Below are 274,124 nucleotides of genomic sequence, written 5' to 3' on the forward strand. Positions count from 1 at the left end.
AGGCTACTCTTTTATAGCAATCATGATGTGCATCGGCCGGACAGATAGATTTCCCCTAACTTAACATGGTTATGGGGTTCGTGACCTGAAGTCTACATGTAAACACCACATTAATTAGAACCAGAAGAAGATAATTGGATACAACCAGTATTACATGAACATGGTATAGATAACATCCAAGTTGTTTAGAGAACCGAGGTCTATCTAATTACTGGCAAATTAGCTAACATGTGTACATGTAGATATGATTATTTACAGGTTCTATGTATAATTATATAAACTTCTACTGAACATATTACAGTACACTACGTATATTATATACATACAAATGGAGTCTACATATACTACATATATCTGGTCATACAAATGGTGTCTACATACACTATATATATCTGGTCATACAAATGGAGTCTACATACACTATATATATCTGGTCATACAAATGGAGTCTACATATACTGTATATATCTGGTCATACACATGGAGTCTACATATACTATATATATCTGGTCATACACATGGAGTCTACATATACTATATATATATATCTGGTCATACAAATGGTGTCTACATACACTATATATATATATCTGGTCATACATATGGAGTCTACATATACTGTATATATCTGGTCATACAAATGGAGTCTATATACACTATATATATCTGGTCATACACATGGAGTCTACATATACTATATATATCTGGTCATACAAATGGAGTCTACATATACTATATATATCTGGTCATACAAATGGAGTCTACATATACTATATATATCTGGTCATACAAATGGAGTCTACATATATTATATATATCTGGTCATACAAATGTACAAATGGAGTCTACATCTGGTCATCACAACAAAGCATTGTTGCAATTAATGTAAAACATTATTGAAATTTCAATATATATATACAACAGAACAATATCTCTATTAAAGTACACTGACGAAGTATTTGTATTTTACTTGTCATTCATTCAGCCTATGAGTGCCATACGTCTAGTCAGGTATTGATTCATTGCACTGATCATCATTGGTAATCAGCATATTTTATAGTTTTCCTTTTTTCTATTCTTTCTTCGTGTTCATGTTCTCCCCTCTATTCACCTGTCCTCAAACTAGCCTGGCTGTGGTGAGGATGTTGAGCTCAAATTAAAACATGGTTCAACACAAACCCTATTTAATATAAAAGCAATCAATAGCATTCTTGTGATGAGTACTATTCTGCAGCAGCTATGATAAGGCTATTTAAATAAATACAGTGATCCCGGGTTAGGTAGTTTTATGCAAGATGGAAAAACGAAATAGTTCAATCACTGCGCGAAATATTTAAGGATAGGCAGATTGAAAACATTTTTAAAATGACGGTAAACATTTATCATATACGTTTACAAATTCCAGTTTTAAAAAATAACAAAAATGGGGGGAAATAGGACACTGAAAGGGATTGCAAGCAATATCAACTGGATTTTCCAATAATCTTAAACAGACGAGTCACCTGATGTCCGGATATTTCACAGTAATTTAAATATGACGTCAAACGTTTTACATGGATATGTCGGTGACCTTGATTCTTAGCACTCTTTGTACCCTGAATGAATCGCTAGCTGTTAGATAGGTCCTATTGTTGTAAAGGAAATTAAACTTCCGTTTTATGGGGAGGTAGGATAACAGAATGTCAGTTAATATGACGGCTTCACGTGCTACCTTACTACGTGAGATTCCTACAAATATCGTCACGTTGGTGGCACTGGTGATAGAATGAGCGACTGTACATATAAACTAAATCTGGTGTGGGGTAGCCTCCGAGTACAGCCAAATCGGATGAGTGGCGGTTATCTCCCTTACGTTCAATATTGCTGTAATGTTACATGCTTATCATTCATAATACGTGGTGAGTTTTTGTTCTTGTCATTGTATGTGAATATTGATCACAGGGTCTGACATTACAATTCTAGAGACATTAGAGACATTTAATTGAAACATACCAACAGGTCTGAATAATCTCCATACTGCGCAGACTTTTAATTTGTTTAAACAAAAACAATATTTTCATTCGTTCTATTGTATTTCAATTTTGCTTCAGCCATGGTGTTCAAGCACATCCAACACAACCAGAACGAAGGTTCAGGAGGAAGTCGCTAAAGATGAACACCAATGATTTTTGGAGAAGTTTAGATATTGATTTAGATACCGTCCTAGTTATTAGAATCGGCTCTAACGGGATCTTAAACAGGAAATTTGAGGCAATGAAAACTATCGTCTACACATTGGGCAAGGAAAGATTTGGAGTAGTAGGAACACAGGGAAATTCTAAGAACATTAGCATCCCAAACAGAAGACCGACTACCATAAACGACTAAGCCTTGACATTAAAGCAGTCACACGACAGTTCAGAAAAGTGACGTAAAGAGCACAGGCTTACATCAACTTCCAGACGATATCAGGGAGAACTTGGTAAGACTCAGGAAAGCAGAGCAGATAAAGAAGGCATGGAAGGACAGAGCTAGGAAGAGGGAGTCATTTATCAAGGACCCTTTTTCGTTTACAAAGACACTGGTGGGAGGGGAAGGTCAGGCCATTTGAATAGTTCAACACCAGATATTGAGCAATACCTAAAGGAAGCACATGGAGATGAAGATAGGGACATTCCACTTGGGAGCTGTTCAAGGATAGAAGCAGAGGAGCCGCTAGATTTTCCAATTGACATCAAGGTGCCGACGAGGAAGGAGGTCCAAGATGATATTAAGAAGGTAAGAACTAGATCAGCCAGGCCCAAGTTGATTTCATTTTGAAGTGAATATGAAGAGCCCACGGTTGCTGAGGAGACTGTGACAGTTATTGAGGATAATGTGGAAGAAGGGGAAGATACCACCATGTTGTTAGAAGACATAGGGATGTATTGTTCCCAAGGAGAAGGACTCCAAAGACATCGAGCAGTTCAGAACAATGTCCTTATTTAGTGTTGAAGGCAAGCAAGATTTTCTTTGTGTATTGGCAAGAAGGATGACATCGTGCATGGCTAGACCTGGGAAATGCATATACATGTAGATCAATACCACATCGGCTACTTGGGGTACTCCTTCAACATTTCTTTATTCCAGAGCATACACAGGAAATAGTACGAAGCCACTTCAGCAAAATCCATGTGCGTCTTACTGTTGATGAGGATACAAAATCCTAGCAAATATGGACAGAAAGGAAATGGGCTGCAAGCCAGAATTTTGATCAGGCCGAGGGAGCTCTCAAGCACTGGTACACCGTCGGAACATCCTGCTCATGACGACAAGGTCTAGGGACAATCCATTTACAGGCGTGGATAAGTACAGATGATAAAAGGAAAAGATACTTAGTACAGGGGAAAATCCGCTGCGAAGAAGAAGGGACCAGGGAAGCAAGGGCAGTAGAAATGGGTTTTCAAGGAGCGTAGACGAGCTGTCAACTGCCAGAGCGGAGACAGACTTGTGGTGCTATAAACAACTGGAATCGAGTTCCTATTGCGGTCAGCTTACAACTCTTCTCCAGTAACCCTGCCCGTGTGGGTACTAGCTATGGAGCCAAAATGCCGGCTGTGTCTGGGACGTGTGACCATCGATCATATCCTTTCAGCAAGACAGCGCTAACACAGGGACGATACCGGTGGAGACACGGCCAGGAATTGGCAGATGTCTTAAGGTGGAAACGAAGAAGAAAAGACCACCTCGGAAACGCAATCCATCTTCCATCGAATTTGTAGAACCAGATGGAAATTAAACGTAAGCAGCATCGGGAAACACATGCATTCTGGAAGGGGCAGATACATGGGAGATGAGAGTAGACCTGGAGAAGTAAGTGTTTCCGGACGTCCTACAGACAACCCTACGTGGGGGTGTGGTGATATGGTCTGTCGAGTCCAGGCAGCTGATTATGATCATCGAGCTGACTGTTTCCTGGAAGGGAAGGAGCGGCGCAACCAGGCCAATAAGAGGAAGAGCAAGTAAATTGAACAATGGAGGGAGCGAGGGTGGCGAACTTGGCTGTTTCCTTTGGAGGAGCGGTACGACCAGCCCAATAAGAGAAAGTGAACAATGGAGGGAGCGAGGGTGGCGAACTTGGCTGTTTCCTTTGGAGGTCGGATGTACTGGATTCCAGGCATGGTCAGTCTGGAAGACATCGCAGGCTGTGGGTGTGGTCGGAAAACACGCAAGACGGCGGTACGAAGACTAGCAGAAGTTGCCGAGCGCGCATCATGCTGGTTGTGGAATAGACGGGAGGAGAAATACTGGCAGCCATCCATTGACGGGCAGTGAGTTGATCGCCATTGTCAATCCAACTCTACGAGGACGTTCCGGGACAAGGATTGAAACGTCTAGAGGCTGATGGACCTGTTGTCTCTATGACAAACAAAACCACAACAAAACAAGAAAAAACAAGAAAAAAGCTTTAAAAACACAACAAATCACTTTCTTTTACAACCAGTTATTTTTTTTTATTTTTTATAACCAATTGTTTTTTTGTTTCTACTACAACCAATTCATTATTGATTTTTTTTTTACACAACCAATCAATCACTGTCTATTTTCACTTTAAATTAATTATTGTCTCTTTTATCCTTTCAATTAAAAGACCTTATATTGTCACTAAATAACAAATATTTGTTCTGATTTGATGTTGTTCAAGATTGCGATACTTAAGTGCTTTAAAAACAAACATCGATGTCAAAAAGAGAAATATTTATAAAACGGTCACGCTTATAATCATATAAAGGTATTTTTTCATAACGCATGGTGACATATCTTTTAGAACTAACAGTATAAAAGGTGACCTAAATGTGTCGCCATTTGGACAAAGTACTATTTAAAATGATATATAATCGACCTATCAGAGCACTCCATGTACGTGTAGGTGACAGTGTGCTATTGTAGTGGTGTCTCCAGATGTACTGTGACCTGAAATGATACCCTGATCTACATTTATATGGGCTAGCACTGTTTAAAGAAAACCAACCAAGGGTACTTAACCATAAAACATTTCTTAATGATCTTTTATGCTCGAGGTTTTGACACTCTCAGCTTCTGTTGTATATACTTAAATAACCATATTGGACGAAGCTTAGACAATATAATATATACACCGCAGATCGGAAATCGGTAACCTCATTTCCGGAATATAATGTTTTGAATCATCGTGCATGTGTTCACACTTTAAGAATTGTTATGAGATCAACTATTAAATATAAGATTACTATTTTTGGTTAAGGTATTTAATCGCCTGACCACATAAGAAGGTCGACACGATCCGGATACATTAGCAATCGGTATTTTATAGAAACCTTTAGATATCTATATAAAAGTATTGATCAATAATAGCATACTATTTTAATCTATATTAAAAGAGATGTTAAGATTTCTCTAGGTAATTGATAATCCGAGTTGTTTCCGTATGTATAATACCGGTCACAGAAACCACATTGTCCTGTTGATTTATTGTTTTCATTATATTTAAGCCATAATACCAAGGTACCAGACTATCAAAATTCACAGCACCACGGGTCTGCGTCTTATACTTAACCGCCACATATAAATAATATACATCGATTACAGCATACATCGGTGCATTCTATCAGCACTTTTTACTTACAACATACATCGGTGCATTCTATCAGCACTTTTTACTTACAACATACATCGGTGATTCTATCAGCACTTTTTCCTTACAACATACATCGGTGCATTCTATCAGCACTTTTTACTTACAACATACATCGGTGCATTCTATCAGCACTTTTTTACTTTCACCATACATCGGTGCATTCTATCAGCACTTTTTACTTACACCATACATCGGTGCATTCTATCAGCACTTTTTACTTACAACATACATCGGTGCATTCTATCAGCATGTCCTTACAACATAATAGATACATTATATCGATAATTTAACCCTTCTTTACACATCTGTATCTGTAGATATGGATGTAGACCAGTTCGTAAAAGTTAGATCATCCGTCAATGGTCGTTATTTTGTATTCTTCTCTGAACTGCTTTTTAGCATGAAATGTGTTCAGCATTTTTTCCTTTATTTGTTTTATTTCAATTGGTTAAAACGCTCAGTTAAATGTCCTCTTTGATATCAAAAATATTATCCTGATACATGTGGCGAAAGAAAATGTAACACATACTTTGGTCTTAAACCACTTGCACAGGTCGCTGAATTGCTAGTTTAACTGTTACTAGAGACCGCAGTTGTACCCACAAACTATCTAAAGTATAAATCTTTAGGACAATGAAGTATTGTTCTCGCAGCTCGGACAAGACTTAATTTGATTCTGTAGCAACGTCCTCCTTAATGTTACAAATCACAGAGGCTTTAAGAGCGGATTTTAAAACATACAAATAATTTCAAAGAACATTTAAGAGTATTATGCAATGTGAATGGAAACAAAGTGTGTATATTATGTGAGGTGTGAATTAGTTTATCAATCGGAAGGGTCATTGGTCTAGACTCCGGGACAATGATCCAGCGGGGTTATTGCGCTCAAGAACATCCAATTCACGTCCACTCAACAATGTTCTGTCTATATGCGTGTTCTGTACAAATGTTCCAGAATCATTGTGTAACAGATAGCATCACAAAATCGTGGAAAGTCTCATTATTTTCTTTCATCAGAAATATATCTCACGTTTGATTTAATATATGGCATATTCATCAATATTTTAAAGCACTGTATTATATATTGACAGAACAAAAAGCATTACCAAAATAAGGATAAGAAAACAGGCCAAATTTATATTAGAAAATCAGATCATCGTTTGAAAATAATCATTTAAATCTTGTAAATTTTAAGTGGTGAAAATCAGTTGTTTCAGTTTAAACTAACACGATAAAATATACTTGAATTGATTTTAGTAGACATATAAAAAACATCATGACGCATAACTTTTCAACATTGATCGAATAATGATTGTTATAAAATACTTTACTGTCCAATAGTATCATAAAAGATACCGCAGTGTCTAATATTATTATAAAATGGACACTATAGAGTCTTATATTATTATAAAATGGACACTAAAGTGTCTAATATTATTATAAAATGGACACTGAAGTGTCTAATATTATTATAAAATGGACACTGTAGTGTCTTATATTATTATAAAATGGACACTGTAGTGTCTAATATCATAAAATGGACACTGAAGTGTCTTATATTATTATAAAATGGACACTGAAGTGTCTAACATTATTATAAAATTGGACACTGTAGTGTCTTATGTTATTATAAAATGGACACTAAAATGTCTAATATTATTATAAAATGGACACTAAAGTGTCTAATATTATTATAAAATGGACACTGTAGTGTATAATATCATAAAATGGACACTGTAGTGTCATATATCATCAAATGGACACTGTAGTGTCTAATATTATAATAAAATGGACACTAAATTGTCTAATATCATAAAATGGACACTAAAGTGTCTTATATTATTATAAAATAGACACTGAAGTGTCTAACATTATTATAAAATTGGATACTGTAGTGTCTTATATCATAATAAAATGTACACTAAAGTGTCTAATATTATTATAAAATGGACACTATAGAGTCTTATATTATTATAAAATGGACACTGCAGTGTCTAATATTATTATAAAATGGACACTGTAGTGTCTAATACTATTATAAAATGGACACTGTAGTGTCTAATATCATAAAATGGACACTATAGTGTCTTATATTATTATAAAATGGACACTGAAATGTCTAATATTATTATAAAATGGACACTGAAGTGTCATATATCATAAAATGGACACTGTAGTGTATAATATTATAAAATGGACACTGTACAGTCTAATATCATAAAATGGACACTGAAGTGTCTTATATTATTATAAAATGGACACTGAAGTGTCTAACATTATTATAAAATTGGACACTGTAGTGTCTTATGTTATTATAAAATGGACACTAAAGTGTCTAATATTATTATAAAATGGACACTAAAGTGTCTAATATTATTATAAAATGGACATTAAAGTGTCTAATATTATTATAAAATGGACACTGTAGTGTCTAATATTATTATAAAATGGACATTAAAGTGTCTAATATTATTATAAAATGGACACTAAAGTATCTAATATTATTATAAAATGGACACTAAAGTGTCTAATATTATTATAAAATGGACACTGAAGTGCAAAATATTATTATAAATTGGACACTGTAGTGTCTTATATTATTATAAAATGGACATTAAAGTGTCTAATATTATTATAAAATGGACACTAAAGTATCTAATATTATTATAAAATGGACACTAAAGTGTCTAATATTATTATAAAATGGACACTGAAGTGCAAAATATTATTATAAATTGGACACTGTAGTGTCTTATATTATTATAAATGATACTGCAGTGTCTAATATTGTTATAAAATGGACACTAAAGTATCTAATATTATTATAAAATTTACACTAAAGTATCTAACATTATTATAAAATTGGACACTGTAGTGTCTTATATTATTATAAAATGGACACTAAAGTGTCTAATATTATCATAAAATGGACACTGTAGTGTCTAATATTATTATAAAATGGACACTGTAGTGTCTAATATTATAATAAAATGGACACTAAAGTGTCTAATATTATTATAAAATCGACACTGTAGTGTCTAATATTATTATAAAATGGACACTGTAGTGTCTAATATTATTATAAAATGGACACTGTAGTGTCTAATATTATTATAAAAGGGACCCTGTAGTGTCTAATATTATTATAAAAGGGACACTGAAGTGTCTAACATTATTATAAAATTGGACACTTTAGTGTCTTATGTTATTATAAAATGGACACTAAAGTGTCTAATATTATTATAAAATGGACACTAAAGTGTCTAATATTATTATAAAATGGACATTAAAGTGTCTAATATTATTATAAAATGGACACTGTAGTGTCTAATATTATTATAAAATGGACACTGTAGTGTCTAATATTATTATAAAATTGGACACTGTAGTGTCTTATGTTATTATAAAATGGACACTAAAGTGTCTAATATTATTATAAAATGGACACTAAAGTATTTAATATTATTATAAAATGGACACTAAAGTGTCTAATATTATTATAAAATGGACACTGAAGTGCAAAATATTATTATAAATTGGACACTGTAGTGTCTTATATTATTATAAATGATACTGCAGTGTCTAATATTATTATAAAATTTACACTAAAGTATCTAATATTATTATAAAATGGACACTGTAGTGTCTAATATTGTTATAAAATGGACACTGAAGTGTCTAATATTATTATAAAATGGACACTGTAGTGTCTAATATTATTATAAAATGGACACTGTAGTGTCTAATATTATTATAAAAGGGACCCTGTAGTGTCTAATATTATTATAAAAGGGATATTTAGCGTCTAATATAATCATCAAAGATGTCGTAGTGTCCAATTTTAATATTGAATGGATACTGAATGAAACAAGTACTATATTTTTTACGCAGACGATTTACCATCAACAAGAGGATCCAAGAACTTATCACGATTCAAGTCATTCGCATTAAACCACTTGCCCAGGTCGCTGAATTGCTAGTTTTCAGAGACAGAGACCGTAGTTGTACCCACAAAATATCTGTATTCTGTTGCCCAGAAATGTCAAGGACACAAGTCCCCAGCGCAACCAACACATTCCGTAAATCGCCCCTATATGATGGCCTGTCTGCTTTGTCCATATCTAAACGTACTGGTCGTTGAGGGGCTTTATTACTATTTGTACCTACCTCTGTTGTAGTCTGTATGTAAACATCACTTATCTTTATTTAAACTAATTTTGTTTGTAAGTCAAATATGGATATAGCTATCACTCATCTTGGTCAGCCAGAGGGTTACCACACAAACAAACTGGCACCGGTCCCGTTCTGTAAGTCTGGTGTACGGCGATACCAATAAATTATTTATATATACATGTATATGATCAATATTTAGAAAAACAACTAATTGATCATCAATCGAAACTTGACTGCTACAAGTTTAACTGAGGATCGTATAATAATAACTATAAGACCATAATGAATCGTTAAGTTATTTGGTACCGCATCTGAAAATGTCCGAGAACCCAAAACCACATGCATGGACTTTGTCAAACTTCACACATCAACAAGGACTCCGACAAATTACACGAAGAAGAAGAGTTCAGGATAAAATTCTCATGGACTCGTGTAACATTTTATCGCCGTATTTGACCAAGGTCTCGCGTTATCTCCCAACTGTAGGTGTGGCCGGTTAGTTTGTTTGGCAGTTGCTGCTTCAAGTGTATTGCTTCTCTCCATTGTGTTTACTTTTGCGCGGAAGGTGATCGTCTTTGAACGTAAATGCTTCAGTGACGTCACAGACGGCTTCTTCTTTCTCATGACTGCGTATTGTCATCATGGGAAGGATAGCTAATTAATTGTATAAATTTAGACACGTTCGCATGGAATTGTCAGCAAAGACACTACACATAGATATTGGTATTGCTTACGCATAGAGGGAACCAAATTTGGAATTAACTTTTAAAAACAAGAGAGTCTGTGAAGCTATGCATACGGGACTACTGTAACGTATTTCAGAAAAAGTGTAATTTCTTATTATTTCTACTGCTTTATTTTAAATTAAATGTTAACTTTTCCATTAGGACTCGTTCAAAATGTAACACATAACCAGCAAAGTCTGCGTTATTAACGGACCTTATAGGCATTGTTCCTTACAACAGTAAATATCATCCCAGCGTACGGTAAGATTTAGCACGATGACATACAATTTAATTAGTAACGGGTACGTCTTTGAGGGCCATCTGCTTCTGTAATAGACATTGTGGTTGAGTGAATCAGGTTTCTGGCGGTGAGGATCTGTATCATTACGGAGACCCGAGCCAGGGCATTGGACGCCATTTGTAGGGTTATTATAGTAACTAAAACCACTACTAAAATCAATTTTAATTTGTCACAACTTCCCCTACTTATGTCAATCCTTATGTTTGATATTCTTACCGAATATATTTAGCACGACACAGGTCAGGCGTACAAATCGAACATTGACAATGTAATAGGTTTTATATTTATTTTAGTTTATTTCTCTTCGCTTCAGGTGTTGAAAGCTCGTCCGGGGATTATAAACTATCCCGGCTATTGTAGAGCTATTCTTCTAGAACGTTTAGTGAATGGACCTGATACACCAGGTATACAACTCCTATTCAGATGTCCACTGTCTTTCTTGATTGACAACTCCGGTTATTTTCCAGCCCAATGACAACAACCCCAAGCCTCCTACACGAACCCAGTTGAACTCTTGACCTGAATATACTTATCTGTTCCCCAATGATGAAGCCGTGGTCATTAGTGGTCATTAAAGCTCGTCCGCAATCTCACACTCTCGTAAAAAAATGTTCAGGTGAAAAACATGACGTAAAGAGACTGGAAATCCACATAACAATACGACTGTAGTTTTTGTGTACTCCGTTCACTGTATAAAAGCACGCATGTCTGACTGTAATCTTCATTCCAACTCGGACGGAACGACACTGGCGAGTGGACTAGGGAGCCACTAAACTAGGGATTTACTTTATATTTGGTTTACATCTCGGGGTAAACAGTCGGTGTTGAGATAAGTTATACACTTTTGTAAATATAGCTTGAATACGTGTTGTACGTTATATAACTAGGCCTAGTTGTATCTGTTATAGAAGTTAGTATTCTGATAGTCTTGCTCCAGTGCAGCAGTGTTAAACACATCAATAGATCAACTCTTACGACATTAAAACAACTTGCCACTTTCGGCCTTAAATATGTTTGGTAAAGATGGAAGAACAGTCTTGAACATTTTAGTGTGGGGATGTTTGAACTCAGCGTTTTGGATGTCACTTCCGGTAGCTTCAGCACCACTGGCCGTTCCGGAAGTGGACCGTAACAAACCTACGGCCAGGATAATCGTTCATGTCCGACAGAGGAGGTCGAGACACTGGGATTTCTGGCAGCTCAACAGCAGTATGTATCATTATTGTTATTCAACCTTTGAAGTTTTAAATTGAATAACAATTATAAAATACCTATAATGCCTAATATAAGTACTTGTAGATAAAGGTAAGTACAAATGTATGTGGCTTGATTTAAGGGGTTTTGATTATTTTGCTATATTCGTCAAAAGCAATCTTGCTCTATCTATTGCTACAGGATTCAAACGTTATAACGAAATATCGGTACGTTATTATTGATTTACTATATATAAATATATTGTATGGGAATGAAAACTACAGATGTTGCACATTATGTATTCATATCTCAGCTATTTTACTTTCAAATCACCGATCTGTATTAAATAGCTCAATTACGCATGCTTACGATATACGCTATCATAAAGGAGAGGTCATACAGACGGAGTATTCACCCGGACAAGTTTCTTTTCAAATAGTGGTAATTGGATTTTAGTGTGTATTAGAGTAAGATTGTATACCGAGCTAATTATAGAATTCGGAGCACCTGCAGTTTTTGCTGAGTAATGAAGAAAAAACTTGTATAATGTTTATGGAGAGAACGTACAAAGAACAGTTGATTCATTTTTCATAGAACACGAGTGCTCTCATAGATATGTGCAGATAGGAAGTTTTAAACACAATATGACATGTTGGGGTCAAAGGGCTCTGTTGCGTGCTGTCTTTAAGCTATCATCGCCGTACATTGTAGAGCAGGTCGGCCAGATATCATCTGTATCCTATACGGGTAGTTCGGGTTACTTTTACATTGCTTAGTCTCCCGATTAATTTTGAATGCATTGTCCTTTTTTTCAAGTAAATAATTTTATATTTTGGATTTTAAAATGTTTTATGGTATGCAATACGACCTAAACAACAGTAGGTATGGTTTCCTGTTTTACTGTTTATAGGAATTTGTTTATTGATAATTTTGTGCAAAGCCCAGGAATAGTCTATTTTCCCTCCATTATCTGTTTGCTAATCTGTATACTTACAAGACACCTTCTCCCAGAGACAGCTCTTATAATTAGGGACATTTGTATGTCATACAATGTACCTCTGTATAAAGGGACACACCCCGGCGGCTTCTGGATGAGATTTTTGAAAGAAAAATGGAGCAAGAGACCTCATTCAAAGTAAAATTAGTTGAGTTAATATCTGGTAACCATCAATGTCGGACAGGCTTAATGCTGCCATTCAACTAGTAATGGCTTGGTGTAGAATTCCTTTGGAATCCGAACTAATATAGAAACCCTAATCAAGTGGTAATCTAACATAATGTAGATTTCTGGGTCGATAAACTAGCTACAAGGGGCGAAATGTTGTAAGGTTTATTTAAGGCTAGGCACGGACGTACACATCTGTAGTTATGACGTGTACATGTATGTAAAGGTGAAATATGTAGGTATGACGTGTACATCTATGTAAAGGTGAACTATGTAGGTATGACGTGTACATATATTTGTGCTGTCAATGTAAGCTAAAACAGTTTGACGACCAAACACAACATTAAAAGCTTTTGAAAATTAACAAAGCATACCTAATGCGTGTATTTGCCCTCATGTATGTTATTCTTGGTGGTGAGTTATGTGATATATTATTAGGATACAAGAGTAAGACTTATATATGATCGGTATATTATCCCAACTTATTCTGACAATATGTCACGTGTCAGACAAATACTGACCCCGCTATATAAGTACGTGGAATCCGAGGTTGCCCTAGTTTAGTGTTTGGTCAAGTGGTCAAACGACGGGATCGAAATATTCTGACCTATAGCATTTTGATATGAAATGCAAACATATATTGAGTAGGACTGTAGCATTGTTAACTGACATCGCGGTCGATCCGTCAGTTGTTAGAAATTTTAACATAAGTAGTTTAGCCATGCTTAAATTTACGATGTATGTCATGTATATAATTACTAAAGCAGTTTACGACAATAAAATCATCGTCATCAGCTTTACCTAACGTACAAAAAAATGTTAAATAGATCTAAAATATCTTTTAAATTTCGTATTCAATGTTGCACAAATAACGATTACTATTTGCATCATTTCAATCCCGATGATAAGCCGAGCTATTTGGTGCACGTGTCTCAGAAGTATACGTGGTTTATGCCTTGTCCCACTGGTATCATCATAAAGCTCTGTCCCTCCCCCACAGGTAGTCCTACTCATCTGTGTATTTACCTGTACATAAAGTCACCGCCACAAATTGACGTCATATTTCTAATAACTGATTCATTCATAAGTTCATGGATACCGGGAAGTAGTTTTAGAATGTGATGATGTAATCTAAACACTTTAATCCAACCTGAGCTCGTGACTCCTATCACATCTACATCACTGTACAATCTATTGTCTGATTATACCTAAGATTTAATGACAAGAAATTACTCAACGTCTGGACTTACGAAGTTCCTCTTTATAACTGTACAAATACATCTCATTAAATGTTGTTGTTTTGTTTTCCCCGCAGATGTATGTCCACCATCTCTATGTTTTTCGTCTGACGAAGGTGGCGAAGATGCACCAAAACGCCCGAGAGGTACCGGTAAGTAGCTAGGTCCGATTAAGTTGACATTCATTCCAAGTTCGGTTTAAAGAAACACCATAATCTGAGACTCCAGACAGACTGTTACAGTAGTCGTGGTTTATCTCGTTGTAGGTGGAAGTATATTCTATAATGGCGATATCGTACTGGACCCGTACTCAGAAGAAATTATATTCGGTTCAAACGAAGGGCGACGAAGAAAGCGGGCCACTGTCCGGAACCGCGACAACTTATGGAAGAATGGCGTTGTGTATTTCATGTTTGATAAATCAATTAGTAAGTATGTTTATCCAATTATTAGATCAGTATCGACCATTCTGGGCCAGGTTTTAAGGAACTTTCCTTTAATGCTGTAAGGCTTTCCTATAGATTAAGTCAAAGTGTGTCTTTAAGGTAAGGACTATTAATGATCCGGGGCCTGGTCGGAACCGTTAGTGAAGGGAAATGCCAAGGTCATTATTAAAAATATAGGAACTACCGTACCAAAGGAAGGAGTTTCAGTGTGATCATATTGATCAACTATGGACCTTTCTTGAGGTCAGTTTGGCGTTATTTCAACATGGTAGAATTAAATATTAATCGATTGTGAAACACGAGGTCAGTATTTTAGATTCAACCAGGGTTGTATAACATCATTTTTATATTAGGTACGAACCTGTCTTGTAAAAGGGTGGAATTGCATTATATTGTGTATTCATTTTTATAACACGAAATCAATATCGGGGCAATTTGACGTCACAATGATTATGATGTCATAACACAATGTTAAGTCGGTGTTTAGGAAGTATAAACATCAGGTTAATATTGTTTTAGAAAGTGAGAATTAGAGGATCTCTAATATACGGACTATGACCTGTTTACAACAAGTAATAACACTTAGCAGTGGTGCGATTGAATTAACGGTCCTTGTGTTTGAATTATGGCGTCACTATTCAATCTTAATTTCCCAATTGAATGGCGACGCCACACACGAAAATGTTTTGAGTCAAATGAGGATACAGATTTCATGTCCATTTGATGTAATAAAAAGAAAATTAGATTTTCTCCCACTTCTTAAATCCAAATACTTGCATTGTATACACTAATTGGCCAGTCCTTTGTCTCGTTACTACAGAAGTATATGACTAAGTTGTGCTTGATAACAACTTTGGCGCTTATTTCCACTAAGAAAATGATTCTTTTGTTTAAATTAGAAAATAAAACTCTTTATCAATGGAACTTAACATCGAGGAGAAAAGCGAAATTTTCTAGAAGACTCTATCAAATGAGAAGATATCCTCCATTGTGAATATGTAATTAAGACCCTTTAAACGTTGCGCGATGACGAATATCGCAATTCAACCTTAATACTTCCCCTCATCAAAAGGAATGATGAACTTATCGAACCCTTAATTAAAGCGTTCCAATGACCCGGACAAAGTACTTTTTTGGAGAATAATTATTTTTCCTGGACATAATCGTTTTACAGATATGTCATTTTAATTGACCCTATACATCGTTCCTGCCGGAATATATTTACAATGTGTAGACATTTCCTTACCCGACAACAATAGGTATATTCATACACCGGGTCTGTTGTAAGTCAAACAGATGGTGATTTAGGCGTGATAACACCAAACTATCAAACGTTTATATACGGGTATTTCACGCTCTGTTCACAATCGGAATGTATACCCGTATCACCACCTCCATCTTGTTGTTTCCTGGATGGAACTACATTATACCAATGACGTGACACACATGACATCGCCCTGTTAACCACACCGGAAGTAATCACTGCGCTCGTGGTATCCGGAAGTGAAGATTTATGAGGACAGCATTGATACTGTTAAACTCATCGTTTAAAAACCTGTAACCTTCGCACTTATTGACCTATTTGGCAACATTTAAAAATAGGAAATTCTTTCGTCTTACAGGAGAAATTTCCACAAGTACGTGAAAGTTGGCGAGCAAGTCATTGTCACAGGGTCTGGTAAAAAAAATCCCAATATACAGAAAAAGTACATGTACGGACCGTAGGGTTGGGAATTAGTCCCTGTCTTCATTGTCACAGGTCATCCCGGTGGTTAAATGTTGTTTACAAGCGATATATAATCTAGGACAGCTCTAAAGTCAATTAAAAAGAAATAAAAACCCTAATAATAATATTACACGACCCCGTGTCATATAAAATTGATAAAGACAGTATTGTATTATTATTGGTATACAATATACAAACCTGAAAGTTCATATCCATGTATATATTGTAGACCCCCTTGCAAAGAGAGCAGCCAAGCGTGCTATGAAACACATCAGCGAACGCACGTGCATTCAGTTCGAGAAAAAGACAAAAGACACTGAAGATTATGTACGGATCATCAGCGAGCCAGGGTAGGTATACGGTCACTAGTGAACCAGGTTAGATACTCACACGGTCATTAGTCAACCAGATTAGATATAAACACGGTCATTAGTGAACCAGGTTAGATACACACACGGTCATTAGTGAACCAGGTTAGATACACACACGGTCATTAGTGAACCAGGTTAGATACACACACGGTCATTAGTGAACCAGGTTAGATACACACACGGTCATTAGTGAACCAGGTTAGATACACACACGGTCATTAGTGAACCAGGTTAGATACACACACGGTCATTAGTGAACCAGGTTAGATACACACACGGTCACTAGTGAACCAGGTTAGATATATACAAGGTTATCAGTGAACCAGGTTAAATATATACTCGGTCATTAGTGAACCATGGCAGGTACATGCACGTGCACATGTACATTGTTCTTTAATGTTAAATAATGACGCGACCAATTCGAGATAGATACCTCTATAGAGAATGAATGAAAATATGACCTTGACCTAATAACAAAAGAAGTTTGTGTTTATTCTCTGCAGTTGCTGGTCCAGTGTCGGGCGTCTTGGTGGAGAGCAAAAACTTAGTCTTGGCAGGGGGTGTGAGCGGGAAGTTGGAACAGCCGTTCACGAACTGCTACACACGTTAGGCTTCTGGCATGAACATGTAAGTATCCGAAGTACGTTGTACGAAGATAATCTGTCAATTTCCATATTGATTTTTTGAATCGCCACACCTATATACACCGTCAATGCGGGAAATGTCATTGTTTGTAAACACCTGGATTTTGATAATCGTTTTCATCCTTTTTGAGTCATATTACATAATACACAACGATTCGAGTACTGTCCGCCAAACGATTTACCGGTTTATGGTTACATACAATTTACGAAATGAATTTTTGGACATAATAACTTACGGAACGTGCATTACAATAAGTGCAATGAAGTAAGTTAGTTAAGTCATCTTGTCCTTCATGTAAAATGCTTGCATTAGTATTTCGTGCATGCCTTCATTCTGACATAAGGGTGTAACCTCTCCTTCCAGAAAATTTGGGTCGGGTTATCTAAGATGTGTGAGATACAGCATAATCATTTAACCAACCAAGAGTTTGTGATCGACATTCCTCTCATACTAAGATAAACATTTAACGGTAAATGTTTATTTCAGTATGGTAGTTACTTTAATGTTTGAACTGACAAAAATCAAAGACCTACTCTGTTGGATAATTATACACCGGCGTTCTTGAGATACTTATCTGAATAGTATGGAGTTGATCTGTCATAGCTTTGGATGAGAATCTCATGGTGTAATGGCCTGTTTTGTTAAATTGTATCTCGGGATCAGCATGTAGCTGATTATCTAAAAAAACATACCACAAAAACAGATGGTGTGTAGGGGAGAGGGATGTAATACTGGTAACCCGTACATGTATTGGGAGGGGTGGGCACGAGAGGAATAATAGGGTGGACAGGGGACAGGGACGTCATGTATGATCGGGGTAGGAGTGTGGAGTGGGGGGGGGGGGGCGTCATATATGATCGGGGAAGGAGTGTGGAGTAGGGGGGGGGGGGGGGGGGCAGGGACGTCATATATGATCGGGGAAGGAGTGTGGAGTAGGGGGGGGGGGGGGGGGGGGCAGGGACGTCATATATGATCGGGGAAGGAGTGTGTGGAGTAGGGGGGGGGGGGGGGGCGTCATATATGATCGGGGAAGGAGTGTGGAGTAGGGGGGGGATAGGGACGTCATATATGATCGGGGAAGGGAGTGTGGAGTAGGGGGGGGGGGGCAGGGACGTCATATATGATCGGGGAAGGAGTGTGTGGAGTAGGGGGGGGGGGGCAGGGACGTCATATATGATCGGGGAAGGAGTGTGGAGTAGGGGGGATAGGGACGTCATATATGATCGGGGAAGGAGTGTGGAGTAGGGGGGGATAGGGACGTCATGTATGATCGGGGAAGGAGTGTGGAGTGAGGGGGGGGGCAGGGACGTCATGCATGATCGGGGAAGGAGTGTGGAGTGGGGGGAGGGGGGCAGGGACGTCATGCATGATCGGGGAAGGAGTGTGGAGTAGGGTGGGGGCAGGGACGTCATATATGACCGGGGAAGGAGTGTGGAGTAGGGGGGGGGGGGGGATAGGGGCGTCATATATGATTGGGGAAGGAGTGTGGAGTAGGGGGGATAGGGACGTCATGTATGATCGGGGAAGGAGTGTGGAGTAGGGGGGGGGGGGCGTCATATATGATTGGGGAAGGAGTGTGGAGTAGGGGGGGGGCGTCATATATGATCGGGGAAGGAGGGGGGAAGGGACGCTGTATGGATCGGGAGGAGTGTGGAGTAGGGGGTAGGGACGTCATGTATGATCGGGAAGGAGTGTGGAGTAGGGGGGATAGGGACGTATATGATCGAAGGAGTTGAGGAGTAGGGGGGGGGGTCATATATGATCGGGAAGGAGTGTGGAGAGGTGGGAGGGGCGGGGGGGGGGGGGGGGGGGGGGGGGGGGGGGGGGGGTAGGGACGTCATATATGATCGGGGAAGGAGTGTGGAGTAGGGGGGATAGGGACGTCATGTATGATCGGGGAAGGAGTGTGGAGTAGGGGGGATAGGGACGTCATGTATGATCGGGGAAGGAGTGTGGAGTAGGGGGGGGGGGACGTCATGCATGATCGGGGAAGGTGTGGAGTAGGGGGGGGGGGAAGGGAACAGGAGCATCATGTATGATCTGGGAAGAAGTGTGGAGTAGGGTGGGACTGCTCGACACACAGCGTATAAGGGAAGGGGAAAGGAAAACCGATTCAGCTTAAGATTTCAATCTGAAATTCAGATGGCCTTGACACTTTGTAACCATTTGATAACTTCTAACAAAATCATTCTGCATTCTTTCATGATATTCACTGGGGAAGAACTCATTAACACATGCATTCTACCGCGACAGGTGCGCGTGTTAAAGTAATTAGTTGATGGAGTGTATATCTACTTTGGAGAGTTAACCTTACCTAATTGGTCATAATCATCATCTGACTTCTGTTAATAGCAGAATGGGGACATGTGTCTTTCTCTCGTCTTTGCTTTGTAAAATCATACTGAGAATCGTGGGAAACGTAGTGTATTTTGACTACAGTGTACATTATTGCAGTTTTTATGGGTTCTTAGTTCAACGGGATATAAACCCAACCCCAACATAAAACGGGATCCCTGGAGTACGAACTAAAGAGTATGATCGAAAATCTGCAAAACAGTTTTTATCATTTCAAAGAAAGCGGAACTCTTCTATTTTTAACGATGGTACATTTATGTTGACTCTAACTAAATCTTTCTGCCTATGCTCTCCACCCATCCAGGCTCGGCCGGACCGTGACGATTACGTACAGATAGTTTACCCCAACATCTCGCCTCGCTACGTCCCAGATTTCTTACCCATCAACGAAACACTGTCTAAGCCCCGAGGGTTTCCGTATGACTATAAAAGTATCATGCATTACAAGGACCGAACGTTCACCAACAATGGCGGGAAAACGATCAGGGTAAGTTGTCAGAGCCAACACCAAGTTTGTAATAAAAATGTATCATAGTTTTACACTGAAAGTGACCGTATAGCCAATCATTCTGTCGCTAATTAATAATTGTCACGAAGACTTTTCTCGAGATAAAGAAAGATTTATCTCGTTTTTTTTATTCCAACACCGATTAACGTAATAGGTTAGCTTACTGGTACCATTAAATAAACAATGAATTGAATCTTTACAAAAGTCGAACGACAGATTGATAAAGACCATGAACCGTCGAGGAAGTCACAGCGTATCCAACGTTGCCAATAAAACGAGTATCTCTAGTTAGTCATAGTCTACATGTATTTGGACCTCCCCTAGTGTGCATAGCACATTTTCAGACGTTTTAGGTGGCTAGATTAAAATTCGGTAAAAATGACATCCACGGGGCTCATTGTGTACAGTTTAATCTTGATTCGAAGTTTGAGTATAATATATGACGTTTGGGAAGAACGATACACGGACTTATTACGCTGTCGTTTATCACTAGGGGGTATATTGTCCAATCGACATCACTCTCACCTGGACAGATAATGACGTAGCCACTCCCTCTTTATATCACCGATACACACCATACAGTGCTCAGACAACGCTAACATGGTATTGGTGACAATATACTTCAAACCGGAAGTGTGATTAACTAAGCGGCGGCCTTGGTACACCACATCCTGTCAGACATGTTGATTGATTGTTATTACATTGGTTCATGTTTGTAGATTGGTTAGACACAAATTAATGGATTAAAGGGAATATTATTGTTTATTAATGTGTAGATAACAGGATACAAACGGTGGAAATGATAAATGGACTCAGAGATGTGACATCAGAAGTGCGTGATAAGTAGTCAATACATACTCTAAAAAGCGTTAAACAAAGAGGACCGCGGTAGAATGGACGGGTCCTTACGTATAAATATTTGTACAAGTGTGTATATTAGATTCCTTAAGACGCTTTGTACCTATCGCACTATATCGCAGTTACCGCACCTGTTACTACTGTTGTGGGGAAAGCACAATGCAATTCGTGAAAATAGTTCTTTCTTAAGTACCAAGTATGATCATCTTTTTAGCTCACCTGGCCCGAAGGGCCAGTGAGTTTATGGAATGGCGCAGCGTCCGTCGTCTGTCGTCCGTCGTCCTCGTCCGTCCGTCCGTCCGTCCGTCAACTTTTCCTTTAAATCGCTACTTGTCCTAAAATCCTTCTTCTTCTGCAGGAATAAAGGGATTAGATCCATGTCTGGTCTGAACGGTGCCAAATAGGGAAATAGGGTTAAGCCTTTAAATCGCTACTAGGCATAAAGTTATGAATGAATTTGAACAAAATTTTGTCAGGAAGATCCTTGGGAGAAGGGGGAACAGAGTTTGTATAAATTTTTACTCTGAACCCCCAGGGGCCTGAGGGGCGGGGTCAAATAGGGGAAATAGAGATTAGTCTTTAAATCGCCATAAAGTTATGAATGAATTAGAACCAAATTTGGTCAGGAACATCCTTGGAGGAAGGGGAACAGAGTTTGTATAATTTTTTTCTCTGAACCTTCAGGGACCTGAGGAGCGGGGCCAAATAGGGGAAATAGGGTTAATCCTTTAAATCGCTACTAATCATAAAGTTATGAATGAATTTGAACCAAATTTGGTCAGGAACATCATTGGGAGAAGGGGAACCGTGTTTGTATGAAAAAATTCTCTGAACCCCCAGGGGCATTAGGGGCGGGGCCCAATAGGGAAAATAGGGGTTTATCCTATGAATCGCTATTTATCATAAAGTTATGTATGGATTTGAACCAAATTTGGTCTGGAATATCCTTGGAGGAAGAGTGGAAAGAAAGTTTATGTAAATATTGACTCTGACCCCCAAGGGGCCTGAAGGGTGGGGCCAAATAGGGGAAATAGAGATCTGTCTTGATATCGCTCCTAGTCATAAAGTTTTAAATGGATTTGAACCCAATTTGGTCAGAAACATCCTTGGTGAAAGGGGAACAGATTTTGCATAAATGGTTACTGTGACCCTCCATCCCATAACTATGTATAACATCGCTGGACATTGAGGGATAAACATAAATTCTGATGTAAAAATAGGCCCAAGGGTCTTTCCCCACCCTAAGGGACTTAGTTTCTTCAAATACAATTAGGTTGTTAAAATAATCCATAGGGTCTTTCAGTCCCTTAGAGAGTATGTGTATTAACAAATTGAACTTGAACATTATTTTGACATTTGGTCAAATCCAACCAGGTGAGCGATACAGGCCCCATGGGCCTCTTGTTTATATATCTATATTTAAAATGTTACACTTTGTCTGTTATTTGTTTGACCTACAACCCGTGGACTAAAATATCCATATGTTCTGTAAAGATTGACGGAATTACCTCCCTTTACAGGTTATTGGTGTTGGGAAGACAATGAAGTTCAGCATTGGTCAGAGGGACGGAATGAGTGAAATTGATATCTCTCAGCTGAAGGACATGTATTTTTGTAACCAAAAGCAGGACAAGAATGAAACAAGTGAGATTTTCACCTTAAAACAATTTAAGGGCCCGACAGAAATGACAAGTAACATACAATATTAAAATGTATTATTTATTTTTTGAGTGAATACCTTGTCCAAAATGTTTAACTATTGATTAAACAGTAAGCATATCACTTATTTTATGATAATTTGAAATCTGGCGCGCTGATATTGAAACATTTTTGCCGGATATGGTGAATAAAGAAAGTCTTGGAAGGCGTAAGATAAGGGAAACTTACATCTATATCAAAGCCCGTGTTTCCAACGGGAAAAAAAACAACCTTTTATCAACAAATCAATTGTAATGTAATACATGTAATGTTAAAATGATCAAACATAGAAACATTGACGAAGACAACATAATTTTTATAAAATGTGTTTATATATTTGTTATAGCGTGTCCAAAAGATTGGGTCAAGTTCCAGACCAGCTGCTACCTGTTTGTCCGAGGTCCCAGAAAGCAGTTCTCTGGAGGTCAGAAACACTGCCAGCAGTACAACGGTCATCTGGTGGCTGTGGACAACCAGTACGAAAACAAGTTCCTTAACAAACACATCAAAGACAACTTTCCAAACATCCGGAAATGGCGAACGGGTGGACGACGCATCAACGATACCTTCTACTGGGATCAGGGAGACGTCAATGACTTGGAGAAACTTGACTTCCGGTCAGACTGGTTCACCTTCGAACCCAAAAGGTACTCCTCCCTGGTTCTGAGGATGAACGTTAAGACAAACAACCTGGAATGGAAGGGCGACTGGGTAGGATCGGCCAAACAGCTACCGAAATATGCCTACTCCTACATATGTGAGAGACCTGCAAAACGTGAGTGACATTTTCCATCGATATACGAAATATACTTTAGGTATTAATCCATTATCGGTTTATTTAAAAGATGACATCCTGATTTGAATAACTTAACAGAGTTGATTAATTATAATCTCATATACTCTCGACTCCGGAGTATGTGCCCTATTCTTCTGTTACATCGTTTCCCATAGTAATTTGTATTGGGAACCTTTCCCTCGGTACGGTCAGTAGGAAGCCAGCGTATAATGGCGATCCTTGATCTTGATGTTCGGAATACATTACGGAATATTTCTCGGACTCTGTTGTCTTGGGAGGCCCAGTGCCTAAGCCGTGGGAAGTTCTCCCTGAACAACACCGTAAGAGAAGATTTCCTAAAGGAAAAAAAACAAACCCATATTAATAGGAAAAGTGATGATTTTTAACTCAACTGATAATGCATCACATTTAACATATTAATTATGTTAATTATTCTCTATGTTTAGGTAAGTGTATCAAGGGAGACCACCCTGATGGACGAAACTACCGGGGGACGTTAGATCACACACGAGATGGGATCACGTGCCAGAACTGGACCTCACACTATCCTCACGACCACAAGCTTGTAGACTCGGACGCTGTGGAGGAGGATAAGGACGGAATCGGTCCACATAACTTCTGTCGGAACCCAATGTCTCTGAGGAGAAATCGACCATGGTGCTTCACCAACAAACTCAAGGAGACATGGGGATATTGTGACGTCAGCATTTGCGCACAAGCATCCAAGGTGAAGGCCGACAATAGTGTTGATGAAGGTAATACTGTTCAGGCTGATAATACTCAAAATAATAAGAATGTCGATGATCCTGTCCGGGGAAGTACTGGATATAGGGACCGTACCGTGCAGCGCCAAACCAGAGACAGTTTAGACACTTTTGACGGGGTAGTACAGGTATCCGACAGGAATAAAACTGACCGACGCAGACGCAGAGGTCAGAGACAGCCTAAAGAAAGGATGCAGAGAGATGGTGGGACCAAATACCGGAAGAGGCGTATAGGTAGGAGTAATCACAGACGTAATAGAAGGAACCGGAACCGGAAGAGCTGAACACGTGGCCAGTAACCCGTACAATAACGGTTCTGTCTTGTCACTACAAAGATGACAATCTCTGTTATTTTTGAAAGTAAGGAAACCAACCTGGCGCTAATGTCGAGTGAAAGAGTCCCAAACACGTCTTGTATTCTAAAGTTGGAGATATCGGTACTATCCCCAAACTCAGGGAGGAAATGACACTCTTCACCCCAGGAGAGGGCACACATGATGATGAAGCATTGGGTGACATACAATAGACTAAGATGTGGCTTTAGTACTGTTGAAATTCACTCTTGGAAACTTCGGCAATGTGCAATCTCTGATACAACAACCCCCGGAATACTCCCGTTCGTGTTTATACCAGTACTCATTTGCACGCCGCCTAATCGCGTTCATTAATGAATTGGTTTGTTTTATACACCCAGAAGAATAACTCATGTTGCAATTCCTTATTTTACGGACGACAATCAAATGCATTAGTTGAGATTATTATCTATGACAGTGTTAGTAATGGATATCTATAAGAGAGGTAGTATTACGAGATGTAGTAATATATTCTGTAATGGATATCTATATAGAGGTAGTATTACGAGACATAGTAATATATTCTGTAATGGATATCTATATAGAGATAGTATTACGAGACAAAGTAATATATTCTGTAATGGATATCTATATAGAGGTAGTACTACGAGATGTAGCAATATATTCTGTAATGGATATCTATATAGAGATAGTATTACGAGACAGAGTAATATTTTCTGTAATGGATATCTATATAGAGGTAGTATTACGAGACATGGTAATATATTATGTAAGGAATGTATTCCATCCCCCAATCTACAAGTCATTTTATGTTATTTGCGCTTTCCATGTAATGAAGCGATGTGAAGTAAGTTTTTTTTTTTTATTGACCATTAAGTTTATAATGCTTGTATATTTCCATAACTGATACAGGATCTTTTTAAGTTTTACTTAGGTATTTTTTTAAATTTTAAATCAATCATAATTCGATATTTCAACACCCAAACTGCTACATGTATTTTATAGTTAATACTGAATGTGAGGATTTTTCTTTAGAATGTAATTCTTTACAAAAAGATAAATGGCTGTTGTAATAATTTGTTGCTTTATTGTATACGAAATCAATTATCTGTGCTTGTGTTTGAAATGTTATACTTCTGTGAAGTATATTTTCTAAGTTCGTTTGTTACTATGTCATCATATATTCCATTATTCCATTTAGTTTGCGTCCTCCCATTGTAATACATAAAGAGGCGCAATCTGGGTTATAAGACCATAACACCATTTGATCACATGGTCACTATTGTGACGCCATAATCTCAATTTGATAACGCTGATTTTACTGTTCGAAATTCGTCATGAACTGAAGAAAATGTAAATAAGTAATGTAATTTGGAGCAATGGTGTTATGGTCCTATAACACGCATTGCTATTTTGTGACAAACTAATGCCTTGCCATCATGTCATCTTTCAGATGAATTTTGAAATGAATTATGAGTATGTATGCCGGCTTTTACGAATTGTGTTGTCTCATTGTTCAACTGGTGTTGGTGTATATGATGTCGCTTTTTTTACAAATTGTTGACGTCATACAATGATTGTCGATGTTTATGACGTGACGTGGTTTTTATGAATCGTCGGAGAATTGATACGTATTCGGTAACCTTATTTGCTTATATGTTGGTACATGTGTCGTTGCATATTTGTTTTACGTATGGTCGACCTCGTGTTGTTGTATTGAGTTATTGGTGTGAATGACGTCACATTGTTGAAGTAGATTGTTGGTTTGAATGACGTCACATTATCGTACTGGATTGTTGGTGTGTATGACGTCATATTGTGTAAGTGGATCGTTGGTGGGTATGACGTCACCTTGTGTAAGTGGATCATTGGTGTGTATGACGTCACATTGTGTAGGTGAATCGTTGGTGTGTATGACGTCATATTGTGTAAGTAGATCGTTCGTTTGTATGACGTCACGTTGTAGTACTGAATTTAAATGTTTATGTATAACGTCACATCAGTGCCATATAACATAACTCCTAATGTACATCATAATATTAGCTTCTCTCTATCACTTGTGAACTGCATTGCCTGGTGAAATTATTAAAGGTGAAAATATGTTTAAAGAATTTATTTTTGTCATGTTTTATAATCATCCATCTCAAATTACACGGTAAAAGTAGTCAAACACATATTTTGAGTCTATCATAAGAGTCATCTACATAGGAGAATAATGTTTCATTTTAAAAACGAATGAATATCTACAAAGCAAAACTACTCACTAGTGCCTTAGGACACAATAGGAGCATTCGTTTTAACACTTACTTTATTTTGAACTTGAAATGGAAATGGATGCTGTGAAAAATATAACATAAATATAGCATAAAGTGAGGGATTTCAATCAATAATAAATCCACATTTCGTACTTTTATATTTATGACATCTGATAATAGTAAGATGTTTTCAAGGCAAATACTTAAATTGTGGCGTTTGGGGCCTTTTTCGGAAATATGTAACTTTTAACTCAAACTTTTTTCCTAAATACAGCCTTCTTGCAATGTTCATAGCTCTTAATTGTGTCCAATACGAACATTTTGAGGTTTTTAATCCCTCTCGATTTGCCATGTTTGTGTGATATTATTCACAACCTCCATTTGCATTTCAAGGTCAAAACAGAATCAGTGTTTATATACATCACGTCTAATCCAGTCAAACCAATGCTATCATGTGCTATAGACACTTGTGAGCAATACGATATGATTGTTTTGTGCAAGTTATGTGATACAAATGAGCTTATTGAACATGTATTTTTCGCATGTTTTGCTGAAATTCACAAACAAATGTCAACAGCAAGGCGGCCAATGGTTAGTCACGATACATACATTGTAGGCCTAATACAACACGTTTTCATTGCATGAATTATACTATTTCAGGAACAGACCTGTCACCGTCGTTCCTGGACAAACTAATCTGAAGATATTTAACATGTAACGAAGTAACATTGTCATTGGTTGGCCGGACCATGACATGGAATGGTAGATACAGGTATATAAATGATAACCGTGTGTGGCAATTAAATCAGACAACAGGTGATATTTCACGACTCGCAATCTCCGTATCGAATAGCCGAGACAGTTGGGACATCGCTATTAATTCAAAACATCCCGATTGATGACCGTTAGGGATAGGGTATTCTCTTACCCTAGACAGGGATATCCGCAGTTTTACCGGGTTGAGATTAATAGAATCCATCATTGGTCTGTTCCGTGGACAGGGATATCTCAACCCTATGGGGCGCCGTTTTACTATTTATTCCCATTTGGTGATATCACCTAGTTACTGACGATGATAACGAGACTACCGTGGGTTACCGACGATGATAACGAGACTACCGTGGGTTACCGACGATGATAACGAGACTACCGTGGGTTACCGACGATGATAACGAGACTACCGTGGGTTACCGACGATGATAACGAGACTACCGTGGGTTACTAGGTGATATCACCAAATGGGAATACATAGTAAAACGGCGCCCCATAGATATCACTCATTTGAATAGGTGATATCACCAAATGGGAATAAATAGTAAAACGGCGCCCCATACAACCCTCGTGTTAGAGTTTGGCCAGTCAGCACGAGGCTTGCCGAGTGCTGGCCAGCCAAACTCTTACACGAGAGTCTTTTTCTCACATACTTGCAACCAACCGTAAGATTTTATGAAAGTTTTTCATCGGGCCATCTTCAATGCTCCTTGGAATGTGCGTCAAAATTGATGACGTCATCATTTACGACATGGTTACTCAACCTAAAATGATGACGATACGTTATTGTGAGCAGCGTCATATGTCTTTACCCACCCTGTGTAAGATTAATAAAATCTTTCACCCCCTTAGGGGTGAGACAGGGGAATCTCAACCCACGGGAAAGATGATTAAGTTTAAGCTTAATTATCTTACCCCGGGGGTTGAGATTCCCCTGTGTTACTTATGTAATATTGACGTTGTACATCAATGCTAGGAGATGTTGACGTGACGTGATTGAAATGTCGACGTGACGTCATTGTCCTGTTGCCGTGATGTGATGGTATATTGTTGACGTGACGAAATACAGTTGTTGAGAACGTGAATAGAGCTAGCTTGTCTTTTCCCTAGGATGCGATAAGAAAGTCTCCTCGTGGGTAGCCCACGATAATCTGGTTACCATCGTCATTAACCCATAATAATCTGGTTACCATCTTCATTAACCCACGATTATCTCGTTACCATCGTCGGTAACCAACGATAGTCTCATTATCATCGTCAGTAACCTATTGTAGTTGTGGTATTATCGTCAGTAACCCACGATTGTCTCGTTACCATCGTCGGTAACCCACGATAGTCTCGTTATCATCGACAGTAACCCACGATAGTCTCGTTATCATCGTCAGTAACCCACAATAGTCTCGTTATTCGTCGTCAGCAACCCACGATAGTCTCGTTATCATCGTCAGTAACCCACGGTAGTCTCGTTATCGTCGTCAGTAACCCACGGTAGTCTCGTTATCATCGTCAGTAACCCACGATAGTCTATCATCGTCAGTAACCCACGAAAGTCTCGTTATTATCGTCGGTAACCAACGATAGTCTCATTATCATCGTCAGTAACCAACGATAGTCTCATTATCATCGTCAGTAACCCACGGTAGTCTCGTTATCATCGCCAGTAACCCACAATAGTCTAGTTATCATCGTCAGTAACCCACGATAGTCTCGTTATCATCGTCAGTAACCCATGATAGTCTCGTTATCATCGTCAGTAACCCACAATAGTCTCGTTATCATCGTCGGTAACCCACGATAGTCTCGTTATCATCGTCAGTAACCCACGATAGTCTCGTTATCATCGTCGGTAACCCACGGTAGTCTCGTTATCATCGTCGGTAAACCACGGTAGTCTCGTTATCATCGCCAGTAACACACGATAGCCTCTTTATCATCGTCGGTAACCAACGATAGTCTATCATCGTCAGTAACCCACGATAGTGTCGTTATCATCGTCGGTAACCCACTGTAGTTTCGTTATCATCGTCAGTAACCCACAATAGTCTCGTTATCATCGTCGTTAACCCACGGTAGTCTCGTTATCATCGTCAGTAACCCACAATAGTCTCGTTATCATCGTCAGTAACCCACAGTAGTCTCGTTATCATCGTCAGTAACCCACGATAGTCTTATTATCATCGTGGGTAACCCACGGTAGTCTCGTTATCATCGTCAGTAACCCACGGTAGTCTCGTTACCATGGTTTGTAACCCATGGTAATCTCATCATCGTCAGTAACCCATGGTAGTCTCGTTACCATCGTCAGTAACCCACGATAGTCTCGTTATCATCGTCGGTAACCCACGATAGTCTCGTTATCATCGTCAGTAACCCACGATAGTCTCGTTATCATCGTCGGTAACCCACGGTAGTCTCGTTATCATCGTCGGTAAACCACGGTATATATATATATAGTCTCGTTATCATCGCCAGTAACCCACAATAGTCTCGTTATCATCGTCAGTAACACACGATAGCCTCTTTATCATCGTCGGTAACCAACGATAGTCTATCATCGTCAGTAACCCACGATAGTGTCGTTATCATCGTCGGTAACCCACTGTAGTTTCGTTATCATCGTCAGTAACCCACAATAGTCTCGTTATCATCGTCGTTAACCCACGGTAGTCTCGTTATCATCGTCAGTAACCCACAATAGTCTCGTTATCATCGTCAGTAACCCACGGTAGTCTCGTTATCATCGTCAGTAACCCACGATAGTCTCATTATCATCGTGGGTAACCCACGGTAGTCTCGTTATCATCGTCAGTAACCCACGGTAGTCTCGTTACCATGGTTAGTAACCCATGGTAATCTCATCATCGTCAGTAACCCATGTTAGTCTCGTTACCATCGTCGGTAACCCACGATAGTCTCGTTATCATCGTCAGTAACACACGATAGTCTCGTTATCATCGTCAGTAACCCACGATAGTCTCGTTATCATCGTCAGTAGCCCACGTTATTCTCGATAGTCTCGTTACCATCATCGGTAATCCACGGTAGTGGTACGCTACAGTCCAGATTGGGTTATATTTACACTAGCCCAGTGTTCGTGTTCATTGTGTAAACAAAAATTCAACGTTTTCAATTAAAATCATTTTTATTCTTCTTTTTTTTCACTAAACAGACATCCAACGAAATATTCAAAAACTTTCTCAGAAAATAATCAATAAAAATATACATTCACATGATTTTTTTTAAAAACATTTATGACATGTTATGTACTAAAATCTGTGGAAGAACAGTTTCCTATCATTGTTTGTCATTTGGCAGGATTCTCGCATGCCTTCAACATTTCCTATTATCCTGAACTAAAACATCAAATACGTCCCCAGCTTCTTCTAAACATCCATTCCTATCTTCAGTAGTTGTGTTGGTCCCCTGGTCGGCTGTATCTAGGCACCAATAACAACATTTTAAGTCAGTCTGACCTCAGTGTAAAATTAATCTCGTATCACTTCAGCTCTTATCAGACATTGTGATTGGCCAGACCTGATACATTATCAGACATTCTGATTGGACAAAGCTAAGCTCATCAGATGTTTTGATTGGCCTTTATGTTGTATCGGGCATTATGATTAGACCGATATTGGTACCGAGGATGTTTAGGAACCATTTGGCATGCTGTCATTCTTATGTTGTTGTTTTTTAAATTACCAGGTATTTCATTAAATCAAGCTTCATTTCCCCCGTGGGACTGTGTTTTCGAGCTCTCTGAGAGATATCTTTCCTTGACTTAAAAGCATTTTGATGGCCTCCTGTAAAATATAAGAAACCCAATAAGTAGTAACACACTTTAGTTCAATACTCATAGCCACTCTATGACCTAATTTCTTAATTAAACTAACTAGTTAAGCTAATAACCATAAAAGGTCTTCTCAATGTATAGAATTTAGTCCGTTGTTGGCATACTTGTATATACACCGACATCTTTGATTAAAACTATATCAACAAATGTAAATCTTTATCGGAAAACATAATCTCAAAAGTTTGTCATCAATGGAATGAAATTAATTTCCAGTCTGTTTCACGATTTTAAAATGTTACCTCGTCCTCGACATGTTTGTTACATTTGAAGTCGTGACGTATGAAGTCGATGAGAGCCTTGCGCTGGTCGAGGTCTTTCACGTTATATACTATCCTCATCATATCTCTGTACAACTTAATCACTTGTGAGCGCAGCATGAACTACAAATTACAAAGATACAAGTCTTTAAATAGGGATTAATGACGGTGGCTATAGAAGTCAAAACTTTCCCTCTTTGTCATCGAGACCCGGAAGTACCTTGTATACATTATAGACAAGTGTAAATATTCATAGACAAGTGTAAATATTTATTCGTTAAAAACAAATACCAATTTTGGAAAAAAAATAATTCTCAAAATTCATCTGATGATTTTACTGAAATATCATTTGTTGAAAAGTGAGAAGAAAATACGTCTGAAATATAACGAACTCCGAATTGAGTCTAAATCTAGAAAACAAACACTGGCAGTTTTTTTTTCTAAACCGAAATAATTCCTAATTTCCAGAGTATCTCCAACTACATATGTACTTCAATAGTCGTGCTCAAATAGTTAGTGCGAGTGTGTCAAGGGAAACAACTCCCATGTAATAAATTCAAGTCTGACCTTGTTAGCTTTGTTTAGATGGTTTTGAACTTTACTAATCATTTACAAGAGGTCCCATATACAATGCACCATGAAAACCAAACGTTTAACTTCGTTTTAGTAGGCTAGGTATAATTCCACTTCTTCCTAATCTGTAAAAAACATGTACGTGCTGGACGGACAGCAATGACTGTGAATGAGGATATGAGGATATATATAGGTGTATCTTATATTCTGTCAGTTGTCACTCGACTGTTCTTGGATTTTTATATACAGATCTTATTTATATTGTATATATACATATTACATTTAATACCGACATATCAAATATACTCACTCTAGAAAGTGACATAGCATGCTTGAGCTTCTCCGGTGGCAACCGGGAACCTGCCATGTTGTATGCTCCAAGGACGACAACTGCGTCATAATTGAAACACGTGGTGAAAAAAAAAAAACTATATCATGGATGTGCTGTACGTTCCTTTAACTTTTTTCTTTCTTAAATTTCACAGTGTCTTAAATTAAGACAATTATTACTCTTTTTCTTTCAGTTATTTTCTTCTGTTTCTGTCTTTTCCCCCTCTTTACAAATCTTCCTTGAAATTATTACAAATCATATGTCTGTAAACTAATAAAGGTCTGGCTCTAGAATTCTTTAGAGCCTCGGACTTCGGACATTTAGACTGATAATTACTGTTCTAACCCTGTACTGATTGAGAGAAACTCTACCCAGCCTCGGAAATGGCTGATAAGAATAAATCAAAAATAAATAAAATAACCGTTTATTTTGAATTTGTCTGTTTCTCAATATGGAACTCTTTTTTGGTGACATGCAGATGCGAAGTCCATGTCGAATGTGTCCCTAATTAATCCAAAAACTGTCTCCTGGTCTTCATCCTCGATAGTAGAAGTCCTATACACCAAAAGGTCTACTTTTCCAACGTACAAAATGTACGTAACCTTAAATTTCTACTTGGAAGTGCCCATAACATTTTTCTCTAACATCATTTATGCTGGTCTACACTCAAGTCAAGTTAGAAAAGGTATGGTTACAGTTATTTATAAAGAATGATGCTGGTGAGGTCACGAAGTATGAAAAGGAGATCAGTGTAAGTTCTCTACAATTACTCGGTTGTCTCCCTTAGTCTATATAGCTAGATAAAGCGCGACTCCCGAATTTTTCAATACCATTTACCTCGCTACATAGCGGTTGAAAGTTAAGGTACAGACATCCTCAAGAGGTAGGAGAATTAGATATTTATCACAGTAATACTATTTATACACATTGCATAATCTGAAATCGAAACAATTAGTTTTTTGCGTCAATAAAGAGTTTTACAAGGGCATGCAAGTGTATTTTCTCGATAGTTTTTCTGTTTCTTTGTACATTATAAGTTAAATAAAGACAACAAATTTATGAAAAACATACCGACTGTAAGCTCAACTATTTGTTTTAAAACGGTAACAGTAACATAGCATTTAAAATCATAAACATACGTTAATCGAATTAAAGTTATTGTGAAAGTTTTAAGTAAAATTAACTTTAGTTGAAAAATACAATTAGTAAAGTAATTTGCGCTTTTTTTAATAAGATGCTATGCGGTTATCAGATGATCTCAAACAGAACTTCAAAGCTGTATCAGTCGAAATATAAAAGTTTCACAATGAATCAGGTCTATATAAGAATTAAAAAAAACTAATGGCAACTATCCGTAGCAAGCTGGAGAATGGTGTTATTCTTTAAACAAATACACAGTTTTAATTCTCGATCCTCTTCAAACCCTTATTCTACCATGTTTGCTATGTAACGCCAGTTTTGATTGGTTTAAAACCATGTATTATTTTCCAATAACCCACGCTCGTGCCAATAATACACGGTCGTGAGTCACGGCTGTTACAATTTTAAATATCTAATATTCACCGGTTTCATAAAAGGTTACTATAGCCGAGTGGGCTAATGGGTTAGTCTTTCAATATATTTTTATCACGACGCGAGTTCGAATCCTACAGAGGCCCCCCCCCCCCCCCCCCCCCCCCTCTTTTTTCTTCTTTTTTCTTTTTTTATCCTTTTTTTTTAATTTTCAAAATCAATGCCATATGATAGATGCTCTTGATCGTAGTACTGTATTGCCTGTATATTTCATCAACAAATAATGCAATACTCAAGAAATAAATTACAAGGTTTTCCAGGGGTTTCTTTGCGATCTCAGAACTAAACAGTACATGGTAGAATAGAAATAATCAACTTTGATTCGTGTATTGTTGCAGGATATACAACTCGGACTCGGATATTTTGCAATTTTAATTAATAACTCAGGCCTGCGGCCTTCGTTATTAATTTAATTGCAAAATATCCTCGTCCTCGTTGTATATCCTGCAATAATACACGAATCATCGTTAATTATTTCTTAAATAAGCACCAGTCAACAACAGCTCCCATGCACAGTGATGCAATATATTTTGTTCATTTTTGTAATATTGTTTTCATATTAATCATGGAATGTAATAACAGTACAATTGACGGTTCCTTCTTAGATGTAAGTGCCGATATTGATGTTGAAACAGAACACCCCTTAACCTGAACCCCGTGTATGTAAAGAGTGTGGGAAAGGGTACAGACATGAAGCGTCATTGAAGAGACATCTACATAGCCACGATTCCAAAAATGTCGACCCTGTCATCTATATTTTGATTGACATCATCTTGTTGAAGAACACAATAAAAGGACCCATTCGGGAACAAACCCATGTGTGTAATCAATACCGAAAGTCATTTGGGTGGAAATGGAGTCTGACCCTGGGTGCTTACCATTTACGAAGTCATGTATCAGAAAGCGAAACCAATCGAAAATGTCCTATGTCAAAAGGTTTTCTGCTCAAAGACCTCGTATGATGATCACATAGCATTAGCTATGGCAACCCCCACCAATGAAGGATGTGTGTATAAAATTATTGCTTAGTCGTAATTATATACACACATTTATAGTTTTTTCCAGCTGAGGAAATAAAATATTTGTAACATTAAAAAAAAAAAAAAAAAAAGGAAAGAAAGAAAGAAAGAAAAAAAAAGAAGATATTGTCATTTGCATCCACGACCAATCGTATCCCTCTGCCATAGATATCTCTTGGTATCATCCCAGTATCAGGTTTTGATTGGTACTGAATTTGTACAAATATCTATATCGCAGAGCAGTATCTGGGTGGTGTGTTGATGTGTGATCTATCACTTCACTTTTTCTGAACATTAGTATGTAGTGGTAGACCGGTATCTGTGAAGTTCACCTGGACTTGATACACGTAGAAACAAAGATATATAAAAAATATGTTCCATATATCACAGATGACAGCGTCAGAAGATTATCTATGCTTTAAATAACGACCCTTTATGGACTTTTGGAATCCAAGTCAATCGAAATTATTATTTTAGTTAGTTTTTGCGCCAATATCATTGGACGTTGAGACCCCACGTGACCATCCTTAAAACAGTGATCGACCGATAAAAGTTGATTGAAAAAGTTGATTGACCGATCCATCTATAAATAGATCGGGAAAAAACCGCGGCAGAGCATCAGAGCATGTTAGTCATTTGAGCGTTTGAAGAAATGTTTTATTGTTTATTTGATGAACACAAAACCAAGAAAAATAATAAAACAGTTATAGCCTTTAGATTTCGGTCGATGCATGGTTTTATTGACCGAAGAAAAATTATCAACCTCGGACTTCGTCCTCGGTCGATAATTTTTCTTCGGTTAATAAAACCATGCATCGACCTCATCAAAAGGCTATAATTGTATAATATAACCGCAAGTTATATTATTAATATTGAAATGAAACTAAAAGTATACTGTACTCTCGACGGCTATATACTTTACTAAACGACTTTCAATACGTATCGATTATCTTGATGTTTAACACATTTTTCGTTTTAATATCACTTTTCATTTTATTATAATTGTTCACAACAAATTTCACTACCGCACACTACATTACAAAACCACAAGTGTAGAAATATAGAACTATTTCTAAGTCCTATTTTCGTAAAATACTGAAACATATTGGTTAAAAACATAAGAGAAAGGCTATGTAGAAAAGATATGAATATATGATCGAATCTAAGTGTTTGGCTCAAGAAACTTAAATCATATTTATAATCATTAAGCCTACCAAGTTTCAAAGACTGTGAGACCAGCCGGTCCGACGAACGGACGGACGGTAAACACCATGCCATAATACTCGAGACGTGGAATCAGTTTGATGGGCGTGTTCATACAAAGGATCAAGATATACAGATTTACCGACAACACAAGAAATCCACAAAAGGAGACAGCACCGATAGAAATCAAAACAGGAAAACAATTTCTGGTAAGCGACAGTTAGTTCGCCAACGTGGAAACAGAAGGCCGCCAACAATTGAGAGACTATAGACAATTATAACGGCAGAAACTCGGCCACTGGACGGACACTTTTTACCGACTACTAGAATTGTTTAAGGGGCAAGTATTTTCTCAGAGACAAATTGTAATGTTAAAGGTGAAAGGTCAACGCAATCATGCATTACCTCTGGATTTAGTTTTCCATGTCACAGGTGAGTGCACACCATATCGTCACCTGATCGACCCGAGGAACTGTGTAATGGCCACACCATAATAACATTTCGTATAAAGTTCACGTGTGTGGCACCCTTTCGGTAAGTATTGACATCGATCAGAGACGTTTATATGTACGTCTCCTCTTAAACAACACACAGTCTCTATTTATTATTTTGTATTTATTTTGATGTGACATTTAGTTACTGCGAACTCAACGACAAACATTTAGCTATAAATAGAATGTATTACACCTGTAAAAAAGTTGTTGATGTAATTTATGTATCGGTGTTATAAGGAGGTACCAATACGCCAAACATCATTGTTATGTACATATCTCTCCAAATACTTTCAATGGAACTGGTCACCCTTCACTGCATTTGTAACATGCCGTTGACAACAAACTTTTCCTTTCCCCCAAAACAGGTTATATATATGCTATTTATAAGCGGTACACATAATAAACATTTAAGGACCCCAGTGTTAGTGTTCCCAGCCAACCCACCTCAGAACATACAGTGAACTTTGAGCTGGAGAAATTAACTGTATTGGGCTATTAGCATTAACCATGCCATATAACATTTATCCTGTAGAATTTGTTCAGTGAAATATCAGGATCACCACCTCACATACTGTTGCCTACCCTGGTATTTTTAGCAGTGTGAGTATAGTGAGAATGGTGGGGAGGGGTTGTGGGGAGGGGTTGGGGTGAGACAAGGGGATGGTGGGGAGATAATGGGATGGTGGGGAGGGCAATTAAGGGGTGGCGGTGATGGGGTGGAGGGTGGTTTGTAGGGAGAGGGGATAAATGAGTAAAGACAGGTATGAATCAAATTTCACTGTAGTAAATAGGTCAACATAATAAAATCAGTTCTAAAATAATTTTCTTAATGTTTTATCCTTTTTTATTTAAAATATTATAATGATGATCAAAGAAAAATAGAATATCATATTTGTATCTTTCCAATTTCCATCGGCTTTTGTTGGTCTGTCAAGGACTTTCATTGAACTAAGGAATGTTTGTGGCATTGTAACATGTATATGTCAGTGGAGATGTGGTGCATATCACGCTGGCATGCTACACAAGCTGTCTTGTTCTTTTCACATTTTAATCTTACTGTTGCACGTTTAAACACAACTCTCGAAGGAAATGTAGAATTAACACAATAATAGCATGTCTGATGCCCGGTAGACCGTGGCAGACCGTTGTATCGACTCTCTCAACATAACCAATTCTTCACATGCTAGACAGGAAGATTATGTCTCAATATCTAAAAAAGTAAGGAGGTTTAGGGATTTCAGACAGAACCAAGGATAAAAACAGGGATAGATATCAAACAGGAACACAGGATTTTAAATGTCGCACTGAGATTTGAGATTGAACATAGCCAGGTGTTTAAAGGTACACACTGACCATTTACAGGGCAATACTGACCATTACAGGACAACACTTACAATCACAGGGCAATACTGACAATCACAGGGCAATACTGACAATCACAGGGCAATACTGACCATCACACTGCAATACTGACCATCTCAGGCCAACACTGACCATCACAGGGCCACACTGACCATCACAGAGCAACACTGACAATCACAGGGCGACACTGATCAACACAGGGCAACACTTATCATCACAGGGCAATGCTGACCATCACAGGCCAAACTGACCGCCATAGGCCAACACTTACCATCATAGGGCAACATTGACAATCACAGGCCAAACTGACTGCCACAGGCCAACACTGACCATCACAGGGCAATACTGACCATCACAGGGCAACACTGACAATCACAGGCCAACACTGACCATCACAGGACAATACTGACCATCACATGGCAATACTGACCATCACAGGACAACACTGACAATCACAGGACAATACTGACCATCACATGGCAATACTGACCATAACAGGGCAATATTGACCATCACAGGGCAATACTGAAGATCACAGGGCAACACTGACCATCACAGGGCAACACTTACCATCATAGGGCAACATTGACAATCACAGGCCAAACTGACCGCCACAGGCCAACACTGACCATCACAGGGCAATACTGACCATCACAGGGCAATACTGATGATCACAGGGCAACACTGACCATCACAGGACAACACTGACAATCACATGACAATACTGACCATCACATGGCAATACTGACCATAACAGGGCAATACTGACCATCACAGGGCAATACTGAAGATCACAGGGCAACACTGACAATCACAAGACAATACTGACCATCACAGGGCAATACTGACCACCACAGGGCAATACTGACCATCACAGGGCAACACTGACCATCACAAGGCAATACTGACCATCACAGGGCAATACTGACCATCACAGGGCAACGCTGAACATCACAGGGTGACACTGACCATCACAGGCCAACACTGACCATTTACAGGGCAATACTGACCATAACAGGGCAATACTGACCATCACAGGTCAACACTGACTATCACAGGCCAATGCTGACAATCACAGGGCAATACTGACCATTACAGGGCAATACTGACAATCACAGGGCAACACTGGCCATCACAGGGCAACACTGACAATCACAGGACAATACTGACCAACACAGGGTAATACTGACCATAACAGGGCAATACTGACCATCACAGGCCAATTAACACTGACCATTTACAGGGCAATACTGACCATAACAGGGCAATACAGACCATAACAGGGTAATGTTGACCATCACATGGCAATACTGACCATCACAGGGCAATACTGACCATCACAGGCCAACACTGACCATTTACAAGGCAATACTGACCATAACATGGCAATACAGACCATAACAGGCCAACACTGACCATTTACAGGGCAACACTGACCATTTACAGGGCAATACTGACCATAACAGGGCAATACAGACCATAATAGGGTAATGCTGACCATCACAGGGCAATACTGACCATTTACAGGGCAATACTGACCATCACATGGCAATACTGACCATCACAGGGCAATACTGACCATCACATGGCAATACTGACCATAACAGCCGGCAATACTGACCATCACAGGCCAACACTGACCATTTACAGGGCAATACTGACCATAATAGGGCAATACAGACCATAACAGGGTAATGCTGACCATCACAGGGCAATACTGACCATCACAGGGCAATACTGACCATCACAGGGCAATACTTACCATTTACAGGGCAACACTGACCATTTACAGGGCAATACAGACCATAACAGGGCAATACTGACCATCACAGGCCAACACTGACCATTTACAGGGCAACACTGACCATCACAGGCCAACACTGACCATTTACAGGGCAACACTGACCATTTACAGGGCAATACAGACCATAACAGGGCAATACTGACCATCACAGGGCAATACTGACCATCACAGGGCAATACTGACCATCACAGGCCAATACTGACCATCACAGGGCAATACTGCATAACAGGGCAATACTGACCATCACAGGGCAATACTGACCATAACAGGGCAATACTGACCATCACATGACAACACCAAACATCACATGGCACATTGTCATGGATTCTTTAATATTGTAAAAATATTTTCCTGATTCTAAAATGAGTTTAAGTTACGTTATTAATATTCTTGATTGAAGGTTAATATCCTATTATTAAGTTATATAAAAATCTACTTCCACCAAAGCCTGTCACTAATTGTACATTAACAAGAGAGATTATTGTGTTATAGCTGAGTAAGAGTGTCAGGCCCACTAAACTTTGGAAGCTGTCTTTGTTTTGTGATAGCAATATTGACATGACGTCCCTGTGGATGGCTCAGAAACATGGTTTGTAATGAACCCTGTACATGCTGTTTGTCAGAGAACTTTTAGCGTGTAGTACACATACTTATTACTGCCTTCAGATACATACTGCAGATAAATGACAATCATAATTAATTAATGAAAATCGTTAAAAAAAAATATTGTTCAGTCTGAAAATGTCTATTGGGGATAGCTTTGGAAGTATATCAAATGTCATTTCTAGAGGAATTAAAATGAACAGCTTTGCTGTACAGCATTGTTTGTCATGCTGTGTTGGTATGTCTATATTCAGATTGCTTTCAGATGGTCAAAGTGTCTGTGTATTCCTGGATCATGGCTGGGAAACTAGAGTGTTGTTGGGGAAGTTTGATTTTGGATGATACCGTTATTCAGGACTCTCATTTAGGATTGCACAACAGAAATCAGAAGATTGATAATCACTTACTGAAAATAAGCTCGAGGGCTGGAGATTAGGTAAGGCCTTGTGGAGAGATATTATTGTTTCTTGGATTTCTAATGAAGCTTCAAGGAATATTTACAGAACAGTGTGTCAATATTCTATTTCACCATACACGGTCTACCATAGCCCAGGGTGTGATGTGGATTCTTTACCACCTGTTACAAGAAACATTGCAATATCATTTATGTGGCCCTTCATGCCTCTGCATGGCATACAAATGTTGATATATATACACCCGTCATTTTAATATATTCCCAAGGAACAGCTGTTCCGCTATGGATACACATGGCTGTGATGCTTGACAATGGACAAAATACGATCTCTGAATAGTTAGGTGAATGTACCTTTATATTTCAAGGAGAGACAGGTAGGTCATTTTGTCCCCATCAGTTACTCTGTTTTTAGTCCCCTACTATTACTACCAGAGGGGACTATAGGTCTGTAATTAGTCCCCCACCAGTACTACCAGAGGGGACTATAGGTCTGTAATTAGTCCCCCACCAGTTACTACCAGAGGGGACTATAGGTCTGTAATTAGTCCCCACCAGTACTACCAGAGGGGACTATAGGTCTGTAATTAGTCCCCCCCCACCAGTACTACCAGAGGGGACTATAGGTCTGTAATTAGTCCCCCACCAGTACTACCAGAGGGGACTATAGGTCTGTAATTAGTCCCCCACCAGTTACTACCAGAGGGGACTATAGGTCTGTAATTAGTCCCCCACCAGTACTACCAGAGGGGACTATAGGTCTGTAATTAGTCCCCTACCAGCTACTACCAGAGGGGACTATAGGTCTGTAATTAGTCCCCCCCACCAGTACTACCAGAGGGGACTATAGGTCTGTAATTAGTCCCCCACCAGTACTACCAGAGGGGACTATAGGTCTGTAATTAGTCCCCCACCAGTTACTACCAGAGGGGACTATAGGTCTGTAATTAGTCCCCCACCAGTACTACCAGAGGGGACTATAGGTCTGTAATTAGTCCCCTACCAGCTACTACCAGAGGGGACTATAGGTCTGTAATTAGTCCCCCACCAGTTACTACCAGAGGGGACTATAGGTCTGTAATTAGTACCCCACCAGTTACTACCATAGGGGGACTGTAGGTCTGTAATTAGTCCCCCATCAGTACTACCAGAGGGGACTATAGGTCTGTAATTAGTCCCCCACCAGTTACTACCAGAGGGGACTATAGGTCTGTTATTAGTCCCCCACCAGTACTACCAGAGGGGACTATAGGTCTGTAATTAGTCCCCCACCAGTACTACCAGAGGGGACTATAGGTCTGTAATTAGTCCCCTACCAGTACTACCAGAGGGGACTATAGGTCTGTAATTAGTCCCCCACCAGTACTACCAGAGGGGACTATAGGTCTGTAATTAGTCCCCCCTACCAGTACTACCAGAGGGGACTATAGGTCTGTAATTAGTCCCCCACCAGTATTACCAGAGGGGACTGTAGGTCTGTAATTAGTCCCCCACCAGTACTACCAGAGGGGACTATAGGTCTGTAATTAGTCCCCCACCAGTACTACCAGCGGGGACTATAGGTCTGTAATTAGTCCCCCACCAGTACTACCAGAGGGGACTATAGGTCTGTAATTAGTCCCCCACCAGTACTACCAGAGGGGACTATAGGTCTGTGATTAGTCCCCCACCAGTACTACCAGAGGGGACTATAGGTCTGTAATTAGTCCCCCACCAGTTACTACCAGAGGGAACTATAGGTCTGTAATTAGTCCCCCACCAGTACTACCAGAGAGGACTATAGGTCTGTAATTAGTCCCTCATCTGTACTACCAGAGGGGACTATAGGTGTGTTATTAGTCCCCACCAGTACTACCAGAGAGGGCTATTGGATTGTAATTAGTCCCCCACCAGTACTACCAGAAGGGACTATAGGTCTGTGATTAGTCCCCCATCAGTACTACCAGAGGGGACTATAGGTCTGTAATTAGTCCCCCACCAGTACTACCAGAGGGGACTATAGGTCTGTGATTAGTCCCCCACCAGTACTACCAGAAGGGACTATAGGTCTGTAATAAGTCCCCCACCAGTACTACCAGAGGGGACTATAGGTCTGTAATTAGTCTCCACCAGTACTACCAGAGGGGACTAAAGGTCTGTAATTAGTCCCCCACCAGTACTACCAGAGGGGACTATAGGTCTGTAATTAGTCCCCCACCAGTACTACCAGAGGGGACTATAGGTCTGTAATTAGTCCCCCACCAGTACTACCAGAGGGGACTATAGGTCTGTAATTAGTCCCCCACCAGTACTACCAGAGGGGACTATAGGTCTGTAATTAGTCCCCCACCAGTACTACCAGCGGGGACTATAGGTCTGTAATTAGTCCCCCACCAGTACTACCAGAGGGGACTATAGGTCTGTGATTAGTCCCCCACCAGTACTACCAGAGGGGACTATAGGTCTGTGATTAGTCCCCCACCAGTACTACCAGAGGGGACTATAGGTCTGTAATTAGTCCCCCACCAGTTACTACCAGAGGGAACTATAGGTCTGTAATTAGTCCCCCACCAGTACTACCAGAGGGGACTATAGGTCTGTAATTAGTCCCCCACCAGTACTACCAGAGGGGACTATAGGTCTGTAATTAGTCTCCACCAGTACTACCAGAGGGGACTATAGGTCTGTAATTAGTCCCCCACCAGTACTACCAGAGGGGACTATAGGTCTGTAATTAGTCCCCTACCAGCTACTACCAGAGGGGACTATAGGTCTGTAATTAGTCCCCCCTACCAGTACTACCAGAGGGGACTATAGGTCTGTAATTAGTCCCCCACCAGTACTACCAGAGGGGACTATAGGTCTGTAATTAGTCTCCACCAGTACTACCAGAGGGGACTATAGGTCTGTAATTAGTCCCCCACCAGTACTACCAGAGGGGACTATAGGTCTGTAATTAGTCCCCTACCAGCTACTACCAGAGGGGACTATAGGTCTGTAATTAGTCCCCCACCAGTACTACCAGAGGGGACTATAGGTCTGTAATTAGTCCCCCACCAGTTACTACCAGAGGGGACTATAGGTCTGTAATTAGTCCCCACCAGTACTACCAGAGGGGACTATAGGTCTGTTATTAGTCCCCCACCAGTTACTACCAGAGGGGACTATAGGTCTGTAATTAGTCCCCCACCAGTACTACCAGAGGGGACTATAGGTCTGTAATTAGTCCCCCACCAGTACCACCAGAGGGGACTATAGGTCTGTAATTAGTCCCCCACCAGTACTACCAGAGGGGACTATAGGTCTGTAATTAGTCCCCCACCAGTACCACCAGAGAGGACTATAGGTCTGTAATTAGTCCCCCACCAGTACTACCAGAGGGGACTATAGGTCTGTAATTAGTCCCCCACCAGTTACTACCAGAGGGGACTATAGGTCTGTAATGAGTCCCCACCAGTACTACCAGAGGGGACTATAGGTCTGTAATTAGTCCCCACCAGTACTACCAGAGGGGACTATAGGTCTGTAATTAGTCCCCCACCAGTACTACCAAAGGGGACTATAGGTCTGTAATTAGTCCCCCTACCAGTACTACCAGAGGGGACTATAGGTCTGTTATTAGTCCCCCACCAGTTACTACCAGAGGGAACTATAGGTCTGTAATTAGTCCCCCACCAGTACTACCAGAGGGGACTATAGGTCTGTAATTAGTCCCCCACCAGTACTACCAGCGGGGACTATAGGTCTGTAATTAGTCCCCCACCAGTACTACCAGAGGGGACTATAGGTCTGTAATTAGTCCCCCACCAGTTACTACCAGAGGGGACTATAGGTCTGTAATTAGTCCCCCACCAGTACTACCAAAGGGGACTATAGGTGTGTAATTAGTCCCCACCAGTACTACCAGAGAGGGCTATTGGATTATAATTAGTCCCCCACCAGTGGTACCAGAAGGGACTATAGGTCTGTGATTAGTCCCCCACCAGTACTACCAGAGGGGACTATAGGTCTGTAATTAGTCCCCCCTACCAGTACTACCAGAGGGGACTATAGGTCTGTAATTAGTCCCCCACCAGTACTACCAGAGGGGACTATAGGTCTGTAATTAGTCTCCACCAGTACTACCAGAGGGGACTATAGGTCTGTAATTAGTCCCCCACCAGTACTACCAGAGGGGACTATAGGTCTGTAATTAGTCCCCTACCAGCTACTACCAGAGGGGACTATAGGTCTGTAATTAGTCCCCCCTACCAGTACTACCAGAGGGGACTATAGGTCTGTAATTAGTCCCCCACCAGTACTACCAGAGGGGACTATAGGTCTGTAATTAGTCTCCACCAGTACTACCAGAGGGGACTATAGGTCTGTAATTAGTCCCCCACCAGTACTACCAGAGGGGACTATAGGTCTGTAATTAGTCCCCTACCAGCTACTACCAGAGGGGACTATAGGTCTGTAATTAGTCCCCCACCAGTACTACCAGAGGGGACTATAGGTCTGTAATTAGTCCCCCACCAGTTACTACCAGAGGGGACTATAGGTCTGTAATTAGTCCCCACCAGTACTACCAGAGGGGACTATAGGTCTGTAATTAGTCCCCCACCAGTTACTACCAGAGGGGACTATAGGTCTGTAATTAGTCCCCCACCAGTACTACCAGAGGGGACTATAGGTCTGTAATTAGTCCCCCACCAGTACTACCAGAGGGGACTATAGGTCTGTAATTAGTCCCCCACCAGTACTACCAGAGGGGACTATAGGTCTGTAATTAGTCCCCCACCAGTACTACCAAAGGGGACTATAGGTCTGTAATTAGTCCCCCACCAGTTACTACCAGAGGGGACTATAGGTCTGTAATTAGTCCCCCACCAGTACTACCAGAGGGGACTATAGGTCTGTAATTAGTCTCCACCAGTACTACCAGAGGGGACTATAGGTCTGTAATTAGTCCCCCACCAGTACTACCAGAGGGGACTATAGGTCTGTAATTAGTCCCCTACCAGCTACTACCAGAGGGGACTATAGGTCTGTAATTAGTCCCCCACCAGTACTACCAGAGGGGACTATAGGTCTGTAATTAGTCCCCCACCAGTTACTACCAGAGGGGACTATAGGTCTGTAATTAGTCCCCACCAGTACTACCAGAGGGGACTATAGGTCTGTTATTAGTCCCCCACCAGTTACTACCAGAGGGGACTATAGGTCTGTAATTAGTCCCCCACCAGTACTACCAGAGGGGACTATAGGTCTGTAATTAGTCCCCCACCAGTACTACCAGAGGGGACTATAGGTCTGTAATTAGTCCCCCACCAGTACTACCAGAGGGGACTATAGGTCTGTAATTAGTCCCCCACCAGTACTACCAAAGGGGACTATAGGTCTGTAATTAGTCCCCCACCAGTTACTACCAGAGGGGACTATAGGTCTGTAATTAGTCCCCCACCAGTACTACCAGAGGGGACTATAGGTCTGTAATTAGTCCCCCACCAGTTACTACCAGAGGGGACTATAGGTCTGTAATTAGTCCCCCACCAGTACTACCAAAGGGAACTATAGGTCTGTAATTAGTCCCCTACCAGCTACTACCAGAGAGTTGCTTTTTTACACTTTTGAATGATATTTTGTTTATACAGCTATATGTTGTCTGTCGTCCTAATTCAGCCATAATCCATTTGTTCATAATTAATTCTTGTCATCACTATCTCTTGAGAAGTACATAAAAGGATTTTTTTGTATTTCATATGTAGGTTCCCCAAATGGCTGAACAGGGGCATTTAAAATTTTGAGAGTAAAAGTTTATTTTCTTTTTTTCTCAAAAAATTCTTCATGATATTTCATATGTAGGTAACCCTTGGTCTCTAGTTGTGCAAATTGAGTTTTCAGATTGATTAGAAAACTAATGGTCAAAATGCAGTCATCTTTTTCTCTTTTTAATTTTCTTCATCTTGTAACAGTTAAAATTTGCTCTTTGTTGGAAAGTTCCTTGTTATAAAATGTATATATATTAAGAGAAAAGGGGAGAAGAAGGAAAAATAGAAAAAAGGGGAGAAGTAGGAAAAATAGAGAAAAGATCAGTCATGAGAAGAATCAATAAAGATCTTTCTAGGTGAGTGCCTAGATCTCTGATCTCAAATTTAGTGGAAGTGTTGATTAAAGAAGCAACTAATATCAAAGTTAGAATTACGGGTCAATGTAGGGAAATATAAAATCGGCTGTTAATATTGAAATAAAAGAAACAAGAATAACTAATTTATATAAATCAATGACAGTGAGTAAGGATAGAGTATTGAATAAAAAAGCCACAATCCGTAGGGTACATGCAAACTACTAAATTAATTGTAAATCATGAAAAAATTACTGGAATTTGCAGTTCTGTCTCACTTAGCTTGTTGAACTGTTAATATTGCTATAGAGAGAGTAATACTTATAAAATACCTTGTATCTGGCAGAGATTCAGGACTTAATTACTGGACTACACATTACAGGGGAATTACACAGCTGTTTGATAATGTCAAATGGTACACGTCCAAATTATCTCCCCTTGAATGACTAATGGTTGTACAGCAGTAATGAAGTACGCTGTCTTTATGTAATGAGTAATTTAAATAATTACTAACGAACACTAGATAGTTTTATATTGTACGTGTAAGCATTCTTTACTTAATTCAATTTAATCTAGATTAGTGACTTCCATTAGTGCTAAGTATTATTTTAACATATATAGTCACTAATATGTTTGTTCAAGAAATTGAAGATAATGGTATCAAATTATAATGAAGTTTAAAGAGAAGGAGTTTAACTACTCCCCTACTGGTGAAATCTACTACAGGTTTCCTCTCTACTTCTTGTATGTATGTATGTATGTATGTATGTATGTATGTATGTATTTGTATATATGTATGTATGTATGAATAAACGAGTTTCAGGGATTTTGGGTCAATGTCAAGGTCACTGTAGCAGACATGTATCATGCTTTATAAGCAATACAAATTATGCTTGTTTTCCTTATTTGTATTCTATAGTATGTTAGACAATACTGCAGTCCAGTGTTGTATTTATATAGAATATGATGAAACTCTTAAACTTAGTCAATTGTTTTACCTACAATCATAACGTCATAGTAACCAGTAACATATATCTTGATTTCCACATTTGTACCGTTTATAAAACATTGATGCCAGTTGGCCTACTCTAATCATGTACAAACACTAGTAACGACAGACTCCACGGCTCCCCAGTCAATATAAACTCTACAGAAAACCGCTAAATTCCACAGGCCTACAGGCAGAAAATCATCAGCTAATTTAGACAAATGACATTTCTTTGATAATTTCACACATGACATGACTCCATATTAACTGGCCATTATCGTGTTTTTAGGAACAGAAATCGCTGGACTCTATTGGAAGTATATATATCTTTTCATTTTTGGATTTGATTGGGTAGTTATAAGTATATTAGTAGTTTAGGATAGTGGAAGGATACAGTATAGTGGTCAGGTTTGAGGGAGTTACCAGTTACTAATAGTACTGACTGGTTGTGGAGGGTTCCGATGATGATGTCAATATTTTCTCTGAGATTCCTAGCTTGTGAATTAATGGGATTTTCCTGACTTGACTGTCTATTCCAGGTCTGTATACTATAAACACTCTAGCCAAACCTTGAAATAAAATTTAAATATGACACTTAATTTTAAACCATATAATTATATACTTATTTTCAAATTTTTGTAGGTTATTAGACCATTGTAAGCAATGTCAGAATTCAGAACTGACCATGACTCCAATATATACATTATAATACATGTTACAGTATTGTCCTATGATGTTACAATCATCATTGTTCAGTCACTGTAGAGATTTGTTTGATGGTTGTGTTATATTAGATGTTACTATGGTAATTAACTTATCAATATAGAGATTTGTTTGATGGTTGTATTAGATATTACCATGGTAACTTAACAGTATAGAGATTTGTTTGATGGTTGTGTGAGACATTACCATGGTAACTTATCAATATAGAGATTTGTTTGATGGTTGTGTTATATTAGATGTTACCATGGTAACTTATCAATATAAAGATTTGTTTGATGGTTGTATTAGATATTACCATGGTAACTTAACAGTATAGAGATTTGTTTGATGGTTGTGTTATATTAGATGTTACCATGGTAACTTATCAATATGGAGATTTGTTTGATGGTTGTGTTATATTAGACATTAGACAGTATAGAGATGTGTTTACATAACACAGGTGTGTATCAAAGTATCGTGTTGTATGATGGAATTCAAAAAAGTTTCTAACTGAATGTCCCAAGTATTATGAAGTGAAAACCCTAAATTGCCTATTTGAAAACCATACAATAGATCACTTGTTAGATATTTAAAAAAAAAATCTTTTCATTTCAAAGTTTTGAGGTGGAAATTATATCCATCTAAGAAAAATAATGCTGAAACGGTCATAAAGTGTATGTTAATATATTGTACCGCATTATACCAACTGAGGCATGTGTTAATGGCTGAAACATTAATTGTCACCTGACTCCCAATAAGAAAATTGTCCCATAAAACATAAAAGTTACATATATACACTGAATAGTAAACAGCTTGTGAAGGAACCATTAAGATATAGGTAGGTATATATAATGTTCCAGTCTATTGTTGATATTCTTTATAAAATTCTTACATTTTAAATTTAAAGATTAAAACATTCTGTGTGACACCTCGTGATACAATGGCCTTGACATATTAGCTAGGCTTCAGTTTCAGCAATGTTCCTAATAACTTCAGCAAATTACTTTCTCCTAGGGAAGCATTATTAGATTGAAGGACAGTGTCTTAACAAAGTTTTTTATTAAAAATATTCAATAATGCCTAGCTTCCTAAGGAAACTTATTGTAACTTACAGAATTTCTTGAAGCAATTAAGGGAATGTTGATAAAAACTTGGGGCCTGTCGTCTAAATGTTTTGCAGGCAAGAAATGTTTCCTTGCTTCAGTACCGTGACATTGTTACTCTAGTACTTTCAGTTCCTTTTGCACAAAGGTAATTTTTTCGGTACCACTCTGAATTATATTCTTTATTTTTCTGGAGTTATGGCCCTTTGTACATCGGAAATTCTCATAATCGTTTGCATATTTTTTTAACAAACTGCTTGCCATAAGATTGTATGTGACGTAATTATAATGGATTAACAGTCTGAAGTGACATCCTGTGTCCGTATTCTATTCATTCTGGAGTTATAACCACTTAAGAAATTCTTATTAACTATATTTGTTTGCTGTATCACTTGTCACAGTTTGAGTAGAATCCTTGTGTCCATCTGTTGCTGGAGTTATACCACATACAATGTATATCATACACCAACAATACCATCCACATATGATCTCAGATGTTGTGTGGAACTCCGTCATTACCGTCCAACCAGCAACAGAATTAAAGCATGTCAATCAGCTTTTGATATGCTGTGACTATTAAACTATCAAAATGACACCCTTTTAATGAATTAAGTGGGCCATGATGCTACCTAAACTTTTGTGGAATTCTTTTTTTTTATTGAAAGAATTAGAAGTAAATTTCTAACATGAAATACTTGTGTAATTTCTGATATATATATATATATATATATATATATATAAATCAGGTAAAAAACAGAAATGATTTGTTTATTTGAACCTAATTCACCTATACGAGTTGGTATACAGTATGTCTATATAGACACTGGTGGATTCTGTATAAGAGTTGGTATATACTACGTCTATATAGACACTGGTGGATTCTGTATAAGAGTTGGTATACACTACGTCTATATAGACACTGGTGGATTCTGTATAAGAGTTGGTATACAGTATGTCTATATAGACACTGGTGGATTCTGTATAAGAGTTGGTATACACTACGTCTATATAGACACTGGTGGATTCTGTATAAGAGTTGGTATACACTACGTCTATATAGACACTGGTGGATTCTGTATAAGAGTTGGTATACACTACGTCTATATAGACACTGGTGGATTCTGTATAAGAGTTGGTATACACTCTGTCTATATAGACACTGGTGGATTCTGTATAAGAGTTGGTATACAGTATGTCTATATAGACACTGGTGGATTCTGTATAAGAGTTGGTATACAGTATGTCTATATAGACACTGGTGGATTCTGTATAAGAGTTGGTATACACTACGTCTATATAGACACTGGTGGATTCTGTATAAGAGTTGGTATACAGTATGTCTATATAGACACTGGTGGATTCTGTATAAGAGTTGGTATACACTATGTCTATATAGACACTGGTGGATTCTGTATAAGAGTTGGTATACACTCTGTCTATATAGACACTGGTGGATTCTGTATAAGAGTTGGTATACACTATGTCTATATAGACACTGGTGGATTCTGTATAAGAGTTGGTATACACTATGTCTATATAGACACTGGTGGATTCTGTATAAGAGTTGGTATACACTATGTCTATATAGACACTGGTGGATTCTGTATAAGAGTTGGTATACACTATGTCTATATAGACACTGGTGGATTCTGTATAAGAGTTGGTATACACTACGTCTATATAGACACTGGTGGATTCTGTATAAGAGTTGGTATACACTATGTCTATATAGACACTGGTGGATTCTGTATAAGAGGTTGGTATACACTATGTCTATATAGACACTGGTGGATTCTGTATAAGAGTTGGTATACAGCTATGTCTAGTATAGACACTGGTGGATTCTGTATAAGGAGTTGGTATAGACACTGGTGGATCTAAGAGTGGTACTATATAGACACTGGTGGATTCTGTATAAGAGTTGGTATACACTACGTCTATATAGACACTGGTGGATTCTGTATAAGAGTTGGTATACACTACGTCTATATAGACACTGGTGGATTCTGTATAAGAGTTGGTATACAGTATGTCTGTATAGACACTGGTGGATTCTGTATAAGAGTTGGTATACACTACATCTATATAGACACTGGTGGATTCTGTATAAGAGTTGGTATACACTACGTCTATATAGACACTGGTGGATTCTGTATAAGAGTTGGTATACAGTATGTCTATATAGACACTGGTGGATTCTGTATAAGAGTTGGTATACAGTATGTCTATATAGACACTGGTGGATTCTGTATAAGAGTTGGTATACACTACATCTATATAGACACTGGTGGATTCTGTATAAGAGTTGGTATACACTACGTCTACAGTATATAGACACTGGTGGATTCTGTATAAGAGTTGGTATACACTACGTCTATATAGACACTGGTGGATTCTGTATAAGAGTTGGTATACACTATGTCTATATAGACACTGGTGGATTCTGTATAAGAGTTGGTATACAGTATGTCTATATAGACACTGGTGGATTCTGTATACGAGTTGGTATACACTATGTCTATAAAGACACTGGTGGATTCTGTATACGAGTTGGATACAGTATGTCTATATAGACACTGGTGGATTCTGTATAAGAGTTGGTATACACTACGTCTATATAGACACTGGTGGATTCTGTATAAGAGTTGGTATACACTACGTCTACAGTATATAGACACTGGTGGATTCTGTATAAGAGTTGGTATACACTACGTCTATATAGACACTGGTGGATTCTGTATAAGAGTTGGTATACAGTATGTCTGTATAGACACTGGTGGATTCTGTATAAGAGTTGGTATACACTACGTCTATATAGACACTGGTGGATTCTGTATAAGAGTTGGTATACAGTATGTCTGTATAGACACTGGTGGATTCTGTATAAGAGTTGGTATACACTACGTCTATATAGACACTGGTGGATTCTGTATAAGAGTTGGTATACACTACGTCTATATAGACACTGGTGGATTCTGTATAAGAGTTGGTATACACTACGTCTATATAGACACTGGTGGATTCTGTATAAGAGTTGGTATACACTACGTCTATATAGACACTGGTGGATTCTGTATAAGAGTTGGTATACACTACGTCTATATAGACACTGGTGGATTCTGTATAAGAGTTGGTATACACTACGTCTATATAGACACTGGTGGATTCTGTATAAGAGTTGGTATACACTACGTCTATATAGACACTGGTGGATTCTGTATAAGAGTTGGTATACACTACGTCTATATAGACACTGGTGGATTCTGTATAAGAGTTGGTATACAGTATGTCTATATAGACACTGGTGGATTCTGTATAAGAGTTGGTATACACTCTGTCTATATAGACACTGGTGGATTCTGTATAAGAGTTGGTATACAGTATGTCTATATAGACACTGGTGGATTCTGTATAAGAGTTGGTATACACTACGTCTATATAGACACTGGTGGATTCTGTATACGAGTTGGTATACAGTATGTCTATATAGACACTGGTGGATTCTGTATAAGAGTTGGTATACAGTATGTCTATATAGACACTGGTAGATTCTGTAGGATTTGTAACAAGAATTGTTACTGCCAGCAGAACTTGGATCGAAGGTTCTTATTCCACGATATTTGCCCTGAAGGTGTTGTATATTCTTTCTCTTTGCCATTGTTCTGTGCCAGATTTGTGGTGTTTCTGTCAGTTCTAATCTTACAGAAAATGAAGAAAATCATTTCGCAGGGTGTAATTACTATTGCTTAGCAACATAGTTACGATCCTTCACTTGGCTGGAGCCTGGCAGATGAGGTTCTGTATCAAAATGACGATATATTGGGTTATTGAAGAGAAATAATATTAGATTGAGCCTTCTGGGAATAGATACTCTCAGTGTTTCAGCATATGTAATTTTCTTTGTTGCCAGGTAACTGGGCATTGTCCAGATGTAAGTGAACGTTAATTGGAGTAACAATATTTGGCAATTGATGGTCAGTTAGTGTGGCGTGGCGTAGCTTTATTTTACTGAAGAATTGTCTGTGTACTGTTACGGTGGAATGGAAATGTCTCCACTTATGTATAACAAAAATTGTCTCCGGATCATTTAATTGATTAATACAATCTTACATCTTACTCCCAACACTTTGATCTCTCTGAAAGGGTCAGATGACCTCTACAGAAAATTATTCTGATCAAACGTATTAAACGGTCAGTCAGATTTTGGTGAGATTATTTTAATAACTTTCATTTATATCACACGTGTAAACAGCACAGGGTTTGGAGGGCATACTGATATCATAATTATATGTTTAAAAAGTCCATACATAATGATCCTAATATCAGAGGAAATGGGTAGTATGAGCTGTTCTTCTGATGAAACAATGAAATTCAGGACAAATAAGGGACTGCAGGTTTTAAAACAATGGGGGAAATCAGGTTTAGAAAAAGGGAGATATAGCTATAGTATCGCTTTTCTTTTTTTCTTTCTTATTGCAGTTTATTATCATCATCAAATATTTTTAGGACCTTAGTTTTTCTGATTTTGATGAAAACTATGGTATTGCAATGTGTTGAGAGCAAGGCTATAGAATGAGTGGACTCCAACGGGAGCTGGAGGGTATATTGATGGGGACCATAAATATCTACTTTAAAAATGTTCAAAGGACATTGCTGAAACTTTACTAATGGATTTATAGACCAGACACTCCATAAATGATCTGTAGATGATTAAATGTCACAGAAATGTTCAGATGACAACCTATTTCTGATGTCAGTGCTGGATTTATGGGCTAAATATTCCAATGATCCTTAGATGCATGTTCTCAAGAATGGGATGAAACCACCACCACCAAGGGATTGTAGCAAGTATTTGAAGGAAAGGGGAAGAGGAAGGTCACAGAGAGGAAAAACCTTATATCTCCTACACTTTTTTCACTGAAACTTCTTATTTACAGCATGCATGGCTTCACCTTGGTGAGGCAGTGTGTCACCAGAACCTACCTTTTGACCTTGACCCTCATCAAGGAAGAAGTTAATACATCCTGGCTCTATTTCCTGCATTTCTTGACTCTGGAACATCATACCTTGGACATTGGTTCACCTTGGTGAAACAGTGTGTCATGTATCAAGAGAAGGTCACCATGACCTACCCTTTAACCTTTGACCCTAAGTATCAAGTAAGAAGTTAATATCCTGCCTCTATTTCCTGCATTGCTTGACTCCATGGTGAGGCAGTGTCATGTATCAAAAGTAGGTCACTCTGACATATACTTTTATTTTTGACCCACAAATTCCTCATTTGTGCATTCTTGGCATATTTTAATTTCACATCCATTGTCTTGTTTATAATAGCTTGAGCAGCTTCTCCTGTTATAACAATGCCTTGATAAGAGTTTGTTGCAATATTGCCAGTTTTCATTCACAGGAGATTCAAGTCAAGTGTGTATTTTTTGTTATCTGTACAGTAACAAAAGCTTGGTAAGACAATAGATATATGTGGGCAGACATCCTGATGTGTCTTAGATTGTATCATGATGCTTTGAAACTGACAGCAAATAGTTCACCACATATTTGTCACAATACATTAACAGGAGATGTAAATGTGACAGACGAAATAGATGTGATCGGGTATGACATTTTAGTCCAAGCAGCCAAAACATCTTGATTCCAATTTACTCATCAACAGATAAGATGGCATGGACAGATACGTTCAACACAGTGGTTGATATATCCCACCAATACAAAGGTTCTCCTGTCATTTGTGAGATCAATGTCGGACATTCAGGTTGATCTCTTTTTTAATCATCAATTCATCATGCTCTGGGATTTTCCCCAATTATTTTGCAATGTCTCCGGCTTATCATTAATGTTTTTTTTGGTGAAATTCTGAAAAGAAATGTCACCATCAAATTTCCAACAAATGTTTATAATTTAACTTGATGACAGTGTTCAGCCCCATTTCAAACAGACATTCTTAAATTACTCACTGTATTCAGAAAATTTATTTTTCAAAATTTCCTCATATCTCTTTAAGCATTAAGAATTATTGCAGAATTCTTGGTGACATTTAAAATGTATTTGATTGAATGTCATTATAATGATGACACTAAAATTAAAGTTGATCCTGGTGTTAGTTAACACATTGTGAGGTACGACTGTTCATACATACTCAGATGACGGTATTTCTCTGTGAGGACTCCTGTGACCTGGCCTTACACGTAGAACATGTTGAGAAACAGTATAACAAGAATGGGATCAGTAAGTTGATTGTATTCCTGACTAGACTACACGTAAATATTGTGAAATAATGTGAGGCCTATTTAGAATTGTTCAATTAAAATTGTTGTGTTAAAAGGCCTGAGGTCAGTATTAGTGAATCGCTATTGACAAAAGATATGCGATAAAGTCCTATTAGAGCTGGGAAAGCCTTGGGGTATATAGTGTGGGCGGACAATAGAACTTTCTCTCTCTACTGTTACAGTTACGGCGGTGATCTTACTCCTGGAGAAGGTGTCCTCCTGCTCGTGTTATAAAGTGATTTGGGATTTACTTAGTTGTCACCTCTAACGTCATCCGTTGGGATTATACAGGAATTACCTACTGCTGTTGTTGTTTAACGTCGCTGCATTTCTGTGCATTTGATCAGGGTAAGTACATTCAAGGTGCAAATTAGTACATTTGAAATAAGAACCGGAGGTATGTTTTAGAATAAAGTTAAAATTGGATAGGTTTCATTTTGGCAGTGTTTCATTTTTCAGATCATAAACGCTCTCCATTAACCCACTGACTTGTAACATTATACACTGTACTGTATTAGTATTTATACAAACTTTAAAAGCTTAATGTAAAGGCAAAATGTTGTTAATTCTATGTGAGTATGTTTTGATGTTATGTAATAAATGTAAAATACACCCATATCCCATTCAACAAAATATCAAAGTAGATTTAACAGCAATTGTAAAAAAATATCTTTTGCCAGTCTTTGCTATGCATTAGAGATGAGAGAAACATTAGTTTTGATTACAACAACAGTATAATTCTCCCAGGAAGGTTTGTATCCGTATCCGTATCACAGATTGTGATTTATGTGATTGTGAAGATTATATGCCTGTGGTTTTGATAAAATTGTAATGAGCGTTTTAAGCATTGAACAAGTAGAAAGGAAAACAATGGTACATCTCTATGTAGTTAACAATAGTCTTGCATCACATTTAGACAGCTTTAGGTATTAGTACACATGTACAGTACGATAGGTTAATTGTGTATCGTAGATCATTCTCCTATTGAATATTGCTATACACAGCTGGTGATATGACACATATTTCCCTATAGAATTTGAATTGCATGTGCAATGTAATAAGACTCCATATGGATATATTTTATTATTGTTTACAAATTATGACTTTCCTGTCCATTTGCCTGTATTTAAAGTCACAGGTCGGTGTAAATGAGTGTTTTATAGTCCTGCCTTAAAAAATGGCAGTATGTTTTATTCATGATATCTACTGGTCCATCTGTGTGGTCATTTGTCCAGGAGGTCACTTCCAGGCCATATCTTCTTGACCGTTTGTAAAGGCTCATTTTGAGTAGAGATGGCATGTAGGTCACTGCAACCTGTATATGACCTGTACTACTTTGACCATCGATCTTTTATGGTAAAAACAATTTCAAGGTTTATTTACATATATTTTACATAACTTTTGTGTTTTTAATCTACATTTTACCTTTGACCTGACAAAAAGATTTCTATTGGGGTATACATCTGCTGTAATTTTTCACAAAGAATAGATTAGTGTTTGGGTTCATCATTGAGAAATAATGTGTCACATACATTATATGTACTTAGAAGTAGGTCACATTGACCCATATTTTGACCTCTGACCTTTACAATGAAAATACATTAAATGTTCAGTATATATGGAAGTTGAAATGTTGTATACCAGCAATAGACCTCTTAGTTATATTTTACCTGCAGTCAGATTTGTAGCTATCTTGTCAGCAATTCACATATAATTACTGCTGTCAATAACTGGATTATCACCGAGACTGTGTGGGAACTATTTACATGCCCGAGTAAGGAACATTTATTTGTAAAGACAACCAAGAGTGGGATGATATTCTGCTTTGTACCTACATGTATACATTAATTACACAAAGTTGAAAGGGAGAAGGAGCTATAAATTATGCAGCTTTGACAATTTGTATTTCATCTTTGGTGAAGCAGAAAAATATTATATTACCCAAAACAGCTTAAATATTGTATGAGCTGATTAGTGCTTCAAGGCGATAGTCTGACATGGTGATGAGGATGAGCGGTGCTGAAGTATTCACTTAACACAGACACAACTCATGAATGACAAAATATACAACTACTGGGAGTGAAGAATCTGTGTTAGACAACATCTTTGGACATGATTTAGTATCTTAATTTGGTACTTCCTCTGTACAGTAGAACTTGGCTATTATCTTAATTTAGAAATTTCTCTGTACAGTAGAACTTGGCTATTATCTTAATTTGGTAGTTCCTCTGTACAGTAGAACTTGCAATTGGCTATTATCTTAATTTGGTAAGTTCCTCTGTGCAGTAGAACTTGGCTATTATCTTAATTTGGTAGTTCCTCTGTACAATAGAACTTGGCTATTATCTTAATTTGGTAGTTTCTCTGTACAGTAGAACTTGGCTATTATCTTAAATTGGTAGTTCCTCTGTACAGTAGAACTTGGCTATTATCTTAATTTGGTAAGTTCCTCTGTGCAGTAGAACTTGGCTATTATCTTGGTAGTTCCTCTGTGCAGTACTAGAACCTGACTGATGTAATATTGAAAGCTGTGTAATCTCATTGTCGTATTGCCTCACTGTACAGTAAAACATAAATGTAGTTAATGCTATAATTGTCTTTGCAACCTCAATCATGTGTAGTTTATTTGATACAGTTTTAATGTGTTTCCAGATCTTATCCTTACTGAACTTTATAGACAAATTATAAGCTGATGTTCCATGGTTCTACTGTAGTTGTTAGATACACATGGAGTAGGTCAGAGTACTTTACTGTGTGGGAGTCTGATATATGTTGTATGTATAATTCCTCATGCATATCAAAATGAGGAAATATAAACTTACAGGATATCCATTCAATGTCATCCTACTGCAATTAAAATTTAAGAGACTTTTTTTTTCAATACATCGTCATACATCCTGAAGTCCTGTTTGCTTCCAATATATTTAAAAGCTGGTATATAGTAATGGTTCTGTGATCCCTAGATATATACATTATAGGTCCAAATAGTCTCACAAGGTTATAGGATTATATTAGAATTTTCCTGCTACAAACTGTCTGTATGGAAGACATTTTTTGGGAGAGAGGAGTCGGTTAAATTGAAGTTAGAACGAATTTAAACTTATCCATCCCTCAATGTTTTATGTGTAGCATTTCTATTGGATTAAGGGTGAGGGTAGTAATGGTTTTAGGAACGGAGTCCCTGTAGGCTGAGATACCTGGTAAATCAGTGAGTGTCTCCTGTCTATATACAATGATGTATATTGTTACAGATATTTCAGCTATAACCTGAGTTTCCTCTCACCCAAACACCACATTTTAGACATTTTGATGAACCAGTATATACTGGGCCAGCTAGAGTGCAATGTTATATAAAATGTGGACATTTAATGCTTCTAAGGATTTGGTTGCAGACAAAACTGACAATTCAATTTGGGGCATTTCATAAAATAGTAGTACATTATTATGTACCGACTGTAATTGTGATACCAACATAAAGCACTGCTATATTGACATTCCTTAGCGGTGTGATTTCTCTGTAAACTTTTAGTGAAAAGGAAATAAAATCAATATTTTTTTGTCATTTTCCGTTTTAAGATTGTTACATACACTAAACAATAGGCAGGGCATGGTCCCAAATTCGTTACATACACTAAACAATAGGCAGGGCATGGTCCTGAATTAGTCAGATTTATTTATATATTTATACTCATAACAAATACAGTGCTAGTGTCAATTCATCTAATCAGTGTATACAAAGTTAATTTTGAGGAAAGTAATGTTCTTATCAATACTGGTAAAACAACCTTGAGAATAAGTATTTTTACACTGACCTTGTGATTAAGGTTTGATACACTGACCTTGTGATTAAGGCTAGATACATTGAGCTTGCAGATAAATATTTGTATATTGATCTTGTGATTAAGGCATGGTGCAATGAGTTAGAGAAACTCTGACGAGGTGGCATTTAGAATAAGGATTAAATTCAACGATCTTGAGAATAAAGCAAAGCTTGGGTCAGTGACCTTAGGCATAATTATATCATATTGGTGTAAAGATATTGAAAAATAAGTAGTAGTATAATATGACCTTACACTATCAATACAATAACCTCTGTAATAGGTATTGGTAAAGTGACATTGAGAATATGTATTGGTACTACAGTGACCTTGAGAATAAATATTGGTACTGTGACCTTGAGAATAGGTATTGGTGCTGTGACCTTGAGATTATGTATTTGTAAAGTGACCTTGAGAATATGTATTGGTACTGTGACATTGAGAATAAGTATTGGGAAAGTGACCTTGAGTATAAGTATTGGTATACTGTGACTTTGAGTATAAGTATTGGGAAAGTGACCTAATGTCTCTGACTTTGTACATTGATGAAGAGTTGATCCCATGTCTCTGACTTTGTACATTAATGAAGAGTTGATCCCATGTCTCTGACTTTGTACATTGATTAAGCTCTGATTTAGAATTGGCACCATGTCCTTGAAATGGCATTGAATTAATAGCTGATGTTACGGAGTTGATGGTTTGTTGTTGCGATGAATTAAAGCAATAGCCTAATTTTAAACCTATAATGCATGCTATCACTTGAAAAATATGGTCAATCACTTTAATTTAGTGACTTTCCATGTGAACAACAATCAAGCTATATTAAAATCTGCTAGATAGAAATGTAAAAGTTGGTGTCGGTGAAAAAGTCTGCGTTTATCATCAGAGTCTGTTTTTCAGGAGGAAAGGAGATATAAGAGTAAGTGTTGGTGATCCAGTTTTTATTTATCATCAGGAAAGGAGATATAGAAGTTGGTGTCAGGGATTTGGAGAGGTGTTGAGGAGAATTACTGGTGTTCAGAAAAAGTGCCAAATGATTCATATGTAAACACAGTCTAATAGGCATTTCTAGCGTGTTTGCGTCATTGCTCTAGAATTAATTAAAGCTCTCTAGGCTTGGCCAAATTATCCCATTTTGTTGTGAAGGTATGTATCGTTTTACATCAGGAACTGTTTGTGTTCGTTTTACATCAGGAACTGTTTGTGTTTAAGTATGTAACATAGTCATGCTGTATCAAGTGACATTATTGTTCAGTGAGGTAGCACTACTGTGTTTTATGTTTTTTTGTTTTTGTTTGTTTAACGTCCTATTAACAGCCAGGGTCATTTAAGGACGTGCCAGGTTTGGAGGTGGAGGAAAGCCGGAGTACCCGGAGAAAAACCACCGGCCTGCGGTCAGTACCTGGCAACTGCCCCACGTAGGTTTCGAACTCGCAACCCAGAGGTGGAAGGCTAGCGTTAAAGTGTCGGTACACCTTAACGACTCGGCCACCGCGGCCCCAGGTAGCACTATAAAGTCAACATCTGTTTGGTTCAGTGAGGTAGCACTATAAAGTCGACGTCTGTTTGGTTCAGTGAGGTAGCACTATAAAGTCGACGTCTGTTTGGTTCAGTGAGGTAGCACTATAAAGTCGACATCTGTTTGGTTCAGTGAGGTAGCACTATAAAGTTGACATCAGTTTGGTTCAGTGAGGTAGCACTATAAAGTCAACATCTGTTTGGTTCAGTGAGGTAGCACTATAAAGTCAACATCAGTTTGGTTCAGTGAGGTAGCACTATAAAGTCAACATTAGATTGGTTCAGTGAGGTAGCACTATAAAGTCGACATCAGTTTGATTCAGTGAGGTAGCACTATAAAGTTGACATCAGTTTGATTCAGTGACATCGCACTATAAAGTCAACATCTGTTTGGTTCAGTGAGGTAGCACTATAAAGTTGACATCAGTTTGGTTCAGTGAGGTAGCACTATAAAGTCAACATTAGATTGGTTCAGTGAGGTAGCACTATAAAGTCGACATCAGTTTGATTCAGTGAGGTAGCACTATAAAGTTGACATCAGTTTGATTCAGTGACATCGCACTATAAAGTCAACATCTGTTTGGTTCAGTGAGGTAGCACTATAAAGTTGACATCAGTTTGATTCAGTGACATCGCACTATAAAGTCAACATCTGTTTGGTTCAGTGAGGTAGCACTATAAAGTTGACATCAGTTTGGTTCAGTGAGGTAGCACTATAAAGTCAACATCTGTTTGGTTCAGTGAGGTAGCACTATAAAGTCGACATCTGTTTGGTTCAGTGAGGTAGCACTATAAAGTTGACATCAGTTTGATTCAGTGAAGTAGCACTATAAAGACGACATCAGTTTGGTTCAGTGAGGTAGCACTATAAAGTCAACATCAGTTTGGTTCAGTGAGGTAGCACTATCAAGTTGACATCAGTTTGATTCAGTGAGGTAGCACTATAAAGTCAACATTAGATTGGTTCAGTGAGGTAGCACTATAAAGTCGACATCAGTTTGATTCAGTGAGGTAGCACTATAAAGTTGACATCAGTTTGATTCAGTGACATCGCACTATAAAGTCAACATCTGTTTGGTTCAGTGAGGTAGCACTATAAAGTTGACATCAGTTTGATTCAGTGACATCGCACTATAAAGTCAACATCTGTTTGGTTCAGTGAGGTAGCACTATAAAGTTGACATCAGTTTGGTTCAGTGAGGTAGCACTATAAAGTCAACATCTGTTTGGTTCAGTGAGGTAGCACTATAAAGTCGACATCTGTTTGGTTCAGTGAGGTAGCACTATAAAGTTGACATCAGTTTGATTCAGTGAGGTAGCACTATAAAGACGACATCAGTTTGGTTCAGTGAGGTAGCACTATAAAGTCAACATCAGTTTGGTTCAGTGAGGTAGCACTATCAAGTCAACATTAGATTGGTGCTATTACATGGAGATTCGTCACAGCATGCAGCTTGCACAAAGGAGGCAATCTTTAATTGAAACCAAAGGTATCAAAACAAAGTGATTTTATGTGATTACTTAGAATAAAGACATCTTTGTACTGTTTTAACACTTCACATTTTATGATAGAATTATTTTCTTTATAATCCTGAGGTAATAAGGGATCATTATTCTTTCCTGTAAAAAGTCTCACACCAGTATATTATAGATACAAAGTATATGTTCTGTGTTTTAAACATGTGCAGTGTTTCTGCCTTCTCTGTGATCAGAGAAATCCAAGTCACCAAACTACACCATGCTGATCCCCAGATGGTCTTTATAAATGTATTTAACATGAGTGTCTATTTTAATGTGATTGTTAATTGAAACAAGCCTTAATTATATAAAGACAGTTTGGTTTCAAATAAAGTCTATTAGATAATCTATCCCACATTTGGTATACAGTGTGGCTAAGATGTTCTAGCCTCTGGCAAGCTGTGTGTGGACAGTATCCCCACCGATATTACAGATTGATAATTTCACTGTTGTAGTATAAATCATAAGTTTGGAGAAATGTACATGTGATAATTTGGTTTCTATGAAGTAGTCCTGTCCTATCCGACTGCCGTGTATAGCTCCTCTGTTTAGTCATAAATTACTTCACAATCCCAAAGACATGTATAATTAAATTTAAAAGAGATATATATTTTCCAGACTTACATATGAATACATTTTTTCTGGTTATATTGCATGACAGTGACCACTAATAATGCAGAGTTTTTCTCTCGCAAATTCAGAATTTACGTTAATGTGTGTGCTTGGATCATGGAAACAATCACTGTTCTGTAGGAGGGGATGCCAGTCTGTGCTTTATAGAGCTCCTGTGTATTAAGTACCACCTGACCTGTGTATTAAGTACTATCTATCCTGTGTATTAAGTACTGCCTGTCCTGTGTATTAAGTACTGCCTGACCTGTGTATTAAGTACTGCCTGTCCTGTGTATTAAGTTCTGCCTGACCTGTGTATTAAGTACTATCTATCCTGTGTATTAAGTACTGCCAGTCCTGTGTATTAAGTACTGCCTATCCTGTGTATTAAGTACTGCCTGACCTGTGTATTAAGTACTGCCTGACCTGTGTATTAAGTACTGCCTGACCTGTGTATTAAGTACTGCCTGTCCTGTGTATTAAGTACTGCCTGCCCTGTGTATTAAGTACTGCCTGACCTGTGCATTAAGTACTGCCTGACCTGTTTATTAAGTACTGCCTGACCTGTGTATTAAGTACTACATAACTTGTGTATTAAGTATTATCTGACCTGTTTATTAAGTACTGCCTGACCTGTATATTAAGTACTGCCTGACCTGTGTATTAAGTACTGCCTGACCTGTGTATTAAGTACTATCTATCCTGTGTATTAAGTACTGCCTGACCTGTGTATTAAGTACTGCCTGACCTTTGTATTAAGTACTGCCTGTCCTGTGTATTAAGTACTGCCTGCCCTGTGTATTAAGTACTGCCTGACCTGAGCATTAAGTACTGCCTGACCTGTTTATTAAGTACTGCCTGACCTGTGTATTAAGTACTACATAACTTGTGTATTAAGTATTATCTGACCTGTTTATTAAGTACTGCCTGACCTGTATATTAAGTACTGCCTGACCTGTGTATTAAGTACTGCCTGACCTGTGTATTAAGTACTGCCTAATTATATATACAACCTGTGTATTAGATACTCTCTGTCCTGTGTATTAGATACTCTCTGTCCTGTGTATTAGATACTGTCTGTCCTGTGTATTAGATACTCTCTGTCCTGTGTATTAGATACTCCCTGTCCTGTGTATTAGATACTCTCTGTCCTGTGTATTAGATACTCTCTGTCCTGTGTATTAGATACTCCCTGTCCTGTGTATTAGATACTCTCTGTCCTGTGTATTTGATACTCTCTGTCCTGTGTATTAGATACTCTCTGTCCTGTGTATTAGATACTCCCTGTCCAGTGTATTAGATACTCTCTGTCCTGTGTATTAGATACCCTCTGTCCTGTGTATTAGATACTCTCTGTCCTGTGTATTAGATACTCCCTGTCCGGTGTATTAGATACTCCCTGTCCTGTGTATTAGATACTCTCTGTCCTGTGTATTAGATACTCTCTGTCCTGTGTATTAGATACTCCCTGTCCTGTGTATTAGATACTCCCTGTCCTGTGTATTAGATACTCTCTGTCCTGTGTATTAGATACTCCCTGTCCTGTGTATTAGATACTCTCTGTCCTGTGTATTAGATACTCCCTGTCCTGTGTATTAGATACTCCCTGTCCTGTGTATTAGATACTCTCTGTCCTGTGTATTAGATACTCCCTGTCCTGTGTATTAGATACTCTCTGTCCTGTGTATTAGATACTCCCTGTCCGGTGTATTAGATACTCCCTGTCCTGTGTATTAGATACTCCCTGTCCTGTGTATTAGATACTCCCTGTCCTGTGTATTAGATACTCTCTGTCCTGTGTATTAGATACTCTCTGTCCTGTGTATTAGATACTCCCTGTCCTGTGTATTAGATACTCTCTGTCCTGTGTATTAGATACTCCCTGTCCGGTGTATTAGATACTCCCTGTCCTGTGTATTAGATACTCTCTGTCCTGTGTATTAGATACTCCCTGTCCTGATCTGTTAATTGTTTTGGGTGTTCTACACAAGTCTTTACAGTCTCATGCATCATGTTGTTGAAATTAGAGAAACCAAGTTGAACATTTTCTGACAATACTTTAATTGTATTTAATTATTATCATTTTGGTGGTCATCAGTAAATATTAAACTTCCCAATTAATTTCAGTACAAAAGCTTGTGAATGAGAAATGTATAAGTTCTACATCATGAAAGTTTGGTGTTCATTGGTCAGGATTAAAGGTCAAACTTTCCACTTTTATTGAATTCAGTGAAATTGTTTGTATGCTAAAAGATTTTTCAATTGTACAAGATCAATTTTGTTCGTGTTTCTTGTTTTGTTACAAGGGTTGGTAGTGACTGAGAAACACATATTATGTTAGAATCATTTATGTTTTCAATCGCCAAGCTTCATATAGCCAAATATCACACTGTCGTTATATGATAAGAGTATTCCTAAGAGAACAGTTTCTTAATCCTTCTATCCACACAATTACCAGTCTTACTAGCTGACTTGGAAGTCGTTTCTTATGTAATATTTTCTAAAACTTTTTGTAACATAGTATTAGACTCTGACTGTGTGACTCAGTGGTCCTGTCTTAGGTCTATACAGTTAAATAATATCTTCTATACCTATATAACCACACCCTCCCATGGTATCCTACCTATATACCCACACCCTCCCATGGTATCCTACCTATATACCCACACCCTCCCATGGTATCCTACCTATATACCCACACCCTCCCATGGTATCCTACCTATATACCCACACCCTCCCATGGTATCCTACCTATATACCCACACCCTCCCATGGTATCCTACCTATATACCCACACCCTCCCATGGTATCCTACCTATATACCCACACCCTCCCATGGTATCCTACCTATATACCCACACCCTCCCATGGTATCCTACCTATATACCCACACCCTCCCATGGTATCCTACCTATATACCCACACCCTCCCATGGTATCCTACCTATATACCCACACCCTCCCATGGTATCCTACCTATATACCCACACCCTCCCATGGTATCCTACCTATACCCACACCCTCCCATGGTATCCTACCTATATACCCACACCCTCCCATGGTATCCTACCTATATACCCACACCCTCCCATGGTATCCTACCTATATACCCACACCCTCCCATGGTATCCTACCTATATACCCACACCCTCCCATGGTATCCTACCTATATACCCACACCCTCCCATGGTATCCTACCTATATACCCACACCCTCCCATGGTATCCTACCTATATACCCACACCCTCCCATGGTATCCTACCTATATACCCACACCCTCCCATGGTATCCTACCTATATACTCACACCCTCCCATGATATCCTACCTATATACCCACACCCTCCCATGGATATCCTACCTATATACCCACACCCTCCCATGGTATCCTACCTATACACCCACACCCTCCCATGGTATCCTACCTATATACCCACACCCTCCCATGATATCCTACCTATATACCCACACCCTCCCATGGTATCCTACCTATATACCCACACCCTCCCATGGTATCCTACCTATACACCCACACCCTCCCATGGATATCCTACCTATATACCCACACCCTCCCATGGTATCCTACCTATATACCCACACCCTCCCATGATATCCTACCTATATACCCACACCCTCCCATGATATCCTACCTATATACCCACACCCTCCCATGGTATCCTACCTATATACCCACACCCTCCCATGGTATCCTACCTATATACCCACACCCTCCCATGGTATCCTACCTATATACCCACACCCTCCCATGGTATCCTACCTATATACCCACACCCTCCCATGGTATCCTACCTATATACCCACACCCTCCCATGGTATCCTACCTATATACCCACACCCTCCCATGGTATCCTACCTATATACCCACACCCTCCCATGGTATCCTACCTATATACCCACACCCTCCCATGGTATCCTACCTATATACCCACACCCTCCCATGGTATCCTACCTATATACCCACACCCTCCCATGGTATCCTACCTATATACCAACACCCTCCCATGGTATCCTACCTATATACCCACACCCTCCCATGGTATCCTACCTATATACCCACACCCTCCCATGGTATCCTACCTATATACCCATACCCTCCCATGGTATCCTACCTTTATAACCACACCTTCCATGGAACTCATTTACATTCAGTTTTCTATTCTCTAGATTTTAAGAACCTTATCCTATGGCCATGTATTTCCCAAAATTCCTATTATCTGTATGTTCGTAGCATTGTATTTAAGGCTACATTATGTCATCATGGTGATGTCATCAGACCATTAATGATGTCATATTGTGTACAATGTCGGCCTAGTGCCACTGCTGTTTGGTTGGTTAATTATCTCACTATGGGAATGATGTAAGTCTACTTCTGTATATTGTTTCCTTTACTAGCTAACTAACCTGTCGTAATGTGTTGTGGTATTGACAATACATTCTTGTACCTGGATTAGTTCCATCCTTCAAACCATATCACCAGATCAGCTACTAATTAGAACTTCTAATTAGAACTTTTAATTGGGACTGCTAGATAATGTCTATATTTTGGGGAATACTAGTGTAATCCCCCTGTGCTATATACCCTAACTGATATATACTGAAGGGCTGCTATCGGTGAAGAGTGGAGAGCGTGTCCTCGGCTAATCTGCTGTACACAGTAACAGGGTGTCCAACAAGGGTTCAGTGTCTATCCCGGGGTGTATTGGCTGTGTTACTGATTACAGGTATGTCAGGTGGACCGTTCAGTGACATCACAAAGTCTACCTGTACTTCCACGTTTACCTGTAACACTACAATTTCATATTTAAACTTCATGTCTGTTTCATAACAAACTACAATACTGGGCTAGAGCTGTGTTTGAATGAGTTTTAACTTACGTATACATATATGTATACCTACTTGTCAGTGTACAAGTTGACAGGCATACTGTGGATGTTGTAACAAGCTTGTGGTCTATAGTCGTGTAAAATGCTGATGAATCTGGAGGAATTATACACCTGTATTTTATAAAAGGTGGGATGACTGTATGTTTGTGTGACAACATAGGATATACACACATCAGGTATGTATAAAACAGATTCTTATCTTGGTGTAAAACAGGAACTTTTTGTTGTAATAAATAATTGATCAACACATTTTTGTATGTCTTACAATATTTTCCCAATAATTAGTGAACATTCTCAGTAAAAAAAACACTTGTTCTTGCTACGAATATTTTCCTAATGTGGATTATAGGCTTAGGATAAATTGGTTACTTACTATATATAATTACTTTGTATAGAAACCTTAGGTCTTTGTGGTTATATAGGAATTAAATTCCATCCTGATAGATTTAGAACAGTTGTAGTAGTACAGGTGGTATAATGCTAGTATATGTTCCATTTATAATTATTTTATAGCTAATTGTGATGTTTGTATGTATTGTCATACAGGTGTATGTATACGGTAAACTGATAGGTATGTTGATGTTTGTAGTACGCTGGTAAATAACAATAACATTTCTAAGTATATTGAGTGATATATATGTACTACATCTTCAGTCAAACTGTGTTATCTCATACTCTAATAACTAGTACAAATTCAGTCCCAACAACAAAAATTCTATATAAAATATTCTTGATTTAATTACCTGAATATTTGGGATAATTCAATTTTTTTTCATGACCCCCACTGACTATAGTTGATAATGATTTATGTAAATTTGTAGATGTATTGGTATATATTCTCAGTAATTATCAGTTGAGACACTTCGTGCAGGTAAAAGATGATTTCCAGGAATGTACCGATAAGGTATGTTGATGTTTGTGCACAGGTATCTATGCTAACAGTTTACACGTAGATGATATCTGTGGGTGGTTTTATCTATCTTACAAACTGGAGAACACTTAAATAGATCAGTTAATCAACCACCAACAGGTTACATATTTTTCAATGAACACCTTGATCATGCTTGACATCAGGCAATGCTGACATGCTGTCTATACCCGTGTGAAGTAGGGCTACTTCTGGTTATAATGGGCTGTAGACTTTCTGAGGTACTTATTGTAGAGTTTTTTTGTCAGTATGAGTATGTACATCACGACATTGCTACACTTGTGTTGTTGACCTGTTTAATCTACTCAGGTAGGATGTCACCTGTAATCTACACACCTGTTGATAAAGGTATAATGTCTCCAGGTCAGTTGTCATTAAAATAGCTGGTAACATATTGTTGTACATGTTCAATTTAAAAATATACACTCGCGTCTGGGGAGTTTCTACTTAAATTTTATTGTTGTCATGTAGAGGACGATATTTTACATAATGTACCGTAAAATGGCTGGGGTGCTTTGGTATAGAAGTTTGTCTGGTTATTGTTTATGTACTGGTAAGTTTAAAGTCAGATGTGACCTTTCTACCATAGGAAGAGCATACCATCTACAACAATAGACAATAATTAGAGTCCCTTGTCGTGAGATACAAAGCTGTATATGATAATCAGGTTGTGTGTGTCCGTCCTTATGTCTGGTGGTCTGATGTACGCTCCTTTGTCCTTTTTTGGTTTATGCAAAATATTTCAAGTTCAGTTTGGCCCTGTAAGTGAATTGCACACAGATTTATCCTGTGCTTCAAAAAAGAAATTAGTGTCTGCTTGTGAAAAGTATGCATGTTGTTCATGGTGAAGGTCATTGTACTAACGATAGAACTAAAAACATACTTCAACACGACATAGAAGGAGGCCAAATAGCTCTAAGTTATGAAACTAAGTCCTTATAAGGTCCAAGTCACTGTCACTACACATTGTACTGAGATTATATATACTGTCAAATAACATCATAATTATAGGCTATTTATCATGATGTTACACTGGTAAACATGGGTTTTATTACATTAGGGTGGTAATTATTATACAGATTGAAGGGTCAAAGCTTAAGGTCACACTCAACTGCTTTTGAAATAAAGTGTAAGTTTGTGTACAAGATATAAAACTCTCCAATTGACTTGATTAGCCACTTGTTCATATAAAAACTGTTTAACATTTGTGTTATTACTTGTATGTTTGGACAGATACGCAGTTATATCAATTGAGATATTGTGTCCTGGCCCGAGGAGGGGGTAATAGTAATCACTTGTAATGTTACTATGGTGACAAGGTAACATGTGACAGCTGACAGTTAAGACACCACCTTTAGGAGAACTTTTTACTAGTGACAAGGTGACATGTGACAGCTGACAGTAAAGACACCTCCTTTAGGAGAACTTGTTACTAGTGACAAGGTGACATGTGACAGCTGACAGTTAAGACACTACCTTTAGGAGAACTTGTTACTAGTGACAAGGTGACATGTGACATGTGACAGTTAAGACACTACCTTTAGGAGAACTTGTTACTAGTGACAAGGTATCATATGACAGCTGACAGTTAAGACACTACCTTTAGGAGAACTTGTTACTAGTGACAAGGTGACATGTGACATGTGACAGTTAAGACACTACCTTTAGGAGAACTTGTTACTAGTGACAAGGTGACATGTGACAGCTGACAGTTAAGACACTACCTTTAGGAGAACTTGTTACTAGTGACAAGGTGACATGTGACATGTGACAGCTGACAGTTAAGACACCTCCTTTAGGAGAACTTGTTACTAGTGACAAGGTAACATGTGACAGCTGACAGTTAAGACATCTCCTTTAGGAGAACTTGTTACTAGTGACAAGGTGACATGTGACAGCTGAGAGTTAAGACACCACCTTTAGGAGAACTTGTTACTAGTGACAAGGTGACATGTGACAGCTGAGAGTTAAGACACCACCTTTAGGAGAACTTGTTACTAGTGACAAGGTGACATATGACAACTGACAGTTAAGACACCACCTTTAGGAGAACTTGTTACTAGTGACAAGGTGACATGTGACAGCTGAGAGTTAAGACACCTCCTTTAGGAGAACTTGTTACTAGTGACAAGGTGACATGTGACATATGACAGTTAAGACACCACCTTTAGGAGAACTTGTTACTAGTGACAAGGTGACATATGACAACTGACAGTTAAGACACCACCTTTAGGAGAACTTGTTACTAGTGACAAGGTAACATGTGACAGCTGACAGTTAAGACACCACCTTTAGGAGAACTTGTTACTAGTGTCAAGGTAACATATGACAGTTAAGACTCCACCTTTAGGAGAACTTGTTACTAGTGACAAAGTGACATGTGACAGCTGACAGTTAAGACACCTCCTTTAGGAGAACTTGTTACTAGTGACAAGGTAACATGTGACAGTTAAGACACCACCTTTAGGAGAACTTGTTACTAGTGACAAGGTAACATGTGACATGTGACAGTTAAGACACCACCTTTAGGAGAACTTGTTACTAGTGACAAGGTAACATGTGACAGCTGACAGTTAAGACACCACCTTTAGGAGAACTTGTTACTAGTGACAAGGTAACATGTGACAGCTGACAGTTAAGACACCACCTTTAGGAGAACTTGTTACTAGTGACAAGGTGACATGTGACAGCTGACAGTTAAGACACCTCCTTTAGGAGAACTTGTTACTAGTGACAAGGTAACATGTGACAGCTGACAGTTAATTATAAGACACTACCTTAATGAGAACTTGTTACAAGTGACAAGGTGACATATGACAGTTAAGACACCACCTTTAGGAGAACTTGTTACTAGTGACAAGGGTAACATGACAGTTAAGACACTACCTTTAGGAGAACTTGTTACTAGTGACAAGGTAACATGTGACAGCTGACAGTTAAGACACCACCTTTAGGAGAACTTGTTACTAGTGACAAGGTAACATGTGACAGCTGACAGTTAAGACACTACCTTAAGGAGAACTTGTTACTAGCTAGTGACAAGGTAACATGACAGTTAAGACACTACCTTTAGGAGAACTTGTTACTAGTGACAAGGTAACATGTGACAGCTGACAGTTAAGACACCACCTTTAGGAGAACTTGTTACTAGTGACAAGGTAACATGTGACAGTTAAGACACTACCTTTAGGAGAACTTGTTACTAGTGACAAGGTAACATGTGACAGCTGACAGTTAAGACACCTCCTTTAGGAGAACTTGTTACTAGTGACAAGGTATCATATGACAGCTGACAGTTAAGACACCCCCTTTAGGAGAACTTGTTACTAGTGACAAGGTAACATGTGACAGCTGACAGTTAAGACACCACCTTAATGAGAACTTGTTACTAGTGACAAGGTAACATGTGACAGTTGACAGTTAAGACACCACCTTTAGGAGAACTTGTTACTAGTCACAAGGTAACATGTGACAGCTGACTGTGAAGACACCTCCTTTAGGAGAACTTGTTACTAGTGACAAGGTAACATATGACAGTTAAGACACCTCCTTTAGGAGAACTTGTTACTAGTGACAAGGTAACATATGACAGTTAAGACACCTCCTTTAGGAGAACTTGTTACTAGTGACAAGGTAACATATGACAGTTAAGACACCACCTTTAGGAGAACTTGTTACTAGTGACAAGGTAACATGTGACAGCTGACAGTTAAGACACCTCCTTTAGGAGAACTTGTTACTAGTGACAAGGTAACATATGACAGTTAAGACACCACCTTTAGGAGAACTTGTTACTAGTGACAAGGTAACATATGACAGTTAAGACACCACCTTTAGGAGAACTTGTTACTAGTGACAAGGTGACATGTGACAGTTAAGACACCTCCTTTAGGAGAACTTGTTACTAGTGACAAGGTAACATATGACAGCTGACAGTTAAGACACCACCTTAATGAGAACTTGTTATTATTTTAAGTTGTATGGTTGTGATCAGGGTGATAGTGATGAACTAAAATTCATGTTGACACTGATACATTATAGGTTTGGAATTTACCTTAGATATTTTGGCTTGTTGTGATCAGTTATGAAGACTAATAGATTAGTATGGGTGTGGCCAGGGGACATGCTTTATGTCTGTAAAGATACCTTGGTTGTCATCAGCATAAGAATGTTTGGATTCATGTTTTAAAATTTTGCCAAACAAAGCTTTGTCTTTTCTGAAGCATCCTGCTATACATTTGACTGAATATTACATCATTGTGTAGAAAGTTTAGAAAATTCAATAAATCAACAAAAAACACTCAAACAAATGAAGGAAAGCAAACTGGCTAACTCTGGATCCCCCCTTCAGAATTACACTTAATAATATTTGCTGTTGATTGAGTTTTAAATTGACATTATCAAAATAAAAGTGGAATACCTTGTCTGGGGAAATAATGCTAAGCTAGAAAAAAAAACTTGTCTAGGTTGTCATGTCTATAAGGTAGAAAGCTGCAGATGAAATACGGCTCTGAAGGGGATTTATTTAGTATGACATGCTTAGTGGCTGTACTCTTTACAGCACTTGTCTTAATATATTATTGTATAAGTTTGGGTGATATATATATTGTATAAGTTTGGGTGATAGATTATATTATTGTATAAGTTTGGGTGATATATATATTATTATATAAGTTTGGGTGATATATATATTATTGTATAAGTTTGGGTGATATATATATTGTATAAGTTTGGGTGATATATATATATATTGTATAAGTTTGGGTGATATATATATTATTGTATAAGTTTGGGTGATATATATATTATTGTATAAGTTTGGGTGATATATATATATTATTGTATAAGTTTGGGTGATATATATATTATATTATTGTATAAGTTTGGGTGATATATATATTATTGTATAAGTTTGGGTGATATATATATTATTGTATAAGTTTGGGTGATATATATATTATTGTATAAGTTTGGGTGATATATATATTATTATATAAGTTTGGGTGATATATATATTATTATATAAGTTTGGGTGATATATATATTATTGTATAAGTTTGGGTGATATATATATTGTATAAGTTTGGGTGATATATATATTATTGTATAAGTTTGGGTGATATTCACTAGCTTATTTGGAGGTCTTACGTAAGTTCAAGTCTCTTTATAAATATTGGGAAGTGTTTCCTTTAACAGTGGCAGTGTTTGCTATTTATATTTCAACAGAGTTTGAATGATCATGTGATACAGTTCCTTGAAATTGGAATCCACACTTCTGCTTCACTCAGCAAGAGATGATAGGTTGTATATATGTCTACCAGACTGTTGTTGACGGCCTACCTCCCAACAAGACAAAACACGGTTAATGAAATTACTCAATTGACCTGAAAACTAATTGATATTGCCCGCTTTGATCTCATATAACTAGCCGAAATATTGATAGAAAAAAACACTGGTTCACCTCACTCAGACATATATATAGGTATTATGCAGTTTCAGCCTGACTGTCATGTTCACATTGTAGTCATGCTTTGGCTGTTTTTTTCGGCATTAGATTGCTTAGCAACAATTGCCTAGCAATAGATCAATTGTGTCAGCAGATTGTCCAACACTCGGACCTCTGTTTCAGTGGCCCCACAAGAGTCTGTCAGTTTCTTTCAGACTCTTAGTCATTTACATATTATTTTGTTGTTGCTGATATGAATATTTCAGTGACATCCTCATTCAAATCATTGTAATGAAGACTTATTTTGGACATTGTGATATAAGTGTCCCTTTACAGGGAGGCAGACAGTAGGAATATCTGGTCAGAGAGTAAACCAGTGTATCGTAGGTAAGGGAGTAAACCAGTGTATCGTAGGTCAGGGAGTAAACCAGTGTATCGTAGGTCAGGGAGTAAACCAGTGTATCGTAGGTCAGGGAGTAAACCAGTGTATCATAGGTAAGGGAGTAAACCAGTGTATCGTAGGGAGTAAACCAGTGTATCGTAGGTAAGGGAGTAAACCAGTGTATCATAGGGAGTAAACCAGTGTATCATAGGTCAGGGAGTAAACCAGTGTATCGTAGGTCAGGGAGTAAATTAACCAGTGTATCATAGGTAAGGGAGTAAACCAGTGTATCGTAGGTCAGGGAGTAAACCAGTGTATCGTAGGTAAGGGAGTAAACCAGTGTATCGTAGGTCAGGGAGTAAACCAGTGTATCATAGGTAAGGGAGTAAGCCAGTGTATCATAGGTAAGGGAGTAAACCAGTGTATCGTAGGGAGTAAACCAGTGTATCATAGGGAGTAAACCAGTGTATCATAGGTAAGAGAGTAAACCAGCGTATCGTAGGTCAGGGAGTAAACCAGTGTATCGTAGGTCAGGGAGTAAACCAGTGTATCATAGGTCAGGGAGTAAACCAGTGTATCGTAGGTCAGAGAGTAAACCAGTGTATTGTAGCATTTATAGGTAGAACTGGATTATGAGCAGATATGAATCTTTTAGATGCGGAGATGGCCCCTCCATCAGCTACCCTAATTTGGCCCCTCATTTAAACATTAAAACAAAGTTTACCTAAAACTGACCTTTCCTTGAGAGAAGACAAGTTTATCATCTCGTAGATGTGGGTCTATTTGTTAATTATCTTTCTGGTTGTATTCCCTATATCGTCAGTAAATGAGGAGTTTCTGACACTTTAAGTAATATGCACTGAAAATTGCCTAAGCTGGCAATGCAGTAAAATTGTTGTATCATTTCCTTTGTTCGGGAATTCCACTGATTAAGCTGTTCCTAAAGCAAAACAAAATGATGAAAAAATACTGACTCTTCAAGAATTTTTTAGTGATCACTTGAAAACGTTATTTTCTATTAAAACAACAAGGTTTGGTAGTTCTTTCAGAAATATTAATTGAATCTTTAGAATGGGTGATCAAGTCTACCTGGCTTAATAGTTCAGGAAAATTCATTTTGTTTTGGTTTTAATTAAAAAGTTAAGGATCTCGTGTTACCCCCAGACAACCAATTCCTTTGTCAAAATTAAAAGATTGAAAATTATGCAAGGGGAACTTATCTTAAGCAGTTTAAAAGATGGTGTCACTAGGTTGGAGTTGATTACCTGTGTACTGAAATGTTCGGGTGGCATTACAGATTACCTGTGTACAGTAATGTTGGGGTGACATTACAGATTAGCCTGTGTACAGTAGTGTTAGGGTGACATTACAGATTACCTGTGTACAGTAGTGTTAGGGTGACATTACAGATTACCTGTGTACAGTAGTGTTAGGGTGACATAACAGATTACCTGTGTACAGTAGTGTTAGGATGACATTACAGATTACCTGTGTACAGTAGTGTTAGGGTGACATTACAGATTACCTGTGTACAGTAGTGTTAGGGTGACATTACAGATTACCTGTGTACAGTAATGTTCTGGTGACATTACAGATTACCTGTGTACAGTAATGTTCTGGTGACATTACAGATTACCTGTGTACAGTAATGTTAGGGTGACATTACAGATAAGCTGTGTACTGTAGTGTTAGGATGACATTACAGATTACCTGTGTACAGTAGTGTTGGGTGACATTACAGATTACCTGTGTACTGAAATGTTCGGGTGGCATAACAGATTACCTGTGTACAGTAGTGTTGGGGTGACATTACAGATTACCTGTGTACAGTAGTGTTAGGGTGACATTACAGATTACCTGTGTACAGTAATGTTGGGGTGACATTACAGATTACCTGTGTACAGTAGTGTTAGGGTGACATTACAGATTACCTGTGTACAGTAGTGTTAGAGTGACATTACAGATTAGCTGTGTACAGTAATGTTCGGGTGACATTACAGATTAGCTGTGTACTGTAGTGTTCTGGTGACATTACAGATTAGCTGTGTACTGTAGTGTTCTGGTGACATTACAGATTAGCTGTGTACTGTAGTGTTCTGGTGACATTACAGATTACCTGTGTACAGTAGTGTTGGGGTGACATTACAGATTACCTGTGTACAGTAGTGTTAGGGTGACATAACAGATTACCTGTGTACAGTAGTGTTAGGGTGACATTACAGATTACCTGTGTACTGTAGTGTTGGGGTGACATTACAGATTACCTGTGTACTGTAGTGTTAGGGTGACATTACAGATTACCTGTGTACAGAAGTGTTAGGGGTGACATTACAGATTACCTGTGTACAGTAATGTTAGGGTGACATTACAGATTACCTGTGTACAGTAGTGTTGGGGTGACATTACAGATTACCTGTGTACTGTAATGTTCTGGTGACATTACAGATTACCTGTGTACAGTAATGTTAGGGTGACATTACAGATTACCTGTGTACAGAAGTGTTAGGGTGACATTACAGATTACCTGTGTACAGTAGTGTTGGGGTGACATTACAGATTACCTGTGTACTGTAGTGTTAGGGTGACATTACAGATTACCTGTGTACAGTAAGTGTTAGGGTGACATTACAGATTACCTGTGTACAGTAATGTTAGGGTGACATTACAGATTACCTGTGTACAGTAGTGTTGGGGTGACATTACAGATTACCTGTGTACTGTAATGTTCTGGTGACATTACAGATTACCTGTGTACAGTAATGTTAGGATGACATTACATATTACCTGTGTACAGTAATGTTAGGGTGACATTACAGATTACCTGTGTACAGTAGTGTTGGGGTGACATTACAGATTACCTGTGTACTGAAATGTTCGGGTGACATAACAGATTACCTGTGTACAGTAATGTTAGGGTGACATTACAGATTACCTGTGTACAGTAATGTTAGGGTGACATTACAGATTACCTGTGTACAGTAATGTTAGGGTGACATTACAGATTACCTGTGTACAGTAGTGTTGGGGTGACATTACAGATTTCCTGTGTACTGAAATGTTCGGGTGACATAACAGATTACCTGTGTACAGTAGTGTTGGGGTGACATTACAGATTACCTGTGTACAGAAGTGTTAGGGTGACATTACAGATTATCTGTGTACTGTAGTGTTCTGGTGACATAACAGATTACCTGTGTACAGTAATGTTAGGGTGACATTACAGATTACCTGTGTACAGTAATGTTAGGGTGACATTACAGATTACCTGTGTACTGTAGTGTTAGGGTGACATTACAGATTACCTGTGTACAGTAGTGTTAGGGTGACATTACAGATTACCTGTGTACAGTAATGTTAGGGTGACATTACAGATTACCTGTGTACAGTAGTGTTAGGGTGACATTACAGATTACCTGTGTACAGTAATGTTAGGGTGACATTACGGATTAGCTGTGTACAGTAATGTTCTGGTGACATTACATATTACCTGTGCACTGTAGTGTTCTGGTGACATTACTGATTACCTGTGTACAGTAGTGTTGGGGTGACATTACAGATTACCTGTGTACTGTAGTGTTGGGGTGACATTACAGATTACCTGTGTACAGTAGTGTTAGGGTGACATTACAGATTACCTGTGTACTGTAGTGTTCTGGTGACATAACAGATTACCTGTGTACAGTAATGTTAGGGTGACATTACAGATTACCTGTGTACAGTAGTGTTGGGGTGACATTACAGATTATCTGTGTACTGTAGTGTTAGGGTGACATTACAGATTACCTGTGTACTGTAGTGTTAGGGTGACATTACAGATTACCTGTGTACAGTAGTGTTCTGGTGACATTACAGATTACCTGTGTACAGTAATGTTCTGGTGACATTACAGATTACCTGTGTACAGTAATGTTCTGGTGACATTACAGATTACCTGTGTATTGTAGTGTTCTGGTGACATTACAGATTACCTGTGTACTGTAGTGTTCTGCAGGTGACATTACAGATTAGCTGTGTACCGTAATGTTAGGGTGACATTACAGATTACCTGTGTACAGTAATGTTAGGGTGACATTACAGATTAGCTGTGTACTGTAGTGTTCTGCAGGTGACATTACAGATTAGCTGTGTACCGTAATGTTAGGGTGACATTACAGATTACCTGTGTACAGTAATGTTAGGGTGACATTACAGATTACCTGTGTACAGTAATGTTCTGGTGACATTACAGATTACCTGTGTATTGTAGTGTTCTGGTGACATTACAGATTACCTGTGTACTGTAGTGTTCTGCAGGTGACATTACAGATTAGCTGTGTACCGTAATGTTAGGGTGACATTACAGATTACCTGTGTACAGTAATGTTAGGGTGACATTACAGATTACCTGTGTACTGTAATGTTAGGGTGACATTACAGATTAGCTGTGTACTGTAGTGTTCTGGTGACATTATACTTGCAGTGCGTTTGTCTCCCTGTGCTGGGTTCTATCAGGCATCACCTGATTTAGTTGACAGCCTCCATGTAATTAAAGACGGTTACGATTGATTCACTAATAGGAGATGCAGTCCAACTTCAAGGTCATAGTTAAAGACAATAATTTTGCAGTCAAGACAGTAATTCCATTGTTATTGATCGATGTGACAATATATAGCTCCATTATTATTTGACACTGGGTCAAATGTCCTGAGATCAACTGACACAAACCATTCATTACCCACAAACAACCCATTTCATTTTTTATAAATGGTCACGATATCAGTTACGAAGAAGAGAATGAAAAATGTCCTCCCTTAGCTGTACTGCCAAACCTTAATGTTGAACATTGCTCAATTCAGATTTTCTTTAATTCGTAATGCATGTAAATAAACTTAATTACTCGTAATGCATATAAATTAACTTAATTACTCGTAATTCATGTAAATAAACTTCTTTGCTTTCTGATTAATGTTTATTGTTCACAGATATATGTTGGATTATTTCAAACTCTGCTCATTTTGAAAATAAGATTGATACCAATTAATGCTAAAATCAAAAATACTAGATGTGTTTCCATGCCATCTTTACAAACAGAAATGGTAGTGATACAGGTTAGAATGTTGTTATGAAATGGCTGAAGTCTTCATTTCATTAAGAATGGCCTTCTGGTTTTACAACAGGTAATTGATAATTCACTAATTGCTGTTGAATTTTGTGTATTAAACCATGAGAACGATGATACTTTAGAACAAAAGTAGTAGGATTGATCTGCGATCATCTCCCGAGTACAGAGAATTAAATGCTTGATTCCCTATGTTGATCCTATCAGGGTTGGGATAGTAACGAGGAGTCCCTGGAGTAAGATTAAAACTCATATTTGATCAGAATTGGTCTATATCATTTACTGGCACTGTTAGAGTGTATAGTGATCCGTGTGTAATGGCAGTTAGCTGTGGTATAGATGAGCTATACTTCATCCTGGAGTTGGAACTCTGACAGTCTCCCTTAGAGAATTCTTGTGTACTCAAGTTAATAGAGATCTGGTCCAAATAGGTTGTGTGTACTGTGGGTGGTCAAAGCCAGTCTATTGAAATCTGTGTCACAAAAGATCTGGTATATGTGTCTGGATCCAAAACTGGTGATATTGAGATTTTAAGTAAACATGGCCGAAGCCAAAACATGTAACATTTAGATTTTAATGCAAATGTATGGCCGAATTCAAATCTTGTGACAATAAACTAGATTTTAATGCAAGCATGGCCGAATCCAAAACTTTTGACATTAAGAATTTATTGCAACATGGCCCAATCAAAATTTTTTGACATTAAGATTTTAATGCAAACATGGCTGAATCCAAAACTTGTGACATATAGAAACAATTAAGGCTTAATCCAAAAATTTCTGACATTGAGATTTTAATGCAAACTTGATCAAATTAAAGATATGTGGTCATTGAACTACATTATTTATGAACATGTACAAACTTCTAATACAATCAAGTCAGGCTATTTAGTTATTAGGGCCCTGCGCATTGTAGGGGTTTATAAAGGTCCTAAGGTCAAGGTCAAGGTCACTTTTGCTAAAAATAGAGTACTGTACTGTCAAAATTACATCATCTGAAACCCTAACAGAAGCCCCAACTTTCTGAAATTCCATATGGTGATATATTGTGATACATGGTGATGCACAATAGGGGTTTATTAATATTGTTCCCTATGAGGTCAAGGTCGAATTTTGAATCTTTTCAATGATATACATTTTGTTATGACATTACAAAGAAAGATTGGTTGGAAAGGACCAGTATAGGCCTAGCCTGTTGTCTAATCCATTTGTTTATATATCTTTATGTAATTGTACATATACATACTTGATAATATAATATTTTGAAATAAAAGATTGGTTGGAATTAAATGACACAAGGTCCAGTCAAAGGCCAAGGTAATTGGGTCAGGTCCAGTCAAATGTCAAGGTCATTGGGTCAAGGTCAAATTTTGCATTTTTTCACTGGTGATAATTAAGTCAGTCAAAATTACACATGAAGACAACTGACCAATAATCAAGGTCACAGAGTCTAGCAATTTAATGACCTTGGTTGTTCATGTGGAAGGTATTATATAGTTGTTTTAAATCAAACAAATTGAAAGCACAAATGAATATTATACTAGTGCTGACATTTTCATTAGCCTAGTGAATAGGAAGGTTGAAGAAAACAATTGTCACATCATAGCACATAATATCACACAGGTATAATATATAGTTTGCTTATTTGTGATTGATCTTTTTCTTTTTTTTAAATGCAAATATTAAGCATCAACCACAGGAATATGGTGAAATGGGTTCTTGATGATTATTGGTGATTATATAACGACTGTAGTCCTGTCAGTGTTCTAGTTTACTTTTAGATATAGGAGTAACATTTTGCTGAAAGGCCATAAGCGTGTCTGTTGATATGGTGTGTGTGATGATTTCATGTTACCTAAGTTAAAATGAGAATCTTGTCTATATATTGGCTGAATTCTTGTGCTCAGTGTTGGAGGAATAAGTTCCCCTGTTGGAATGTATTTTTGTAGTTTGATTTTGCCGTTCAGTACGTATTAGGTAGACACTTGTCATTGAAACACATTACCGTACATACTTGTTTTTCGGATTTGAATTTTTTTAACAGACTTCAGTATTGTTTATTGACATAAATATTTGATAACAGTTGAAATGTTTTGTCTTGCTTAAAGTAATGACACAGACAAAAGTAAAACTGGTCTAGAAACCTTGTTGATCGGTTACACTTGGGGTCAAGGTTTCGTATGGTGGGTGACCTTTCCATCTTATACCTGCCAACCGTTAGGGTTTTCTCTGGGTACTCTGGTTTCTTGGGGTCAAGGTTTCGTATGGTGGGTGACCTTTCCATCTTATACCTACCAACCGTTAGGGTTTTCTCTGGGTACTCTGGTTTCCTCCCACACTCCTTCCAAAGGGATTAATATAAGCTGGTTTAACAATTGTTCTAAAATAAAGTTTACATTACATCTTAACTAAGGACTTATTGATATGGAATTATTTTGTGGGTTCCAAGTCATGTACCAGTGTTTAATGTTTGTGAACAAATGTGTTGGAAAGTTTGACAATGACAATGGGATTCTGGTCTCCTACTCATTAAGATCATCTTCTGCTCATTGCCTATTTATTATGCACCTGTCAAATTTTGGTTCAGATTAAAAACTTCAGATTTGGAGAACTTTCTTATTTCATAGATATGCTTGTGTGTCTTCTTTCCTTGAGGGATTTTAACAGACTTAACACAATTACAAAGGATGATAATAATATATAATCTCAACAATCTTGAGTCTCAGGGTAATTTGTTCAAGATCAAAGTCACTGTAACCATTTTTAGACAATCCTTTGTCAGCACTAGTGGGTTAATTCCTTCGGGGATGTTTATCAAGCCACACCCAGGTATAAAGGACTGTGATTAATCTCGGACAAATTTGATTTTAAAGATTCTTGGGTCTAGGTCAAGGCCACTGTTACTTTTTTATGGAAAATCCTTTTCAGCACTTAAGCAGGTTCGTTTGAGGGATTTTTATCAAACTTCAGTCAGACTTTTATTAAGGATCATGATATCTTTGACAAATATTAGTGTCACAGTTGTTGAGTCAACGTCTTCATTATAATTTTTAGAAATTTTTTGTCCGCTGTAGGCTTCATTCCTTTAAAGGACCATAACAGGTATGGAGCACCCCATTTATTTATCCAAGGGTTGTCAACTTTACCTTGCTTCTTCACACAGTAGATAGAACTATCCATAGGGATGCTGAGATTTGTTCTGGTACAGGAATGTAAAACTAGTGATAGATGACAGCTGATTTAATAGATAAGACAATTTCAGGAGTCAGTATTGGTGACATCAGACTATTTTGGGCTGCTAAATATTGGTACTTAAGGGAAGCTATTGTTTGTCATCTGAACCTCAAATGATTTGGAGTTTAAATTGATTTTGACAGTCACAGAAAAAAGCCACACAGTTACTTTCCAAAGCAATACAACATATTGACTTGTAGAATTCACATAACAGTGTGACATATGTAGACTCCAGACTGTGTAGAGAATTCAGGCTGTGTAGAGAATTCAGGCTGTGTAGAGAATTTAGGCTGTGTAGAGAATTCAGACTGTGTAGAGAATTTAGGCTGTGTAGAGAATTCAGGCTGAGAATTCAGGCTGTGTAGAGAATTCAGACTGTAGAGAATTCAGACTGTGTAGAGAATTCAGGCTGTGTAGAGAATTCAGACTGTGTAGAGAATTCAGGCTGTGTAGAGAATTCAGGCTGTGTAGAGAATTCAGACTGTGTAGAGAATTCAGACTGTGTAGAGAATTCAGGCTGTGTAGAGAATTCAGACTGTGTAGAGAATTCGGGCTGTGAAGAGAATTCATGCTGTGTAGAGAATTCAGGCTGTGTAGAGAATTCAGGCTGTGTAGAGAATTCAGGCTGTGTAGAGAATTTAGGCTGTGTAGAGAATTCAGGCTGTGTAGAGAATTCAAACTGTATAGAGAATTTAGGCTGTGTAGAGAAGGCAGGCTGTGTAGAGAAGGCAGGCTGTGTAGAGAAGGCAGGCTGTGTAGAGAAGGCAGGCTGTGTAGAGAATTCAGGACATGGCTCAGAGTACCAGCACACCAATACAGAAGATATCACTATCAAAGGTCTCACTAATATCATTTTAATCCCCTTCAGTTATTTTCTTACTGTTATAAATGGTTTATGGTATTAGTCTGAAGTAGAGGGGAAGGAGCATGGGTGTTATATAAGGGAGCATAGATGACAGTCTACATTGTATGTGTGTGGTAATCTGGTATTACGTGAATTTGAATTAAGTGAACAAAATATAGAAGAATATAGCTGTATATGCATGGTTTGTGATAGTCAATACATGTTATATAACTGAGGACCTTTATCTATCATTGCAGTCAAGAACATCATCATTTTAAGTCAGTTTATTTTTTTCCTTAACAAGCTGTAGAGATGAGAAATTTTGAAAAGAAAACTTGTCCTACTTAAGAATGCAGATCAAGTTGTACCTATAATGAGATTTGTATTGTAAGTCTTCTCATGTTGTCAACAGATTAGTTTTCTGACATTTTACATTATTGTGTATGTAAGGAATGTCCTGTAACTCCAAGTACAGGTAACAGGTGTAGATCCTCCCACTTATCTAATACTATTGTTTATCTCAGGGAGTCACTGTGTAGGACCTCATACTGGTGTCAGGGAGTCACTGTGTGGGACCTCATACTGGTGTATCATCTAATGCTATTGTTTATCTCAGGGAGTCACTGTGTAGGACCTCATACTGGTGTCAGGGAGTCACTGTGTGGGACCTCATACTGGTGTATCATCTAATGCTATTGTTTATCTCAGGGAGTCACTGTGTAGGACCTCATACTGGTGTCAGGGAGTCACTGTGTGGGACCTCATACTGGTATCAGGGAGTCACTGTGTGGGACCTCACACTGGTGTCAGGGAGTCACTGTGTGGGACCTCATACTGGTATCAGGGAGTCACTGTGTGGGACCTCATACTGGTGTCAGGGAGTCACTGTGTGGGACCTCATAATGGTGTCAGGGAGTCACTGTGTGGGACCTCACACTGGTGTCAGGGAGTCACTGTGTGGGACCTCATACTGGTGTCAGGGAGTCACTGTGTGGGACCTCATAATGGTGTCAGGGAGTCACTGTGTGGGACCTCATACTGGTGTCAGGGAGTCACTGTGTAGGACCTCATACTGGTGTATCATCTAATACTATTGTTTATCTCAGGGAGTCACTGTGTGGGACCTCATACTGGTGTCAGGGAGTCACTGTGTGGGACCTCATACTGGTGTCAGGAAGTCACTGTGTTGGACCTCATACTGGTGTGGTGTATCATCTAATGCTATTTATCTTTGGGAGTCACTGTGTAGGACATCATACTTGTGTCAGGAAGTCACTGTGTTGGACCTCATACTGGTGTCAGGGAGTCACTGTGTGGGACCTCATACTGGTGTCAGGGAGTCACTGTGTGGGACCTCATACTGGTGTCAGGGAGTCACTGTGTGGGACCTCATACTGGTGTCAGGGAGTCACTGTGTGGGACCTCATACTGGTGTCAGGGAGTCACTGTGTAGGACCTCATACTGGTGTATCATCTAATGCTATTGTTTATCTCAGGGAGTCACTGTGTGGGACCTCATACTGGTGTCAGGGAGTCACTGTGTGGGACCTCATACTGGTGTATCATCTAATGCTATTGTTTATCTCAGGGAGTCACTGTGTGGGACCTCATACTGGTGTATCATCTAATGCTATTGTTTATCTCAGGGAGTCACTGTGTAGGACCTCATACTGGTGTCAGGGAGTCACTGTGTAGGACCTCATACTGGTGTATCATCTAATACTATTGTTTATCTCAGGGAGTCACTGTGTGGGACCTCATACTGGTGTCAGGAAGTCACTGTGTGGGACCTAATACTGGTGTATCATCTAATGCTATTGTTTATCTCAGGGAGTCACTGTGTAGGACCTCATACTGGTGTCAGGGAGTCACTGTGTGGGACCTCATACTGGTGTCAGGGAGTCACTGTGTTGGACCTCATACTGGTGTATCATCTAATACTATTGTTTATCTCAGGGAGTCACTGTGTAGGACCTCATACTGGTGTCAGGGAGTCACTGTGTTGGACCTCATACTGGTGTATCATCTAATACTATTGTTTATCTCAGGGAGTCACTGTGTGGGACCTCATACTGGTGTCAGGGAGTCACTGTGTGGGACCTCATACTGGTCTCAGGGAGTCACTGTGTAGGACCTCATACTGGTGTCAGGGAGTCACTGTGTGGGACCTCATACTGGTGTCAGGGAGTCACTGTGTGGGACCTCATACTGGTGTATCATCTAATGCTATTGTTTATCTCAGGGAGTCACTGTGGGACCTCATACTGGTGTATCATCTAATACTATTGTTTATCTCAGGGAGTCACTGTGTGGGACCTCATACTGGTGTATCATCTAATACTATTGTTTATCTCAGGGAGTCACTGTGTAGGACCTCATACTGGTGTATCATCTAATGCTATTGTTTATCTCAGGGAGTCACTGTGTGGGACCTCATACTGGATACCATCCAATTCTTTCAGGATGTTTTTCATAACATCTTGATATCTAATAACTTTTTAGTTGAGATATTTCATCTTTAATTAAACATTTGTTGACTGTAGGCATACAGGGCGTTCATTCCTACTCACTTCTTTATTAGCTACCATTGTTACAAAAATACCCTTGGTCCACATCTACATGGAGCTGTTGGTATCTATAAGGAAATCCTTTGATACTATGACCTGTTGACCTCAATAATGACCTCTGACCTTGGATCCCTACCACCTGTGTGTGATGATTCAATCTGCATTCCATGTGCATAGAAATCTTATCTCGTTCTGTGTACAGACCTGGATCAGGGGTAAATATCAATATCATATGAATTTTAATTTCTCAGCTGTTTGATATACCTGCTGATAGTCATTTCTGTGACTGCTGTGCCTAGTGTGTGTGGGATTAGTTGTCTCCTCACTCTCTGGTATCAGGTGAAACGATGACAGGTGTGTATGATAATGTAAGATTATCTCAGGTAGGTCTTCAGAAAAATGTAAGTAAAAGATTTTAGGATTTTGTATGGATATTTGTGTATTTTAGATTTACAGAAAGTCTCTCAGGTTACCTTAGTCACAAAGCGGTCTATACATATGTCCAAATTTAGCAAGCTTCCGTAATGTTTACACTGAATATACATCCTGCCATTTATGAGCCCTTTAGATATTATATGACCTTTACCTTCTCTGTATGATGGGTTGTTAAGGATGTAATAATGATAACAGTAACAATCTAAATGGACTTTATAGGTAAACAGTTGTTAGAATTGAGTATTTAATTTGAAAATAATTGAAAAAGGAACAAATAGAAAAAGAAGAAAAGGAAATAATTATACTGGACCTATTTACTGGGAAACTCTGGACCTGTCACTCCACTGGTTATAATGGGAGACTCTGGACCTGTCACTCCACTGGTTATAATGGGAGACTCTGGACCTATCCACTGGTTATAATGGGAGACTCTGGACCTATCCACTGTTATAATGGGAGACTCTGGACCTATCCACTGGTTATAATGGGAGACTCTGGACCTATCCACTGTTATAATGGGAGACTCTGGACCTATCCACTGGTTATAATGGGAGACTCTAGACCTATCCACTGGTTATAATGGGAGACTCTGGACCTATCCACTGTTATAATGGGAGACTCTGGACCTATCCACTGGTTATAATGGGAGACTCTGGACCTATCCACTGGTTATAATGGGAGACTCTTGTCCTATCCACTGGTTATAATGGGAGACTCTGGACCTATCCACTGGTTATAATGGGAGACTCTGGACCTAAAAACTGGTTATAATGGGAGACTCTAGACCTAGCTACTGGTTATAATGGGAGACTGGTCCTATCCATTGGTTATAATGGGAGACTGGTCCTATCCACTGGTTATAATGGGAGACTCTGGACCTATCCACTGGTTATAATGGGAGACTCTGGACCTATCCACTGGTTATAATGGGAGACTGTGGTCCTATCCACTGGTTATAATGGGAGACTGGTCCTATCCACTGGTTATAATGGGAGACTCTGGACCTATCCACTGGTTATAATGGGAGACTGTGGTCCTATCCACTGGTTATAATGGGAGACTCTGGACCTATCCACTGGTTATAATGGGAGACTCTGGACCTATCCACTGGTTATAATGGGAGACTGTGGTCCTATCCACTGGTTATAATGGGAGACTCTGGACCTATCTACTGGTTATAGTGGGAGACTGGTCCTATCCACTGGTTATAATGGGAGACTCTGATCCTATCCACTGGTTATAATGGGAGACTCTGGACCTATACACTGGTTATAATGGGAGACTCTGGACCTATCCACTGGTTATAATGGGAGACTCTGGTCCTATCCACTGGTTATAATGGGAGACTGTGGTCCTATCCACTGGTTATAATGGGAGACTCTGGACCTATCCACTGGTTATAATGGGAGACTCTGGTCCTATCCACTGGTTATAATGGGAGACTCTGGACCTATCCCCTGGTTATAATGGGAGACTCTGATCCTATCCACAGGTTATAATGGGAGACTCTAGACCTATCCACTGGTTATAATGGGAGACTCTGGACCTATCCACTGGTTATAATGGGAGACTGTTCCTATCCACTGGTTATAATGGGAGACTCTAGACCTATCCACTGGTTATAATGGGAGACTGTGGTCCTATCCACTGGTTATAATGGGAGACTCTGGACCTATCTACTGGTTATAATGGGAGACTCTAGACCTAGCCAATGGTTAAAATGGGATACTCAGGACCTATCCACTGGTTATAATGGGAGACTGTGGACCTATCCACTGGTTATAATGGGAGACTGTGGTCCTATCCACTGGTTATAATGGGAGACTCTAGACCTAGCCACTGGTTATAATGGGAGACTCTGGACCTAGCCACTGGTTATAATGGGAGACTCTAGACCTATCCACTGGTTATAATGGGAGACTGTGGTCCTATCCACTGGTTATAATGGGAGACTCTGGACCTATCCACTGGTTATAATGGGAGACTGTGGTCCTATCCACTGGTTATAATGTGAGACTCTGGACCTATCCACTGGTTATAATGGGAGACTCTGGACCTATCCACTGGTTATAATGGGAGACTCTGGACCTATCCACTGGTTATAATGGGAGACTGTGGTCCTATCCACTGGTTATAATGGGAGACTCTGGACCTATCCACTGGTTATAATGGGAGACTCTGGACCTATCCACTGGTTATAATGGGAGACTGTGGACTTATCCACTGGTTATAATGGGAGACTGGTCCTATCCACTGGTTATAATGGGAGACTCTGGACCTATCCACTGGTTATAATGGGAGACTCTGGACCTATCCACTGGTTATAATGGGAGACTCTGGACCTATCCACTGGTTATAATGGGAGACTCTGGACCTATCCACTGGTTATAATGGGACAATCTTGACTTAGCCACTTAACAAATGAAATGGACACCATCAAAATGACAGGTGAACTGCTTGACAAAGTAATTCTAAGTCACAAAAACTCCTATGATGCTTCATCTTTTGTATAAAAGGGAAAATAAGTATGTCCAGGTCAGTCTTATAGTGGATTTGTGAATATATTGTCAATATCACCGTTTTATTTAGTGCTATACCAATAATATACAGTAGTCCTTCCTGACTCTGTGTCTGAATTAAAGTCCTCGACTGTAAACATATCCTTTAGTTTCAGGTTTATTGATGACTTTTTGTAGAATTAGATTAATTAGGATTAGAACAATGCACCCTGATCAGTAAACAAGAGCTAATGTACATTCCCTTACGAACACAACTACACAAATAAGTTATAGTATATTCCATTGTTCTGAATTTGACATTACCCAAAGCTCTTGAAAAGAATTGAAGTAAATTAAGGTTTCAAATAAATCTCTCTCTTAACTTTGTAATTTGTTTTTGTGATGTAATTGGGAAAGGTTGTAAACCTATTATACAGGTTACCAGTCCTACATGTGTCTGACAGCGCCACGTGAACTCGGCAGTTTGAGGATACCTTTGGCTGTTGTTAGACACTATTAGACCATTGATTCGTCAACCTTACAGTTTTTATTTAAGGACGACAAAGCAGTAAGCAACAGTGGCAAAGACACTGGCTACTGTGTATGACTAGCTAGATGTTACAGTAGTGATGGGTCCCAAGGGGTCAACTAAGCTGGTATATTGCTTCTGTCCAAGGTGTGACAGTAAAAGCCTATTCAGGCGACCTGATCTGACAGTTTTGGAGTGTTAGGTACAGAGGAGTGCGCTGATGGTTCTGTCAGATTTAAGTTGGTTAGAGAATGAAGTCAAACATGTTCAATGTCAGACTTATATAGCTAGGTATAGTATTTAAAGAAAATGACCTTTAAGTAATCATAAAAACAGCAGTTGTTGTTGTTATTATGAAAATTTGAATTGATGAAATTAAAAACATAGATATGAATGAAATATTATAGTTCAATGTTAATTGCATATATATATTTTTTTTAAATTTTATTTCAATGTTAAATGATTGGTTTGTAATAGATTTACTTGATGTCAGTGTAATGATCGTGTGCCTCAGACACACATATTTTAGCAGTTTGATATTAATTTAACTCTGTATGGGCTGACAGCATTCCACTGAATTGTGATTGCTTTAATTGTGGCTCCTGTATGTTGTTTTCTACAGCAGGTATAGAAGATATGTCAATTTGTAGATGTGTTGATTTTGTTAGTGAATGTGTTGATTGTGAATGTGTTGATTTTTTAAGTGAATGTGTTGATTTGTTAGTGAATGTGTCGATTTGTAGCTCACCTGGTCTGAAGGACCAAGGTGAGCTTATGCCATACCGTTGCGTCCGTCCGTCCGTCCGTCCGTTTGTCCGTCGTCCGTCGTCCGTCCGTCCGTCTGTCAACAATTGACTTCTTCTTCATAACCACACATCAGAATTTGACCAAATTTGGTCAGAAGCATTCCTATGGGTAGGGGACTCAGTATTGTACAAATGATGGGGCTGACCCCCTGGGGGCCTCTGGGGCGGGGCCAAAAGGGGTCATTTTTGCGCTATTGATATAAACGACTTCTTCTCTGAAGCCAAGCAATGGCTATCACTCATATATTTGCCTGGTAGCATCACTATGGGGTGGGGATTCAAAATTGTACAAATGATGGGGCTGACCCCCCAGGGGCCTGAGGGGTGGGGCCAAATGTGGTCAATCTGGCTATATTGATATAAACAACTTCTTCTCTGAAACCAAGCAATGGTTATCGCTCATATTTGCTTGGTAGCATCATTATGGGGTGGGGATTAAAAATTGTACAAATGATGGGACTGAGGGCGGGGCCAAATGTGCTCAATCGGGCTATATTCATATAATTGACTTCTTCTCTGGAACCAAACAATGGATATCCCTCATATTTTACTGGTAGCATCACCTTGGGGTAGGAATTTAAAATTGTACAAATGACGGGGCTGAACCCCTGGGGTTTGAGGGGCGGGGCCAAAAGGGGTCAGTTTTACAGAATTGATATAAACGACTTCTGCTCTGAAACTAAGCAATGGATATCACTCATATTTACCTGGTAGCATCCCTATGGAGTGGGGATTCAAAATTGTACAAACGGTGGGGCTGATCCCCAAGGGGTTTGAGGGGCGGGGCCAAAAGGGGTCAATTTGGCTCTCTTAATATAAACGACTTCTTCTCTGAAACCCAGCGATGGATATCGCTCATATTTGCCTGGTAGCATCACTATAGGGTGGGGATTAAAAATTGTACAAATGATGGAGCTGACCCCCCGGGGGCCTGAGGGGCGGGGCCAAATGTGGTCAATTGGGCTATATTGATATTAGCGACTTCTTCTCTGAAACCAAGCAATGGATATTGCTCATATTTGCCTGGTAGCATCACTATTGGATGGGCATTCAAAATTGTACAAATGGTGAGGCTGACCCCGCGGGGGCATGAGGGGCGGGGCCAAGAGGGGTCAATTTTACTGAATTGATATAAACAACTTCTTCTCTGAAACTAAGCAAGGGATATCGCTCATATTTGCCTGGTAGCATCCTTTTGGGTAGGGATTAAAAATTTTATAAAGGAAGGAACTGACCCCCACTCCCCCCTGGGTGCAGAAGGCGGGGTCAAAAGGGGTTAATTGGTTTAAACAACTTCTTTTCTGAAACTAAGCAATGGATATCACTCATATTTGTCAACTTTTCCATTCAAGCAACTTCTTCTCAATAACCAAAAGGCCCAGAGACCTAATATTGGGCCTGTAGCATGCTGGGGTGAAGGGCTACCAAGTTTGTTCAAATGAATAACGTTGACCTTCATTCAAGGTCACAGGGGTCAAAAAGGCTAAAATCTTTAAACGACTTCTTCTCAATAACCAAGAGTCCCAGGGAGTTGATATTGGGTCTGTAGCATGCTGGGGTGAAGGGCTACCAAGTTTGTTCAAAAGAATGACCTTGACTTTCATTCAAGGTCACAGGAGTCAAAAAGGCTAAAAATTTTAAACGACTTCTTCTCAATAACCAAGAGTCCCAGGGAGTTGATATTGGGTCTGTAGCATGCTGTGGTAAAGGGCTACCAAGTTTGTTCAAATGAATGACCTTGACCTTCATTCAAGGTCACAGGAGTCAAAAAGGCTAAAATCTTTAAACGACTTCTTCTCAATAACCAAGAGTCCCAGGGAGTTGATATTGGGTTTGTAGCATGCTGGGGTAAAGGGCTACCAAGTTTTTTCAAATGAATGACCCTGACTCACATTCAAGGTCACATCGATCAAGCATGCTTAAATCTTTAAATGACTTTTAATGAAAAGCCAAAGTGCAGACATTAAATTGGTCCTGTAGCATGCTTTCAAATAACTGCAGGATCCATATATGAAAAGATCACTGCATTGCAGGGTGAGCGATTTGGGCCCATTGGGCCCTTGTTAAGTGAATGTGTCGATTTGTTAGTGAATGTGTTAATTTGTTAGTGAATGTGTTGATTTGTTAGTGAATGTGTTGATTTGTTAGTGAATGTGCATGTTAATTTGTTAGTGAATGTGTTGATTTGTTAGTGAATGTGTTGATTTGTTAATGAATGTGTTGATTTGTTAGTGAATGTGTTGATTTGTTAGTGAATGTGTTGATTTGTTAGTGAGTGAATGTGTCGATTTGTTAGTGAATGTGTCAGGTTGTTAGTGAATGTGTTGATTTGTTATTGAATGTGTTAATTTGTTAGTGAATGTGTTGATTTGTTAGTGAATGTGTTGATTTGTTAGTGAATGTGTTGATTTGTTAGTGAATGTGTTGATTTGTTAGTGAATGTGTCGATTTGTTAGTGAATGTGTCAGGTTGTTAGTGAATGTGTTGATTTGTTATTGAATGTGTTAATTTGTTAGTGAATGTGTTGATTTGTTAGTGAATGTGTTGATTTGTTAGTGAATGTGTTGATTTGTTAGTGAATGTGTTGATTTGTTAGTGAATGTGTCGATTTGTTAGTGAATATATCAGGTTGTTAGTGAATGTGTCAATTTTTTTGTGGATGTGTCGATTTATTAGTTCATGTGACAATTTTGTTAGTCCATGGATGTGTGGATCGTGCCTATGTGTTTAAATTAATAAATAGGTTAACATTTGAGTATGTTAGTACACTTGGAGTACATCGCTTTGCAGTTAAATGCCTTCATATATATATAATAGATTTATGTTACACTGACAGCATTAAAAATCAATTTGCTAATTGCAGTAAAAGTTTAAAAAAAAGTCTTTTATTATTGATCACTTGTGTATTATTAAAATCGCACGCCTCCCTACAGTTTGTTTAGATCGTTACCTAGAAACTGTGAAGGGTCCCTAATAAAATCCTGATGTTTGCTCATTTTACATGTTATTTAAAACATTACAATGACACATCAAGTATGTAACAGATGTTCACATCCCACAGGGATTACTGTATTCCATTCAATGTTCATATCCCACAGGGATTACTGTATTCCATTCAATATTCCTTTAACATACAACAAATAAATCTCTCGTTTATCTGTAATGACAGTACATGTATTAATTAATATGCAATTGATAAAAGTGATCTGCAATTTTTTCCCCAATTATTTAATGGTTTAAGAATGTGCATGCCATGCCACAAAGGCAGTTTGGGGCTGTAATTGCCCTATTCCCTGTTGAAATTATTTCATATTTATAAGCAAATTTCCAAAATTTGCAGTTTACTCATGAAAAAGTCTCTCCCAATCACCAATTTTCTTCCCAAAATGAGACAAAAATGCCCCATCGTAAACCATTGAGAAAAGTCCTGATCATGACTTACTTTGTTAGTATACAGGAAATTTTAACGATTTAAGAGAAAAATCTATATATATAGATCTAGGTCAGCTGTTTGGAAATATCAACTCATTTTCTTGACTGGTATTTTCAAATAGCTTTAAATCAAATAAGTTTGAAGCATATCAGAACTTAAACTCAGAAAAATAAACATTTTCTGTTGATTGTTTATCAAGCTTGTTGTCAACAAAATTTACCACTGATTAACGTAGCATTTAATTGTGTCTGACCTTTAAGTTTCCATTGACCACTGATTAACCTAGCATTTAATTGGGTCTGACCTTTGAGTTTCAATAACACTAATAGGTTGGTATGGCTTGTATAATTTGTACTTCTGAATCATCTCGATTATCCTTAATGAGACAATTGTTCCTGTGACTTTGGACCTGCTTCAGTCGACTTTTGAGCACCCACTGCTAATCACTCCAACAAATGAGTGTTTGTCTGGCATCAAGAGTATTGTCAATAGCATCAACCTTTCCACCAAACTTTTAAAATATTTGATTGGGACTGTATTCGGGTGGTACCTGCAATTCTAATCCAGGTATTATTGTATTGTTTAATCAATAAAAATAATTTGCGGACCTTGCCCAATATTTGTTCTCATTAGTTGACACTTGTTGATGGAGAAGAATTGGACTACTAGTGATGGATTATTGATTTATGGCCAGGAAGAGAATCATGATCAGTTCGTGGTATTGGATAACAAAATATATGTGGCATATTTACTCTCTACATTTAAGGTCATTGTTTACTCTCATACTCTACTCAGTAATCATGTCTACCCTCATACTCTACCCAGTAATCATGTCTACCCTCATACTCTACCCAGTAATCATGTCTACCCTCATACTCTACCCAGTAATCATGTCTACCCTCACACTCTACCCAGTAATCATGTCTACCCTTACACTCTACCCAGTAATCATGTCTACCCTCACACTCTACCTAGTAATCATGTCTACCCTCCTACTCTACCCAGTAATCATGTCTACCCTCCTACTCTACCCAGTAATCATGTCTACCCTCCTACTCTACCCAGTAATCATGTCTACCCTTACACTCTACCCAGTAATCATGTCTACCCTCCTACTCTACCCAGTAATCATGTCTACCCTCCTACTCTACCCAGTAATCATGTCTACCCTTACACTCTACCCAGTAATCATGTCTACCCTTACACTCTACCCAGTAATCATGTCTACCCTCATACTCTACCCAGTAATCATGTCTACCCTCATACTCTACCCAGTAATCATGTCTACCCTTACACTCTACCCAGTAATCATGTCTACCCTCATACTCTACCCAGTAATCATGTCTACCCTCCTACTCTACCCAGTAATCATGTCTACCCTCATACTCTACCCAGTAATCATGTCTACCCTTACACTCTACCCAGTAATCATGTCTACCCTCATACTCTACCCAGTAATCATGTCTACCCTCCTACTCTACCCAGTAATCATGTCTACCCTCACACTCTACCCATTAATCATGTCTACCCTTACACTACCCAGTAATCATGTCTACCCTCATACTCTACCCAGTAATCATGTCTACCCTCATACTCTACCCAGTAATCATGTCTACCCTCATACTCTACCCAGTAATCATGTCTACCCTCATACCCTACCCAGTAATCATGTCTACCCTCATACTCTACCCAGTAATCATGTCTACCCTCATACTCTACCCAGTAATCATGTCTACCCTCACACTCTATCCAGTAATCATGTCTACCCTCATACTCTACCCAGTAATCTTGTCTACCCTCATACTCTACCCAGTAATCATGTCTACCCTTACACTCTACCCAGTAATCATGTCTACCTTCATACTCTACCCAGTAATCTTGTCTACCCTCATACTCTACCCAGTAATCATGTCTACCCTCCTACTCTACCCATTAATCATGTCTACCCTCACACTCTACCCAGTAATCATGTCTACCCTCATACTCTACCCAGTAATCATGTCTACCCTCATACCCTACCTAGTTATCATGTCTACCCTCATACTCTACCCAGTAATCATGTCTACCCTCACACTCTACCCAGTAATCATGTCTACCCTCATACTCTACCCAGTTATCATGTCTACCCCCATACTCTACCCAGTAATCATGTCTACCCTCATACTCTACCCAGTAATCATGTCTACCCTCATACTATACCCAGTAATCATGTCTACCCTCATACACTACCCAGTAATCATGTCTACCCTCATACTCTACCCAGTAATCATGTCTACCCTTACACTACCCAGTAATCATATCTACCCTCCTACTCTACCCAGTAATCATGTCTACCCTCATAATCTACCCAGTAATCATGTCTACCCTCATACTCTACCCAGTAATCATGTCTACCCTCATACTCTACCTAGTAATCATGTCTACCCTTACACTCTACCCAGTAATCATGTCTACCCTCCTACTCTACCCAGTAATCATGTCTACCCTCATACTCTACCTAGTAATCATGTCTACCCTCCTACTCTACCCAGTAATCATGTCTACCCCTATACTCTACCCAGTAATCATGTCTACCCTCATACTCTACCCAGTAATCATGTCTACTCTCATACTCTACCCAGTAATCATGTCTACCCTCCTACTCTACCCAGTAATCATGTCTACCCTCCTACTCTACCCAGTAATCATATCTACCCTCCTACTCTACCCAGTAATCATGTCTACCCTCCTACTCTACCCAGTAATCATGTCTACCCTCACACTCTACCCAGTAATCATGTCTACCCTCCTACTCTACCCAGTAATCATGTCTACCCTCATACTCTACCCAGTAATCATGTCTACCCTCATACTCTACCCAGTAATCATGTCTACCCTCACACTCTACCCAGTAATCATGTCTACCCTCACACTCTACCCAGTAATCATGTCTACCCTCATACTCTACCCAGTAATCATGTCTACCCTCCTACTCTACCCAGTAATCATGTCTACCCTCATACTCTACCCAGTAATCATGTCTACTCTCATACTCTACCCAGTAATCATGTCTACCCTCATACTCTACTCAGTAATCATGTCTACCCTGATACTCTACCCAGTAATCATGTCTACCCTCATACTCTACCCAGTAATCATGTCTACCCTGATACACTACCCAGTAATCATGTCTACCCTCATACCCTACCCAGTAATCATGTCTACCCTCATACTCTACCCAGTAATCATGTCTACCCTCACACTCTACCCAGTAATCATGTCTACCCTCATACTCTACCCAGTAATCATGTCTACCCTCATACTCTACCCAGTTATCATGTCTACCCCCATACTCTACCCAGTAATCATGTCTACCCTCATACTCTACCCAGTTATCATGTCTACCCTCATACTCTACCCAGTAATCATGTCTACCCTCATACACTACCCAGTAATCATGTCTACCCTCATACTCTACCCAGTAATCATGTCTACCCTTACACTACCCAGTAATCATATCTACCCTCCTACTCTACCCAGTAATCATGTCTACCCTCATACTCTACCTAGTAATCATGTCTACCCTTACACTCTACCCAGTAATCATGTCTACCCTCATACTCTACCTAGTAATCATGTCTACCCTCCTACTCTACCCAGTAATCATGTCTACCCTCACACTCTACCCAGTAATCATGTCTACCCTCACACTCTACCCAGTAATCATGTCTACCCTCATACTCTACCCAGTAATCATGTCTACCCTCCTACTCTACCCAGTAATCATGTCTACCCTCATACTCTACCCAGTAATCATGTCTACTCTCATACTCTACCCAGTAATCATGTCTACCCTCATACTCTACTCAGTAATCATGTCTACCCTGATACTCTACCCAGTAATCATGTCTACCCTCATACTCTACCCAGTAATCATGTCTACCCTGATACACTACCCAGTAATCATGTCTACCCTCATACCCTACCCAGTAATCATGTCTACCCTCATACTCTACCCAGTAATCATGTCTACCCTCACACTCTACCCAGTAATCATGTCTACCCTCATACTCTACCCAGTAATCATGTCTACCCTCATACTCTACCCAGTTATCATGTCTACCCCCATACTCTACCCAGTAATCATGTCTACCCTCATACTCTACCCAGTTATCATGTCTACCCTCATACTCTACCCAGTAATCATGTCTACCCTCATACACTACCCAGTAATCATGTCTACCCTCATACTCTACCCAGTAATCATGTCTACCCTTACACTACCCAGTAATCATATCTACCCTCCTACTCTACCCAGTAATCATGTCTACCCTCATACTCTACCTAGTAATCATGTCTACCCTTACACTCTACCCAGTAATCATGTCTACCCTCATACTCTACCTAGTAATCATGTCTACCCTCCTACTCTACCCAGTAATCATGTCTACCCCCATACTCTACCCAGTAATCATGTCTACCCTCATACTCTACCCAGTAATCATGTCTACTCTCATACTCTACCCAGTAATCATGTCTACCCTCCTACTCTACCCAGTAATCATGTCTACCCTCCTACTCTACCCAGTAATCATGTCTACCCTCCTACTCTACCCAGTAATCATGTCTACCCTCCTACTCTACCCAGTAATCATGTCTACCCTCACACTCTACCCAGTAATCATGTCTACCCTCCTACTCTACCCAGTAATCATGTCTACCCTCATACTCTACCCAGTAATCATGTCTACCCTCATACTCTACCCAGTAATCATGTCTACCCTCATACTCTACCCAGTAATCATGTCTACCCTCACACTCTACCCAGTAATCATGTCTACCCTCATACTCTACCCAGTAATCATGTCTACCCTCCTACTCTACCCAGTAATCATGTCTACCCTCCTACTCTACCCATTAATCATGTCTACCCTCACACTCTACCCAGTAACCATGTCTACCCTCATACTCTACCCAGTAATCATGTCTACCCTCATACTCTACCCAGTAATCATGTCTACCCTCACACTCTACCCAGTAATCATGTCTACCCTCACACTCTACCCAGTAATCATGTCTACCCTCATACTCTACCCAGTAATCATGTCTACCCTCACACTCTACCCAGTAATAATGTCTACCCTCATACTCTACCCAGTAACCATGTCTACCCAGTAATCATGTCTACCCTCACACTCTACCCAGTAACCATGTCTACCCTCATACTCTACCCAGTAATCATGTCTACCCTCATACTCTACCCAGTAATCATGTCTACCCTCACACTCTACCCAGTAATCATGTCTACCCTCACACTCTACCCAGTAATCATGTCTACCCTCATACTCTACCCAGTAATCATGTCTACCCTCATACTCTACCCAGTAATCATGTCTACCCTCCTTCTCTACCCAGTAATCATGTCTACCCTCATACTCTACCCAGTAATCATGTCTACCCTTACACTCTACCCAGTAATCATGTCTACCCTCATACTCTACCCAGTAATCATGTCTACCCTCATACTCTACCCAGTAATCATGTCTACCCTCATACTCTACCCAGTAATCATGTCTACCCTCATACTCTACCCAGTAATCATGTCTACCCTCACACTCTACCCAGTAATCATGTCTACCCTCACACTCTACCCAGTAATCATGTCTACCCTCATACTCTACCCAGTAATCATGTCTACCCTCCTACTCTACCCAGTAATCATGTCTACCCTCATACTCTACCCAGTAATCATGTCTACACTCATACTCTACCCAGTAATCATGTCTACCCTCCTACTCTACCCAGTAATCATGTCTACCCTGATACTCTACCCAGTAATCATGTCTACCCTCACACTCTACCCAGTAATCATGTCTACCCTCATACTCTACCCAGTAATTAATCATGTCTACCCTCACACTCTACCCAGTAATCATGTCTACCCTCCTACTCTACCCAGTAATCATGTCTACCCTCCTACTCTACCCAGTAATCATGTCTACCCTCCTACTCTACCCAGTAATCATGTCTACACTCATACTCTACCCAGTAATCATGTCTACCCTGATACTCTACCCAGTAATCATGTCTACCCTCATACTCTACCCATTAATCATGTCTACCCTCACACTCTACCCTGTAATCATGTCTACCCTTACACTCTACCCATTAATCATGTCTACCCTTACACTCTACCCAGTAATCATGTCTACCCTCATACTCTACCCAGTAATCATGTCTACCCTTACACTCTACCCAGTAATCATGTCTACCCTCACACTCTACCCAGTAATCATGTCTACCCTCATACTCTACCCAGTTATCATGTCTACCCTGATACTCTACCCAGTAATCATGTCTACCCTGATACTCTACCCAGTAATCATGTCTACCCTCCTACTCTACCCAGTAATCATGTCAACCCTCATACTCTACCCAGTAATCATGTCTACCCTCATACTCTACCCAGTAATCATGTCTACCCTCACACTCTACCCAGTAATCATGTTTACCCTCATACTCTACCCAGTAATCATGTCTACCCTCACACTCTACCCAGTAATCATGTCTACCCTCATACTCTACCCAGTAATCATGTCTACCCTCACACTCTACCCAGTAATCATGTCTACCCTCACACTCTACCTAGTAATCATGTCTACCCTCATACTCTACCCAGTAATCATGTCTACCCTCATACTCTACCCAGTAATCATGTCTACCCTCATACTCTACCCAGTAATCATGTCTACTCTCATACTCTACCCAGTAATCATGTCTACCCTCACACTCTACCTAGTAATCATGTCTACCCTCACACTCTACCCAGTAATCATGTCTACCCTCATACTCTACCCAGTAATCATGTCTACCCTCCTACTCTACCCAGTAATCATGTCTACCCTCATACTCTACCCAGTAACCATGTCTACCCAGTAATCATGTCTACCCTCATACTCTACCCATTAATCATGTCTACCCTCATACTCTACCCAGTAATCATGTCTACCCTCATACTCTACCCAGTAATCATGTCTACCCTCATACTCTACCCAGTAATCATGTCTACCCTCCTACTCTACCCAGTAATCATGTCTACCCTCATATTCTACTCAGTAATCATGTCTACCCTCATACACTACCCAGTAATCATGTCTACCCTCCTACTCTACCCATTAATCATGTATACCCTCATACTCTACCCAGTAATCATGTCTACCCTCATACTCTACCCAGTAATCATGTCTACCCTCCTACTCTACCCAGTAATCATGTCTACCCTCATACTCTACCTAGTAATCATGTCTACCCTCATACTCTACCCAGTAATCATTTCTACCCTCACACTCTACCCAGTAATCATGTCTACCCTCCTACTCTACCTAGTAATCATGTCCACCAAAAAATGCCTTTGTTATGAACATTTTTTGGCATTTCCCAACTTTCTTGTTTAAGGAGATTTAATTTGTAAAATTAAAGTTAAGTTTCCCGGTATAAAACAACAGTATAGAGTCACATCTGTTGCAATATGACGATATGTGGATATTCTGATTGGGCTCTCAAGAGGATATCAGTCAACAATTCAAAGAAAACAAAGGCAAGAACAATAAATGGAATATCAAGATGAAAGGGCAATTAGTCATTCCCTATAGGAAATGATTATCTGGAACCATTCAATGGATATAATATCACAGTCATGGCATCTCAACAGCCATGAAACTCTACTCCCCAAAAGATCCTAGCTAGTAAGTCTGAAGGATAAAACATGCCATTGCTGGCCAGTTCTATCTGGACAGGCCACAGGGGGCCAGTTCTATCTGGACAGGCCAAAGGGGGCCAGTTCTATCTTGACAAGCCATAGGGGGCCAGTTCTATCTGGACAGGCCAAAGGGGGCCAGTTCTATCTGGACAGGCCATAGGGGGCCAGTTCTATCTGGACAGGCCAAAGGGGCCAGTTCTATCTGGACAGGCCAAAGGGGTCCAGTTCTATCTGGACAGGCCATAGGTGGCCAGTTCTATCTGGACAGGCCAAAGGGGTCCAGTTCTATCTGGACAAGCCATAGGGGGCCAGTTCTATCTGGACAGGCCAAAGGGGGCCAGTTCTATCTGGACTGGCCAAAGGGGGCCAGTTCTATCTGGACAGGCCATAGGTGGCCAGTTCTATCTGGACAGGCCAAAGGGGTCCAGTTCTATTTAGACAGGCCAAAGGGGTCCAGTTCTATCTGGACAGGCCAAAGGGGGCCAGTTCTATCTGAAAAGGCCATAGGGGGCCAGTTCTATCTGGACAGGCCATAGGGGGCCAGTTCTATCTGGACAGGCCATAGGGGGCCAGTTCTATCTGGACAGGCCATAGGGGGCCAGTTCTAGCTGGACAGGCCAAAGGGGGTCAGTTCTATCTGGACAGGCCATATGGGGCAGTTCTATCTGGACAGACTGTTAGAAGTGCGATGGTGTGTTATGACTGTAAGAAGTCCCATGTTGTGTTAGGACTGTAAGAAGTCCCATGGTGTGTTAGGACTGTAAGAAGTCCCATGGTGTGTTAGGACTGTAAGAAGTCCCATGGTGTGTTAAGACTGTTAGAAGTCCCATGGTGTGTTAGGACTGTAAGAAGTCCCATGGTGTGTTAGGACTGTAAGAAGTCACATGTTGTGTTAGGACTGTAAGAAGTCCCATGTTGTGTTAGGACTGTAAGAAGTCCCATTATGTGTTAGTACTGTAAGAAGTCCCATGGTGTGTTAGGACTGTAAGAAGTCCCATGGTGTGTTAGGACTGTAAGAACTGGGACATTCTGTCTTAGTTAGGAAAGCTGGATGTATTTTTCAGTTTAGATTGCAAAAAATGTTTCCTTTCCACTTACTGTAGGACTGGAGCAGCTCAGAAAAAGTGTGTTTTATTAAAGGCTGATGGACTGGTGTTGATGGACTGGTGTTGATGGACTGGTGTTTATTTAAGCTTGACGTACATCTCCACCATCTAGTCTGTCAGAAACCAACAAATAGCCGTGTGTGATACCTATCATACCATATATGTCTAGGAACATGCTAAATGCTCCAGCGATACCATCTTATGCAGCGTTTATGTAGATTTTTTATATAGATATCTCAGCAAATTATTACCACAAAATTTTAATCCAGCCCAGTATTCTTGAGATATGATGAAAATTATTATTAAGTTCTTTGAAGTTCCTAGAGAGGCTGCATTTGTTGACGTTTGAAATGTACATCTTGCACAATAATCAATGATTTTCTGGTTGCTGTTGGTTACTTGTTTACTGGTATCATACTTTGAACCGTATTAATGGTTTTGTACTTTGTTACCAAAATACATTACTGACAAAACTTGGAAGTTAATGTATCTGAGTTTTAATATGGGTAAAAAAATATGTTTTGGTTTGTGAGTATTAAGTGATTTTACTTTATCTAGGTCATCACCAGCAGTATTGTGATTTGATTGTCTACCAAGCTGTATAAAATGGTAGCTGCATCTGTAAGGTTACTAATGAGGTTAGACTCTTCGTTTGGTTTTGTGTCTACTCATTAATTGTTCCTCATAATTCACATGAGAATTTGTAAAATAGGTGTCATTGGTATTTCATACTAGTCATTGGAAAATGGGGGGGGGGAAAATCATGCCTTTGTACTACACTACTCCTCTAGACAAATTTATTTTTCTATTGATGATGTGCCAGGGGGTTATATGTGAACCCCTAGATATATTTATTTAGTTGGTGAGGGGCTGGGGGTTATATGTGAGCCCCTAGATAGATTTATTTTGTTGGTGAGGGGCTGGGGGTTATATGTGAACCCCTAGATATATTTATTTTGTTGATGAGGGGGCTGGGGGTTATATGTGAGCCCCTAGACAGATTGATTTTGTTGGTGAGGGGCTGGGGGTTATATGTGAACCCCTAGATAGATTTATTTAGTTGGTGAGGGGCTGGGGGTTATATGTGAGCCCCTAGATAGATTTATTTTGTTGGTGAGGGGCTGGGGTTATATGTGAACCCCTAGACAGATTTATTTTGTTGGTGAGGGGCTAGGGGTTATATGTGAACCCCTAGACAGATTTATTTTGTTGGTGAGGGGCTAGGGGTTATATGTGAACCCCTAGACAGATTTATTTTGTTGGTGAGGGGCTAGGGGTTATATGTGAACCCCTAGCCAACATTTTTATTTCTCTACTTAGTACATTATATTTTTTTGATCTAAACTGATACTTGCAAGATAATCTATTCATCCTGCAATACTTCTGTTTTTTGACAATATGGAAAACTAATTCCTGTACATGTTTAATTAGAAGAAATTGTTCTTGTTGAATATCAAAGCGTATCATAGTTAGGATATATAAATGTAACCTTCTTAATCTGTTTGATTTACTGTTTATTGTAGTGTAATGATATAAACACTCATTGATACATGATCATTATTCATGTATGTATGGCCTTCCAATAAATGTAGAAAATGTAACATCAGATTCAGAGAATGTTACTGTCAGGTAGGGGCTGTGTTTGTCTAAGTCAGGCACTAGTTAAAGCCATCACTTGTTATTGAACACTTCTGAAGTTTGGATAGTTTCGGGACGTTTGACTTTAAAGGAAGATGTGGTTTATTATACAGTTATCCGGAGTGTAAAATGAGAAATGTTGGTGGAATATTATCAGTTTAAATCTGAGCGATATGCAATTTGAATTAGTGAGGCATTCATGCAATATATTATTGTGTGAGCTGGCAGCCGTAAACAATCGGGTTGATTAAGCACTTGTTAGGGTTATTATCAATATCCGTGCCTAGGAAATGGAAGTTCCAGTGTATGAAATTCCTCACATCAGAGTTTACCCTATTGTCAGATCAACGACTTCACTTCTCATTTAAATGAATGAAATGACTGTTACTTAGGAAATACAATGTAAGTATGTACTGTTTTTCCTGATGTTACATGGTACATTTTTATCGCTGTGATTTTAAGATGTATTTTAAAGAAGTCGGTCTATCCTGGAGAAATTGAATATCAAAAGTAATTTCCTGGATGTGTGAAATGACAACTACTTAATTAATTTTAAATCCAGTGAATTTCATGGCTTTCGTGGATAAATAGATGAACTATTTTCATGTGTTGTCCGAGTTGTTTCAGGGTTCCATTGTTAACACTTGCCTGGAGATTAGTAAACCTTTTTGGAAATACTGGTTCATAATCAGAAATACTGGCTTGTATAAGTCAGTCATCTGGTATCCTGGTTTGTAATCAGACATCCTGGTTTGTAATCAGACATCCTAGTTTGTAATCAGACATCCTGGTTTGTAATCGGACATCCTAGTTTGTAATCGGACATCCTGACTTGTAATCAGGCATCCTGGTTTGTAATCAGACATCCTGACTTGTAATCAGACATCCTGGTTTGTAATCAGACATCCTGGTTTGTAATCAGACATCTTGGTTTGTAATCAGACATCCTGGTTTGTAATCAGACATCCTGGCTTGTAATCAGACATCCTGGCTTGTAATCAGACATCCTGGTTTGTAATCAGACATCCTGACTTGTAATCAGACATCCTGACTTGTAATCAGACATCCTGACGTGTAATCAGACATCCTGACTTGTAATCAGACATCCTGGTTTGTAATCAGACATCCTAGTTTGTAATCAGACATCCTAGTTTGTAATCAGACATCCTGACTTGTAATCAGACATCCTGACTTGTAATCAGACATCCTGACTTGTAATCAGACATCCTGACGTGTAATCAGACATCCTGACTTGTAATCAGACATCCTGGTTTGTAATCAGACATCCTAGTTTGTAATCAGACATCCTAGTTTGTAATCAGACATCCTGACTTGTAATCAGACATCCTGACTTGTAATCAGACATCCTGACTTGTAATCAGACATCCTGACTTGTAATCAGACATCCTGGCTTGTAATCAGACATCCTAGTTTGTAATCAGACATCCTAGTTTGTAATCAGACATCCTGACTTGTAATCAGACATCCTGACTTGTAATCAGACATCCTGACTTGTAATCAGACATCCTGGTTTGTAATCAGACATCCTGACTTGTAATCAGACATCCTGACTTGTAATCAGACATCCTGACTTGTAATCAGACATCCTGACTTGTAATCAGACATCCTGGTTTGTAATCAGACATCCTGACTTGTAATCAGACATCCTGACTTGTAATCAGACATCCTGGTTTGTAATCAGACATCCTGACTTATAATCAGACATCCTGGTTTGTAATCAGACATCCTAGTTTGTAATCAGACATCCTGACTTGTAATCAGACATCCTGGTTTGTAATCAGACATCCTGGTTTGTAATCAGACATCCTGACTTGTAATCAGACATCCTGGTTTGTAATCAGACATCCTGACTTGTAATCAGACATCCTGGTTTGTAATCAGACATCCTGGTTTGTAATCAGACATCCTGACTTGTAATCAGACATCCTGGCTTGTAATCAGACATCCTAGTTTGTAATCAGACATCCTGACTTGTAATCAGACATCCTGACTTGTAATCAGACATCCTGGCTTGTAATCAGACATTCTGGCTTGTAATCAGACATCTTGGTTTGTAATCAGACATCCTGACTTGTAATCAGACATCCTGACTTGTAATCAGACATCCTGGTTTGTAATAAGACATCTTGGTTTGTAATCAGACATCCTTGTTTGTAATCAGACATCCTGGTTTGTAATCAGACATCCTGACTTGTAATCAGACATTCTGGCTTGTAATCAGATATTCGTGCTTGTAATCAGACATTCTGGCTTGTAATCAGTAATCCTGCATTAGTATTCAGTCCAGGAGAATATGACCTACTGACCTACTTTACACTACAATGAATGTGACATGTAGTCCATCAAAGTCACACAGATATACATGATTGCTAAGGTAATGGACTTGTCCACCATCTGAGTGACATAGATAAATGGACTGTTCTACCTTCTGTGTGACATAGATAAATGGACTGGTCTACCTTCTGTGTTACATAGATAAATGGACTGGTCTACCTTGTGTGTGACATAGATAAATGGACTGGTCTACCTTCTGTGTGACATAGATAAATGGACTGGTCTACCTTCTGTGTGACATAGATAAACGGACTGGTCTACCTTCTGTGTGACGTAGATAAATGGACTTGTCCACCATCTGAGTGACATAGATAAATGGACTGGTCTATCTAATGTGTGAAATAGTTAAATGGACTGGTCTTCCTTTTGTGTGACATAGTTAAATGGACTGGTCCATCTTCACTGTTACAGAGATAAATGGACTGGTCCATCTTCTGTGTGACATAGATAAATGGACTGGTCCATCTTCTGTGTGACATAGATAAATGGACTGGTCTTCCTTTTGTGTGACATAGTTAAATGGACTGGTCCATCTTCACTGTTACAGGGATAAATGGACTGGTCCATCTTCTGTGTGACATAGATAAATGGACTGGTCCATCTTCTATGTGACATGGATAGATTGATTAGTCCACCTTCTGCTTTACAACACAGACTTATCACTTTTTAAGTATGTAATTAATGTTTAATTACTAAACAAGTGTACAATTTTCTGATAACAATCCTTTCTTTTTTTATTCACAGGATAAACATGGAATTCAGGATACATCCAGGTCTACTTGCAACAAACAGTATTCTTCCTGGGTAACAAACACTTCAAAAAGGGGACACCTGGGTTAGAGGTACACCTTGGTTAGAGGAACACCTGAGATTCCAGGTGCTTTATCATCAACAGGTGTGACAACATGGAAAAGATGACGATGGAGAATCTAATTGATGTTGATGGTCTGTCTGAGGAGGAGCGTGCTGTCATCCTCAATGTCCTCAAGCGTGATGAGAGCCTCCGCAAAACAGAAAGCCTGAAAGTGCGGTAAGTTTGACATCATCGTAGTACTAATAGACAGTAGTCGGTCTCCATTGTCATCATGTTGATGTGTTAAGTCATGTGACTTTTGTTATTGTCACGGTGATAAAATAAGCCATGTGTCTTTGTTGTTGTCACAGTGATAAGATAAGTCATAAAACTTTGTTGTCGTTACAGGGCTAAATAATAACATGTATCTGGCTTGTTTTCGTCATGGTGTTGATAGTTGAGACAGTATAAATCTGTGTCATGGTACTGTTAATAGTTGAGACAGTATAAATCTGTGTCATGTTACTGTTAATAGTTGAGACAGTATAAATCTGTTGTCATGGTACTGTTAATAGTTGAGACAATATAAATCTGTGTCATGTTACTGTTAATAGTTGAGACAGTATAAATCTGTTGTCATGTTACTGTTAATAGTTGAGACAGTATAAATCTGTTGTCATGGTACTGTTAATAGTTGAGACAGTATAAATCTGTTGTCATGTTAATGTTAATAGTTGAGACAGTATAAATCTGTGTCATGGTACTGTTAATAGTTGAGACAGTATAAATCTGTTGTCATGGTACTGTTAATTGTTAATTGAGACAGTATAAATCTGTTGTCATGTTACTGTTAATTGTTGAGACAGTATAAATCTGTGTCATGGTACTGTTAATAGTTGAGACAGTATAAATCTGTTGTCATGGTACTGTTAATTGTTAATTGAGACAGTATAAATCTGTTGTCATGTTACTGTTAATTGTTGAGACAGTATAAATCTATTGTCATGTTACTGTTAATAGTTGAGACAGTATAAATCTGTTGTCATGTTACTGTTAATAGTTGAGACAGTATAAATATGTTGTCATGGTACTGTTAATAGTTGAGACAGTATAAATCTGTTGTCATGGTACTGTTAATAGTTGAGACAGTATAAATCTGTTGTCATGATACTGTTAATAGTTGAGACAGTATAAATCTGTTGTCATGGTACTGTTAATAGTTGAGACAGTATAAATCTGTTGTCATGTTACTGTTAATTGTTGAGACAGTATAAATCTATTGTCATGTTACTGTTAATAGTTGAGACAGTATAAATCTATTGCCATGGTACTGTTAATAGTTGAGACAGTATAAATCTGTTGTCATGGTACTGTTAATAGTTGAGACAGTATAAATCTGTTGTCATGATACTGTTAATAGTTGAGACAGTATAAATCTGTTGTCATGGTACTGTTAATAGTTGAGACAGTATAAATCTGTTGTCATGTTACTGTTAATTGTTGAGACAGTATAAATCTATTGTCATGTTACTGTTAATAGTTGAGACAGTATAAATCTATTGCCATGGTACTGTTAATAGTTGAGACAGTATAAATATGTTGTCATGGTACTGTTAATTGTTGAGACAGTATAAATCTGTTGCCGTAGTACTGTTGATAGTTGAGACAGTATAAATCTGTTGTCATGGTACTGTTCATTGTTGAGACAGTATAAATCTGTTGTCATGGTACTGTTAATAGTTGAGACAGTATAAATATGTTGTCATGGTGCTCACAGATAAAGGAAGGCCAATCTCTTCTGAAATATCTCCAGGTTTATCTACCTCTACTGAATTAAGATTTTACTAAATTGTGATGAAGATTTCTGCTGAATGAAGTTTTAGTGCATGGCCTACAGGTGAAAAAGAGTATAACAATACTATTTGTGACTCAATAGTAAAGCACTTATTGTAAGACTACAATTTCCCTGTTGACCTTTAGGTTTCTCTATGGCAGGGTTAATATATAGCTATGTTAGTAACGTTTAATGAGGTGGAAAACAAAATGTCGCCAAAGGATTTTGAGATATGATCAAGGCATTTTATATAACATTTAATGAAGTTATAAACAGGAACCATTTAAAAAAAAAAGACATCAAAATTAAGTTCTTGTTATGGTTTTTATAGCAAACTCCTTCCAGTTGAGATGTACATCAAAAATATATTAATTACATTGATACCATGTATAATTATTAAATTACTATCAATTAGACCTACTATAGAGGATGTTTATTCTGAGTCAGTAATTGCTAAAGGATGTCAATGAACTTTGCAAGGGCCGTGGTGGCTTAGTAGTTAAGGTGTCCGGACACTTTATCATCAGCCCTCCACCCCTGGGTTGTGAGTTTGAAACCCTCGTGGGGCAGTTATCTGGTACTGACTAGGCTGGTGGTTTTTCTTGGGGTACTCTGGCTTTCCTCCACCTCCAAGACCTGGCACATACTTATGACCCTGGCTGTTAATAGGACGTTAAAATAAACCAAACCAAATGAACTAGGCCTTCACATTTATTGATATAGTTGTCTCCCCTTCTTGTATTGTATAATAAGTGCATGGTTGGTGTAACAAACATTCTGTAGATAATTACATAATCTAAAATCTGATACTAGCACCTGACTCTGACTGTCTAGCAATGTAGATGTATAAAGATGTACCAACACTGTATTGTCCTATTGGTGGTATCCTGACTGATGTAATGGTCTAGTCTGTGTATATGTATAAAGATGTACCAACACTGTATTGTCCTGTTGTGATGTCCTGACTGATGTTATGGTCTATTCTGTGTAGATGTATAAAGATGTACCAACACTGTATGTCCTATTGGTGATATCCTGACTGATGTAATGGTCTAGTCTGTGTAGATGTATAAAGATGTACCAACACTGTATTGTCCTATTGGTGGTATCCTGACTGATGTAATGGTCTAGTCTGTGTAGATGTATAAAGATGTATCAACACTGTATTGTCCTATTGGTGGTATCCTGACTGATGTAATGGTCTAGTCTGAGTAGATGTATAAAGATGTACCAACACTGTATGTCCTGTTGTGATGTCCTGACTGATGTAATGGTCTAGTCTGTGTAGATGTATAAAGATGTACCAACACTGTATTGTCCTATTGGTGGTATCCTGACTGATGTAATGGTCTAGTCTGAGTAGATGTATAAAGATGTACCAACACTGTATGTCCTGTTGTGATGTCCTGACTGATATTCACCTAAAGATTAGAATAATGGGTTTTTATTTTAGACCCTTCAAAATATAAATTTGAATTTAAGTTGAAATACGCCCTGACCACTTGATTCATGCATGCACTAGTTCTATCTACAAAAGCTGCATGTTTCATCTGATTACAAAACTTTTTTTTATCTGTTTTTAATCTGAGGATTAACACTTGTTCAAAGCGTATATGTTTCCTTTCAGTTTTAATACACAGTAATTATATAAATGTTTCTAATGAGTTCAGAGTATCTGGACTAGACCATTTAATACCAATGAAGAACACTTTGTTTTGTTCCTTCTATCATTGTCTTTTGTTTGTTACAGGCAGTTACGATTGGAGATCCAGTCAATACGAATGAAAAGTGTCCTTAGGGATGGGGATGACCTGTCCAAAATGTGTGCCCGTTGTCATAGCGAACTGGGCTTCCTATTCAACAGAGGCGAGATTTGTCCCACCTGTCATTTCAAAGTGTGCAAGCTTTGTCAGGAGACGTTACTTAATGGGAAATGGTTGTGTTCCCTATGTTACAAACAGAGGTAAGTAAAGGAGGTCCATCATATGTATTTACCTCTTAATGAACCACCATACAGGCTTAATGTAGTGATATTTGGAATGGATGTGTATGTTTGATGGAGGCTGTTACTGCCCACAATAATTTGATTGTCTCCCCTGGATGGGTGTGGTATGTGTTTTATATCTTATTAACACAGTAAGGTTGTCTCCCCTTGATGGGTGTGGTATGTGTTTTATACCTTATTAACACAATCAGGTTGTCTCCCCTGGATTGGTATGGTATGTGTTTTATATCTTATTAACACAATAAGGTTGTCTCCCCTGGATGGGTGTGATATGTGTTTTATATCTTATTAACACAATAAGGTTGTCTCCCCTTGATGGGTGTGGTATGTGTTTTATACCTTATTAACACAATCAGGTTGTCTCCCCTGGATTGGTGTGGTATTGTTTTATATCTTATTAACACAATAAGGTTGTCTCCCCTGGATGGGTGTGGTATGTGTTTTATATCTTATTAACACAATAAGGTTGTCTCCCCTGGATGGGTGTGGTATGTGTTTTATATCTTATTAACACAATAAGGTTGTCTCCCCTGGATGGGTGTGGTATGTGTTTTATATCTTATTAACACAATCAGGTTGTCTCCCCTGGATGGGTGTGGTATGTGTTTTATATCTTATTAACACAATAAGGTTGTCTCCCCTGGATGGGTGTGGTATGTGTTTTATATCTTATTAACACAATCAGGTTGTCTCCCCTGGATTGGTGTGGTATGTGTTTTATATCTTATTAACACAATCAGGTTGTCTCCCCTGGATGGGTGTGGTATTGTTTTTAGCTCACCGGTTACGAGTAACCGAGAGCTAATGCTGTCACCCCGGCGTCGGCGTCGGCGTCGGCGTCCCACCCCAAAACTTTAAAGTTTTTGGAGTAAGTTTTTGGAAAGCTTGTAAGTCCAAAAGTATACACCTCAGGCCCTTGTAAGTTGTTTTATGCATTTATTAGAGGTCTAGGAGTGATGTTTTGGCAAAATTATGCAGAAAAAAATTGTGATTTTTCCGCATTTTACCATTTAATGGACTTTACTTTTTTGGCACCAAAACCCACTTAAAAGTTTTTGGAGTAAGTTTTTGGAAAGCTTGTAAGTCCAAAAGTATACACCTCAGGCCCTTCTAAGTTAGTTTATGCATTCATTAGAGGTCTAGGAGTGATGTTATGGCAATATCATGCAGAAAAAAATTGTGATTTTTTCACATTTTACCATTATGTGGACTTAACTTTTTTTGCACCAAAACACCAAAACTCACTTTAAAGTTTTGGGGGTAAGTGAAAAAGTATACACCTATCACCCTTCTAATTGGTTTATACATTCATTAAAGATCCAGGAGTGATGCTGTGGCAAATCATACAGAAAAAAAATGGCATTTTGGCATTTTACTATTTAGTGGACTTACTTTTTTTGACACAAAAACTCACTTTAAAGATTTTGGGGGTTAGTTTTGAAAAGCTTGGAAGTCCACACCCTTCTTATTTGGTTTATACATCCATTAGAGGTCTAGGAGCGATATTATGTGACATATAATTTCAAAATGACATGCTTATACATGCATAAAAAATGAATGTATATTGTGATTGCTGCCACCGGTGAGCTTTCGCAATCATTGATTGCACTTGTATATCTTATTAACACAATAAGGTTGTCTCCCCTGGATGGGTGTGGTATGTGTTTTATATCTTATTAACACAATCAGGTTGTCTCCCCTTGATGGGTGTGGTATGTGTTTTATATCTTATTAACACAATCAGGTTGTCTCCCCTGGATTGGTGTGAAATGTGTTTTATATCTTATTAACACAATAAGGTTGTCTCCCCTGGATGGGTATGGTATGTGTTTTATATCTTATTAACACAATCAGGTTGTCTCCCCTGGATGGGTGTGGTATGTGTTTTATATCTTATTAACACAATCAGGTTGTCTCCCCTGGATTGGTGTGATATGTGTTTTATATCTTATTAACACAATAAGGTTGTTTCCCCTGGATGGGTGTGGTATGTGTTTTATATCTTATTAACACAATCAGGTTGTCTCCCCTGGATGGGTGTGGTATTGGTTTTATATCTTATTAACACAATAAGGTTGTCTCCCCTGGATTGGTGTGGTATGTGTTTTATATCTTATTAACACAATAAGGTTGTCTCCCCTGGATGGGTGTGGTATGTGTTTTATATCTTATTAACACAATAAGGTTGTCTCCCCTGGATGGGTGTGGTATGTGTTTTATATCTTATTAACACAATAAGGTTGTCTCCCCTGGATGGGTGTGTTATATGTTTTATATCTTATTAACACAATCAGGTTGTCTCCCCTGGATGGGTGTGGTATGTGTTTTATATCTTATTAACACAATCAGGTTGTCTCCCCTTGATGGGTGTGGTATGTGTTTTATATCTTATTAACACAATCAGGTTGTCTCCCCTTGATGGGTGTGGTTTGTGTTTTATATCTTATTAACACAATAAGGTTGTCTCCCCTGGATGGGTGTGGTATTGTTTTATATCTTATTAACACAATAAGGTTGTCTCCCCTGGAAGGCACTATAAGGCATTAACAATAACTGTAACACATTAATTTTAACTATAACACATGAACTATGACTATAACACATTTACTATGACTATAAAACATTAACTTATTATGACTATAAAACATTAACTATAACACATGACTGACTATAAAACATTAACATGTTAACTATATTAACTATAATTTTAACACTAACTTTACCCAAGCACATTCATTTTAACCTGATAACTTTAACAAAAATAATCATAAGTAGTACACAAATGTTTAATGCTTAGTAACTGATTGATCCCTCTCAGTACTATACATGTCATTTAAAGGTTAGATTTATATTAGGTAACCTGCATGGTCCATTAGATTGATAGTTACCAGATATTGATAAGAACATTTTATATCTTGGATAAGTTATGTTATTTTAAAAGTAAATCTCACTGTGCTGCGAGTGTCTTAGGTCAAGGGGACACAACTCCTGTTCCCTTGTGAACATATCTGCTTGTACAGTGTGTGTATAAAACTATTTACAGGACACAATCAATACACTGTGCGACTCATTTCTAGAATGGAATGATGGACAGTAGAGATAGCTTTCTTGGACAAAAATTATCAGGTCTTATCTTTTTTTAGACATTTTGTACTGTATGACAGTCATCAGTTCATTAGTATAAATAATTCACTGATGATTTCTCAAAGTTATTCCTGTCGTCAGCGGCAGTAAGTATAGAGTAAAACACTGACAGCCCTCGAGGAACAGCTTGGATGGTACTATATAACACTAATGTTTGTTGTGTGTATTATAAACACATGTAGTTTTACATGGTGGTTTTTAGCTAAACAACAAACTTAAATGATTACAAATGAAGTTGAAATATTAAAACTTATCTATTTATGATAGAGGGTATGTCCACAAATCTATACCTAAATACCTTGAAATTATGAATGAAGATGTATTCACAAATATTTCATCTGATAGAGTAATTGAATCAAAGTTGCAGATTTCCAATTCTTTTGAAGACTGTCACATTTGAGAATTCAGAGTCATATACAATACAATATTTCTCAGTGAATTAGACTTGAGATAACCCTCAGTGAATTAGACTTAAGATAATCCTCAGTGAATTAGACTTAAGATAATCCTCAGTGAATCAGACTTAAGATAATCCTCAGTGAATTAGACTTAAGATAATCCTCAATGAATCAGACTTAAGATAATCCTCAGTGAATCAGACTTAAGATAATCCTCAGTGAATTAGACTTAAGATAATCCTCGGTAAATTTGACTTAAGATAATCTAATCGTCAGTGAATCAGATTTGAGATAATCCTCAGCGAATCAGACTTGAGATAATCCTCAGTGAATCAGACTTGAGATAATCCTCAGTGAATTAGACTTAAGATAATCCTCGGTAAATTTGACTTAAGATAATCCTCAGTGAATCAGACTTAAGATAATCCTCAGTGAATTCGACTTAAGATAATCCTCAGTGAATCAGACTTAAGATAATCCTCAGTGAATTAGACTTAAGATAATCCTCAATGAATCAGACATGAGATAATCCTCAGTGAATCAGACTTAAGATAATCCTCAGTGAATCAGACTTAAGATAATCCTCAGTGAATCAGACTTAAGATAATCCTCAGTGAATTAGACTTAAGATAATCCTCGGTAAATTTGACTTAAGATAATCTAATCGTCAGTGAATCAGATTTGAGATAATCCTCAGCGAATCAGACTTGAGATAATCCTCAGTGAATCAGACTTGAGATAATCCTCAGTGAATTAGACTTAAGATAATCCTCGGTAAATTTGACTTAAGATAATCCTCAGTGAATCAGACTTAAGATAATCCTCAGTGAATTCGACTTAAGATAACCCTCAGTGAATTAGACTTAAGATAATCCTCGGTAAATTTGACTTAAGATAATCTAATCGTCAGTGAATCAGACTTAAGATAATCCTCAGTGAATTAGACTTAAGATAATCCTCAATGAATCAGACTTGAGATAATCCTCAGTGAATCAGACTTAAGATAATTCTCAGTGAATCAGACTTGAGATAATCTTCAGTGAATTAGACTTAAGATAATCCTCAGTGAATCAGACTTAAGATAATCCTCGGTAAATTTGACTTAAGATAATCTAATCGTCAGTGAATCAGATTTGAGATAATCCTCAGTAAATTAGACTTGAGATAATCCTCAGTGAATTAGACTTGAGATAATCCTCAGTGAATCAGACTTGAGATAATCCTCCGTGAATCAGACTTGAGATAATCCTCCGTGAATCAGACTTAAGATAATCCTCAGTGAATCAGACTTAAGATAATCCTCAGTGAATTTGACTTAAGATAATCCTCAGTGAATCAGACTTGAGATAATCCTCAGTGAATCAGACTTAAGGTAATCCTTTGTGAATTAGACTTAAGATGATCCTCAGTGAATTAGACTTGAGATAATCCTCAATGAATCAGACTTGAGATAATCCTCAGTGAATTAGTCTTAAGATAATCCTTAGTGAATTAGTCTTAAGATAATCCTCAGTAAATTAGACTCGAGACAATCCTTAGTGAATTGGACTTGAGATAACCCTCAGTGAATTAGACTTAAGACGATCCTCAGTGAATTGGACTTAAGATAATCCTCCGTGAATTAGACTTGAGATAATCCTCAGTGAATTAGTCTTGAGATAATCCTCAGTGAATTAGACTCGAGACAATCCTCAGTGAATTGGACTTGAGATAATCCTCAGTGAATTAGACTTAAGATAATACTCAGTGAATTCGACTTAAGATAATACTCAATGAGCTAGAGTGACATAATCCTCAGTAAATTAGTGAATGAGACATGCAGATGACACCTTTAATAATTATCTATCTGACCTACTCCCATCAAGTTTTCATACACATTTTCTTTTTGCTTTAAACTCCATTGATGTTTCCACATTGAAATTTGACACTTTCTGTTTTCACTGAGACATTTTTAAAAAAAGAGTTAAGTCCCTTTGATAAATTTTTCTCCTACAATAATTATCCAAATGAGTAAACCTACGCTAATGTATTTGTAACACTTAAAAATTGTCTATTGTCTGTTTTGTTTTTGTGTTGGTTTTTTTCAATCCTATTTTTTAATACAAGTTAATATATTTTGTCTGTTTTTTACAAAGTTAAGTTAAGTCTTGGTGATTCTGATTTAATGAATGTGTCCAGTCCAGAATAACGATTATAAAACCAGACTGATACACTAAAGTTATACATTGTTACACTGTTACACTAAAGTTATACATTGTTACACTGTTACACTAAAGTTATACATTGTTACACTGTTACACTTAAGTTATACATTGTTAGACTGTTACACTATAGCTAAAAATTTATAGACTGTTACACTAAAGTTATACATTGTTAGACTGTTACACTACAGTTATACATTGTTAGACTGTTACACTAAAGTTATACATTGTTAGACTGATACACTAAAGTTATACATTGTTAGACTGTTACACTAAAGTTATACATTGTTAGACTGTTACACTAAAGTTATACATTGTTAGACTGTTACACTAAAGTTATACATTGTTAGACTGTTACACTAAAGTTATACATTGTTAGACTGTTACACTAAAGTTATACATTGTTAGACTGTTACACTGTAGTTATACATTGTTAGACTGTTACACTAAAGTTATACATTGTTAGACTGTTACACTAAAGTTATACATTGTTAGACTGTTACACTGTAGTTATACATTGTTAGACTGTTACACTAAAGTTATACATTGTTAGACTGTTACACTAAAGTTATACATTGTTAGACTGTTACACTGTAGTTATACATTGTTAGACTGTTACACTAAAGTTATACATTGTTAGACTGATAACACTAAAGTTATACATTGTATCACTGTTACACTAAAGTTATACATTGTTAGACTGTTACACTAAAGTTATACATTGTTAGACTGTTACACTAAAGTTATACATTGTTAGACTGTTACACTAAAGTTATACATTGTTAGACTGTTACACTAAAGTTATACATTGTATCACTGTTACACTAAAGTTATACATTGTTAGACTGTTACACTAAAGTGATACATTGTTAGACTGTTACACTAAAGTTATACATTGTATCACTGTTACACTAAAGTTATACACTGTTAGACTGTTACACTAAAGTTATACATTGTAAGACTGTTACACTAAAGTTATACATTGTTAGACTGTTACACTAAAGTTATACATTGTTAGACTGTTACACTAAAGTTATACATTGTTAGACTGTTACACTACAGTTATACATTGTTAGACTGTTACACTAAAGTTATACATTGTTACACTGTTACACTTAAGTGATACATTGTTAGACTGATACACTAAAGTTATACATTGTTAGACTGATACACTAAAGTGATACATTGTTAGACTGTTACACTAAAGTGATACATTGTTAGACTGTTACACTAAAGTTATACGTTGTTGTCACTGTTTGTAGATATACATTACAATTGTTATGATTACTCTTTTTACAGCAATTTATTACTTTTAAACTACAGCCAGAAATGTTTTGTTGGGACGATTTGTAAGAGGTACTTGTATTTGGTAAGCCTTTGGTTAGTAATTCTGGTGTTGTTTGGCTTACAAACAGTAGTGAGGCATAACTATTCACCCGATAGAGAGATAAAAAAAGACATATATGTTTGTCCACAGGCAGCTGAAATGGCTCCAGCAGGACGGAGTACAAAATAGTTCTGGACTGAAGCGCTGGCCATCAGGAGCAGACCTGGTCAAGGCATCCATACGCAAGACATTGGTTATCGCAGATCCAGGTTAGTCTCTTGTTCATTAACTTGCTCTGTTCTTGATGAAACACACAAAATATTTGATGACAGACAGTCCTTGGAAAGTCTTAGAATTTGTACATTTGTAACCTGTTGTACTACCAAATGAGGGTTTGAGGCGTGTTGTACTGGTAGATGAGGGTTTGAGACCTGTTGTACTGGTATTTGAGGGTTTGAGACCTGTTGTACTGGTAGATGAGGGTTAATGAGGCGTGTTGTACTGGTAGATGAGGGTTTGAGACCTGTTGTACTGGTAGATGAGGGTTTGAGACCTGTTGTACTGGTAGATGAGGGTTTGAGACCTGTTGTACTGGTAGATGAGGGTTTGAGGCGTGTTGTACTGGTAGATGAGGGTTTGAGACCTGTTGTACTGGTAGATGAGGGTTTGAGGCCTGGTGTACTGGTAGATGAGGGTTTGAGACCTGTTGTACTGGTAGATGAGGGTTTGAGGTCTGTTGTACTGGTAGATTAGGGTTTGAGACCTGTTGTACTGGTAGATGAGGGTTTGAGGCCTGTTGTACTGGTAGATGAGGGTTTGAGACCTGTTGTACTGGTAGATGAGGGTTTGAGGCCTGTTGTACTGGTAGATGAGGGTTTGAGATCTGTTGTACTGGTAGATGAGGGTTTGAGGCCTGTTGTACTGGTAGATGAGGGTTTGAGACCTGTTGTACTGGTAGATGAGGGTTTGAGGCCTGTTGTACTGGTAGATGAGGGTTTGAGACCTGTTGTACGGGTAGATGAGGGTTTGAGACCTGTTGTACTGGTAGATGAGGGTTTGAGGCCTGTTGTACTGGTAGATGAGGGTTTGAGACCTGTTGTACTGGTAGATGAGGGTTTGAGGCCTGTTGTACTGGTAGATGAGGGTTTGAGACCTGGTGTACTGGTAGATGAGGTTTTGAGACCTGTTGTACTGGTAGATGAGGGTTTGAGACCTGTTGTACTGGTAGATGAGGGTTTGAGACCTGTTGTACTGGTAGATGAGAGTTTGAGACCTGTTGTACTGGTAGATGAGGGTTTGAGGCGTGTTGTACTGGTAGATGAGGGTTTGAGGCGTGTTGTACTGGTAGATGAGGGTTTGAGGCGTGTTGTACTGGTAGATGAGGGTTTGAGGCGTGTTGTACTGGTAGATGAGGGTTTGAGACCTGTTGTACTGGTAGATGAGGGTTTGAGACCTGTTGTACTGGTAGATGAGGGTTTGAGACCTGTTATACTGGTAGATGAGGGTTTGAGGCGTGTTGTACTGGTAGATGAGGGTTTGAGGCATGTTGTACTGGTAGATGAGGGTTTGAGACCTGTTGTACTGGTAGATGAGGGTTTGAGGCCTGTTGTACTGGTAGATGAGGGTTTGAGACCTGTTGTACTGGTAGATGAGGTTTTGAGACCTGTTGTACTGGTAGATGAGGGTTTGAGGCGTGTTGTACTGGTAGATGAGGGTTTGAGACCTGTTGTACTGTTAGGTGAGGGTTTGAGTCCTGTTGTACCCGTAGATGAGGGTTTGAGGCTTTTTATAGTGGTAGGTTAGGGTGTCAACCCATTTGTATAGGAGGGAGATCGTGGTTGAATACTCTTTACACAAGCACTAATATTTGTAGAATGTTAAATTTTATTAGGAATAGGAATCTAATGATATTGTCCGAGAGGACATTTAACTGTTTCTCATCATTAACGTAATTGTTTGCTTAAATACCTTATGACTGTAGCTTCCTACATATCGTATTACAGTTGTATTTTTGATGTGGTTTACAAAACCTTTAGCTTTGTTTTCAGTTTTTTGTAACAACTGATACCTAATCACTCTTGGCAATCCAAAACAACTTCCCAGAATTCCAATTAAATGTATGCTGCATCGGAGAATTGCTTTGCTCCATCATGGAAATGTTTCTATCGCTGCAATTTTTACAAGGCAATTTCTCTCCCGAGACTTTTAATAATATTTTTTTGTCTTGCACAAAATTTTGATCAGAAAACTGAATTTATCAAAGATCGATCCAGTTGTGTGTTAAATATACAGCATTTTTAAATCCATAAATCATCCATGTTTAATAGTTACATCAATAGATATATATTATTCAGTCTGGCTTGCCAACATCTGAAAGGGAAATTGTAGTCCACTGTATCATACTTATAGTAATAATGGCTGTTAAAGCGGCAATATATTTGGTACTAAATGGTTTTATTTGATAAATGAAGTATTGGTTTTAAAACATTATATTAATTAGGTATTAGTATTAATATGCTTTATTATAGTACATTAAGTATTTGTATCAAAATTGCCCTATTTAACAAATGAAGTATCGGAGAATGTATTACCCAGATACGATCTGTAATCAGTATGTAATTATGGACCAGCTATAGGGAAGAAGAGGTTCTGTTGTTATATCCGTACCAGGACAATACCAGTGTCATGATTGTGGAGGCAGTAGTGATGCAGCCAGGGTAGGCAGTACTTACTGAAGGTTTCGGATGCTGACACTGACACTTTATGTTTCAATGACTTCGTATACAAAGAAATGGTAAACACTTTACATCTGAAGTATTGTATGGTATAGTTGGCCATATTTACATGGATTTACTTTTGCTATTTTTTTTTGTCATTAAATTAAGCACACAAAAAAATAAAGGATTGTAGAAATGTTCAATGCAGAATGTTTACAAGCCTAGGGTGTGCGAACACCTGAGATCTATGTATTATTTGACAACCGTGAGATATTAGCTGATAAAATTTAACAAGTATACATTATACTGCCATGTTACCATGACGGCTGGTGATTTTCATGGCAGCATCTTAGTAGATATTTTAGATAGATGACAGTTTTGTAAATTGGCAAAAATTTAATGAATATTAACTAACAACAATTATATGGTTGAAAAAAATTCAATATAATCCTTTGTTATACAGTACTAATATTCAGTGTCAACTGTAATTTTCACTAAGGATCGCTGTTTTCATCACCAGATCATGCACATGGGAATTTTCTCTAATCTGCTGTATGAACGTATGTAATAAATGTGTTGGCAGGGATAATTAGCTGGTTGGACTATAAATAGGTCCCTGGATAGGACCGTATGAGGTCACAGGTATTTACTATGATTGGTTGTGATTAACGGCACTTTCATTGATTAGATTATGGTGTAATGGAGGCGTTACTCCACCAGTCTGACATCTAAACTCCACCGTCTGACATCTATACTCCACCGTCTGACATCTTAACTCCACCGTCTGACATCTAAACTCCACAGGTCTGACATCTAAACTCCACAGGTCTGACATCTAAACTCCACCGTCTGACATCTTAACTCCACTGTCTGACATCTAAACTCCACAGGTCTGACATCTAAACTCCACCGTCTGACATCTAAACTCCACCGTCTGACATCTTAACTCCACAGGTCTGACATCTTAACTCCACAGGTCTGACATCTAAACTCCACCGTCTGACATCTAAACTCCACAGATCTGACATCTAAACTCCACCGTCTGACATCTAAACTCCACAGGTCTGACATCTAAACTCCACAGATCTGACATCTAAACTCCACCGTCTGACATCTAAACTCCACCGTCTGACATCTAAACTCCACCGTCTGACATCTAAACTCCACCGTCTGACATCTAAACTCCACAGGTCTGACATCTAAACTCCACAGGCCTGACATCTAAACTCCACAGGTCTGACATCTAAACTCCACAGGTCTGACATCTAAACTCCACAGGTCTGACATCTAAACTCCACCGGTCTGACATCTAAACTCCACCGTCTGACATCTAAACTCCACCGTCTGACATCTTAACTCCACCGATCTGACATCTAAACTCCACAGATCTGACATCTAAACTCCACCGTCTGACATCTAAACTCCACAGGTCTGACATCTAAACTCCACAGGTCTGACATCTAAACTCCACAGATCTGACATCTAAACTCCACCGTCTGACATCTATACTCCACAGGTCTGACATCTAAACTCCACCGTCTGACATCTTAACTCCACAGGTCTGACATCTTAACTCCACAGGTCTGACATCTTAACTCCACTGGTCTGACATCTAAACTCCACAGGTCTGACATCTATACTCCACAGGTCTGTCATCTTAACTCCACAGGTCTGACATCTTAACTCCACAGGTCTGACATCTAAACTCCACAGGTCTGACATCTATACTCCACAGGTCTGACATCTAAACTCCACAGGTCTGACATCTAAACTCCACAGGTCTGACATCTATACTCCACAGGTCTGACATCTAAACTCCACCGTCTGACATCTAAACTCCACCGGTCTGACATCTTAACTCCACAGGTCTGACATCTTAACTCCACAGGTCTGACATCTAAACTCATCCGGTTTGACATCTTAACTCCACAGATCTGACATCTTAACTCCACAGGTCTGTTGTCCGAGATATCACGGTCCTTTATCATTATATGTTTGATGAAATCCTTCAAGGATTGAAGCAGCTGGAGCACTGACAATTTGTGGCATTATATGCCATTGTACTTTCATACATATGAGATGGATGGAGGGGAAACCTATAGTCCCCCTATAGTTTTACCATTAAAGGATTAATAAAAACAATTCATTTTAGAATGTCAGTAGTCTAATCCATTCAGAGGGATGAGGGCTCAGTATGCCAAACAAAATGGTTAAATGGTCTGTACACCTTGTTTAAACAGAGTACTCTAGTAAAATTTAGGTCACTGTGACCTGTATTTTCCATTTCATATACTTAGGTTATCTTTTATGTGTAAAGCATTTGAGTACTACACCATTATATAAAACACATGTCATGTTGACCTTAACTTTTTTCTACTTTGAGCATTGAGCAAGAGAATACATTTTTGTCAGGAAAACAATTTCTGCATGGTTATGGCAAAATTTTTATGATTTCTCTCTGACTGAATATCATGTTACATGTTACTATAGCAACAAATATAATTATCATCCAATACCACCTACATTTTGCTTGGAAAAATAGATCAGAAAATGAAAAAAAAAAAATGTATATTATTTGAGACAACACAAAGCTATTATGATTTTATTGTTAAATGTCAATATAAATGTTAACAGCTTTACTTTATCATTGTAAGATGCTTCTGGGATATTGATGTATAGTTGAAAAAAGGAATCTTCTGAATGCATCTCGTCTAAAAGAGATAGCTTTAAACATGAAAACTCCATTATTTTGTTGGGAACTGTTCCAGTATACAGGGAAGACAGTGGAGACTATGAATATTTTATTTAAAAATCTATCAATTTCAACTCCAAACAATAAGCTAGTCTAAAATATACATGTTCTAGGCACTAACTGGATTATATGTAGTATATGATTTGTGGTGGAGTTGTACATTAGATATTGATCAAAGGTTAGACTAGAGAACTGTATTGGCCCCCGAGGTAAAGTCTCTAGTACTGCGGTAACCCTGATGTCCACACTTCACAACCTAAACACACTGTTTGCTTTTAGCTTTGCTCATTTCCAACCTGTTAAAGAGTATTGTTAACACTGCCAATACCCAAGCTTGCCGTGTAGAACAGAATCGCTGTCACTGCTGCAAACAAGTGCTATTAGTACCAATTCCGCGAGGGATAAGACTCTGTGATATTGATTCCAAACAGCATAGATCACTTCCATGTTAAACAGCCAATCAGAGAATGCCTCTCATCTAGCCTTTGGTAACCAGTGCATACTACAAGAAGTGTTTGCATGGCGGGGTACAAATGTCCCAAACACTCAGGTGACCTGGAATGACAAAATTAGTCATCTTTAATTAATAACAGTCGTCCTGTCCCAAAGTGTAGATGTCACGTTTTACTCCATTAGTACATTGATGTAGAATGACTGTTGATAACCTTACCGACGGATACTACCAGGGGACACACATCCTGTCAGCTACAAATGGATTATCATCAGATGTCAACCTAAACAGAATTTGAAGTGTATACCATTCCCTTACCGTCCTGTTTTATTAACACTACTAAGACAATGTTGGAGCGATTTCGAATGTTAATTTTGGAGGCCACCGCAGCCCCTCAAGGTTTGTATTATCTGTAGGGAGATGCTGAGTGTGTATGTATCTGGGTGTATTATCCCAGTGTCATCAGGTATTGTCTATAGGGAGATGTTGTGTGTGTGTGATAGTATCCCAGTGTCATCAGATATAGTCTATAGGGAGATGTTGTGTGTGTGTGATAGTATCCCAGTGTCATCAGATATAGTCTATAGGGAGATGTTGGGTGTATGTATGATAGTATCCCAGTGTCATCAGGTATAGTCTATAGGGAGATGTTGGGTGTATGATAGTATCCCAGTGTCATCAGGTATAGTCTATAGGGAGATGTTGGGTGTATGATAGTATCCCAGTGTCATCAGGTATAGTCTATAGGGAGATGTTGGGTGTATGTATGATAGTATCCCAGTGTCATCAGGTATAGTCTATAGGGAGATGTTGGGTGTATGATAGTATCCCAGTGTCATCAGGTATTGTCTATAGGGAGATGTTGGGTGTGTGTATGATAGTATCCCAGTGTCATCAGGTATAGTCTATAGGGAGATGTTGGGTTTGTGTATGATAGTATCCCAGTGTCATCAGGTATAGTCTATAGGGAGATGTTGGGTTTGTGTATGATAGTATCCCAGTGTCATCAGGTATAGTCTATAGGGAGATGTTGGGTGTGTGTATGATAGTATCCCAGTGTCATCAGGTATTGTCTATAGGGAGATGTTGGGTGTGTGTATGATAGTATCCCAGTGTCATCAGGTATAGTCTATAGGGAGATGTTGGGTGTATGATAGTATCCCAGTGTCATCAGGTATAGTCTATAGGGAGATGTTGGGTGTATGATAGTATCCCAGTGTCACCAGGTATAGTCTATAGGGAGATGTTGGGTGTATGATAGTATCCCAGTGTCATCAGGTATAGTCTATAGGGAGATGTTGGGTGTGTGTGATAGTATCCCAGTGTCATCAGGTATAGTCTATAGGGAGATGTTGGGTGTATGTATGATAGTATCCCAGTGTCATCAGGTATAGTCTATAGGGAGATGTTGGGTGTGTGTATAATAGTATCCCAGTGTCATCAGGTATAGTCTATAGGGAGATGTTGGGTGTGTGATAGTATCCCGGTGTCATCAGGTATAGTCTATAGGGAGATGTTGGGTGTGTATGATAGTATCCCAGTGTCATCAGGTATAGTCTAGATCTATAGGGAGATGTTGGGTGTATGATAGTATCCCAGTGTCATCAGGTATAGTCTATAGGGAGATGTTGGGTGTGTATGATAGTATCCCAGTGTCATCAGGTATAGTCTATAGGGAGATGTTGGGTGTATGATAGTATCCCGGTGTCATCAGGTATAGTCTATAGGGAGATGTTGGGTGTATGATAGTATCCCAGTGTCATCAGGTATAGTCTATAGGGAGATGTTGGGTGTGTGTATGATAGTATCCCAGTGTCATCAGGTATAGTCTATAGGGAGATGTTGGGTGTGTGTATGATAGTATCCCAGTGTCATCAGGTATAGTCTATAGGGAGATGTTGGGTGTGTATGATAGTATCCCAGTGTCATCAGGTATAGTCTATAGGGAGATGTTGGGTGTGTATGATAGTATCCCGGTGTCATCAGGTATAGTCTATAGGGAGATGTTGGGTGTATGATAGTATCCCAGTGTCATCAGGTATAGTCTATAGGGAGATGTTGGGTGTGTGTATGATAGTATCCCGGTGTCATCAGGTATAGTCTATAGGGAGATGTTGGGTGTGTGTATGATAGTATCCCAGTGTCATCAGGTATAGTCTATAGGGAGATGTTGGGTGTGTGTATGATAGTATCCCAGTGTCATCAGGTATAGTCTATAGGGAGATGTTGGGTGTGTGTATGATAGTATCCCAGTGTCATCAGGTATAGTCTATAGGGAGATGTTGGGTGTGTGTATGATAGTATCCCAGTGTCATCAGATATAGTCTATAGGGAGATGTTGGGTGTGTGTATGATAGTATCCCAGTGTCACCAGGTATAGTCTATAGGGAAATGTTGGGTGTGTGTATGATAGTATCCCAGTGTCACCAGGTATACTCTATAGGGAGATGTTGGGTGTGTGTATGATAGTATCCCAGTGTCACCAGGTATAGTCTATAGGGAGATGTTGGGTGTGTGTATGATAGTATCCCAGTGTCATCAGGTATAGTCTATAGGGAGATGTTGGGTGTGTATGATAGTATCCCAGTGTCATCAGGTATTGTCTATAGGGAGATGTTGGGTGTGTGTATGATAGTATCCCAGTGTCATCAGGTATAGTCTATAGGGAGATGTTGGGTGTGTGTATGATAGTATCCCAGTGTCATCAGGTATAGTCTATAGGGAGATGTTGGGTGTGTGTATGATAGTATCCCAGTCGATTGGCTGGTTATTGGACTCTGTACAGCTTGGTGGTGACTTGATTGACTGGTTATTGGACTCTGTACAGCTTGGTGGAGACTGGTTATTGGACTCCGTACAGCTTGGTGGTGACTGGTTATTGGACCCTGTACAGCTTGGTGGTGACTGGTTATTGGACCCTGTACAGTTTGGTGGTGACTGGTTATTGGACCCTGTACAGCTTGGTGGTGACTGGTTATTGGACCCTGTACAGCTTGGTGGTGACTGGTTATTGGACCCTGTACAGCTTGGTGGTGACTGGTTATTGGACCCTGTACAGCTTGGTGGTGACTGGTAATTGGACTTTGTACAGCTTGGTGGTGACTTGATTGACTGGTTATTGGACCCTGTACAGCTTGGTGGTGACTGGTTATTGGACCCTGTACAGTTTGGTGGTGACTGGTTATTGGACTCTGTACAGCTTGGTGGTGACTAGATTGACTGGTTATTGGACCATGTACAGCTTGGTGGTGACTGGTTATTGGACCCTGTACAGCTTGGTGTTGACTGGTTATTGGACTCTGTACAGCTTTGTGGTGACTGGTTATTGGACCCTGTACAGCTTGGTGGTGACTAGATCGACTGGTTATTGGACCCTGTACAGCTTGGTGGTGACTGGTTATTGGACCCTGTACAGCTTGGTGGTGACTGGTTATTGGACCCTGTACAGCTTGGTGGTGACTGGTTATTGGACTCTGTACAGCTTTGTGGTGACTGGTTATTGGACCCTGTACAGCTTGGTGGTGACTTGATTGACTGGTTATTGGACTCTGTACAGCTTGGTGGTGACTGGTTATTGGACTCTGTACAGCTTGGTGGTGACTTGATTGACTGGTTATTGGACTCTGTACAGCTTGGTGGTGACTGGTTATTGGACTCTGTACAGCTTGGTGGTGACTGGTTATTGGACCCTGTACAGCTTGGTGGTGACTGGTTATTGGACTCTGTACAGCTTGGTGGTGACTTGATTGACTGGTTATTGGACTCTGTACAGCTTGGTGGTGACTGGTTATTGGAATCCGTACAGCTTGGTGGTGACTGGTTATTGGACTCTGTACAGCTTGGTGGTGACTTGATTGACTGGTTATTGGACTCTGTACAGCTTGGTGGTGACTGGTTATTGGACTCTGTACAGCTTGGTGGTGACTTGATTGACTGGTTATTGGACTCTGTACAGCTTGGTGGTGACTTGATTGACTGGTTATTGGACTCTGTACAGCTTGGTAGTGACTTGATTGACTGGTTATTGGACTCTGTACAGCTTGGTGGTGACTGGTTATTGGACTCTGTACAGCTTGGTGGTGACTGGTTATTGGACTCTGTACAGCTTGGTGGTGACTGGTTATTGGACCCTGTACAGCTTGGTGGTGACTGGTTATTGGACCCTGTACAGCTTGGTGGTGACTAGATTGACTGGTTATTGGACTCTGTACCGTTTGGTGGTGACTGGTTATTGGACTCTGTACAGTTTGGTGGTGACTGGATTGACTGGTTATTGGACCCTGTACAGTTTGGTGGTGACTGGTTATTGGACCCTGTACAGTTTGGTGGTGACTGGTTATTGGACTCTGTACAGCTTGGTGGTGACTTGATTGACTGGTTATTGGACTCTGTACAGCTTGGTGGTGACTTGATTGACTGGTTATTGGACCCTGTACAGCTTGGTGGTGACTTGATTGACTGGTTATTGGACTCTGTACAGCTTGGTTGTGACTGGTTATTGGACTCTGTACAGCTTGGTGGTGACTGGTTATTCGACTCTGTACAGCTTGGTGGTGGCTGGTTATTGGAATCTGTACAGCTTGGTGGTGACTGGTTATTGGACTCTGTACATCTTGGTGGTGACTGGTTATTGGACCCTGTACAGCTTGGTGGTGACTGGTTATTGGACCATGTACAGCTTGTTTGTGACTGGTTATTGGACTCTGTACAGCTTGGTGGTGACTGGTTATTGGACTCTGTACAGCTTGGTGGTGACTGGTTATTGGACCCTGTACAGCTTGGTGGTGACTGGTTATTGGACCCTGTACAGCTTGGTGGTGACTGGTTATTGGACCCTGTACAGCTTGGTGGTGACTGGTTATTGGACTCTGTACAGCTTGGTGGTGACTGGTTATTGGACTCTGTACAGCTTGGTGGTGACTGGTTATTGGACCCTGTACAGCTTGGTGGTGACTAGATTGACTGGTTATTGGACTCTGTACAGTTTGGTGGTGACTGGTTATTGGACTCTGTACAGTTTGGTGGTGACTGGATTGACTGGTTATTGGACCCTGTACAGTTTGGTGGTGACTGGTTATTGGACCCTGTACAGTTTGGTGGTGACTGGTTATTGGACTCTGTACAGCTTGGTGGTGACTTGATTGACTGGTTAATTGACTCTGTACAGCTTGGTGGTGACCGGTTATTGGACTCTGTACAGCTTGGTGGTGACTGGTTATTGGACCCTGTACAGTTTGGTGGTGACTGGTTATTGGACTCTGTACAGCTTGGTGGTGACTGGTTATTGGACTCTGTACAGCTTGGTGGTGACTGGTTATTGGACTCTGTACAGCTTGGTGGTGACTGGTTATTGGACCCTGTACAGTTTGGTGGTGACTGGTTATTGGACTCTGTACAGCTTGGTGGTGACTGGTTATTGGACCCTGTACAGCTTGGTGGTGACTGGTTATTGGACTCTGTACAGCTTGGTGGTGACTGGTTATTGGACTCTGTACAGCTTGGTGGTGACTGGTTATTGGACTCTGTACAGCTTGGTGGTGACTGGTTATTGGACTCTGTACAGCTTGGTGGTGACTGGTTATTGGACCCTGTACAGTTTGGTGGTGGCTGGTTATTGGACTCTGTACAGCTTGGTGGTGACTGGTTATTGGACTCTGTACAGCTTGGTGGTGACAGGATTGACTGGTTATTGGACTCTGTACAGCTTGGTGGTGACTGGTTATTGGACCCTGTTCAGCTTGGTGGTGACTAGATTGACTGGTTATTGGACTCTGTACAGCTTGGTGGTGACAGGATTGACTGGTTATTGGACCCTGTACAGCTTGGTGGTGACTAGATTGACTGGTTATTGGACCCTGTACAGCTTGGTGGTGACTGGATTGACTGGTTATTGGACCCTGTACAGTTTGGTGGTAGCTGGATTGACTGGTTATTGGACCCTGTACAGCTTGGTGGTGACTAGATTGACTGCTTATTGGACCCTGTTCAGCTTGGTGGTGACTAGATTGACTGGTTATTGGACTCTGTACAGCTTGGTGGTGACAGGATTGACTGGTTATTGGACCCTGTACAGCTTGGTGGTGACTAGATTGACTGGTTATTGGACTCTGTACAGCTTGGTGGTGACAGGATTGACTGGTTATTGGACCCTGTACAGTTTGGTGGTGGCTGGATTGACTGGTTATTGGACCCTGTACAGCTTGGTGGTGACTGGATTGACTGGTTATTGGACCCTGTACAGTTTGGTGGTGACTGGATTGACTGGTTATTGGACCCTGTACAGTTTGGTGGTGACTGGTTATTGGACCCTGTACAGCTTGGTGGTGACTGGTTATTGGACCCTGTACAGTTTGGTAGTGACAGGATTGACTGGTTATTGGACCCTGTACAGTTTGGTGGTGGCTGGATTGACTGGTTATTGGACCCTGTACAGCTTGGTGGTGACTGGATTGACTGGTTATTGGACCCTGTACAGTTTGGTGGTGACTGGATTGACTGGTTATTGGACCCTGTACAGTTTGGTGGTGACTGGTTATTGGACCCTGTACAGCTTGGTGGTGACTGGATTGACTGGTTATTGGACCCTGTACAGCTTGGTGGTGACTGGATTGACTGGTTATTGGACCCTGTTCAGCTTGGTGGTGACTGGATTGACTGGTTATTGGACCCTGTACAGTTTGGTGGTGGCTAGATTGACTGGTTATTGGACCCTGTACAGTTTGGTGGTGGCTAGATTGACATGACTGTATCGTAGAGTAGGATGGTGTTGGTGATGGCTGGATTGACACAGCTGTATTGTACAGTAGGATGGTGTTAATGGTAAATTGATGGTTTCTGTGAGAAGTGAGGGATCAATTTCACTATTTTATGTCTGAAAAGAGTGATCAAGTTCCCTCTTTTATTATTTAGGCGAGAAAAAGAACAATCAATTCTACCATTTAATGATTTATGTGAGAAAAGATCAATCAATTTTACCTGTGTCGGAAAAACAAGTAGGAAAGCAAATTGGTCCTGTTTTGTTATGCAAGGATAAGATAGATAAATGTCTATATTAATTCACTTCATCTGTAGTACACAGGTACCTACAATAGTCACATATTATATAGGTATATAATCCACTTTATCTGTAGTACACAGGTACCTACAATAGTCATATATTATATAGGTATATAATCCACTTCATCTGTAGTACACAGGTACCTACAATAGTAATAGTAATATATTATATAGGTATAATAATCCACTTTATCTGTAGTAAATAGGTACAATATTCATATATTATATAGGTATAATAACCCACTTTATCTGTAGTACACAGGTACAATATTCATATATTATATAGGTATAATAACCCACTTTATCTGTAGTACACAGGTACAATAGTAATTTATTATATAGGTATATTCCACTTGTTCTTAAGAGAAAGAGAAGAAAGAAGGGAATAGTAGAGAAAAGATCAGTCTGACACAAAACAAAAAGTTAATTCAATGATGGGTACCATTAAGATCCCTCTTGAATTTCCTGTCTAATTTATACAATGATATAATGAATTTTGAGAATAAGTGATTTTGCAAAATGTAATAGTTGTTTTACAATGAATCTATATTTATACTGGATCATCCTTAATGGAAGTAGTGTGGGTGTTTTGGTTAAAAATTACTAAAATTTAGTGAATTTTGGAGTTTGTTTAAAACTTACTATACCAAAACATTGGGACAAGCAAAACACATAAGTACATGTACTGTTCTTGTTACACGTAGGATATTAGATTTAACAACTGAAGTTATATAAATATCACTAAAAAAACAACTGGTTGATCTATACACACCAGTGTGACTTCCAGCCATTCTAATTTGACTAGGTAACTTTGTAGGATGTAGGAAGGATTACTGGGTGGCCATTGGATGTAACTTTGTAGGATGTAGGAAGGATTACTGGGTGGCCATTGGATGTAACTTTGTAGGATGTAGGAAGGATTACTGGGTGGCCATTGGATGTAACTTTGTAGGATGTAGGAAGGATTACTGGGTGGCCATTGGATGTAACTTTGTAGGAAGTAGGAAGGATTACTCGGTGGCCATTGGATGTAACTTTGTAGGATGTAGGAAGGATTACTGGGTGGCCATTGGATGTAACTTTGTAGGATGTAGGAGGGATTACTGGGTGGCCATTGGATGTAACTTTGTAGGATGTAGGAAGGATTACTGGGTGGCCATTGGATGTAACTTTGTAGGAAGTAGGAAGGATTACTCGGTGGCCATTGGATGTAACTTTGTAGGATGTAGGAAGGATTACTGGGTGGCCATTGGATGTAACTTTGTAGGAAGTAGGAAGGATTACTCGGTGGCCATTGGATGTAACTTTGTAGGATGTAGGAAGGATTACTGGGTGGCCATTGGATGTAACTTTGTAGGATGTAGGAGGGATTACTGGGTGGCCATTGGATGTAACTTTGTAGGAAGTAGGAAGGATTACTGGGTGGCCATTGGATGTAACTTTGTAGGAAGTAGGAAGGATTACTCGGTGGCCATTGGATGTAACTTTGTAGGATGTAGGAAGGATTACTGGGTGGCCATTGGATGTAACTTTGTAGGATGTAGGAGGGATTACTGGGTGGCCATTGGATGTAACTTTGTAGGAAGTAGGAAGGATTACTGGGTGGCCATTGGATGTAACTTTGTAGGATGTAGGAGGGATTACTGGGTGGCCATTGGATGTAACTTTGTAGGATGTAGGAGGGATTACTGGGTGGCCATTGGATGTAACTTTGTAGGATGTAGGAGGGATTACTGGGTGGCCATTGGATGTAACTTTGTAGGATGTAGGAAGGATTACTGGGTGGCCATTGGATTTAACTTTGTAGGATGTAGGAAGGATTACTCGGTGGCCATAGGATGTAACTTTGTAGGATGTAGGAAGGATTACTCGGTGGCCATTGGATGTAACTTTGTAGGATGTAGGAGGGATTACTGGGTGGCCATTGGATGTAACTTTATAGGATGTAGGAAGGATTACTGGGTGGCCATTGGATGTAACTTTGTAGGATGTAGGAAGGATTACTGGGTGGCCATTGGATGTAACTTTGTAGGATGTAGGAAGGATTACTCGGTGGCCATTGGATGTAACTTTGTAAGATGTAGGAAGGATTACTCGGTGGCCATAGGATGTAACTTTGTAGGATGTAGGATGGATTACTGGGTGGCCATTGGATGTAACTTTGTAGGATGTAGGAAGGATTACTGGGTGGCCATTGGATGTAACTTTGTAGGATGTAGGAAGGATTACTCGGTGGCCATTGGATGTAACTTTGTAGGATGTAGGAAGGATTACTCGGTGGCCATTGGATGTAACTTTGTAGGATGTAGGAAGGATTACTCGGTGGCCATTGGATGTAACTTTGTAGGATGTAGGATGGATTACTGGGTGGCCATTGGATGTAACTTTGTAGGATGTAGGAAGGATTACTCGGTGGCCATTGGATGTAACTTTGTAGGATGTAGGAAGGATTACTGGGTGGCCATTGGATGTAACTTTGTAGGATGTAGGAAGGATTACTGGGTGGCCATTGGATGTAACTTTGTAGGATGTAGGAAGGATTACTCGGTGGCCATTGGATGTAACTTTGTAGGATGTAGGAAGGATTACTGGGTGGCCATTGGATGTAACTTTGTAGGATGTAGGAAGGATTACTGGTGGCCATTGGATGTAACTTTGTAGGATGTAGGAAGGATTACTGGGTGGCCATTGGATGTAACTTTGTAGGATGTAGGAAGGATTACTGGGTGGCCATTGGATGTAACTTTGTAGGATGTAGGAAGGATTACTCGGGTGGCCATTGGATGTAACTTTGTAGGATGTAGGAAGGATTACTGGGTGGCCATTGGATGTAACTTTGTAGGATGTAGGAAGGATTACTGGGTGGCCATTGGATGTAACTTTGTAGGATGTAGGAAGGATTACTCGGTGGCCATTGGATGTAACTTTGTAGGATGTAGGAAGGATTACTGGGTGGCCATTGGATGTAACTTTGTAGGATGTAGGAAGGATTACTGGGTGGCCATTGGATGTAACTTTGTAGGATGTAGGAAGGATTACTGGGTGGCCATGGATGTAACTTTGTAGGATGTAGGAAGGATTACTGGGTGGCATTGGATGTAACTTTGTAGGATGTAGGAAGGATTACTGGGTGGTCCATTGGATGTAACTTTGTAGGATGTAGGAAGGATTACTGGGTGGTCATTGGATGTAACTTTGTAGGATGTAGGAAGGATTACTGGGTGGTCATTGGATGTAACTTTGTAGGATGTAGGAAGGATTACTGGGTGGTCATTGGATGTAACTTTGTAGGATGTAGGAAGGATTACTGGGTGGCCATTGGATGTAACTTTGTAGGATGTAGGAAAGATTACTCGGTGGCTATTGGATGTAACTTTGTAGGATGTAGGAAGGATTACTGGGTGGTCATTGGATGTAACTTTTTAGGATGTAGGAAGGATTACTCGGTGGCCATTGGATGTAACTTTGTAGGATGTAGGAAGGATTACTCGGTGGCCATTGGATGTAACTTTGTAGGATGTAGGAAGGATTACTGGGTGGTCATTGGATGTAACTTTGTAGGATGTAGGAATGATTACTCGGTGGCCATTGGATGTAACTTTGTAGGATGTAGGAAGGATTACTGGGTGGCCATTGGATGTAACTTTGTAGGATGTAGGAAGGATTACTGGGTGGCCATTGGATGTAACTTTGTAGGATGTAGGAAAGATTACTCGGTGGCTATTGGATGTAACTTTGTAGGATGTAGGAAGGATTACTGGGTGGTCATTGGATGTAACTTTGTAGGAAGTAGGAAGGATTACTGGGTGGCCATTGGATGTAACTTTGTAGGAAGTAGGAAGGATTACTGGGTGGCCATTGGATGTAACTTTGTAAGATGTAGGAAGGATTACTCGGTGGCCATAGGATGTAACTTTGTAGGATGTAGGAAGGATTACTCAGTGGCCATTGGATGTAACTTTGTAGGATGTAGGAAGGATTACTGGGTGGCCATTGGATGTAACTTTGTAGGATGTAGGAAGGATTACTGGGTGGCCATTGGATGTAACGTTGTAGGATGTAGGAAGGATTACTGGGTGGCCATTGGATGTAACTTTGTAGGATGTAGGAAGGATTACTGGGTGGCCATTGGATGTAACTTTGTAGGATGTAGGAAGGATTACTGGGTGGCCATTGGATGTAACTTTGTAGGATGTAGGAAGGATTACTCAGTGGCCATTGGATGTAACTTTGTAGGATGTAGGAAGGATTACTGGGTGGCCATTGGATGTAACTTTGTAGGATGTAGGAGGGATTACTCGGTGGCCATTGGATGTAACTTTGTAGGATGTAGGAAGGATTACTGGGTGGCCATTGGATGTAACTTTGTAGGATGTAGGAAGGATTACTGGGTGGCCATTGGATGTAACTTTGTAGTATGTAGGAAGGATTACTGGGTGGCCATTGGATGTAACTTTGTAGGATGTAGGAAGGATTACTCGGTGGCCATAGGATGTAACTTTGTAGGATGTAGGAAGGATTACTGGGTGGCCATTGGATGTAACTTTGTAGGATGTAGGAAGGATTACTGGGTGGCCATTGGATGTAACTTTGTAGGATGTAGGAAGGATTACTGGGTGTCCATTGGATGTAACTTTGTAGGATGTAGGAAGGATTACTCGGTGGCTATTGGATGTAACTTTGTAGGATGTAGGAAGGATTACTGGGTGGCCATTGGATGTAACTTTGTAGGATGTAGGAAGAATTACTGGGTGGCCATCGGATGTAACTTTGTAGGATGTAGGAAGGATTACTGGGTGGCCATTGGATGTAACTTTGTAGGATGTAGGAAGGATTACTGGGTGGCCATTGGATGTAACTTTGTAGGATGTAGGAAGGATTACTCGGTGGCCATTGGATGTAACTTTGTAGGATGTAGGAAGGATTACTGGGTGGCCATTGGATGTAACTTTGTAGGATGTAGGAAGGATTACTCGGTGGCCATTGGATGTAACTTTGTAGGATGTAGGAGGGATTACTCTGTGGCCATTGGATGTAACTTTGTAGGATGTAGGAAGGATTACTGGGTGGCCATTGGATGTAACTTTGTAGGATGTAGGAGGGATTACTGGGTGGCCATTGGATGTAACTTTGTAGGATGTAGGAAGGATTACTCGGTGGCCATTGGATGTAACTTTGTAGGATGTAGGAAGGATTACTCTGTGGCCATTGGATGTAACTTTGTAGGATGTAGGAAGGATTACTGGGTGGCCATTGGATGTAACTTTGTAGGATGTAGGAAGGATTACTGGGTGGCCATTGGATGTAACTTTGTAGGATGTAGGAAGGATTACTGGGTGGCCATTGGATGTAACTTTGTAGGATGTAGGAAGGATTACTCAGTGGCCATTGGATGTAACTTTGTAGGATGTAGGAAGGATTACTGGGTGGCCATTGGATGTAACTTTGTAGGATGTAGGAGGGATTACTCGGTGGCCATTGGATGTAACTTTGTAGGATGTAGGAAGGATTACTGGGTGGCCATTGGATGTAACTTTGTAGGATGTAGGAGGGATTACTCGGTGGCCATTGGATGTAACTTTGTAGGATGTAGGAAGGATTACTGGGTGGCCATTGGATGTAACTTTGTAGGATGTAGGAAGGATTACTGGGTGGCCATTGGATGTAACTTTGTAGTATGTAGGAAGGATTACTGGGTGGCCATTGGATGTAACTTTGTAGGATGTAGGAAGGATTACTCGGTGGCCATAGGATGTAACTTTGTAGGATGTAGGAAGGATTACTGGGTGGCCATTGGATGTAACTTTGTAGGATGTAGGAAGGATTACTGGGTGGCCATTGGATGTAACTTTGTAGGATGTAGGAGGGATTACTGGGTGTCCATTGGATGTAACTTTGTAGGATGTAGGAAGGATTACTCGGTGGCTATTGGATGTAACTTTGTAGGATGTAGGAAGGATTACTGGGTGGCCATTGGATGTAACTTTGTAGGATGTAGGAAGAATTACTGGGTGGCCATCGGATGTAACTTTGTAGGATGTAGGAAGGATTACTGGGTGGCCATTGGATGTAACTTTGTAGGATGTAGGAAGGATTACTGGGTGGCCATTGGATGTAACTTTGTAGGATGTAGGAAGGATTACTCTGTGGCCATTGGATGTAACTTTGTAGGATGTAGGAAGGATTACTGGGTGGCCATTGGATGTAACTTTGTAGGATGTAGGAAGGATTACTCGGTGGCCATTGGATGTAACTTTGTAGGATGTAGGAGGGATTACTCGGTGGCCATTGGATGTAACTTTGTAGGATGTAGGAAGGATTACTGGGTGGCCATTGGATGTAACTTTGTAGGATGTAGGAGGGATTACTGGGTGGCCATTGGATGTAACTTTGTAGGATGTAGGAAGGATTACTCGGTGGCCATTGGATGTAACTTTGTAGGATGTAGGAAGGATTACTGGGTGGCCATTGGATGTAACTTTGTAGGATGTAGGAAGGATTACTGGGTGGCCATTGGATGTAACTTTGTAGGATGTAGGAAGGATTACTCTGTGGCCATTGGATGTAACTTTGTAGGATGTAGGAAGGATTACTCGGTGGCCATTGGATGTAACTTTGTAGGATGTAGGAAGGATTACTCGGTGGCCATTGGATGTAACTTTGTAGGATGTAGGAAGGATTACTGGGTGGCCATTGGATGTAACTTTGTAGGATGTAGGAAGGATTACTGGTGGCCATTGGATGTAACTTTGTAGGATGTAGGAAGGATTACTGGGTGGCCATTGGATGTAACTTTGTAGGATGTAGGAAGGATTACTGGGTGGCCATTGGATGTAACTTTGTAGGATGTAGGAAGGATTACTGGGTGGCCATTGGATGTAACTTTGTAGGATGTAGGAAGGATTACTGGGTGGTCATTGGATGTAACTTTGTAGGATGTAGGAAGGATTACTGGGTGGCCATTGGATGTAACTTTGTAGGATGTAGGAAGGATTACTGGGTGGCCATATGATGTAACTTTGTGAGATGTAGGAAGGATTACTGGGTGGCCATTGGATGCTGAATCTACATGCTTCTGCAGCCTAAGACGGAACACGAGACAGAGAGGTCATAATAATCTTTACTTCATGAATGATAGATAAAGTTCCAGACAGGATTACAAAGGTACAGCAAGTTTACTGGGAACAGAGATGTCCTGGGGGCTGTTGACTGAGGTCACAGAGACTTTGTTTGTTGGTATACTGTAAACAGACAGATAGATAGGGGTGATGTCCGACACCATCCATCATCCTGATGGTAGAACCGTGCCTGATTGCAGTATTAGACATGATTGTCTGTCAATGGACCAGAGTATGAAAAGAGGAAAGAATTATTGTAATTTAAAATATTGACTTTGTCCATAGTTAGCCGATATTTCAGACTATCAGTCTTTATGACCATAAAATCAATACATATTTTTCTCCTTGTGTGTGTATTGTGTGTGTATATTGTGAAGTATTCATGAGTATGGATTGCACAAATAACACAACAGACTTCTAAATTTAGTGCTTCTATTTATGATGTGTAAAATATTCTGTTTAGATTTGTTTAATTTGTGTCAATAACTTCCACATGGGAGTTTATTTAGGCATCACAGAATTTTAAACGACAGTGGAAACTACTTGATGTATTTTGAACACTAGATTTTAGTGTGTGGACTTGGATGAAGTAGAAGTAGTTGTTTAGAGCTCCCATTTTGTTGGCTTTATTTTAATGGTATTGATTTCCTTTTAATTTTACCGCAAATGTCTGCAAATGTCTCCACAACCCGTACCAAAAATGCTTGCTTGGGATTGCTTTTCAGGTCAGAAGATTGAAGGTCAAGGTCACTGATACTAAAAATAGAAAATTTGTTTCTGTGCAATAACTCTCATAAATCACACAACTTTCTGCACAGGTGACACATCCACTTCCATGGAGTTCCTGCTTTTTCATCTTATCTGAAAGTGTCAGCTAGCCATACTTTCTGGGCCAACATCTGTATCATCTGAAATTCTGTCTTAACCAACATCTGTATCATCTGAAATTCTGTCTTAATTAACCAACATCAGTACCATCTGAAATTCTATCTTTAACCAACATCAGTACCATCTGAAATTCTATCTTAACCAACATCAGTACCATCTGAAATTCTATCTTTAACCAACATCAGTACCGTCTGAAATTCTATCTTTAACCAACATCAGTACCATCTAAAATTCTATCTTTAACCAACATCAGTACCATCTGAAATTCTGTCTTAAGCAACATCATGCAGTATCATCAAACATTTTGTACCAACATCAGTACCATCTGAAATTCTGTCTTAAGCAACATCAGTACCATCCAAAATTCTGTCTTAACCAACATCATGCAGTATCATCAAACATTCTTTACCAATATCAGTACCATCTGAAATTCTGTGTTAACTGAAAGTTTGTCTTAACCAACTTCTGTATCCCTTTTTTAACCAACATTAAATCTGTGGTAATGTTTCAGGTTCGAGATGCAGCAGGAATTGAATCTGTTTCTCCATCATCAACATTATCTATATACATACACCCAAGTCTCTCTCTGACTGCCTGGATAGTTTTGTCGCCAACCTTTGACTGCAGAACTCTCCTATTCTTTAGCTGCTTGGGTGTGAAAACAATGAGTTGTGTCTTATCTTGATTTAGCTTCAGCAGGTTGGCACTGATCCAAGCACTGATGTCGGTCAGACAAGTATCTGTGTTGTCATGTGATCTTATGATAAAGTAGTTGGTATCCCAGCACTGATGTCGGTCAGACAAGTATCTGTGTTGTCATGTGATCTAATGATAAAGTAGTTGGTATCCAAGCACTGATGTCGGTCAGACAAGTATCTGTGTTGTCATGTGATCTTATGATATAGTAGTTGGTATCCAAGCACTGATGTCGGTCAGACAAGTATCTGTGTTGTCATGTGATCTAATGATAAAGTAGTTGGTATCCAAGCACTGATGTCGGTCAGACAAGTATCTGTGTTGTCATGTGATCTTATGATAAAGTAGTTGGTATCCCAGCACTGATGTCGGTCAGACAAGTATCTGTGTTGTTATGTGATCTTATGATATACAGTCGAATCTGTATTAAGCGACCACTCAAGGGAAGTTGAAAACGGTCTCTTAATGGAGAGTGGGCTCTTAATAGAGATGCAGGTATCCTAAATTTAATAAATGTTCATAAGCTTTTTATTTGCTTTATAAATTGGCAATAATGATTTATAATATATATGAAAAATGAACCACCACTTTGAATAAAACAAAACAATTTTTTTTTTTTTTTTTTTTTTAATTCCTGAAATCTTGGTCCGGATTTCCGCTCCGATTATTATTTACGTTCCTGCATTTCCTACTTTAAAAACGACGACTTTTTCACTGGCAAATATCTGTTTTAATGTCTCAAAAAGATAACAAATCACGATTTAACAGTAAGTTAACTGTTTATGCATTCCTTTATTGTTATATTTCGCATGCAAATTGATATATCGTATATAAAACGTCTGAAAATCGTCAGAATTCCAGACGGTCACTTTGCCTCATCTCCCGTCCTTTTGCACGAAAAGTAAAAATACTTGGGTGTTATTAAGGCGAAAATGGTAATGTAAGACATTTTGGAGACTTCTGGTCGCTTATTGGAGAGTTATTTTTATCACGGGAACGAAAAATTGTGGTCGCTGGTCGCGTAAAGAGAGGGTCGCTCAATAGAGTTAAAATATATAGCGAAAACGCTCGGGAGGAATTGAAATGGTCGCTTAGAACAGAGGGTCGCTAAATAGAGATGGTCGCTTGGACAGATTCGACTGTAGTACCGGGGGTAGTTGGTATCCCAGCACTGATGTCAGTCAGACAAGTATCTGTGTTGTCATGTGATCTTATGATATAGTAGTAGGTATCTGTGCACCATCAGCAAAACTATGATGGACTCGGGTTACAGTAAATCCCTCCAATCAGTTGAACTGTAGGAAGTACTTAATCCTCGTCATTCTACAGGAAAGCTAAAATAAGGCTTTAACACTCAAATTGGGCCATCAATTCACTTGTTGCTCCTTAAGAATAAATCAAATATTTATATAAAATTTAATCTTGATGACATTTGTTATCTTGTTGAAATTTGAATCCTATTCCAGCTTAGAGACAATATACTAAAGTTTGAAATTCAGTAGTGATAGATTAATTGTCCTGTCAAATTTATATTCAATCTAAACTAATATATAAGTACCTGAAGTTCCATTTTAACTACTCTAGTACCTGAAATTCTATTTTAATCATTCTAGTACCTGAAATTCTATTTTAATCATTCTAGTATCTGCAATTCTATTTTAACTTATAGTATCTGCAATTCCATTTTAATCAGTCTAGTATCTGAAGTTCTAATTTAACCTCTAGTATCTGAAATTCTTTTTTAACCATTGCAGTACCTGAAATTTTGTCTTAACCATTGTAGTTAAATTAAGACAACACTATTTGTGAAAACTTTTAAATTATTCCATGAGTAAGATCAGCTAAGGTATAAGTTTGCCAAACTGAGGTCTAGAAATTTACTACAGATTCAATCCAGGAACATGTACACTCTCAATCCCCAAGGAAGTTCTATAAAGTTGGCAAATATTAGAGGTTTTAAAACAGTATACATTCTGTATTTTATGACAATCTTAGTGGTTGACAGTGACTCAGACAAAGAATAAGACATTTGGTGGTGACCTTTACTAAATTGTAGTATCAGAGGAGTAGCTGCATTTTGAAGTGTGAAGATTCCAGATTCTGTTAAATTCACTGAACTCAGAGTGTGAAACTTTACAGAATAAAAGAAGTCTAATGCCTGATTGCTGACAAGCAGATTGATTTCGTAAGATTTCAGTCTCGGGAATAATGACCAAGGCAGAGAGGAAATCTCCTGTAAAAAAAGGTGTAAAAGACATTAGGATGTATGGGGCTGTGGTGGGTCGTTAATTATGGTCGTTAATTGTATGTCTCGTGGTGTCTGCGTCATAAAACACCTGTACAGCGCTCTAAATTAAAACTTAACACAGATTTTAAAACATCCTCCAAGCATTCGATGACCACATACATGTACATACATATATTTTCTAGATAGAATTTCATTAGGGAGAAATTAGTGAAAAAAAGTGAAATATTTTCTACATTTGATTTAAAGTTAGATTCTAGACCTCTGTGTCAACAATACCTTATATAAATGAGATGAGCGACTTTCCCTTTAGTCTTTGTTTTATTCATGAACTTGATCAAATTACATTTCCTTAACTGATGTATTTTTCACATTGTCCAATGAAAAAATGAGAGAGTTAGTTTGTAATTAGTTCACATTAATATTGATAGCTATGTCAGTCGTGTGACAGTCGTGTCGCTTCATCTTACCATTCTACTGGTGAAATGTCACCACAATCCTACTGGTAATTCATTTAAAAAGTACATTGATATTTATTGTATATTTTTAGACTAATTTAATAAACGGGTGTGTACGTGAAATGCATGCAGATTGCACTCCTGTGAAATGCAGATTGCACTCCTGGGACCGGACATTATCAATATTATTACTATCTACAGCTCGACCTACATATGGGACATTATCAATATTATTACTATCTACAGCTTGACCTACATATCATTTTCTCTACAAATGTATATATAAAAAAATAAAATTTATTTTGAGGTAGTAGTAAATTTTTTTGTAATTTGCCTGAAATGTCTTTCATCAAAAAATTAAAAACGACGCATATACCATATTACTGGCTACCTACCTGAAGGGAAGGCATGCTTATGACAGGGTGTGCCTCTACACTTAGTCTTTACAAAAACTAGGTAAAGATTTTAACACAATTGTGTATCCTTGAAATACTTTAAAGCACTGAATTTAACTTAAAGGGTTTTAGACACAAAAAACCTTCAGCATGGTATATTACAGAACAAACATCACTACTGTCATACCCATGTCTTATACAGAGAATGTTCTAACACATTTATACTACACTATATATAATCACCATCTGATATATATCTGAGGAGGAGGAAGAACATTTAAGCTGTCCCAATAACTGATATTGATTAACCACTGTAGTTGTAAGAGTCATTTGTTTTCGAAATCTCAAAACAACTTCCTCTTAAGACACTTAAGGTCTGGAGAAGTAGTATCTGATTTGTCATTTGCTATGTTATAACACAGTATCAGTTGTATGCATGACCTTGACCAACTCTGAAGGTCAGCCTGATGAGAGTCAAACAAATCAGAATCTTCAAAGATTAAATCAACCTTGACCTCATTCTAAATGAAAGCTTTCTTCCTAAGTGTGCTTATATATATTTAACCTTGACCTCATTCTAAATAAGAGCTTTCTTCCTAAGTGTGTTTATATAGATTTAACCTTGACCTCATTTGTGCATCACAGACAAGGTTTGGCTCTGATAACAGATGATGATACAGACCAATTGGGCCTCTTGTATTGAAGTATTTTCAGAAAGTAGGTAAATGGCTAAACAGTTGATGGTTTTCCTGATTGTGTTCTCAGAGTACATAGGATACCTAGACGTATTCCGTCCCAACATCAGGAAGTACCATGAAATGTCAAGTTAACTGAAGATCGAGGTTTATAGTGTCCTTCGGTAACTATACAATGTCACAGCTGCCTGTCTCATTTATTTCATGATCATAGCCAAGTTTTCCTTGTTTTCACAAGATTCTACTTCCTCGCTTTTAAGATTTCAGATGGATGTTTGGGTGTAAAGCTGTGATAAAACTGAAATAAGAATATGGTACTGCCCTAAGGGGACTGTCTAGAATCTGATACCGTCAAGTGTTAATGAATCTGGGGTGATTAAAGAACAATGGTCTGGAAACTACTCAATAATTAAATTCTTACACCAAGACTGGGTCCAACAGCCATTAAGATGAAATAAAACCAGCGTTGAAGGCTGAACCAGATTATTTCCTGGTTAATCTTATACAACATCTGTTTGGAAACCCCTGTCAAAATGTAAAATTCCACAACAAAATTAGTTTATTGGTTTCATGTAGTAAGAAAGTCACCGGCAATAGAAGTGCCAAGCTACAGTGTGTTGTTCCAGTGTTATTTTAAGATTTTTTTACAGGAATTTGTGTTTGAAGATTTATCCACTGTATATAGGACAGAATCTGTTTCAAAAGTTATCATTAGTCCCTACCGGTGAAACTAGTGGGAGAGTTTGTATGTTTTCTCTCCATCCATCTTGTATGTATGAACTTAACACCAAAATGGCTTCATTCCTTGAGGAATTTGGATAAAACTTCACACAATGATAAAGGACCAGTCAGGATAATACCAATGATACACAACATATAAGCATGTTTCAAACAATATACAGCTGTTTTGTCTGCCTAGAAATTGTCCATGAACCTTTATCAAATGTGATACTCCAGTTATCTCCCCTACATAGAGATATCCTAGAACTGAAGCACCATGATGACACAGACTTATGTAATCACTTACAATGTTTCAATAGCTGAATGTCAGATGTCAATGTTCTATGACTATGTTTGTCAAGCTCCATACTAGAAACACTGTGTTATTGGCTCTGTATTATGAAGACTGCAATGAAGCCATTTGTCAAATGTATGACACCGTTATCAATTATTTACACAGGATTTGTCTTAGCGTCAGATCACCTCACATAAACACCACATGTTCTGGCAGGCAGACAATCCTCTCAGTGGCCATCACGCCAGTTTAAGGTTAATTTTACAATTGAATCAGAGGTTGTTTGTGACTCAATCTGAGTGTTTGTGACTCAATCTGAGTGTTGTTTATAGCTGAACCTGAGTGTTGTTTGTGACTGAACCTGAGGGTTGTTTACGACTGAATCTCAGCGTTGTTTACAACTAAACATGAGTGTTGTTTATGACTGAATCTAGGTGTTGTTTACGACTGCACCTGAGTGTTGTTTATGACTGAATCTGAGTGTTGTTTACGGCTAAATCTGAGTGTTGTTTGTGACTAAACCTGAGTGTTGTTTGTGACTAAACCTGAGTGTTGTTTATGACTGAACCTGGGTATTGTTTATGACTGAACATGAGTGTTGTTTATGACTAAGCCTGAGTGTTGTTCACGACTAAACCTGATCGAGTGTTGTTTATGTTGGTTACAATAAACTCTTATGCCTTACAATGGTTACATTACATCTTAAATACAGAAATCTTTTGATAGATTTGATTCGCATCATGGGGGTATAAATGTGATATTCAAAATGTTTAAAAGTGATTACTGTAGAAAGATGAATTTAATTCCTTGAAAATTTGATTAAATGTTTTGTCTATTTATGAGATAAACCTTAAAATAGATTACAGTAGATTGTTATTATAGAGTTCATTGGAAATGTTAATCTCCTTCATCAAATGTTACCTGTGAAATGTTTATCTCCTTCATCAAATGTTACCTGTGAAATGTTTATCTCCTTCATCAAATGTTACCTGTGAAATGTTTATCTCCTTCATCAAATGTTACCTGTGAAATGTTTATCTCCTTCATCAAATGTTACCTGTGAAATGTTAATCTCCTTCATCAAATGTTACCTGTGAAATATTTATCTCCTTCATCAAATGTTACCTGTGAAATGTTAATCTCCTTCATCAAATGTTACCTGTGAAATGTTGATCTCCTTCATCAAATGTTACCTGTGAAATGTTAATCTCCTTCATCAAATGTTACCTGTGAAATGTTAATCTCCTTCATCAAATGTTACCTGTGAAATGTTTATCTCCTTCATCAAATTTAACCTGTAAAATGTTAATCTCCTTCATCAAATTTTACCTGTGAAATGTTTATCTCCTTCATCAAATGTTACCTGTGAAATGTTAATCTCCTTCATCAAATGTTACCTGTGAAATATTAATCTCCTTCATCAAATGTTACCTGTGAAATGTTAATCTCCTTCATCAAATGTTACCTGTGAAATGTTAATCTCCTTCATCAAATGCTACCTGTGAAATGTTTATCTCCTTCATCAAATGTTACCTGTGAAATGTTTATCTCCTTCATCAAATGTTACCTGTGAAATGTTTATCTCCTTCATCAAATGTTACCTGTGAAATGTTAATCTCCTTCATCAAATGTTACCTGTGAAATGTTTGCCAGATCTTGTGTTTTGTTGATATTGTGTGAGGTATTGTTGATGCTATAGCTAACCTAGGACTGCTCATGTTGAATTAGGTTTGACCTTCGTATGCTGATGTTGAACAAGATTTTACCTAGATATTCTGAAGTTGGAAGAAGGTTTGGCCTACATAGGCTGATGTTAGATTTAGGTTGACCCTAGATCAGCTGATGTTGAATCGATTTGACCTAGATATGTTCATTGTTGAAATGAAGTTGACCTAGATATGCTGATGTCAAACTAGATTTCACATTAGATCTACAGATATTGAATAGGTTTGATCTTTATATGTTGATGTTGAACTTTAAATTAGGTTCAACATAGGTCTGCTGAAGTTCAATAAGTGTTGACTTTAAACTGTTGATGTTGAATTTGGTTGACCTAGATCCCCTGATGTTGAATTAAGATTGACCTAGATCTGCTAATGTTGAATTAGGTTGACCTAGATCTGCTAATGTTGAATTTGGTTGACCTAGAGCTAGATCTGGTGATGTTGAATTTGGTTGACCTAGATCCGCTGATGTTGAATTAGGGTTGACCTAGATCTAGATCTGGTGATGTTGAATTTGGTTGACCTTGATCCGCTGATGTTGAATTAGGGTTCACATTGAGGTATTTATATTGAACTAGATCTGACCTTTTACTTTGTATTGTTTGAACTGAGTAGTAAGACTAGCTGTCCAGCATGCTAGAAGATCCTTGTGATAAATTAGACCAATTTTAGTCTCAGAATTAAGTAGGACAGATAAGACATTGATTTAATTTGATGTTTAGAAGGAAAAAATATCTCCTTTTCCCCCTAATGTTTAGAATATGTTGATATACATAGACACTTTAGAACTGCATGTTTTCTTTTTCATTAAACATGATGTAATATGATATGGAGTTAAATAAGATATATTATCAGTAGGTAGCCTGTGTGTGACATTAAATAATGGAAATTTCAAGTTATCCAATGTATTGATGTGTCCTAGTAGCATCGTACAAACCCATAAATCTAATTGAAATTCTGTTTAATTAAGACTGGATGAATATGTCATTCCCTGTGTTTTAAAGTGTTTTCGAGGTTGTTCTGGTGCGTTTGATTTCAGTGTATGGATTTTTCTGCTGTGTGTACATTTTACTGGAGGCATTGTGTTGTCTAAAGGGATGAAAAACCAGATTTTGAGTTTGTGAACCAGTGTAGATGTACAACATAAACAACCTTTAAATAAGATAGATAAACAATTATATATTATACCGTAGTGTTCAGATTCAGTGACAATGAATGAAGCATTAACATTATGATATAATATTAAATTGAAGTGATGATTCTAAATTTGTGCCTGGTACCTCATGGGGGATTGTTTAGAGGGACAAAATGTTGAATTACAGATTTATGTCCAGATATACAACAACATCAAGACACAAGGACAAAATGTACACGTACCATCAACACACAAGGACAAAATGTACCACACCATCAGCACACAAGGACAAAATGTACCACACCATCAACACACAAGGACAAAATGTACCACGTACCATCAACACACAAGGACAAAATATATCACACCATCAACACACAAGGACAAAATGTACAACACCATCACCACACAAGGACAAAATATATCACACCATCAACACACAAGGACAAAATGTACCACACCATCAACACACAGACAAAATGTACCATGTACCATCAACACACAAGGACAAAATGCAGACCTGCCAACTACTACTATTTTATAGTAATCTTTACTATTTTGTGGTGGTCGTTACTCTTTTTTCTCTCGAAATAGTAGCAAATTACTCTTTTTGATGCAATAGATTTGGCAAGAATTGTTAAGAATTACTCTTTTTTTGCTCAAAAATGGGCCAAATTACTATTTTTGAATTTGAAAGGTTGGCAGGTCTGAAAATGTACCACACCATCAACACACAGACAAAATGTACCATGTACCATCAACACACAAGGACAAAATGTACCACATACCATCACCACACAAGGACAAAATGTACCATGTACCATCAACACACAAGGACAAAATGTACCACACCATCAACAAACAGACAAAATCATCACCTTTGTCCTTGTGCAATATAGAACTTCAGTCGATTATCAGTGCCTTGTGTCAAACATTCTGGACTATTGCACAGACACCCATGATATATTTATATATTAACATTCAATTTATAGTATAAACTGTAACATGGTACCATTAAATATAGTTTTTTTCTGTGACATGGGCACACTTCTGTAATCAAAGTGATACTAGGAGACTTTAATCTACTAACTTTCCGGATTCTTTCACCAGTTAGCCATTTAACGGCATTTCTTGTAATGAAATACTTTCCTTTTACCTTTGGGAATCCATAAAATATGATTGATAACTATTTATATCAAGTTGTGTGTTGGTTTGGACAATAAATACTCGACACATGTGCTCCCCCTGTCTGGTAAATCCTGTCCATGTGACAGTAGTTAGGCTGTAAACCAACATTTCAAATGTCCAGCTGTTTCCTTGGTGATGGTCTCGGTAGTCATGGAGACACAAAATGTCAAGATATACATTATACAGAATGTTTTTCTTCTTTCTTTTTTTATGATTGTTTGAACAGTTTCCAGTCTTTGTGAAGTAGTCTGGTTTGCTTTAGTCTGAATTGCTTAAGATCTCAAACTTTGACATTTGCAGTTCACGATCAATGACTATAACATCTGGGTCCACCATTGATTAATTCACAATTATTCTTCTGAATTGTAAAGTAATTAACAACAATTATTAAGAAATGTTGAGTCATATTTGGTAGGAATTCCTGTGAGGTGATAAGATTACTACAGTTCATGGAAGTCCAATTTTATCACTATTTATTGTCATCTCGGTTTTTATCTGACATATCAAATGAGGATAGCCATACAGTCAAATCTGTATTAAGCGACAACTCGAGGGAAATTGAAAAACAGTCTGTTAATGGAGAACAGTCTCTTAATAGAGATTGTATCTTAGATTTAATAAATGGTCATAAGTTTTTTATTCACTTTATAAATTGACGATAATGATTACTAATATATATCTACCAGCCATTTGAACAAAAACAAAATTATCATCATTTTTTTTTTTTTTGGTATTCATTTTTTTTATTATTGTCATACTAATTTTTTATGATTATATATATTTTTTGTAATTCATTAAGCATAGCAAAACACATCCATTCGACATTAGAAATATATCTTATTTGTTAATTAGATTACATGTACTTTCCAATGCATATTTTTAATTCCTGAAATCTTGGTCCGGACATCCACCCCGATTATTAGTTACGTTACTGCATTTCCTTCTTTATAAACGGCGACTTTTTCACTGGCAATTCTGTTTTAATTTCTAAAAAAAGATAACAAATCATGATTAAACAGTAAGTTGATTGTTTGTGCATTCCTTAATTGCTATATTGTTCATGCAAATTTATGAATTTTATGAGTAAAAATGTCTGAAAATTGTCTGAATTCTAGATCATCTCTGCGTCTCCTCTCCTGTCCTTTTTCAGAAAAAGTAAAACTGCTTGGATGTTATCAAGGTGAAAATTGTAATGGAAGGCATTTTGGAGACATCTGGTCGCTTATTAGAGAGTTGTTATGTTGTTATCACTGGAATAAAAAATTGTGGTCGCTGGTCACAGAGGGTCGCTTAATAGAGATGGTCGTTTTGACAGATTCGACTGTACTAGCAAGCTCAGACCTCATTTAATGTTGTGTCAATGCAACATTATGGACATCAAGTTGTGTCATAGCAACTTCGTGCGTCATAGCCTTAGGTTGGCATTATCACAAGCCAAAGCGATTCATATGTTTGAAACCCATTTCTGACTTTGTGCATTAAAAAATGATTTGTCGAGAGAAAAAGTGATTATCAGTGCCGTTGTGTTTGTGGGAGCAAAACTGAAAGTGCATGTTTAACTTTGATGAATTGTCCAAACTGATAGTGCATGTTTAACTTTGATGAATTGTCCAAACTGATGATGAATTGTCCAAACTGATGATGAATTGTCCAAACTGATAGTGCATGTTTAATTTTGATGAATTGTCCAAACTGATACAAACAGCACAGAATAATTTTGTAATGTTCAACAATTGTTTGTTGGGAAGAACTGGATGTCGAGCTCAGTTTAATGCATTGTGAGGAATGTTCCCCAGCACAACATAACCCTATTGGTTTCATAACATCATGTGTTTACATCAGTATGCAGTGGAATGTTGAGATTGAAGTAAATATAAAATAGCCTGATCTCCATTTCTGTTTTGCCTTCAACTTATGTTGGAAGTCTGTTCTGGCCTATAAATAGTAGAAATGATCTGTGTTTTAGTGATTGGATTAGGTAGGATGGGATGTGTTTTTTAGGTGTCGGATTTTCCTGTGTACTGTCTGTGGTTTTTAGTTGACCAATCAATGTGTGTGTACTAATGGTTTTGTGTCACATGTCTGCCAGTCAGGGTTACGTTGGTAAAACAGATGGCAAGCTGATCACATTGATGAAGTTACATGTGGTATTCATTTACATAGAACACAGTGCTCTAGTGTAGAATTACAGGACTATTATACGTACATTCCAACATCATTTAGCGATATTTATAGTCAATATGTTCATGCATCAAAAAACAGCATAAAATGCAGTATAACATGCAGTATAACACGCAGTATAACATGCAGTATAACATGCAGTATAACACGCAGTATAACACGCAAGGTCACAGGGATCAAATAGGCTGAAATCTTTAAACGACTTCTTCTTAATAACCAAGAGTCCCATTGAGTTGATATTGGGTCTGATGAAGCATGCTGGGGTGAAGTGCTACCAAGTTTGGTCAAATGAATGACCTTCACCTTCATTAAAGGTCATAGGGGTCAAAAAAGCTAAAACCTTTAAACGACTTCTTCTCATTAACCAAGAGTCCCAGAGACCTTATATTTGGCCTGTAGCATGCTGGGGTGAAGGGCTCCCAAGTTTGTTCAAATGAATGACCTTGACCTTCATTCAAGGTCAAAGGGGTCAAAAAGGCTGAAATATTTAAATGACTTCTTCTCTATAACCAAGAGTGCCAGGCAGTTGATATTGGGTCTGTACCATGCTGGGGTGAAGGGCTACCAAGTTTGTTCAAATGAATGACCCTGACTCACATTCAAGGTCACGTCGATCAAGTATGCTTAAATCTTTAAATGACTTCTGAATAGCCAAAGTGCCGAGAGACATTATATTGGCTCTGTAGCATGCTTTCAAATAACTGCAGGATCCATATATGAAAAGATCACTGCATTGCAGGTGAGCGATTCGGGCCCATTGGGTATGGTATGTTAAGCCTTTCATGTGAGTATATAGACCCTCAGAGGGAGATGAGTATGTCATTCATAAGAGAAATAAATAATTTGTTTAAACTTTCTTTGGTATAAATATTAAATCATGCTATGAAAAATGGAGCCAAATTATAAATGAATATTGATTTTGCCCCCCACACTCTTAAAACGTTCAAGGCAGGCAGTGCTCAATATGCAAGTAATATGTGAATATTCAGATTTCTTTATCTTAATGGATGAAGGATGTGACAGGAGTTTAAGACCAAGGTGATGATTGATATTCTTGCTTCTTGCATTTTTGAAAAGAATTCATTTGACCAAACAAATTGTTGGAAGATGCAATGAAAAAAATAGTTTGTACAACATATTGCATGGTCCATGTGATTAACAGCCGTGTCTAAATTCCAGCTAATTAGGTAAACACTGGCTGGTCTGTAATCAATTTTGCTGTCATTTCCATGTAAATTCCTGTATGCAATATAATTTGCCATGTATCACCGATCAGATTGTCTTATCGAATTCTGTGGATGGCAGTCCATCACAAAGCAGGGCTTCAGATTGTAATTAAGGTATTTCTCGTAGGTACACGTCTGTGATAATTATACATTAACTAGCAGACTGGGAATACGGCCTCAGCTTCGAATCCCCATGGCAACTGTGTATTGAATGATTTATCATAGCTTGGAGGTTTCTATAACACTTCAAATATTGAGTCTTTAACTTGAGAAAACTGGTTTTAATTATTGATAAAGGTTTTATAATCCCTGACACAAACATAGATGTTATGTTATTGTTATTATCTTACTGTTGTTGAAATGTATGGTACAAAGTCTGTGAAATCAAAGGTTCAAACATATTTTCTTGCTTGCAGTTTCACTAATGAGAAATTGTTTGTATCATTAACTTAAAATTTCAGTAATGATATCAAAATGTGATTTATTTTTACAAGGTAGAGTATGTGTAGAAGGAAACTCATTCAAAAAGCACTTTTTATTGAGGAGGAAGTGTGGATTAATTCTAGCACACTAAAGTGCATAAATCCAAAATCTGCCAGTTTTGTCGGTGATTTGTACTTTAAATGAGGCCAATGGTGGTACTGTTACACTTTGGCAGGAGTACAAATGGAGATGATGGCCAGTGATGTGTTTGATCAGGCATGCTGATCAGACATGTTATCGTGTAGTTCTATACTGGTGGTTGAATCTCTATTGGCTGTCAATCACCACCACCATGTCTTAATTAGGTTTTGTTTTGATCTATATGATTGTTTCGTTCTAAATACTGGTCAGCCTTGAAGTTGATGAATTAAATGTGTATTAGTATTGAAACACATTTCGCAAGGAAGTTATTTTCAGAGACTGACATACATATGTAGATGGTTTGTTGTCTATATCATTTACTAAACATTGCCAATACCAATACCTGTCTATAAAGGTCACATATCTTCACAAATACCTGTCAATAAAGACCAAATATTTTCAATTCCTGTCTATAAAGACCACCTCTCAATAACCAGTTCCTGTCTATAAAGGCCACCTCTCAATAACCAGTTCCTGTCTATAAAGGCCACCTCTCAATAACCAGTTCCTGTCTATAAAATGCCACAAATACCTATTTTTAAAGGTCTGTATCACAAACACCTGTCTTATCAATAATGGCACTGCCATTGAAGCTACCTATGCTTCTTATAATACCAAGGGGTCATTGAGTTCAAGGCGACCACTGTTTTCTTTCTGCTCTTCAATGTATGCATAATTTATGACATATCTAGGATAGATTAGGTGAAGGCTGTGTATGGAAGTCATGTCATTGATTGTCTGCATGTTCTTGTATCAGAACTCAGTCACTGCTCTTAAATAATGTTAGTTATATGTATCAAGATGAAAAAATACAATAATCCAAGTACTGTCAGTTTATGGATGAATTGCTGACTGCAATAAACCTTGTTCCTTTGGTATATTACGCTTATATTGCTGCCTTATTGAGGAACTTTGTTGGGACCTTTACCTATGAGGTGCTAACTTTGTCGTGACCTTTACCTATGAGGTACTGTCTGAGGAACTTTGTCGGGACCTTACCTATGAGGTACTGGCTGAGGAACTTTGTCGCGACCTTTATCTATGAGGTGCTGGCTGAGGAACTTTGTTGGGACCTTTACCTATGAGGTACTGGCTGAGGTACTTTGTCGGGACCTTTACCTATGAGGTACTGGCTGAGGTACTTTGTCGGGACCTTTACCTATGAGGTACTGGCTGAGGTACTTTGTCGGGACCTTTACCTATGAGGTACTGGCTGAGGTACTTTGTCGGGACCTTTACCTTTGAGGTACTGGCTGAGGAACTTTGTTGGGACCTTTACCTATGAGGTACTGGCTGAGGAACTTTGTTGGGACCTTTACCTATGAGGTACTGGCTGAGGAACTTTGTCGGGACCTTTACCTATGAGGTGCTGGCTGAGGTACTTTGTCAGGACCTTTACCTATGAGGTACTGGCTGAGGAACTTTGTTGGGACCTTTACCTATGAGGTACTGGCTGAGGTACTTTGTCGGGACCTTTACCTATGAGGTGCTGGCTGAGGAACATGTCGGGACCTTTACCTATGAGGTACTGTCTGAGGAACTTTGTCGTGACCTTTACCTATGAGGTGCTGGCTGAGGTACTTTGTCGGGACCTTTACCTATGAGGTGCTGGCTGAGGTACTTTGTCAGGACCTTTACCTATGAGGTACTGTCTGAGGAACTTTGTCGGGACCTTTACCTATGAGGTACTGGCTGAGGAACTATGTCGGGACCTTTACCTATGAGGTGCTGGCTGAGGAACTTTGTCAGGACCTTTACCTATGTGGTACTGGCTGAGGTACTTTGTCGGGACCTTTACCTATGAGGTACTGGCTGAGGTACTTTGTCGGGACCTTTACCTATGAGGTGCTGTCTGAGGAACTTTGTCGGGACCTTTACCTATGAGGTGCTGGCTGAGGAACTTTGTCGGGACCTTTACCTATGAGGTACTGGCTGAGGAACTTTGTCGGGACCTTTACCTATGAGGTACTGGCTGAGGAACTTTGTCGGGACCTTTACCTATGAGGTACTGGCTGAGGAACTTTGTCGGGACCTTTACCTATGAGGTGCTGGCTGGGGAACTTTGTCGGGACCTTTACCTATGAGGTACTGGCTGAGGAACTTTGTCAGGACCTTTACCTTTGAGGTACTGGCTGAGGAACTATGTCGGGACCTTTACCTATGAGGTACTGGCTGAGGAACTTTGTCGGGACCTTTACCTATGAGGTACTGGCTGAGGAACTTTGTCGGGACCTTTACCTATGAGGTGCTGTCTGAGGAACTTTGTCGGGACCTTTACCTATGAGGTGCTGTCTGAGGAACTTTGTCGGGACCTTTACCTATGAGGTGCTGGCTGAGGAACTTTGTTGGGACCTTTACCTATGAGGTGCTGTCTGAGGAACTTTGTCGGGACCTTTACCTATGAGGTGCTGGCTGAGGAACTTTGTCAGGACCTTTACCTATGAGGTGCTGGCTGAGGAACTTTGTCGGGACCTTTATCTATGAGGTGCTGGCTGAGGAACTTTATCGGAATCTTTACCTATGAGGTACTGGCTGAGGAACTTTGTCAGGACCTCTACCTATGAGGTGCTGGCTGAGGAACTTTGTCAGGACCTTTACCTATGAGGTGCTGGCTGAGGAACTTTGTCGGGACCTTTACCTATGAGGTACTGGCTGAGGAACTTTGTCAGGACCTTTACCTATGAGGTGCTGGCTGAGGAACTTTGTCAGGACCTTTACCTATGAGGTGCTGGCTGAGGAACTTTGTCGGGACCTTTACCTATGAGGTGCTGGCTGAGGAACTTTGTCGGGACCTTTATCTATGAGGTGCTGGCTGAGGAACTTTGTCGGGACCTTTACCTATGAGGTGCTGTCTGAGGAACTTTGTCGGGACCTTTACCTATGAGGTACTGGCTGAGGAACTTTGTCGGGACCTTTATCTATGAGGTGCTGGCTGGGGAACTTTGTCGGGACCTTTACCTATGAGGTACTGGCTGAGGAACTTTGTCGGGACCTTTACCTATGAGGTACTGGCTGAGGAACTTTGTCGGGACCTTTACCTATGAGGTACTGGCTGAGGAACTTTGTCGGGACCTTTACCTATGAGGTGCTGGCTGGGGAACTTTGTCGGGACCTTTACCTATGAGGTACTGGCTGAGGAACTTTGTCAGGACCTTTACCTTTGAGGTACTGGCTGAGGAACTATGTCGGGACCTTTACCTATGAGGTACTGGCTGAGGAACTTTGTCGGGACCTTTACCTATGAGGTACTGGCTGAGGAACTTTGTCGGGACCTTTACCTATGAGGTGCTGTCTGAGGAACTTTGTCGGGACCTTTACCTATGAGGTGCTGTCTGAGGAACTTTGTCGGGACCTTTACCTATGAGGTGCTGGCTGAGGAACTTTGTTGGGACCTTTACCTATGAGGTGCTGTCTGAGGAACTTTGTCGGGACCTTTACCTATGAGGTGCTGGCTGAGGAACTTTGTCAGGACCTTTACCTATGAGGTGCTGGCTGAGGAACTTTGTCGGGACCTTTATCTATGAGGTGCTGGCTGAGGAACTTTATCGGAATCTTTACCTATGAGGTACTGGCTGAGGAACTTTGTCAGGACCTTTACCTATGAGGTGCTGGCTGAGGAACTTTGTCAGGACCTTTACCTATGAGGTGCTGGCTGAGGAACTTTGTCGGGACCTTTACCTATGAGGTGCTGGCTGAGGAACTTTGTCGGGACCTTTATCTATGAGGTGCTGGCTGAGGAACTTTGTCGGGACCTTTACCTATGAGGTGCTGTCTGAGGAACTTTGTCGGGACCTTTACCTATGAGGTGCTGTCTGAGGAACTTTGTCGGGACCTTTACCTATGAGGTGCTGTCTGAGGAACTTTGTCGGGACCTTTACCTATGAGGTGCTGTCTGAGGAACTTTGTCGGGACCTTTACCTATGAGGTGCTGGCTGAGGAACTTTGTCGGGACCTTTACCTATGAGGTGCTGTCTGAGGAACTTTGTCGGGACCTTTACCTATGAGGTGCTGTCTGAGGAACTTTGTCGGGACCTTTACCTATGAGGTGCTGGCTGAGGAACTTTGTCGGGACCTTTACCTTTGAGGTGCTGGCTGAGGAACTTTGTCGGGACCTTTACCTATGAGGTGCTGTCTGAGGAACTTTGTCGGGACCTTTACCTATGAGGTGCTGTCTGAGGAACTTTGTCGGGACCTTTACCTATGAGGTGCTGTCTGAGGAACTTTGTCGGGACCTTTACCTATGAGGTGCTGGCTGAATATTAAACGTATCCAGATCGTATTAAGCAGAGCCTTGTATTGTCGAATAATCCCTTGTTTTCACTGATGGGTTTCCCTATGGATTGGAATGGGTTTTTTTTCTGCACCAGCTTGATTGGTTTTCCATAGCTACCTTACTATGTCAGCATAAAAGGGATATTGTCCGCTACTGTAGTTTTATGTTTTAAAACCTCTGAATCATTGTTTGTATGTCTCTGGAATATGTATTAACTAGCTTGATTAGAGGGTGCTGTGAGTGCATGCATATTGTATAGGGATATAAAGGATGCCACGGTGAGATTCACATGCATACCCTCTTTGAGTATTTGCATTTTGCAGTTGTCATGGTGACATGCATTGATAAATGGATGACAATCATCAAGGTCTGATTATGTGTGGTGATCAATATGTTTCAGTTACTCATGAAATATGGAGTACAGCATTGGCTAGAATTCGTCAATACATACGTCTGTGGGCCTATTGGAGTACATTGATCACCATACAGCATGCAATAAACTGAATATATTTGTAAAAAAAAATTAATTTTACAGAATTGTTATGTTTGAAATATTCTTTTATGTGACAAGCCTAGGAATGGATTGATAGTTTGATTCGAAGCACCATGTTTTTATCCAAGTATCATTCCTGTCTCTGTGTCATATGAAATATAAATATTTATAAGATAAATTGATTCGGTAGTTCCTATGGAAGCTGATATGGGGCCGCATTGTTTGATCTCTGTGACGGAATATTCTGTCTCAGATATTGACAATATTATATAATCAATAGATTCATATTGCTTTTGAGTTCAATGTTTGTCTTCTCATATTTCTTAAAAACAAGTTGTTTAAATGTTTAGATAAAATATTTTTTCAGTATTCAGTGAAAGATTCTATGAAACAGTAGCCATGCAGACAAATGGAGAAAAATAAATTTTCATTTTCATTTTGTTTTATGAAGGTTTTTTTTTTTAGATTTTTTACTGAACAGTTTTCATATAAAGTCTTGTTAACACTTGTCATGACAAATTTTTAAACATTAATTTATCTCTGAAAATATGCCTGTTTAGAAAGTGAGCAGTCACAGCTATGACTTTCTGTGAGGATAGCTTTACTGTCGATTGATGTCTGTTGATTGTTAGCATTCAGAGAAACAATTATAGAAATGGTTTCAAGGACGCCAAACACAATATAAGTTTGGATGAGAGAAAACCATTCAGATATGATCAGAGTCTGAAAGCTTTCTCTACACACATATGGCATTGACACATTGAAAAGCTATATATACAAATTGTGTCAAAGTGTTTTGTTAATTTTCTGTTTTATTTGGACACAATAAACATGATATTTAGAACATCACTTCAATCACAGCCTCTTTCCTGAACACAGTAAATTAAATCTCTGTTATATTGGTGTCCCAGTTCTACTGAGGGGAAAACCGCAGTCTCTGATATTGGACGGAATATTCATTAAAGCTATCACTTAACTGTACAATGAGCATGGTTACACAGCACCAGCTACAACAGACTGAGCGATGCTGACCTGGGTGTCACTAGCACCAACACACAGCTTTTTCATGTATATTTTGTTTGGAATGGTGGATTGTCACAGACTGTATGTGAGAATCATCTGATAAGTGCCCTTCTGTCTCGTGTACTCCAGCCATGCTCCTCCACACTGAAGAACTGGTTTTACTGCAAAATATGGCAGCCACTACCATCTTGCATCCGTGAAGTTATCGTGGCGAACAGCTACCTTTTACCTCGTCACAGATCAAAATGTGCATTACTCTTTATATCTCAGTAATTTCATCAGGCTCACTGGCTGCTTGAAGAGACACCCAACTTTTACCTGATGTAGCTAGAGTTTAGGCATGGGTTTAACTTTAATCTCACATTGTTGTCGGGTAATTGGTACTTCGGCTACACAGCACATTCACCTAATCAATCAGCATCAGATGGCTTGACGAGAAACAGATACATGATGGAAATTGATTACAACAAATTATAAACAAGCATTTTTTTCAAAATGTTTGAATTATGGTTCCACTGGATATATGTATTGTGTGTAAGTGGTTATATCAACAAGCTGTGTGTGTATATACTACTAGTCAGGCTGAATATGGCACCGGTGGATTTCTAAAAGATGACAGAACTACCATGTAAGTATTATGTTGAAAATTTCCATGGCATGTCATTTTCAATTAATTTTCATAGAAAGTGCATATTGTTAAAGTAATTCAATAAACATTTTGTGACTGATATAGGAATACAGTACTGATTGATAGAGGTGTACTATACTATACTACAGATAGAGGTGTACTATACTATACTACAGATAGAGGTGTACTATACTACAGATAGAGGTGTACTATACTACAGATAGAGGTGTACTATACTATACTACAGATAGAGGTGTACTATACTATACTACAGATAGAGGTGTACTGTACTATACTACAGATAGAGGTGTACTATACTATACTACAGATAGAGGTGTACTATACTATACTACAGATAGAGGTGTACTATACTATACTACAGATAGAGGTGTACTATACTACAGATAGAGGTGTACTATACTACAGATAGAGGTGTACTATACTATACTACAGATAGAGATGTACTATACTATACTACAGATAGAGGTGTACTATACTACAGATAGAGGTGTACTATACTACAGATAGAGGTGTACTATACTATACTACAGATAGAGGTGTACTATACTATACTACAGATAGAGGTGTACTATACTACAGATAGAGGTGTACTATACTACAGATAGAGGTGTACTATACTATACTACAGATAGAGGTGTACTATACTATACTACAGATAGAGGTGTACTATACTATACTACAGATAGAGGTGTACTATACTATACTACAGATAGAGGTGTACTATACTACAGATAGAGGTGTACTATACTATACTACAGATAGAGGTGTACTATACTATACTACAGATAGAGGTGTACTGTACTATACTACAGATAGAGGTGTACTATACTATACTACAGATAGAGGTGTACTATACTATACTACAGATAGAGGTGTACTGTACTATACTACAGATAGAGGTGTACTATACTATACTACAGATAGAGGTGTACTATACTATACTACAGATAGAGGTGTACTATATACTACAGATAGAGGTGTACTATACTATACTACAGATAGAGGTGTACTATACTATACTACAGATAGAGGTGTCTACTATACTACAGATAGAGGTGTACTATACTATACACAGATAGAGGTGTACTATACTATACTACAGATAAGGTGTACTATACTATACTACAGATAGATGTGTACTATACTAACTACAGATAGAGGTGTACTATACTATACTACAGATAGAGGTGTACTATACTACTAGATAGAGGTGTACTATACTATACACAGATAGAGTGTACTATACTATACTACAGATAGAGGTGTACTATACTATACTACAGATAGAGGTGTACTATACTATAACTACAGATAGAGGTGTACTATACTATACTACAGATAGAGGTGTACTATTACTACAGATATAGGTGTACTATACTAGGGTACTATACTACAGATAGAGGTGTACTATACTAACTACAGATAGAGGTGTACTATACTATACTACAGATAGAGGTGTACTATACTATACTACAGATAGAGGTGTACTATACTATACTACAGATAGAGGTGGGTTACTACAGATAGAGGTGTACTAACTAGACTACAGATAGAGGTGTACTATACTAACAAGATAGAGGTGTACTATACTATACTACAGATAGAGGGTGTACTAACTATACTACAGATAGAGGTGTAACTATACTATACTACAGATAGAGGTGTACTATACTAGACACAGATAGAGGTGTACTATACTAGACTACAGATAGAGGTGTACTATACTATACTACAGATAGAGGTGTACTATACTATACTACAGATAGAGGGTGTAACTATACTAACAGATAGAGTGTACATATCTATACTAACAGATGAGGTGTACTATACTACAAAGATAAAGGTGTACTATACTATAACCTACAAGATAGAGGGAACTATACTATACTACAGATAGAGGGTGTACTATAACTACAGATAGAGGTGTACTATACTAATTACTACAGATAGAGGTGTACTATCTACAGATAAAGGTGTTAACTATACTACAGATAGAGGTGTACTATACTATAACGACAGATAGAGGTGTAGCTATACTACAGATAGAGGTGTACTATACTATACTACAGATAGGCAGGTTTTACTATACTACAGATAAGGTGTACTAACTAACTACAGATAGAGGTGTACTATACTACAGATAGAGGTGTACTTACTATACTACAGATAGAGGTGTACTATACTATACTACAGATAGAGGTTTACTATACTATACTACGATAGAGGTGTACTATACTACAGATAGAGGTGTACTATACTACAGATAGAGGTGTACTATACTATACTACAGATAGAGGTGTACTATACTATACTACAGATAGAGGGGTGTACTATACTATACTACAGATAGAGGTGTACTATAACTATACTACAGATAGAGGTGTACTATACTATACTACAGATAGAGGTGTACTATACTATACTACAGATAGAGGTGTACTATACTATACTACAGATAGAGGTGTACTATACTATACTACAGATAGAGGTGTACTTACTATACTACAGATAGAGGTGTACTACTATACTACAGATAGAGGTGTACTATAACTATACTACAGATAGAGGTGTACTATACGTACTTACTAGACTACAGGATAGAGGTGTACGATACTGATCCTACAGATAGAGTGATACTATAACTTACTACAGATAGAGGTGTGGACTATGACTATACTACAGATAGAGGTGGTACTATACTACTACAGGATAGAGGGTGTACTCTACTATCCTACAGATAGAGGTGTACTATACTATACTATACAGATAGAGGTGTACTATAATATCTACAGGATGTAGGGTGTACTATACTATACTAGCAGATATGGGTGTACTATACTACTACTACAGATAGAGGCTGTACTATACTATACTACAGATAGAGGGTTTACTATACTATACTATCAGATAGGGGTGTACTATACTTACTACAGATAGAGGTGGTCTAGTACTATACTACAGATAGAGGTGTACTATCTATACTACAGATAGAGGTGTACTATACTATACTACAGATAGAGGTGGTACTATACTACTACAGATACAGGTGTACTATACTATACTACAGATAGGGGTGTACTATACTACCGATAGAGGTGTACTATACTATACTACAGATAGAGGTGTACTATACTACAGATAAGGTGTACTATATTTCACAGATAAAGGTGTACTATACTATACACAATAGAGGTGTACTATACTATACTACAGATAAAGGTGTACAAATTTACTAGATAGGGTTGTACTATACTACAGATAGAGGTGGTACTATACTTAACTACAAGAAGAGGTGTATTTCTACTACAAAAGGAAATAAGTAATTTACTATACTACAGATAGAGGTGTACTATACTACAGATAGAGGTGTCTATATACTACAGATAGAGGTGTACTATACTATACTACAGATAGAGGTGTACTAACTACAGATAGAGGTGTACTATACTACAGATAGAGGTGTTTTAATTATACTAATACTTACAGATAGAGGTGTCTATACTATTACTACGATAGAGGTGTACTATACTACAGATAGAGGTGTATATACTATACTACAGATAGAGGTGTTACTATACTATACTACAGATAGAGGTGTGTACTATACTATACTACAGATAGAGGTGTGCTATACTATACTAACAGATAGAGTGTACTATACTATACTACTACATAAGAGTTGGACTATACTATACTACAGATAGAGGGTGCTATACTATACTACAGATAGAGGTGTACTATACTATAGCTACAGATAGAGGTGGTACTATACTATACTAAAGATAGAGGTGTACTATCTATACTACAGATAGAGGTGTACTATACTACAGATAAAGGTGTACTATACTACAGATAGAGGTGTACTATACTATACTACAGATAGAGGTGTACTATACTACATGATAAGGTGTACTAGACTATACTACAGATAGAGGTGTACTATACTATACTACAGATAGAGATGTACTATACTACAGATAGAGGTGTACTATACTATACTACAGATAGAGGTGTACTATACTACAGATAGAGGTGTACTATACTACAGATAGAGGTGTACTATACTATACTACAGATAGAGGTGTACTATACTACAGATAGAGGTGTACTATACTACAGATAGAGGTGTACTATACTATACTACAGATAGAGGTGTACTATACTATACTACAGATAGAGGTGTACTGTACTATACTACAGATAGAGGTGTACTATACTATACTACAGATAGAGGTGTACTATACTATACTACAGATAGAGGTGTACTATACTACAGATAGAGGTGTACTATACTATACTACAGATAGAGGTGTACTATACTACAGATAGAGGTGTACTATACTATACTACAGATAGAGGTGTACTATACTATACTACAGATAGAGGTGTACTAAACTATACTACAGATAGAGGTGTACTATACTACAGATAGAGGTGTCCTATACTATACTACAGATAGAGGTGTACTATACTATACTACAGATAGAGGTGTACTATACTATACTACAGATAGAGGTGTACTATACTATACTATACTACAGATAGAGGTGTACTATACTATACTACAGATAGAGGTGTACTATACTATACTACAGATAGAGGTGTACTATACTATACTACAGATAGAGGTGACTATATATACTACAGATAGAGTGTACTATACAACTACAGATAGAGGTTTTATTTATACTACAGATAGAGGTGTACATACTAACAAAATAGGGTACTATACTTACACAGATGGGAGGGTACTATACTACAGATAAGGTTGTACTAATACTACAGATAGAGGTGAACTAACTATACTACAGATAGAGGTTTTTACTATACAAACAGATAGAGGTGTATTACTTAACTACGATAGAGTGTACTATACACGATAAAGGTGTACTATACTACAGATAAGGTGTACTTACTATACTAAAATAGAGTGTACATACACAGATAGAGGTGTACTATACTACAGATAAGGTGTACTATACTATACTACAGATAGAGGTGTACTATACTACAGATAAAGGTGTACTATACTACAGATAGAGGTGTACTATACTACAGATAGAGGTGTACTATACTATACTACAGATAGAGGTGTACTATACTACAGATAGAGGTGTACTATACTACAGATAGAGGTGTACTATACTACAGATAAAGGTGTACTATACTACAGATAGAGGTGTACTATATATACTACAGATAGAGGTGTACTATACTACAGATAGAGGTGTACTATACTATACTACAGATAGAGGTGTACTATACTACAGATAGAGGTGTACTATACTACAGATAGAGGTGTACTATACTATACTACAGATAGAGGTGTACTATACTACAGATAGAGGTGTACTATACTATACTACAGATAGAGGTGTACTATACTATACTACAGATAGAGGTGTACTATACTATACTACAGATAGAGGTGTACTATACTATACTACAGATAGAGGTGTACTATACTATACTACAGATAGAGGTGTACTATACTATACTACAGATAGAGGTGTACTATACTGTACTACAGATAGAGGTGTACTATACTACAGATAGAGGTGTACTATACTATACTACAGATAGAGGTGTACTATACTATACTACAGATAGAGGTGTACTATACTATACTACAGATAGAGGTGTACTATACTACAGATAGAGGTGTACTATACTACAGATAGAGGTGTACTATACTATACTACAGATAGAGGTGTACTATACTATACTACAGATAGAGGTGTACTATACTATACTACAGATAGAGGTGAACTATACTACAGATAAAGGTGTACTATACTATACTACAGATAGAGGTGTACTATACTATACTACAGATAAAGGTGTACTATACTATACTACAGATAGAGGTGTACTATACTATACTACAGATAGGGGTGTACTATACTATACTACAGATAGGGGTGTACTATACTACAGATAGAGGTGTACTATACTACAGATAGAGGTGTACTATACTATACTACAGATAGAGGTGTACTATACTATACTACAGATAGAGGTGTACTATACTATACTACAGATAGAGGTGTACTATACTATACTACAGATAGAGGTGTACTATACTATACTACAGATAGAGGTGTACTATACTATACTACAGATAGAGGTGTACTATACTATACTACAGATAAGAGGTGTACTATACTACAGATAGAGGTGTACTATACTATACTACAGATAGAGGTGTACTATACTATACTACAGATAGAGGTGTACTATACTATACTACAGATAGAGGTGTACTATACTACAGATAGAGGTGTACTATACTATACTACAGATAGAGGTGTACTATACTATACTACAGATAGAGGTGTACTATACTATACTACAGATAAAGGTGTACTATACTATACTACAGATAGAGGTGTACTATACTATACTACAGATAGAGGTGTACTATACTATACTACAGATAGAGGTGTACTATACTACAGATAGAGGTGTACTATACTACAGATAGAGGTGTACTATACTATACTACAGATAGAGGTGTACTATACTACAGATAGAGGTGTACTATACTATACTACAGATAGAGGTGTACTATACTATACTACAGATAGAGGTGTACTATACTATACTACAGATAGAGGTGTACTATACTACAGATAGAGGTGTACTATACTATACTACAGATAGAGGTGTACTATACTACAGATAGAGGTGTACTATACTACAGATAGAGGTGTACTATACTATACTACAGATAGAGGTGTACTATACTATACTACAGATAGAGGTGTACTATACTATACTACAGATAGAGGTGTACTATACTATACTACAGATAGAGGTGTACTATACTATACTACAGATAGAGGTGTACTATACTACAGATAGAGGTGTACTATACTATACTACAGATAGAGGTGTACTATACTATACTACAGATAGAGGTGTACTATACTATACTACAGATAGAGGTGTACTATACTATACTACAGATAGAGGTGTACTATACTGTACTACAGATAGAGGTGTACTATACTATACTACAGATAGAGGTGAGGTGTACTATACTATACTACAGATAGAGGTGTACTATACTATACTACAGATAGAGGTGTACTATACTATACTACAGATAGAGGTGTACTATACTATACTACAGATAGAGGTGAGGTGTACTATACTATACTACAGATAGAGGTGTACTATACTATACTACAGATAGAGGTGTACTATACTATACTACAGATAGAGGTGTACTATACTGTACTACAGATAGAGGTGTACTATACTATACTACAGATAGAGGTGTACTATACTATACTACAGATAGAGGTGTACTATACTATACTACAGATAGAGGTGTACTATACTATACTACAGATAGAGGTGTACTATACTGTACTACAGATAGAGGTGTACTATACTATACTACAGATAGAGGTGTACTACTATACTACAGATAGAGGTGTACTATACTATACTATACTACAGATAGAGGTGTACTATACTATACTACAGATAGAGGTGTACTATACTACAGATAGAGGTGTACTATACTATACTACAGATAGAGGTGTACTATACTATACTACAGATAGAGGTGTACTATACTATACTACAGATAGAGGTGTACTATACTACAGATAGAGGTGTACTATACTATACTACAGATAGAGGTGTACTATACTATACAGATAGAGGTGTACTATACTACAGATAGAGGTGTACTATACTATACTACAGATAGAGGTGTACTATACTATACTACAGATAGAGGTGTACTATACTGTACTACAGATAGAGGTGTACTATACTATACTACAGATAGAGGTGTACTATACTATACTACAGATAGAGGTGTACTATACTATACTACAGATAGAGGTGTACTATACTATACTACAGATAGAGGTGTACTATACTATACTACAGATAGAGGTGTACTATACTATACTACAGATAGAGGTGTACTATACTATACTACAGATAGAGGTGTACTATACTATACTACAGATAGAGGTGTACTATACTATACTACAGATAGAGGTGTACTATACTATACTACAGATAGAGGTGTACTATACTATACTACAGATAGAGGTGTACTATACTATACTACAGATAGAGGTGTACTATACTATACTACAGATAGAGGTGTACTATACTATACTACAGATAGAGGTGTACTATACTATACTACAGATAGAGGTGTACTATACTACAGATAGAGGTGTACTATACTATACTACAGATAGAGGTGTACTATACTATACTACAGATAGAGGTGTACTATACTATACTACAGATAGAGGTGTACTATACTATACTACAGATAGAGGTGTACTATACTATACTACAGATAGAGGTGTACTATACTGTACTATAGATAGAGGTGTACTATACTGTACTACAGATAGAGGTGTACTATACTATACTACAGATAGAGGTGTACTATACTATACTACAGATAGAGGTGTACTATACTATACTACAGATAGAGGTGTACTATACTATACTACAGATAGAGGTGTACTATACTATGCTATAGATAGAGGTGTACTATACTATACTACAGATAGAGGTGTACTATACTATACTACAGATAGAGGTGTACTATACTGTACTACAGATAGTTATTTTTTTCTTTTCATATCATAATGAAAATACATTGATTTCTACATTTATCTTTAAGATATTTTTTCTAGAGCATATGATATTAAAAGCAGTGTCCTGAATTCTGTTGTATCCATTTCTTCTATATTATATACTTTTATCATATTAGATATTTGCTGACCAATAATATGATTCATAGCTTTGACTGCCATTCACCTAAGGGCCCCTAGGACACTGGATGAGTTGTCATAATAATGTCCCTCTATGTAACCATCGGAAATTCATGTCATAAAATATGTAGGGATTGGAATAATTACTTTCATGATATATAACTCCAATATCCTACCTATGTTCATCATCAACTGTATACAAACATAATATATCTAAAATCATGTTTTATTCCTTTATTTCATACATCGTTCACTTTATACAATGAACATCATCATCTTAAACTCTGATTAGGCGAAGACCCTGCTGAACTTAAAAAAAATCAGTTCTGACAGTAAAAGTTCTTAATAATACTTAGTTACCTCAGATATTTGGTTTTGCCCTCACTCAAGTTTTGACTGTACAGTGGTAGCGAAAGTACAATATTCTGAGGGTTGTTTGACCTTTAACCCTAATAAGGATCTGGATGATGACATTTTGTCTTTGTATCACACTTTTATATAGAAAACAACAGTAACAATACCTGTTATGAACTGTCAGTTTGGAAAACTGAATTGCCAATTTCATCAACGTTTTATTGCTCACCGTTCAGTCTGTCATTTCTAGCATCCCTTGTAAAAATGTCTGGATATTTTGATCTGTGATAGACACCAGACTGGCAGTATTAACAGTCAATTCTCCATGGGATGCGAAGTTTATGTTGAAAATTAAAAAAAAATTCTAATAAAAGAGTTGACAGAGCACCTGATCCTGACACACTGATGGTGTAATGTGTTGCCATCAGTGTCAGGGCTATATCCACGCCTCATTATCACACATGTTGATATTGCTGGGTAGGAAATATGACATAAAGAACTTTCAAACTTCTCCAGGGACCAGCCAAAGGTGTATATTCACAGGAATGCAAGCCTATAGTTATCAGCTATCAACATTTCCAACATTAAATTCTTGTTTCCATAGAATTTTATGAAGTCCATCAATAAGGTTTCTTTGTGGTAAATGTGTGTTAAACCGCCTGTCCTAAATCACCTGTCCCCCATCAGTGCTAGCGTTACTGACTAAACATAGTTTTGTTTAGGGCATATATATCTCATAGTTTTCCACCTGAAGCTACAAAACTTTGGATGTCGGTACATATGGTTCTGCATGCTAAATCCTGTGACAGTTAATACCAGTAGTAGCTGGTTGTGATAGTTGTATTATGTACCTTGAGTCTCTAATATGTTGACCTTGGTTTGTTATTGACCTTGAAATCAGAGTTTACAACAGGGTGACCTTGGTTGGAGTGTATTAGGGAACAACCAACCAATTGAAAAAAATATATTTTTGAAACAGCCCCTGTGTATAGAAAGTTGAGCCAAGGATAAAATGTCTGGCAGCCACTGATTGGCCAGGTTGTTATGAAGTGAGAAAATATATATGTAGCCTGATAGGTAATTATCAATAAGAAATGTTGATATAAATTTCGTAAGTCCGATTGATTTTTTCCCCAAAAGTTCAGGTAATAATAATTAACAGGTAAACATTTAAGATTTTTGAGAATTTTTACTGCGAAATTCACCCATTTTCAAAATGGCTACCCTGGAGAAAATTTGAGCTGAAGGACCCAACTTTTTTTTTTTGATTGGGTGTTATATCAGACCCTAAACTTTTGTTTTAAACCATAATTGTCATTTTGAATTCAAGAATTTGAATGAAATACTACAAAACGTTAACACTCAAGTCTATGGGAAAACAATTGGTTGGTCCCTATTAAATTGACCCTCAAACATGTTGACCTAGGTTGGGATAAATTAACCCTCTAACATGTTGACCTTTGTTCAAGTGTATTGACCTTCTAACATGTGGACCTTGGTTGGGGTGTATTGACCCTCTAGCATGTTGACCTTGGTTGGGGTGTATTGACCCCCTAACATGTTGACCTTGGTTGGGGTGTATTGACCCTCTAACATGTTGACCTTGGTTTGGGTGTTAAGACCCCCTAACATGTTGACCTTGGTTGGGGTGTATTGACCCCCTAACATGTTGACCTTGGTTGGGGTGTATTGACCCTCTAACATGTTGACCTTGGTTGTGGTGTTTTGACCCTCTAACATGTCATGACCTTGATTTTAGTGTATTAACCCTCTAACATGTTGACCTTGGTTTGGGTGTATTGACCCTTTAACATGTTGACCTTGATTTTAGTGTATTAACCCTTTAACATGTTGACCTTGGTACAATTTATCACTATCAGTTTTTCGCAAACTGCTCTGATGACCTGGAAACTACTAAGATTTTAAGTTCAGGGTTATTTTGTTAATCATAAACGGTGTCTGGCTGCAATTCAATTAAAGCCAGGAATAAACTATTTAATGTTAAGAGATATTTACAGACAGATTTACCAGAAATTAAGTCTTACATTTAACAAATCGATTCAGCATATTAGGATTTTTTGTAAGCGTTGGAGATTTGGGAACATCATAGTCAGGATTCATTTATATTTCAATCACAACACTGTAGTTGTGAAATCATTGTTAAGAAGGGTTTTTTTCCCCCTAGATTTTCTTTTTTTTCAGCTGAAAGGGAATGTTTCAGACATGTTGATACTGTAGAGATCTTTTTAGGATAAGAACTCTCGACATTATGTCTGCGACTGGAATTAGATTCAAGATAAAACCTGTTTTAATTTAAGAGCTTAGAAATATTTAGAACTTTGCCTCATGCAAATGTGACAGTTTTCAATTAAATGTCAGTTTGCTGTTTTCGGACAATTTACAGTTTCATTGATTGATAAATGGATCACAAAAAAACAATATTTTGTAATCTGTATTTGTTGTGCACATGCAAAAACATAGTAAAGATATGCATTATCAGATGAAGAGGGAGTCAATACTTGTTTCTACGTGTAGAGGGAGTCCATACTTGTTTCTACGTGTAGAGGAAGTCCATACTTGTTGCTAGGTTTAGAGGGAGTCCATACTTGTTTCTACGTGTAGAGGGAGTCCATACTTGTTTCTACGTGTCGAGGGAGTCAATACTTGTTTCTACGTGTAGAGGGAGTCCATACTTGTTTCTACGTGTAGAGGAAGTCCATACTTGTTGCTAGGTGTAGAGGGAGTCCATACTTGTTGCTAGGTGTAGAGGGAGTCCATACTTGTTTCTACGTGTAGAGGGAGTTCATACTTGTTGCTACGTGTAGAGGGAGTCCATACTTGTTGCTAGGTGTAGAGGGAGTCCATACTTGTTGCTAGGTGTAGAGGGAGTCCATACTTGTTGCTAGGTGTAGAGGGAGCCCATACTTGTTTCTATGTGTAGAAGGAGTCCATACTTGTTGCTAGGTGTAGAGGGAGTTCATACTTGTTTCTATGTGTAGAGGGAGTTCATACTTGTTGCTAGGTGTAGAGGGAGTCCATACTTGTTGCTAGGTGTAGAGGGAGTCCGTTCTTGTTGCTAGGTGTAGAGGGAGTCCATACTTGTTGCTAGGTGAAGAGGGAGTCCATACTTGTTGCTAGGTGTAGAGGAAGTCCATACTTGTTTCTATGTGTGGAGGGAGTCCATACTTGTTGCTAGGTGTAGAGGGAGTCCATACTTGTTGCTAGGTGTAGAGGGAGTTCATACTTGTTGCTAGGTGTAGAGGGAGTCCATACTTGTTGCTAGGTGTAGAGGGAGTTCATACTTGTTGCTAGGTGTAGAGGAAGTCCATACTTGTTGCTAGGTGTAGAGAGAGTCCATACCAGCGTTGCTACGTGTAGAGGGAGTCCATACTTGTTGTTAGGTGTAGAGAGAGTCCATACTTGTTGTGTAGAAAGAGCTAGTCTAGATGGAGGCTTTACATATTGCTAGGTTTAAGTGCCCTAGTTTATTACTTGATATGTCTCAGGAAGTTTTGTTGATTATGTGTAATTGATGTTTATATACAGTAAAAGGAAGTAGGTGATTTGTAAGTTATTAAGAAATGACATGTTACAATAGTTTTCTTGTTGTTTATTTGTTTTGTCTGAAAACATCTCTTGACATGAACAGACCTTATAGTACATTGCAAAAGTATTTTATATCTACCCTGTAGAATATATTTTGTGAATCAATGTAGAAATTGGCATTTTGTAGCTAATGCTAAATCAACCAGACAAATTTCTCTGGTGATCTCCCCCGGGACCTGCTCGGGCTGATCACTAGCTGTCACGGCTGCTAAACATTCTAAAACCAACCCATCATTACCAAGATCTGGTCCTCGTCAGAAGAAACAAAATTTAATTTCCTGTCATTTAGGGACATTTTGAGAAATAGCTGTATCGCAGAAAATGCACAAGGATACGACATTAAGCTTTATCTCATCGGTTCCTTATCAGACATATATATATATATAATGCCAGGTCTCAGTAAAACACAGGGGCCGCGGTGGTCGAGTGGTCAAGGTGTCCTGACACTTTATCACTAGCCCTCCACCTCTGGGTTGTGAGTTCGAAACCTATGTGGGGCAGTTCCCTTTTACTGACTGTTGGCTGGTGGTTTTTCTCAAAGTGCTTTGGCTTTCCTTCACCTCAAAAACCTGACATGTACTTATATGACCCTGGCTGTTAATGGGACTTGAAATAAAATAAACCAAATAAACCAAATAAACCAAACAGTAAAATATAGAGAAATGTAGAGTCAGAAGGTTACTGACGAGGATTATCAGTCATAATGTCTACTCTCAATTAGATATAGAGAAAGGTAGAGTCAGAAGGCTACTGACGTGGATTATCAGTCATATATATACAGAGAAATGTAGAGTCAGAAGGCTACTGATGGGGATTATCAGTCATATTATATATACAGAGAAATGTAGAGTCAGAAGGCTACTGACGTGGATTATCAGTCATATATATACAGAGAAAGGTAGAGTTAGAAGGCTACTGACGGGGATTATCAGTCATAATGTCTACTCTCAATTAAATACAGAGAAGGGAGAGTCAGAAGGTTACTGACGTGGATTATCAGTCATATATATACAGAGAAATGTAGAGTCAGAAGGTTACTGACGTGGATTATCAGTCATAATGTCTACTCTCAATTAAATACAGAGAAATGTAGAGTCAGAAGGTTACTGACAGGGATTATCCAACTCGAAATGGAAGCAAATTGACATGATATTTTGGTAAAGGTTTATATATATGGCAGAGTTGTAGTGCCTTAAGCTGTTTGATGTGTAGATTTTACCAGCTTATTAAATAATACCACATTAATATAGAGTTACTCATTGTCTCTGGTTCATCAGTATAATTACAGAGCAGTTAAAGGGTAGAGATAACCAGATTGACAGTATAAGAAACGTACAAACATCTGTGTGATTAAGTGGAAAACAGATTTGGATTTTTCTTAAGAAAAACATGCCAGATATTGTCAGAAATGGTTAAAGTTTCATCATTCATGACACACATGTCTAGGATATGAGTTACAAGATACATTGCACTGTTAAAAATCAGAACGATCGTCAGTTTGAAATAAATTGATTTCATTTATATTGCTGAATCTTTTGATCAAAGCAGCTTTCCCCAAGAAGTCAAGTTACAATTGAAGCTTGATGAAAATTTAACCTTTTAGGAATGAGAGTTGATGAAAAGTTGAAACTGCAGTCACTCAGCTAAATTAGAAATAACTTTACAAAATAGGCACATGTGAGTAATGTATAAAACTACATCATACAGTTTAATTGTGTATAAAAATGGTTTGAAAGAGATTCGATGGTCACCTTATGGGAATATAAAAAAGGCAATGTGGTGAGATGTGAATTCATTAATGCCATCCTTTGATTTATTTTGGTAGAGAGGAACATCTGTCTGGAACCATTTTCATGTTTGGTACAAAATTACAATAGCTGAGTTCCTTTAGTGACAAATCTAGAGGAAACATGATACTCTCCAGAGCACCAAGCAGATATTTAATATGACACCATCTAATGCCTCATACTTAGCATCTTCGATCTCTAGCGTGAATACTTTTCCTACCATTCGGCTAACATACGGTCTGTTAGTTCAGATTCATACAAAAGATACATTTCATGTCAAAAGTGATTTTCTGCTGCGATCAGCTCCAATTGATTTGTCTATACATCATGCCAATATAAATCATACATACAGCTTCATTCACAGGGTTTGTTTCTGTGTGAACCCCTGTGGTAGGAGATACAGGGTATAGCTCTAGGTGTGTGAACCCCTGTGGTAGAGGATACATGGTATAGCTCTAGGTGTGTGAACCCCTGTGGTAGAGGATACAGGATATAGCTCTAGGTGTGTGGACCCCTGTGGTAGGAGATACAGGGTATAGCTCTAGGTGTGTGAACCCCTGTGGTAGAGGATACAGGGTATAGCTCTAGGTGTGTGAACCCCCGTGGTAGAGGATACAGGGTATAGCTCTAGGTGTGTGAACCCCTGTGGTAGGAGATACAGGGTATAGCTCTAGGTGTGTGGACCCCTGTGGTAGGAGATACATGGTATAGCTCTAGGTGTGTGAACCCCTGTGGTAGAGGATACAGGGTATAGCTCTAGGTGTGTGAACCCCTGTGGTAGAGGATACAGGGTATAGCTCTAGGTGTGTGAACCCCTGTGGTAGAGGATACAGGGTATAGCTCTAGGTGTGTAAACCCCTGTGGTAGAGGATACAGGGTATAGCTCTAGGTGTGTGAACCCCTGTGGTAGAGGATACATGGTATAGCTCTAGGTGTGTGAACCCCTGTGGTAGGAGATACAGGGTATAGCTCTAGGTGTGTGAACCCCTGTGGTAGGAGATACAGGGTATAGCTCTAGGTGTGTGAACCCCTGTGGTAGAGGATACAGGGTATAGCTCTAGGTGTGTGAACCCCTGTGGTAGAGGGTACAGGGTATAGCTCTAGGTGTGTGAACCCCTGTGGTAGAGGATACATGGTATAGCTCTAGGTGTGTGAACCCCTGTGTTAGAGGATACAGGGTATAGCTCTAGGTGTGTGAACCCCTGTGGTAGGAGATACAGGGTATAGCTCTAGGTGTGTGAACCCCTGTGGTAGAGGATACAGGGTATAGCTCTAGGTGTGTGAACCCCTGTGGTAGGAGATACAGGGTATAGCTCTAGGTGTGTGAACACCTGTGGTGGGAGATACAGGGTATAGCTCTAGGTATGTGAACCCCTGTGGTAGGAGATACAGGGTATAGCTCTAGGTGTGTGAACCCCTGTGGTAGAGGATACAGGGTATAGCTCTAGGTGTGTGACCCCCTGTGGTAGAGGATACAGGATATAGCTCTAGGTGTGTGAACCCCTGTGGTAGAGGATACATGGTATAGCTCTAGGTGTGTGAACCCCTGTGGTAGGAGATACAGGGTATAGCTCTAGGTGTGTGAACCCCTGTGGTAGAGGATACAGGGTATAGCTCTAGGTGTGTGAACCCCTGTGGTAGAGGATACAGGATATAGCTCTAGGTGTGTGAACCCCTGTGGTAGAGGATACAGGATATAGCTCTAGATGTGTGAACACCTGTGGTGGGAGATACAGGGTATAGCTCTAGGTGTGTGAACCCCTGTGGTAGAGGATACAGGGTATAGCTCTAGGTGTGTGGACCCCTGTGGTAGAGGATACAGGGTATAGCTCTAGGTGTTTGAACCCCTGTGGTAGAGGATACAGGGTATAGCTCTAGGTGTGTGAACCGCTGTGGTAGAGGATACAGGGTATAGCTCTAGGTGTGTGAACCCCTGTGGTAGGAGATACAGGGTATAGCTCTAGGTGTGTGAACCCCTGTGGTAGAGGATACAGGGTATAGCTCTAGGTGTGTGAACCCCTGTGGTAGGAGATACAGGGTATAGCTCTAGGTGTGTGGACCCCTGTGGTAGAGGATACAGGGTATAGCTCTAGGTGTGTGAACCCCTGTGGTAGGAGATACAGGGTATAGCTCTAGGTGTGTGAACCCCTGTGGTAGGAGATACAGGGTATAGCTCTAGGTGTGTGAACCCCTGTGGTAGGAGATACAGGGTATAGCTCTAGGTGTGTGAACCCCTGTGGTAGGAGATACAGGGTATAGCTCTAGGTGTGTGAACCCCTGTGGTAGGAGATACAGGGTATAGCTCTAGGTGTGTGAACCCCTGTGGTAGAGGATACAGGGTATAGCTCTAGGTGTGTGAACCCCTGTGGTAGAGGATACAGGGTATAGCTCTAGGTGTGTGAACCCCTGTGGTAGGAGATACAGGATATAGCTCTAGGTGTGTGAACCCCTGTGGTAGAGGATACAGGGTATAGCTCTAGGTGTGTGAACCCCTGTGGTAGGAGATACAGGGTATAGCTCTAGGTGTGTGGACCCCTTTGGTAGGAGATACAGGGTATAGCTCTAGGTGTGTGAACCCCTGTGGTAGAGGATACAGGGTATAGCTCTAGGTGTGTGGTAGGATATAATGGAGTTTAGTGCTAGCTGTGTAAACCCCTGTGATAGGAGGTACATGATATAGTGCTATAAATACAGGGTATATCGTGCTGTTTGGTCTAATGGTAGTTTGAATTCTCGGAGGAAGAAAATCTGTTTCGAAAACTTGATGTAAATGTTAGTGTCTGATAGTTTACTCCTCAATCACATTTTGTAAGCTGACTGGTGTAGTTAATCACCATTAGATGTAAATCAGATGACATCAAACTCTACAATTTATAGTCACTAATAAATATAAGACAACCCGTTTGGTAAGGCGATCAGTGAAAACATATCACCATAACGAATTATTGCTTGTCATGAATGACGTTGCAAAGTTCTTGAAAAGTTCTGTATAACAGCTAACGTTCATGATTCTAAACTATTTCATTGATACAGACATCAGAGTTACAAACTATTCCATTGATACAGACATCAGAGTTACAAACTATTTCATTGATACAGACATTCACAGTTACAAACTATTTCATTGATACAGACATCACAGTTTCAAACTATTCCATTGATACAGACATTCACAGTTACAAACTATTTCATTGATACATAAATCACAGTTTCAAACAATTCCATTGATACAGAAATCACAGTTCTAAACAACCCATTGATACAGAAATCACAGTTCTAAACAACCCATTGATACAGAAATCACAGTTTCAAACTATTTCATTGATACAGACATTCACAGTTTCAAACTATTCCATTGATACAGACATTCACAGTTACAAACTATTCCATTGATACAGACATTCACAGTTACAAACTATTTCATTGATACAGACATTCACAGTTACAAACTATTCCATTGATACAGACATTCACAGTTACAAACTATTCCATTGATACAGACATTCACAGTTACAAACTATTCCATTGATACAGACATTCACAGTTACAAACTATTCCATTGATACAGACATTCACAGTTACAAACTATTTCATGGATACAGACATTCACAGTTACAAACTATTTCATTGATACAGAAATCACAGTTTCAAACTATTTCATTGATACAGACATTCACAGTTTCAAACTATTCCATTGATACAGACATTCACAGTTACAAACTATTTCATTGATACAGACATCACAGTTACAAACTATTTCATTGATACAGACATTCACAGTTACAAACTATTTCATTGATACAGACATTCACAGTCCCAAACTATTCCATTGATACAGACATTCACAGTTACAAACTATTTCATTGATACAGACATCACAGTTACAAACTATTTCATTGATACAGACATTCACAGTTACAAACTATTTCATTGATACAGACATCACAGTTACAAACTATTTCATTGATACAGACATTCACAGTCCCAAACTATTTCATTGATACAGACATCAGAGTCCCAAACTATTTCATTGATACAGACATCACAGTTACAAACTATTTCATTGATACAGACATCAGAGTTACAAACTATTTCATTGATACAGACATCACAGTCCCAAACTATTTCATTGATACAGACATCAGAGTTCCAAACTATTTCATTGATACAGACATCATGGTTTCAAACTATTTCATTGATACTACTTTTTCCTTATATTCCACATATTGGATTCAGTTGAATCTTCATTTGTATGATACAGTTTGAGTGCATTCCGTTATTAAGGTCTAGGTTATAAACAATTGGCAGCAGTCGTGAAAACATTAACACTTTGATTTGTTTATTGTAAATCCTCTATCAGTATACGAGCCTCGAGACAATTATAGGTTTGAACCTTATCTGTCCATCCCTTTATATCAGTCTTTGTCTGAGTTATAACTTATATATAATATATATACTTTGTCTGTGACATAACTTATATATAATATATACTTTATCTTAGTTATAACATATATATTATATATATACTTTGTCTGAGACATAACTTATATATTATATATATACTTTGTCTGTGACATAACTTATATATTATACAGTCAAACTTTGATGTTTCGAAGTTCAAGGGACTAACAGAAAAACTTCGAAACAGCGGGACTTCGAATTATTCATGGTTGACAATAGATCGATGTTTTCTTGATAATAACCATATATGTTAACGTTACATGTCCTCAGTGTCTTCGTGATGATCGTCGCCTGTCAGGCTCAAAAGTTAATTTATACCTCAAACACAACAAAATAAAAATACTTTTCATTAATTATACCTAAGCATTTTATTAATTAAACAAACTATGTATCGGTTACAAAACACTTATATCGCGTTTAACAGATAAAGCAAAATAAGTACAATGCACACTTACGTAAGTCGTTAGGCTTTTCTGCTAAAGACACGTGCGGTTACGTTATGCATATAAAATACGGAATGCCGATCGGTTGGAGAATGCATGATTGAATGACAAATAATCGATTTACTTGGATATTTATGTATAAGTTTGCAATGTGACACTTATGAGTGAAGACATCGCTAATTGTTTGTGTTTAAAATTGGTCCGCTTGTTTTATAGTTCCATAAAATTTACTCACCGACCGCTGATTTCAATGGCGGCGAAGATTATCAGAGACGACTACCGGAGTGATTAAATGTCATGGCTTCTAAATACCCCTTTTATCTATCAATTTGGTCTGATTATTAATTAACCCCATGATCGGGAGTGACAACACACGCTATCGTTATCCCTATTGTCAGTCAGGGCATCTAGGGGAGAAGTGTGAAATCTTGCCGCGGGGGTCACGACCAACACCTGTCCAGTGGTCAGTACAGGTAAACTTTTGTTCGAATCATGAGATGTCAATTACCTATGACATCATAGCTAACGGGCCATGAAAAAAGTTCGATACATCGAAAACTTCGATTTATAAAAATTCGAATCATGCATAGGTTCGTTAGTAGCGTTATATAGTAAGGAAATTCGGGACCAAGCAAAAAGTTCGATACAGCGAGAAATTCGAATCAACGAAGTTCGAATCATCGAGGTTTGACTGTATATATACTTTGTCTGTGACATAACTTATATATTATATATATACTTTGTCTGAGACATAACTTATATATAATATATATACTTTGTCTGAGTTATAACTTATATATTATATATATACTTTGTCTGAGTTATAACATATATATAATATGTATACTTTGTCTGTGACATAACTTATATATTATATATATACTTTGTCTGCGACATATCTTATATATAATATATATACTCTATCTGTGACATAACTTATATATAATATATATACTTTATCTGAGTTATAACTTATATATAATATATATACTCTATCCTACAATAGCCAGGTTATAATGTTAGAAGATGGAGTGTCACATGCTGAAAATCATGTTCATAGTTGTAAGCCTTTTCCTTTTTCTGATACTGAAGTTTTCCTACATGTAGGAACCTGGTGAGATTGAACATACTGCTTTGCTTAATTTAAGTCTCCTCCTGAATGGCTGATTAAATGTTAACAGAATTATGAAAATCAAATGTTGTATAAAAGAATATTATAAAGACAAATTCAATTTCAATTCAATTTGTTTATTAACCTTGAGCTTTACAGCTCATCAGTACAAACATGTATAACAATTCATACATCGTTCAGTTGGCGGGCACTGCATGATAGCAGTGTAGAACAGACAGAATAAATTGTGTAGAGAATGGACAAGTCAAAATTAGACAATATACATTACATCATACTTTTCCGTAGTTGTGTAGCATCATATATATATATAAGCCCATATGCAGATCCTATGCGGCATAATCAGGGAAGTGGTTGGTATCTTTTTTTTTTGTTTTTCTTCTTCATTTCGATTCTTTAAAGTCATTTGACTGTTAAGGTTCCTCAGGTCTGTTGTTTTGTTCTATTAAGTTGTTTCAGTCTCGTGTTACCAGCATGTCCATATACATCAAAGTTTTTGCCTGAAAACATTGGAGACTTTGAGATGACCTTGATAGTGACCTTGGGGGTAATAGATTGATTTAATCTCTTAGTAAGGCCTCCATTGCCATCACAGAAGAAGGGCAGACCTACATTAATATTTTTTGTGTAGAACAAAGCAATCCCCCAAGGATAAGGATTTAGTAGTTTGGGATCTTCGTTATTCCACATCTTGAGCACATTGGTACATATGGAGATAGTCAAAAGCGCTCAGGGTAAAAGAAATGCTGATAATAATCAACTCAAAAGTTGGCTGTAATGAATCCAGAAAAAAAAATCGGCTTTTAGTCTGCTTTTCAGTGGTAGAAAATAATGTGAATACCAATACGATGTTGACACATTCAAGGTGATAGTCGTGTGCATGGCTCTTGGAACTTGTTGTTCCTCTTTGGCATTTATATCCTCCATGAGTACTTATACTTAAAAAAAAACCTAAGATATCTTCTTAACCCTGATATGTAACCTGTTAAATTGAACTTCCAAATGTATTTTGTAATTGATTTGTGTTAATTTGACCCCAGGGTTTGTTGCTTTCTCTAGTTTGACTGTGGTACGTATCATATGTTAATTTTATAAACTTCTCCAGGCACAGAAAATGACCTTACTGCTACATACTAATGACACACTTTTAAATAATAAATATGCTGGATACTGTTCTAAAGCATTATTGATCCTCACACAGTTAAATGCAGACAAAAGTTGATAGAATTTCATGTCATCAGCTTGAATAACTATCTCCCTGCACACATATTAACTGAACAATGAATATCTTGCTTTTTGTTGCTAAAAGTTATGTAAATAATGAGCTGATCTGGTGACCTTGGACATTGTGTTTAAGGGACTCAGTTTACTTATAGTAAGTTCTAAACCAATTGATATTGTGACTAGAAATTCACATTGTTTATTGATCGTCCTTGGAAAGGGAATGTGCCTTTCCACGAATTGTTACAGAAATAAACCCTGTCGGAGATACTACTGGTTCATGCTATAGTGACAGTTGTCATAGCAATGGTGGTGTAGACATGTCCAATAGCTACCAAGGGAAACCTAGACAGTGAAAGATATTATAATAAAGAATTTATATGACAGAAACTACCCCAGCCAGATTAGTATTTGTGGTTAGGTAACCACACATCGGAATTAACTTCTCCATCAGCAGAATTAAAGTCTAGTGTCAGAAGATTTGGTACATTTTATTTTAATACTCAAGTGGTCCCTACTGGCAATTAATGGCAAGTAATGGCAATTCTTCTGTTAATTCATATAGTTTTCAATTCATTTCGCAATTAGTGGCAATTCTTCTGTTAATTCATATGGTTTTCACTTCATTTCCTTCTAAACTTATGGGCATGTTTCAGTGACACATTACATGTCATATATATACTATAACTTCTCTCTTTGTCCAGGCATACAAAAACTCAGGAACCTGTGGGCCAAATTCAATGGCATTTAACACATATCACAGCCATATACCCTATATTGGGCATCTGAGCATTATTTTTTCCTTGTGATTTGTGAGAGCATTGTGGTATTTATACCCAATTAATTACTATGTGACTTGTGATTTAAATTTCAGACACTTTTGTCACTTTCACCTTTCATTCAAACACCTATGTGACTATTGCCTTCATTCAAACACCTATGTGACTATTGCCTTCATTCAAACACCTATGTGACTATTGCCTTCATTCAAACACCTATGTGACTATTGCCTTCATTCATTCAAACACCTATGTGACTATTGCCTTCATTCAAACACCTATGTGACCATTGCCTTCATTCAAACACCTATGTGACTATTGCCTTCATTTAAACACCTATGTGACTATTGCCTTCATTCAAACACCTATGTGACTATTGTCTTCATTTAAACACCTTTGTGACCATTGCCTTCATTCAAACACCTATGTGACCATTGCCTTCATTCAAACACCTTTGTGACTATTGCCTTTATTGAAATTATTATCTTTGAAACTACATGCGATGCTTTTTGTGTCGCCTTTGAAAAAGGAGACATATAGGTATTACTTTTCGGCGGCGTCGGTGGCGTCGGTGTCGGTGTCGGTGTCGGCGTCGGCGGCGTCCGGAAAATGGTTTTCGTGCGATAACTTTAGTAGTTTAGAAAGGATTAATTCGAAACTTCATGGGAAGGTTCATTACCATGATAGCTCGGACAAGTTCGATAGCCAAAATTAATCGCACCTTTTTAAAAGAGTTATAGCCCTTTAATTTTTTTGCGAAAATGGTTTCCACTCAATAACTTGAATAATTATTACTGGATTAATTTGAAACTGCATGGGAAGGTTCGTTACCATAATACTGTGGACAAGTTCGTTAACCAAATTTATTCGGACCTTTTTAAAAGAGTTATAGCCCTTTAATTTTTTTTGCGAAAATAGAATGTTCGTTACCATAATACTGTGGACAAGTTTGTTATTTTTTTTTTATTCAAGTCCTAATTTTAAAGAGTTATGACCCTTTAATTATTCGCATACACAGACGACACCTCCACTTCCGTGGAATTCTTGTTATTCAAGCAACTGTGTGGCTTCCATAATCTCAACTTCTTAGAACCTCAAATTGGTTTGTGCTTTTACACCCAAAGTGACAGATATGGAATACTGAAACAATAATTGTCTCGTTCAGATAAAATAGCTGGAGTAAAGTCATTCAGGTATGGCCTCCTACTACCTATCATGCTTACCCAGCATTATGTTAGGTGAATGGATGGTACACAAATGTCCCGAAATTAGTTTGGTTTCATAAATTAACATATTGAATTTCAAATTAATTGCAACTGATGATAACATTGATTAAATTCCTTTGATATTTGTGTATTTTCTATCTATTGTGTAGTGTTATCTTCTGAATGCTAGGACAGTATTTGTAAGTATGTGTCAACACAGTGTAACATCATTTCTGTTACCTTACAAACAATATATCAGGTATTCAGATCCACGAGACCTTTACAAAAACAATATCTCTAGTTCTCCAGTGATGTTGATGTCACTAGAGTTAAGATAAACACAACCTCCATCAATACCAGTGATATTGATGTCACCAGAGATAAGATAAACACAACCTCCATCAATACCAGTGATATTGATGTCACTAGAGTTAAGATAAACACAACCTCCATCACTACCAGTGATATTGATGTCACTAGAGTTAAGATAAACACAACCTCCATCAATACCAGTGATATTGATGTCACTAGAGTTAAGATAAACACAACCTCCATCAATACCAGTGATGTTGATGTCACTAGAGTTAAGATAAACACAACCGCCATCAATACCAGTGATGTTGATGTCACCAGAGATAAGATAAACACAACCTCCATCAATACCAGTGATGTTGATGTCACTAGAGTTAAGATAAACACAACCTCCATCACTACCAGTGATATTGATGTCACTGTCACCAAAGTTATAAGGAAAACAACCTCCATCAAGTTCTCTTTAACACTTTCTCTGTTCTCTAAAATATTCATGACCACGGTTTTCTGTAGTTTAAATATTTAATTATCACATGTTCTCGACTTGAAATGGCTGACATTCACTCAGAGCTACAGGAAATCACTCTACATCCATTACCTGCTTGTCGTGTACTTTCGTAATCGATGGCAGTTTGATCGGTGTATTACCTTTGTATTAACAAGGCTGGATAATTGCTGGATTGCCTATCAGTGATTACTTGTTTATTGGTGCAGATGAGTATTGGAATGATGTGATGCTGTGTGATTCTGAAGTATGGCATTCATTTACTGTTTATATACTGATATGGTATAGCTGTGTGATTCTGAAGTATGGCATTCATTTACTGTTTATATACTAATATGGTATAGCTGTGTGATTCTGAAGTATGGCATTCATTTACTGTATACATACTGATATGGTATAGCTGTGTGATTCTGAAGTATGGCAGTCATTTACTGTTTATATACTGATATGGTATAGCTGTGTGATTCTGAAGTATGGCAGTCATTTACTGTTTATATACTGATATGGTATAGCTGTGTGATTCTGAAGTATGGCATTCATTTACTGTATACATACTGATATGGTATAGCTGTGTGATTCTGAAGTATGGCATTCATTTACTGTATACATACTGATATGGTATAGCTGTGTGATTCTGAAGTATGGCATTCATTTACTGTATACATACTGATATGGTATAGCTGTGTGATTCTGAAGTATGGCATTCATTTACTGTATACATACTGATATGGTATAGCTGTGTGATTCTGAAGTATGGCATTCATTTACTGTATACCTACTGATATGGCATAGCTGTGTGATTCTGAAGTATGGCATTCATTTACTGTATACATACTGATATGGTATAGCTGTGTGATTCTGAAGTATGGCATTCATTTACTGTATACATACTGATATGACATTCATGGTAAATGTTTACCTACTGATATGACATTCATGGTAAATGTTTACCTACTGATATGACATTCATGGTGAATGTTTACATACTGATATGACATTCATGGTGAATGTTTACCTACTGATATGACATTCATGGTGAATGTTTACATACTGATATGACATTCATGGTAAATGTTTACCTACTGATATGACATTCATGGTAAATGTTTACCTACTGGTATGACATTCATGGTGAATGTTTCCCTACTGATATGACATTCATGGTGAATGTTTACTTACTGATATGACATTCATGGTCAATGTTTACCTACTGATATGACATTCATGGTGAATGTTTACCTACTGATATGACATTCATGGTGAATGTTTACTTACTGATATGACATTCATGGTAAATGTTTACCTACTGATATGACATTCATGGTGAATGTTTACCTACTGATATGACATTCATGGTAAATGTTTACCTACTGATATGACATTCATGGTAAATGTTTACATATTGATATGACATTCATGGTAAATGTTTACATATTGATATGACATTCATGGTAAATGTTTACATATTGATATGACATTCATGGTAAATGTTTACATATTGATATGACATTCTTGGTGAATGTTTACATACTGATATGACATTCATGGTCAATGTTTACCTACTGATATGACATTCATGGTGAATGTTTACCTACTGATATGACATTCATGGTGAATGTTTACCTACTGATTTGACATTCATGGTCAATGTTTACATACTGATATGACATTCATGGTAAATGTTTACCTACTGATATGACATTCATGGTGAATGTTTACATACTGATATGACATTCATGGTGAATGTTTACATACTGATATGACATTCATTTTTAGGTCACCTGCCCGAATTGTTATGCCGTGGTGCGGCATCCGGCGTCCGTCCGGCGTCAACTTTTTCATTCAAACAACTTCTTCTCAATAACGTAGAGGCCCAGGGACTTGATACTGGGCCTGTAGCATGCTGGGGTGAAGGGCTACAAAGTTTGTTCAAATAAATGACCTTGACCTTCATTCAAGGTCACATAGGTCAAATAGGCTATAATCTTCAAAAGACTTCTTTTCAAAACCAGGAGGCCCAGGGACTTGGTATTGGGTCTGTAGCATGCTAGGGTAAAGGGCAACAAAGTTTGTTCAAGTAAATGACCTTCATTCAAGGTTACTAAAGGTCGCATTGTTCAAATAGGCTATAATCTTCAATTGACTTCTCTTTAATAACCAAGAGGCCCAGGGACTTGATATTAGGCTTTTAGCATGCTTGGGTGAAGGGCTACCAATTTTGTTCAAACAAATGACCTTGACCTACATTCAAGGTCACAGGGGTGAAATCGGCTTAAATCTGTAAACAATAATTTTGCGATAGCCAAGAGCCTCCGAGACCTGATATTAGGCCAATAGAATGCTGGAATGAAGGACTAGAAAATGTATTAATATGAATAAACCTAGCTTACTATGATATTTGAATAAAGAGGTAATCAGCATAGTATCTGTAGAAATGACCTCAATCAACTTCAAAGTTGCTGTAGACCCAGGTGGGCGATACAGGCCCATTGGGCCTCTTGTTATGTTTATAATATATATTTACATTGCTGGCATTCATGATAAATCTTTGCTTATACATTTGGTTTTTATATCCTCTTGAATTATCTTGTATAATTTGTTTATTTCCTTTTACCTTATTTTTTGTTCATTTGAAAAGGTGAATAATAATGGTGAAGCTGTGTTCAAATTTATAATTTTACATTATGTGTCAATTCATTTATTCCAGTTTTGATATTTAGAATAATTTGACACAGATTAATTGATTCGTCTTCAGACTTTGTATAGTGGTATGAGAAGATAAAGACATTATATTTTTGTCTATTCCCCAGGTGCAGAATCTGATCCCGGTGCTGAGACTGGATACAAACTGAATGGTGCTACAGTCAGAAACGGATCCATTCATAAAGATAAGAGTCCACAAGATGCTGAACGCATTGAGTATCCAAAAGATTCGGACAAACGTAAGCTCACACAATTGTTTGATGCATTTAAAATGCAAAAAAAGACGGACAGTCCCGAGAGAAGGCTCCAGCAACAGACGTCAGTTCGCAGAGCGACGTCACGGAGATATGGCACTGATACAGAGTCAAGTTCTTCGTCAGATGAGGATGTGTCCTCATCACTTCCAGCTTCCATGTTAACAACAGTATCTGTACAGAGTTCTCCAGCGTCCTCCAGGGTGTCGGGATACAACACAACGGCATCAGAGTTCGAGGAAATACATGTTAGTGATTCTGTGTTACATAAAACTTCAGAGAGCGTCAACAGCAGCCCTCGGAAATCCTTACAAAGAAAACATTCATATGATTCTGATCAGACTATACATTCAGATGATGCCCCATTTTCGAAAAGTAGTACAGAAACTCAGATAAGAGTTGAAGTCCATTCAGATGCCTCATCAACACAAAGTGCAGACATTGTTCGACCAAAAACATCCCCATCAAAAAGTGCATCATCTAATTCTCAAAATAGTTATAGCAAGGTAAGACAATCAAGTAAAGAGGGATATGTGAAAGTGACAAGGAAAGAGAGTTCTTCTTCACAGCGTTCCACTTCACCAGAGATGGGAGGCATGCGACATGTGCAAGTCTCTCGACAGTCTGTTCTCCAGCCGGGGAGATCCCCATCTCCTTATTCTTTTGATAGTATTCCGTCTTCCCATGCCAATTCTCCATTACCACGACAACGGATTTTGGATCAAACTTTGGATTATCCACTTCAAAAAAATTCTTCAGAGGATACGGATTCGTTGTCACGGTTTAGTGGCACGGAGTACAGTGGTACAGAATCGTCCTACCATATACGGGACGGCAGTAGTGGGGGAGACGATCTCATGATGGATGACATCTCTAAAGTTAAATTTCATAAGTTGTCAAAGAAAATTGAAAAATCCAGATCCAGGTCGCCACATTCACCAAACACAAGTAAGTAGCCTTATTAACTAAGGTATATCCTTTTAACACAATAATCTCCGTAACCGGCTTGGGACGTGGAATCTGGCCGTCTAATGTGATGGGGTTACTCACTGGTGTGCTCTTTGCAAGTAGTATTTTTGTATTCCCCTATTACTCCTTGTCCGGTATCAATTTATTTATTAATCCAAATAGTGGTGTAAATTATATTTTCAGGAGCAGGTATGTGCATGAATAAATTAAAAAATAGTATAGCAAAGAATTAACAAAACTGTAATTCAAGATTATATCTATGAAACAAGGGATGATAAACATACAAGGAGACTAAGTCAGAAGACTGTGTGTCTCATTGACAGTGCTCACTATGTAAAGTCAAGCAAAGGTAAAGTTGATTAAACAGGTAAGTGACAGAACCATGAGGTACATTGATGACCAAAAACATCTTACCAAAGGGGGCGGAATACCAATGGTGCCATGATGGCGACCATTAAACTGAGACATCATGATGACAGCCATAAAACTGAGACATCATGATGGCGGCCATAAAACTGAGACATCATGATGGCGGCCATTAAACTGAGACATCATGATGGTGGCCATAAAACTGAGACATCATGATGGCGGCCATAAAACTGAGACATCATGATGACGGCCATAAAACTGAGACATCATGATGGTGGCTATAAAACTGAGACATCATGATGGCAGCCATAAAACTGAGACATCATGATGGCAGCCATAAAACTGAGACATCATGATGACAGACATAAAACTGAGACATCAAGATTCTCGCTATAAATAGAACATTTTGCATCAGTAACTTAAAACTTGGTGTTGCTGTCACAATACACAAATTGTAAGTATTTCAAATCACTAAAATTTGTTGTGTGAAGGTGGTCATATGATCTTCAATGACTTGTATAAAACAATCAAGATTTTTCAAATACAAAACCCAAAAGCCAAATTAATAATGCTTGATTAATAGAGGAGCATTAAATCTTCATATGTATTTTTTCAATCACAGTCATAATGCATACATGAGTACCAAAATTTTCATTAAATTTCAAAATTATCTTGTAATATTCATAAATGCTTCTACTACAAAATGTGGAGAATAGAGCATGTAAGTTTAAACCAGGCCCCTCTAACATCCTCTGTTAACAGAAATTACTTCTGTGTACCAGCTAGAATAATCCATTTTGTATGAAGTCTCCACAGAGCAAACAAACATTGTTAGATAAAAGAGGATACAGAGATGTTTAATGATACTGCTGTGTTGGTAATGGAAGATCCCTGTTTGATAGAAAAGTACTTCATCGGAATAAAGAGTGCTCATCAACTACATATTTTCTGAGCAACTTCAGAAATTGTCAAAATAAATCAAAATTGATTACATTACAGTGTATATTTATATCAGAGGAAGATAATTATCAATCAATATATAAATGCTTACTGAAGGTCACAAACTCGAGGCTCAAGAAGATGTCAAGGTTTCTGATTACTGTTTGTAATATTGGAACACAATTAGCTAATGGAACAAGTAAAAATAACTTCGGCTATTTAAGGTTTTCTCCAGGCTGTTCACAATCAAGGGACAATGAGTCACAAGATTTTTTTGGAACATATTGTGTACTTATGATGTTAATTTCGTACATAACTCTTTAATATTTTCATATTCATAGAACAAACTTGATTTATTTGTTTATTTCTAGATAAAAATCTTGTAGAATAGATACTATGATTCAAATTTATTTTGTGCACCCTGACCACAAAATAGTCAGAAACAGCTAGGTCATTGAAGTCTTTTTTTCCCCATCTGTCTGTCCCTCAACACAGATTTTACCATTTATCTTGAAAGTTGACAATTTGAATAATTTGTTTTCCAAGTTTTTTTCATGTTTTGAACTTAATGTGTTTAGAGCACAATATAAACATACTGACACTGTTTTGAGACTCCATTAATTTTATACTATTTATTATTGTTGTAATCAATTCTAAAGTGTTGTAGTTTGTGAAGTTTGTGATTTTTATCTGTATATTATTTTTCATAACCATTATTTTTATCCATTTACTAGTTAGTCTAGTCTGCTCTTGTTCTAAGCTTAGCACTGACTCAGATTTAAAGTAAATTTCTTACCAGTAAGATCGACCTAATAACCTTCCCTTGTCCCCTCACATTACCAGTAGAACTGGTTGTCAAGGGCTTAGAATCAAACTTCTGGTCAGATTCATCTAAGCTCTTGTCAACTATGATGTATTCAGTGGGATGTCTAGGGCTGTTCTCGTTTTTGTGGTCCAGATGGTTTAAAGACGGACCCGGTGATTTTATATTGTTTTTAGACAAGCCTTGACAAAGACTTTCAAGGCCTGTAGTACCATCTGCAGGTCCGTCAAGATATATGTCTGAAATATTATGTCTAAAAACAGACCAACTGGTTTGTCCACATAAACACACAGACCCAAGGTATTAGAATCAAAGCTCTGGTTACATTCATCTTAGCTCTTGTGAGCTTTGACCAATTCAGTGGAATGTCAAGGTCTTAAAATCGATGCTCTGGTCAGGTTCATCAAAGCTCTTGTCAGCTATGACCTTTTCAGGGGTTGTCAAAGGTTGATTGTGAATGTATAGGAAACCTGGAGTTTGATATTGTTATTTTATGTCAGATCAATGTTTTGTTTATTATTCCACAAGAATGGCATGACATATAATAATACATAATAATATTAGAACATAATGTTACTTTATCATACTAGTACCTGTTGGTACTAAAACTTAAGATTATTCAACAGCAATTGAAGGGGGCTTGGGCAACACATCATATCAAACTTAGACCCAGAGTTGGGGGGTGTGGGGGCTTAAGGTAGGACATTGAATACAAACATTTTACTGAGCTTCAATCAACATGTTAGCAGGGTTATTACCTGACATGGGCTAATGAATAATTGCTGGATAAAATTTAAGCAAACAAATTATTCTTACTTTCATTATGGTTTTAATTCATTATACATTACATACTCTGTGTAACTTACATCATATCTGTAGATCAATTTTATATATTATCAGTGTTTACTTTTAATCATTTGTACAATTTCTAGATTGGAGATAATTTGAGAAGATTTTCTGTTCTTGATGAAAATCTTCCCCATTTGCAATGTCTTAGTTATTAATGTTAATGATGCAGAAATTCATTTTTATTTAAGTGTTTAAGAAACTTTCAATATAAAATATTCACAGCCTTATACATATAATGATGAAGCCTTCCCATTCGCTCCTTTCAGCACTGTCCCCTACCCCCTATTATGACATGGCCAGGATCTTGTATAGCCACTGTATGTGTGGGGAGACACTGTTCCATCATTACTGTTGGGAGTGTTCAATACGTACCACCTTTTCTGTTCAATCAAATTTAAAGATGTGAAAGGCTACACAACGTTACAGACAATCTGTCTATATATGCCTATTCCACTTCCTGCTTTTTAATGAGGATTGTTGTTTGTCAGTTTAAAGGCCTTCATTCTGTTTTGTCTAAATTTTTAGATGACCCCCGAACATCATCTTATTTATCAGAAACTGTTCAATATTTCCTTCGTGTTGTTTGAGTCATCAGAGTTCTGTTCTGCGTTTGCAGTAAAAATGGAGTCCACAGATTTTTGGCCATATTTCACCATTAAAACAATTTAGTGTATTAATATTCCATTATACAATCAGTAAACAGTTGATGGACTTTACTGTTTATTTAGTATATAGGTTTGCTATTTAGTCATTACTGTAAGTATAAGTTTATAAATATTAATGAATTAAGAGAAACAATTAAAACAGCTGTAGTGTTTACAGGTTTCCATATAGTAAGTAATCTGCATCATTGATGAAACTGTTTATACACCACTGAGAAGTCCTATAGTATTGGCGATGGAGCAGTAGGTTTTGCCCCCTAAGGATATATCAGGCCAGCCTCCCCCACCTCTCCCACATCCCCACAGCTCCGGGATAAGTAAAAACCCGAAATGTCTGGATTATTGAACTGACTAGATTTAATCGAGCTATTCCATGTCCTTAGTAAGTGAGTATTAAGACCACTTCTATCGGACTTGTGATTATATAATCCAACTTAGTGAGGTTCAGTAATAAGACCACTTCTATCAGACTTGTGATTATATAATCCAATTCAAGCCTACACACATTTATGCCCAACAATTCAGTGTTTTCTCCTACTCAGGAAAGGTAAAGTATTTACCCAATAATTAATCAACTTACATACATCAATGAATAATGTTTGATAATTGAAGTGAAAGTTACTTTTGATGTAGAAACCTTACTATCATTATTACAAAAAGAATTATTTAAATTTCATTTCCTTTTTTTTTGTTTCTTGGAAATGTTACTTCCTCAATGAAGTAACCAGATTCTGTATTGTTTGTGATCGAACCCTCTTCCCTCTCCCCCTTCCCATCATGCATGTGCTGATCAGTTATTGGTAGTTATATAATTCATAGTGATAGAACCTGTAAACATTTCAGAAAATCATTTGTATGTTTGATGACAAGCAGCAATATATTCCTGACTGATACTGTGCTAAGCTTGTTGTTGATGAAGACTTTTGGTAAAATGTCTTTATATGAATTCGGTACTAGAATACTACATTTGTTTTCAAAATTTGAAAATTGAAAAATAGACTAGTCATTTCTAATTATTCATAAATTCATTCCTTGACACATTTGCTTTCTTCATTTGCATGTTAATGTTGTATCTATTGCCAGGTTCCTCTCCACAGCTCGCTGAAGGGGGGGCTAACTGTGGTAGGGGTGGGGCTGTGGTGGGCGTGGACAGTGATCAGCTCATATTACCAAAGGCAGTCACAAATATCTCACAGTCTCCATCAAAGGTAGAGGGGGTTATACACACTCAACAGACATTCATTCAAAACTCTGAGAAGATTTCCGATTTTGAACCTATAGCCTCTGTCAGAAGAAAGGCTAAGATTGTAAATGAGCCCATTGACCCACCAAAGAAAAACGAATCCACAAAGCCAAAGCTAATATCTCCATCAGGGAAAAAACATTCTGATGACATAAATCTTATTGCTCCACCACCGAGGAAATCAAAGCATGTTAAAGAGGCTGAATTAGCTGTTTCCTTACGGAAGTTACAGAATCCTGAGGATGTTGAACCTATACCACCACCGAGGAGATCTAAGGCTATGGAAGTTTTTGAACCTATCTCCCCTCCAGGAAAATCAAAGAATGTTCATAGGTACGAACAAGTTTGCCCACCAGGTTCTAAGATAGTCCAGGACCCTGATCCAGTCCCCCCACCACGAAGGAGGAGCATGAGAAGGAGCCATGAAGACATTTCTCCTCCATCATCCGTCCCCTCATCTCCAGTCAGCTACTCAGGGGAGGATTCCTCTAGTGAGAGAAATTTGTCTATCAGAGATGCCAAACGTCTCTTTGAAGAGAAAGAAAGATTACAAAGGTTGGGAAAGTCACCAAGAGCATCGCCTAGAGGAAACCATGATAGCTTCTTCAATGATAGGATTTGGCAAGAAGAGACTATGGAAATAGCATCCACACCATCTTCAGCACCAGATGATGACTTTGAGGCATTGTTTAGCAAAGCTATCAGTGATCTTGAAGTGCCAGAATCTCCACTTCCAAAAATAAGGTCAAGGTCAGGTTCAATGAGGTCAAGGTCTGGGTCGAAATCAAAGAAAAGGCCATTATCAGGAGAGTTTGAATCAGATTCAGAGTCTAGGAAAAGAACTTCAACAAGTGAACTCCCTATTGTGAAGGAGCCTGAGAGTGATGAATTGAAGGCAGCAATGCTACCTGTCATGATTGACCTTGACGAGGTCATAGATTCTATAGGAGAACAACAGGTTACTTCAGTACCAACTGTTAGCATAGTTGTGGAAGATACAACAGACCCCCTACAGAAATGTGATGCTGAGGTAGAACCTATGGTAATGGACAGTAGAACTGAGGAACCAGACATTAAACCCCATGTGACTATCAATACACTTGTGTAGAAGGAGAGGAGGACAGGTCATGTGGTCAGATGGAATCAGATGGTTCCCCTGTAGAATCATTGGATTTGAAAGGAAAGGTTCCAGGTCATTGGAATGACGATAACGATGACAACAGCCAATACCAGTTTTATACAGAGGAAGAAGAAATCAATGCTGAGAGTGAGCAACCAGTGTCTTCCAACTTGTGGCATTTTCAGGAAAACTCCACAGGAAATGACTTCAAAGATGCTTTCGGTTCAACATCTGAAAACAATGGCCAGTTTCTGGAAGCGAGGTCCACAGTGCGTGCAGCAATGGGAGAGTTGTCTCACAGTGACACATCTTCAGATATCCTCAGTGTCATCACAGAGGATACAGAGCCCAGCGAGACCAGTACGAGAAGCTGGGACTCTGGTGGGAAGTGTAGTACTGTAAAGGCAGCATCTGGATTTGACAGTGACTGTGATCGTACCATGGAACGCATTCCAATAGAAATGATCCCTGCGGCTCCTCAAAGTACTAATGATGTGGATACAAAAACAGTACTTCCTGTTGAGGAAACTCCTGGACAAGTCACAGGAAGTAGGATATCGTACACTGAGGACACTGATGTGACGGCTGGATACCATAGCAACGAGGTAAAGAAAGATGAGCCAAAGGAAGCAGAGATTATTCCTGAGCCTGGCACTTTGTTGGCATTGATAAATAAAGGAAAGAAGCCTGAAGGTGGTGATACACAGAGACATTTGGAGCCAGAAGTTACAATCCGAGACGCACAACAGCTAGACACCACAGTCAGTAAAAAGGTGTACAGGGAAAAATTTGTTAAACAATGGCTGGAGGCAGAGGTTCACAGCTCAGAAGGTCCAGTTGACCCCAAAATACAAAACTCTGCCCGGCAAATGTCTGATCCACAGTCAACAAACGATCCAAGCCTAAACCCCTACCACACAGGCCAATCCAGTACCCCAGGGACCCACCCACTTGGTTCCACTCAGATACCAGGCCTCCCCATTGGTTCTCTGGCTGACACAGGTATCACCATATTGTTTCATTGGTTTTGCTGAGAACTATGATCAGCTAAATGACAAGTGGTGAGGGGTCCCTTCTGCCTGCCTACCCGTGCACACTAACTTCACCCTGTATTTTAACCTGACTTGATGTCTTTACTTGTTATTCAGAGTCTTTATCAACTTTATAGAAGCTATATTGCTGTAGATGGTTTAGATTATGCCTGATCTTACTCTTTTGCTTATCTGAAATTTTGTGTCTATTAAAACAGGTAATAATGTTTTTATTAGAATCCAGAATATTCCTTAACTTTATAATTGATGTGTATATGCATTTTGTTGCATGCTCTTAAATCTTGAATAGCAATGATTACTGTAATTGATTTATTTAATTTGTAGAACTTGTTTAATCTTCAGATTTCTGCTCAGCTTTCCTTCAGTTTAATGCTGGTATTCAACTAATTACTGAAAATGTCTGTATCAATAACACTAACAGATTTAGATGATGGGCTCAGTTCTACAAGGATTTGTCAGCTTGATACATTATAAATGAATAATTGAATAAAGTGTTTTTTTGTTAAAGTCCTAGAATTATTTTTTTTTAAATTGATTTTCATGTTTCTTGACTTTAATTAAGTCACATTTGGATTCATTGTAAGTGAAATGTTCACCATTTTACAAATACACTGTACATTGGATAAAAGGATGTTTTATAGTATAGATACAGCTGACAATCTTTGAATAACTAGGCCTGGAATTTGAAAGCATGTCTTGAGATGCTTGTTGGACGTAGCATGTCATGCATGTCAATATTGTTTGCATTGCATGTTTTGGTATAGATCATGAATTTTTGATGCATGCTGGTATAGATTGTGATGCATGCTTGTATCGTTAGTGATGCATGCTGGTATAGATTATGATGCATGCTGGTATAGATTGTGATGCATGCTGGTATAGATTATAGCAGGACAAAGTTTTGAATATGTAGATTTATTGTCACATCCAACAGACATCTTTATAGGATGATAAAAGTCGTAGACACAATCACCAATATTGGGCCATTTGAACTGTCCAGTTAGTATCTGATTCCATTAAAAGTTTTTTTTTCTCCTTTCAAGGAAAGCTGAGTGAATAGGTTATGTTAGAACCTTCATCTATACACTGTAGTTTGTAATGCTGCTTACTCTCGTAACAAAGTCTTAAACTTATGTAGCTTTGTTTGGATTCATTATTTTTCTGATAACTTTTTGTGGAGCTCATAAAACACCTAATGTGAAAACATTAATCAGCATATCATTAACTAATATTGTCATATGATCTTGCAACATGACACAACCTTAAAATGACTATGAATATCCTGTTGGTTATAAAATCAGATACAAGCAGTCTCTTCCACATGTCTTTGTGTTTATCAGTATAGTGAGGTAACATCGATGAAAACTTCCACTACTTTTCTTTGAGCACCAAGCTCTATGAAATTAGAAAACAAATGCTTAATAAACATAAAGTTAGGTTGTTATTATTCTCAACTTAAACCTTAGAATCAATGCAGTATTTTCCATTTCACTGACAAAGGCATGGCTTAAACAAGGAACTTGGAAATCAATTTTTTCGTCAAAAGGAAATTTAGATGATAGACATTGGCAAAACCTTGCTGAAGCAGATGTTCAGTAAAAACACAAATCTCCTCAGGACTAAACTATTGATTGGAAACCACAAATCATGTATAGGCTGAAACTATCTATCTTAAAGAACACAGTCACCAATTATGAAGCAAAGCTCATGTAAGGAGTTAAACTATTTATCTCATAGAGAGAAGGAACCAATTACAAGCCATCAATCACATTAAGACAGAGATCATTTATTGTGACTGAAGCCATCAAATTCCGATGCAAATTTCTGAAAGTTGAGATATTGCGGTGGATGAATTATTAAATAGATAGACTTTGTTTGGATACAGTCAATGGTGTATCAATGCACTGGTGCAACCCTCAGTTTTCTAAATGGTATGTCTATCGTGTCCATGTCTGTCGTGTCCATGTCTGTCGTGTCCATGTCTATCGTGTCCATGTCCATCGTGTCAATTTCTATCATGTCCATTGTCTCTGTACTAGTTACTCCACCGTGTGTCTATTGTCTCTGTACTAGTTACTCCACCGTGTGTCTATTGTCTCTGTACTAGTTACTCCACCGTGTGTCTATTGTCTCTGTACTAGTTACTCCACCGTGTGTCTATTGTCTCTGTACTAGTTACTCCACCGTGTGTCTATTGTCTCTGTACTAGTTACTCCTCCATGTGTCTATTGTCTCTGTACTAGTTACACCACCATGTGTCTATTGTCTCTGTACTAGTTACTCTATGGCGTGTGTCTATTGCCTCTGTACTAGTTACTCCGGAGCGTGTGTATTTGTTTCACCTATTTGAAGAATAAGGTCTCCACCGGCATCAGGGTTTTTGTTGTTTGATTGAAATTTTCTTTTTAGTGTTGAAGCTAATCAATAAAAACTAGTAATTGAAATAGGATGCTGATGTTTCTGATGAAAGTTAACATGGATATACAGTAGTAAAAATAGATAATGGACTGTATTTGTCACCTTATTCTGAGGTTTTCAAGTTTTGATTAACTTTACCTGTTTGAGATTTTTTTTCATTTTTTAGATAAATAATTAAGCCATTCTGTTTTCCAACAGTTTTCATTTCTTTTATTGGGTAGAGTGAAAAATGGATGCCTATAGCATGTTAAATATCTATATTTTTACAGCAGTAAAAATCCATAATTTGTTTTCTCTTTCTTTGTGACATGGTAACGGGTAAAAGTTAATATAAAAATTATCATTTTTCTTTGTTTCAAAATTATTGCAATATAGATTGTATTGATATAATTGATTTTAACCAAAGCAGCAGCAGTCAATTACTTCTGCTGCAAAACGCAGTGCTCCTTTAGGAAAACATTTCTTCTACAGGATTTGATATTGTAGTTAATGAAATAGGCCTATAAAGATCCGTTATAGAAGACACCAGTAAGATAGGCCACTAAGTTAGATACATAACCACATCCTAGGTGGAGATATCTTGATGTTTGAAAAGTACGTTATTACATAAGAATTGACGTATAACTTCTCCTCATGCTTCTGGAGACGAGCAACTTCCGAGAAACTTCCGACAATGTAGCCAGGAAATAATTAAAAGCATGCATGATGCTGTCACCTTTAACCACATCAGACTTGGATATATATACTCATGAACTACATGCTTTGGGATCATTTCTCTTTTTTCACCAGAGTTGACTTCCTGCTTTTTGCTTGCTTGAATTCTAATTTACATGTTGGGTACAGGATCTGAAGGCCGTCAAACGCACCATTAGGACCCATTGATTATTTTACATTCCATACAGCTCATCTGACACATGTCCTCAGATAATGGCTGTAGACTTTGCAATATCTTTAGAGTTTTAAGTTGCAATATCTTTAGAGTTTTAAGTGCATTTTCAAGATGGTGTAAGGTTCATTTATCAAAAAAATTCAACAGAGATTCCTAAAAGATTTTCAATGACTTGTCATCAACTGTTGTCTCATTCCGGCCTTTTGCTAAATGTTTATCTTGAAAACTTTTCAATTGATCCTTGTTTTTAATGAACTTTTTTATTATTTTGCTATATCATACGCTTGCAAAAATGATATGCACAGAATCCTATTAGCAGCATATATTGATTTCACTTTCCAGCATCATAGAGATTTAATTTTAATACGAAGGCATGAATGATCAGATGGATTGTATTGCCTTTACAGAGAAAGACATACCACCTAAACTGTCCCCACGAGCCAGCTCTGAGGGGTCGGGGAGCCTGGAAGATAGCGGCCATGTCAGTGGCACGTCCACGCAGGACAACACACCTGAACATCGACGTACAGATAGTATACAGAGCCAGATGTCCGTCCCCTCTACATTGTCTACAGTTACCGATGTCAGTAATGTAAGTTTGTGTTACAATGTCTACAGTTACCGATGTCAGTAATGTAAGTTTGTGTTACAAATGTCTACAGTTACCGATGTCAGTAATGTAAGTTTGTGTTACATTGTCCACAGTTACCGATGTCAGTAATGTAAGTTTGTGTTACAAATGTCTACAGTTACCGATGTCAGTAATGTAAGTTTGTGTTACATTGTCCACGGTTATCGATGTCAGTAATGTAAGTTTGTGTTACTGTCTACAGTTACTGATGTCAGTAATGTAAGTTTGTGTTACATTGTCCACGGTTACCGATGTCAGTAATGTAAGTTTGTGTCACATTGTCTACAGTTACCGATGTCAGTAATGTAAGTTTGTGTCACATTGTCTACAGTTACAGATGTCAGTAATGTAAGTTTGTGTTACACTGTCTAAAGTTACCGATGTCAGTAATGTAAGTTTGTGTTACTGTCTACAGTTACCGATGTCAGTAATGTAAGTTTGTGTTATACTGTCTACAGTTACCGATGTCAGTAATGTAAGTTTGTGTTACGCTATCTACAGTTACCGATGTCAGTAATGTAAGTTTGTGTTACATTGTCTACAGTTACCGATGTCAGTAATGTAAGTTTGTGTTACATTGTCCACAGTTACTGATGTCAGTAATGTAAGTTTGTGTTACATTGTCTACATTTACCGATGTCAGTAATGTAAGTTTGTGTTACTGTCTACAGTTACCGATGTCAGTAATGTAAGTTTGTGTTACATTGTCCACGGTTACCGATGTCAGTAATGTAAGTTTGTGTTACATTGTCCACGGTTACCGATGTCAGTAATGTAAGTTTGTGTTACACTGTCTACAGTTACCGATGTCAGTAATGTAAGTTTGTGTTACATTGTCTACATTTACCGATGTCAGTAATGTAAGTTTGTGTTACATTGTCCACAGTTACCGATGTCAGTAATGTAAGTTTGTGTTACATTGTCCACAGTTACCGATGTCAGTAATGTAAGTTTGTGTTACATTGTCTACAGTTACCGATGTCAGTAATGTAAGTTTGTGTTACATTGTCTACAGTTACCGATGTCAGTAATGTAAGTTTGTGTTACATTGTCTACAGTTACCGATGTCAGTAATGTAAGTTTGTGTTACATTGTCTACAGTTACCGATGTCAGTAATGTAAGTTTGTGTTACATTGTCCTACAGTTACCGATGTCAGTAATGTAAGTTTGTGTTACATTGTCTACAGTTACCGATGTCAGTAATGTAAGTTTGTGTTACATTGTCTACAGTTACCGATGTCAGTAATGTAAGTTTGTGTTACATTGTCCACAGTTACCGATGTCAGTAATGTAAGTTTGTGTTACATTGTCTAGTTACCGATGTCAGTAATGTAAGTTTGTGTTACATTGTCTACAGTTACCGATGTCAGTAATGTAAGTTTGTGTTACATTGTCCTACAGTTACCGATGTCAGTAATGTAAGTTTGTGTTACATTGTCTACAGTTACCGATGTCAGTAATGTAAGTTTGTGTTACATTGTCCAAGGTTACCGATGTCAGTAATGTAAGTTTGTGTTACATTGTCTACAGTTACCGATGTCAGTAATGTAAGTTTGTGTTACATTGTCCACAGTTACCGATGTCAGTAATGTAAGTTTGTGTTACATTGTCTACAGTTACCGATGTCAGTAATGTAAGTTTGTGTTACATTGTCTACAGTTACCGATGTCAGTAATGTAAGTTTGTGTTACATTGTCCTACAGTTACCGATGTCAGTAATGTAAGTTTGTGTTACATTGTCTACAGTTACCGATGTCAGTAATGTAAGTTTGTGTTACATTGTCTACAGTTACCGATGTCAGTAATGTAAGTTTGTGTTACATTGTCCACAGTTACCGATGTCAGTAATGTAAGTTTGTGTTACATTGTCTACAGTTACCGATGTCAGTAATGTAAGTTTGTGTTACATTGTCTACAGTTACCGATGTCAGTAATGTAAGTTTGTGTTACATTGTCCAAGGTTACCGATGTCAGTAATGTAAGTTTGTGTTACATTGTCTACAGTTACCGATGTCAGTAATGTAAGTTTGTGTTACACTGTCTACAGTTACCGATGTCAGTAATGTAAGTTTGTGTTACATTGTCTACAGTTACCGATGTCAGTAATGTAAGTTTGTGTTACATTGTCTACAGTTACCGATGTCAGTAATGTAAGTTTGTGTTACATTGTCTACAGTTACCGATGTCAGTAATGTAAGTTTGTGTTACATTGTCTACAGTTACCGATGTCAGTAATGTAAGTTTGTGTTACATTGTCTACAGTTACCGATGTCAGTAATGTAAGTTTGTGTTACATTGTCTACAGTTACCGATGTCAGTAATGTAAGTTTGTGTTACATTGTCCACAGTTACCGATGTCAGTAATGTAAGTTTGTGTTACACTGTCTACAGTTACCGATGTCAGTAATGTAAGTTTGTGTTACACTGTCTACAGTTACCGATGTCAGTAATGTAAGTTTGTGTTACAAATGTCTACAGTTACCGATGTCAGTAATGTAAGTTTGTGTTACATTGTCTACAGTTACCGATGTCAGTAATGTAAGTTTGTGTTACACTGTCTACAGTTACCGATGTCAGTAATGTAAGTTTGTGTTACAGTTACCGATGTCAGTAATGTAAGTTTGTGTTACATTGTCCACAGTTACTGATGTCAGTAATGTAAGTTTGTGTTACATTGTCTACAGTTACTGATGTCAGTAATGTAAGTTTGTGTTACACTGTCTACAGTTACCGATGTCAGTAATGTAAGTTTGTGTTACAAATGTCTACAGTTACCGATGTCAGTAATGTAAGTTTGTGTTACATTGTCCACAGTTACCGATGTCAGTAATGTAAGTTTGTGTTACACTGTCTACAGTTACCGATGTCAGTAATGTAAGTTTGTGTTACACTGTCTACAGTTACCGATGTCAGTAATGTAAGTTTGTGTTACATTGTCTACAGTTACCGATGTCAGTAATGTAAGTTTGTGTTACAGTTACCGATGTCAGTAATGTAAGTTTGTGTTACATTGTCTACAGTTACCGATGTCAGTAATGTAAGTTTGTGTTACACTGTCTACAGTTACCGATGTCAGTAATGTAAGTTTGTGTTACATTGTCCACAGTTACCGATGTCAGTAATGTAAGTTTGTGTTACACTGTCCACAGTTACCGATGTCAGTAATGTAAGTTTGTGTTACTGTCTACAGTTACCGATGTCAGTAATGTAAGTTTGTGTTACATTGTCTACAGTTACCGATGTCAGTAATGTAAGTTTGTGTTACAGTTACCGATGTCAGTAATGTAAGTGTTATATATAACATTTCATTGTAGAGGTTGTTATAGATATTGAAGTGACTGTCTTATCTACTGGAAGACTTTTCATTGTTAATTAATAAAATATTATTTGTATCCATTATCATCACTATCCAACTTCTGATTTCACTTAAAATCATTGGCCAGTGTCTCTCTCAAACATCATACATTGCTTCCTCTGTTTGGCCAGTGTCTCTCTCAAACATCATATATTGCTTCCTCTGTTTGGCCAGTGTCTCTCTCAAACATCCTACATTCCTTCCTCTGTTTGGCCAATGTCTCTCTCAAACATACATTGCTTCCTCTGTTTGGCCAGTCTCACTCAAACATTGCTTCCTCTGTTTGACCAGTGTTTCTCTCAAACATCAAACATTGCTTCCTCTGTTTGGCCAATGTTTCTCTCAAACATCAAACATTGCTTCCTCTGTTTGGCTAGTGTTTCTCTCAAACATCAAACATTGCTTCCTCTGTTTGGCCAGTCTCACTCAAACATTGCTTCCTCTGTTTGGCCAGTGTTTCTCTCAAACATCAAACATTGCTTCCTCTGTTTGGCCAGTCTCACTCAAACATTGCTTCCTCTGTTTGACCAGTGTTTCTCTCAAACATCAAACATTGCTTCCTCTGTTTGGCCAATGTTTCTCTCAAACATCATACATTGCTTCCTCTGTTTGGCCAGTGTTTCTCTCAAACATCAAACATTAATTGCTTCCTCTGTTTGACCAGTGTTTCTCTCAAACATCATACATTGCTTCCTCTGTTTGACCAGTGTTTCACTCAAACATCAAACATTAATTGCTTCCTCTGTTTGACCAGTGTTTCTCTCAAACATCATACATTGCTTCCTCTGTTTGAGCAGTGTTTCTCTCAAACATCATACATTGCTTCCTCTGTTTGACCAGTGTTTCACTCAAACATCAAACATTAATTGCTTCCTCTGTTTGGCCAGTGTCTCTCTCAAATATCATACATAGCTTCCTCTGTTTGACCAGTGTTTCTCTCAAACATCATACATTGCTTCCTCTGTTTGACCAGTGTTTCACTCAAACATCAAACATTAATTGCTTCCTCTGTTTGGCCAGTGTCTCTCTCAAATATCATACATAGCTTCCTCTGTTTGGCTAGTGTTTCTCTCAAACATCATACATTGCTTCCTCTGTTGGACCAGTGTTTCACTCAAACATCATACATTGCTTCCTCTGTTGGACCAGTGTTTCACTCAAACATCAAACATTGCTTCCTCTGTTTGACCAGTGTTTCTCTCAAACATCATACATTGCTTCCTCTGTTTGGCCTTGGGTTCTCTCAAACATTGCTTCCTCTGTTTGACCAGTGTCTCTCTCAAACATTGCTTCCTCTGTTTGACCAGTGTTTCTCTCAAACATCATACATTGCTTCCTCTGTTTGGCCTTGGGTTCTCTCAAACATCAAACATTAATTGCTTCCTCTGTTTGGCCAATGTCTCTCTCAAACATCATGCATTGCAAACATTGCTTCCTATGTTTGACCAATGTTTCTCTCAAACATTGCTTCCTATGTTTGACCAGTGTTTCTCTCAAACATCAAACATTGCTTCCTATGTTTGACCAATGTTTCTCTCAAACATCAAACATTGCTTCTTCTGTTTGACCAGTCTCACTCAAACATTGCTTCCTATGTTTGACCAGTGTTTCTCTCAAACATCAAACATAGCTTCCTCTGTTTGACCAGTCTCACTCAAACATAGCTTCCTCTGTTTGACCAGTCTCACTCAAACATTGCTTCCTCTGTTTGGCCAGTGTTTCTCTCAAACATCATACATTGCTTCCTCTGTTTGACCAGTGTTTCTCTCAAACATCATACATAGCTTCCTCTGTTTGGCCAGTGTTTCTCTCAAACATCATACATTGCTTCCTCTGTTTGGCTAGTGTTTCTCTCAAACATCATACATAGCTTCTTCTGTTTGGCCAGTGTCTCTCTCAAACATCATACATAGCTTCCTCTGTTTGGCCAGTGTTTCCCTTCTTTGTGTATATGCCTTTAATCTCAGCAGTTGATACTTAAACACATTCTGTCCTTCAATATCCACATTTGCTAGAGGATAGTATAATTGCTACCTTCTGTCAAAAGGAAATAGTACGGGAGGCCTGTACCATACTGAGCAATTAGGTCAATGTGTTAATCTTGCTCAAGGACACAACCACAATTTATGTGTAGCAAACCATTACAGATCTAGTTTCCTGGAAAACACAAACCATTCCTGTAGAGATAAAATCACACACCTGGAATCATAACCTCAAGTTACATAGGCTCAACAGGGCCTTTGTGGCCTTTTGAAAAACCCCTTGGAAAATCTACAATGAATACCTGCTTGTTAATGCTAGCGTTGCTTCAGCTGATCTTTATGGAAATGTTAAACTTTAGTATTTATGATGTGTAGCTTATTAATGTTACTGATCACAATGGGTTAATAGTGATGCCAAGATATTTGATTCATCAAGGAGTTTTATATAGCAGACAAATATCAGTAATATAGTCAATAGCTGTAATTCTATACCAGATCTAAGATGAGAATTTGTATTTATATAGCCTCCTCTGTATTCCTGAGACTGTCAGACATCCTGACATCTTGTCTCTCATGGACCTCCCCATCAACATCAATAGACAGTGTGCTCAACGAGTTTAGGTGAAATTGACCAGAATGTGTCCTAGGGGAGGCTGGGGGTATTGAACCACAAAGCTTCCCTAGCATACCAACAACCAGTAATATAAACAAGACCTATAAACCTGGTTTTCACACATAAAACAATTGTCAAGCAACTAGTTAATTGAATAAATTCTTATGTACATCAAGCATGTTGTAGAGTAGATAAAGTACAGGTTTCCTGTTAGACAAATATCGCAACATTGTACACCAAGTAAGTTGTAGAGTAGATAAAATACAGGTTCTCAGGTGACAAATATCACAACATTGTACACCAAGTAAGTTGTAGAGTAGATAAAATACAGGTTCTCAGGTGACAAATATCACAACATTATCGTTCGCACTGCACGACCCGTCATCAGAAAAAAAACTTATAATTTAGTTTTGCTGTATTTGTGGCAGCAAATCATCAAAATAGCCATCAACAGTCTTGTTTTCAACACATAGGTGAACTCTACAGGATAAGGTTGTATTGGCTGCAGAGAACAACATATCTAAACATTTTCTTGTGTTCATACTTAGAACGTAAAATCAGTGAAACCAAGACCAAATTGGAATTCAGGATACCTGTTTACTTATATCAAATGATTGATGACTCCTTGTGTTCATATATGTCACATGCTATATTTTCTGGGTTTTTATTTATTTTTTCGTTCTTTGGTAACATTGAATTTGGCATGTAACAGCTAGCTACCCCTATCATCACTAGGATTAGACTGTCCACACCTAGATCTAGTTATATAAAATGTACTAACCTCTATATCCTCTCTAAATATTGGTCAGAAATGAAACCTAAATGGTGATAGTAAAATCTGTCTTGCTGTTCCTAGACTGATGATGTGTCTGAAAGATGACTGAATACAATATACATCAAGGTATAATATGCCGACAATGGCAGGTGTAGTCAACGATCACACAAGTATGGGTGCGTATCACGTCCCAATACGACCTTGACCAAGTGCAGACTACCCTGATTGTAGTCACGCAAGGTCTAACATCACCTTCGGGATGAGCTGACATAAACACTTTGCTTATAGGTATATGTTGGTCCCAGATGATATGGGTTGGTCACATCACCCCAAGTATATTAGCTGTATGTATTTAGTTAGCATTCTAACTCATTATCAGAAGTTTACTCTAATATGAAAACTTGGGTTTATTTGAAATGTGTCATGGAGTCTATGAAAATTATTTTGCAAATTAACATCTTATAGTCTAGATCCTTGCAGCATACTTTATCTTAACTAATACCTAAAAATGTACTTAACAGTCAGCATACTGCAATGATCGAAAGCTGTTTGTTTTCCAAGCATTTCTTGTTTTTCTGATAAATTTGCACTTTTTTATCTCCACACTAGAGAATAGAAGACAAAGCCTGCTTACTACATATGGAAATGATATCAAACAAAGAGGGCAGAAAAACTCATGAATTGAGCTTATTGTTAGGCTATCTGGGAAAGAATGCTTTTTACACTTCATCTGATACCACTGGATAAGACTGGTCATGTGACCTCGCTGTCATGGTGATGTATTCGATACAGATCCAGACATCCTTTGGATAGGTCAAGATGTCACCTTTTACAATGCTAGGACACAATTATGTTTTGTTTGCAAACTTGGGAAACATTGGCAGCATTAGACGCCATTAGCCATTTGTCTTCCAACTAAAAAGTGTGTTAACTGCAGCTGTTGTCTTCTTTGACAAATGTTTCCTTGCTGTTTAATGATATTTGGATTACACTACATCCTCTTGGATCATCAATCTTATACAAATAGGTTTCATTTCAGCTGCCTTTCCTGTAAATATCTCCTGTTAAAATAGATAGATTCATGAATCAAATAGAAATCCCTCTTCAGGAAACAAATGGGAACTACAGTGTGATAGATATTGATATGGATTGTGGATTAACGTCCAAACACTTCATATTTAACTCACTCCGGTGCAGCATCTGTCGTCCTGCTTTGGTTGTCCCTTAACTTTACACTGCTAATCATGAACAACTAAGCAGATTTCAACCAAATTTGGCATGGAGCATTTTGAGTGGAGGGGAACTTGTTTTATATAAACGGTTGTTCTGGCTCCCCAGGGACCTGAGGGGAGGGGCCCAACAAGGGAAATAATTCTTTGGTTAAAATCCTTCTTCTGTAGGCATGTAAAAGAATTGGTTGTTATTTGATCTGAAGCATCCTTGGGTGAAGGGGAACCAATTTTGAATAAATGGTGGGTATGGCTTCTAAGGGACCTCAGGGGCAGGGCCGAATAGGGGAAACATTGCAAATTCTTTAAAAATTCTTTTTCTTTTATAGAAATGGAAGAATTTTGTCATAAACTTCCTTGGTTGAAGGGGAACAAATGGTTTAACTGACTTCCTAGGGGCTTTGGGGAGGGAAAATGGAGGAAATATAGCGAATTCTTTAAAATACTTTTTCTTGTGTAGGAGATTTCCCCCATACTTACTGCCATATTCAGGTGAGCAATACAGATGGGATTTGGTCAGAAGCATCTTTTGATGAAGGGGGACCAATTTTTGTTTGAATGTGAGCCTGGGGCAGCCTGAGAGGGCAGGCCCAATAGGGAAAATTTAGCTAATTTTTTTAAAATCTTAAAGTTAGTCAAAAATCCACTTAGTTTGCTTTTTCCCTATTTGCTTGAAGCCATTTTGCTATCTGCTTTTGTAGAAGGAGGATGACAGTGAGGCTGATATAGACGAGCTAGTAGCCAGCCATAAGGCCTCAACCCAGAGTTCCTATGGGAGTAGTCGTGGCAACCTCCTGTCCACTGTAGCTGTAAGTAGGCCAGCTCTGTTCAGAGACCTAGAATCCATTTCAAAGCATTAAAGCATATGTTGAGGACAGGAAATAACTGTCCCAAGGTACAGCTGATAATGCCACCCAAAACAAACGTCTGAGAGACAATGTATATAAATGTCTGGTGTCATTTGAAACCAAGCTCGTATGGAAAATCTTCCTCCAAGGGAGAAAGAATTGTTTGTAAGTATGATGACTTGTCGGTTTTAGTCTTCGTAGTTGTGCACAGTAGAACTCTTCATCACTATCAGTTTTCCATTGGGATGAATAGCATTAAATTGTGAAATAATAAAAGTAGGTTCTGGCAACTTACTAGTAAACGATATACATTGTGTATTAGCTCTTGTTAGCGACTCTTCATTGTGTGTTTCAGGACAGTCGGGAGAGTATCGCTAGTTTCTATAGTGATGCTGGTGGAGTGAATTATGGGAAGGTTCCTATCACGGGTGAGATACAGTTTGGCCTGGACTATAACTACAGGACTGGGTCACTGGAGATAGCCATCCGACAATGCAAGGACTTAGCACCAGCTGACCCTAAACGCCACCGATCAGACCCGTACGTTGACCACTGGACACTTGTTGTATGATAAGGTTTACCAATAGACAATGGTTGTTATACTAATGTATTTTCTCAACAACTGAAAGTTTTTATGGTCTCATCAACTTCGAATTAACAAAGATTTTAAGTATCAACATATAAAAAAATTATGTTTTATAACTGAAAAATGTAGGTAATGTTCTGTGAATACAAAACGTATAATTTACATTGGTGATGGTGACGTAGTAATTGTACTCTCTTTAGTGATTGTGATGTCATGAAGCAGTATGTCTCAATCACTCAGTGATATTCGATAGATAGTCACCATAATACTGCTGCCTGACATTGTCTTCATTTGACCATTATCAGTAGGTCAGTGGTGTGAGATCTGGACTAATGTACCAATCCTCCAATCCACCAATCAGAGGGACACACTAATTAGATCAATACTAAAATAGCTGAAGCTGAAATGAATTTTTCAGGAGTTTAATAGAATTGACACCTACCAGAATCTGACCATTATTTCTTTATAATTAATTTTCCATTGTTTGTATGCAGAATGTGGCTTTCTGATTGGTTGAGATTTTTGTTCATACCTCTATGAAAAAAAATCCGAAAATGCGCGAAAAATGTGATGTCGCAATACGGCTATTAACGTTGCTTATTGATTTGTGAAAAAGAATCCCTTACTAGATCAGTTAAATTGTACATAAAACATTATTTGATTTTAAAAATCAATTTCAAAAATTAATTATAAGCATTGATGTCAATTATTTTTTAGTTTCATAGGGGTATGAAACAAATTTTGTTTGCAAACTTTTGTAAGAATCTGCTAGTGAATTCATACAGTTTCCAATTTTTTTTTCATACCCTAATGAAACTTTAAAAAGATTGACATAAATGCATAATTGTTTCCTTCCAATAACAAGATAAACCATGACTTGTAAAGTTTTTACAGCACCCTACTGGTTTAAGCTCTTTAATTTACATGTACTTTAACCAAATGAAAACATCTTTTAGTTGTAGTAATGTCCTTTTTAAAATTCAAAAATGTTTAGAAGTATACAGTGTTTTATTTCTATGTGATAATTTCACACACATCTGTAGATATATTGAGACCTGACTGAGTGCTTATAACCATCTTTCTACAGGTATGTGAAGACGTATTTATTGCCGGATAAGACACGTGGAGGAAAAAGGAAAACCAGAGTTAAGAAAAATACTATTTGTCCAATTTTCGACGAAACTCTGCGTGTAAGTGCTCATAGATTTATGTCTTTGTCTGGAGGGAAAAACAAATAAAACAGATTTTAGCCAGAGTTTTTTTTATATGTGTCTGGAACTTAATGACTTCTGCTAGAAATTTCTGTAATGGGAAAGCAAAACATCCGAAGGAAGGCTTTTCAGACAGAAGAAGAAATATACAATTAAGTTCTGTCTGGGAAATAACTACAGCCATTGAACCTACGAAATCTATACTTAAATGGAAGAAAAAGTTGAAACACAACACATTAACGTGCGTGCCTGTCCTGAGTAATGATGTTTTTGCCTTACAGTATCTTATCTCTAAGAGTGAGGTGGAGAACAGGATATTGTGGGTCACTGTGTGGCACAATGACAGGTTTGGTCGAAATGACTTCCTTGGTGAAGTATCCATTAACTTCGACTACTTCCGGTTCGGGGACTCTGCACCTAAATGGTACACCTTACAGGAAAGGGTAAGCAGATATTTAAAATTTCTAATACTTCACAGCCTTTATCACTATTCAGCCTCTCTTTCACCTCTTATCACCCCTGTCACCCACTCAGCCTCTCTGTCACCTCTCAACATCCCTGTCACCCACTCAGCTTCTCTATCACCTCTCAACATCCCTTTCACCCACTCAGCCTCTCTATCACCTCTCAACATCCCTGTCACCCACTCAGCCTCTCTATCACCTCTCAACATCCCTGTCACCCACTCAACTTCTCTATCACCTCTCAACATCCCTTTCACCCACTCAGCCTCTCTATCACCTCTCAACATCCCTGTCACCCACTCAGCCTCTCTATCACCTCTCAACATCCCTGTCACCCACTCAGCCTCTCTGTCACCTCTCAACATCCCTGTCACCCACTCAGCTTCTCTATCACCTCTCAACATCCCTTTCACCCACTCAGCCTCTCTATCACCTCTCAACATCCCTGTCACCCACTCAGCCTTTCTATCACCTCTCAACATCCCTGTCACCCACTCAGCATCTCTTTCATCTCTCAACATGCATATCACCACTCTATCTTTTCTCAGCTTTTATATCACATCTCTGAAAACATGAAATTGATTTCAGTAATGTGATAACAGAGAATCACCTGTAACACAATTTTACCTTAAGATCATTTGACCATACATCATATAGAAGATAGTAGAACGGAAATGTTGGCTTAAGGAGGACTTCCACTTTGAATTAGAACAATACCTAATTGAGGGATTCTCACACATCTATTTAACTAACGAAGGCTAATTGATTTTCTGGTTGAATTGGTATCTCATACATCATTAACACCTATGTACATACTCTACAGGTCGTTTGTCAGACAACAGTGACAAGAGTACATTTTGTAATAATTCATTGTCACACATGAAACGTCCGTGAGGACAAACACTAGGGTTATAGCATAGGAGTGTTTTGGACTCCCCTCCCCCAACATACAGTTGGTGGACATGAAGTGAACAGCCCTGCTACCTGGATTAGCCACAGGATTTGGCCCACTGCTTTGATGGACTTAGTTCCTTGGTCATGACTTTGAGGTCTCTTGAACGAATAACTTGAGATTTCACATAGTTGGAGAGAACAGCTTGTAAATACAGAACTGGGTCAACTATCCATGAAATATAAATGACCCTAACTTACGTTGAACTTAGCAATACAATGTAAGATTACAATTTCTTGGAAATGAAAATATCTGCAAGGCTAGCCTACAGACTTTTAAGGAAAATGAACTCATAATTGATTAGAAATAGCAGACAGATGAAATGAGTTCAGGAGTCTCTAGAATGGCTTCTTTTTACCTGGGGCAAAAAAAAAGATCTGTTGTAATTTTGTGAAGTAATGGAAATTGTGAAGACAAAGCTCTGTGCAGGATCTTGGATATTTTAGTAGAATATCTGGGATTCTGTGTTATTTTATCTAGTATCAATGATTTCCAAGTACATACTTATTTTTTCTGTCTATTGAGAGACATCTACAAAGCACTCGGGAACAAGTATCTATGAGACTTGAGATCTGTAAGTGTACTGTTGTACAAGTAAACAATTCTCGGTGGTAAGTTGGTAGACAGTTTCGGCTCAATAGATTTGCTCGATTGCTTGAATAGGTTAGGTTCTTCTGAAGCAATTTGTATTGATGTGAGAGGGTACCCATTCCATGGCCGGATTTTGGCTGGCAGAGGTTTGAGGTCTGATACTGGGTAAATATTCCATCTGAAAGTCTCCGATTAGCTGGTGTACAGCTAGTCCAAAACAGTTTAAGTCTGGTCAAGGTCAACTTCATTCATTAACCTAATTGAATTCCTTCTATTGATCTGAGGTAGATCTAATATACAACAACAATGGTCCAGTACTCCATTATGAGTTGTGTGGAAGGAATGGAAATGATTCCTCACACCTGGACAATGGGAGTGGTTCCTCATATATACACCTGGACAATGGGAGTGGTCCCTCATATATACACCTGGACAATGGGAGTGGTTCCTCATATATACACCTGGACAATGGGAGTGGTCACTCATATATACACTAGGACAATGGGAGTGGTCACTCATATATACACCTAGACAATGGGAGTGGTCACTCATATATACACTAGGACAATGGGAGTGGTCACTCATATATACACCTAGACAATGGGAGTGGTCACTCATATATACACCTGGACAATGGGAGTGGTTCCTCATATATACAACTTGACAATGGGAGTGGTCACTCATATATATACACCTGGACAATGGGAGTGGTCACTCATATATACAACTTGACAATGGGAGTGGTTCCTCATATATACACCTGGACAATGGGAGTGGTCACTCATATATACACCTGGACAATGGGAGTGGTTCCTCATATATACACCTGGACAATGGGAGTGGTCACTCATATATACACCTGGACAATGGGAGTGGTTCCTCATATATACACCTGGACAATGGGAGTGGTCACTCATATATACACCTGGACAATGGGAGTGGTCACTCATATATACACCTGGACAATGGGAGTGGTCACTCATATACACCTTGACAATGGGAGTGGTCACTCATATATACACCTGGACAATGGGAGTGGTCACTCATATATACACCTTGACAATGGGAGTGGTCACTCATATATACACCTGGACAATGGGAGTGGTTACTCATATATACAACTTGACAATGGGAGTGGTTCCTCATATATACACCTGGACAATGGGAGTGGTCACTCATATATACACCTTGACAATGGGAGTGGTTCCTCATATATACACCTTGACAATGGGAGTGGTCCCTCATATATACACCTAGACAATGGGAGTGGTCCCTCATATATACACCTGGACAATGGGAGTGGTTCCTCATATATACACCTAGACAATGGGAGTGGTCCCTCATATATACACCTAGACAATGGGAGTGGTCACTCATATATACACCTTGACAATGGGAGTGGTTCCTCATATATACACCTGGACAATGGGAGTGGTTTCTCATATATACACCTAGACAATGGGAGTGGTCCCTCATATATACACCTAGACAATGGGAGTGGTTCCTCTTATATACAACTTGACAATCGGAGTGGTCACTCATATATATACCTTGACAATCGGAGTGGTCCCTCATATATACACCTAGACAATGGGAGTGGTTCCTCTTATATACAACTTGACAATCGGAGTGGTCACTCATATATACAACTTGACAATGGGAGTGGTCCCTCATATATACACCTGGACAATGGGAGTGGTTCCTCTTATATACAACTTGACAATCGGAGTGGTCACTCATATATACACCTGGACAATGGGAGTGGTCCCTCATTTATACACCTGGACAATGGGAGTGGTCACTCATATATACACCTGGACAATGGGAGTGGTCCCTCATATATACACCTGGACAATGGGAGTGGTTCCTCTTATATACAACTTGACAATCGGAGTGGTCACTCATATATACACCTGGACAATGGGAGTGGTCCCTCATTTATACACCTGGACAATGGGAGTGGTCACTCATATATACACCTGGACAATGGGAGTGGTCACTCATATATACACCTGGACAATGGGAGTTGTCACTCATATATACACCTGGACAATGGGAGTGGTCACTCATATATACCCTGGGTAAAAACATTTGACATACAATTTGTTTCAATCTTTAAATGGCAGATTATTTTGAAATGTTCATGACTCTGATGCAATGAGGTAAACAAAGCTATCTTAACAGGTGGAGACACAAACCACATCACTGCTGACTTACCAAGGTGACCTAATCCTGTCACTAAGGTTGGTATCTAGGGACAATGTGAAGGAGCTCCTCACATCCCCAACCAAGACCAAGAGGAAGAAGGCTCAGCCAGATGGGCAATCTGGATTCCAGTTACAGGTCCTTGTCAAGGAGGCAAGGAACCTCACTGCAGTCCGCTCCAATGGATTCTCCGACCCCTTCTGTAAAGCGTGAGTCCTCTTTATATGTATATACTCTACCCTGCCTATAAAGACCACTCAAAGGAGAAGAGAAAAAGAGGTCTTTATATAAAGTTTTGTGTTCAATAGATATATTATGTATGGAACTGAAAGTGTTGGTCATTATAGACAGGTATTTGTTATAAAGAGACGACTTTAAGGCAGGTTGTAGATAACCAAATTTATCTTGTACATTGTTAACATTTGGACCTGTAAAGCCTTTCTGTATTTTGTTAAAAGTAACTTGGTATATTCTGTAAAACATAAACTTTGATATATATATACGGTAAATAATTGTATGATTTGACTCGGTGAAATATTAGTGATCTTCCCCTCACAGCTACCTGTTACCAGACAAGAGTAAGGGGCTGAAGCAGAAAACACCTGTGATAAAAAGAGACTGTAACCCTAAGTGGAACTACAAGTTTATATTTGATGACGTCAGCCCAGACGATCTTAAGGAACGTGGCCTAGAACTAACTATCTGGGACTACGACAAAATCTCCAGTAACGACTTCTTGGGAGGAGTCCGACTCAGCCTTGGGCTAGGTATGTTACAAACATTTATAAGAGCCAACATGTTTGTTGTATAAAATACAAGATGGATGCTGCTTTATTGATTTATCTGTTTGACATCACTTCAATTATTGTTGTGGGAACAACATCCAAACATAGACAATAGATCCTGATCTAAACAATAGCAATACAATATTTATCCTGTAACACTTCGGAAATTGATATAATTGTTACATAATCTATAATTATCCTATAAACTTTCGGAGATAATTACAATTTTATTAGCTCACCTGGCCCGAAGGGCCAGTGAGCTTATGGCATGGCGCAGTGTCCGTCGTCCGTCGTCCATCCGTCAACTTTTCCTTTAAATCGCTACTTGTCCTAAACTGCTCAGTGGATTTTGACCAAATTTGGTCTGAAGCATCCTTGGGTGAAGGGGAACCAATTTTGTATAAACGGTGGGTCAGGCCCCCCAGGGGCCTTAGGGGCGGGGCCCAATAGGAGAAATATAGCAAATTCTTTAAAATCCTTCTTCTTCTGTAGAAATGAAGGGATTTGATTCATATTTGGTCTGAAGCATCCTTGGGTGAAGGGGAACCAATTTTGTATAAACAGTGGGTCTGGCCCCCCAGGGGCCTTAGGGGCGGGGCCCAATAGGGGAAATATAGCAAATTCTTTAAAATCCTTCTTCTTCTGTAGAAATGAAGGGATTTGATTCATATTTGGTCTGAAGCATCCTTGGGTGAAGGGGAACCAATTTTGTATAAACGGTGTGTCTGGCCCCCCCGGGGCCTTAGGGGCGGGGCCCAATAGGAGAAATATAGCAAATTCTTTAAAATCCTTCTTCTTCTGTAGAAATGAAGGGATTTGATTCATATTTGGTCTGAAGCATCCTTGGGTGAAGGGGAACCAATTTTGTATAAACGGTGGGTCTGGCCCCCCAGGGGCCTTAGGGGCGGGGCCCGATAGGGGAAATATAGCAAATTCTTTAAAATCCTTCTTCTTCTTTAGAAATGAAGGGATTTAATTCATATTTGGTTTGAAGCATCCTTGGGTGAAGGGGAACCAATTTTGTATAAACGGTGGGTCTGGCCTCCCAGGGGCCTGAGGGGCGGGGCCCAATAGGGGAAATATAGCAAATTCTTTGAAATCCTTCTTCTGTAGGAATAAAGGGATTTGATCCATATTTGGTCTGAAACATCCTTGGGTGAAGGGGAACCAATTTTGTATAAACGGTGGGTCTGGCCCCCCAGGGGCTGAGGGGTGGGGCCCAATAGGGGAAATATAGCAAATTCTTTAAAATCCTTCTTCTGTAGAAATGAAGGGATTTGATTCATATTTGGTCTAAAGCATCCTTGGGTGAAGGGGAACCAATTTTGTATAAACTGTGGGTCTGGCCCCCCAGGGGCGTGAGGGGCGGGGCCCAATAGGAGGAATATAGCAAATTCTTTAAAATCCTTCTTCTTCTGTAGAAATGAAGGGATTTGATTCATATTTGGTCTGAAGCATCCTTGGGTGAAGGGGAACCAATTTTGTATAAACGGTGGGTCTGGCCCCCCAGGGGCCTTAGGGGCGGGGCCCAATAGGGGAAATATAGCAAATTCTTTAAAATCCTTCTTCTTCTGTAGAAATGAAGGGATTTGATTCATATTTGGTCTGAAGCATCCTTGGGTGAACGGGAACCAATTTTGTATAAGTGGTGGGTCTGGCCCCCCAGGGGCCTTAGGGGCGGGGTCCAATAGGGGAAATATAGCAAATTCTTTAAAATCCTTCTTCTTCTGCAGAAATGAAGGGATTTGATTCATATTTGGTCTGAAACATCCTTGGGTGAAGGGGAACCAATTTTGTATAAACAGTGGGTCTGGCCCCCCAGGGGCCTTAGGGGCGGGGCCCGATAGGGGAAATATAGCAAATTCTTTAAAATCCTTCATAGGGGAAATATAGCAAATTCTTTAAAATCCTTCTTCTTCTTTAGAAATGAAGGGATTTGATTCATATTTGGTCTGAAGCATCCTTGGGTGAAGGGGAACCAATTTTGTATAAACGGTGGGTCTGGCCCCCCAGGGGCCTGGGGGGTGGGGCCCAATAGGGGAATATAGCATATTCTTTAAAATCCTTCTTCTTCTGCAAGAATAAAGGGATTTGATCCATGTTTGGTCGGAAGCATCCTTGGGTGAAGGGGAACCAATTTTGTATAAACGGTGGGTCTAGCCTCCCAGGGGCCTGGGGGGTGGGGCCCAATAGGGGAATATAGCATATTTTTTTTAAATCCTTCTTCTTCTGCAGGAATTAAGGAATTTAATCCATGTTTTGTCTGAAGCATCCTTGGGTGAAGGGGAACCAATTTTGTATAAACGGTGGGTCTGGCCTCCCAGGGGCCTGAGGGGCGGGGCCCAATAGGGGAAATATAGCAAATTCTTTGAAATCCTTCTTCTTCCGTAGGAATAAAGGGATTTGATCCATATTTGGTCTGAAACATCCTTGGGTGAAGGGGAACCAATTTTGTATAAACGGTGGGTCTGGCCCCCCAGGGGCCTGGGGATAGGGACCCAATAGGGGAATATAGCATATTCTTTAAAATCCTTCTTCTTCTGCAGGAATAAAGGGATTTGATCCATGTTTGGTCTGAAGCATCCTTGGGTGAAGGGGAACCAATTTTGAATAAATGGTGGGTCTGGCCTCCCAGGGGCCTGAGGGGCGGGGCCCAATAGGGGAAATATAGCAAATTCTTTGAAATCCTTCTTCTTCTGTAGGAATAAAGGGATTTGATCCATATTTGGTCTGAAACATCCTTGGGTGAATGGAAACCAATTTTGTATAAACGGTTGGTCTGGTCCCCAGGGGCCTTAGGGGTGGGGCCCAATAGGGGAAATAGGGTTAATCCTTTAAATCGCTACTTGTCATAAAGTTATTAATGAATTAGAACCAAATTTGGTCAGGAACATCCTTGGGAGAAAGGGGAACAGAGTTTGTATAAATTTTTACTCTGAACCCCCAGGGGCCTGAGGGGCGGGGCCAAATAGGGGAAATAGAGATTAGTCTTTAAATCGCTACAAGTCATAAAGTTATGAATGAATTAGAACCATATTTGGTCAGGAACATCTTTGGGGGGAGGGGAACAGAGTTTGTATAAATTTTACTCTGAACACTCAGGGGCCTGAGGGGCGGAGTCTAAGAGGCCCAAGGGTCTTTCCCAACCTAAGGGACTTAGTTTCTTCAAACACAATTAGGTTGTAAAAATAATCCATAGGGTCTTTCAGTCCCTTAGAGAGTATGTGTATGAACAAATTGAACATGAACATTATTTTGACATTTGGTCAAATCCAACCAGGTGAGTTATACAGGCCCCATGGGCCTCTTGTTACATAACATATTTAAAATATCCTGTATCACTACATATCAATACAATTATTTCATATACTCTTTATCATGTAACATTTTAGGGATAAATATTTCACAAACCTCTTTATCCTGTAACATTTTAGGGATAAATATTTCACAAATCTCTTTATCCTGTAACATTTTAGGGATAAATATTTCACAAATCTCTTTATCCTGTAACATTTTAGGGATAAATATTTCACATATCTCTTTATCCGGTAACACAATAGGGCATACTATATTAATTCATTCTTTATTTCCCAAAATCAATGATTTAATACTTAAATTCTACACTAGGGAAGGTGGCTTGATATTTGAGGATAATTTTAAACTTTCACACGAGGGGAGGGTGGCTTAATATTTGAGGATAACTTAATTTCACACTAGGAGAGGTGGCAGAACAATAAAAAAATTTTTTAGAACATTTGTTGGACATTTGAGTGAAGTACTATAGACATGGACTTGTTACCAGGCCTGGAGTTTATTTTGAATCTGATAGAACCACTAATTCAAATTTTATTTATAATTATTTTCAGGACGAAGTTATGGTAAAATTGTTGACTGGAATGATGCTAAAGGTGAAGAGATATCAATATGGCAAGCCATGTTGGACAGACCTGATTCTTGGATAGATGGTACATTAATCCTACGTCCAAATATGGACAAAAGAAGATATTAGAATATCTCCATGCATATTTTTTACATGAAGTTTGATTGGATGGATTAGAATTTATAAAAAAATCTCATTTGAATGAAAGGACTGACCTTGATTGAGAATGTGACTACTTTACTGTTACCCTGTGGAGTTACTTGGCCTATAGTGTATGTGATGACCTATAGTGTATACGATGACATCAAATGTGAAAAAACAATATGCTATAAGGAACAGTGATGGTTATGTGTCAGGTAGAGTGAAACTTGACCAAACACAGAATGTCTCTTGATATTGACAAGTTGTAATTAATTACATACAATTAATACCAAATATGGGCATACGGTGAAACACAAATTCAAGTGATAATCATTGTATATATTGTTCTGACCAAATATGGATAAATCACACAAACTGGCAACAGGCAGTGATAACATGATTAACTTTATACCAAATATAGAAATGATGTAGATTACCTGTGGTAAGCATTCTTACCATAGTAGTGAGTATATATATATATACTTATTTAGTAGCTTTAAGACATTTTTCTACAGTGCCTGGAATCACTCTATATATATAAATAACATACATTAGGTGCCTCATCCTCATACATGTATGAAAGCCTCATTTTCATTCAGATTCTATATATAAACCAGTTAAACTTCATTCATGTATGGTAAACTTTATGTAGTGAAGCTTACATGATTAACAAACTTCCATTTCATATGTTCGGTTAAGTTTACATGATTAAAATTCAATGAACTTCATCATGTACATGTATGGTAATTTTATCATGTATACACATATATATGGTCAATATTTACATGAAAAACATTCACAAAACTTCATCTTTACATGTATGGTAGATTTCATCTCGTACATAAGTATATATTATGTATATGGTCAACTTTGGTACAAAACTGATCTCAATGTGTCAACGGCACAATCCCAAATCTACCAGCCTGTCCTTAATCTATCTTTTGTCATTCTGAGTTACATGTATGATTTGTGTGTTATATGGTAAACTATCATGACTTGTAACTAATATACGATATAAGTAGTGAATTCACATCACCTCATCAGTTTTTGTCCTCTACATCAGACTGAATTCTGGTCAATACACCAGTTGATATATATCTCAGTAACAAAACCTGGCTCTGAAGTTTTGTTAGAAAAGCTAAGCTGATCCTGTAGTTCTGTGTGACAAAGACTTAGCTGACAGTTCTGTAGTTCTATGTGACAACGGCTTAGCTAACAGTTCTGTAGTGATGTGTGACAAAGACTTAGCTGACAGTTCTGTAGTTATGTGTGACAACGGCTTAGCTATATAAACGGTTCTGTAGTTCTATGGGACACAAAAAAGACTTAGCCACATTATGGAGTTATCTGTGACAATGACTTAGCTGACAGTTCTGTAGTGATATGTGACACTGTTAAACACCAAATCTAAGTTCAACACCAAATGTCAATTCTACCATACATTTGTGCAATATATTTACCAAAACAAACCAGACAGGTTCATGCAATGTATGTTCTTCTTTAATTCGTATTTCTACGATATATTTGTGGTTGTGCAATGTATGTACCAAGACTTATGTATACCAAATATCCTGAAGGTGTTTCATCCAGACTATTGTACAGAGGATTGCAGTCATGCAGTTCATTTTTCAATATGTAGAGATCGAGTATAACCGACTCCCTGTTAATTGTTAGCTTCATGTTCAATTAGAGTTTATCATACAAGACCTCACACAAAAAGGTGGTAGAACACTATCTTAGTTCAGGCTGGGTAGGAGTATTATCTGGATAGTAAAGTCAGACGATCATTCCTGTTATATCACAGAAATAAGACTTCTAATTACTGTAATACAGGAACATTCCTGTATTGGTGAATATTAATGGTATCAACAGAAAAATGGTCTGGTACTAGAAAGTCTTCTTATTGAAGGAAAGTTTCGGCTCAGGAACAACCTTAAAGTTATTGCATTTAAAGAGGTACCATCTGATTAATATTATTTGTGTAGGGTGAAAACAACAAAGCAAGCAAAAGCAGAAATTTCCAGTGTTTCCTTTTCATCATTACTTTTTCTATAAACAACTTTTAAAAAGGCTTATTTTAAACATTTATGGAACCAATTGGGTTTTTTTTATCAGCCTGAACATCATTTAATTCCCTCTTAGTTTGCTAATTAGCCGTTGTTGTTGACAATGTTATTTTTGCCTCATCGTTTATCCTCTTTAAGCCAGGAATCCATTTTTGTAACAAGATTTAATTTATCGATTGCTTTAATTTGTAATTCAACAATCCTCTACAAATGATATTACAGGTCTGAAAGAGGTTGCTTTGTATAAGGGAATTTAATTGCTATACAATGGAAAGTGTTAAAAATAGAGAGGATAAAATGTCTGATGAAAGGGGCAACCTAAACCAGTATCGCAGAGGAAGAGTGAGTTGTCTCCCTTAGTTCATAATTACATTCCTTATATAATTTTGTAAGCTGTGCTTATGCCATTAACATTTGAATTTATTTACAAAGAAGATGAAACAAATCATTGTACACCAAAGCACTGTTATTATTGAAATGTGATGTATGTATTTGTGATTTTTTTGTTTAATTAGAAGAATAGAAATCAAACATGTTAAATCTAACAAAATTACTTAAATAAGTTGAGTATCATTCCTCAGTTATGATTTATCAATGAAATATTGGATGTGAGAATTATAACAAATAGAATTTTGATGTTTTGAGGTTGTATGTACATTGTATTTGTATTAGATATTTACCTACATGTTAAATTACCTATGTTATTTATATACGACTCCTGTATAACTTCCTTCTGTCCTGTATTCAATGGTTTATGGTGCTGTTTCCCTCCGTGGCTAATTTTTTAATTGTTGACGTGGAATCTCATTTTACATGTATAATCCAGTTTGTTTACAATCCGCATAATGAGTGTGTGTAATACAGAGAATTACCTGGAGCGCCATATGGTAGAGGTACAAAACTGTTCAAAGTGTTCTCACCATGACAACACTTATTATCATTCTGTTTGTATATACGATATATTATTAAGAATTAATAAACATGGCGCCTTCCTTCCATGTATGCTGGTGAGCTGAACGAATATAAAGATTTTCACAAAAACAGATATTGCTAGATACGATTCGCTATGACAGTAGGAAAGGACAGTCTGTCCCCTAGTTCATACAGGGTAACCCAGTGCTGGAAACATACTCTTTGAAGGACAGATATCCAATAATGGGAGATTTACGGAGAGAGACTAGAATGTCATCAGTATTGTATGGATTTACAGAGAGAGACCAGAATGTCGTCAGTATTGTATGGATTTACGGAGAGAGACTAGAATGTCATCAGTATTGTATGGATTTATGGAGAGAGACCGGAATGTCATCAGTATTGTATGGATTTACAGAGAGAGACCGGAATGTCGTCAGTATTGTATGGATTTACGGAGAGAGACTGGAATGTCATCAGTATTGTATGGATTTACAGAGAGAGACTAGAATGTCATCAGTATTGTATGGATTTATGGAGAGAGACCGGAATGTCGTCAGTATTGTATGGATTTATGGAGAGAGACCGGAATGTCGTCAGTATTGTATGGATTTACGGAGAGAGACTGGTATGTCGTCAGTATTGTATTGATTTACGGAGAGACTAGAATGTCGTCAGTATTGTATGGATTTATGGAGAGAGACTAGAATGTCATCAGTATTGTATGGATTTACGGAGAGACCGGAATGTCGTCAGTATTGCATGGATTTACGGAGAGAGACCGGAATGTCGTCAGTATTGTATGGATTCACAGAGAGAGACTAGAATGTCGTCAGTATTGTATTGATTTACGGAGAGACTAGAATGTCATCAGTATTGTATGGATTTACGGAGAGAGACCGGAATGTCATCAGTATTGTATGGATTTATGGAGAGAGACTAGAATGTCGTCAGTATTGTATGGATTTACGGAGAGACCGGAATGTCGTCAGTATTGCATGGATTTACGGAGAGAGACCGGAATGTCGTCAGTATTGTATGGATTCACAGAGAGAGACTAGAATGTCGTCAGTATTGTATTGATTTACGGAGAGACTAGAATGTCATCAGTATTGTATGGATTTACGGAGAGAGACCGGAATGTCATCAGTATTGTATGGATTTATGGAGAGAGACTAGAATGTCATCAGTATTGTATGGATTTACGGAGAGAGACTAGAATGTCGTCAGTATTGTATGGATTTACGGAGAGAGACTATAATGTCATCAGTATTGTATTGATTTACGGAGAGACCGGAATGTCATCAGTATTGTATGGATTTATGGAGAGAGACCGGAATGTCATCAGTATTGTATGGATTTATGTAGAGAGACCGGAATGTCATCAGTATTGTATGGATTTATGGAGAGAGACTAGAATGTCGTCAGTATTGTATGGATTTACGAAGAGAGACTAAGATGTCGTCAGTATTGTATGGATTTACAGAGAGACCGGAATGTCATCAGTATTGTATTGATTTACGGAGAGCGACCGGAATGTCGTCAGTATTGTATGGATTTACAGAGAGAGACCGGAATGTCGTCAGTATTGTATGGATTCACAGAGAGAGACCGGAATGTCATCAGTATTGTATGGATTTATGGAGAGAGACTATAATGTCATCAGTATTGTATGGATTCACAGAGAGAGACTAGAATGTCGTCAGTATTGTATGGATTTACGGAGAGAGACTAGAATGTCGTCAGTATTGTATGGATTTACGGAGAGACTAGAATGTCGTCAGTATTGTATGGATTTACGGAGAGAGACTGGAATGTCATCAGTATTGTATGGATTTATGGAGAGAGACCGCAATGTCATCAGTATTGTATGGATTTACAGAGAGAGACGGGATGTCATCAGTATTGTATGGATTTACGGAGAGAGACTAGAATGTCATCAGTATTGTATGGATTCACAGAGAGAGACTAGAATGTCGTCAGTATTGTATGGATTTACGGAGAGAGACTAGAATGTCGTCAGTATTGTATGGATTTACGGAGAGAGACTAGAATGTCGTCAGTATTGTATGGATTTACGGAGAGAGACTGGAATGTCATCAGTATTGTATGGATTTATGGAGAGAGACCGCAATGTCATCAGTATTGTATGGATTTACAGAGAGAGACGGGATGTCATCAGTATTGTATGGATTTACGGAGAGAGACTAGAATGTCGTCAGTATTGTATGGATTTACGGAGAGAGACCGTAATGTCATCAGTATTGTATGGATTTACAGAGAGAGACGGGATGTCATCAGTATTGTATGGATTTACGGAGAGAGACTAGAATGTCGTCAGTATTGTATGGATTTACGGAGAGAGACTAGAATGTCGTCAGTATTGTATGGATTTACAGAGAGAGACCGGAATGTCATCAGTATTGTATGGATTTACAGAGAGAGACCGGAATGTCGTCAGTATTGTATGGATTTACGGAGAGAGACCGCAATGTCATCAGTATTGTACGGATTTACAGAGAGAGGCCGGAATGTCATCAGTATTGTATGGATTTATGGAGAGAGACTGGAATGTCGTTAGTATTGAGTAAACTCCATTGATAGCATTACATGAAGAGTGCTAATCTTTCGTTACCTGACCAATTATGACAGTTCTGAACAAAGAAATCCACACAAATTATGTCCGATCTGTTTTGTTATGTACCCGTATTTTACTAACCTGATACACACTCTGCCCACATGAAGCACTTTTATTTGTGGATCCTAAAATGTATAGAGCTGGCTCTGTGATAAAATTATACATGTGTATCCATTACCTTGTTCTCAAAAATAAATGAAAAAAAAAAAATTACATCTAAAGAAAAAGAATATGAATAAAATGGTGACATCTATGCAATAAAGCTTTCTTATGGTCTCTAAACACTTAAAGTAGTGTTTGATTTGAAACTGTCTACTTTATAGTCACCGATATTTTCCTTTTAATGTTTATAATATCACTTCCTAAAGTCACTCTCACATTACAGAATGTGAAGTTGCCTCGGATACCAAGAGTACTACCGTAATATAGATGTATTATAAATATGAATAAATTCTATCGTGTTTAAATATTTTTGAACAGTTTTATTACATAAATACGGTATTATTGCTTATTTTTTGTTCATTATATATACAGTATCGTTTAAGTGATATTTATGAAGTATAGAATTGAATGTAAAATGTGAAGTTGTGACAATTTGCATGATATCATATTTGTTAAATCTTTTTTTTTTTTTAAATCATATATTCTATAAAGTTGCTGTTAATTTTTAAACAACTTTCATGATATATACATTCCAGTATGATTAATTAATTAATGTATATTGCTCATAAAAAGTTCTCATGTTTTTGTACATTGAAAACCCCATCTTCATATGCCATCCAGATATTCTGTTGTCCCATTCAGAGTTTAAATGTGTTTGTTTGAAAGTTGCAATGTATTGTATATGCATATATTGTTATTTTTTTCTATTGAAGTTAAATGTATAAAATTATTCATACCTGCTATCTGATTGTACAGAATTTTTACTCCATTTTCTACTAGAATTTTTCACATACCCCAGTGTTTTCAAATGTTTCCTTTTCTCTTCATAGAAACAGAAATCAATGAAAGCCTTCATTCAGCATTTAGCACCTAAATGAGTTCTGAATCAAACTGGCAGAATTGTATTTCCTAAGTCGTACTGTAAAACACTAATGTACAAAGAGGTAATGATCCTGTACCACTAGGTAGAAAATGTCATACAATGTACCTGTACAGGTCACTACCATAGTACAAACAATGTACCTGTACAGGTCGCTACCGTAGTACACACAATGTACCTGTACAGGTCGCTACCGTAGTACACACAATGTACCTGTACAGGTCGCTACCGTAGTACATACAATGTACCTGTACAGGTCGCTACCGTAGTACATACAATGTACCTGTACAGGTCACTACCGTAGTACATACAATGTACCTGTACAGGACACTACCGTAGTACATACAACGTACCTGTACAGGACACTACCGTAGTACATACAATGTACCTGTACAGGTCGCTACCATAGTACATACAATGTACCTGTACAGGTCGCTACCGTAGTACATACAACGTACCTGTACAGGTCGTTACCGTAGTACATACAATGTACCTGTACAGGTCGCTACCGTAGTACATACAATGTACCTGTACAGGTCGCTACCGTAGTACATACAATGTACCTGTACAGGTCGTTACCGTAGTACATACAATGTACCTGTACAGGTCGTTACCGTAGTACATACAATGTACCTGTACAGGTCGTTACCGTAGTACATACAACGTACCTGTACAGGTCGCTACCGTAGTACATACAATGTACCTGTACAGGTCGCTACCGTAGTACATACAATGTACCTGTACAGGTAGCTACCGTAGTACATACAACGTACCTGTACAGGTCGTTACCGTAGTACATACAATGTACCTGTACAGGTCGTTACTGTAGTACATACAATGTACCTGTACAGGTCGCTACCGTAGTACATACAATGTACCTGTACAGGTCGTTACCGTAGTACATACAATGTACCTGTACAGGTAGCTACCGTAGTATATACAACGTACCTGTACAGGTAGCTACCGTAGTACAAACAATGTACCTGTACAGGTCGCTACCGTAGTACATACAACGTACCTGTACAGGTCGCTACCGTAGTACATACAATGTACCTGTACAGGTAGCTACCGTAGTATATACAACGTACCTGTACAGGTAGCTACCGTAGTACAAACAATGTACCTGTACAGGTCGCTACCGTAGTACATACAATGTACCTGTACAGGTCGTTACCGTAGTACATACAATGTACCTGTACAGGTAGCTACCGTAGTATATACAATGTACCTGTACAGGTCGCTACCGTAGTACAAACAATGTACCTGTATATGTGACAGTATAAGTACTTGTACAGGTATTGTTAATGTTTTGGTTGTAGAGTAGGACTAACCCCGTGTTACTAAGCATGTATAAACCAATTTGTGGTAAAAGTGTGTTGACTGTATATGATGTCCCTTGAACTGGTACAAAATAAAAAAATTCAAGTTTTCTTCAAAACGTTAAAGTTAATACTTAACCTTTATAGTTCAGCATTTATTCATAAATAGTATTCAATTAATCATTGGCTTTACAGAAAACAGATGTTCAGTAAGTACATTTTCAACATACATATAGGTATAATAGTAATGTCAGTTACTATCTACAACCAAGAAATAGGCGTGGCTCCTCTACAGGGGACTAACTGAATACCAAAAATAATCCGGTTACAGTAAACTTTCAATTAATCACCAAGGGGCTTATTATCTATTTTACAACAAATTATTCAAATTTATTAAAGCAAAAGTTACAAAAGATTGCATCTATATGACAAATGAATATATGGCAAAGAAATCATCAGTTCAGATGACAACTTTGAATGTATCCTGTCATGCCAGGATCAATAGAGAAACAAAGTTTAAGGATTTTTATAATCAAAATATTTTAAATTTGTAATTTATTTTAAGCATATTTGGGTTTGTCTGCTTTGCAATGACTATATTGGAAATCCTAACATTGGAGTGGTCTCCCCTTGGTCAGAGAGTCTGTCTCCTGCTGCCAGAGTTGTGCAGCATACTTTATTTTGCACTGCTGTTCATCTATGTATACAAACAACTAAATACTCAAAAGTAAAACATGTAAAATGACAAAAGAGTTGTTGTTTTCTTTGTGATCAAGTTAACTTTTGTAGTCTATTCACCTGAACATTAATATTCAAACCAAATTACCCAGCATTGCCAGAATAATGCCAATTGTGAGGCCACACACCCGTCTGATTCCACTAACCACTCTCAGCTTGTACCTCAACACAGACAGTGTCTAAGGGCTTGTATCAGTAGTTGATTCATTCTCAGGATATGACCAAGTCATCTAGCTATTATATGTTATATGAATCTTTAACAAAGTATTAATGAAAGCAATCAATAGCCCTCAAACTCAGAGTACCACAGCTAAACAATAATCCAATATGGAGTACACAGTGTATAGGTCCCAGACAGTGTGATGAACTGTTGTATAAAGTGTAAATTCTCTAGATCTCACCAGTTCAAAGGATTAATTAGGGAATGGTCCTAATGAAGTTTTAGGGATATCCTGTTAGGACAGCTAGTAAACAATATCCTACGCTAGCGACCTCTTCTGGAAGGAATTTTACAACATATTGGAATGTGTAAGTGTGAACCAACCTAGATTTATTTGAAAATTCTGCAAAGTAGTGAAGATCACCCGATAAGACCTATCAAATTCACATACTGAATATTCCAGGAGTCAGCCTTTAATTGTCATGATCAGTGCTAAGCTTGCCAGGTTTATTTTAGGTCACCTGAGTGAAGCTCAGTGACCTTTTTCCTATCCAGCTCCATCTGTCATTGTACTTTGTCCAGTGTCTATTGTTAATTAACATTTTCACATTTTTGACTTCTCAAAAACTGCAGAACCATTTTTGACGAAATTTTGCAGAAACCTTCCTATGCCAAAAGGTCAACTAAATTTGTAAATTAAATGGTCCCCACCCCCAAGGGGCCTGAGGGACATGGCCAAGAGAGGTAAAAATACTTGATATTTCAAAAATCTTTTACCTCAGACAAACTCATCAAGTGCTTGTGAAATATGAAATACATTTGTTTATGTGTGAATATAGTTTCATATATGACATTAATGATAACCAACATCAAAGAATGATTAGGAATATTGCCAAAACATGTCAACAAAATGGTTCTATTCTGACCATCTCACTCAATCCTAAATACTGAAGCATGTGGACCTGACCAGATCTTGTCTGACTTCCTCATAACAGTCTTGAGTGATAACCAAAACATGCAAAATAAGTTATATAGCCTCTCTAGCCAAACCAACAGGTCAATCATTAAAGATCAGACTACACCCACCATATGAAAGGACATAGAGCTAAAATGTCTCCATTCACCACAAAACAATATTAACCTGTGTATTTCAAGATCTTAGAACACCATACACAGCTATCCAGGATCTTGTCAATAACAAGATCATAGAAAACGTATACAACATGTTTTAAGACAACGGTGGTGACAGACAATTTATTACAAGATTTAAATGAATCACATGCTCACACACGACCATACGAAAGGTTAAATATTTGTCACAATTGCAACCCTGATTTATCTATATAGTATATGTAGCTTCGTTTGTCTAGTTTATTATTTTATGTCCCATCAACACAATAAACTTATTCATTTGATGTCTATTTGAAAGCAGAAATCTTGTTACAGCGGACAGAATTCAAACCTACCAGACGTCACCTTGCGAGGGGTGGAGGAATGATGTGTAAGTTTATGTCACTGAATCATGGCTCTAGGATACTGTTACCAGTTAATGGGGATTAAAATAGAAAACTTCCAAGTACAAAAATACTATAAAAACATCAGGTACTCAGCAGACACCAGTCCAATATAGAGAATGTCTTGGGGTTGGGAATGTTGAAAAATTGAAAACAGTATTTTATCCTTTTTTACATATATATCTATCAGAGAAAAAAACAGCAACAAAATAATATAATTTACTAACATGAGCCCAGAGGGCACTCACCTGGGTCATTTCAGTAATTATGGCAAAATACTCTCATTCTAGTCACATTTGTTAAATATTTTCTCACTTTTAAATTGTCTCTCCCAACATAGGTTCAAGCTAAAGATGGACCAAATCCTATCATTCTTGAAAAAGAAAAAGGATTTGAATTTTTTTTTGTTCTTCTTTTTTTTTTTTTTTTCGCTGTATTTCCCCTATTGGGCCCCTTTCTCCTGCTCCCAAGAGTTTCACAACTCTCTTTAATAAACATTAGATCTTGTTTGCCCAATAATGCTAAAGACCAAATTTCATCAAAATTTATTTAGTAAGGTGTTCATGAGGACTAGTAGGGATTTGAAGAAATGTTGATGATGGTTGCTGTGCCATGCCAGGTGAGCTAGAAATCATCGATGATGAACCATCCACTACTTCCCAGTTTCTTGTTCTTGTTCTTCTGCTTTCGTGTGTCAAACCAAATATTTGATCTTCCTTTTGATTGTTTTTTCTGAAATCAGTCGTAAAGGTGGATGTAAACATTTTTTTCCCATATGGAGTAAGTTGTAAGTTATAACCTCTTATGCATGTACGGTAAACCTCCGATTAATTCGAACACGCGGATAGTTCGAACACACATTTTTTTCTAGAAAAACAGTAATTTTTTAGCTAGTAATAGTTCGAACACTGGCTGTTTATAACTGACACCATTTCGGAATAGTTCGAACTTATCAAATGAAGAACGTAAAGTAACATTTTTTCCGGCAAACTCCATTGAATAGCTCGCGACGACCCGGCCCCGATGACCAGCCCAGAAAAAATGCCAAGATTTAAATTTGATCAACAAGCACGTTTAGGTTATAAGATTGTATGCGTGATCATTAGAATGCGTCTGTGATTTAATATATGCCACATATTTTAGCTTTAATTCAGTTTTTGTTACATTGCAAAATACACTACGCACAAGACAGCTGATTGCAAAATTTAGGCCCCGACAATGTATAAATAACATGCGATATTTGTATTCGCGCTGTGTATGGCAAACTAAGAAATCGTCCGTGTATTTTCACATATAACTAGTGTTAGCTTAGCATTATGATTATTTAATTGTGACTGGACAATCTCTTAAGTATTGTCAATCAAGGTATTACCTGAAAACCTGCGACCTCACGCTAGGTAAGCAGGCCACGCGAGGTGTCGCTTGCGGTAAAGTTGAAAGGATCGGCCGCCCGATCGTGCCGAGTGACGTGAAGAGCATTCATATCCAGTCAAAACAATCCACAGGTGTCCCAATTAGTGATGGATAATTTTGCAGGTATCAACTATGTTTTGTAGATAATACGACTGGGCATATTTAAAAGCAGACATGTTGATGTTCTGACCTAATTTTACCAGCACATATCGCCTACTTTTACAGCAGTGACAACAGGTTATGAAAACTGCTTTTGATGTATTTAAGAGACCATTTATTACAATAATAAAGTGATTATAGTTTCTCATTCAGATAAAAAATATAATCATGCAAAGATTATACTGTACAAATGTTTAACTTTTGTGTCACAAATGAAACGTGTACTGTACTGTTTTGGGGCCTACTGTAGCCGATCCGCGAGCGGCTTCGCGCAAAAACCATCATAATTATCGCGAAATGAAGAACGTTTAACAATCAATTAATATTGAATTAAATGAAAAACTATCATTTTACTTACTTATAAATGTGCCATTGTTCAGGCCGCCGTTGTTACGTATCAGATTTATGATGGATGTGTTTGTGTCTAATGATTTTACTCTGCCGAGATTTTCGCCGATATTGTCTCGAATAGTTCGAACTCACGCATATTTTCTGAAGCATAATTTTGAATAATTCGAACAGGTTCGTCAATATTTATTTAATTTTGTTCGAACTAAAATATAACCGGAGGTTTACCGTAATTTGTATAAAGGTATAATCCTATAGATTTCAGGTAATTATATCATATGTCATGTAATTTGTATAAAGAGTACAATCCTATACATTTCAGGTAATTATGTCACATGTAAATCTAAGAATTCAATACTTCACTTAATCATTTAACCCGATTCTATTATATATGAGGGACAGACAGAGGGAGGGGAAACAAGGCAAAGGAGGGAGAGGAAATGAAGGATAGGTAGACAGAGGGAGAGGAAATGAAGGATAGGTATTGTCTTGTTCAATAATAACAAAAGATGTAACACCAGAGTCTAGGGGGTTATTGGTATTGAGAATATTAATTCGATCAGAAACATCTCGTACAGTGATATGAATGTTTTTAGCAGATGGGGGACATTGGGATGTACTGTCTGGGGTAATTCGAGGTTAGATGCATTAAGCGATTGTTAAGAAATTCTGCTTTGTCAATTGGATTATGGATTATTTGGCAGTTATATTCAAGTGGTGCGATATGAGATGATTTATGAGAAATATTTGTAATCTCACTATTTGTTCGGAGCAACCACATTAACATTTAGTGATTCTCCTAGATATTTATATAGTTTGGCCTCACGGATAAGGCATTCCTAGAGTTCGAAATTTTCCCCAATAATGAGGATTATTTGTTGATTTAGTTTTTCGATGAATTCTGTTTTGTTGTCTTTTCTCAGTCTGGTATATCATTTGGGTGCACAGTTAATAGCTCTGCAGGAATGAATCAATTGTCCTGATCTATGATTGCATTGACTTTATGGCTACCCAGGTATTAAAATTATCAGAATCCTGATATCAGAAAAGGCATTGTTCATACTATCAAAGTCTCCAAAGTAGAATCTCCATAGTCTACACACCCTTCATTTACACAAAATTGAATCTCCATTCACCAATAATGTTCTAAACCAAACTTGATTTACCTATATTTCTCCTATTGGGCCCCACCCCTCCAGCCCCAGGGGAGCCGTTTAGCAATTTAAAGAAAATGTTAACATTTGGATGCTGCAACCTGAGGTGAACTAAAACAAGATGTACAAACAAGTCAGACAAAGAAATAACATGAATAACAAATACAAATCAAACCTTATTCAATGGTTTGACCATCATGTTGTCATTGGGGCTCTGGTAAGTGTCATAACAATGGCTCCGAGACAGCTCTACAGAAGAACTTCGTCCAGTGTATGTTCCGCTGCAGATTTCACTCGATATATCTTTCCCAGTGTTGGGATCCACAATCTTCACCTTTTGACGGGCACTCTCACCTGTTTTCTGATAAAATAAAAGATAAAATAAAATCAAGGTCTAAGTGTAACAGTTTTGTTTTTCAAATTCGCCTTTTGCTTTGTCACTTTGAGTTCAAATCATGGCTTTTTCTACAACGACATAAGACAATTTGCAATAGAAATAGAGCAAAGGAACATACACCTGGCACCTATCAAAGCATAAAAAATATGGAAATTAAGAACAAGAACTTGGTGCCCGCAACTGAATGATCTTTATTGGTCCTCTGGAAGACTGATCTTTTTTCTATTTTTCTGCTCTTTCCTCTCTTCCTTTTAAACATTTGATAAGATGGGGAACAAATCTACACATGAAGATCTAAGTTACTGAAATACATCAATAAAAAAAAATTGCAACTGTTGAAATCTAAACTTCTGTTCCATTCCATTTTTTGATCCGACTGAAAATTTAATGGGCACAATTTGGGGTCATGGGAGACTTACATATGGTACTTCTCAACAAATAGTGATACCAAGTTTGTTTACAGACAAGTTTGTGTGTTTTACCTAGATAGCCAACTTAAACATTACATTCATGCAACATATTCATAGCTGGTGCAATTTCCAGTTCATTTATTTCAGAAGCAAAAATTGGTATAATATTTACTTTTTATATACAGTTGGACATGGTTGCCATTTATTCACATACAAAGATATCCCAACCAAGATTTAACATACCGCTGATGCTGGACATGCTTCTGTCGGATCTGCCTCTGTCAAATAATCATCTGCTAGATATGCTGCTTTTGGATGAGAAGGTGTTGGCTTTTCTGTACCATGAAGTTTACCGTCTGATGTGCATTCTGAAAATGTCATATCTAAAATACCTAATTTTGACGATTATTTTCTGCATACACTGTACATGCACTTGTATTCAAACTAGAATGGAAGGTTTACTGACTAATAGACTAATTAATGGAAATATTGGACTTTACCTAACTATAGCAATACCCTCAACCTTACAACTAGGGGATACCAAACTCAGTAACTAGGGGATACCAGACTCAGTAACTAGGGGATACCAGACTCAGTAACTAGGGGATACCAGACTCAGTAACTAGGGGATACCAGACTCAACAACTATGGGATACCAGACTCAAAACAACTAGGGGACATCCGTCCAGACCTAACTTAAGTGGTATTGAACCTGATCTGACTAGGGTGAACTTTGTATAATAAGGATGTAGTATGCTAGGCTTGAGAAATATTGCTTCAGTTCTTTTTTAGATATACTTGACACAATATTCCAGATGCTCGGATGGTCAGACAAGGTGATTGCAATGTCCCTCTAACTTCATTGCGGGGATATAAATAGAGAGATTTCAGACTCAACCTAACAAGGAGGATACTAGACTAAACCGAACTAGAGGGATATCGGACAAAACATGACTAGAGTGATATCTAACCAGATCTAACTAGGGGGTATCTGTCCAGCCCTTACCTAACTAGGGGGTATCTGTCCAGCCCTTACCTAACTAGGGGGTATCTGTCCAGCCCTTACCTAACTAGGGGGTATCTGTCCAGACCTTACCTAACTAGGGGGTATCTGTCCAGCCCTTACCTAACTAGGGGGTATCTGTCCAGCCCTTACCTAACTAGGGGGTATCTGTCCAGACCTTACCTAACTAGGGGGTATCTGTCCAGCCCTTACCTAACTAGGGGGTATCTGTCCAGACCTTACCTAACTAGGGGGTATCTGTCCAGCCCTTACCTAACTAGGGGGTATCTGTCCAGCCCTTACCTAACTAGGGAGTATCTGTCCAGCCCTTACCTAACTAGGGGGTATCTGTCCAGCCCTTACCTAACTAGGGGGTATCTGTCCAGCCCTTACCTAACTAGGGGGTATCTGTCCAGCCCTTACCTAACTAGGGGGTATCTGTCCAGCCCTTACCTAACTAGGGAGTATCTGTCCAGACCTAACTAGGGGGTATCTGTCCATCCCTTACTTAACTAGGGGGTATCTGTCCAGACCTTACCTAACTAGGGGGTATCTGTCCAGACCTAACTAGGGGGTATCTGTCCATCCCTTACTTAACTAGGGGGTATCTGTCCAGACCTTACCTAACTAGGGGATATCTGTCCAGCCCTTACTTAACTAGGGGGTATCTGTCCAGACCTAACTAGGGGGTATCTGTCCAGACCTAACCTAACTAGGGAGTATCTGTCCAGACCTAACCTAACTAGGGAGTATCTGTCCAGACCTAACTAGAGAGTATCTGTCCAGACCAGGGGATATCAAACCAGACCTACCTAGAGGGATATCTAACCAGATCTGACTATTGGATAATAAGTCACACCTAACTTGGGGACATCCAACCAGACACCACTTTGGGATATCTAACTACACCTTACTTCAAGGACATCTTACCACATCTAACTAGGGGATATCAATCCAGACCTAACTAGTGGGATATATCCAAACATACATAACTCAGGGGATATCCAACCAGATATGACTATAATTAGAATATCAGACTCGACCTAGGTATGGTAGATTACAATAAAGGTAATGAAAAATCATAGCTATCATTTAATTTGAAATATATGACTATGTATCTGTACTGTTTATATGATATACTGTACCTAATGCATTTAAGATATTTTATTATATATCTCTAGTTATAAACATAAGATTGGTTTGCCATATAACCTACCAATTTTGAGTTTAGACATAATCCTCTTCAGCTCTTCAGTTATTTCTAATAACGGTTTGGAAACATCTAACTCTTTTATGTCAGAAAGGAACTGTTCCTTGTTTTCTTTCATCATGGTTTCCTCTCGTGACACCTCTTCACACCTGGAATTAAAATATCCGCTGTGACCATGTTCACCAGGAAACAATGCTAACGACATTGTATAGTAACAGCTTCATACACAAAGAAAATCACAATACACCTGGTACGATGATACTCTTAACATCTTCAATCCATATCTTTATTTAAATCATTGGCTAACATGTAAATAAATTGCCTAATGAACTGTATACCTTCAGGTCTATATCAATAGCTAAGTTGATGTTACAAATCTTGCCTAGGTCTTGCCTAGATGTATTCATCCTCACCAAAAGATGCCCTGTAACTGACATGTTCCATCAAGTTGTTATTTTATAATTACCTTTCTTTGTCCAATTTTATTTCCTGTGAAAATAAAGTTTACAACTAGAATCAAATTGCTTACTATTTAAGATTTATCATTTAATAGAAAACCCTATTACAGCTCTAAATGACGTTAAATTAAAAGTTGTGTTTATATTGTATATTCTTGAGAACAATGGGAACTTATCAGCAATTTAATGTCACCATGGAATCAAATGGTTAACACAATATCACAGCTGCCTTAGGAATGAAATATCATAGTTACTTTAGGAGCATAAGACTTTGTAATATCATTACTTATCATGGAAACATATTCCCCAACATTATCACCACTGGCTCCATGGAGACAGAAATCTGAATGTCATAACAGCAACCAATCCTGATAATATTAACCCTTAAACAGGGCGTCACACCAAAACTTTGCATGAAACAACCAAAACACATACCTCAGTAAGTTTTGCATGATCATTGAAATTCATGGTGGAAAATTTTGTGATGAGGTTTTCCAGAGTGTCCAACTGGACATCCATCCTGTCAGTTTGACTGTTATAATGGGATTCCATTTCCTGTTTCTTCGACTCAAATGAAAACATCAACTCTGATTCTTTCTGATTCACGGCTGATCTAAGTTCCTGAAAAATGTCAGCAACTCCTTTCCAATTGACCAGAAGCATTTCCTGAAAAGATAAAACGAGCAGGGGATCACCCCGAGGAGCCTCTTGAATTAACCGTTAATTTGATGTAGAAGTATATGTGTTTATCTGCAATGCGCTGCATCAAGCTGATCAAATCTAACGTGCTGTTTACTGTATCTAAATATTTGTGTTTTACGTTCCAATAAAAAGTTGCAAGCAATTTAGTAAAACATTAGTAACATATGGCTTGAAGGATCATAATTTTAAATTTGAAAAAGCGTACATTGTACTGACAAGATTAGATGACCATGAAAATCTGAAATATAGCTTGTTTTACTCACTACTAGACTTATAGTTAATGATGTGAGTCACATCAATAGTATTTTCATTGAAAGTAAAATATACTTTTTACATTTTATACATTTTATCACCAGCAATGCATATCCTATCTATCTGTTACTTCTGTAATTGACAAACCGACCAATTAACGGATCCTACTACATAACGCGGGTAACATACCATGGTTTCTTCGTGACTACTGTTAAGTTCTCTCTTCATTTCTTTGAATGATTCTTGCAACATGATAACGTTAGGTAAAGCTGACTGTTCCACTTCTTCCTGTAAATATGTAAGTCACTGTTTAAGTAATCGCTTCTTAGTAACTGTTGTAGTCCAATCTGATTATATTTCGATCTGTACAGGTAAGTCTATTTTGTGCATTGATATAGGACCAACAATTTTGAGTGCCTGGTATTATCTGAATTAAGGGCTATTTTATTAACGAGACTCCCTGCAAGGTTCCAAATCAAACCTCCTTTTTACAATAAACTAATTGGAATACATCAAGTCTATTGAATGTCATACCTGGTACATCTTCATTTTGTCCTTAAAATGGACAATGGTGTGGTTTTCATGACTCCGTGTTGGAATGCAATCAATACACATGGCCTCCTCACATGTATTGCAGTACACCATCAGAGGTTTGTTGTGATGGCAGCAGTTAATTTCTCTTACATCTTCCTCCTCATTTTCTGATTTCACTGCCTGAATTTTTGAAATAATGTTCTGTAAAGCGAAATTCCTTGGCAAAGTTGTAATGTCTGTATCCGTGAGCTCGGTAGATTCCCGACAATTTGGACACTGGAATCGTCTAGGCTGACCTCCAAGGACATGCACGAGAACATCCGACTTCTGCTGTAAGTGTCCATGTATACATTTACGACAGAAATTGTGTTGACATGGGAGGGATACAGGATCATCGTACAACTCCAGACAGATGGTACAGGACAGTTCCTCTTCTAAACCCAGCCGGCTTGTCGATAACTGGTCTTGGGAACATGCCATGGTTAAAATTCAGTTCTGAAAATATGTTTACATGAAATTGTATGGTTATACATTTTTGGGGGATTTTATTATAAATGCGACTATATAAAAACAACAAAGAATACTGACATAATCTCGAAACCATGATTCAAACTCAAAATTGAGTAAACGAGGGCAAAATATGAATAAAAACATAGATTTACTTTATAAGATAGATAAGGCCTAAAAAATAGCTTTGTTTCCTGTAATCCAACCCTCCCTATTTCTAACTCCCTGTAGTTTTTATTGACTAAAATACAAAAATATTGAATCGGTCCTGAAATGTGGATCCTATTTGAGATATTTAGACAATGTCGGTAAAAGTATCACCTAGACACTTTACTTGCACACTTACTCACCACCACCAACCGTAATCTAGCATTTTCCAGTTTCATCAATACTCCTGAACTTATGGAAATCCCTTATCATCAATTTTGACACACATTTCAAGGACATTGACTTTACTTAAGGGATAAATCCATATCATTTTATGTCAAAATTGCCACAAATGTTCGAACACCAGTCCAACAAATTGTTTACCATTGATTGTTGTCAATACTATAGGGATGTATAAGCATTAATTAACATTATATGACTTGAAAATGGATGTCATTGGAGAGCCTCACTGACAATGAAGATAAACATTGACTGTTTCAATAATTAAATGAAATGTAAATTTTATTTATTTTACAATAATTGCAAAATAATATACATTGTATATCAACTTAAATTCATCCCTCTTGTTGGCCTGCATGGATTGAAGTGCATGAAGGATCTTACTGTGGGAGGGAACCAGAGTACTTGGAGAAATCACAAAGGAAAAAACCCTTATGGTTGGGCAGGTTATCAAAATCCAAGGTGGCCACCTGTCGGCCATTTTGTTTTTCTAATAAAAAACTTGATTGGCACAACTAGGAACCAAGGGGAACCTACACATGAAGTTTGAGGAATTTCCCTCAAGTACTTTTCAAGAAATCGTGATAACAAGGATTGTTTAAGGACAGACAGATGGATAACTGACAGATGACAGATGGACCACAGACCACCCAGGGTGATTTGAATAGCCCACCATTTGATTATGGTGGGCTAAAATTACAAGTAGCGATTAAAACAAGTTATCTCCCTAAGGATATTTCTGATCATATTTGGTTCAAATCCATTCAGTACTTTGTGAGAATTAGTGATCTAAATTAAGGATTTGCTTCTATTTCCACTCTTAGGCTATGCCCCTCTGCCCCTGCCCCTCTGGCCCTCTTCATGTCATTAACACTCTACTGCTTATTCAATATAAATTATCATCAAATGACCTATTTATGATTCAAACAAACTAAACTAAAATTGATGTATTTTTTAAAATGTCAAAAATATTGTAACTTACCTAAATTATTATTCTGTTATTTGACAAATGTGTGTAACCTCCACTTGAGGTAATATGTCGGTGGGTTCTGGAAACATGGGTTAGGCCTATAATAAAATAATTATGTATTGATATAATAATCTGAATTTTTATGTTAATGACCTTAGCAACTAAACAACGACTGATCCGAGTACATCTTGTGCACAGGTACATACTGTACAATGTTTACTCAATGAAATACATAAACGCAATCCAAGACAAAAGTCCGGACTACAAGTTACGGAAAGTTCGGATCGTAATTGAAATTACCCAAATCCATATAATTGACATCTCCAACAAACGATTGTGAGGCGTAATCCAAATCCGATTAGATGAATAGGAACAGCAAGTTACAAATTGTGTATACACAACATCGCAGCGAAACACCTTGTCTATGGTGGCTCGTTAGGGCCAAATATCAAATCTCGTAATTTCGACCTTATGTCGAAAACGCGAGAATGCGAAAAATGAGGGAGCGAAAACGCGAGAATGCGAAAGAATGAAAACACGAGAAAGCAAAGGAGCGAAAACGCGAGATTAATCTCGCACTCTCGCCATCGCGATTTCGCTCCCTCGCCGTCACGTTTTCATATTCTCGCGTTTTCGACCTATCTAAGGTATGCTATACGTAAGGTATGGTGACTATATATACATGTTCCTCCAGAAAATAAGCGAACTTCCTTATGCGAGGGAACGAAAGTGCAAGGACGGCCGTTAAGGCCTAATCTCGCGTTTTCGCATTCTCGCGTTTTCGCTCTTTCGCATTATCGCATTTCCGCTCCCTCGCCGTCGTGTTTTCGCATTCTCGACCTTAATGCGAGATTTAATATTTGGCCCTGACGAGCCACCATAGATGTTGTTATCTTATATTTCCTTGTTATGTTACACAATGCTACACTACGATATCCGGGTTCAGTCCAGTATTTTGCATTCGTCGAAAATTATATATTCTTACAACATCGTCAAATGTTCAAACTGTACAGAATGGTTAGTTTACAAGATCGGTTTCACTATACCGGTAGCTCGGTTTTGTGCATGGATCTATGTGTATAATGATTATCTTCATATTTTCTAAGGAAAAAATATTTTGAACATATGTGCCTGTTTGCAGTCCAATTGTACTGTAGTATAATTGGTTGATCGTTTAGTTACTCGTTCAAGAACCGTCATATCGGTCTGAGGCGAAGGTCAATACTACAGTCCAGTTTATCACAACATAGAAAAATAAATTAAAGACGACTTTATTATACTATATGTCTTGAAGTTATATTAAAATGAGCATGGCATTTTTTAAAGATCGCGCAAAACGTTGGTCGATATAGGTAATGCCGGCCAAGACAACTATTTCCTGCATTGGCCATCTTTTGCATCTGTATTGCAGGGGATAATGTTATTGTATTTCAGTCGTCTACACCCTAAGTAACGTATCTGTTTTATCTGGACTGGAGGAGTCGTTTGTGGAGATTGGAGGATCCCCCAGATCGACAGCTAAAAAGATTTACAGATGTGACCATTGTGACGACTTTGCCTCAAAATACAAAACAAGCACCAATTCCTTCCACAGCTAGAGAAGGAGGCTGAAAACCACATATCTCATCTATTTTATTCAGATTTTCATTTGAAGTCTTTTTCAATGAATTTAGTGATGGTAGCCCTTCATAACCCCATAAATATATGTCACATATTGTCTGATTTCGGACGCCGCCATTGTTGGGGTTTTTTTTTTTGCCGTCCACACCTAATTTGTACGTTTGTGTCAGTGTACTACCATCATAATCAACAATATCTAGCATTGCCTTCATAATTTGTGGTTGGACATTTTTTTAAAACTCGATTTGCCATTCGGTTGGTTTATAACAGTTGATAACAGAATGCTGTTGATCAAATCGACCTTTAAGTGTTTGACCTTAGTTTTTCCATCCACCAATAAATCGCAAGAATTTACTCTCACTTTCCAAGAATTTACTCTCACTTTCCAAAATTGGTTTACTTCGTCATTTGGTGGCTGTCGGATATGGAGAACCGCTGTAACAAGTCTAATAAAGCAATTGTGCAATATTTCTTTTCGGAAGAGGTTCGTTGCAAAGTAACTTGTTGTATTTTAGGTAGGCATCTTTATAACCACCCTTTTAATGTATAGATAATATTGAGGAGCACCCTATGGTTTCAATCAGCAGCCTGTACCTTCGGACAACGGTATTGTTATTGACGGGGTTGTTTAACATTCTTGCTGTTCTTGCAGTGATCTTTCAGTTACATGGGTCTGTTTAACAGACATAATACTATTGACAACTGGTGGAAATATTACATATACCATTATCTTCATCATCATTATAATCATCCTGTCAAGTGGTTCTGATTTTCTAGAAGTGTCATTTGGATTTCTTGGGCGTCTGATATGGCGTGGATGTACTGCTGTTTGAACTTTTAGAAATGTTTATCCTTTCCGAATATGGAACTGCAATTATTTTGTTTTGTTTCAGGTATTCAATGGGGAGTTGTTTCAGGTATTCAATTGGAGTTATGTGGAAGTTTTTTTTTAAATTTTGGTTTATCTCAGTAGCATGATAAATAACATTGGGCTGCCATGTGCGTTTACATTGGAGACCGACTTCCGGTCAGCTCTAATTAATTCTGATATAACAGAATTACTGTCAAGTAGGGAAACGTGCATTACATGTATATTTGATTTGAATAACAGTTAAGCGGTCATACATTTAACATCATACAGATAAGGTGAAATATATGAATAAAATTTGTACAAGGAATAAAATAAATTTTATGCTCATCAAAGCGTAGTACGTAAAGCATTTCATTCAGCTTATGATATTAAAATAATCTAACTCATCAGATTTAACTCTTTGTAATGAAAAGCATCCTGCTTGATGCAGATTGAGGTATGCCGGACAAATTTACAACATTTTGCTTAATCAAAAGTAATATACATATCTAGGACAAGTTTGGCATAAACTATTATTACCTGTTAATAATTAACATGCCAATCAAGGTGACACGACTTGTAAATTGTTTGAAAGACGAATTTGATAGGGAGCACACAAATAATTTCACTGAATGCATATTTAATGTTAATAATTGAAATATATTCTGAACAGTAATAATTCACAGTTCAAGCCTTTTGCTTCACTAAAAATATTTTTTAAAAACAATTTCTTATTGAGAAATTGTTGAACGATATTAAATGCTATGTTAAAATTCAATTAAAAATACACTAATTACTCAACTAAACAACCGAAAGATATGTGTACAATAAAAACACAATATCTTGCATTGATTAACTAACTATGAATTGAAGTACATTGTATAATCAATAAATGAAATGTACAATTGAATAGTCATGTAAACAGATTATAATATAAATGAACAAAACATTGCTTTTATATATATATATATATAATTACTATAATATTTAAAATATAAATTATGCTCACCTGAAATTATACCAAGACAGCTTTAAGTTTGATGTTCTTTATTCGGCGTCATGGTAAGAAGTAAGAAAACATGGACGCCTATTGTCAAACTAGCTGGCTATTTTGGTCAGGCAAGATTCTAATTGGTCAGTTTCATTAATTAGGACATTTGTGACGTCGTGAGTTTAACACCTTGAACTCACTGGCCGGCGTACTGTCTTATTACGTAACCTTGCAGCGCTAAGTGTTTTCTCACTTACTACACACAATGACTTGTTTGTCATGAGTAAAAGCTATATGGCCGACATGTGCAAAAGATAAATAAAGGAAAGACTTCTCTAAACAATTAACAGATAAAACCTTTTAGAGGAGAAGCTTTATCTATAGAGACGGAATTGAGATATTTACTTTAGAACTTAGTTAAATGTGAATTTCACAGCGTTTCTATAAGCTGACATAATACTTATCGGTATAGAATATGGCCATTTTTGTTGTTTGGTTTATTTGTTGATATTTACATCTCACCCTTCTTCAGCTTAGAAAACCTCTGACTGCGAATAACTTAGCATATACGCAGTGGAAAAGCGGGCTCAGCATTAATAAGTGCTGGAATCGGTAACATAATTATGACGTCGTCTATTTGTGACGTTACTGGAACGTCAACTAGACGGTACCATTTTGAGAGGACTAATCAACGCTATTTTAGCGATTTATCCTGTTATCCGATGATCTCTGCACAAAAAGCTAACGCCAAATAAGTTTTTTGTCAAAAACTAAACTGAATATTGCGGAAATGGGTGTACATTCAATAAATGGCTGAAGCGAGGCTATTAAATCTGTGTACAATGTACTTAATCTGAGACGGAAATTGTGGATTGTGAATATATCAATTAATTAAAAACGTAAAAGGTATTAAACAAAAATGTTGAGTTGTTTCTTTCAAATTTGTTAACAATTCTGGTGTCTATGTAGATTCACTGGAACTATATTATCTTACTAACCACGGCTGCTGTAGTTATAACGTCGCAACGTGCAACACACACTGAGTGTTATTTTCTTCGTACTGTACCTCATTTTGACTGCGTATACGGTAGTATGCCCGCAGTTGGCAACGAGCATATCCTATGGAGCGCTACCGTATACGCAGTCAAAACGGGGTACAATCCTTTAACGTACCACCAGACATTTACGATCAGGGTCGATCACATCTTCGCTAACCAAGGGTTACTCTACGCTAAGCTCTATTTCACGGGTAGAGTAACCCTTGGTTAGCAAAGATGGGTCGGTCAGTGCCGATACCATATTTGCACTGGAAACTGTAAGGGAATTAACATTAACAGTGCTCGCTTCGACATACACTGTGAGTTATAATCCGAAGGGTTCTGATTTTAATATCGCCTTTCTATCTGATTCGGACTAGATGATTTAGAGCGAGGTCAATTCCAGTACTTGTAAAATCAAAATTGATTAAAATTCGGTTAAAATGACACCCCCGGTGTAGCACCCAAAAACGTCTCAAAATGTGCTATACGCATTGGGGAATGTCCAAATACATGTAGACTGTAACAAATTCTCAAGTCCCTGTGGATAAACCCACACCCCATTGTCTCCATCATCACAAATGTTCATTTACCTGGAGCCGACCATAACTGCAGAAGGTTCCACATGTAACAGCCTTCAATCAAGCTTAGGAGAGGAACGTGGAGATACATCCATCTCGACGAATTCGGACTTGGCCCGTCTAGAGAGATCCGCTTCTGCTTTCACTCTTTGCTTTATTCAGTCTTTTCCGAAGAAATTTCATGTACTTAAATCTTTCGACAAATACGTTCACATGCTTGTCCATTCTTTGCAGACATCACCCCTTGTTGAATCAGTATATATGAGCAATATATATTGCAGACTTTTTACATTTCTTGTACTTCTATTTTTACCTATTTTCTTGTACAATAGCTCACAATGTTATCTAACATTTGTATCCATCTTTGGACAGTTACTTTCAATAACGCAACTATAACAAAACCTATATTAGTATTGCTTTTGGAGTATTAATGGAGCCTTTCATTTCATAGAGAGATAAACAAAATTACCAGGGAATACCCAGGCCTATGCCTAGACGATACCATCAGCACATATATATGTAGATTTGGTATTCGAAGGGTGGATTTGGTCAGGTGAACATGTAACGTGGAGGAGCATAACTTGTTATATGAATGTTAGGTGCCCGATATGCAGATGCTGCTACCAACCTCCTCTGCCTGAAAGATTCATTGTAGCTCACCATTAATTACCTCTCGCTATAGGACGTTGAAAGCAGTAGTTCAGATATTTAAACTTTCTCTATGTACGTTTTTTTTTTTTTTAACTTTCTATATGTACGTTTATATTCAAGATATTTGAAGTTTTTCTATGCAAGTTTTTTTATTTCAGATACTTTAACTTTCTGTTAGTTAAGTTTTTATTTCTGATACCTGGTACTGTATTTTAACTTTCTCCATGGGAGTTTTCTCTGTGTACGTTTTTATTTCAGATATTTTATCTTTCTCTGTGTACGTTTTTTATTCATGAAATTTTAACTATCTCTATGTAAGTATATATTTCATTGTTTTTCATAAAAACGTCTTCTACCTCTGCTGGCTGAGAGGTTGTACTTCCCACATAGATCTCAATAGTCGTCCTTATCTTTTCAGCACTCCACTGGTGTTACTACCTGGGTGTAGAAATCCGTCAGTGGCTGGTTATTCACAGGGAAGGACCTTGTGGAGATCATATTAAAACAAATCACTCATAACTGTGTAGGAACTAGTTATTTTTGTCATAATTCCAGTTCCATTCACCTAATAACATTTACTGACAACATCAAAATCAGAAGATCTAAATATAAAAGTCTGTAAGTGCATAATTTTTATTAAGCAATTTGATTAAAAGACAAATTGGTTTGATCATCAGCACCACCGACTCACAGACCAGCCATGAGAAAATGCATATCTACAATACTTACATAATAAACATGCATAATTATGTTGTTTAGCAAGGGTAATCTTATTGTCCTAAAAGTGCCTACCAATAACCACCACAACAACGGGAACAAGTGTAAAATCTAAATTTTCATGAGGACCACTTCCTATAACTCTACCTACCAATAGGTTAGCTATAGGCTTTGGGTGATGTCGGTGATCAATGAACCTTCTCAAATCCATAAATATCACAAAATAATATGAGTGGGGAAAATGACCTTAAAATTTTACCTTGGGTTTAACTAGTAATGTAAACAGTAGATCAAGTCAACATAAACAATTGTGGAATACTGTTTCTACCACAATACCCTGTGTTATTCAACTCTCAGACCATCAGTTAATCATTACAGCTGTTGATTAACAATCTGTTTATACCACACGTGGTATAAACTCTGTACGCATTTCGATTGGCTAACACGGTGAACTTTGACCCAAACTGCAATTGTTATTGACGTCATCAATAATCTAATGACGTCACATCACCGGGTCCCAGACGTCACCGGTACACTTTATTTGCATACGCGAAATTATACTTGGCCACGTTTCCCTTTGATTCAAGCCGATATTATTGTGGTAGAAACAGGTCACACGACTCGAAATTGTTGGATATGGAATTTATTTCACACGAGTAAGTTGTTTTTTAAAAGTTGCAAAAAACACTCGCTAAAGCTCGGGTCTTTTGTAACTTTTAAAAAATAACTTACTCGTGTGAAATAAATTCCATATCCAACAACCACTCGTTGTGTAACCTCTATATCTCCCATTCCAAATTAGCCATAACATGTGATTCATGTGGCAGATGTTCCAAAATATCATCTTCACTAGCCATTTTACATACCCTGATTGATATAGTCCAGACTAGGTAAGGAATGAACACACCTGTACAGCTAGATGTTGGCACTTGTACCCGGTATCTTACAACCAGAGTTAAAATCCAATATCTACCATGTACACATACAAACAAAGGAAATAAGCTCTCTGTTTGAGATCCTCCAGAGAAAGTTTGAGCCCTCTCTATACACATACAAATAAAGGAAATAACCTCTCCATTTGAGATCATCCAGACGCACTTTGGACCCTCTTTTAAAAATTACATAGTTTGATATTTTTCACTTTGTTTATTATCATAAAACCAGCTTAACATAAGCATATGTGTTTCTTGGTAGATGTCACTATTTTATCTTCAATTTTTCTCTGGCAATTTGTTCTTTCTTCTTCAATTTTTCTCTGGCAATTTTTCTCTCTTTATTACTGTAAGACTACAGAGTGTCTTTAGTAAGATGTTATCTGATTTACCATTATAAACCTATTTTTACCAGATACAAGTGCCTGTAATATCAACATAACTGAAATAGCTCAAAATATAAAGTCATTTTCTTTCTGGGTCCAACCTAGCTGCTTACCAACTGCAAATCGGGCTGAATGCACAATGAAGCTTGTTGAAGAGAGATAACTCCAGTTGTACGGATAAGACGTTCTGGTCCTAATTAGTCCAGTTGTACAGATAGAACTTTCTGGTAGTAATTAGTCCAGTTGTACAGATAGCACTTTCTGGTCCTAATTAGCATACATGTCAACCACTGAAACCTCCAATGAGGGAGATCTCCCTCATTCCACATCCAAAATGAGGGAGAAAGTGCGTGAAAAAAATCGCGACATTTTTGTTACTTTAGGTGATGTTCCTCATGGGCTTGCGCAGGTGTAAATTACCTCGGGCTATACATTTTGATATTTAAATTTGACAACAATGGTTAATTTTATAGAATAATAATAATTAAAAAAAAAAAAAAAATAGAAAAAAAAAGATTAATTCATTTAAAAACTGTATTTAGTAAATTATATTATTAATGATGTAGTCACTTGAAATTTGCAACCAGTATACAAAGCAACTACTTATCTCCTGATTTTTTTTTTATTATTTTGTTCTGAAATATTTCTAAATGTATTTATCAAATTATCTCCCTTCCTTTCTCAAATAATAATTACACAGTAATTTATTAATTTTTGTTTTACTAGTAGTTCTATTATGACAATAAAAACAAACTTCTTAAAAAGTCTTTTTATTTTTTTCTGACCCAAATTGAAATCCGGATTTTTGTGGCAGTTTACGACTTTATATTAGTATTGACCAATTAAAGATGGCGGCAGTACAAACGCTGGTACTGACAGCTACGATTAAGAAAGGCATTATTGGCTTTCATGTGAGTAAATCTTGTTGACAGATAGTATCAGTGTTTGTTCTTGAAGTGATGTATCCTAGTTGCAATCACAAAATTAACTGACCATGTCAAATGAAGCCACATGGGTAATAATGTATACACCTGTCGGCAGGCACGCATGCACGGTGACCGACTCCCCTCTCTCACCAAGCCCCAGGCCAGGGCAGGCTGCACAGGTGGTGGTGGTGTTTTGTTTACATAATCAGTTTAGGGTCGAAGTGTCCGAGATTTCCGGGGTTTTATGAGGGAAGACTGCTGAAATCCGGGAGAAATTTAACCCCGATTCGGGAAGTGTACCAAATCGGGATTTAGGGGAAATTTTAATGATTTTCCGGGCACTTCCCGCGTAATCCGGGATGGTTGACACCTATGAATTAGTCCAGTTGTACAGATAGCACTTTCTGGTCCTAATTAGTCCAGTTGTACAGATAGCACTTTCTGGTAGTAATTAGTCCATTAAATACACCTGTGTGAAATCCTTTACAGTCAATGATATCACCAAAGAACGGGGATCCTTCCTACTCTTCTTACAGGTGATCTTCCCTTGTAGAACTTCACCTGAAACAAGATGGTGTTACAACAATCTTGCTAAGTTTGATATTCATATGACTGAACAAAGGTAATAATACAGGTATATTACAACCAGGAAACATGAGAACATCACAGTCTATAGGAATCATAGCGCAATGCTGTTAGAATTACATTAATGTACAGCAAGTCATTATTAGTCATGGTCCCCAATTAAGTCTAGATTACCCTGAAAATTTCCAGATTTAGAGTAAATAAACACACTTAAAACAATCTGCCATATGGGAATAAATTGATTTATTTTTGCCTCAGTTTTTTCAGTTACATTGCTAGTAGAATAAAGACTTTCGATCATGTTATTGAATAGTTTAGCAATAAATGAGATTGTACTAAAGAGTAGGTGCTTCAATATAAGTATCCTGGTTTACTTAGTTACAGCCTATGATGAACTTCATGCTGATAAATTTTATGCAAGACAGACTTGTGAAAGCAAACTCATTAACAAGGGGCTATAACTCTGTATAGGTTACATGGTAAGTCACTGGTACCAGTTTATTTACATACCTTTGACTACTGTAATAGGGTGTTCTATTAGAAACACTGTCTGTCTCCAATGTGTTGATGTGTGTGCTGGACCGGTAGAAAAGTTCACCTGAAAAACAAATAGTTTCATTATTATACAATACGACAATCGCAAAACAAATTTCATACAGTTCACAAAGCAACAATAAAATTCAGTTACTGGTGAAATCTGACACCTTCAAGTAACACCATTGAGGGTGGGAGTCGTTGTTGTGTTTTTTTATTTCCATTCCTCAAATTGAAAGCTTATGCTGTTCAAAAGTCATAATTTGCAAATTTCAGTTGAATCTAAAAACTTGAAATGTACAGAGCAGATTGATGAGTATCTGCCTATTTTTTTCTCTCTATATATATCTTCAATTAAGAGCTGCTCACACAGCATTGCCATAGATTACACCACTTAATAATGGTTCAATCCCTTCCTATTGTACTACAACTAGAAATTCTTGGAAAGAAAATTGTGGAGTTATTCCCCTTTGATGATTTTACTTCGGGCACATATGGTGTCCGGACCATATCTCCAGTACTACTCGACCCAAGCACTCCATACTTGACACAAATATACATCTTGATGAGCGGGAGTGTTGCATACCAAAATTTTAAAAGTTGAAGTTGAAATTGTAAAAGTCATTGTGATTTTTTAAAAATTTTGGCATATTATGGACTTAACTGTTTTTCCAATATTCTTGAGTTAATGTTTTGGTTAAAATTTTGTAATTGCTCACCATTCACTTAGTAATGGTATTAGGAGGCTGATTTTTTGCAAAGAGGTTCTTTTAATGTATATATTCTGTATTTAAACATGTGAACTAATTTTTGTGTTGTTGTGTCTAAACCAAGGTTTCCCATATTTGCAACATATATACATCATTTAAAGTTGCCCTTCGGTTTCGACTACACACCATTATGTGTATCAATATCTCCTTCCAACTTTCCAACAATGATACTTCATTTTAAATCATTACAACCTGTGAAACTACCCCCTTTCAAGTGTCAAATATTGCGGCGGGCGTATGTTGTGGCCCTCCAACGGGTCCTTGTTTCTAATGTAATCAGGGAAAATTAATACCTTTGAGTTGCATCCCTTATCAAAGAACATGTCAAAGTAGCTGACAATGGCGTAGATCTGGCCGTCCTCCTTAACTGTCATTGAAAAGTGTTTGGAAAACTGTAAATCCTCTAGTCTACAGGAACACACATCAATCTCCTGTTAAATAATAATTACAGGTCAAAACAGGTGTAATATATACACGCGTATATGTAATATTGACATCATTTTATAGAGATCAGAACTCAATCATGCAATATCCAGTTTGAAGAAGTATTCCTTACCTGGAAATTTCTTTCATGAAAATGTAGCTTTGTATAATATAATGTAATACAGGATAATAACATGTATCATTATTGCATATTAAATTTCATCCGTGGCAACAATTATGATATTTTATTTAATATTGACAATATATATAGATATATGTATATAAAACACTTCTCAAAATTGAACACACAACCTAAAGCCAGCACTGTTTTTACAAGGCAGCTGTTACCAGGTAATTCAAATTTGAAGTCAAGAAATGAATTTGAATCTACTGAAAACATCACACATTCATTAACTGTACACATTCTCGGATATCAAAATTAAATTCAACAAGTATGTACATGTAGTAGTACATTTCATAAGTACTTTCTCCCCATTACTATACAACACACTTTAACTTAGTCTTATGTCATCACATCTTATGAGCAGACTTACAATATCTAATCTGAATTATGTAAGTAAACTTTACCAAATAGGATAGAAATGATAGACTTTATAAATTACAAGTGTGAAATGTGTTACCTTAACAATGACTGCGTCTGTGATAATCTTTTCTGGTTTTACAACCTCAACACTGGCTTCCTTGACCACTTCTGACTTCATACAGGTCATCTTGTGACCATACACATCATCCCAAAACGTCACATGCTTACTGTGAAGATCAGCGTCACAGGATGCAACTAGGCTGATGTTACATTTATCTGGGTGAACTGAAAGTAGACATAGTAGAGAATAAGAGGATATAAATATAGATGGTACCCAACTTATCTGGGTGCATGTTCATTTATGCAGATAAACAACTTCATCATTTTTGTTTAAATTTAACTGGCATAAATCATTATATACCTTCAGCTATTGAAGGATCCAGGTATTGAAAGTCTTTGTGAAAGCTCGCCAGAAAGCAAGAATAAAATAACAAGGTCCACCCTTATTTCTTAAACAAATCTTATCAATCTGTTTGGAGCACATTTATGTCATACTCATCTGAGTGTACTTTAAGAAGACAGGGGAGGTAACTACTTATGTCATACTCATCTGAGTGTAATGTAAGGAGACAGGGGAGGTAACTATTGATGTCATACTCATCTGAGTGTACTCTAAGGAGACAGGAGAGGTATGAAGGGGAGGTAACTATTGATGTCATACTCATCTGAGTGTACTCTAAGGAGACAGTGGAGGTATGAAGGGGAGGTAACTATTGATGCCATACTCATCTGAGTGTACTCTAAGGAGACAGGAGAGGTATGAAGGGGAGGTAACTATTGATGTCATACTCATCTGAGTGTACTATAAGGAGACAGGGGAGGTAACTATCGATGTCATACTCATCTGAGTGAAATGTAAGGAGACAGGAGAGGTATGAATGGAAGTTTACTACTGATGTTAATACTTATCTGAATATATCGGAATGTACTATAAGGAGACGAGATGTATGAAGGGGAGGTAACTACTGATGTTGGTACTTAAAGAAGACGGGAGGAATTCAGGGTAGGCAGCTGTTGATGTTATACTTATCTGGGTGAGGCAAGGGTTAAAGTGAAGTGACTAAAACATTACTTCTTCAAACTAATTGCAGAAATTGTTGTTCATTTCATTAGTGATCAGAAATGTTGCAAATCTACATACTATCGATGTAGGTTTCACAACAAGTTTTTTTGAGTTTTATAAACTGAGTGCATTACAATTCTTCAGAAACAAAATAGTATGTGTCAGAAATTTTTGGGTCAAAACGCTTTAGATTTACAAAAAAAGAAAACAAGAATTTTTTAAATTCTACATCAAATAGAATTCTGACCTACTCCTCCTGGGGCCAGATATTTATCTCTCGCATACAGCACAGAATCCAACATAGACTCAAACAACAGGAAGTAGCCCATCCACTCGGAGATGATGATGTCAACTTTGTCCACAGGTAACTCCACATCCTCTATCCGACCTTTAATGACTGTTACACGATCCTCCAATTCGTTCTCTCTGTCAAGATATACACAATTTTGACATTCCAGATTTTAGATGTGCAAAATAACCACCAAAATGTAGGTTGAATCCTCATGTATAATTACATATGTCTTTTGTGGTAGTTCTTTCATATAGTCAATAACGAAACAGTCAACATTTATATAAAACTTTTACAAAAGCAGAAATTATCTAGGTAAATATACATACATTATTATAGAACAAACGCATATCTGTATAAAAGTTGTACAAACCTGACAATGTCTATGGCCTGGTAAACTATATCTGATTGGTCCACACTGATCACTCGTCTGGCCCCCGACCTGGCAGCAAACATGGAAAGTATACCGGTACCACAGCCGACATCTAGTACTACTTTGTCTCTAAATAGGTCTTTGTTCTGGTACATGAAGTCTTTGTAGCTCTCCGTACGGACCTTATCCTGAAAAAAAACATGCTTTAATCTAAAGGCATACCAGCATAAGAAACTACAGCATATCTTACTTAAATCAACTTGGTTTCTTAATATAATGATTTTATTAATCCATGAAAGATATAAATAACTGAATCACTTACTTTTAACATTTCTTCGTGTATACTAAAATGTGCATAAGAACCAAAGTAGGCATCATCCTCATCTTCTGTCAAGGTCTCTATAACATTCTGTGATTTGATTGGCTCTTGTGACTGCAACATTACAATATCCTTGGTAACAATCCTGAAAGTAAACCCAGTGGATTATTGATTTTAAACCTTCATAGTCATTGGTATTGTCTCAGCCATACGTCATCCAAACAGCAAAAATTATCTTGTCTTAGCCAACAGTTAAAATCATCTTGTTTTAGCCAACAGCTAAACTTAACATGTCTAGGCCAACAGCTAAACTTAACTTGTCTAGTCCAACAGCTGAACTTAACATGTCTTAGCCAACACCTAAAACTAACTTTTGTCTTAGCCAACAGCTAAACTTAACTTGTCTTAGCCAACAGCTAAACTAAACTTGTCTTGGCAAACATCTAAAATTACTTATCTTAGCCAACAGCTAAACTGAACTTGTCTTAGCCAACACCTAAACCTAACTGGTCTTAGACAACAGCTAAACTTAACATGTCTAGGCCAACAGCTAAACTTAACTTGTCTAGTCCAACAGCTAAACTTAACATGTCTAGGCCAACAGCTAAACTTAACATGTCTAGGCCAACAGCTAAACTTAACATGTCTAGTCCAACAGCTAAACTTAACATGTCTAGGCCAACAGCTAAACTTAACTTGTCTAGTCCAACAGCTCAACTTAACATGTCTAGTCCAACAGCTAAACTTAACATGTCTTGGCCAACAGCTAAACTTAACTTGTCTAGTCCAACAGCTCAACTTAACATGTCTTGGCCAACAGCTAAACTTAACTTGTCTTGGCCAACAGCTAAACTTAACTTGTCTTAGACCGGAACAGATGATCAACAATGAACAAGTGCTATAAGAATATCCAACATGCAATAATCCCTGCGATAATCCTACATGTTTATCATCTAATCTAGTCCTGTGTCAACTGATATTGTAATTGTTCATCATGTTTGCTTACTTCATTTTCTCCATATTTTGCAATAACTCGTGTATCTGTTCTTCTGCCTTTGCTGACTTCTCCTCAGCGACCTTTAACCTATGACAAAGTTCCTGGTACTCTGACAACGACAAGGTCACATTAGCCGCTTCCGGATCGCCATTTTGTGTAGTACCAACAGAATTCATCACTGGAATATTTTCTGTATTTTCTAGCATATCTTCTATATCTACAAAGAGAAACATGTTAAAATGTTGAAAGTCTCAATCTCAATGTTCACTTACACTTCCCTAATAGATTTAAAGGACCCTTGGCTTGGTCCCTTAAAATATACTTGTATCTAGTAAAGGACATATACTATTCCAGTGCCTATGGTCCAATTTAATTGATTTCCATATAATGAATCTTCTGTTTTAAAGATTTAACATCTCAATTTAAATTTACTAAAGTTCAATTTCTCGAAAACTATACAAATATTACTTAATATAATCTTAAAAGGGCAATCAAACATGGCTCTGCCCCAGAAGGGCAATCAAACATGGCTCTGCCCCAGAAGGGCAATCAAACATGGCTCTGCCCCAGAAGGGCAATCAAACATGGCTCTGCCCCAGAAGGGCAATCAAACATGGCTATCATTTAATATCACCTGGACTTCAGCAGTGGGCAAATTGTTATTTATTTACTCATCATTTTCTTCCTTAGAACATTGTATTCCTTTAATAAACAAATATGATCATAAAATATCACTTTAAAGTTTCACTATTTACAGTATTATATTAGGTAGATATTCTGGATATTGTCAGTTAGTGGGATCCATTATAACTTAAACGAGCAACTGGAAGACACTTGCCAGTTGTGAAGAGGATGAGAAATAAAAAGAAGTGAGAAAGAACAAAAGTTTTGTGATGAATTGATGGATCCAAATCCCACAACATCAACAACCCACCGAATATATCTGCTTTGATTGATGGAGAAGATTAAATGTTCAGTAAAACAAAATGTGTGCAACTTCATTACCAAACTGTAACAGGACATCTTCAGGATTGTGGGGTTTCATGAAGGAATCTGATCTCCAGGGTGCCACATCACCAGGTTTGTACTTCATCAAGACCTCACAGGTTGGTTTCTTCATACGAAATAAGAAAGTAAACAATGAAAAGAAATATTGTTGGAATACATGTGTTTACCTTGTCAGTAAATCATATCTTAAGTCTTTAAGTTTCTTTAAATTGATTCAAGTGTTGCAAATATATATCATTGTCCTGACATTGATTCAATATATATACTGAATATAGTAGCTGAGAAACCGACCTAAACGTTACTACATCAAGGTGTATGCTGATGTTAGCGATAATAAGTTTCGCCTTCGTCTTAATTCTATTCCTTTGTTGCAGTTTAAGCCCAAGCACAGAGCAATGTGACTTTTGCAAGGCTTTGAATACCCTAGAGTTGGCTGTTTGCTCTATGATCTGTAACTTGTGATGTGTCTTCCCCTGTCACAGATTATGAGTCACAGGGCAAACACAACTTAAGGTATCTAAAGTTTTATAATAGCGACATAATTCAGTCACATCTAAGTGTCTTCCGACTCACCAGACAATTGATGAAGCCATCAGATATTCCACCTGGGGAATGTCAGAGGAAACTCTTCAAAGACAAATTAATTTTTTTTTTTACATTTAACCGCAGGCCCTCTACTCAATATTTTATAATTATTATCAAATTAATATCTACAAATGCCTGTGATCTTATTTAAGTAGATATGTCAGATTTTGCCAACCCACCTCTGTTCTGACGTAGTTGACAAATTTAATAAACTGTATACTGTCCAGCTGCCAGGTACGACCCATCCATGCCATGTCAAAGCCATGGTCACACCGACAGTGTCTGAACATATCATCTACCCCTGGTAATCTCTGCTGACAGAACAGACACATCACATCTTCCTCCTCTTCCATTTCTTCCTCTTCTTCCCATCCTTCCTCATTGTCAGAGTCTTCTTCAAACTCCTCAAAATTATCTGATACTTCTGTCACAAAATAAAATCATATTCAAGTTATAAAACTGAAAATGTTAAGACAGATCATAGTTAGGAGGTTTCATCTTTCTCAAGAAAAAAAAGGCTAAAGTTTTAGTTTTATATGAAAGCGAGTAGTGTGGCACCACTTGGAATGAATCCACGACCATTGGTTTGCCAATCCGCTGCTCAATTAACTGAGCTTATGAAATTTCCCCTAGTGCAAAGCTAGAAGGAAAGCATATCAGTACACTATTTAGAAATTGGAGTGGTCAATGGCACCAAATTTAATACTGCTCTACCGACAGAGCTAGAGGGAAAATTTCCTTTGCACATAGCTAGAAAGCGACGTATCACTCTATGTACACTATTACAATTAAAACCTGCCATACTTTTAATGGGCTGGATTCTGGATAGAGGTTTTTAGTTCAAAATACTAAGTCATCAGCATTCATATTTTCTCCGGACCAAACAACAGAGACAGATATTTGGCCATCAAAATGGCTTATATCAACTTTTTGAATCAGTGAAGTTCTGACAACTTTCATATTTGAATTTTTCTCTTTAATTAAACAGTTTAAGTTGGATCATGACACTTATATCCCCATTGTATGCCAGCATAAACTTCATCAACTATATTAATGGAATGCTAAAAGATTATATAATAATTATATTTATGCCAACTAGTTGATATCAATAAATGACTGGTGTTGATCAGTAATTGGCAAAAAACTTTTGTATGAAAATTTGAAAAATTTATCACAAAGTTGACTAGCCGACGAACATTTGATGTGAATGGCAATGCTCGGGCACATCAGGTAACTGCATGGGTCATCAGTGTCAAGACACACCTGGAATAAGTCTACATACCTATGTCTGCATGATTATATATAACTTACAAGCCTTTTTGATGTGTAATGAAAAACTGAAGAATTCAGAGAGCTTATCTAAACATTTTTTTTTTGTGAAACAGTTATATTATCTATGTTGTGCAAGGCTTTTTTGTTAAAAAAAACCAATGTGAAAAAGCTCAAATTAGACAGTTTATATAGTTTTGCGTTATGAATACAAATAGCTGTTTTTGTCATGAAAAATATCAATAAAAATCAAAACACTATTTTGATTATCTAAACAAAAACAAGACAAAATTGTATCTGTTTCTGAAAAAAAAAGATTTTATACCAATGAATTATAAACTATGTAATTTTATCGAACTCAAATAATTTTATATTGAAATATTTGGTTTTTAATGTTTCTGTAACTATGCCTCTACAAATGTACGACATCAAAACATTTGTGAAGGAGTTCATCAATCATCATTGATTACAAACCGTTTGGTTATTTCTCAAATCTTACTCGGAACAGGAGTACTGAAAAGACTTCACATTACAATTAGCATCAGAACCAGTTTTAATTATATTGGTAAATGTATCCCTTTTACAGTTTAAATAAAAAAACTTACGTTTCGACATATAGACCTAACATATAACTATAAGTGATAGAATGTATGTAATCAGTTATAACAGGGCAATATGCTTACTGCTTAGCTGTCAAACCAGTCGGTTGTGCTTACTGATAAATCATAAACGCTGTCAGATGGTATCACAACTCAACGCATTGTTCTATTCTCTTTTTCAGAAAAGTTATTGTGATACGAATTTATGACATAATCCTTAGAATCTTAGAACATACGAGTTTCTGTAAGACTATCACGAAACCCTATAGTTTGTCAAACACGTGTTACCTGCTTTGGAAGCCATCTTTGTTTATACACTCGGAATATCTCTTTATTTATCAGTCATCTCACAGACAGCAATGAAAACGTCAGAAGTGTTCCTAAGATGATTTAAAGGTCCAATGGGCCTGCTTCGCTACACCCCCCCCCCCCCCCCTCCCCCCCTCCAACTAAACAAGACATGGTTATATGGGCTCTTTGAGGATGTATGCATTGCTAAGTAATCCATATGATTTATTAAGTTACATATATAAACATAAAATAGAAATATGTACTTATGACAACTGAAATTCCATATTATAAATTATAATTGCTAACTTATTTTTTCAAGCCCTGCAGATCTCTTCAGGCGATTGCATTTATGCCATAATAGTTACATTACATTGTAACCTTGAAAAGGTTAGAATTTCAGTTGTCATTTAATATTTCTTTTTTATACATGTATTTATATACACGATACACAAAGTGTTTCCCTTATTTGAACTATATATATATATATATGTATACAACACAACTGACAAAGATAACTTTATGACTCGTGCCCTGACCCCGGCCTCGAAATCACGTTCTACAACACTCAATTGCCTAGCCAGAAATACCCGCAGCTTATACTGCTGCGCCACATCGGCATTCTAAAATGAATGTTTCAATGGTGCAGTGATAGTCGGCCCGATATCCTGACATGACCATAGTGGAAGTCATCTATTTTTAATGATATAAATACCTGGATCGCTATGTATTTACATACATGGATGTGAATTGTACACATACATGTCACGCTAGCATCCGCCTTCAGCCCACGCTAGCAAAAAGTTCATGGTTTTTTTTTTATTACTACATGTAATAACTCTTATTTTACCGTTTATATCATGTGACTGTATTTGCATTCTTGTCTTGATAAAAGGGCGGATTGCCTCAACAATTACATATTGTGCATCTTTCAATTTGAATATATATATATATATATATATACATGTATATGTGTTTGGAATTGTTTTAGTTTTAAATTCTGTGAATCGGCTTTTATTAGCTACATGTTACCTTTGATTTGTCACGTATGAAGCAGACTGTATGTTTCAGAGGATTCCATCTGTATTTTTAGCTCTATATTTTTTTATTTGGTTCTGATGTGTGCTTGGTTCCTGTTGTTTTCTGTTGATATATATTTTCCATCTAAATCTTTTTCTTGTACATTAATTTGTAATATCCTCTTTTTTTCTTCTATTTTTTTTTGATGGTATACTGTTTTGATACAACATATCTGTTATAAGATACTTACAAATATACCTTCTTTCTAAACACTGTTATACAATGGAATCTCCTTCCCTCAGCATAAATTCTAAAGGAAAAGTCATTTTTGGCCCTGCCCCAGAGGAGGTCAGCCTCACCACTTGTCCAATTTCAAATACCTAGGTATTCTCATACTTGACCAATAGATGAAGTCGGATGAAAATTCGCTAAAATAATAACATCACTTGAGCAATGACAACAACAGTTGTCAGAAGAGAACATAGGAATTTGGAATTAGTTTTTTAAAAGTAGGTCAAAGGTCAGCAGTCAAGGTCAGCAGGCCCTCAAATATACCAATGGAAAGGCCTGGTCATTCCAAGACGAAGTCAAAAATAAAAGCCCCTATTGTACAGTTAACATACTGAGGCAAAGTGTTTAAAAAGTAGATCAAAGGTCACAGTCAAGGTCAGCAGGCCATAAATGAAGTACCAATAGAAAGTATTGGTCAAAAGGTCTTCCAGTCTAGCTGAAATAAAGACCCATCCAGAGCTTCCCCGAAAAATGTATGCCTTTATAGAATATAGACAAAGCAAAGATGAAAGATACTACAAAAAGTCACTTGGGTAGGACATGATCTAACACTTTACAGAACAGGACATGTCAATTAAAGATACTTAAATCAAAGTAAAGATAAAATCATTGAAATAAAAATTTCCTAACTTTAGAATTCTTCTTCAAAGTATAAAAGCTTGAAAATAGCATTTTACAGTAAAATATTTTTCAAGTGTGACAGGAGTGACTGCAAGACTGTAGGAGAAAATAACATATCACATAAGACTTCCAATTCTCATTAGATGAAATGCTGGCGAAAGATTGATTTATAACAAAAGACAAGTTATGCGCTTCATTCATTTTTATTTTTTTGGTTTTTGAATTTTTTTCCTTTATTTTTTTTTTTTTGTTCCTGGATTACCAAAGCATTCAGACTGCTCTCTGTATGAGGCAAACTTCACGTTCAGTCACCATAGTGAATGTGACCAAAGTTATACCAATGACAATCACATAGTTACAGTGATCATAGTTTTATCAATGACCAATCAAATGTCTCATCATTTACATACATGTAACAAACTTTTTCCTCTAGTATTGAAGCCTGTTTTACAGCATGCACGATTCCGACAGAGTCAAATGACAGCCCAGAACACAAGACATTTTGGCAACATGGTACAGCATACTACAACACATACCAATGTTGAAAATGTGGATAATGAATCCTTTCAGTTCATTAACGAAAAAAGACAACCTTTTCTTTTTTTTTTCCTTTTTTTTTTTTTGTAGCGTGATCTCTAATGTGTAATGATGAAAACTAATGAATAACGGCTACAAAATGAACTTTGTGTCATCCTTCAATTATAGATGACTATGATATCACATATGTGGCATAAAGCAAATGTTCAGTATGCTTGAAAAATTTCACTCAATATAATGCCATTTTCATGTTTTGTTCATAACGCTACCAGTAATTCTTATTTTAACATGCAATATCATTTGTAATTAAAGACTTTTTGCAACATTTCCATGGGCCAAATACATTTGGGTTGTACATTAATACACATTGTTCTAGCTTTACTTGTACTGATGTTTCACAATAAAAAAATATCCATCCATACTTTCAGTCATTTGATCAGACACATTCACTCACTTGCAATTATAGCTATAGAGATATCGCGCAGATATCGAGGATAGAATAATGATGTTAATGAACATTAACAGGTTGTAGAATTCATGCTTGTAAAATAAATAAATCTATAAATTATATCTTTTCAGAATAATAATATAATCAACAGTGTTTCTCTATTAAACATGTAACAATATTTTAGAACAAAGCTGACATTCAACAAAACACTTTTGGTCCGATTATAAATGTTTTTCATTTGCTTTGTAGTATATTGTAACAGATTTCCAAAAGAAAATAAATTTTTGTCATCAAAATGTGTATCATATTTGTAAATGTCTTGAAAAACACCATTTTTCCTCTATTTAGCAAAAATTCTTATTCACCTGGTAACATTCCTAATAAATTGACAGAAAATATGAAGGAAGTGGAAAGTCCAGGATAATTTTTCCTTAAAATCATAACACTTGTGGAAGAAAATACAGATTTTTTACAGGTAATAGTAAATGATATTTCAAATCCATTCTCTTTAAAAGAAAATATTAATTAACTGAGGAGAAGGAGTTGGGTGGAGATTGTCTTTTTTTTTTGTGGCATTTTTTGTTTTGTTTTGATTTCTCAAATTGTCGGCGACAGATGTGATGAAGCAGGATAAATGCAAAGCTACACAGTTGGCTGACGTGGAATGCGCGGTGCAAATCCCCCTGTTCCATCGGGACCTTTTGGCTGTCGAAGAGCGACCATGCGAGGACTGATCATATCATCATTGATACTCTTCAGTCTACTCACCAGACGTTCAGGACGCTGTCGACTCCTACAGAATAAAGAGGAAATACATTTAATAGAGTCATAGCACCCTCTACATCCACTGTACTATCACAAAAAGGTTTTAAATGAAGGAATGCAACTGATGCATCTTTAATAACAGTTTGTGTACAGATCAACATGTAATCCTCAAATTCACTAAGAACATACTAATACTTCCTAGAACATAATTGATTTGGGTCAACACTAATGCTGTGTGAACCAAGTGAGTACAAGGTAAAGGCATGACTTTTCAGATAACATAAGAATTATTATTGATAGTAATCATGCTCAAAATATTTACAACAAATAATACTTGCATATTCCTGTTTGTAACATAAAGGAATCCCTGGCATTTAATTCTATACACCTACAGAACAAATTATCCCTGTACTGTGTACTGCTATTAAGTATTAATTTTGTTCTCAATTCTTAATCGAAATCAGTATTCACAGGTGAGATATCAATATAACTGGATAATTCCTCCCTTGTTTTCATACTTACGTTATCTTCCTTACACTACAAGCTGAATATTTCTTGTTGCGCTGATTTTGTACGACAACAAATTCTACTTCATCCCCAGCTTGAATGTCCACCCCATCATGGACCTCTGTCATGTGGAAAAAAAGCTTCTTTCCTTCCTCTGCTGCCTCATAGTTGATGAAGCCAAACTAAAACAGAAACAACACAAAAATCTTAACAGAAGTTATGACAGTTTCTAACAAAAGTCTGAACATCTGACAGTAAATTTTTGTACATTTGATATGGATATCTCAGAGTGTATCAATTCAATTCCATTTGGTTGAAATTAAAGTGGCCCATTTTATGTCAGTTAGATATAAAACATATAATCTCCATCTTTACATTGAGAGTGAATGGTAGAAATTCTATAAACTTTCAGAGACAAAACGTATGTTTGTATTACCTGTCCTTTTACAGAATCCACCCTGGCACGAATGTACTTGCGGACTGCTGCAATGTTAACAGCTCGAGTGGCTCCATTTTTACCAACAGCCAACTGAAACTTGACAGCATCTGCAGTTTGCAGGAAGTCTCGCTTGTCAGCTAGACTAGTGATACCATAAGGATAGCAGACTGGCTTGGCACCCTCATCTGCAGGGTCCACCTGAACAAGGCCGCAGTATTCCTCCTGTTCTGGGTTGACAATTCTCATTGGTCGGACAATCTTTCCCTTAAGTACACCCTGGTCTCGCAAGATCTCTTCCACAGGAATTGTTCCCTTAGGTACTCTGCGGATATTTTCAGCACTCACTTTGGCATTTTTCCTGGTGACAGCATACTCTACCTCATCAGCCAGGTCCAGTTCTGTGGGATCTCCATCAAAAGAGCTACAAAAGTAAATCCATTAGTTCACAACACATTCAGCAAACAATCAATATAAAAATCAAGTTCTCTTACTTCCTAATTTTCATAAACATGACATTCATATCTTCTTGAGACTAAAATTCTTACATAAGTCTTTTTTAAAACTAAATTAATACCGGAAAATGTATTGATTTATTTAAATAATAAAAACAAAAATAATCAATATTCCCTGCTTGCGACTCTTTAATATACTAAATACTGATTTCATTACACAGAATAAACATTAGTTGTGCACACAACATACATTCAACAACAACATACCACCACCTAAATATAACAATGAACAGCATTTACTAGGTCATTTTGCATGCTTTGGCACTTGTCAGTTACCTAAAATGAAAGAAGATTTCTTTCTCATGATCAGCACTTTCGATAAAACCATAGTTCTCTTTGAGTGTTGCAACAAATCCCAAGCATTTACTGGCCACATTTCTGAAAAGTACCCTCACATTCACAGCACCTCTAGAGTTGTTCCTCTTGATCTCTGCAAGGTTAAACTCCACCTGTAAAGCAAGCAATATCCATCCTTAATATGACAAGAATATATACTTTTCTTCCTCAAAGAAGAAACTGAACCAAACAAGTAAAACAACACTGTATATTAGGTACATGAAATTATAGTAAATCTATGCAATTCATATCTCTATCAATGCTCCCAAGTACAGTGTACAATGTATTTAGTATCCTAATCAAAAATTAACACAAAATGAGATATAGATTAAAAAGTTACCATAATACCAGCCCTATATTGGGTTATTTACCTTGTCACCTCACCTGGGTCACTGGGGCCTGGGGCCATGGTGGGGATCTAGGGTTTATGTACTTTAACCTAGTCACCATATCTGGGTGGGGATCTGGGGTTCATGTACTTTAACCTAGTCACCATATCTGGGTGGGGATCTAGGGTTTATGTACTTTAACCTAGTCACCATATCTGGGTGGGGATCTAGGGTTTATGTACTTTAACCTAGTCACCATATCTGGGTGGGGGAACTGAGGTTTATGTAATTTACCTTGTCACCATATCTTGGCAGGGATCTGGGGTTTATGTAATTTATCTTCGTCACCATATTTGGGTGGAAAACTGAGGTTTATGTAATTTACCTTGTCACCATATCTTGGCAGGGATCTAGGATTTATGTAATTTACCTTGTCACCATATCTTGGTGGAAAACTGAGGTTCATGTAATTTACCTTGTCACCATATCTTGGTGAAAAACTGTGGTTTATGTAATTTACCTTGTCACCATATCTTGGTGGAAGACTGAGGTTTATATAATTTACCTTGTCACCATATCTTGGCAGGGATCTGGGATTTATGTAATTTACCTTGTCACCATATCTTGGTGGAAAACTGAGGTTCATGTAATTTACCTTGTCACCATATCTTGGTGAAAAACTGTGGTTTATGTAATTTACCTTGTCACCATATCTGGTTGGGGAACTGAGGTTTATGTAATTTACCTTGTCACCATATCTTGGCAGGGATCTGGGATTTATGTAATTTATCTTCATCACCATATCTGGGTGGAAAACTGAGGTTTATGTAAATTACCTTGTCACCATATCTTGGTGAAAAACTGTGGTTTATGTAATTTACCTTGTCACCATATCTTGGTGGAAGACTGAAGTTTATGTAATTTACCTTGTCACCATATCTTGGTGGAAGACTGAGGTTTATGTAATTTACCTTGTCACCATATCTGGTTGGGGAACTGAGGTTAATGTTATTTACCTTGTCACCATATCTGGTTGGGGAACTGAGGTTAATGTTATTTACCTTGTCACCATATCTGGTTGGGGAACTGAGGTTTATGTAAATTACCTTGTCACCATATCTGGTTGGGGAACTGAGGTTAATGTTATTTACCTTGTCACCATATCTGGGAGGGGACCTCGGGTCAACAAGGTCCTTCAGTTGATACGGGACCTGCTGGATTGTTCCTTCAAAGTCGAAAATTATGTTCCCACAGTCTGAATCTTTGTTCTTGGCTGTTAAAAGAAACAGAATTAACAAACTGGCATTAAAGTAAATTTGATAATATTCTCTTCAAATTTCCCTTAACATGTTATGTTATGCATATACTTTGTATTTAATTGAAAACCATAGCACAATAAGAACCTGAATATATCTGACATATAATAGAGTTAGTTTGGATTCTATCAACCAAATTCTAATAGTTTGGATTCTATCAATCGAATTCTAATAGTTTCGATTCTATCAACCAAATTCTAATAGTTTGGAATCTATCAACCAAATTCTAATAGTTTGGATTCTATCAACCAAATTCTAATAGTTTGGATTCTATCAACCAAATTTTAATAGTTTGGATTCTATCAACCAAATTCTAATAGTTTGGATTCTATCAATCAAATTCTAATAGTTTCGATTCTATCAACCAAATTCTAATAGTTTGGAATCTATCAACCAAATTCTAATAGTTTGGATTCTATCAACCAAATTCTAATAGTTTGGATTCTATCAACCAAATTCTAATAGTTTCGATTCTATCAACCAAATTCTAATAGTTTCGATTCTATCAACCAAATTCTAATAGTTTCGATTCTATCAACCAAATTCTAATAGTTTCGATTCTATCAACCAAATTCTAAAACATTTCTGCTGTTTTATCAGTGATAGGAGTCTTTGCAAATTCCTTTCCAACAAAATTTGTATTAGTTTTTAAGAAGAAACTTTACATCAAATATATGAGGAATTTTTTCAAAGAAATTAACCACTGTCCAGCTTTTTGTTCAATATTCATACAAATAGTGTGAATAGTAATAGCATTCAGGGATAATATTAGTATAAATACAGGCTTTCATACAAGATTTTGGGATTTTTTCCAATGGTTTGTTATGCATGCTATCACTTAAATGTGTAATTAAAACATTTTACTATTTTTTGTTCACTTTGTTTATAATTTGAAAGAGAATTTGACCAACTTTTGACATGCAAGGTAATCTATTACTATAAGTGAACAAAGAGAATTCCCATGCAAAGCAAACAAAGGATTGAATAACAAATGACAACAAAAGCTTTGACAATAAACTGATACTGTCTTCATTCCAACTACATGGCAATTGTGAATGGATTGCACATGAGAATGTCGCTTTATTTTAAAAGCCAAGATACTGAGTCATCCAGTATCATTGACAATGTGATATCAATTTTCATTTTTTGAAAAATTGTACTCAACACCTTTACAATAGATGTGTTGCAAACATGAAGTTAATATAAAAAAATTCCCAGCCGCAATCCTTCAGGGTTAATTCAATAAAAGACATCAGATATTAAACACATAGATATGCTAAAAGGACTTGGCATTGCAGTAAATTCATAAAGATGTATATATTGTAACAACCAAGGGTGCCTTAACAGGCACTCGAGTGCCATGAGTACTGAAAGAGTTAAGTCACCTGTGCATTTGGATCTGATGCACTATGGCTACACTCTTTTATTCATTAAACCAATTTTCATTTTCCTTCACGATAACAGCAAACCTTCAAAAACAGATTTGGAGAGCAGTTAACTGAGAGACTGAATGCCAAGCCCTTAGCAGATGATGCAGATCTGTTGTCAGTATATTGAAATGTCCGTGAATGACCGTACTTGGACTTGTGTTTAAAGCAGGCTCACGTTCAATGGTGCCTATGTATTTCTCTGGACGGACATGTGTGAAGTTGACACTGCCTTTAGGGAGATATTTGATACGAATGGCCATCAATCGATCCGGAGTAGAAAGGTCCTGTAAAGAATAAATACAAAATGAAGCTACGTCAAGGCAAGAATTTATCATATAGCACATAATGTGCAACTTTTCCAATACACAATAAAACAAGAGTCCCATGGGTCCTGCATCGCTCATATGAATGTGTCAGTGATTATAGCAATGCACTCTTAATTTATAATACAAATACCTTTCCTATTAGGGGATCTGCTATAATTCAAGTTAATTCCTCTTCCCCCTTTTGGGCCCAACCCCTCCACTGGCAGGAGAGACAGACCACCATTTATACAACATTGTGTATCCTTCACTCAATAATCTTCAACACGAAATTTGAGGGGTCAGATCCACCATTTATCAACAAAAGATCCCAGAGGGATCTTAGCATCCACCATTGAATTGTAAATTGAATTGGTACAACTAGCGACCAAGGGGAACCTACACATTAAGTTTGAGGACTATCCTTCTAGTAGTTTTCAAGAAATAACGATAACAAACTTCCATTCTCAAAATCCAAGATGGCCATCTGTCAATCATTTTGTTTTTTCTGATCAAAACTCTAAATTGAATTGGCACAGGGGACAAAGGGGAATCTACAAATAAAGTTTGAGGAATGTCTCTCCAGTACTTTTAAGAAATATTGATAACAAGGATTGTTTACAGAAGGACAGACAGACACAGCCCTCCATCTGATGATAGTGGGCTATTAATCAAAGTGTCGAGGCCATAGGTGCTGTGCATGAGGGATTGAAATACGGGAGAAAAGCAAATATTATATAAATATCATATAAATATAAAATGGCATGTATAAAGAAGACATTTTTATTGGGTTTTTTTAAGTGCATTCCTGAATGTTTTACAGATGATTATCCTATGCCATTTTAAGGAATTTTAAAAAGGCTGTGGTTGCGTTAAAGTTGTGATGAACAGTGATGAATTATAAAAGTATGAATCAAATTACTTTTTTTATTTTTATTGTAAGTACACTTTGATTCCCCTGAGAAGTCCAAATGAATTTGTTCTAGCGAAATTTGGCGATAACCTGCTTAAGGTTGCTGTTTCACAGCACCTAAAATACACTCAAGGATGTTACAGATCACATTTGGACCAAATCCTTTCATTCCTACAGAAGCAAGATTTTAAAGAATTTGCTACATTTCTCCTATTGCACAATACCCCAAGGCCTCTGGGGTGCCACATTATCCATTGCACCATGGCATAAGCTCACAAGTCCTTCGGACCAGGTCAGCTAATAACTACTTCAAGATTGAACACTTATTTACCTGAGTCACAGTAAATTCAACTTCCTCTTGTGGTTTCACTTCTTTATCTCCACTTAACATTTCACTAAAGTGAAAGAACATGCGGGAGTCCCTCTCTGCACAGTGAATGAAGCCATAGCCGTCCTTCAGGCTTACAATCACACCCTATATAAGGTCAACAACAGCTTACTGATAGTGCTTATAATTGTAATCAAGATAATTAATGTTCAAAAAAAATCTTCAAAATAACAGTTATATCTATAGATAACTGTAGCTAAATTTGTAGGCATAATTTATCGAGGACATTAGATACAATAGTTACAAAAATTGTTTTTGTTTCCATTACATTAAATTTCCTATCATTGGATAAAAATATATTTCACAACTGTATTTATCAAAGGAAATTCAAAGGAAGAATAACAACAATATCATGAAACCTACTATACAGTTCCTTATCTCTAAAAGAAATATCTGTTTTATTTTAAAGTTCTGATAGATGATATTAAGTATTTGCTAGACAACCAATATTCCAGATTATAAAGCCAAATTTCCCCTAAATCTCAGTGATACAACAAGAGCTTAAATTCTTAAAATGCTAGTGGACTTTTATTTCTCTCTTCTCAACATCCTAATAAACTAACCGTCTCCCTTTTCTCTTTGTTCTGTTCAAATGTTTCCTTCTCCAGTAGACAGATAGATGTAGCACGCTGGAGTTTGTCTCGTCGGTCTGTGGCCACTTTGAATTCCACCAGATCTCCCTGACAAAGGGTGTAGTCTCCTATCTGATCTTTGTCCCCAAAAGGCATCTCTGTTAATCTGAAAAGTCCATAATAAACTATATGATAGGTATCTTTTTTTATAGTTAGAAAGTAAAATATTTTTTTAATAAAAACTTTTTTGTTTTAAAACTTGCATTTCATTAGAAGTATTGATAATAACTGTTTAGGTGGTTTTTTTTTACAATTTATATGTAAAATGCCAGTAATGATTTTTTAATACATTATCTCAAAAAAGATATGAAACTTAAGTCAAACCTACCCTTTTGGACCCTCAAAGTTGATTCTACCTCCCAGGGGATCACTTTGTCTGCGACCATTTTTCAGAGTCTTGATAACTTTGCCGACAATCTTATCTAAACCAATATCCTCAAATATTACGGTACCTTCTGGAAGACTAGAAATATTCACTGCCACTTCTTTACCCTACAAATAACAACATTTTTCTTCAGCAAATGAAATCCTTCAAACATATCAAATTAAAAACACTCTGATCAAAGACAGCTGATTTAATTTTGACAATGATGTAATTCATAAAAGCTTACGTTTCTAGTTTGTACTTCAAAATCAACATCATCCCCAAGTATTAGCTCGTTGATGTCTCCTTTGAATTCACTGTAGTGGAAAAAGATTTCTTTGACCATATCTGCTCGCTCTATAAAGCCAAAGGAGTCTTTCATTGAGCAAACCACACCCTGACATCGTGATTGTACTGCAGGGACTGACATCAACTCTAATTTCCTCGCATGTATGTTTGCATTTCTACATGTGAAAACAGAAAACATAACTTACAATCAATTGAAGTGTAGACTTATATCATCAAATGTTTTTTTGTTGATTATTTTCTTAAAATAAAATGTATATTAAAATTTTTTTTTTTATTTCATATCTATTATGAATCGATGCAATATCATCTGTTTGGAAATTGTATGTTTTTTTAATATGATTTTCTCAAAAATCATGCTGAAAGATTTATAAGGAAACTAAAAAGGTAGATACATCATCATTTATCAGGTACATTACTCTAGATAAACAAACCTTTTGTCTGTAGCTATGTAGAATGTGACAGTGTCTCCGCTTTTGATCTTAAACGCATTTCCAGTTTCAACTACATCTTCAAGTCCATATGGTAAAAAGAACCATTCGCCATTGTGTTCATATGTTACTCTTCCTAGACCATCAGCTTGTCCATTAACACAACCCTGTCAAACATAGTCAATGGAAAAATTTGTTAATTAGTCAGTAGTTTTGCTGAATTGCTGATATGGACTAGAAGATCAAGTCCACAAAGGGTAGTTTTTTTTACATTTTGCCTTGTAGAGGTCAAAGTTCAAAATAAAGGTCACAGTGACCTATTTTTGGTATACTACACATTGTCTTCTAAAGATTTATCGACAGACAAATATAAAAGGTCTTTTGTGAAATAGTAAAGCAAATACGTCTGAGAAACAATATTAAATGGAGTCAAAAGAGCAACATATTCTGTACCAACCTTCTTCAAACAGGTCATATCTTTGATATATTTCTTACTTAACTGGTCTAAGAAAATCACATACAACAGAACTAGGACAGATATAGCATATCAACAGCTGGAAAATTTTGCTCTAAATATAATTTATACTTTCTGGAAAGCCAAAGAGAAAAATACAGATAAGGGATTTCTTTTTAATACATTTTTAACAAATTCTTAGGAGCACAGCAATTACCAAGATAATTTTGGGAATGCCATAATTATTTTGTTTGATTAACATCTAATTTAGCACATTGCCATATCCGTGATCATACTCCCACTTATTTTATACAATGAAGTTTCAAGTTGTAAAAATGTCTAGCTCCTATTTCTCTTAAGCAGTTGACCTACATTTTTGTTCTTAACTGGTCTTGCTTCCTGCACAATAGATCCTGTAAACCTCTCCTCGCTCAGCACCTCAAATGATACCTCGTCCTTATCTATTCTACCTATAGAACATGCAATGGGACGTCCTGTTCTGCGGTCACAGCTCATCTGGAATTCAACAGCATCTGAAAAGGAAGAAAACAGTCACATAACTGAAAATATGTATTAAATGAAATGTATGCTGATGGTAAATATGACCACTCTAGAGAATTGACATTCAATGTTCAAAGGATTTGAATAAAAGCTTCCAACATTTTTCTATAAAAAAAATGAATTTATCTAAGAAAATTGTTGTATTTTTCTGCAAAGTGTCTGAAAACAGGTTCCATTGAAGATCCTAACTGTAACAATATTTATTACATTCAAAGTATCTAGTATCGTTGAATCTTTCACACCCTGCATAGCAAAGATGCTCACATCAAAAGTGATACCCTGAAATGGAATAGTTTTGTCACATTGTTCTCAAAATCTAAATATTGTCATGTATTCTAAATCTCTGAAATGATCCCTAGAACCTTGAAGACATTTAAAGCAATTTGGTTTTTCTGAGTAAGAATTTCATTTTTAATAGTTTCTTATCTGTGATGTCTGTATATATATTGATGAAGGGCCATATTGTAAATTAGATATGTCTAAATACTTAACCCTGCAGGATAAATAATATACATCCTTACTATTATCATAATATGCCAACATCTGACACTTTACCTCCAATTTTTACTGTGTTGATGTCGCCGGCATATTCACTGAAGTGAAAAAACAGTCTTGCCTCCCTGTCACAACATTGAATGAATCCATATGAGTGTAGTAGTTTCTCTATCAATCCAGTTTCTCGGATGTTGCTTGTACTGGTAGGTGAAGTAGGTGATAGTATAGGACTAACAATGTTTGAACCTTGCTGATAGGATAGAATGGCAGGATCCTGTGCGGGCGGCTGGAAATTCTAAAACAGAAATCAAATGAAAACAATTAATTGAGATAAATGTATTTACTGTATCCCATTTCTAAGGTAAAGCTTGACAAATTCCGAATCAAAAAATTTGCATTAGTTTCACCACTGGTGAAATATCACATTTTCACCTTGGACATTAAATGTGACTTCAGATCAATCCTAGCTACAATGTCAAGACACCAAGACTGTTCTATTCAAACAGAGAAATATGTTAGTATTGTGAGAATGATTTTTCCACTTTCAACAGTATTTGGCATTTTTAATCAAACAATTTTGTTCTCATCTTTATAATTCCAAAATCAATAACCTATATTACACAAACTATTAGATTTCAAGATTTGCTTATACAGTAATACAATATTGATTCCCTTCCATGATAATTACCTTCCACTGAGGACTGTTCATTTTTCTTACAGCTGACATATTTGTTGATAGTTCTAAGTTCCGATGTTGACTTGTTACTTTTGTGATGTTACTTTTTTGTCAGCGTCCCCAGATGGGCAGTCTGTGCAATGTTCTTGGTCGGGCACAAGGGCTGATTCCCTTTAAAAGCTTGTAGTGAGTTCCTGGGTCTTTGATCAGTTCAAAAACAAATGAACTTTTTAATTGATGCTGGAACAAAAATAAATAAAAATAAGTCGTTATGATAAAATTTTAGAAAACAGGCCTAGGGCATCCAGTAGACCTTGATAGTCATATTTTAGACTTGCCTAAATCATATTTGACTCTTGCGATTGAAGGAACAACTCTAAATATTCTGAGAAATAAGGATTTTACTTCTGAAATTGATAAATCTCGAGGGTCAACTGGATGCCCTTTAAAACAAAGACTTGCCAGAAGACAACATATGGTTCGCCTGGCTTATGGTTGAAATTCAGAACCAGTAGGTCAAAGGATGTGGTCAAGATCAGCAGGTCTGCAAGTCTAGTACCAAAGGAAAGGTCTTATCACAAGGAACACATGTATCAAATATCTAAGCCCTGTCCTCATCACAACACAATTTTATAAAAACTTCCACCCAACTTTCTGCAGACGATAACAATAGCTCGCCTGGACTTTGTCCTTGCGAGCTAAAAAATCATTTGTTGAAATTACTGTCCTACAAACTAGCTTGGTTCAATATATTTTTGTGCAGATATATTTTGACAAAACACTCACATAAGTGATCATATGCTTGCCTAGCTAGATACCATGGCAACTAGGCTACAAGGAAACTAAGACCAGAGCTTATAAGACAATTCTATACTCTCCATTGTACTCTACACGGAGCCTTCATTGCGGAAGTCCTATTACAGAAGGCATGAGCAGTTAAAAGAAAAAGTAGGGTGTGCTAGCTTCTGGTTGATGGGAATTTCCCTTTAGTCAGTGGTTAGATGTTCACTCGGAAAACATGAGGTCGCTAGATTGAGCCTCAGTGCTGTCAAGATAATTGTCATTACTCCTTAAATGATTATTGTTAACCTGTTTTCTGTCTATTTCAGCCTTTCAGTGTATGACATGTATTTACCTGCAATTACATGGCTCTGAACGACGCATGGATGATTTTTAACAGATGGTCGTTGTCAGAGAGAGTGAGAGAGAGCAGTGTAAGCATGGTATTAATAATCCCTATACTCTCAATTCTAACACTGGTGCAGCATTTCCTAGTTGAAATCTTATCAAAATTGTTATTTTTTCTTTATAAAATTTTATTGGTAGACCCAAATTCTGTCAAAACTACGATAGTCACGATAGACTAGGCAAGTCTATGACGCAACAGGCCACGTCTAATCCTACCAACACTCAACAGTCATAATCATTTGTTATATATGGCAATGTGTCAAAACATTTTACGTCTGAATTGGAAGTAAATAATGATATTTTGAACTTTTTACACAATTCATGACAACATTTCACAAAACTTATTAGATTGAGAAGTCTTGTCTAAATAGTAATATACACTTGATTTGGTC

At 37.8% G+C, this 274,124-nt stretch overlaps 6 protein-coding genes across 17 annotated transcripts; 2 read left to right on the plus strand and 4 right to left on the minus strand.

Annotated features, from left to right (window-relative positions):
- The first annotated feature begins 11,443 nt into the window (after positions 1 to 11,443).
- Positions 11,444 to 27,020, plus strand: LOC117327901. Of its 2 annotated transcripts, XR_004532749.1 has the most exons (10): positions 11,444 to 12,043; positions 14,509 to 14,583; positions 14,698 to 14,859; positions 16,833 to 16,953; positions 17,478 to 17,601; positions 20,279 to 20,461; positions 22,861 to 22,984; positions 23,385 to 23,813; positions 24,281 to 25,549; positions 25,601 to 27,020. XR_004532749.1 is itself a non-coding variant. In XM_033885134.1 (9 exons), exons 1-9 carry the CDS (start codon positions 11,845 to 11,847, stop codon positions 24,880 to 24,882), a joined length of 2,019 nt encoding a protein of 672 aa, XP_033741025.1. In that variant the 5' UTR covers positions 11,444 to 11,844; the 3' UTR covers positions 24,883 to 27,020. The 2 variants fall into 2 exon arrangements, 1 of the variants encoding a protein (XP_033741025.1); XM_033885134.1 differs by having other exon boundaries at positions 24,281 to 27,020.
- A 4,077-nt stretch (positions 27,021 to 31,097) lies between these two features.
- Positions 31,098 to 33,035, minus strand: LOC117327903 (LYR motif-containing protein 2-like). Of its 3 annotated transcripts, XM_033885136.1 has the most exons (4): positions 32,929 to 33,035; positions 32,028 to 32,168; positions 31,638 to 31,738; positions 31,098 to 31,375 (listed from the first exon to the last, which is right to left on the minus strand). In XM_033885136.1, exons 1-3 carry the CDS (start codon positions 32,983 to 32,985, stop codon positions 31,661 to 31,663), a joined length of 276 nt encoding a protein of 91 aa, XP_033741027.1. In that variant the 5' UTR covers positions 32,986 to 33,035; the 3' UTR covers positions 31,098 to 31,375; positions 31,638 to 31,660. The 3 variants fall into 3 exon arrangements, with proteins under 3 accessions (XP_033741027.1, XP_033741028.1, XP_033741026.1); XM_033885137.1 differs by lacking the exon at positions 31,638 to 31,738; XM_033885135.1 differs by lacking the exon at positions 31,098 to 31,375 and having other exon boundaries at positions 31,632 to 31,738.
- Positions 33,036 to 37,199: 4,164 nt separating this feature from the next.
- Positions 37,200 to 228,503, plus strand: LOC117327904 (synaptotagmin-like protein 4). 5 transcript variants are annotated; one of them, XR_004532750.1, is made up of 15 exons: positions 37,200 to 37,277; positions 56,757 to 56,922; positions 108,722 to 109,007; positions 112,355 to 112,567; positions 119,830 to 119,948; positions 188,053 to 189,147; positions 199,940 to 200,124; positions 208,820 to 208,927; positions 209,322 to 209,506; positions 210,640 to 210,742; positions 211,045 to 211,206; positions 214,955 to 215,184; positions 215,534 to 215,742; positions 219,627 to 227,535; positions 227,676 to 228,503. XR_004532750.1 is itself a non-coding variant. In XM_033885138.1 (14 exons), exons 3-14 carry the CDS (start codon positions 108,883 to 108,885, stop codon positions 219,767 to 219,769), a joined length of 2,877 nt encoding a protein of 958 aa, XP_033741029.1. In that variant the 5' UTR covers positions 37,200 to 37,277; positions 56,757 to 56,922; positions 108,722 to 108,882; the 3' UTR covers positions 219,770 to 228,503. The 5 variants fall into 5 exon arrangements, 3 of the variants coding, with proteins under 3 accessions (XP_033741029.1, XP_033741031.1, XP_033741032.1); XR_004532751.1 differs by having other exon boundaries at positions 219,627 to 227,465; XM_033885138.1 differs by having other exon boundaries at positions 219,627 to 228,503.
- Positions 228,504 to 230,584: 2,081 nt separating this feature from the next.
- LOC117327905 (tripartite motif-containing protein 59-like) lies at positions 230,585 to 243,586 on the minus strand. 3 transcript variants are annotated; one of them, XM_033885143.1, is made up of 10 exons: positions 243,554 to 243,586; positions 240,087 to 240,172; positions 238,211 to 238,705; positions 237,866 to 237,964; positions 237,158 to 237,388; positions 236,731 to 236,753; positions 236,271 to 236,413; positions 234,295 to 234,434; positions 233,420 to 233,605; positions 230,585 to 230,902 (listed from the first exon to the last, which is right to left on the minus strand). In XM_033885143.1, exons 3-10 carry the CDS (start codon positions 238,688 to 238,690, stop codon positions 230,795 to 230,797), a joined length of 1,410 nt encoding a protein of 469 aa, XP_033741034.1. In that variant the 5' UTR covers positions 238,691 to 238,705; positions 240,087 to 240,172; positions 243,554 to 243,586; the 3' UTR covers positions 230,585 to 230,794. The 3 variants fall into 3 exon arrangements, with proteins under 3 accessions (XP_033741034.1, XP_033741033.1, XP_033741035.1); XM_033885142.1 differs by lacking the exon at positions 243,554 to 243,586 and adding an exon at positions 240,375 to 240,818; XM_033885144.1 differs by lacking the exon at positions 243,554 to 243,586 and adding an exon at positions 240,375 to 240,816 and having other exon boundaries at positions 234,295 to 234,419.
- Positions 243,587 to 247,652: 4,066 nt separating this feature from the next.
- On the minus strand, positions 247,653 to 257,292 carry LOC117327906 (protein arginine N-methyltransferase 3-like). Of its 2 annotated transcripts, none has more exons than XR_004532752.1 (11): positions 256,495 to 257,290; positions 255,728 to 255,836; positions 254,732 to 254,939; positions 253,729 to 253,870; positions 253,407 to 253,594; positions 252,992 to 253,170; positions 251,719 to 251,906; positions 250,948 to 251,085; positions 249,861 to 249,948; positions 249,147 to 249,326; positions 247,653 to 248,114 (listed from the first exon to the last, which is right to left on the minus strand). XR_004532752.1 is itself a non-coding variant. In XM_033885145.1 (11 exons), the coding sequence occupies exons 1-10, from the start codon at positions 256,666 to 256,668 to the stop codon at positions 249,217 to 249,219; spliced, it is 1,524 nt and encodes a 507-aa protein (XP_033741036.1). In that variant the 5' UTR covers positions 256,669 to 257,292; the 3' UTR covers positions 247,653 to 248,106; positions 249,176 to 249,216. The 2 variants fall into 2 exon arrangements, 1 of the variants encoding a protein (XP_033741036.1); XM_033885145.1 differs by having other exon boundaries at positions 247,653 to 248,106; positions 249,176 to 249,326; positions 256,495 to 257,292.
- Positions 257,293 to 260,614: 3,322 nt separating this feature from the next.
- LOC117327907 (cold shock domain-containing protein E1-like) lies at positions 260,615 to 272,804 on the minus strand. Of its 2 annotated transcripts, none has more exons than XM_033885147.1 (14): positions 272,557 to 272,804; positions 271,929 to 272,163; positions 271,185 to 271,345; positions 270,362 to 270,525; positions 269,869 to 270,085; positions 269,586 to 269,749; positions 269,189 to 269,363; positions 268,569 to 268,712; positions 267,198 to 267,306; positions 265,428 to 265,549; positions 263,888 to 264,060; positions 263,097 to 263,520; positions 262,676 to 262,842; positions 260,615 to 262,181 (listed from the first exon to the last, which is right to left on the minus strand). In XM_033885147.1, the coding sequence occupies exons 1-14, from the start codon at positions 272,593 to 272,595 to the stop codon at positions 262,031 to 262,033; spliced, it is 2,445 nt and encodes an 814-aa protein (XP_033741038.1). In that variant the 5' UTR covers positions 272,596 to 272,804; the 3' UTR covers positions 260,615 to 262,030. The 2 variants fall into 2 exon arrangements, with proteins under 2 accessions (XP_033741038.1, XP_033741037.1); XM_033885146.1 differs by having other exon boundaries at positions 267,171 to 267,306.
- Between the last annotated feature and the right edge of the window lie 1,320 nt (positions 272,805 to 274,124).

This window comes from Pecten maximus, chromosome 5, assembly GCF_902652985.1.
Source record: "Pecten maximus chromosome 5, xPecMax1.1, whole genome shotgun sequence".
NCBI classification, from domain to species: domain Eukaryota; kingdom Metazoa; phylum Mollusca; class Bivalvia; order Pectinida; family Pectinidae; genus Pecten; species Pecten maximus.

What these genes read in the sequence shown, in the direction of transcription:
- LOC117327904 (XM_033885138.1), top strand. Translation starts at nt 108,883, where the DNA reads ATGGAAAAGATGACGATGGAGAATCTAATTGATGTTGATGGTCTGTCT. An exon ending in CAGTTACCGATGTCAGTAAT is followed by an intron (nt 200,125 to 208,819) that starts GTAAGTTTGTGT and finishes CTGCTTTTGTAG; the next exon opens with AAGGAGGATGACAGTGAGGC. An exon ending in TCCGACCCCTTCTGTAAAGC is followed by an intron (nt 215,185 to 215,533) that starts GTGAGTCCTCTT and finishes TTCCCCTCACAG; the next exon opens with CTACCTGTTACCAGACAAGA.
- LOC117327907 (XM_033885146.1), bottom strand. Translation starts at nt 272,595, where the DNA reads ATGTCAGCTGTAAGAAAAATGAACAGTCCTCAGTGGAAG. An exon ending in CAACACAGTAAAAATTGGAG is followed by an intron (nt 271,346 to 271,928) that starts GTAAAGTGTCAG and finishes CTTCCTTTTCAG; the next exon opens with ATGCTGTTGAATTCCAGATG. An exon ending in GAAATCTTCTTTCATTTTAG is followed by an intron (nt 263,521 to 263,887) that starts GTAACTGACAAG and finishes TTACTTTTGTAG; the next exon opens with CTCTTTTGATGGAGATCCCA.
- LOC117327906 (XM_033885145.1), bottom strand. Translation starts at nt 256,668, where the DNA reads ATGGAAGAGGAGGAAGATGTGATGTGTCTGTTCTGTCAGCAGAGATTA. An exon ending in CAGACGCAGTCATTGTTAAG is followed by an intron (nt 251,086 to 251,718) that starts GTAACACATTTC and finishes ATTATTTAACAG; the next exon opens with GAGATTGATGTGTGTTCCTG. An exon ending in ATAAGGGATGCAACTCAAAG is followed by an intron (nt 249,949 to 250,947) that starts GTATTAATTTTC and finishes TTTGTTTTTCAG; the next exon opens with GTGAACTTTTCTACCGGTCC.
- LOC117327903 (XM_033885136.1), bottom strand. Translation starts at nt 32,985, where the DNA reads ATGGCAGGTTCCCGGTTGCCACCGGAGAAGCTCAAGCATGCTATGTCA. An exon ending in ATGCTATGTCACTTTCTAGA is followed by an intron (nt 32,169 to 32,928) that starts GTGAGTATATTT and finishes TGTAATTTGTAG; the next exon opens with TTCATGCTGCGCTCACAAGT. An exon ending in ACAAACATGTCGAGGACGAG is followed by an intron (nt 31,739 to 32,027) that starts GTAACATTTTAA and finishes TATATTTTACAG; the next exon opens with GAGGCCATCAAAATGCTTTT.
- LOC117327901 (XM_033885134.1), top strand. Translation starts at nt 11,845, where the DNA reads ATGTTTGGTAAAGATGGAAGAACAGTCTTGAACATTTTAGTGTGGGGA. An exon ending in CGGATCATCAGCGAGCCAGG is followed by an intron (nt 16,954 to 17,477) that starts GTAGGTATACGG and finishes TATTCTCTGCAG; the next exon opens with TTGCTGGTCCAGTGTCGGGC. An exon ending in ATGGCGGGAAAACGATCAGG is followed by an intron (nt 20,462 to 22,860) that starts GTAAGTTGTCAG and finishes CTCCCTTTACAG; the next exon opens with GTTATTGGTGTTGGGAAGAC.
- LOC117327905 (XM_033885143.1), bottom strand. Translation starts at nt 238,690, where the DNA reads ATGGCATGTTCCCAAGACCAGTTATCGACAAGCCGGCTGGGTTTAGAA. An exon ending in ACAAAATGAAGATGTACCAG is followed by an intron (nt 237,965 to 238,210) that starts GTATGACATTCA and finishes ACATATTTACAG; the next exon opens with GAAGAAGTGGAACAGTCAGC. An exon ending in TGGTCAAACCATTGAATAAG is followed by an intron (nt 230,903 to 233,419) that starts GTTTGATTTGTA and finishes GACTGATTTCAG; the next exon opens with AAAAAACAATCAAAAGGAAG.